At 46.5% G+C, this 288358-nt stretch overlaps 1 protein-coding gene across 1 annotated transcript; it reads left to right on the forward strand.

Annotated features, from left to right (window-relative positions):
* The first annotated feature begins 6881 nt into the window (after positions 1 to 6881).
* On the forward strand, positions 6882 to 177659 carry RAB39B (RAB39B, member RAS oncogene family). Its single transcript, XM_069612637.1, has 2 exons — positions 6882 to 8740; positions 173181 to 177659. The coding sequence occupies exons 1-2, from the start codon at positions 8526 to 8528 to the stop codon at positions 173605 to 173607; spliced, it is 642 nt and encodes a 213-aa protein (XP_069468738.1). The 5' UTR covers positions 6882 to 8525; the 3' UTR covers positions 173608 to 177659.
* Positions 177660 to 288358: the final 110699 nt, after the last annotated feature.

Here is a 288358-nt window from a genome sequence, read left to right on the forward strand (position 1 = left end):
GGCCCCTTCGAGTAGAAGGAGCTACGACGCAGCGTGGACCAGATGGTCGAGGTGGTGCAAAAGGAGTGGTTTTCATCTCGTTTCTGCCCCTTTAGTGGAAATACGGAATTTCCTACCAGAGCTCCTCCAAGACTGGAAAGCCTACAGAACAATAGGAGTGTATAGATCCACAATATCAGCAGGACACATGCCCATCGAAGGAGCCCCAGTACGGGAGAATGTAGCAGTAATTAGTCTCCTAAAAGGAATAAGATTTAGGAAACCACCTCAACCAAGATACGAGTCCTTATGGGACGTAGCAGTAGTACTACAGTTGTTAGCAGACTGGCCCAGCAATGGATACCTGCCCCTAGATATACTTTCGTGGAAATTGGCAATGCTTTTATGTATGGTATCATGCAGGAGGGAGAGTAGCAGACATCAGAGCGCTAGAAGTAGACAGGATGGTATATGGACCAGATGAAGTTACTTTCCATCTGGCCTGGAGAACAAAGACAGATTCTTCCACGATAACATATCCATATTTGCAGGAACACCCCAAATGGTGCGTGGCCACCTGCATAAAAGAATATATAAATAAGACAGCAGAGTTAAGACTGATGGGAACAACCCAATTGCTAATAGCGTGCAGGAAACCGCATAAAAGCGTAACGACAGCCACCATAGCGAGATGGGTTAGAGAAATTATGAGCCTAGCAGGAATAGATATGTCAAATTTAGGAGCACATTCAGTTTGTGGTGCAATGGCGTCAAAAGCGCCTTGAGGCAAGGTGTGACTTTGCAAGATATTCTGAAAGCAGCCGGGGCTAGTGATGCTACATTTAGAACGTTTTATTTTATACCAATTAACACGTTAGCAGAAGCTATAGTAAGAAGCTTTGAACAAGCATAATGCTCGCCTCCGTCTTGACATAGAATGAAGATTCCCCCTGCTAATAGCGCAGGGAGCTCTTGATTCTATTAAAGACAAGGAGGCGAGCATTACTTTCCCGCCCTAGATACACGGGAGATTGGAAGTATTGATGGATATTTGTATCATGATAACCTACATGAATTCCTTCCAGAATAGGGTGTGTATCCGCCGCCCTAACATGTACTGTTGTTTCCGTCACTAGGAGATGAGCAGAAGAATGGCTGAGATGGTACAAGAGTGAACAAGACACGTTGGCCGAAATTGCAAGTTGGAATGCGAGAGATCGACTCAGCAGGACTCAAAAGGTTAGAGAAATTGTTGATCGAGTTGACAGTTCAGTTTTGTTTACGATTGCAGTTGAAAGCAGTCAAGAAGAGGAGTATCACAGGAAGGGGAAGGACTAGGTCACATGACCAGGAAACTGGGGTCACAGAGAATTTTTTTTTTTAATTCAATGGAAAGATTGAAAAAAATGTATATTTTGTTGAAACTGCTGGAGAGTAATAAATAAGAAGATGAAGCATAATGCTCGCCTCTTTGTCTTTAATAGAATCAAGAGCTCCTTGCGCTGTTAGCAGGGGGAATCTTCATTATTCCTAGCTTTTAACAAATCATATATTCAGCTTTTTGTTGTTTGTAACTGCTTGTTAATCTTTAAAGAGGACAATTTTTAAATCCACCATGTGGACTGATTGTTCCAAATTCTGTGTGGGGACGAAGCTCATGAGCCTTACGCACAGGGGGTGGTCTTGCTCCCTGCATTTGCTTGCTCAGTGTTCAAAAACATTTAAGGCCGATGCCTGTCATAGCAGAATCCATGCCTGTAAGCAGCCAGCAGCTCAGAGGGAGGAAATGAGCGTGGGTGCTGGGAATCACCAGGACTCTGCCACCGTACACCCTGCAGCATTGGAGCATCTGTTGCTGGCATCCGTTGTCTCGGGAGGATAGCTCAGCGGCAACATGCTCGCCTTGGAAGCAAGACGACACAGAGCAACACAGGTTCCAGCCCTTGGTCCGTGCTTTGAAACCTCTAGGTATTAAGCGCATTATAAATAACCTATCATATCAAAGATGGCTGCCACCGTTCCCAGCTGCCCCCCAACCACCCTACACAGCCTGCTTGATTGGCTGTTCACCCCGCAACAGAATTGGCTGATGCCCAGCATTTACAGCAGCACTACCGCAAGCCATGAGGCACAGCCCCCCTCCCTCAAGGCCTGCATTGAAGGCTGATGCCTGTTGAAGCCTGTCTGGGCCTGACTGGCCCCAAGCCCTACAAGGATTGGTAATCGAATGTAAGCACTTGCTAGATGGTGCAGGCCCGATATCGCCTTGTGTGCCAAACCTCAGTTGAGCCTCCTACATCCCCCTTCCTCCTCTACCCACTTCTTACCGCCTACTCCTCTCCAGATCCTCCAGCTCCTCTTGCACCCATGCCTAGAACTGTCCCCACTGCTCACTCGCCCAGAAGCCACGCTTCATCCATACCCCCCAGCTGGGTGCTGGATGGGCCTGACTGCCCTGTCTCTGCACGCCCCCATCACCTGGTCTGCACATTCCACACCCCTGCTTGATCCCAGAATCTATCACCCGCCCCTCACTGCAGACACCATCAACAACAACTCCCCTTCTTACCAATTTCAGGGACCTTACATGCCCTCGCTCTCGATCCGACTGCCACTCCCAGCTTGGTGTTCCCACCTCCCAACAATGCCTTCTCTCCCTCTCCTTCCTGCCATCAGTGCTTACCTGCAAATCCTGCACAATCTCACGGACAACAGCACCTAGCACTCACTCCCCAACCAGCAAAATCCTAAGCACACACCCTCCATGCACCGCCACTCCTAACCATCCCCACCCAACCACACCCTCAACACGCACATCTAGCATCCAGTGCGCCCTAATCAATGCACACTCACTCATTTCCCACACACCAGACATCCTAGTCCTCATAAACGGCAATGAACTTGTCATCCTAGCCATCAGTGAAACTTGGTTTCACAACGCTGCAGGCCCTGCCCTCTCCATCGCTATACCACCCAACTATGCTATTGTCAGAAATGATAGAGACACACACAAAGGTGGTGGAGTAATCATCATCTATAAAGGCACTATACCTATCTACAGGTTACCCTCAACCCCTCTCCCCAACTGCCAATAACACCCGGCCAAGATATCACTCACACACGCCACCACCATCACCTTCCACATCATCTACCATGCACCCGGGTCTATCACCTTTGTTGAGGAGGACCTCACGCAACTCATTATCAGCAACCTCCACCCCAAATCCAAAACCATCGCCCTGGGCAGCTTCAACCATGGCTACTCTGACCCACTTGACAAGGCTTCAGATTCCCTTTCCAGTTCTATCTCTGCCCTAGACTTCTCCCAAAAACCTCCACACACTTGCTAGGATGTACACTTGACTGGCTACTCGGCCGTAACTGCAACACCACGATCCTTCCCAACACTCTCTGCGTGTGGTCAGACCACCACATAATTTCATTCACCATTCCCTCTCACAACAGACCATGTCCGGTCCTTCCCTCCAATGATGATCTCTTAGTTAATCACTACAACACCTCTCTCACATCCGCGATCAACCCACTCGCCCTGCTTAAAGAACGACTACCCAAACAGTCTAAACGTTCTAAACCCTGGTTCACCCCCAACATATAATCCATGTGCTCCAAGAAGCGCGCTAGTGCAGTTTTCTTGCACAAACACCCCTCGGCAGAGAATAAATCCCATTTCATAGTCCTTTACAGGGATTACCAAAGAGCCATCCAAGGCTTCCGACGATAGCAACCAGATTGTGGTTGCTGGGTCTAGCGCTGGTGAACTATTTGTGTTCTGAGATTATCGAAATCTGCAGTGTCCCCCACTGTCCACCATTATCAAGAATGATACCTGGTGTGGCAAAGTCCAGAATGCTCTTCTAGGCAAAATGTACCTCCTATGTAACATAATGCAGTCAAAGTGATCCACCATCAACGCTACTCCCACCCCTACTATGCCTCCCACCTGCTCCTCCACTGACTCCCCACTTTTATTTCCACCCAGTCACTGAAGCTAACATTGCCAACATCTTAAAAGGCTGCAAACCCTCCCAATGCAGAGGTGACATCTGCCCTGTACCCGTCATCTAGGAGTGCGCTGACTTCCTACTTCCGTAAATCACTGCTATTATCAAAGCTTCCTTCATCTCCTGCTCAGTCCCCACCTCACCTAAGGGATCTTGAATCTCACACCTCCTCAAAAAGCTGTCACTCGACCAAGCTATCTGCACCAACTACCTACCCATCACTACAGTCCCTTTCCTGCTAAAAATCATTGACCAAGCTGCTTATATCCAAATCCAGCATCACCTCAAACAAAATCATATCCTCACCCCCTGCCAATCTGGTTTCCTCGCCGGAAACGGCACGAAAATTACACTACTTGACCTTAGAAACCAGCTCATTAACTCCAGAGACTCCAACAACCTCTCCCTCCTAACGTTTCTAGACCTGTCAGCTGGATTTGACCTCATCGACCATTCCAGCCACTGTCGCTACCTCTCCTTTTCGGCGTCCTTCTCATCTGCTGCCACCTCCAGGATTACCTCCTTCCTTGCTGATCGCACCTCCAGAGTCTTTGCTAACAACCACTCAGCAACCCCAACTGCCAACACCTGCGGGGTACCCCAAGGCTCCTGTATCTCACTCTACAGCGAATACACCAAACCACTCAACTATGCCAAGGACAATCAGATCCTTATCCCTCTGTCCGGCAACTACCACCAGGACTCTGCGAAAGTAAGTTCCATCTACGAAACCATCCAGGTCTGGATGGCAGCCCACCACCTATTCCTCAATGATGATAAAACTGAGCTCCTACTCGTTGGCAATCCAGCCTGCCTCGCATAACTGAACCCAGCCTACCAATCATTCATCATTGACAATCACACCATCCACATCTCTCCCTTCATCAAGACTCTCGGCTTCAACCTTTACTCCACTCTAAACATGTTGCGCCACATCAACGCCATGCCTTGTCAGCCGCGTACACCACAAAACATATCAATGCGAGCAGATCCTACCCCTCCACTGACAACTGCCTCAACATCTCCTTTGCCATCATTGGCTCCAAATTGGATTACTGCAATGCTATCCTCAGAGGCAGCTCGGAGAAAAACCTAAAGAAACTACAATCTATTCAGAACAACGCCCTCCGCGCTGAAATTAGCCTCAACAGACATGGCCAAATCTCAGCTGCAAGAAGAGAGGCACACTGGCTTCCCGTCAGACAAACAATAAAGTTCAAAATCATCTCCATCACTCACCGGTGCCTCTCAAACACCTCCCCGAGCTACCTGCCTCAGAGACCATGCAGACCTTCAACAGCCAGACCTACTTGCACAGCCTACGGCAACCTCCTGTCCATCCCCAGGTTCAAGATATCTTAAGCCGGAGGTTCCTGCTTCCCCGTCTCTGCTGCCTCTCTCTGGAACTCCCGCCTTGAGAGCGGAACCCTCTTATATGATATATGATAGTTTATTTCTATAGTGCCTATACACAATGTGTTTCAAAGCGCTTCATGGCAAGGGAGGGAACAAGGGAAAATACAATGACAGTCTTACAGGCCATGAACAGTAAGGATGTGAAATTAACTATCGTACTCGGCCTGACGATATTTTAGATAGTGCAAGAGCTAAGACATAGATAAGGAGGGAGGGGGAGAGTGGAAGGAAATGGAAACAGATAGGCGACTACCGTACTAGGCCTGACGACATTTCCGGTAGAGCCGTAGAAAAACAAAAGGTGAGGGAGAGGGCTGCAGAAAGGGAGGGGAGGAACAAAACAAGCAACTACCATACTAGGCCTGATGACATTTCAGATAGTGCTGGAGGGGTGGGGGTGTGGGGAGAAAAAAAACAGTAATGGGAGGGTGGAGAAAACAGACGAGGTTGCTATCATATTAGGTCCAGGGACAATTTTGATAGAGTAAGTGCATAGAAGAAAGTAAGGTTAGGAGATAGGAAAAGGGAGAAGGGAAAGGAGGAGAGAACAGAGAGTAAGCAGTCAAAAAGAGTGTAGAAGCAAGAGTGGAGAGCAAATACAATTGCAGAAGTCATTAGTAACACATAATGTTGCAAGCCAGGATACAAGATGAAGATGGGAACAGCATGATTCAGGTGGGGAGCAGGAGCAAGTGGATCTAGGTCACCTGGCCTAATCCCTAGCCACCTGGTGCCTTCCTGCCTGACACTCTTTTTCATCACTTAGCAAGCCCTGCCCACCTGGTGCCTTCCTGCTTGCCGCTCTGTTTCCCTACTTAAAGAGCCCTCCAGCTTTTCCTTTGCAGATGGGGAGCAGGGGCAAGTGGATCTAGGTCACCTGGCCTAATCCTTGCGCACCTGGTGCCTTCGTGCTTGCCGCTCTTTTTCACCACTTAGCAAGCCCCACCCACCTGGTGCCTTCCTGCTTGCCGCTCTTTTTCACCACTTAGCAAGCCCCACCCCCCATAGAGTTTTCTGAAAACAATTAAAGACCCTCCTGTTTAACTAATACCCCCTCCAGCCGCTATCTGCCTGTACATGAGCCAAAACGTGCTCTGCTTGTAACCAGCGCCTAGAGTGCGCGACTATAAATGATAAATAAATAAATAAAATACATTGGCAGGCCCACTTTATGTTCCAATCCACCCCTGTTAGCAAGCATTATCTAAAATTACCAAAACAAGGACATTGAGTAGCGTCCTCCAGGCGTTTGAGCGAAAATGTTTGAGTACGTTATATGACTGTGCAGGGATTATATCACGCGAAATGAGGAACAGTTGGACATTTTAGAGCATGAAGAAGTGAGTGTATTTGCAGCAATCTCCTCCTTTGATTGCGCCTCTTCTGGGGAATACGGTAACTCGGCGCCGCCCTGCTCTTCGCCGCATTACGGTAGCCGCTGATGCCAATGATGAGTCAGAGTGTTTGGTGCTGATGTTGCTGCCATTTCATCAGATCTGGGCTCCCAGCATCCTCCAGCACAGCATCTCTCCATCTTAAACGAAGATGGGGGCCGAGGTATAGGCGTGATATCCGCTGACATTTGGGCAGGAACACAGGACCGACCATTCGTGGGAAACTTGGAGGGGGCGGGGGGCGTCAGCCTCTCGGCAGGATGCGAGTCTGAGGCTGTGTTCCTCCCTGACGCCCTTGAGGGAGCCTCACCTTGCAATGGAGCCTGGGTGCTGGGTGAGGCGCAGGCCCCGGGTTCCACCTACACAGACGGGGGCGCAAAGGCATCTCTTGTGCATTGACTGGTAAAGCGCACACGGGTGGGCGAGAGAACCAGACGGCGGCTGCCCCCAAAAGGGACTGTACCCACGGCCACTCGCCTCGCCTTTATATTTACAGAGCTATACGAAAGAGGACAGCCCTTAATTGGGGGCGAAGGGGTTAAAAGACGATGACACTATGTCCAACCACTGAATAAATGACAAAAATACGTGTGGATGGAGAGGCACTGGCTGGGGGTTGGGCAAAATGGATGCGTTGTGCGTGACCTTTGAGCAGAGCGGTGTGAGGCTGGGGACAGGAAACTGAGTGTCGCCCTCAGCGCCCCCACCCCCCCTGCGCAGACGGAGCTAGGAAACGGAGCAGCCGCCTGCACTGATACGGTGAAGCCAGCACCTCCCCCACGCGGATACAGCCGACAGCTGCGAGAATAAGTCACCACCGCGGGGCTAGGGGGTGGCAGCGGAGCCCAGTGTCCGTCGGTGACGGGGTGCTGCCCGGGCCTGGGACTGTCGCTGGCCATTGGGGGTACAGACTTGGAGCTGCAGTGCCCGTCTCGCTGCTCCAAAGAGGCCGTCAGCGTGGAGCTATAGACACACGGCTGCCCCTTCTGGCAATGGACCTTGCTCTAGACACGAGTGGGGGTACACACACATAGCTGCGAGTTCTGCTGTACAGTGTGGACACTGTCGACGACAAGGTGCCAGGGTTGCGCATCTGGCAATCGACCCTGCTGTCTGCTAGCTGCCACTCTGGCCAGAGTCCCGTAGCTGCGAGTGCTGGCATACAGTGTGCACAGTGGTGGATGCTGGCGGCTAGCTGTCAGTGTTTTGCGAGTGCTGGCATACAGTGTGGGCAGTGGTGGATGGTGGCGGCGAGCTGTCAGTGTGGGGTAAGAGACAGCGGCTCGCCTGGGCTCGTGCCCTGGCATTGTTCTTCGCAGCTGTCAGAGTGTGGACTTGTGCAGCACGCACGCATCTCAGGGCGTGCGCATCGCTGGGCGCTGGCTGCCAGTGGCCGGGATACAGGCGAATAGCGGCATCTGGTCGCCAAGGATCGATTCTGTATTGCTGGAATATTGGCTATGCATAACGTCGTCAGGTCAGGCACAGGGACGGACACACAGCCGCTCGCCTGAGTCCCACTGCTTGCTGCGGTCAGTGCATCGCCTTTAAAGGAGAGGCCAGCGTCCCCTGCCGGCCTCGCAGGGACATAGACTCGGGAGGACCAGCCCGACTGCCACTGCTCCAAGGACAGCGAGCACTGTGCCGGGATGCTGAGTTAGGACCCGGCCACCGCCCCCCCCCCCCACCTTCCTTTAGATCTTGTACATAAAAGATGGAGGCGATCTGGCTGTACCAGTTCCGGCTGATCGTGATCGGGGACTCGACGGTGGGGAAATCCTGCCTAATTCGCCGCTTCACCGAGGGCCGCTTCGCGCAGGTGTCCGACCCCACGGTGGGCGTGGATTTCTTCTCCCGGCTGGTGGAGATCGAGCCGGGCAAACGCATCAAGCTGCAGATCTGGGACACGGCTGGACAGGAGCGCTTCAGGTGAGCCAGAGAGGGTGGAGGGCCGGAAAGATGGGGGCAAAGGTCAAGCTGGAACCTCAGCGCTGGGGGCAACCCGGGGGAAGTTAAGAACGAGGTCAAGAGGGGATGGGGGGGCAGAGTCTAGGAGAGCCAAGGTCCGTGATTGGGTACACAGAAGGGTGCAGAGATCAAGAAGGATGGCCAGCACAGGGAGTGAATACTAAGTTCCTGGGGGTAAAAGAGTGCAAGGATTGCGCATCATGTAATACTCTGGGGGTACAAGAGGCTGGGTAACCAGTCCTGGAAGTCACAGGTGGCCTGGAGTCATGGTAGGGTGAAGCACTAGGGTGAGAGAGCGCATAAGATCGTAGAGCTGAGTGGATACAGGACAGGGAAGCGTTGGATGCCATAGGCACAATGTATGGGTCACGCCTAGAAACACTTGTGCACAGGCGCGTTATAAATGCAACATCTTATCACATCATACCATATCATGGGGACCACAAATTACAGAGATCTGGAGCTATACAGTGAAGAGCACGTAGGCGGGATCTCTGACAGGAGGCTAAAGGATGACACGGAGAATGGAGCCCGCTAATGAACCCGAGCAAGGGATATGGGGTGTGGAGCACGGTTACCGCAGGGTAGCCGAGACAAGGCATCACAGATCATAAGGAAGCTAGGACGGCAGATCCAGGGGGGCTAGGGAATGAGGAGGATCCCCTTAGAAAGGGCTCCCCAGAGATCATGGGACACCACACGCGAGAGACGTGAAGTATAGTGCTTATAGGACTGAGGACTCATAGGGGAGCCAGATAAGGGTATATGTGGGGAGTGTGATACTCATTGGGGAATCAAAGTCCCGACCATTGAGATCGTTCTCCATAGGAGAGCCAGGACAGAACATCAGGGGAGATCCGACGATGAGGAGCGGAGACTAAAGCGGAGCCAGGGCAAGAGATCAAGGGAGACTGTAGGGCAACGAGCTTGGGCCCTAGAGGAGTCCATGATGTGGGACAAGTGAGAGTTCATAGAGGCTGAGGAGTGTGGATCTTTGGGAGATGGAGGAAGGGAGATTGTGGTAGGGACAAAGATCAAGAGACACCATTGGATGAGGTTCATGAACCTTATGGAAGTCAAATCTAAAAACAACGGCCATCGGAGTAAGCAGCATGGTGACCAAAGGGGAATCAGGACAAAGGTCAATGAATGAAGGCAATGGGATGAAGTGCATTGGAGCATAGAGTAGCCAAGGCCAAGGATAATGGAAATCATTGGGATATAGAGGATAGTGACAACAGGAGCAGAGATTAAGGGAAGGCAAAGGGTGATCAGAATTGACCAAAGGGGAAACAGGATTAGAGATAAAGTGAGGCCATGGGGTTAGAGCAACGACGACTACAACAGATTAAGAGGCACCCCAGAACGAAGCGCATAAATAAGAAATAATCCAGGGCCAGATGATAAGGGAGGCCCTAGCTACATCAGCTCTAGGGTGGCTAGCCTCAGAGATCAAGGGAGATGGGGCCACCGTGTGTTTGGAAAGACAACATTGGCATGAGAGTTTCTAATGTGAGTCGCACAGTAAACACAGGACAGCAAGGAACATTAACACGAGGCAGGGATAGGTGTGCAGGAAAACCCAAGGATGAGAAATATGACGACTTTTACTTAATAGAGATTCTGGAATGAGGAATGAGTACAAAATGAGAACCAGGACTTGCATTTAAACTAATCCATACAAAGAGCGTGAGGAACCACAGCACAGCCAGGATCCAAGAAGAGAGAGCCACGAAGTGAAGAGAATGGACCAGAGTGCAACCAGGACAAAAGAAGAAGGGAGCGGGTGAGGACAGTAAAGCAGAAACCAGTGGCTAAAGGAATGTTTAGGTTAAGGAGCATTGTGGCAACAGTCTTGGAAAGGCAGGCCGATGAGTGAAAAGCCTGAGGACAAAAGGGAAGGCAGGACTAGAGATCAAAGAAGACTCCCAGACATTGAAGCTCATAGGTCATATATGAACAAGGACAGAAGATCAACGGCAGCCTTGTGTTGAGGAGCATGAATCATAGGGGACCCAGCACAGAAGATGAATGTATGCAAAATGGTGAAGAACATGTACCCTGGGGTGTAGAGCAGAACATCAAGATGGTCCTGGTGTTTTTTTGGCAGCGACCGTAGAGAAACAACACCCAAGATAAAAAGAGAAATGGGGGTGCAGAACATGGGCCATAGGGGCATTAGTACCAAAGGCCATGGGAAACCAGGTAAACCATAGGCAAGCTAGGTAAGGAGACCAGTAAGACCCAGCCATTATTGAAATCATTGGAAACCATAGAGATGAGGAGCTGGGAACAAAGAGGGCATAGAACTGGAGATGAGGAAAATCCTTAGTTAAGACATTTGGCCTGCTAGAAATCCAGGACAACCGATTAGGGGAGATTTCATGTTAAAGAGCATGGATCATAGGAGGATGTACAATATTGGGCCTATGGGAGTCCTAGGTTAGAAGCAGGGGTCATCAATAGCCAAAAGAAGAAACCAAGTCCAATCAGGGAGTGAAAAGCAGAGGCTATCATGGTCACAGGTCCCGAGATATACAGGTAGGACGGAGTGGCGATGGGTATGCACCATACGCAGTAGGCAGGATGGAACATCAAGGCAGTTCTTGGGATGAGAGTAAGGATGGATGGGTGGAGGATTAATGGAGATTTGGTCATGATTATCAGGGGTCATAGATAAAGGGAAAGGCAATATGAGGGGCAAGGGCAATGAAAGAGTTAAGGCAGGTGATCAAGGTAGGTCCTATAGTGAGGGGCAGTGGCCATAGGAAGGGGAGAATTGTCATCATGGGTAAGGAGAATGGACAAGCAGAGCAGATAGGGTAGGGCCACAAGTAAATCCCTGGTGTTCGGACACTAGATCATATGACCTGAGATCATGGGAGACCCTAGGCTAGGCTGAGAAACATGAACCACGAGATAGGCAGGACCAGAGATCAAGGAATCCCCCTGCTTGAGAAGCCTCTTCCCAAGGGACAGAACAAGGACATCCTCTGGCCAGAGACAGCACTGTCATCTAATTGAGATATAGGGTAAGCAGCATTGGTTGCATAGGAGGAGAAAGTGTGTGGTGAGCGGTATAGACCAAAGAGGCGATAGTGGGGGTAGTTTCGAGGGGTACCATGATACTATCTTGACCCTAAGATCAGGAATAATGAACTCCCATGTGGAGGGAATCATCTGGTTACCATGATCCTGTTTAGGTTGGATTCTGGCTTGCCTGGGGATCTCAGTGAGTCCTGGTGCCAGTGTTAGGTGACCTTTGCATGGCCTCCAGTGCTGGCACCATTATAGCCCCGGTTCTATCATCAGCATTGATGATACATCAACCATAGCAATATACTGGGGTGTATGATGAAGACCAGTGTCTGCAGAACCACCCTGGGTTTGGTTCCTGTCTTTCCTGACAGAGCATTTCAAATAGTTTTAAGTTCCCCTTTTTCTTGCACCCGTTTTGTTTTTTTATACATCCACCAACTGGTTAAACTAATGCATCCCTGTGGTAGAGCAATGTCACATCGCTGCTCCCCTCCTATTCCTCTAGTGTGTATCCTGAGGTTCAAACCTGACTGCTCTTTACCCCTTATCTCCCATATGCGGTCTTGTTTCTCTCAGATGAAGCTTCTTGGCCCAGTTCTGTATTTCATCTGACTACATCTACTGACTAGGAGTGGAGGAAAGAGTGGCTGTGGAGGGGGCCTTCCAGAGTACATTCACAGAATAGTGTAGCCGATCCACAGCACAAAGCTTCCTGCTGGGAGAATACATCACCTCACTTGAAGCCTTTTCATTGGGTCCCCCTTTGGGAATGGATTCAGTTTAAGGCACTTTGTTCAGAGTCACTAAGCCCTCTATATAATTTGCTCCTCATTACTCCAGCATTAATTGTGCCCCCACATATTACCTCACCATTTGTGTTCTGCCCACTCTCATGCCATGCTTGTCCCATCTTTCCTTTGCTAGTAAAGGGGTGGTGAATCGCTCTCGGTATTGGCACCCGTGCTTCGGAATTCTCTAGCACCTAGTTTCCTATGATCATCTCGCATAGCTTTAAAATGAAATATTTCCACACTGAGCTCTCCCCATTTTGTTCTGCCCCATAGCAAACACATCTTATGGCAGAATGCTGCTTTATAACTCTTTACCTGATTGCCCATGCAATTGAGAGCCACTAAGGAGAGTCTCTGCAGGGAGATGTGATGACCATAATGTCCCACCAGTTATGGCCCTGGGACAAGGAACAACATTAATAGACAATGACGAGCAGTCATGGGATGGGAGGATAGCTCAGGGGCAATATGTTTATCTTGAAGTTCCCACAATCCCTCCCCTCACAATTGAACATGCTGGCTTAAGCTGATGGGACCTGTAGTCCAACATTATCTGGAGGGACAAAAGATTTCAGATCCCAGACCTAGAACATACAAATAGGGAGGGTACAGGAGTAAAGAACCAGGTCAAAAAGGGGTCACTTGAGCTGATGATAGTGAGAAGAATGAACTACATTGAAGAAGACGCTCAATGGCTCTTTGGAATGGCTGGCATTGGCCCACAGATAGCATTTACAGGCGAACCAGTGAAACCCATATGGACGGCAACAGATAATGTGAGTGTCAAGAGTTGAGTGCATTAGCCAGAGGAGGCTTGGCCAGGACCACAGTAATATCCGGTGAGACTGGGAGATTTAGTGAAACCATGTGTGACCAGCATGGATCACAGGGGACAAAAACAAGACATGTAGTGTGATCCCATGGGTGTTGGAGGTGACTGTACAATAAAGGTTAAGTTGAAGACTAACAAGACCCAAGGACTGCAATGGCAGAGAGCAGTTGACACAGGGAGGCACACATTCACAGAATGTTGGGGAAGGTGAGGGCTGAAATTGAAGTGCCAGGGTCTTAAAGGACTAATGTGATATCCATTGACTAGGAGCAAGTCTAGGTACAGTATGGTACACGAAACGCAGAAGAAGGAATGGGTGGTCGCACTAAGTGTATGGAACACAAGGAGGGCTAATGTAGGAGGTCAAGGGCTCTTTATAAGACTAGTGCAGGTGAGAATATTGACCATAGGGAGATGAAATGGGAGTTGAAGTGAGACCACATTGTATTTGAAGTTGAGGATGTACTTAGGAAGAACAAGTTAAGATTAGACCTTTGGGATGATGGCACAGGCTTCCCTAACTTTTGAATAACCATCAATTTGTCTCCGCCTTACTCACACAAACACACACACACACACACAAAAGAAAATCGGTCCACTTGTGCACATATTTTAAAATAGCAACCCCCCAAACTTTGTACATCTCAAACATACACATCTATCTGCAAGCAACATACCCAGTCCTTGACCAACACACGTCTGCACTATAAGCACAAGGCGGCCCCTCAAGACACAAAGCCTCCAATGCCCCCTACACTTCTCACCTAGAAAGCTTACAAGAAAGCAGAGCTCCGGGAACCTCCGATCAGCAGCCTCAAGCTAAAGCACTACAGTGCTAGAAAGCGTACAAGAAAGAAGTGTTCAGGGAACCTCCGATCAGCAGCCTCAAGCTAAAGCGATGCAGTCCTAGAAAGCGTACAAGAAAGCAGAGCTCTAGGAACCTCCGATCAGCACCCTCAAGCTAAAGTGCTGCAGTCCTAGAAAGCGTACAAGGAAGCAGAGCTCCGGGAACCTCCGATCAGCACCCTCAAGCTAAAGCGCTGCAGTCCTAGAAAGCGTACAAGAAAGCAGAGCTCCAGGAACCTCCGATCAGCGACCTTAAGCTAAAGCGCTGCAGTCCTAGAAAGCGTACAAGAAAGCAGAGCTCTGGTAACCTCCGATCAGCACCCTCAAGCTAAAGCGCTGCAGTACTACAAAGCGTACAATAAAGCAGAGCTCCGGGAACCTCCGATCAGCACCATCCAGCTAAAGCGTTGCAGTCCTAGAAAGCGTACACGAAAGCACAGCTCCGGGAACCTCCGATCAGCACCCTCAAGCTAAAGCGCTGCAGTCCTAGAAAGCGTACAAGAAAGCAGAGCTCCGGGAACCTCCGATCAGCACCCTCAAGCTAAAGCGCTGCAGTCCTAGAAAGCGTAGAAGAAAGCAGAGCTCCAGGAACCTCCGATCAGCACCCTCAAGCTAAAGCGCTGCAGTTCTATAAAGTGTACAAGAAAGCAGAGCTCCGGGAACCTCCGATCAGCACCCTCAAGCTAAAGCGCTGCAGTCCTAGAAAGCGTACAAGAAAGCCGAGCTCCGGGAACCTCTGATCAGCAACCTCAAGCTAAAGCGGTGCAGTCCTAGAAAGCGTACAAGAAAGCACAGCTCCGGGAACCTCCGATCAGCATCCTCAAGCTAAAGCGCTGCAGTCCTAGAAAGCATACAAGAAAGCAGAGCTCCGGGAACCTCCGATCAGTACCCTCAAGCTAAAGCGCTGCAGTCCTAGAAAGCGTACAAGAAAGCAGAGCTCCCGGGAACCTCCGATCAGTACCCTCAAGCTAAAGTGCTGCAGTCCTAGAAAGCGTACAAGAAAGCAGAGCTCCGGGAACCTCCGATCAGTACCCTCAAGCTAAAGCGCTGCAGTCCTAGAAAGCGTACAAGAAAGCAGAGCTCCGGGAACCTCCGATCAGCACCCTCAAGCTAAAGCGCTGCAGTCCTAGAAAGCGTACAAGAAAGAAGAGCTCCGGGAACCTCCGATCAGCACCCTCAAGCTAAAGCGCTGCAGTCCTAGAAAGTGTACAAGAAAGCAGAGCTCCGGGAACCTCCGATCAGCACCCTCAAGCTAAAGCGCTGCAGTCCTAGAAAGCCTACAAGAAAGCAGAGCTCCGGGAACCTCCGATCACCACCCTCAATGTAAAGCGCTGCAGTCCTTGAAAGAGTACAAGAAAGCAGAGCTCCGGGAACCTCCGATCAGCACCCTCCAGCTAAAGCGCTGCAGTCCTAGAAAGCGTACAAGAAAGCAGAGCTCCGGGAACCTCCGATCAGCACCCTCAAGCCAAAGCGCTGCAGTCCTAGAAAGCGTACAAGAAAGCAGAGCTCCGGGAACCTCCGATCAGCAACCTCAAGCTAAAGCGCTGCAGTCCTAGAAAGCGTACAAGAAAGCAGAGCTCTGGGAACCTCCGATCAGCAACCTCAAGCTAAAGCGCTGCAGTCCTAGAAAGCGTACAAGAAAGCAGAGCTCCAGGAACCTCTGATCAGCAACCTCAAGTTAAAGCGCTGCAGTCCTAGAAAGCGCACAAGAAAGCAGAGCTCCGGGAACCTCCGATCAGCACCCTCAAGCCAAAGCGCTGCAGTCCTAGAAAGCGTACAAGAAAGCAGAGCTCCGGGAACCTCCGATCAGCAACCTCAAGCTAAAGCGCTGGAGTCCTAGAAAGCGTACAAGAACGCAGATCTCCAGGAACCTCCGATCAGCACCCTCAAGCTAAAGCGCTGCAGTCGTAGAAAGCGTACAAGAAAGCAGAGCTACAGGAACCTCCGATCAGCACCCTCAAGCCAAAGCGCTGCAGTCCTAGAAAGCGTACAAGAAAGCAGAGCTCTGGGAACCTCCGATCAGCAACCTCAAGCTAAAGCGCTGCAGTCCTAGAAAGCGTACAAGAAAGCACAGCTCCGGGAACCTCCGATCAGCATCCTCAAGCTAAAGCGCTGCAGTCCTAGAAAGCGTACAAGAAAGCAGAGCTCCGGGAACCTCCGATCAGCAACCTCAAGCTAAAGCGCTGCAGTCCTAGAAAGCGTACAAGAAAGCACAGCTCCGGGAACCTCCGATCAGCATCCTCAAGCTAAAGCGCTGCAGTCCTAGAAAGCGTACAAGAAAGCAGAGCTCCGGGAACCTCCGATTAGCACCCTCAAGCTAAAGCGCTGCAGTCTCGCCTTTCCCTCTCCTTCCAACTAAACAAATTCATCCACTCACTTCCAGATCCACCAGAGAGCCGGGAAGCCATGCAGATGGCAGCGGTGCACGGTACTAATCCTAATAGCATAGCATGTTATCGCACAGGCCACACATTCTGTAAGATCTCCAGAAGGCCATGGAGTTAATAGTCATATAATATCATCCCTTCCAATCAAACACCAATGCAAACATTCAAACTTTTAAAACAAAGCGAGTGATAGCATTTAAAGCCCCTGTGCTATTTTGTTCCAACATTGGAATGTGTGCTTCACACATGCTGTCTAAGCACGCATCAGATCAACTCTTTGTGGTACCACATGGGGTTCCACAATCCAAGCACATAGTGGAATGGCGTCCTGTATAAGCCTGGTGGAACTTAATTAAAACCACATTCTGGTGCTATACTTTCGCGTTGAAGCCTTACCTCAATATGGGCTAAAGGAATACTCACCTAAGGATTATTTTGTATCTGTATGCCACATCTATAGGTTCACATGCTGAGAAGTAGGTGGATAACCTAAAACGTTGACAGGGTAATAATCATGCGAACAAGAATGTGTAACGTTGGACCCACAGACACAAATGCACAGGCAGGGTGATTCGCACAACGAAATGCAAGTGAAAACCCAATAAAGGAGTCGTCACAGAATTATTGGTGTTCTAGTAATGCATTATGAAACACATTGGGAACAAGCTTGGTTCAGAGCGTGGAGGGGGATCCTGATCACCTGAGGCCCACAGAGCAGAGGAAGGGCCAGGGCAGGGGATAGAGAGATCATGGAGCTTGTGCAGTAGAAGAGGTCAGGTACATAAGGAACCATTGGCAGAACACAGCAGGATATCAGGGCAGACAGCATGAACCATAAGGAAAGTATTTGGGGCTGGAAATCAAGTGGCCCTTGCGAGGGCCAGTATGGGACTAGGGCAAGAGCCTGCCACCTGTGCCTCTCCAGATGTGTTGGACTACAACAGCTATGATGCCTCACCATTGAATTTGCTAGCTCGTGGGGTTCGCACAAAACATCTGGACAGCCAATGGTTACAGACCTCTGGACTAGGGTCTGAAGACCAGACTTAGGTGAGAGATTCAGGCGAGGGAAAGGGCGAAAGGGAAGGTAGAAATTAAAAGAAGCCACATCTGGTGAGGTGCACAGACCGTAGGATAACTCGGGTAGAAGTCACAAGCCATGGAGGAGATAGCTAGGCGCGCTCATGATGCCAGGTTCTTGGGCCATAGACGAGAGTGCGCATTGGACCATGTATTGGGTAGCCAGGGCTAAGATGAGTTAAATGATAGGAAAGATGAAGGGCTCCAGAGCTCAGCTGATGCCTTCGGCAATGCAGTGGCCAAGATTGAAGATTAGAGGAGGCGGGGGCTGGGTCATTGTGGCCATGTTTCATTACAGCAGCAGATCAGGTGTATGTACTATTTGTCAGCCTGGGTCTAAGATTATGTGGGGGCTTATGTCAGTAGGAGGCTAGAATAGAATATGAAATGGACATGAATCAAAGGCAGGAGCTGGTGTGACAGAAAGGATTAATTGCAGGCCCCAGGGACAACGCCAAGCTTGAACTGGCCCCTACGGCAGGAGTGAAGTGTTTAAAAACCAACCCAACATGCCAGAGTGGGTCCGTTTTGTGGGACACTGTAGGTCATTTGATGAATTAGTGCAACATCTATCTGGTAATTTCGGCCAATTTTACTGTCCCAATTTTCTTTAAAATGAAAATGTTCCCAAAATGATACCCCAAGGTTTGTTGCAAGAAATTGATAATGGTGATTATACCGGCCTGTTTCCTGTCCCAGTCTGACCCTGGACAACGCTTGGATAATAGGGGGAAAGTTATAGCCCAGAACTATCTCCAAGACGCCGGAGAGCACGTTACAGAGAATCGGTACATTTTTGCTAGAGTGGTCCAGTTCATAATACACAAGCCCGTAGCAAATTCATCATGATGCAGATGGAGTGTGGTTATGGGGTTAGGGGATGGAAATGCGTAAACTAGAGAATCTTTCGTTATTTTCTTGATTATAGGCCCCAGGGCTTGGGAAGATTCCCCAATCTCGGCTGTGTGTGAGGAGAAATGTTGTTGGCAGGTGAAAGCCTAACCATCCATGACATTAAATTATGATCATATGATCATAAAAGGTGCATGAACCCTCTGGATCCTCGTGGACCCTCTGGAATGACCTTGTAGGGGCCTTGGAAGCAGATCAGCTGAGGCGGATGCATGTTGATCACATGTGTGATGGCAGAGATGTTCAGATTCAACACAAGAATCCTTACCGGGAGAAGGGGCTGTCACTGGAGAGGTCTGCGTAAGGCATCATTTAGTTCAGACTAAAAACCCAGCATCACAAAATAATCAATGATGGCTTGCCTTTTTAAGGTGGTTTGGCCAGCAGATGTCATCCCTTTGTCTGCCCTCTGTTTCTAGCCTTCCCAGGACTAGCTCTTGCTTTTTACTCCATCGCCCTACTCACTCCCCACCACTCGGGAGTCTCGGGAGGATAACTCAGGGGCAACATGCTCGCCTTGGAAGCAAGACGACACGGGGCAACACAGGTTCGATCACCGGGTCCGCGCTTAGAAACCTTTGGGTATTAAGTGCGTTATAAATAACCTATCATATCATATCACTGGGAGCACATAAAAGGCGCCTCCTATCATTTGAAGGAACACCCAAACTGGCAGCTATTATTATTGTCCCGTGCTGTTCTGGCTGCCATCCTCTCCAAGCTCTTGTAAATATATGCATACTTTACATACGATAATCCTCTAATGTGTGTAAATAAAAGCCAGCCTTTCATCGAGCACCGCCCCAAGTTTCAGAACATTTGTTGGATGGGACGGGGGCAACACCCCGCTCACAGTAGTCCCAGATGCTACATTGGCCGCTCTGAAAGCTGTCCATGTCACCCCATCCTCAAGGAGCTGCACTGGCCACGCCTTCAAGAACGCATCATGGTCAAGACAGCCCACATCACCTGCAAAGCAGTCACAGCCAAAACACCTCTGAGCCTGGCCGAGAAACTCATCACCCCTGGAGGCCGCACACCACCAGTGCAACACCATTGCCAAATGGGAAACAAAGAATTGCAAAAGGGAAAAAACAAACTAGGAAACAGGTATTTCCCTGAAGTGCACCCTGTCTTTGGAGCATGTTACCAATGAGATAAAACTGTGCCCCGCCATCCTACACTTCAGGAAGGATCTAACACCTAGGGCCACACACCCACCACTCCCCGGCTAGCATAACTCCACCCCCCCACCTAACCTGAGACTGGGTGATCTGCTCCCCACTGTTTCCACCCCTGGTCGCTTGTAGATCCTAGGATGGCAAATTGCCAGCCCTCCCCATTGTCAGCTTCCTGGTCCCTTTTTTCTCTGCTTCCTTCAGTGTATCCTTCCCCCTATGATTTGTAAAGCACTCAGCTGCTTCCCGAGGCTAGGTCAGTTCTCAATAAATAAATAATATTAATAATAATAATAATAATAATAAAAGGACCTGAAGACTTTACTCTTAAAGGAACATCTCACCAATTGCTGATCATTCCACTCAATCCTCTTTCTCCCCTTCCAGGAGCTCGGCCCTTCCCTGATCCCCTTACCCATTTCAGCTGCCTCTGCTACCCTTGCACCCTACCCGTAACTCCCTGGGTGCGCCTTCTTTGCACAGCACTCAATTGTTTCCCAGCTGGAATTGTGCTTTATAAATTCTAGACATAAATACTCAATACTGGGAGTATTGTTCTCTGTATGTTTTGCCTTGCCAGGGCTTATTTCCTCTCGCTGTCTCATTGCCCTGCCAATACATCTGCCCACTACTTCTGGCAATGCTACTTTTTACTATTGCAAAGGATCCAGACACAGGGACACCTAATCACCCAAGTTTGCGCATGTACATAGCTTCTCGTTGAAGTTCACCTTGCTATCCCAATACATTCAAATACTAAATACAAATATTCGTTGGCTGGTGGCGGAAATGTCTAGGTTAGTTGCATAGTGGTGGGGCAGTGGTAGGGGAGATGCAGTGCATAGTAAGAGTAAGCGGTATAGGTTTGGATTCATACAATGGAAAGCAGCTCTAAATTGGGAGTAGATAACATGAGGGAAATGGCACCAAAGTGTGGTCATAAGTTTGTCTGTGGTGCATGAAAGCAGGTTACACTATTGGAGTTTCAAGCAATGCCCATGGTATCGTTTTGGGTTCTTGTTGATATTTAGAAGAGGTGTGTGGTAGTATTGGAGTCAGCATTTGGAGCCTGGGGTTTGGAGGCACCTAGATTGTAAATGATTCGAGGTTAGTGACAGTTGATGTTTTCTCATCGGAGTTGTGTTACTATTTCCCAGGGGTGTTGCTAGGTCTGGAAAAGACCCGGGGCTACGCTGATGTCGGAACTGTCGGGGCTGGGGGCTAGCTAGCCTTTGGCTGCAGCTCCTGAGATTCTATCCAGAGCTATAACCAAAAGACCAGGGGCTATAGCCCCCTTAGCCACCCCCTAGCAACGCCTCTGCTATTTCCCCTGGATTACTTCAGCGAGAGACCTTAGCAACAGAGCCTGAAACAATGGAAGGTAGTTCAGGGGGTGGGGAAGAATTCCTCTCGAGACATTTTTTTAAATAATGAGTGTAAATGGAGCATTTTACAGCACACTTATTTAGACGGGCCGGTTGAAAAAGCATACAATTCATAATTGGTCCTGAAGGGTTCTGGAAAAAAGCAATAGTTGGATGCCAGATCACCTACAGTACACAATGTTCAAGTTGCACTTTCCCTAAATATATGCCATCACTGTGTAGCACTTCTTCATTCTGGCTGCACCAAAACATATGCCAACATTGCCCTCTAAAATGCTTTCATGATAGTGCCTACAATATAGGTCAGCAGGCTACTGTTAAGCACATGTTTATGATGTGTCTGTCCATAACAAATGCCTGGATGGCATGATAGCTGTGCCCAAATACATGCCACTATTGCCAGTTCTAACAATTACATAATAGTGGCCACAATATGTTTCCGCAGATCACTGTAAAGTACATGTTGATGATACCTTCATCCTTAAAATATGCCAGCATGGCCATGTAAAACACTTGCTCCTGCTCGCTGTACCCAAATACATGCCAATATTGCCAATGCAAAACCCTTTCTGATATTGTCCAGAATATATGTCAGACATGCTACTGAAAAGCGCATGTTTGTGATGCCTCTGTCCACTACATATGACAGCATGTCCCCTAAAACACTTTCTCATGCTGGCTGTGCCCAAATATATGCCAATATTACCAATGCAAAATACTTTCGTGATATTGTCCACAATTTGTCACCCATGACCCTGAAATGTACATGTTTGTGATGCCTCTGTCCATTATATATGTCAGCATGGCCCAGCAAAACACTGTCACATGCCGACTGCCCAAATATGTGCCAGAATTGCCATTTAAAAAGATTTTCATGATCGTTTGACCAATGTATGACACCATTCCACAGATAAAATGAAGATTCCTGATGTCAGTGCTGATGCAAGCCCCAAAATTGCAAACACACACACATGCATATACACTCAGTCACTTACTCACACATGCACATACATACATGAACACAGACAATACACAAACATGCATTCATTCATACTTTTCACATATTTTTATTAACATTGAAAACATGTAAGCATGCCAGCCCTTTTTTGAAAAGGCACACTTACCATAATTCCACATCAAAATATTACCTTAACGCTCTAATCTTGGTTCGTGGGAGCTCCAGGTAGTTCAGGACCTGTGTAAAGCTGGCAAAGCTCTGCGGAGCATCCGCAAGCATTGGCATTTCTCAGCTCTTGGTTCCTGGGTACCTTTGGGCTGAGCACTTTGGGCTGGAGGATGTTGCCAGTTTGCTCACCTTCTCCATAAGCGGAAGCTCAGAGGTGAGCATGAAATGTAGTTCAAAAACCTGGCAGCTAAGCTGGCAGCAGGGAAGAGCACCCGGATGTGGAGGAGGGACCCATCGTGGGTGACAGCGACTTGTTCCCCCTCTTTGGCTCTGCACAGGGCATGCAAAGTCAAAGGTCAGCATGGTATTGTGGCAATGGAACCAATTTAAGTGAGGAGGTTGGTGTGTGGGTTGTAGAAAGTGAGGTTCAAGTGGGATTCATGGTAAGGAACCTGTAGCAGAATATGCATATAACAATGTCTCGGGGTGATAGCTCATGGGCAACACGCTCACCTTGGAAGCAAGACAACGCGGAGCAACACAGGTTCTATACCCGGGTCCGCGCTTAGAAACCTCTGGGTATTAAGCGCGTTATAAATAACCAATTACAATTACAACGAGTGCAACTCTGGGTAGAAAGATATCAAGTAAATGCAAGTGCTAAACTAGGAGAAGATAATGAGTATTACTAGTTTAAGTGGTCCACAGGTAAAGCGCTCGTTATGGGTCTGTAATTGCAGAGGTTCGACCAAAGTGCATTGATGTGGCATGGAACAGAAAAAATTTGATGAGGAAAGTAGTGAGACTATTGCTGGAGAAGCTGAGCTGTGCCGAGCGGTGAGGAAGGTGTAGCAGGAAAAAAACATTTGCGAAGTTCAGGTAATATGCATTGGAGGGGCGTTGACGAAGTAGTACATAAAAAGAAACTAAAAGCTTAGAAAAGGCTTGTGGTTGGCATTTATGGTAGGAGAAATTCTGTCAAAGTGCATGGATAGCAGGGGAAGTTCATGTGAAGGACCACACAGTGGCTAACGGAGGACATGTGTGTATACTGTACCATGAGAATAGCACAGAGCATTATGCTGTGGTGAAGGTGTGGATAAAGAAAGAGGACAATTGGCATCTAAGGATTAGCTGTATCACACAGTAGGGATCTGTGGTAGAAGAGATTCAGGTGATGTGTGTGATCACTATGAGAAATTCAGGCGACAAATCACTGTGGGTACTAGTAAGGTTGTGACCTGTGGTTAACGGACGTTGGGGGGGGGGCTTAGTAGAGAATTATGGTAGGGCAGCTTCATGTGAGGAGCACATCCTATTATAGCTATTGTAGGAATATGGTAGGGACACCTAAGAATGATGGCTGTAAAGCTTTAAAAAAAACATAATCATTAGGAATTCCTCTAGTCAGCTTTCATGACATTGTTTCTAGCCCATTGCTACCATTACAAAAAGGGGAAAACCCTATACTCTACGCCAATCATTCTTGTTGTGCTTCCACTGAGCTCTAAGTAACCTAACCCTCTAGGCCACATCCCTTCTGCACAGGAACAGGCAGGAACAGGCAGCAGTTACCATTAAATCAAAGCGATCAACCCATTAGCTTTTGTTTTTTCAAAGTCTCCAAAAGTGGCACAGGTATCCTCTGTTGTGGGTCCCAAGCTTACTGTACCTAGGGTCCTAAAGTACACCTCACTCATGGCCCCCAACACCATCATGAGTCTATGAGTCTATGGCCCTCATTACGAGTTTGGAGGCAGCCATGGAGCTATTAGCTCAATGGCTGCCTCCAAACCGGGCTCCTTTACCGGGTTCCTGCAATGAGGAATAACCGGGTCATTCCGACATAGGAGGACCCGGTAATTCCTCCTTGCAGGAACCATTCCCCATTCCCATTTGAGCCCCCATAGGGCTCAATGGGAATGGGGATCGAGGTAACAACATGCAAATTACAAGTGTCCCTTTGTTACCTCCCTCTTCCCCTCGCGGGACCCGGAAAAGACGCCTGGTTTTACCAGGCGTCTGATCCGGGTCCCACAAAGGGAACCTCGTAATCGGCCCTGACGGAATGAAGGGGGCCGGTCCCGTACTGGCCCCCTTCATTCCGTCAGCGCCTGCCTCGTAATGAGGCCCAATGTGTTCCTGGGCACAGTGGATGCGGCCTAGCCGTTCAACCTGGACTTGCTTAATTTGGTATGGATCTGGACCTATGTGCTTGTTCTTTTCATACTCAGTAATGGCATGGACAGGTGACCCAATGATGGAGTGCAAGTGTAGAGAGGCAGTTATAGACTAGAGAGCATGTTCAAGCTCCACCCCCCTATGTGCCTCAGAATAAGCGAAAATATATGGTTAGGAAGGATACATTTGAAACCACACTTTACATTTTCCTGCAAATGCAGCTGCCATAAAGCAAAGTTAGTTGCGCTAGACAAGTATTAGGCAAATAGGGCCTAGCATGAAGCTATAGTATGCACAAGTAGTGTGCTTTGAATAGATTAGGTGACAGGTAAGCGTGTACACATTTGAGGGACGCATTACACTAATAGGGCAGATCATATTGCAGGTAGACAAGGGTACTGCATACAACTAGGGAGGGGCATTAATGTATGGCAGGCGTGCATCATGATCCAGTAGACAGGAAAGTAAAAATGTCAGCAGAGAATTACCGTGACAAGCGATTGCCATTTTAGACTACAAAAGCACAGCCGAGCATCAGGCTTTGGAAAGTCAGTTAGGCCTCACAGCTCAAAGTAGGTAATTCAAACAAATTCAGTTAATTCTGAGGAAATCTGCTGTGGCTGGACGATACCTGCCTGAAAGGAATGTGACGGCCAAGAGAACTGAAGGGGAGTTTTAAATGAAGGAACAGAGCGCACACTATATCAGTGTATGTGAAGGCGAGTGCCCAACCAATAAAATGAATTAGTTACAATAACACGCAGACAGTGTTTGAAGAAGTCCATGAGACGAAATGAGCTGCCTGTGAAATATCCTAGTAGCTGACGACTGTTATCGCAGCTGATCGGCTAGGTGTAACGCACAAGCACAGATGCAGCTAAAATACAAAATAAATGCAGAGAGCAGCCCTACAGATAAGGGGTCTATCAGCCACTTTTACTCCCTAAAAATAGGCAAATACTCCCAAAAAATAAATTTCGGGAGTACAAATACTCCCAACAAAAAAATGAAACAGACACATAGGACCTTGTGACCCTGCCTACACAACACGCTCCATGGATATGTTTGGCCCAGTAGTGCACATAGCACCACAGCAAGAAACTACTATTATTACTGCCTGATTGGAAGAAGTAAACATGTATCTTTTAATGTGTATAAATTACTAGGTGCAAGTGAATAATTATCGCAAAAACATTTTCAGTTAAAACATCTTTACTGGCTTATAAAATGCACCCATTGGGAATTGGACTTACATTTTTACTCCCTAAAAGATCATTTTACTTCCCACATTAAAAAATAGGGCGTAAAATGCTCCCACTTCAAAATCTTATCTGGAGCACTGGCAGGGAGGGAAATCTTAAACATGGTCAAAGTTAAATGACTCATAACAAAAGTTATTCATAATGTACCATGGCAATATAGCACATTTACTGGTGCAAGATAAGGAGGACCGGAGCAGGCAGACCCGCAAGGACAAAAGTCTTAGAACTCGAGACACGTCATGGCGGCGATAACATGAGCTGATTCATTTAATAAAGAACGAGCAATGCACTTATTCCTCTACCCCCATCTGCATCCATATTTCCTCATGCATAAGCAGCTTTGGTGCCAACCAATAATATTTAAGAATGGTGATGTAGCACATTTAATGGGATGTCTCCTGGGTGGGACCTTAGATAAGGGGCCATCCAATCACACCTGGGGAACATATAAGAAATATATGTAGCTTAGCAGAGGGAGCCAATGAACAGTAGAGCTAGGTATGTGTAACTTGGTAATCATGATGACTTCAGAAGTGACACATTGGTATTATATAAACTGCTGTTTCCTGTAGAAATGTTGGAGAATCTTGAGTGAGAGTCTGGCTGTTAATCTTGTTTTCCCCCCAGCTTTTGCATATTATTAATAAAGCTGGGTTGCCTCGCATTTTGCATACCACATCCTCTGTGTCGCCTCTTCATTGGCAGATATCAGATAGAGGGCTGTGCTATCTTTTGGGCCCCTGATTAACACATGGCTTCCCAGAGACATTTCCATTTGATATGATGGATCATTGCCCCACCCATCCATATATTTTAGCTGCTCCAAGGTATATGGTAGCACCCTGTGGTAAGAAATGGTAATGGGAAGTGCATATTCGAAAGGTGAGGTAGGCAATTCCAGTAAGACTGGTAGGAGAGGTTCAAGTGAGAAACGTGTTTGGGTTTAGGGTAGGAGAGATTCAAGTGGGATGCACAGTTGATGTTAATGTTAATGTTAAATATCTTTTATAAGGTGCAAATCGCTGTGGGCCTCAGTCTGCAGCATGCAAGAGAAGGAACAGGAAGTCTAGAAAACCAAAGGAGACAGTAGGAAGTAAAGAGCTTAGTCATTGGAATTAAATTGATGAGTTTTTGGAGATCTCTTAAATGAGGAAAGTTCAAGGCAAAGATGAAGATCAGTGGGCAGCGTGATCCACATGCGAGGTGCAATAGAATCAAAGCAGGTGCCGCCAAAGCGAGCCAGTCCATAGCGAGGCTGCTCGAGTCTATTAGAATTGTTATTTTGGAGAGGACGGGAGGTACAGGGTCACCTAATCCTTTTCTTCAGATAAGGAGGTTCTCTCTCACTGAGACGCTTGTAAGTAAAGAGAAGAATTTTATAGGTGAACGATGTTTGACTGGAAGCCAATGCAGGGATCTACGAGCCTCAGTGATATGATTCCTTCTCACCAAATCACAAAAAGCTCGAACAGAATTATTCTGAGCCACCTGTAGCGAGGCCAGGTTGGACGCAGAAGTGCCTGCCAATAGACTATTTCCATAGTCCAGTTTAGAGTTGACCAGAGCAACAGCGAGGTTAGCAGAATTAGTTGTAGAGAGGAAGGGCTTGATTGCCCTAATGAGGTGAGTAGTGTAGTCACAAGATCTCTTCACCTGCTAACATGCTTTTTCATGCTGAGAGAGGCATCAAAATAGACACCAAGAGTCTTGACCCAGGGGCTGGTTTTAATAGAGGTATCAGAAATGTCTAAGGCGCCATAATTGGGATCTAGCTTACCAATGCAGGGATCTAGTTTACCAAACAGGGATAGTGCAATTAAATGTTTCAGTGCACTCAAGTTCCATGGAATGGACATTGGTAAAGGTGGCATGACCAGCACATAGGAGAGTGATCTTATCTCGATGGACATTAAGTTTCTTACTAAAGCCCTGTTGAATATCGGAGCACTATTGATTGCTTTTTGTCATAGGAGGAAAAGGGTTATCTTTCCCTTCAAATTCCTTAAGAATGGTGACAAATTCTTTTTGGGAGGAGTTGGCTATTTCAATGCGTTCTTGGTAATAGGTGAGTTTAGCAGCCAAGATGGACAGTTTATACTCAAAGGTAGCTCTACGATAAGCTGCCAGAGAGTCAGTTGAAGTATTTTTCCTGCCAGAACTGCTCTTTTTGTCTTTTACATGTTAGTAGGTGAAGAATCTTGTCAGAGAACCATGATTTTTCAGTCTTCACAGTGTTAATAGAAAGAGGTCCAAGAGAGTTGGCAATGGTTGCAGTAGTCTCATTGTATTGATCAGTGAGAGTCACAACATTGTTCGAGTGGGTAAGATTGACCAGTAAAGGCAAAGCTTGTTCATGGAAAGCCGCAGGGGTGATCTTATGGGTGTTCCTAACAACCCTCAAAGAGCGTAGATTACTATTCTGCCTAACAAGTTTGCCAGGAAGGTTCACAGTAAAGGTTATAAAGCAGTGGTCAGACCAAGGACAAGCTGATATTTCAAGTTCATCATTTCCCAAGCAATGAGTGAGTAGCCAGTCCAAGGTGTGACCATCCTTATGGGTGGGGCTCATAGCAAACTGTTTCAGATCAATAGCCTCAAGGGAGTGGAGGAGACCATGGTCCAATTAGGGTGATAGGCCCAATAGTTAAAGTCACCCAGGATAACCACATAGGATATGTTCTTTATGATCTCAACAAGGACCACCAGAAGTTGTTCCCCAAACCAGGTCATGGTTGTGGTGGGGCAATAAATGTTAACAATGCAAATCGGGGTATTATGATCAATGGAGATTTTGAGAAAAGTATATTGGCATTCATCAATCTCCGAAGAGGTACATCTGTGGTTGACAAATATATACCTGACAATTATCACTGTGCCACCACCCCGACCTGTATCCTGGTCAGTTCTGAACATCTGATATCCACTAGGCAGTGATGTCATGGCAGCGTGATTTGTATGACTGGTAAGCCACGTTTCTGTAAGACAGAGAATGTCAAGATTCTGAGTTAATATTAGGTTGAAAACTTCTCTGCGTACCTAACCATGGAGCGAGTGTGAAGTAGACCAAAGAGGAGACACGAGGGCAAAGGACCTGGGTCAGCAACATCAGGGATCACAAGATCATTACATGTCTATAGTATAAGAGGTTCAGATGAAGTGCATGTTTGGGTTCTATGGGAGAAGTTGTTAACTGAGATGCATGGTTGTGGACTGTGATGAGAGAGCCTGTAGTGATATGCATGGTTAAGGGCTGTGGTGGGGGGGCGTGGCCTGGAGCCGATGGCGAGCAGAGGCTGATTCGCCGGGCTCCGGCCGAGACGCCGTTTTCGAATTATTTATCTCCGGCTCCAGAGGGTTAGCAGCCCCCTGGAAAGAACGCACTGGTGTGCGAGGCGATCCCGCACAAAACCAGCTAGAGGGGTCGGACTCTCCGGCCTCCCAGACGTCGGCGCGGACCACCGAACGCACTCCCTCCCCCCGCCGCGCCTGGATCTAAGATGGCGGCTCACGGAGCCTAGCGAAGCCTCCGTAAAGCATCCCCACCAGCACACCCAGGCGGGGAACATCGCGGAGAAGCACCACAGCGGAGCGGGCCTCATCCTAACACCCGACTGTGGCCGACATCCGATCCTCACCCTACTCCCCCATCATCACGACGGAAGGCCTCGGATGACACTACGCGCCGGAGTCGCCTTATTTTTGAGCTCCGCCGAGGCGCAACACTGCACATCGGAGACGGCGGTGAGGAGCCCACCTACCTCCAACTTTCTCCCCACCACCGGAGACCCGCTCGAAAATATACACGCCGCGTGTTCCGGGGACAGGAACGCGCGGCGACACCAGCGGCCTCCCCTCACTGGACGTACACTCTTTCACAGGGAGGCGGCTGCCGGGTGGCCGAGCCGGAGGAACTGCAGGGACACTGGGCTGCTGTGGCCCGTTGTCACGCCCGATACCCCGGAAGACCGCCAAGAGGCACCAGGTCGCGGAGAGATCGAGCGCACAATCCCGGCGGCGCTCCCCACCCGCGACCTGCATCGTCCACTCGGCTGGGCCGCCCAACTGGACTTCCCCGCCGGGGGGAGACAGCTTCGGCCCCCCCCTCCTGGGCCTACACTCAATTGCGGGGTGGCCGCCGCTGGCTGGCTGGGTCGGAGGAGCTGCTGGGGCACTGGGCTGCTGTGGCCCGTTACCTGGACCAAAGGCCCGGAAACTAGAGGCGACCCGGAGGACAGTGACGGTGCGCAAGGCCGCGGAGCAACAGTGAGTACGGCCCCGACCACCCTCCCCAACCACAGCCTGCATTGTTCCCAGCTGGACTCCCTCACCAAGAGGGGACAACCTCTGCCCTAAACGCCCCGGCTCCATCACCCTTAAGCCCAGGGGCAGAGACACGGGCGCCAGGATAGCGGACAGAACACCCGGAAGAGCGGAGGAGTGCCCCACCTCATGCGCCCCACCTCATGCGCCCTGGATAACCTCTAACTACTGAAACAACGACTCCCCTGGGCACAACTCACCCTAAAACACCACTCTGGGCTATTTAAGAGAGCGGCCTTGAACTTCACCCCTCCAGACTCAGGACTCCGGGGCAACCACTATTACGCCCCCAACATGGCCGCCAAAAAAACCAGGGCCGCCACCATGGACTCCTTTGTCTCAGCCAGGGCTAAGACTCCCACCCAAGCCAGGGCCAGCTCTACCGAAACCATTCGCTCGCAAGAGTCGGACCCCAAAGATAACCACTCCCAGATAATGGATGCAATTGCCTCACTAAAGACCCACATAGACTCCAAGATAGACGAGTTTAAAATTGACATACAACTCATCCGCCAAGATGCCCGCAACTTAACGGAAAGGGTGACGGCCACGGAGAAAGCCACAGAGGTGGGGTCCGCGGCCGCGGCGACCCTGCAATCTGAAGTTTCGGACCTAAAAAGGAAAGTCACATTCCTAGAAGAGAGGGCGGAGGAGGCCGAGGGTCGGGCCAGACGAGGGAACATCAGAATCTTAGGTATCCCGGAGGGAAATGAAGGCCTAAATACCACGTCCTATGTTGAAACCCTGCTGCTACAGGAGGTTGGGGCCGGCAGGCTGACCCAGGGGTTTTCGGTGGAGAGAGCCCACAGGTCCCTACAGAAACGACCACCCCCTGGATCGCACCCACGGCCAATTATAGCCAAGATACTAAACTTTCAGGACAGGGAAACCATATTAAGATATTCCAGGGAAACTGGCCCCATTATACAGGGCGAAGCTAAGATTTCCATATACCCGGACTACACCCAGAAAGTACAAAGAGAGAGGAACTCGTTTGTTCCGATCAAAGCAAGGCTTCGCCAACTGAACCTTAAATACAGATTGCTGTACCCGTCCCGCCTGAAAGTTATTCACAAAGGGAGGGCAATCTTCCTCGAGAATCCGGAAGCGGCCAACATGTGGCTAGAGGACAATAACCTTGCCGACGGTGCAGATAACCCAGGTGGGGAAGACTGAACCTCGGGGGAGCAGAGCCGGACCCCAGGGACCCTCCACACCGTCCACACATGAAGCACAAATAGCCGGACCCAAGCAGGTAACCCAATTAACAGTATATCGTATGGAAACGACCCTCGTTTGGCCTCGCCACCTCGCAGCAACCCCGCCCCCAGCGAAAGAACCACCGGGCGAGTTTCTGCCCGACCCAACTCGCGCCCGACTCCCGGATGGGCACAGACGGCGCGAGAGCGCCTGAGCACCGCGACACAGTTGTAGTTGCTGGGCGCACCAGTTTGAGTTATGTTATTAGTTTAGTTAGTACCATAGTCTTCGTTCTACTGATGCTTGAAAACACTGAGATGGCCACAGGAAACGCTTCAAGAATCGACGAATCAGAGGCCTATCACTTACAACTTACCAATCACGCTTTGATGCCACACTGGGCAGCAGCGCCTGCCCCTCACGCTAAACTCGGAACACCACACCAATGGCATCACAACTCAATGTCATGACGTGGAACGTAAGGGGAATGGGTTCGTACCTCAGGAGGAACCGCATACAGTCCTATCTCAGGAGGAAGAAAGTCTCGATAGCGATGTTACAGGAGACACACCTCACCGGGGACGCTCTATCTAAACTGGCAGACCGATGGGAGGGAACTGTGAGAGGATCCCCATATTCCAAATACGCAAGGGGTGTGTTAATATGGATAAACCCAAATGTGCCCTTTCAACTACATGGATGTGAATCTGACAAGGACGGCAGATACGTAATAATGTGGGGAACTATGGAACAGACCCCGATTTGCTTAGCTAACACATATTTCCCGCAACACGGAATCCCGTCGTACCTCAACACATTGAGCCCCAAGCTGGCACACCACCGGGGCCAAACCTTCCTGTGGGGAGGAGACTTTAACTGTGTTCTGGACACAACCATGGACAGATCGCTTCCTCCCCCCCAATCAAGCAACCCTGCAACCCGTGCCATGGAAGAAACACTAGACCAACTCAACCTAGTAGACATCTGGAGGATGCAACACCCATCCGTTAGGAGTTATTCCCATTACTCAGCCCCACACAACGTCCACACAAGGATAGATTACTTGTTTATTGACCGTGACGAAGCCCCGCTGGCGGTAACCACAGAGTATCTGGGGAGAACTATTTCCGATCACTCCCCGTTAATTATGCAATGGAGGCAGAGAGGACCCAGACCCCCGATCCCCATGTGGAGAATGCCTTCCGCGACGCTAGAGGTTCCACAGTTCAGAGAGGACCTTGCCGAGAAACTAGAGGAGTACGTCGATATCAATAAGGGATCCGTCTCCACTTGGAGCACACTGTGGGAGGCCATGAAGGTGGTCACCAGAGGAGAAATCATATCTAGAGCTGGTGGCACCCGCAGGCAACTAAAGACATCACTTGAGGCCCAGGAATCAGAGATCACCCGCCTGGAGTCCACTCTTGATACCTCCCCGGGAGTCGAAACGGAACTGAAAACGGCCCGAGAGAAATGTCAGCTCTCCTGGGACAGACTTGAAAAATTTGACTTTGCCACATACACCGCTCGATCCCATAGGGAATCGGACAAACCGGGTAAGCTGCTGGCTTGGTTATGCAGAAGAGAGCACCCTAAACACTTGCCAACAGAGATAATAGATGCAGAGGGTACATCCCACAGGACGCAGATGGGGATCAACAAAGCATTTGCCGAGTTCTACTCAAAACTATATGCTCATGAAGCCCGAATCCCCACCACTGAAATAATAGACACCCTGGGTGAGATCGACATACCCCAAATAACCAGCGAACAGAGAACCGAACTAGACATGGACATTACTCCCGATGATGTAAGATGGGCCATCAGGTCGCTCGCCACCTCTAAGACCCCAGGTAGCGACGGACTTACGCCAGAATTCTATAAAGCATACGAACCCATTCTCACCCCCATCCTACACGAAGTCTACCAGGAAGCTTACACAAATGGGATCCTCCCCAACACCATGAGAGAAACCATAATCATCCCCATGCTTAAACCCCATAAACCACCCACTGATTGCGACTCGTACCGACCCCTGGCCATGCTCAATTATGATAGCAAGATCCTCACCTCAATACTGGCCAGCAGACTAGCTAGAGTGCTAGGGTCCATAATCCATGAAGATCAGAACGGATTTGTCCCAGGTCGCAACACCACAGCCAACCTGAGGAGGCTCCAACACATCATGGCCGAAACTCACGACTCGGAGGAAGAACTAGCGATACTGTCACTTGACGCCATTAAGGCTTTTGACTCCATCTACTGGGAGTGGCTGGTGGAGGCCCTGCGGGCCTTTGGTTTCGGAAATGGTTTCATCAGATGGGTCCAGGTTCTCTACAACTCCCCTGTGGCCAGGGTCAAGACAGGCGGCACAGTCTCAGAATCCTGGAAAATACAGAGGGGCACGAGACAAGGATGCCCACTCTCGCCCATGCTGTACATACTGGGACTGGAACCGATTGCCTTATACTTTCGTCAGCAACTCTTTGATGCCGGCATTAAGGTGGGCAACGCCTATAACATAATATCACTGTATGCTGATGACGTTCTCTTGTACCTAAAAGACCCTGAGTTCAATGCATTGACAGATCTGGAGGTACTCGACAACTACGCGAGATACTCCGGAATCCAATTTAGTAGACACAAATCCTCAGCATTCCCCCTGGCCGGATTGAGAGACATCTCAGCGGAGGACCTTCCAATCATAGGGATAAAATGGCAACTCGAGAAGTTCAGATACCTGGGGATTAATCTCAGCCACACCCCACAGCTCACACATGAGCACAACACAGAAGCAGCCGTCACCAACCTCCGACGGTCCGTAAAATTCTGGTCTAAACTCCCACTGGCAATGGTGGGGAGAGCGGCGATAGTTAAAATGATAATCCTCCCTCGCTTCTTATACTTCTTCGTGAACATTTGCCATTACATACGGCCCCCCTTCTTCAGGAAATTGGAAGCTATTATCAAGGACTTTCTATGGGGACCCCACAGGCATAAGTTGTCACTGGCCACACTAACCCTTCCACATAAAGAGGGTGGAATCAAACTTCCAGATCTCCAGCTCTACTACTTGGCCGCCCAGCTCAGTCACATCACAAGATGGCTGTCAGACGAATCTTCAGCTGAACTGGGGCTGCTGAAGCAACACCACACCAACCTAACCCCCAAGGAAACCCTGTGGGATCCCCTCAGCCGCTCTCCGGAAACCCCCATGGTTGTCGGGCTTGGCAGACAGATATGGACCAGGACTTGCCACATCAGGAAGGTGCAACACCCATACTCTTCGGACCATCCCATAATGGCTGATGCGTGCAAGAAGGAGGCAGACCTCCCCATAGCAAGGAAGTGGGAGGAAGCCGCGATATACACATGGGGAGACATGTTTGAAGATGGAGTGTTCAGGGACTTTGAATCGATCCAGGAAATCGAAGGGCTGCCCAAAGGCCAGTTCCTTTGGTACCATAGGCTCAAACGTACCGCCAAGAATCAGTGGCCCACCTGGCCAGAGGAACCTACCTCGGACCCTCTACTACAAGAAATGTATGACCTCTCTGATGGATGGAGACCTGTCTCCAGGTTATACAACAGGCTCATCGACAAACCAAACCCTAAGGGAGCGACACTGAGGGCGAAATGGGAAGCAGACTTCGCAGCCCCGCTCACTGATAAAGAATGGGAAAGAGCACTAATATTCCCCAAGAATGTCTCGAGAAACTCCAGATTTGGCCAGATACAATTGAACGTCCTTTATCGAACTTACATGACCCCCCACAGGGTTGCCTCGTTCAACGCGAAGGTTCCACCGGTATGCCCATGGTGCGGGAACGACAGGGCAGACATGATTCACATGTTCTGGTCCTGCACCAAAGTGACGACACTCTGGTCGAAAGCCAAGCAATCCTGTAGAGACGCCGGTATGGAGCGATACGAATGGTCACCAGGAGAGTGCCTATTGGGTACATACCCCAGACCGAGTAAGTTCAAACACCTCGTGAAACTGATGGACATTTCATGTATACTTGTCAAAAGAACTATAGCGATGGCCTGGAAGACACCAGCGGGCCCTAGACACGAGCGATGGTTTAACGAAATGGCGAGGTGGACGACGGCAGAGACCAGAGCCTGGCAGGAAGGAACTACATCCAGTGGAGAAGCCACAAGCGGCTCCTTGGTCGCTTGGAGGGCCCTTCTAACGGGCATGCACTTCGACGCGGACCATAAGCCCCCTTGAACACCTGTTGCGGTTCCCAATGACAGGCCCCCACTATTACAAAGTATATGCCTCTTGCAGCTGTTCCCCCCCACTTCCTGAGAAGCCATACTCTGGACTGAACCACCATCACGAACTTCACTTACTACATTATACGAAGACTATCGTTGTTTAGGATAAGTTTCCTATTGTTTTTTTCCTTTCTTTCTTTCTCCCCATCTTATTCTCTCTTTCTCTCTTCTTCACTTGTTTAATTCACGAGTTTGTAATGTCTTATCTTATCACGAAAACCAATAAAAATACTTTCAAAAAAAAAAAAATAAGGGCTGTGGTGGGAGAGCTTCTAATGACATGCATGGTTGTTGGCTGTGGTGGCAGCGCTTTGGGTGAGATGCATGGATGATGGGTAGTGTATACAATGTTCAGATTAAATACATGGTTGGGTTCTATGGTAGCAGAAGTTCAGTGAGATGCATGGCTGTGGGCTGTGATGGGAGAACCTCTGGTGATGTACATGGTTGTTGGCTGTGGTGGCAGAGCTCCAGTTGAGATGCATGGTTGCCAGCTGTGTTGGTAGAGCATCAGGTGCGAAACATGGATGATGGGTATCATATACCATGTTCAGATGAAATGCATGGTTGGGGTATATGGTAGCAGATGTTCAGTGAGATGCATGGCTGTGGGCTGTGGTGGGAGATCCTCTGGTGATCTGCATGGCTGAGGGCTGTGGTGGGATAGCTTCAGGTGAGATGCATGGTTGTTGGCTATGGTGGCAGAGCTTCAGGTGAGATGCGTGGTTGCCAGCTGTGGTGGCAGAGCTTCAGGCGCGAAGTATGGATGATGGGTATAGTATACAATGTGCAGCTGAAATGCATGGTTGAGTTATATGGTAGCAGATGTTCAGTGAGATGCACGGCTGTGGGCTGTGGTGGGAGATCCTCTGGTGATCTGCATGGTGGAGGGTTGTGGTGGGATAGCCCTAGTTGAGAAGCATGATTGTTGGCTGTGTTCACAGAGCTTGAGGTGAGATGCATGGTTGTTGGCTCTGGTGGAAGAGCTTCAGATGAGATGCATGGTTGTTGGCTATGGTGGCAGAGCTTCGGTGAGATGCATGGTTGTGGGCTGTGGTGGCAGAGCTTCAGGTGAGATGCATGGTTGTTGACTGTGGTGGCAGAGCTTCAGATGAGATGCATGGTTGTGGGCTGTGGTGGCAGAGCTTCAGGCAAGATGCATGGTTGAGGGCATAGGTGGAAATACAGGTACAGGTGAGATACATGGCTGAGGGCTGTATTAGAAGGGGTTCAAGTGGGATGCATGTTTGAGAGGTTCAGGTGAGATGCATGGTCAAGGGCTTTCATAGGAAAAGTTCTGGTGCACAGCTTGTTTGAGGTTCCCACAAGAGATGATGAGGTCCTCAAACTAGCAGGGGGTCATTGTTGACAGCAACTGTTTAAGAGAAGAGTAAAGGGAATGGCAGCAGAGTTTTAGATGAGAGAAAGGAAAGGAGTTCCATCTGCAAGTTAGAGTAGAAGAGAGTTAGTTAGAGGCTCATGTGAGGGGGATTCATTGTAGAGGTTAGAGTTCAGGCAGGATCTGTTCAGGTGTGTAGCATGGTACAGGCCTTGGCAGAGGAGGGCCTGCTGTGGTACATGCTAGGAAGCTGTATATCACAAAAGGTTAATGTGAGGCACAAAGTAGCATAACATCAAGCTGTTTCTATGTGAGTCTCTGATAGGGAGCAGAAATTAAAGGGGTCTGTGCCGAACTGGAATATGTGAACTCAAGAAAGCCTTGGTCAGCAACAGCTTGTGGTGCTGGGGAAGATCAATTTGGGCAGTGTCTCGGAAACATCACATCATATGATGGAGGCATTCCCACCTAACGCCACAGTGGTCTTGGTCTGCCTTGATTCCACGGCACAGCCACATCTATGTGAAATTGACATTATTATTCTGGCTGTTCTTTGTAATTACATTCCAAGAAGCTGCACACTTTGTTGTGATCTTCGTAGTGCTTTGGGGTGGTTTTTTACCTTGTTTGCGAGTGCTCAGCAGTAATGCGTGGCATAAGCGTTGCACATGCTCTACTTAGCATGATGGGTCATCTCTTGCTGAATGATTTTATCCATCAGCAGTGATTATTGGATACCGAGGCTTGAGCCTCATTACTCCATCTTCTCAGGTTGCGTGTGTAATCGTGGGTTGGATTTCTTCATGGTCTGTGTGAACTTGTCGCAGTAAACCTGGTTTCACAGGGTCTTTGCTGTGATGGGCAGTGAGTCTTCTGATCAGAGGGTTCGGGTTCTGATCCAGTCCTTGCCAGAAGTTCTTGCTCAGCTTAGCTAGATGTTCATCCAACATCTCGATTCCAACTCACGTAATTTCGGATTTATTGTGTATATTTATATTTATAGTGTGCACAATGAAAACATGTTTTTTTTCAATATCCTAATCTATTCCTTTTCTGTTAATAATGCTACTACTTTGTGTGATCTGTAGACATGTGCTCTGTACTTACCTTACCGCTTCGTAGCACGTCCATTGGGACAGCTGCGTATGCAGATCTAGTAGAGGTTACAAAGACATACTATCATGTGAAAGTTCTGCTTTAGTTTGCTTTTGTGAATTGTGCATAACATGTGTGAATCTCAACTTTCTGTGGGTCTAATTCATGTTATGTTGAAGATACTTTATATGGTGCCAAACCATCACAGCAGTGGCCTCAAAGCCCCAGGTTTTGTATGACGAGTGGAATCTTGGGAAAAGAAAGGGGGAGCGCTGGGGTAAACAAGGTGCAGATAAAACAAACATGCTACTGTAGGGAAGGTGAGGGGATCAGAGGAAGGGGGGAGTGCTTGCGCTATCCTGGGTGCATAAAGATCCAGTTTAGGTGGGTCATAGGCCATGATTGTAGAGGATAAGAGAGTTCAAGCATGTGTGGAGGTGACAAGAATATTTACACGAGTCAATGTTCAAATTTGAAGTACACAATGCTAGCAAGTGGTGTGCAGCTGTGACATGGACTCGAGATGTGCTCAAGCGGGTTCTTGAAGTGTGCTGACTTTTATACATTGGACTTAAATGGCCACCATCGGTTTGCACCTGCACGGCCTGTCAAATAGCACAGCGAGTAGAGCGCTCGCTTTGAAATCTGTACAGATCCTGCTCATGCAAGTTCGAATCTTGGCAGGGCCAAACTCAGCCTTTCATTCTTCCAAGGTGTATAAATGAGCACCACACAACGTGGGTAATAAAAAGCAGTGATCAGATGCCTGAGGGTTCGTAGCGCTCTCCAACCTTGACTCCAACACCCCGTGTGTCCTCATCTTGCTTGATCTCTCTTCTGCCTTTGATACTTTCAACCATGCCATCCTGCTCAACCGTCTCCGTGATAACCTGGGTATCACTGGTCAGGCTCTGGCGTGGTTAACCTCTTTCCTCTCCAACCGACCCTTCCAGGTCCAACTTGGGTCCTTCCTCTCTGATATATTTCTCTCTACCTGTGGTGTCCCCCAGGGATCTAACCTCTCCCCTGGCTGTTCAAACAATACCTGGCACTCCTTGTCCACCGCATCGCCGCTCTCTGCCCCAGTTTTCAGTGCTACGCGGATGATACCCAGCTCATTTTCAGGCTATCCTCGACCTCCTCCTCGCCTTCCCTCATCTCTCACTGTCTGTCTGCTATCCAGGAATGGTGGGCCGCCAATGACCTCTGCCTTAATGCCAGTAGGACCGAGATTTTACTTATTGGCACACCCACTCCCTCCTTCCCTGCAGCTCTCTGGCCAGCCTCTCTTGGCCCTGTTCCTTCTCCCACCTGCAAAGCCAAAAACCTTGTGGTCATCTTCAACTCCACACTCTCCTTCTCTACTCACATCTCTGATGTCTCTAAGAAGTCACACTACCAGCTACACCTCCTCAGAGGTATTCTTCCTTTCCTCTCCTTCCCCCAGAAGATCACCGTCTCCAGACCCCTGGTTCTCTCTAAGCTGGACTATTGTAACAGCCTCTATCTAAATCTTCCTGCCTCTACTCTCCGCCCTCTTCACCTTATCCAGAACAGGACTGCAAGACTTGTCCTTGGCCTCAAGCCCAGGGACCGTATCTCTCCAGGACTGAAATCTCTGTACTGGCTCCCAGTGGCTGCGAGGATTAAGTTCAAAACCCTCTGCATTGTCCACAAGGAATTCTGGGGTTTGGGGCTGCAATACCTTCAACTCTCTCTTTCCAAATATCTTCCTTCTCGAGCTCTTCGCTCATCCTCCAACTCCCCCAGGGTCAGTCGCTTCTCCAAGCAATGAGTTGGTGGTAGATCTCTCTCTTTGGCAGGGGCCTCCCTCTGGAACCGCCTTCCTGCCTCCCTGAAACTTGAGGAGAACCATCTCCTGTTCCGGATGCACCTCAAAACCCTCCTCTTTGCTTCTCCCTTCTCTCCCCCTCTCCGCCTCTCCCCTGTTGAATTCCTGGCTGAATCTGCACTGGCTACCTAGCCACCCTTTCTGATCTTGGGCCCAGGTCCCGCCAATTGCACACCTCCACTGCCTCCCTGGCAACCACCGCACCTGGGGACTGTTACTCTGTATCCCTACCTTCCTCATACCAGCACTTACGTCTGCTCTTACCTTGCACTTGCCACCATCTGGCCGTTTTATTTATCTTATTATTCTACTATCCCATGTACTGCACTATCCCCCCTCTAGTCCCCCACGCACTTTTCCCTTTCCCCCTTCCAATGCACTTGCACAATCTCAATGACACCTGGCCTAGTAAGATCGCTGTCTGGTTTCCCCCTGTTTCCCACTCCCTTGCCTTGTCGCGCCTCGAAACACTTGTGTATTGCCGCGTTATAAATGCCATATCATATCATAAATACTACATGGCTGGATTATCTCCACAAAAAACAGCAGCCATGGTGCCGGTGGTATTACAGCCTGTGGTACTGCCATGATATGATATGATATGATTGTTTATTTATATAGCGCCTATACACAATGTGTTTCAAAGCGCTTCAAGGCAAGGGAGGGAACAAGGGAAAATACAACCACATTCTTTCAGGCCATGAACAGTAAGGATGTGAAATTAACTATCGTACTCGGCCTGACGACATTTCAGATAGTGCAAGAGCTAAGACATAGATAAGGAAGGGAGGGGGAGAGTGGGAAGGAAATGGAAACAGACAAGTGACTAGCGTACTAGGCCTGACGACATTTCTGGTAGAGCCAGAGAAAAACAAAAGGTGAGGGAGAGGGGTGCAGAAAGGAAGGGGAGGAACAAAACAAGCGACTATCATACTAGACCTGACGGCATTTCAGATAGTGCTGGAGGGCTGGTGGGGAGGAAAAAAACAGTAATGGGAGGGTGGAGGAAACAGACGAGGTTGCTATCATATTAGGTCCAGGGACAATTCTGATAGAGTAAGTGCATAGAAGAAAGTAAGGGGAGGAGATAGGAAAAGGGAGAAGGGAAAGGAGGAGAGAAAAGAGAGTAAGCAGTCAAAAAGAGTGGAGAAGCAAGAGTGGAGAGCGAATACAATTGCAGAAGTCAGTAGTAACACAATGTCCCAATGTCCCATTGCCCAATGGGACTTCTGAATGGGGGAACAATGGAGTGCCATAATTAGGCGGACACGCCACTGTTACTGCTGGTGGCAAGGGATTTCCGTGTGTTGGTGTGATAAGGCCTTTTGCCCACAGTTACCCAGGAGCTACTGACTTTTTCACGGGTGCACGGGCACCATTTGCTCTTATGCCAGCGTTGAACACGGTAGTTGCAACCAAGGTGGCAGTGGTGCCCGCTTCATCATTTATTTCTCCAGCGAGTTGCTTCAATGTATAAATTCCAGATTGGAGCTAAAAAGCAGAGTAAACACTGGAGCAGAACACCCTCCTCCCACAACACAGCTCCCTCCCTCCTCCACCCCCGAAGACATCACTGGGAATATGTTGGGCTGTTAAATCAAACATCAACAGATTGTCTATCTAGTTGTACTCGTTCTCTCTCCCTCTCCCTCTCTTTCTTCCGCACCCTCTTTCTCTCTCGTGCATGGACCCTTTCTCGCTTTCGATTCCTCTCCGTTTCTTTCTCCCTCCCTCTCTCCCGAACTTTCTTCCTCCATTCCTGCTGTTGTCTTTTCTTACTCTCTCTTTTTCTCTTGGCCTGCCTGTCTCTGTTCCTGTCTCTCCATGCTTATCTCCCCCTCTCTCTCTCTTTCCTGTCTCGCTTCCCTTTCCTCCCTCCCTCTCCCCTTCTCCCTTCATTCAGCATTCTCTGTCTCAGGTGTTAGTCATCTTTATATTTAGAATGCCTCCCTTTGGCACACCTCCAAAGCCATAATTGCCTCTGATTCAATAGTTTCCCCTGATGCCCGGAAGTGGCGGGTATACAGGAGCCACTCTGCATGGAGAGGACTTCCTGTAAGTGATGCATATGTGGGGGCAGGCGGTGGAAGTGTGGTGTAATGAACTGAGTTTTGTTATATGCAATGAACTGAGTTTTGTTTACATACGCTCGTGTTCCAGTTTCACAAGCTATGTTGAAAGTTCTGTGGGGCTCGTGAAACTGGAACGCGGCATTCAGCAGTTGACGGTTAGGCAGCCCAGTTCTGGTGGGCCCCCCTTAAATAAAGACTTACCTTTAGTAAACTCCACTGTGTTGCGGTAATCCTTACATTGGCGACGAGGTGCCCAGACGGGCCCGCCGCACGTTGATTCCTGCTGCTCCAACCACGGAGCCTGTGTCGGCTAGGAGCCGACAAGAAGTGTCACGAAGAAGAGGCCGCTCCGCCCCTCCCCGATGCGTCGCAGCGGCCAGCTGCATCCCCAGCTGGCAGGAAGAGCCAGCATCCGTGTTTCTTTGTGTTTTGAAAGCGGCTCAGAAGGGGGTCGTTTTCAGTGTAAAACAGTTCACAGCCTGTGAACACATAAGCCGCTCCTCCCTTCCCCTGGGCGTTGCAGCGGCCGACTGACACTGGGTAAGAGAAGTGCCTGTCAGTTCCCTGCATTCAATGGGCTGGCCCAGTCACGCCATGGCTTGCTCTGCTCTACTGTAATAAACTGTGTAGAGGGGCACTCGCACATAAAGCCACTTAAATATAAACAAGGAGCACTATCTTCTTTCTTGAACATTTACCCTTCCTGGATTGCATCCATATTAAGAAAAAGAAAGCTCAATCTGAAGAGAATCCTAACAAGAAGGATAGTGTATTTAATACAGGGAGCACAACAAAAGAAACAGCAAGTGAAGTTACAGACAGAGTGCACCTTTGCAGCACTAACCTGAATTATCACAGGTTAAATAGTTCAACGTTCAAATATATATTGTTCAACAAGCAATAATGGTGGCTGCCAGCATGTCTCCTTCTCCACCTTTTCTGTCAGAACCTGGTACACCACACATCAGATGGGACAGATGGAAGAAGTTATTTGACACTTACTTATTGCTATAGGGGGGGATAAGTTTGCCCCAGCCAGGAAGGAGGCTGTGTTATTGCGCAATTTGGGAACTGAAGGACGCAGTGTCTTTGATGGCTTATCAGAACCTACGGAGGTAGGACAAGGGGACGATGATCAATTTTCAGTAGCGATCAGGAAATTACACCTGCACTTTGAGCCAAGGAAGAACGTCACGTTCGAGGGGCATAAGTTCTTTTCAAGGGGCCAAGAGCTTCAAGAACCAGTTGAAACATTTATTGCTGCACTACAGACCCTGAGCCACTCGTGTGAATTTGGACTTATGACAGATTCGCTCATTCGTGATCAACTTGTACGCTGCACAAACAACAGTAGGGTGCAAGAAAAGCTGCTATCAAAGGACTTATCTCTTGAACAAGCAGTAGAAGTAGCGAGAGGAATGGAAGAAACGTCCAAGTATATGGTGAGTGTGAAGCCAGACAAACAAGTCAATGAAGTTGCAGCAGTCAGAAGTGGCAAGAAGTTTAACACTGGGAGAAGGTTAAAGTGTTTTAAGTGTGGCAGTAATCGACATATCTCTTCAAATCCGTTTTGTCCTGCCCGAAATGCAAATTGTCTTAAGTGCAAAAGAAGGGGCATTTTGCCAGAGTTTGCAGGGAAAATGCTCCAGTAGAGAATATAGAGACCAATGCTTGATGTCCTGAACAGGAAGAAAATGTGGTAGAGTATCAACAAGTTAAAGATGTCCTGGAAATTGGAGACGTGTCAAATGGATTAAAAGGGCCTATTGATGTCTTTATGGTAAATGGCAGAGTAGTCACCATGGACAATAATGTATAGACAGACCTTCGAGAACTGTGTAAATGGCAAGATGGAGCAATTGAAGCAACCTGACATTGAACCCTATGCATACGGCAACGTCAAGATAGACGTACTAGGAAAGTGTCTTGCCACTATCAAGTTTAAGTGAAGGAGTTGCAAAGCTGAAATATTCGTTACAAGAGAAGGATCATCGCTGTTAGGATGGAGCGAGAAGAAGAAGCTGGGGATACGAATACAAGCCAATGCTGAGTTCCCGGTCACGATTGCAGAAGTGAGAGACCAGTGGGAAAAGGAGTTGCTGAATGTGTTTACAGAGGACCTAGGGAGATTGAGAGGCTATGAGCATGAAATCAAGTTAAAGAAAAGTGCTGTCCCAAAATTAAATAAAGTCAGACTAGTTCCACAGAACCTCAAAGACAAAGTAAAAGCGGAGATTGAAGCTTTACTCCAGAGGGGCATCATAGAGAGGGTGGAAGGATCAGAGTGGTTGTCGCCAGTTGTCGTAGCTACAAACTCCAGCGGGGACATAAGACTATGTGTGGACTTGAGAGATCTTAATAAGAACATTTTGGTAGACCGTCATCCTCTACCTATAATCAGTGAAAAGCTGGCTACGTTGAGCAAGGCGAATAACTTTTCAGTAATTGACTTGTTGCAAGCATATCACCAAGTTCCACTCTCAGAGGGGTGTCAACCTCTGACTGCTTTCATCACCACTGAAGGGACATTCAGATATTGCAGGATGCCATTCGGTTTGGCGTCGTTGGCTGCGGCCTTTCAGAGAGTGATGGAGATGGATGGTTTTCCGAATGTGATCATTTTCCAAGATGATAACTTAGTATATGCTGAGTCTATTGAGGAACATGACAAGCTGTTGAGAGTTGGACTGTCAAGGTTGGGTGAGGCTGGACTAACAGTAAGGAGGAGCAAATGTAAATAGTCGGTAGATATTGTTGGGTAACTAGGTCATGTTGTATCGAGTCAAGGTATCAAACCCAAATTGAGTCTCGTGGATGCCATTGAGAGAGCTCCATGTCCTTCGGATAAGGATCAAGTTAGGTCATTTCTTGGGTTAGCAGAGTATTACCACAAGATTGTGAAAGATTTTGCTAGCATTTCCACTCCTATAAAGGCTTTGTTAAGAAAGGGGGTGAAGTTTCAGTGGTCCACGCAATGTGAGGAAGCCTTTAAAAAGATTAAACAAGGAATTGTACAAGCTCCCTCCATTGGGCAATTTGATGTCAATGACCGGACTGTACTAGTAGTTGATGCCAGAATGTTTGGCTTAGGGGCCACGTTAATACAGTATGATACTAATAAAGTCGAGAGAGTTATAGCATTTGCCTCCAGGACCCTCAGAGGAGCTGAGGAGAATTATTCAGTAATAGAGCGTGAAGCGTTGGCCATGTTATGGGCTGTCAATCATTTTAAATACTTTCTATGGGGAAGAAGATTTATTGTGCGGTCAGACCACAAACCCTTGGTAAAGTTGTTTGATAGTGGCAGGTCTATGGGATCTCCAAGGATAAGCAGGAGGGGTCTTGGTCTTCAGCTGTACAATTTTGATGTTAGCTACTTGCCGAGAAAAAAAAACTTGGTGGCAGCTTCTCTGTCAAGAATGCCAGTGGAACAGGGTCAACCAGTACAAGCTCAGGATTGTGAAGAGTGTGTTGTTGCTGAGCTAGTAAGCGTGGACCGTAGGGAATGGGAACAAGCTGAGCTTGTGGATCAAGATTTTAAACTTATTAAGCAGTGGACTGTGAATGGGTGGCCTGACAAGGAGGTTCTTGAAAAGAGGTTTGAGACCTGGTGGGAAGTCAGAGAAGAGTTGAGTATAGTGGGAAGCAGGCTGAGAAGCTGCATTGTTCCACCGGATGGTGTGAAGATAAGTTTGTTAGAATTGGCGCATCAAGGACATCTGTGTGAAGGAGCTACCAAGAGGAGAGTGAGACATAGTTACTGGTGGCCCAGGATGGAAAGGATGGCTGAAGAATTTGTAAATAAATTGTAATGCATGTCAACTGAGTGATAAAAATAAGGTTGTCCGAGAAGTACTTTTGATTCCAAATTCTGTGCCAGTTCAACCGTGGCAGAAACTGGCTGTGGATATTTTGGGACCCGTGGCGGGTTTAGGTGACGGGTTCAAATACATTTTTGTTCTTGTTAATTTTCATTCCAAATGGGTGGAGTGGGAAGCAGCCAGGGAAGTGACGGCTACAGATTTAGTTGCTTTCTTAGAAAAAGTTTTTCTCATGGAGGGTTGTCCTTCGGAATTAGTGTCTGACAATGGTGTGCAGTTTGTTTCCCAGTTTATGAGAAAGTTCCTAGAGGGATATGCCATCAAACACATTAGAACAGCACTTTATCATCCAAGGGCAAATGGATTGGTTTAGAGGGTCAACAGGTATATCAAGGGAGGTATTCAGCTTGCAATGCGTACTGGTCAGTCCTGGAGAGATGCATTAAATCACATGATGTGGAGTTATTTAACTACTCCTCATTCCACTACTAAAGTGTCTCCCTTTGTGTCACTCAAGGGTAGGGAGCCAGGAACTAAGTTTTGTCCTGGGTGGTTAGGATTGGCAGGGGCAGTTGTAGTGGATAGAAACGCTATTATGAGATGTATAGAACAGGGCCAGAAAGTCACTAAAGAATCATTTGACAGGAGAGAGACTGTGTGAAGAGTAGGAAGTGGAAAGTTGGAGACTAGGTGTTAGTGAAGAACCCTAGGTGTCATAAAAGTGTGTTGTAGTAAATTAATTGGACAAAAGAGAATTGCTGCGGTGCGTGAAAACGTAATATTGGAAGGAGATGAAGTGTGGTCTCAGGGCAGGTTGGCAATAGCTGAGACAGTGAGGGGTGAAGATTGTGAGGAAGCTCAGGGTGTGAATGATGAGCAAATCACCCGTGAGGAGGATGAAAGTGATGCCTCAAGTACAAGTTCTAAAGTGATCAACAGTAATGCTGCAAAGAGATTTACGCGTAAACGGAGTTGGTTGAAGGATTTTGTTCAGTGAAAATGTCATATTGTAATTCCTTTAGTCTGGTTACTTTGTATTTGTTAAATGTTGTTATCTTCATTTTGTTGGGTTTTACTTTCTGTTCTAGGGGAGGGAGATATGTAATTAACTGAATTTTGTTATATTTAATGAACTGAGTTTTGTTTACATACGCTCGCATTCCAGTTTCATGAGCTACGTTGAAAGTTCTACGGGGCTCGTGAAACTGGAACGCAGCATTCAGCAGTTGACAGTTGGGCAGCCCAGTTCTGGTGGGCCCGCCTTAAATAAAGTCTTTCCTTTAGTAAACTCCCCTGTGTGGCGGTAATCCTTACATGTGGCTACTCTGCTGACTGGGGCTGCCCATTAGCTCTCACTTCGACGTGCAAGCAATGAGTTTGCGTTAGAATCGTTTCGTTAAAACCCCTGGTCACGGATGTAATTTTAGAGGGGGGGGCGTGGGGAATTTGTCCCCCACCCACACACTTTTGTAACACACCATTTTGTCCCACTCATTTAGTATGGGCCCCTTTCATTTAGATGCCATGTTCCCTGGGCAGCTCACCTCTACCCTTGAACTTTGCGTGACGCAGTGTCTGCGAAAGAGGGCGTGGACCTTTCTAAGCGGCGACAGCAAACCCCTCGAGTCAGCACTTTCAAAAAAAGACAGCATAATATGGATTCGTATTTAAGAAGCAATAATGGGCCTCCTTACAGCTTTGGTAGTATCAAGCAGGTAATACTTGCATGTTTTGGTGGTGGGGTGCCGGAATTTCCTTGGAATCCCAGTGCATATATTAGATGAACACATACTCCTCTGGGTTGCCTCACTCCTGAAGACAGCCCAGATATAATAGGCAAACACACATCTAAACTAATACAAGCATTTAGCCCTGCCTGACTCTCTTCCTGTGTCTGCACACTCCTCTCCCTTACTTTACCCTTCCTCATGCTATTCTTCCCAGCAGACTAAAGAATAGTTGCCCCTGGCGGGGGCACAATATGCTTCGCATAAAGGTTTGGTGCTTTGAAACTATTATGGTGGTGATTTGGTGTAGTACAAAAGAACAATAACATAACAGTGTCATTGAACAAATATTCTTTAAAACATACCATTTCGAACACATTTTACCAAAAACCTCCCCCTTGGGTATTACTCTAATAGTCTGGCACAAAAGGAATATATTGCCATTAGCGACTATGAGCCACTTTTTCATTGCTGCATGTGCCAATATGATGCCCCAGTGTGACCCTGGCAGTAGGCCAAACATCCCCAATGGTTCATCTTTTCATGGGGAAGACAATAGCAAGAAAGCTACATAGCTTGATGTGTGGTTAGGGAATATGTATTCATACACATAGATATGTACAGGCACTTCAGACACATCTACTACCAGCAAGTATCCCCCAAATCCCTTGCTTGGGCTTGATGAGACTCTACTACCAGCAAGTATCCACACATCCCCCATTCTTGGGCTTGATGAGACTCTACTACCAGCAAGTATCCCCCATGCCCCTTGCTTGCACTTGATGGGACTCTACTACCAGCAAGTATCCCCTATCTCCCTTGCATTGGCTTGATGGCACTCTATGACCAGCAAGTACCCACCCCTGCACTCTAACCTGCTTGGGCTTGATGATACTCTACTACCAGCAGGTATCCTGCATGAACTTTGCTTGGGTTTAATGACACTCTACTACCAGCAAGTACCCTCCTCCCCCACTCTAACCTGCTTGGCTTGGTGATACTCTACTACCAGTAGGTATCCCCTATCTCCCTTGCATTGGCTTGATGGCACTCTATGACCAGCAAGTACCCCCCCACTCTAACTTGCTTGGGCTTGGTGATACTCTACTACCAGCAGGTATCCTACATGGCCTTTGCTTGGGTTTAATGACACTCTACTACCAGCAAGTACCCTCCTCCGCCACTCTACATTACTTGGGCTTGGTGACACTCTACTACCATCAAGTATCCCCCATGCCCATTGCTTGGGCTTAATGACACTCTACTGCCAGAACATATTTCTTCTCTCCCACCTAGGATCTTACTCAGTTTGTGTTTTCATAACCCAACAGCCAGAGCATATCCCCCTCAGCCACAATATTCTCAACTCTCTTAGTGTATCAGGCCGCTTCCTAGTCTTTCTAAGGAGGGTTAACTACTGCCTTTTTAATGTTCTTCCCACCTCCGGTCGTGGTTTCTAGCATTATCTGAGATAAAAACCCAGTAGGCTTTGAACTATCTCTCCTCCTTCTCCAGGACTTACGGCGGCCAGAGCTTGAAATATGGACCGTAGGCTCTGAACTATCTCTCCTCCTTCTCCGGGACTTACCATGGCCAGACCTTGAAATATGGAGCCATTAGGCTCTGAACTATAACCACGGCCAGAGCTTGAGATATGGACCAAGTAGGCTCTGAACTATCTCTCCTCCTTCTCCGGGACTTACCATGACCAGAGCTTGAGATATGGACCCAGTAGGCTCTGAACCATCTCCTCTCCTTCTCCAGGACCTACCACGGCCAGAGCTTGAGATATGGACCCAGTAGGCTCTGAACTACCTCTCCTCCTTCTCCAGGACCTACCATGGCCAGAGCTTGAAATATGGACCAAGTAGGCTCTGAACTATCTCTTCTCCTTCTCCGGGACCTACCACGGCCAGAGTTAGAGCTTGAAATACGGACCCAGTAGGCTCTGAACTATCTCTCCTCCTTCTCCGGGACCTACCACGGCCAGAGGTTGAAATATGGACCCAGTAGGCTCTGAACTATCTCTGCTCCTTCTCCGGGATTTACCAAGGCCAGTGCTTGAGATATGGACCCAGTAGGCTCTGAACTATCTCTCCTCCTTCTCCAGGACTTACCATGACCAGAGCTTGAAATATGGACCCAGTAGGCTCTTAACAATCTCTCCTCATTCTGCGGGACATACCACGGCCAGAGCTTGAAATATGGACCCAGTAGGCTCTGAACTATCTCTCCTCCTTCTCTGGGACTTACCATGGCCAGAGCTTGAAATATGGACCCAGTAGGCTCTGAACTATCTCTCCTCCTTCTCCGGGACTTACCACGGCCAGAGCTTGAAATATGGACCTAGAAGGCTCTAAACTATCTCTCCCCCTTCTCCGGGACTTACCATGGCCAGGGCTTGAGATATGGACCTAGTAGGCTCTGAAGTATCTCTCCTCCTTCTCCGGGACTTACCATTGCCAGAGCTTGAAATATGGACCCAGTAGGCTCTGAACTATCTCTCCTCCTTCTCCAGTACTTACCACGGCCAGAGCTTGAAATATGGACCCAGTAGCTCTTAACAATCTCTCCTCATTCTCCGAGACATACCACGGCCAGAGCTTGAAATATGGACCTAGTAGGCTCTGAAGTATCTCTCCTCCTTCTCTGGGACTTACCACGGCCAGAGCTTGAAATATGGACCCAGTAGGCTCTTAACAATCTCTTCTCCTTCTCCTGGAATTACCACAGCCAGAGCTTGAAATATGGACACAGTAGGCTCTGAACTATCGCTCCTCCTTCTCCAGGACTTACCACGGCCAGAGCTTGAAATATGGACTCAGTAGGCTCTGAACTATATCTCTTCCTTCTCTGGGACTTACCAAGGCCAGAGCTTGAAATATGGACCCAGTAGGCTCTGAACGGAAGTCCTGGAGAAGGAGGTATCCTCTCCTTTTCCAGGACTTACCATGTCCAGAGCCAGAGCTTGAGATATGGACCCAGTAGGCTCTGAACTATCTCTCCTCCTTCTCCAGGAATTACCACGGCCAGTGCTTGAGATATGGACCAAGTAGGCTCTTGGCTTCTCTCCTTTTTCTCTAGGTGTGGTCTCTGTCAGTGTCTGAGATGTTGCCCTGTACATGTTCTGGGTTTTTTCTGTACCTGTTTCTGGAGTATGGAAGCCTTTAGAATATGCCCCTCAGCAGGCTTCTAGGTTTCTCCATCGAAAACCATCTTCTGGCTTTCCCTAGAGTCTGGTTCCTTCTCCGTCTCTACTTCTCTGATTCTTCCAGGATACTAGCCAGGGGGGTCCATCAACTAAAATTCCAGGGGTAGGAGACGTGACATCACAGTCATGATAACATCAGAGAAAGTGTCACCACATGACCTTTGACCCTAGTGACATCACAGGAAGTTGTATGATCTTACACCCCAGTGACATCACACATTGTAATAATAAATGCCTCTAGTAATTGTAAGATTAATATATTAACAAACTACTAAGGGGTATTTTCATTTCCAGCCATATATTAACTATGGTGCTGCTGCAATATTTCATGGGTGCTGCATGATATGCAGGGGTACACACCAGAACCATCACAGGCAAGTAGCAGTCCTTTTTTATTCTGGACAGTTACTGTCATATCAAATCAGCTGAAACGTCGCTGGCCAGGCAAAGTTATAATATGACACTATTTAGGTATATAATAATTGATGGCTAGTCCACCCAAGTGGTGTCATTTTATGCCAGACAAATCCTCATATGCTGTCTTTAGTAATCAATTGCCTGGTGAACCTCAGAACGCCAAGTGCTTTTAGCCAAAGCCACGCTCAGCCTCATTTGGTAAAAGTACTGCTGTGTTATGCCAGATAAAGCCTGCTGTGACTGGTATAATCATCATATGTAAGATACAGCCTCACATGCACAGGTGTTTCCACCACATGTCAAGTGTAGGCACACTTACCCTGGCACAGCCGTATGCCACTGGGCCTTCCATGCTGCCCCCCCCCTGTACTGGCAGATTTTGTACAAATGGCTCTGTAGTCAAGAATGGAAAAGAGGGCCAGAATAGATAGGGAGTGGAAGCAGGCAGGTGAGGGGTGGAGTTTGGGTGTGACGATGGTACATTTAGGATAAATGAATCAGCTTTTTGGTATGAAAACTGAACTGAAGCACTTGTTTGAAGATTTCCGTTTGAGCAGTTAAGGAACAATGAAAAAGTGATTTGCCCAGGATCACCCAATTAGATCAATTAGAAAGCCGGGATTTGACAACAGCTGTCCCTGTTTCAGAATCTCCAATTGACCAAGTATACCACATCTGCCTTCCTAGCTTTACCATAGCATGCTAATATGTCTGGATTGTTTCCTTTCATGAGCAGAATATGTTGCTTGTGTGTAAAGCACATTTGCAAAGCACCAAGCCAGATTCTAAAACAAATTGAAGTTAAACAAAAGAAATTATTAAAACCTGCTGTGTTAAACTATGAGTTATTCTCTTTCTGTACCTAGCTTGCTAACTTAATATCTTTCTTTTTTAGCACTGCAATTAACAGGTAATAACGCTACCCAAATAATAGTACACAACACATTTGTAACAACATTGTAAGTATGTGCGTCTGAGTTGGCTCTCGGAATTGAAACCTATGACGGGTTGCCTAGTTAACTCTTTTACAAGCATCAATTGCTGAACTCACTGAGCTAGCTCCACTCCTTTCTACAGACAGTATAAAAAGAGTCATATTGTAAGTACATACACATAAAACCGTCACAAATAAGAGGTAAAAGAGTCACACTTAAGCAAACTGCAAACACAGACGAAACACACAAGTTGAAATTACACAGACAAATACAGCTAGCAACACAACAATCATTCTTACGATGCTGCTCTTAGTGCTATTGAGGAAAATGTTCAGTTTCCTTATGTTTCCTTATGTCAAGGGGCGCCCCTCTTAGGTCTGCAGGAATCTCATGTTTTGATAAGGTACATGAGATTGCACACATTTAAAATGTCCTGGCGCAATTAGTGCCTTTTCAGGAAGTGATTTATCACTTTATAGATGTCTAAGTGTGAGGGGTCAAAGGCCAAGGGCCGCAAGAGAGTGCCAGGGAGACAAAGGACAATGCTAGTGGTGGCTGCTGCTACCCAGGGCAGCCCCCAAAGGGCCTCATTGGTACAGGCCCCTTCTGTGGACCCCCCTCTCTGTCTATTCATAGGGTAGCTGATTATCCAGATAGCCTCATCTGTCTCTTATGCGGTTGTTCCCCCTGCTTTCTCCTATCCGGGTTTCTGAATGGTTATTCCCTGTTCCTAATCGTGTTTCCCCAGGTGTTGCCCTTGAGTCAGTAAATCGTTCTCCCTTGCTTATGATTGTATATCCCGTGTTTGTTAGATTGCTTAATGAGTCATTTCATGGCAACGACAAGAGGCTTTAAAGGTCACACCGCCATTTTGAAGGCAAGTGGAATCAGACTTGCCTGCACGTGGCTCTGCAGTTTCAACCGGAAGTATTAACTGCGAGTGAGGTTCAGGAGGAGATGGTGGTGCTTGCTCTGGCGATAACCCCTGCAGCCGTCCATTTGCCTTTTTACTGCCAATTATTCTTTGCGCATGTACCCCAATGCATTTCTCCTTATCCTCCATAAATTGGCATGACAGAGTATTTCAATTGACAAACTTGGCCGCAGTTTTATTTCCATGACAACAGAATTATTTGTACACATTTGTGAACTTCCGTCTGTACGTGTGGCGCTTGCTTGCCGGATTTCCTTTGCTTCCCCCTATACTTGCTATAGTAGGCCCCCAACTCCCCCGACCCATTGTACCTGTTCCTATCCTGCCCGTGCAGGTGTCCGTGGGTGGGGAGAGCGCCGTTTGTTTTGGGGGAAGCTGAGCCTTATTTGTCCCTACCAGACGCCCCCGCCGTTTAGACCCCCAAGAGGCGCTGGTCCGGAAGAGCGAAGACCCATTCCGTTTCCTTCTGGCTCGTCCGTAGTCTATCATTGTTCTTGGTTGCCCAAACGCCGCCAACTTGTCATATCTTGGCCTGGGTGTCCTGCGACAGTAACGCCCAGGCGTCCTCCTCCTTGCTTGTATTTTGTGGGTGGGTGGGTGGAAAACGAAATCCCTTCCACTGGCGAGGTGACCGGTTCCAAGTGCAGGAGCGAGATGCCTGGCACCCAGGCCCTGCCTGCTTATAACTTAGAGGCCCCGCCCCTTTTCCTTTGTTCAGCCCTTCGCGGGCTTTTTGGGCCATTTGGCCTTTGGCGCCGTTCCGCCCCTTGACCTCCTCCTGTCCCCAGGGGGAGGGTCCCAGATTACTGGCGGCATGACCCCGCAGGGGTTAACCTGCTGCCTCCTCCATTTTGGGCTGGTTTTTTCCATCATCAGCGCTATAATCCCTGCAGCCGTCCATTTGCCTTTTTACTGCCAATTATTCTTTGCGCATGTACCCCAGTGCATTTCTCCTTATCCCCCATAAATTGGCATGACACAGTATTTCAATTGGCAAACTTGGCCGCAGTTTTATTTCCACGACAACAGAATTATTTGTACACATTTGTGAACTTCAGTCTGTACGTGTGGCGCTTGCTTGCCGGATTTCCTTTGCTTCCCCTTATACTTGGTATAGTAGGCCCCCAACTCCCCCGACCCATTGTACCTGTTCCTATCTTGCCTGTGCAGGTGTCCGTGGGTGGGGAGAGCGCCGTTTGTTTTGGGGGAAGCTGAGCCTTATTTGTCCCTACCAGACGCCCCCGCCGTTTAGGCCCCCAAGAGGCGCTGGTCCGAAAGAGTGAAGACCCATTCCGTTTCCTTCTGGCTCGTCCAGAGTCTATCATTTGTGCTTGGTTGCCCAAACACCGCCACGCCAACTGGTGGGTTCCCGCCCACCGTGGCTCCCCCTTTCCTCAATCCTTCTCACAACTCCAGCAATTTGGTACAAATGTTCCAGAAAAAGAGCTCCATTCCTTTTGTGGACAGGTGCACCCCATCCGCTAAGAAGTATTCGGGTGTCTTCCCGTCAATCATGCCATGCCTGACTTGATGGAAACCTCTGCCTCTGCAGAACTTGGCCACGGTCCCGTTCAGCTTCCTCCTTGATTTCTCTACTGCTGAATGGCTTTCCACCCCCCTCCATTGCGCCCGGGGAATCCCCTCAGACCAGATGATCTCCGTTTCACCCAATTGTGCCGATATTTCCTGTAGTGAGTTTGTCATGTCTTTCAGCAAGACCCCTCTCCCCAAGCTGGTCAGGTCATTCCCTCCCAAGTGTATCACCAATACCTCCGGCTTCCGCCGCCTACTCAGCAGCTTTTGCAAATGCCCCTTCAGCTGCGCCCATTTCATCCCTGGCACCCCGTGCCACTCGATCCTGAACTCTCCAGCCGTCAAAATCTCTTGCTGTTGAGTCCAGCTCGCCTTTGCCCTTGAGATGAATGAGTGCCCCACTACCCACATTGTGCATAGTTTCCTTTGGTGTACCGCTGGAAAATAAAATTGGAGGGAACGGCAAGGTTAACTCTTACATTTTCTCTGGTCTGACATAGCGTTTATAACATTCTGAAGACCATCTCCCCAGCCTTTTGATGTCCTCCGCCCCTAACCCCCCGACCGCCGCGGAGGTGGCGGCCCCTATCCGAAATGAATGTGTCCCAAACCGCCCCCCTGTCAGCCCCATCATTTCCAAACCTTGCGCCATCACTTTCTTGAACTGAAAACGGCTTAATGCGGACCCATCCCTGTGCATGAGCCACGGCGCCTCCACCCCTGATGGCCGCCGTTGCTGCATAAAGTTTGCTGCCGCCGTCACCGTGCAAACCCTGCTTGTCTGAATGGCCTGTAAGGTCAAAGCCGCCCCTTTTCCCTTCTGATCCGTTTTCGACCTCCTCACATAAATGACGACTTGGGCGCTTCCCACTTGGACGTCCCTGACGCGCAAGAACCCTTTCCCCTTGCCGTCCTTGTTCTCAGGCACCAGTTTGCTGACTCTGAGAGCCCCAAAAAACGCCACCGTGAAGGCGGCCGTGAAGAGCAACCTCTCTGCCTCTTCACTACATACTGATTTTAGACATTTAATTGATCCGTGCAATTTCACGATATCAATTGGCCGCCTCTCGTCTGGTTTTGCTACTGCTTGTCTAGCCCAGCCTCTCATGGCTAGCATGACGTAGTGCTCCTTCGTGGGGTCCTTCTCTCCTTTTACTTTTGCGAAATGTGCTATGGCTGCCAAGTGGTAGCCTACCCACGCTCGGGTCTTCCCTGTCTTCCAGCACCAGCCTATGAATGCCCGCACCGGGTTCACCCCCTGGTTACCTGCAAGCACCTCTTCCTGGAATTGCATAAAACGATCCCAACAAGCCCTGTACCTTTTGGCTGTACCTGGTGCTAGTGCCGTCTCTACCAACGAGGTCAGATCACCCCAATCATCCCCCACCATTGTTCCTCGAATGGGGTCATCTCTTTCCTTGCTTCGGGGCAGCTTTCTCGGAACCGGTCCCACTGTAAACGAGACAGAGAATCAGTGGCTGTGTTTTTTACCCCTGGAATGTGCCATGCCCTGACCTCGATGTTCAGTATTAACAGACTTCTGGTGAGTTCCCTGAGGAGCCTCAACACCCTCAGATTGCTGGATGACCCTGTGTTAATAATCTGCACCACCGCCAAATTATCTGACCATAGTGCGACCTTCGAATTCTGCAGCTGCACCCCCCACAACTTAAATGCAACCACTATGGGGAATAGCTCCAGCAGAGTAATGTCTTTAGTGACCCCTTCCTTATGCCATTCCCTTGGCCATGCCATGCCACACCATCTGTCCCCCAGGATCGCCCCAAAACCCAGGGATCCCGATGAGTCGGTAAACAGCTTGAGCCTCTGGCTGCTTGCCCAGTCAGCCCTCCAGATTGCCACCCCGTTGGACTCTGTCAGGAAGCTCTCCCACATCCTGAGATCCTCCTTCACCTCTGAGCCCAATCGGACGTGCTGTGAGGCGTGTTGTAGGTCCACAGTTTTTAGTTCCACACTTCTGGCAAACGCCCTACCTGCCGGTATCACTCTGCCTGCGAAATTGAGATTCCCCGCCAATGACTGCAACTCCTGCAAGGTCGCCTTGTTTTTCCCCAACAGCTCCTGAATCAGGCCCCTCAATTTTTGTACCTTGTCCTGCGGGAGCCTACATTCCCCCTTAACCGAATCAATTTCAATCCCCAGAAATGTCAATGTTGTAGCTGGACCCATGGTCTTCCCTGGTGCCAAGGGGACCCCCAGCTGCTTCATCCGCTCTTGAAATTCCTCCATCAGGGCCCTGCACTCCTCCGTCCCCTTTCTCCCAATGAAGAGAAAATCATCTAAGTAGTGCAATATTCCCCCTCCCTTTTTTCCCAGTTTTACTGTAAATTCCAGGAAGGAGCTGAATGCCTCAAAGTATGAACAAGAAATAGCGCAACCCATGGGTAGGCATCTGTCGTAGTAGTACTTGTCCCCCACCTTGAAACCCAGCAAGTGGTAACTGTCCTTGTGGATTGGTAATAGTCGGAAGGCCGATTCTATGTCTGCCTTTCATAACAACGCCCCTTCCCCTGCTGCTTTCACCATTTGTATCGCGTCCTTCAGGGAGGCGTACTGCACCCTGCACTGCTCCTCAGGGATGCCGTCATTCACCGACTGACCCTCGGGGAAGGACAGGTGGTGTATCATGTGGAATTGGCCCTCTTCCTTCTTTGGCACCAACCCCAGTGGGGATACCACCAGATTGCTCATAGACGGTGCCGTGAAAGGGCCGCCCACTCTCCCCAGCCCCACCTCTTTCTCCACCTTCCTTTCCACCACCTCGGGTTTCTCCAATGCAGACCGTAAGTTGGCCGCCTCCCTCCCCCCTTGGGTACCTGCCCCCGGGATCCGAAAGCCCCACCTGAACCCTTGCCATAACAACTTTGCATCGGCCTTGTTGTGATACAAATTGAAAAAGGGAGTCATGGCAAGGAGGCTAACTAACTAACTACTAACTGGTGTGGGCAGTGCCCCTTTAATCACACATTTAACATTCATAAGTTCCCCAACATTGCCTTGTTTTGTCGGCGCATCAGTCAACATTTGCTTTTTCTTTTGGTTTACCACTTTCCTTGGGCTTAGCCTCTCCTGGAGTGGCTCTGCGGGGGCCTGTGCTGCCACCCCTCTGGTGCTTGTATCTGCATGTCTTCCCGTATGAGCAGTACCCCTCTGCAAACCTCCAGCAGATTTCTTGCTCCCCCTGGTGGGCTGCTGCCCGGTACACCCAGGAGGAGGGCCCGCGAAAGGACCCTCTCCCCCGCTGTGAGTACCTGCCCATGCCTCTCCCCCCCGGGACCTCTCCCCTTAACGAAATCCCTTCCACTGGCGAGGTGAGCGGTTCCAAGTGCAGGAGCGAGATGCCTGGCACCCAGGCCCTTCCTGCTTATAACTCGGAGGCCCCGCCCCTTTTCCTTTGTTCAGCCCTTCGCGGGCTTTTTGGGCCATTTAGCCTTTGGCGCCGTTCCACCCCTTGACCTCCTCCTGTCCCCAGGGGGAGGGTCCCAGGTTACTGGCGGCATGACCCCGCAGGGGTTAACCTGCTGCCTCCTCCATTTTGGGCTGGTTTTTTCCGTCGTCAGCGCCAATTTCATCCACGCCGCAGAGCGAGCAACGGCTGCGGAAGATGTTCGCTCCCCCACACGTTAAACATGGGTTCCGTGGTGGTTCTACAACAAAGTCCCTGATGATAGGTCAGTTGCAGTGATGCATCATGGCAAGAACACCCTTTCTGCATTTTCTCAGCAACCCCCAAACGGTTGGGAAGCTCGGAAGCAGTCGCGGAGAACCTTAATGGGGAATCTTCTTCTCTTAATATGCAACATGGATGGGGTATGGTGTCTGGAAGCGCCATTGTGCAGCCACCAGTATTCCCGCATGGTCAAGGCTGTGTGAGAAAGGATGGGGGCCCTTCTTTCCAGGAAAGCTGCACTGGGTTAGGGTGGGACTTAGCGTGTCTCACTTCCTGCATACCAGTCCAGACAAGGTATGTGTATTATTATGCCCTGGCTGAATACAACATGACCTGGGATACATGTAAGGGATCTGGGGACTCTTTGATACGCCCCCTCTAAGGTGCACAATGCATAGCAAGGAGGCCACCCAGAGTCCCCTTGTGGTTTTCAGGAAGTGATTTAGCACTTTATAGATGTCTAAGTGTGAAGGGTCAAAGGCCAGGGTTCGCAAGGGCAGTGCCAGGGAGACAAAGCGCAAGCAAGAAGAAGAGGGTCAGAAAGCTTGACTTCATCACAGCAAGCACAGAACCTTTCCCCTCACCCAGGGCTTTAAGTTGGACGGGGCCAGACGGGGCTAAGCCCCTGCAGTCTCCAGAAAGGGCTCCCAGTACCCACCCCGAATAGCCCCAGCCATGCCCACATCTCAAGCAGCTGTGTAGCCGAATCGCTGCACAGTTACACGGACGGCCTGCAGGTGTCACCACTTCGGAAGTACTGACGTCTGCAGCCAGTGTAAAAAAACAGGAGGTGGGCTGGGGTAAGATTAAAGGCTTCATGATGCGTGATGTCTTTTTACTCGAAAACAAAATGGGAGACTGGGCCATCCTCCTGTTTCGGACTACAGAGTTATCACACAGCAGGCAGTCCTTTCTTTCAAGGAGCCTGTGGTTTTTAACCACGCAGCGCCTTGAATGAAAGGGCTGCGTGTGAGAGCTGGCCCATACTAGTGTCACACCTTTGGTGCACCCAGCACCAAAGGGAATAATGCCAGTGCGCCCTGCTCCCCTGCTTTCATCAGCCCACCTGACCCCCATTGGCTAGGGGCATGGCCTACATACATACATACTTAGGCCACGCTCCCTAAAGAGAGGCCCGCCGCTAGATTTAGCATCCCACTTAATCCACTGCCATCACCTCAAAATCTCTGCGAGTGTGCTTCACAATATGACACATGCCATTGTGTGAATTCCCAGAGGCGGCAGGGATTTTATACACTCTCTGGAGACGTATGCATAAAATCAAGCATTTTCATGCAGAAAATCAAGTGTTTCAGTGACTCATGAAATTGAGGGTTTCATTCGATTGGATCTCGCCCACATTGGCACACTGTGGGCTAAAGCCGCACTTAATATTCCTCAGACGAGCCTCCCAGGCATTGTATGTGAAATGGAGTCACACACAAAAATGTGTGAGCCGCTGAGGGCCCGGTGCGCAGAGCTCCTTTGTGCACTTGTAGGCGGCGTAAGCAGGACCGTGATAATGGTGGTAAAAGGAATGCTTTTAATAATACTATACAGTCATTCATTTCAAAGGGTAATACACTCCCAGTCTGCATTTGGGAATGCTAACCTATCTGCCGGATGTTACGTGCATATGGTTCCGCTCTTTCTTCTTCCTACATTGAGCTCAGGCACAAGTTTAACATAGATAGGTGCCTTAACAGTTATCTGAACCCCCCACCCCCGCCCCTCATTGTAATTGTCTGCAGTTGTCATCATCAGAAGAGTAATCAAGGATGGCATTGCAAGGTAGCGGACCTGCCAACCTGGGAGAGAAGAGCAGTGGACAGGCATGGAGGTGGCGCAGGCTGTGCTGTGGTCTAATCCGTTGCATAGTGGTTCAGCTCAGGTCCTATCAGGTGGGCAGCTTTTAGAATCACAAGAAATGCGCCCCATAAACCTCTTACTCCCGCCATCTCTCCAGTCCAGTTCTTATCGGGACTAAGTCCTCCAGATCATGGATCAGAGAAACCTATGCCTCCTGGTACTCCTTGAACTCTCGGCTGCATTCAACACCATCGACTACCGTTTCCTCAGGTCCAACTGCATCCTTCCCATGGAGCAGTCACTGACCAGGCCTAACTGCACCCTTTCCAAGGAGCAGTCACTGACCAGGCCTAACTGCACCCTTTCCATGGACCAGTCCTTGACTAGGCCCAACTGCACCCTTCCCATGGAATAGTCCCTGACTAGGCCCAACGGTAGCCTTCCCATGGACCACTCACTGACTAGGCCCAACTGCACCCTTTCCAAGGAGCAGTCACTGACCAGGCCTAACTGCACCCTTTCCAAGGAGCAGTCACTGACCAGGCTAAACTGCACCCTTTCCATGGACCAGTCCCTGACTAGGCCCAACTGCACCCTTCCCATGGAACAGTCCCTGACTAGGCCCAACTGTAGCCTTCCCATGGACCAGTCACTGACTTTGCCCAACTGCACCCTTTCCATGGAGCAGCCACTGATCAGTCCTAACTGCATCTTTCCCATGGAATAGTCACTGACCAGGCCAAACCGCACCCTTCCCATGGAGCAGTCACCTACCAGGCCAAACCACATAATTCCCATGGAACAGCCGCTGACAAGGCCCAATTGCATGCTTCCCACAGGAACAGTCACTGAATGTGATAGTCTTGTATCTGTATCTTTGCATGACATTTAAAAGCATTTCAATTGGAGCTAGTCAGTTCATGGCAGTTGCATGCAAGATGCTTCTCAGAGCCTTCACACCCGCACAGTCTGGAAAAATTCACACAACCACAAATATATTGTTCAACAAGATTAACACAAACACATAGCATTTGCGACATTCCTGCTTTTTAACATAACCCAGCATTATGTTTGTCAATTTTATGTATTGCGTATATCTTTTATACACGCCTGCCTTTTATTTCTTTGTGTTCTTTATCACGGTTTGTAATTGGGCAACATATGGGCAAATTACTTTTGTAGGCTTTGAAATCTTTCATGGTCGTTTGCAGTGGCACAGGATGTTTGATGTTGACAGTCGGCTGCCTTCATGTTCATGTTGCCATCTGCTTTTGATTAATAACCTGTCTGCTGCTTGCAGGCACGAGGCAGGACATTGAATACTGGAAAATATTTGACCCTCCTAGGGCCGCAGTTACCACCAGGTTCGAACAGCTCCATGGTACACAGCTCGCTGTCCTGCACTTGAAATCCTGAATAATCTGTCACAAGCATTGGTGAACCAGTAGGTCGTACTGTAAATCTGTGCTGTTGTTTAGGCATTAGGGGCTTCACTACAAGTTGCAGTAAATCTGCAAGGTTATACTTAGCATAATTAATGTCTCCCTCACTGAAGGGTTATTCCCGGACACCCTCAAGACTGGTCTCATACAAACTCTTTTGTAAAAAAAAAAAACGTCCCCACAGCCAGTCAACTTGGCAAACTAATGGCCCAGAAAGAACCTCTTGTTTACCTGCAAAATCTTGGAAAAAGTAGCCGCTACGCAGCTGCTTTCCAGAATCAAACAACTACACCTCCTAAATGATTATAAATCGGGGTTACGCCCCAAGTGTCGCATCTAGACAGCCACCGTCCAAGTGGTGGATGAAGGCCTCCAAATCATGGATAAGGGCAACTTTTGCCTCCTCGACCTCCTTGACCTCTCGGCTACATTCGACAACGTCAACCACTGCATCCTCCTCTCCCTCCTCGCTACAGGATGGAATTGTATGGCAATGTCCTGAATTGGTCTCCCTCCTCGCTGACGGGATGGAATTCTATGGCACTCTCCTGAATTGGTCTCCCTCCTCGCTGACGGGATGGAATTCTATGACAATGTCCTGAATTGGTCTCCCTCCTCGCTGACGGGATGGAATTCTATGGCACTGTCCTGAATGAGTTTACCTCCTACCTCTGGGGCAGACACCAGGTCATCCAGATGAACATGTTGCATTCTAACCAATTCCCAGACTCATGCAGAGTCCCCCAAGGCTTAAACCTCTCACCGATCCTTTTAACCTTGACATGGAGCCTCGGGGCACAATCCTCAAAAATTTTGATATAACCATCTACCACTATGTGGACAATACTCAGTGGTACATGAGAGTAAAATGCTCACAGCACATCAGTCATCTCTCGCAACTACCTAGCCATCATCCAATCCTGTATGCTGACTACTGGCCTCAAACTTAACCCCTTCAAGATCAAGTTTGTCCTAATCAGGCCCCCTGCTAAACAACAACTCGTCCAATAGTGGCTCATTGGTATGCGCCTATGAGGTTTTGATCCATAACACTCATATGCAGCAAAATCCTTAGGCGTCATCATTGACAGCAGCCTCTCCTTCCAGAAACACATAGCCAAGAAAGGCCAAATCCCACTGCAGGACTTCTGGACCATAGTGAAGTCCCTTGTGGTCTTGCACATCGATGGGGAAAATGGCTTCCGGTTTGAGACTCCCAGCTGCTCATTGTGCTCCCCTAAAAGCAGTCCAACACTTCACAGTAAGGATGTGTGGATATTTGATTGAATCACCCCTGACTGATGCAAACTACATGGGCTTTCTCGCCAGGCCAGGATACTGTTCAAGATTGCATTTCTCATCTACAAAGCCGTCACGAGTAGCACATCAGTGCACCTGGCAGCTAAGCTACACATATCTGTTGGCACACGCGCCTCATCCAGTAAATTGACAAACCAGCTCGAATCATAATTCTTCCCAAAAAGAGGACCTGCAAATAATCCTTCCCTTCTAACACACCCACCGTCTGGAACTCGATCCCGGTATCGGCTCAGAATGCCCCCACAATTCTCCCAACTCGGAAAACATGGCTTTTTCAACAACACCTGACCAAGAACTAATCCCAGTGGATACACAGACCGACACGCAGACCGTATCTCAAAAGTACTTTGCTACTGTTGAAAGACGTCAGCCCTAACGCTGGCTATCCACACCATGTACAGTGCTCCACTGCTCAGGAGCTAGGCCAGTGCGTTAAACAGTAAAATAAATAAAATAAAATAACTAGGAATCAAAAGTGGCCCTGGAAATGTTTTTCAAAGTGGCCCGCATTACACTGTGCCAGTGAATGTGACCGAGCAATTCCAAATCCTCTAGTGTGGTTCTCCAGCCAAGAATATTTTAAAAATGGGTGTAGCCAATGAATTGTAAAGCACATTTATCCCTATACAGCGATTAATAATTAGTTAGACATGACAACAAAAACAGACATTAAACATTTGTTAAGAGCTGAGAATAACATACTAGAGGCTTCCTAACAGATTCTTTGTTTCAAAGGGATGTGGGGTTTGAGGTGAGATGTAAGTACAGAGATGGGGTGTTTGAGAAAGAGGCTAAGAGGAGCAGAAAACTAGGGAACCCCACACAAAAGAGGCCCATTGTGCAGACACCCACCGGGAAATCACCGAAGTTCCCTGTAGGCCAGTCCACCACTGTAAACCTGTTCAACCCTGATGCTGTTACCCTCACCTGCTTTGGCAGTAAATCTGTGAGATTATAGGTGGTAGTCAGGCAGTGTTAGTCCCAATGCATGAAGTCCAAAGGGGTCCACCTATTGGGGTTTGGGAATATTTACTGTAGGTGGTAATTCCACCTGCGGTAATTTGTCAATTCATTTGGAGATAATTGGAGGGCAAATCTTCAGCCAAGAGCGGGAGGTTTTCCTCCACTTTCCCTCGAAACTAGCAATGTGTGGTGCAGTCAAAGTGACAGTATTTGCATTGTCACTAGTTTTTCTACTGCACCGCCATATTCGATGTAAAGCCTTATGTGTGAAAGGATTACTCATAACAGACATTTAAATGGGAGCGCAAACAGTCTTAATATTTATGTAACCAAGACCAGTTCATACAAAGAGCATTGGGCTGCTACTGTAAACTTTCTTTGAATCCCATACTTTAGAACTTTAGTGTTAGCATGGTACTCTCTTCTCTTTCTCTTTCTATAGCAATCATTTGGCCCATGGTGATAGATAGATAGATTTTTGTATGGTGTGTTTTTATGGTGAAAGGATTGTAACTGTTGCCTATGACGCCAACTTATTTTGCCTGCACAACCCGGGGCTTGTAAATACAGATGCTCAAGTCTTTCTTTCAAAGATTGTAAATGTTGTTGCAGTGATATTGTTGAATTTCCTATGTCCCAAGTCTTGTAGATTCTGGCATGCTATCTGTATGTGCTTGTGAACAGTGATGCATAATCTAGTCTACTATGTCTATGGTTTAAAACTTAACCCAGTTTTACCCCAAATCCCAAAGTAAATCTTGCCCGTGGCACATTTAGTCCTGCTATTTCTCTCCACAATAACAGCTGACATGAGTTAGACTACCTACGATCTGGCCCCAGGGCATTAGGTCTTCTTCAAGTAGACCCTTTGAACAGTGGTGTCCTGGCTGACAGCTGTTGAAATGTTTGCAAAAGATTGGCTTCTTTGATGTCTCTCAGTCCATCTTTAGAGTCAGTCATGGAACAGAGTCTGCTGTGGTCTGTCTGGCGACAGATCATCTGTTTATGGCCACAGACAGGGGTTGTATTTCCCTTTGGACAGGTCAGCGGCTTTTGACGCTATTGACCAGGCTGTTTGTTGGTCCATCTCCGAGAAGTAGCAGAAATCATGTGGATTATTCTAAAAGGGATTTCCTTGTTCCTTCAGTGCAGGATCCAGCAGTTGAATATCTCTCGCTCTGAAGTCCTTTCATTGTGGTGTCCCACAGGGTTCGGTTCTCTCCCCACTATTGTTCAATGTATATGTCAGGCGGTTGTGCATAATCGTCCAGGAGCTGTGGTGAGCAGTGATGTTGTTATACTGATGAACACAGTCTTTACCCTAGCATCGCTCTGTCGGTCATACGCTCCAGATTGGACTATGGCAACTCTTTATTAATTGGTGCACCTAAATACATTGTAAATATAATTCAAAGCACGCAATCTAGTGTAGTAGCAGGCCTCCCATACACAGGCAGATGCAGCCCATTGGCTGCCTGTAGGGTTTAATTCCCTAACTCTAGTCTTGAAGGCCCTGCAGAACATTAGTTTAGGATATCTTTCCATGAAATGTAATTGGCATTCTCCCTCATGTAACTTAAGGTCATCAAATGCATTATTTTGGCTGAACAACGCTAAAGGGGGGGCGCGAACCATGGGGAGATCCTTTCAAGTCCTCGCTGCTAAGCTTTGGAACCCATTACCCCCAAATCTTTGGGGCATCAGTGACCATCTGATTTTTGGGAGAACACTGAAAACGTTCTTGTTCTGCTAACTTTCATATGTGCATGTACTCTTTTCTTCACATAGTCATAGTTATAGTTTGTTTCTTTTAAAGTAAGTCTGGAGGCAGCCCTCAAAACCCTGACAGCCTGCTTGACTGAAGTCGCAATCTGGATGGAGGCAAATTTGCTAGAGTTGAGCTCAGACAAGATGGAAGTAATGATTGTGGGTTCAAATAGATGAGGTAGGTTACGTTGAAAAGAGTGCACTCTGCTTTTTTTAATGGCGTGCAACCACATCCTGTTACCCAAGGACAAAACCTCTGCACCCTGTTTGATCGCAGCCTAAGCATGCTAGCAAAAGTTGCTGCAGTGGGTAAGAAGTGGTACTTTTATCTCCAGAGAAAGGTTTGCATCCCTTCATATCATCAGCTGACCAAGAATCAATTGTCTATGCTCTTGTGTTAATGCATCTGTACTATGTAAATATGCTGTATGCAAGGCTGTCACTGTGGATAACTCGGAAGCTACAGCTGGTTCAGAACGTGGCGGCTGTAATGCTGAAAAGTGCCTTGCACTTAGAGCATACCACTCCCCTTCTCTGTGGTCTTCACTGACTACCAAAACATTTCCGCATGAAGTACAAGTTGGCCAAAATGGCCTTCACAGCTTTCCATGATTAAGGGCCAGTAGATGTGCAGGTCGGTGTAGTGTAACAGAGGGCGTTTTTTTACACGCCAAGGTCGCTTATTCCGATGCTGTGGGTTTGGGTCTTATCAAGCGAACTTCTAATGGTTCTGAAAGCTCTACCCTAAGATGCATAACATCTGACTCTCTTGCGACACCACTGAATGAGCCACATTTTGTGTCTGGGCATCCATGCTGTTTTTGGATATCATATTTATAGTTGTTTTAATTTGTGTAGGTTTTTTGTTTACTTATTTTTAAATGACTACATTGATGATGAAATATTATATGAAACCTTGCGAGCGATAGCACCCATAGGGCCTCATTCCGAGATTGGTGGTAGTCATGGTTTGTTTGTTTTGTTTGTTTGTTTATTTGTTAATGCGCACCAAACCCTTAAGTAGACGGGCGCAACAGTACAGAAATTCGGGAGCTTAGTTACAGGCCGGTACATACATGTGCAAACAATACAATATAATACAGTACAATACAATACAGTGTATAATACAAAATATGATACAAGATATAGCTAATCAAGGTGCAAATCAGGACCAGAATGGGTCTTACGGGGTATACATACAGTGTGCATACATATGGATACAGTGTTTAATACAGGATCTGGCTGATCGGGTGCGAGTCGGGATCAGCTCTGAACATAGTCTAAATATAGGGTGATAGTAGGGTGTCAGAGACAGGACGAGGAGATTATAGGTCATTAGTGTGGAGCCACTTGATAGCATTGTGTCTAAATCTGACGTACGGTAGTGGGCGTCTGAGGTCGATAGGGAGGGAGTTCCAGGATTGCGCTGCTTTGACTGGGAAACTGGTTCCTCCGGCCGTAGTCAGCTTGAATCGAGGGGTTTCAAGCATGAATGAATTGGCAGTTCTGGTGGTTCGGGTCATAGTTCTCCTTGAGATTTTATCTGCTAGGTAAGAGGAAGCTAGGTTGTTTAGGCATTTGGATGTGATGGAGATGGTTATTAGGAAGATTCTGTCTTTTATTTTTAGCCAATGGGACTCTTTCCTGAATTTCGTGATGTGGTCTCTATTTGGGATATTCAGCGCTGCTCTTAGGGCATTGTTTTGCAGTCGTAGTTTGTCAGTGACATATTTGTTAGCTCCAGAGCACAGGGTGTTGCAGTAATCTAATCTGGACATGATTAGAGCATTGGCTAAGGTGATACAACTGGCCCTGGAGAGGAATGGTCTGGCAGCCCGGATTAGCTTGCAAGTGTAAGCTGTTGTGGAGGCGAGGGAGCTGGTTTGCTTTTTAAGGGTAAGGGACGAGTCTAGATAGAAACCTAGTGTTTTTACTACAGGCATAACTGTAATGATGTTGTTGTCAATGTTAAAAGATGCATAGTTTGGGGATAATTTATTAGGTTAGTGTCGGATCCAAGGAGTAGTATCTCAGTTTTGTTGTTGTTCAGGCAGAGGCTGTGGGTCGCCATCCATGCCTGAATGAGGATGTATATCTTGTTCACCAAAGTCAGGTCCGTTTCATAGTTGCCCGAAAGGGGTATGAGGATCTGGGTGTCATCTGCATAATTTGTGTAGGTGACGCCCAGTCTATCCAACTTATCAAACAATGGCTTGGTGAAGATGTTATACATGGTGGGAGAGACACAGGATCCCTCTGGGACTCCACATGTTATTTGGATCGGATCAGCGCAGGTTGAGGTTGAGAAGACTCTCATAGTTCGATTAGCTAGAAAGGATTGGACCCATGCTATAGCTTCCCCAGTGAAATTGGCGGTGAGCCTAAGGTGGCTGCATAGAAATGCGTGGTCCACCAGGTCGAAGGCTGCAGACAAGTCCAGTAGAAGTAGCAATGCCATTTTTCCGCTGTCCTTCAGCTCCTCAATTTTAGTCTTAAGGTCTAACAGGGCTGTTTCGGTACCATGGAGGGGACGGAAACCTGATTGTCGAGAGCCTAGCAGGTGGTTGGCTTCCATATAGTCCTGGATTTGTAAGTAAGCCACTCTGTCGATGATTTTGAGAAGGAAAGGCACAGTAGTGATGGGTCTGTAGTTAGTTGGGATGGATGGATCAAGGGTTTGTTTTTTGAGTAGGGGGAGGACCAAGGATTCTTTCAAATTGGTGGGTACTGTGTTTGATTTAAAAGAGGAGTTTATGAGCTTCGATATAAAAGGGGCTAAGTCTCTAGCTGCGTCCTTTATTATTTGCGCTGGGCAACTGTCACCTTTACAATTGGACGGTTTCAAGGAGAGAATGACTTTTTCAGTGTCAACGGTGGAAATAGTTTTGAAGCTGAAGGGAGGGATAGTATTAGGCTTGGTAGGTAGTGGTGGTTTTTGATCAGGGAGGGGCAGAGAGTCCTTTTTTTGTTATTTTATGTTGGAGGGTGGTGATTTTATTGGTTAGGGCGTTTTGTATGTTGGAACACCATGTCTTGTCCTTAGGGGTGGTGTCTACTGGTTGTATGGGGGATTCCATTTCCCGGAGGATGGAAAAGAGTTCCTTGGTATTGGATTTAGCTTTTGTGATTTTGTCATTAAATACGTTTTTTTTTTTGTATTGATAATTTCATTATTATAGAACTTAGAGAATTGGGCTAGTTTAACTTTGTTGTTTTCGGTAGATGAGTTGCGCCAGATGACTTGGAACTTTCTTTTTTGTTTTCTTAAGTTCTTAAATTGGGGTGTGAACCAGGCATTCAGGTGTGCTTCTTGCTTGCCACTACGTAGTTTGGTTGGTGCGATGGTATCTAGTGCCGTGGTCATAGCTTTGTTGAAGGTATCCACTAGGATTTCTCGGTTGGTATTATTGTCCAGGCTATTAATAGCTGGGAGAATGAGGGGGATGAGTTTTTCGGCATTAATATCTTTTTTTACTTCTGGTAGGGGGTGTGCCATGTTGATGGTTTTGGGGCTAAGAAGGTTGAGTATGGTGTTAAAGTTTATTAAATAATGGTCCGTCCAAAGTTGTGGGACAATATCAGTAATGGCAATGTTACAGTTGAGGTCTGAAACCCAGTCAAGGGTTCTACCTTTGATGTGATTGGGGGCGAGGACCTTTTGGGTAAGCCTGTGGTCATTGAGTAAAGCTGCAATTGAATTGCAATGTTTGTTATTTGGGTCGTTAAATCCAATATTGAAATCGCCCATCAGCAAGGTTTGGGAGTGGTTTTGAGAGTTCTTCGCTATAAGGTTAGTCAGGTCGTCTACAAAGGTCCCTAGTGGTCCCGGGGGCCTGTAAATCAAATGGATGGTTAGTGTGCGGTTATTAGATAACAGCAGTTTGGCTGTGAGTGTTTCACAGGAGGAGCATTGGGGAGAGGTGGCACGCCTGAAGGGAAGGTGGTTTTGAAAATAATGGCTAAGCCGCCGCCCTTGGGGTTGGGTCTATCCACCCTAAGGATCTGGTCATTATCGGGAATGGCTAACATCAGGGTGGGTCCTGCAGCCTCGTGGAGCCAGGTCTCTGTTATGGCGAGTAGGTCCAAGCTATCACTATTTAGGATGTCTGCAATTTCAGTGGCGTGAGCGACCATGGATCTGGCGTTGATGAGTGACCCCGTTAGCGTTAAGGAGCTCTTAGGGCTGGGTTTATGAGAGGGTTTGGTCGAGGGACTATTTCGGTTTGAATGTTTTTCTATGTGAGAGTGGCCTGGCATAGAGATAGGACTGACTATTTTAGCTACCTGGGCTCGATTGGTCGGGTGGTGGTGGGTGGAGAGGAGTCCAGAGGTATTGCTTGTTTGGTTTCTTTTGGGTTCATAAATGCAGGGTAGTCTTGACCTGAGTCTCAGGTTTCTGTCTGTGGGTGGCCTTGTATTGTAGGTAACATAGGCCATGATTATGATAAGAGCAATCGTGAGCATATGAAGTGGGGTATTTATATTTTTACTCATGTTGGGCAGGGTGGTAGTGAGCAATGAGCAATTGTCAATCGTAGTGGCAACTAGTATTAGGTATTGCTAGAGGACTGTTGTATGTAATTGGACAGGAATCAGTTTCATCGGAGTAGGATGACCTGGTAGGGCTAAGAGTACGGTGTACAGGTCAGGGGGGAAATTTCAGTAGAGACTGAGACATAGTGTGCCTATATTAGATAATCATAGTGTGAGGTGACAATGCAGTGCTGTGGCAGGATTCAATGGACTTAGCTTGAATTTGTGACCGTAAGTCTAAAGGGGGCGGACAGCTAGTCCAGGTAATACAGGTTCACCTAAATTGTTAATCATAGTAAACGTTAGGGTGCATTCGTTTAATAATAAAGGGTTCACCTAAGTTCGAAAGTCACAATGGAGGCTCAGAATGCATGTAACTGGTTAAGGAAGTGAGGGTCCACCTAAGTTTGACAATCACAGTAATGATTAAAATACATGTTGCTAGTTAAAGCCGTAAGGGTTCACCTAGGTTTGACAATCACAATAATGATTAAAATGCATGTAACTAGTTAGAGCAATACGGGTTCACCAACGTTTGGCAATCACAGTAATAGTTAAAATGCATTTAATTATTTAAAACAATGAGGGTACGTCTAGATATGTCGGACACAGTGAAGGCTATCAGTGCATGTGACTGGTAAAACAGTGATGGTTCAGCTAAATGCTATAGTCCCCTGTATGGGCTAATCATACAACAATAGTAGGGGTTGTTGTTACTTTCATCAGTGAAAGGTCAATGGTTAACAGTTAGACAGAAATTCCTCTGCAAAGTGGAACTTACCACTAATAGCAGTGTAGTGGGCAGCAACGTAAGAGTGGATGCAGCACGTGGAATACATTGGTCTGTTTATCATCTCGCAAGAGTGGGCGGTCATGTAAAGCAATATGCAGGCACATGATATATTACAGTCACAGATAGGAGAATGGCGAATAGTAGGGTGAGCAGCAAGTCTTACAAAGTTATGGTGGTTAGGGTGACCGGCGAGATGCGACCAGCAGTCCTAGATCCATGTGATGGAATCACGCTAGTGCAGAGTAGCCAGGGGCTTAGGCATTAGCATTAAAGGCTAGAGAGTTAGGCTGGCAGCGAAGCACAATCGGGAGTGGAGCTACAGTTAGGTACATTCAGGTGTGGCAATTTATAAGTTGCTAATTATTGCAATCTAGCATTAGCGATCAGACATTTAGGCGTAAACAAGTATAACAACTGTGGTAAAGGCACATTCAGAAGGGGTACAATGATAGAGCAGTCACGGCAGTAGCGTTAGGCAGTCGACGCAGACAGGTTGAGGACGCCAGTGTGTTCCGTTGGGGGCGCTGAAAAGAAGTTGAGCAGCCATGAAGCACACTTCAGGCTGATTTACTTTACGGACAGCACCTGCGGATGTTAGGAGCAGTAGGGCCGAATAACACCGAATGCTATACTGCCACCAATAAGGGCTCCGGCACTGGTGTTGTTCAATGGGGACTTACCGGTGTAGTCCGACCCTGGCGGGACCGGTAACTCCGCATTGAACAAGCCATTCCCCATTAACATTTGAGCCCCTATAGGGCTCAATGGGAATGGGGAGGGCGCTAATAACGGGCTTGCGACTTGCAAGCCCGTTATTAGCGCCCTGGTCCCTTAGCGGGACCTGTAAGGGACATGTGGTCTGACCACACGTTCCTTACAGTTCCCGCCAAGGGACCTTGGAATAGGGCGGTAAGGGATTACCAGCACTGGTCTCCTTACCAGTGCCCAGTATCCCTTACCGCCCAGGTCGTAATGACCCCCATAGACTTTCTTCACGTCATACAGTAATGGGGTTGTCAACACTTGTTGTGTGTTGTGTGTCCCTTCCGCTTTGTAGCATCTATGTCCAGATTTCCCATCCTCTTAGCTTTCACTTGCTCCTTTTCTTTCCTCCAGCAGCCTGAATTTGCAGAACCCTCTAGCAAAGGCACAATACGCCACCCCACAGACAACTCTGGGCACTCTGAAACTACTGCAGTGGTGATTTAGCACAGTGTAAATCACATAACAAAACATAGCAAAACAAATGTTACATAAATAGCAGCTACATACACAGAAATTACTTTTTAAAGTCAAACAATGATTGACAGTGTTTGCATATATTCAATTAATACAAGACATAGAAAGAAAACGTCCATCAACCAACTGTGTACAGAATCTTTTTCGCTATGTTTATTAATAATGGGGTGTGGGTGGGTGTCTGTTTGTAGGGGTGGGGCGGCTGTGTGTGGGGGTGTCTGTGTAATTGTGCGTTTGGGGGTGCGGGGGTGGGTGTGTGGGTGGGTGTGGGGGGTGTGTGGGTGGGTGTGGGGGGTGTGTGTGAGGGCAGGGAGCTCTGTGTGTGAGTGTGAGTGTGATCTGAAAATGTATGCTCATCTTGAGGTCAGCTTTGTTTTTTAGAAGCTGTATCTTTTTGTTAAATACAGTGGAAAGGGGCTTTCTTTATATTAAACAGTATTCAATTACCATCATTTTGCTGTGACCTAATGGGAATGGGCCCACAAAACGCAGGAACTAGTTTGGATAGTCCACTATGGAGAAGATAAGATAATGTTGAATTCCATGAGCTGGTACATGGCATTAGAGAAAAAGGCAAGACCTTTGAAAAAAACAAAACATGTTTTAAGCATTTATCATGCACCATCAATAAAATTAGGTTTTCAGTTATCTGCAGGAAAGTATAGAAGTTTGTCTAATGTGGAAACTGACCAGGTTGTTGGATCCCATGTGATCCTTCTTCTCGGTAACAAATTACTAAGGGGAGGATCCTCAAAGTGAGCATGCCAACAAATTCCTACTATAAGAGTAGCAGAAAAAGCCTGAGAATAAAGTTCTAGTGATGGCAAAGGCAATGAACCTTCTGGTGAGTGATACGTTAGGGTGGTTGCTAGGCTATGCAGCCCAAAGCAGCTGAACAATGTCCATGCAGGCTTGTAGTTCAAGACCCCAATGGTAGACCAGGCAACCGGGAAGAGCAAGGGCCAGATAACATTGTCTGGCCCCACAACACTGGAGTATCGAGGGTGCTTCCTTCGTTGTGTCCACAGGAAGCGCTTGGGCTGCATATTTTAAACCGACCCCCAGCATACCCACCAGCACCTTGTGTTCCTTCATCCAGCTGCAGGATTGGACCTGTAAAGGTCATGTGACTAGGAACACAATGAAGCCATCTTTACTCCTAGAGCATTTAGAGAGAGCTCTTTCTTTGTTGAACATCCACCCAAAGCAGGGCATGGACAACATTGCCAGGCCCCTGGGGCACCCTACATTGCCTTGAACCCGTCCACCCAGGATTGGTCAATCAAGGGTCATGAGAATGGAAACACATCAAAACCTCCATTACATCAGGAGCATGAATAGTGTCAAGGAAGATCATGGGTCACCTAAAATCACCAGGCCCACAGCACACCCCAAAATAACTTGCACTGGGCTTTTAGAGTCATTTGACATAGCTCACATACTATTGCAGGGCAACTCATAGCAGCCTCAACCCCGGAAGGAGGATGGGCGATTGTAAAAGAAGTTCCCTGTTTTCCGGCTCACCCTCCATGGCCATAGTCCTAATTGCCAGATGGTTTCGGCAATTGTTACCAAGAACAGTCTGGTTAGAGGTTGTAACTTTGCTATATTGGTGTTTACTTAAGTGGCCATCCATTTCTTGGCTTGCTCTTCGTTCACCCTTTCTCCCACACTCTCTTTCTCCCACCAATAGGCTGGTTCTGGCCTCCACCTCTCCCCAACTCCTTTTCCTCTCACCACATCTTTGCCTGCATTCGATACTCTAGGCCATTCTCCCAACTGGTTAATGCTTCCCTTGCTCCCATCATTTCTCCAAAATTTATAAAGCACCCAACAATATGACTGCTACTTTCATGCTTTGTTCTATGTGCACGATTTATTGCCAAAACACATTCACCTGTCTCCTATAAAATAGAGGACAAAAATAAATTAAAAATTAAAAATAAAATCCATCTGGGAATATAAAAACTCAAACTTGGAAAAAAGCTATCCATAAGTATAAGGCGTGTGCAGAAAAACAAGAAGAATCCATAGTATCTTATTTAAGTGGATTGAATGGCATGGTGGGGATGGGGAGAAATGGCAGGGATCCACCATGTAATGCAGCAAAATACCTGCCCTTTTAGAAATAAGCCAAATTACAATAGACTTACCCGGTCAAAAGCATTTTCTTCGCATTTTAAAGCAAAGTAGGGTAAACCACAAGAACGCATAGAAAGACTTGCATGCTGTAGTTAGCCATGTCACTGTTCGTTTTGAGGCCCTTTATCTGGGGTGCCTTTCAGCTCCATGTTCTCTTCTTGTTGAATAACTAAATTGTTTTAATTGATGGCCATGCCTTGTTCACCTCCTCACAGTACTTTATGCAGACACTATAAGCCCTTCCTGATTTTTAGCCCCTGTCTAGCCCGGAAGATCTCTTCCATGTCCACAGGCTGTAAAAAAAGCCATTGTCACGCCCCTGCTGAAAAAACCCAATTTAGACCCATCCAGGGTGCAGAATTATTGACCAATTGCAGGACTCCTGTGGACAGGTAAACTGCTGGAGAAAGTAAGTGGTTACCAGCCAACTACAGGGGTATGTAGAGAAGAAGTCACTGGTTGACCCTTTCCAATCTGGTTTTAGACCCAAATTTGGACAGAGACAGCCTTGCTGGCAGCGCACAACGACTTGCTAGAGGCCACAGAGAGAGATCTTTCATTATTGGTAATGTTTGATCTGTGTGCGGCCTTTGAGATGGTTGATCACTAGATCCTACTTAGCCACCTGAGAGAAATTGGTAATGTCTCCGAACATGCAATGAAATGGTTCAGTTCGTTCCTCTCAGACCAATGTCAACAGGTTAAAATGGGGGCTTTTCTCTCAGATCCTATTAATCTGGACAGTGGAGTTCCACAGGGATCCTCCCTGTCACCCATGGTTTTTCAATCTCTACTTGCGACCATTGATGGACATCCTGAGGAGTCATCGGATACATTTTTATACCTATGCCGATGGCACTCAGGTGTTCATCAAAATAGGGTATGCTGATGAAACATTCCTTAGGATCAGACAGTGTCTAGATGAAGTCAGCCTTTGGATGTTGAAAAATCAGTTGCAACTTAATCCGCCCAAGACTGAGGTTGCCCTGTTTGGACCAAAACATCTTCTTTCTGCAGGGAAGTGTCCTCAAAACAGCTTCCTACACCTAGTCCTTAAGAACTGGAATGCCCTCCCCGCGGCACTTAGAAATGAAGAATCCTACAATGTCCTCTGTAAACTGCTAAAACCAAATTGTTCAACTAACCCAATATGCATCTAAAGATGTTGGAAACTGTACCTTCTGACAAATAACACGCTCATCTTTTTTCTGTATATAATGTTTTCCTCTGCCTTCTCCGTACTGTTCTTTGACTCACTCATGTATGTAACAAGCAAACCTTCTGCAACAGTGCCATAAGGCCTCAGGGCCGCTGTGCGCTATACAAATTCAAATAAATAAATACAAAATAAAAAAACATTGCTTTTTGGGGGCAGAATTAAAAACTGCTACCAAAATTACAAATCCTGTGTGGATTTGGCAGGACAATCTTGGCAGCGAAAGCCAGGTCAGTGCCAAGGTTCAGGCAGTGTTGTACTCTCTTCATATCTTATGACAAATGTTGCTGTTTATTGCAGATGGTGATCGTGCTGTTGCAGTGGGTATTTTAGTGAATTTGCATCTGGACTACTGCAACAGTCGTCTTGCTGGAATTCCGGCCAAGCAGCATCAGAGATTGCAAAGGGCGCAAAACACTACTGTAAGATTGGTCTGTCGATTGAGCAGGTCTTCCCATGTCTTGGCTGCCCCCCGGACTCTCCACCGGCTGGCAGTTGAAGATAGAATTAATTTCCAGGTGGCCTGTCTGATCTTCAAGAACTTGAATAGCCCCACCCCTTCTTATTTGGGAGATAAACTCAATCGATATCAACTGACTGTGGGCCTCATTACACGGTAGGCGGTAAGGGTTTACCGGTACCGGTATTTTACCGGTACCGGTAAACCCTTACCGCCTTACTACGAGGTCCCTTTGCGGGTTGCTACAATAACGCCTGCTTTTAGCAGGCGTTAAAAAACGAACCCGCAAAGGGACCGGGGTGCTAATTACAGTACTGCAATTTGCGGTACCGTAATTAGCACCTTCCCCATTCCCATTATGCCCTATGGGGCAAAAATGGGAATGGGGAAGGGCAATGGAGGAAGGAGGAATTACCGCTTTCCCATCCTTGGAATAGGGCGGTAATTCCCCTTTCCTCCAAGGCGGTACTGGTAAATTACCGGCATGAACCATGGCGCTAATAGCGCCATGGTTTACCGCCTACCGTGTAATGAGGCCCTAAGACATTACGCTCAGGGGTCCAATTTGTTGTTGAAAATTCTTCAATCCTGCTGTGTCACAAGGGGGGGGGCAGAAGGTTTGCTTTCTATGGTCATAAATTGTGGAAGAGCATCCCCAAGAAATCAGAGCCTTGGAATCTATCCACCCGTTTCGAAGAGCTCTCAAAACTTTTTAAATAAAGGGCCGATAGAGGCTCTCCATGTGGGTTCTTAATGTTCCCATCTCAATAATTGGCCGCTATACTGTCTGTTGGCTCTACTTTGCATCATCATATGCCATCTGCGCCTCTACATGATTAAGGTCATCCTTGTGTGCATTTATAAATGCCTGAAATTCATAGCGTAGGGGAGGCATGGTATCAACAGTATGACACTGACACAATGGGTGCAATTTTCAAAACCTTTATAGAAATTGTTGGGATTGGAGAAACTCATATTTTGCCCTATAACTAAGATGGGAGTAGTCTCTATAATCAAATAATAAACAAGGCAGTCCTAGTGGAGCTGTCAAATCATAATGGCCTATGCTAAAAAAAAAAAAATCCTGCCCTATATCTGTTACAAAAAGTGTAAAAAAGGAGAAATGTATTCAAAAGGAAATATCAGTGTTTAAAAATAAAGAAGTGTGGTTGAACAGAGCTCTCCTCCCCACGTTAGACCTCACAGAGTAAGGATGTGCCTGAATGCAGGATGACACACCACGGCTTGGTTTCCAGTATGATACGCAGTTCCAGAACGTGGATCAAGGCCCATATGGCCTTCTACGTTTAAGTCTCTTTTCTCTAGTTTCCAAAGATAATGTTTCAACCAAAAAGTTCACAAAGGTCCCCATCTGTCAGGCTCAGCCCTTTCACTACACAGTTCTCTTCTCAGACCTCATACGATAAAGTTCAACACAAACTTGCAGGGGTGGGGCTCACTTCCACAAGCTTATTTCATGTCGGGTCTCCCTCTGTCAGGCTTGGACCACTTTCGGATGTGCGTGGTTTACTTTTCAGACCACTGCAGGACCAGTTCGACTGAAAGCTTATAGTTCAATTTTCACTTTCCCCTTCTCCAGGAGTTAAGCTTTTTTATTTCACTTTTTCTGTTCATTTGCTTTATCGCTTCTAACAATGTACCTTTCATAGAGACTTTTGAGTGGCCTACTTCCTTTCGCCAGAACACTCCGTTGCTTAGTATCACTGATTTCACAAGCTGTCTTTTACTTCAAAGTTCATTCATAGGTCTGCCTTTCCTCGCGTCTCATCCACACGCGTGCAACCTTCACTTGCGATATAATGTTACTACTTCGACTTGAACACACGTCTCTCAGGTCACTTGCCAACTCACCGGCTGTGTGCGTATCTTTCTTGGTTTTGCGATATCCACTTCACAAGTCAAGATTAGTAACACAAGCTTGGCCTTGCCTCCCCACCTCTTCCGTTCACCCAGCAGGGTGGCTGGCATCCTTAAAACACAATGCAGTCTTCGCTTGTGGGACCTGGCCTTCTCTACGTGTTTTCCGTAGTCTGCCAGAGGCAACTACCTCCAGTAGGGAACTCCTGGGGTATTCTACCCACTGCTCTCGCCCCTTGGTCCGTCGCTCTGCTCCAGTAAGTATGCCTTTGGCACAGATGTTCTGCTCATACTCGTGTTCCACTTTGCTCAGAGTGTGTCTTTGGGTTTTGCCTTTTATTCATGTGAGGAGAGCTAATTGGTATCATGGTGTATGCACCTGGAGTCAAGTGCATGACTTTCCCTGACCCGATTAGCGAGACAGGTCCAGTACGATAGGTGAAAGTTAATGTTGTTAGTCTCAGTAACCCTCTTCTTCGGCCCAGTGTTTGTGTAAAAAGGAGGGGTGGGGCGTGGGACTTCGTTGAATCGTAAAGAATAGGAGGGGTTAGGTAAACAAAAGAGGGAGGGATACCGCATCACACCATCGGTTGCCTCACCCCACTCCCTGAAGACCCCTCACCCAGTTGATTCTCCCTCACTGGTCCACCCCCAGGAGCTGGATCCAAAAGCGAGTCCAGAGGACTAGCGAGTGAGACACACTTTGGTTTCTCACAACAGCCACCTCAAAAAAAATATTGGCCAGCAAGGGTCTCAAGCAACTGAATCCAGTCAGTAGTGATGCATATGACACATATTGTGAATACAGCAATCTAGTCAAAATGCAGTTGTCTGTGTGCCAATGGCTGTTAACTTGAATTCACTAAGTGTTTTTGTTGTTTGATTTTTGGTACAGAGATAACAATAGATTACCTCCTGGTTTGCCTAGTCGAAAAGAGGGATCTATGAGGATATCCTGATTTTTTTTCTCCACTGAAATACAATTTTGACAAATAATCTTTGTAGATTTTAACACTTTTTCATTTACTGCAGAATGTGGGAAGAGATCCCCCACCCCCATACCTGACCTCCCCCTGCCCCCTCCTATATGCCTTGATACCCCAACTTACCATCTTCAGTTTTGTGGAAATATTAGGTAACAAATGTGTCAAAATACATTGGCTAAAGTGTATTTTGTGAAGAGTGAGGAATACTGGAAAAGGGATTGAGGCCTGTGGGTGTGTCATGGGTGTCATTTTCGGTGGGTTAAGGGTGCTTCTCTCCCCCCCCACCCTTTCGGGGCACAGCATTATGTCCACATCATTTGGCAGCGGCCTCTTTCCTTAAGATGTCATTCCCCTCCCCCAACATTTTCAGCAATGTTACTCCACTGGTGAATGGGCCCCATACAAGAAACACACTAAACTAAACTTGTGTAGTGCTGTTAGATAAAGTAAAATATCACAGTTGATTATTCAATCTTCTCTCCAGATGACTCTTGTTTAGTGCAGACAAGGTCCTTTTGTTTCTCAACACTGCAAAACATTTAAGAAGACAACATAAAAGACAACATAAAAAGTTAACACAAAATCTCCTTTCCAATGGAGCCCAACCTATAACCAGACAGCATGGTTGGAATTATCCCACAACCTTTGCACCTAGACATTGTGCCAATGATAAGGTCTTCCGGATATTAGTTGACTGGCGGGGAAATAGTTTGATGCAGATGTCTTGCAGAATTTGGATTTCCCTAATCCCTCAGAGCCCCTAGAGATCCTGAGTGATCCACCTAAATATCTAGGAGTCTATCAGTGGGTGGCCATGTAAGTCAACCAGGCTAGCTGGTTTAAATGCTAGCCTCCAATGTTAGCACATTTTGAGCTATTAGTACTAGAGTAATGTGATCAAATCTCCTGCCACTGGCCACCATCCTTGCAGCAACATGAATTAGAGCCCCCAGTGGAGCAAGAGGAGATATTGGAAGTTCATCCATGACACGTCAGTATATGAGATGATTGCCAGAAGAGTTTCTTTATGTGAAATAGTAGTTGGTTAGGGAGAGAATGGTATTTTCCCATATTGACCTGTTGAAACCAACAGAAAGTGAAGGAAGGAAACTGATAAGGCATCTGATCATGCATGTCTATCCAGTTTTATAGAATTTTCAGGAGTCGATTTTCTTGAAACCTGACAAGAGATCCAACATCATCATGAGGAAAACACCACACAGTCATCCAACACATGACCGCTATTAATCCCTTCAGGGTAATATGTTCTTGTCATCCAGGATTGAAAGAGTGTGAGACAGTTTTTCAAACATGAGTTGTCTTTGACGCAGTTGATCTTCACAAATAACTCTGTTACATCTGCATATTGATACACAGATATAGCGGGTCATTAAGGAGAGATCCTTGAAGCTCCATGAAAATGTTTGAGTACTGGCAATAGGATGTAGCCTTGGGGAACAATGCCTGTGACTGGATAGAGTCATTATGTAAAAGTTCCCATCAGAATTAGTTGGTGTCTGTACGTCAGGTAGGAGGAAAAGCAAACAGGTTCAGATTGTGTGGGAAGAGCTGCGTGGTCATCAGTTATGAAAGCTGTAAAAAAGCCTGAGCAGGACTACAACACTGGGCCCCAATCTGCCCATGGTGTGCCAGGCATCAATAACCTGCATGGTAGATGTCTCTGTGCTTCATCTAAGCCTGAATGCAGAGTGGTAGTTCTATAGTAGACACCTTTGTTCTATTTGTTAGTGTAGTTGTAAGTCTCGAGGTTTTTAAGAGTAAACATAATCAACTTTGTCTACTCAGCCTTCCCTTGATACAGTGTCTTAACCCTATTCCACTTAACTGGACAGACCCTGCACATAACCCTCTCCCCTTGTCCAACATGGTAAACCCAACACCCCAGTCCACACACCCTCATGTCCACACCATGCGTGAGACTAGGTAAACTGCTCCCCACCCTTTCCTCCCCTGGATATCTGTAGATTCCTTGCTGCCAAATTGCCCAGCCTCTGCCTCCCCCTCCCCTGTTGTTAGTTCCCTGCTTCCTGTTTCACTGCGTCCTTCACCGTGTTCTTCCCCTTATGAGTGTAAAGCTCTCTGTTGATACCCGAAGCTAGGTTAGCGCTCAATAAATACCCTAATTATAAGCATTTCTTCGAGTTATTCCTTTTTTGACTTCATCTTGAAAGCACTAGAACAGAAACTAACAATTCTAACTATTTCCGTCACTCCCAAAGTCGATGCTCTCTTATCAACTCTCAAGCAAACCGTAATGCATCTGTTTGATGCACATGCCCTTTTTAAACTATGTCATATCAGGGTAAAACTCTCTGCTCCCTCTTGGTACACAGAAGAATTACCCAACTATAAGCATACCATACAGTCAAAAAAGACTGGTATAAAACACAGAGGAAAAAAGACCTCCTTAGTCTCAAGGCCACACACTGTGCACTCCGGTCTCTCATTGTTGATGCCAAAACAACATTTTACTCTTCAACTTCCTCTGTGACCACCAGCAGGACTAATGCTCTCTTCACGGACAATCAAACAATGGTCAAGCCCACTGTCTGTTCTGGTAATCCATGATCTAAAGAAAAATGCAATGCTATTGACAGCATATTCATCAATAAGATAGATAACATATGATAACAGATCGATATCACAAAATGGGTCACCACCCTGCTCTCGATCCCACAGTGGATAGCACAAACCTTGACCGCCTTCACTCCTCTTACCCTCCAGGATCTTGTTGACATCTTTGAATCACTTAAACCAACTGCATACAAAGATGACAGCCTCCCCGCTGCCATCCTAAATCAGAGAAAGTTGGACGACCACACTTCCCTCCTCGAAATATTAAAGACATCAATCACAAAAGGCATCTTCCCAAGCAGGCTAAAATCTGGATCAATCTGGATTCTCCTAAATTAAAGCACCTTAGACCCAGGCAATCTTGCAAACACGGACCAATCATTAGCCTCCCATTCATTGGAAAAATCATTGAGAAGGCAGTTGTCATTCAACTTGAATCGGATTAACCAATACTGCTTGGTTCAGAGCAAAATGTAGCACTGAAACAGCCACAATTCAGATCATAGATGATGCTTTTTAGTTCATGGAAAAAGGTAGAAAATGCCTTGTGGCCCTCCTCGAGCTCTCTGCCACAATCATCATGGTAGACCACCTCACACTGAACAGCCTACAAACAGAATGGGCTTCTCGGACACAGTTCTCAACTGGTTTACATCTTATCTCTTGGACAGGCACCACGCTTTGCAGATGGCCAATTTCTGGTAAGATCACTCCCTTGTAATCTGCGGAATCAATGCTCTCCCTGGTGATCTTTTATCAATATATGGAGCCATTTGGATCACCTTGACATCTCACTCCACCAATAGGGTATGATACCCAATTGTACCGAAAAGTCCATACTACCCAGAACATTGCATGCCTCAGGATGTGGTTTGTCTCTATCCAAACCTGGATGACAAGCATATGACTGAATGATATTCCTACAAATTCAGAATCAGCCATTCATCCTAGCAGGATACCGCTAAAGGGGGTCTAAATGACATGCACCCTGACAGCTTCATACTGCCACTGGCTCTGTCGGCCAATTCACTCAGGTTCTCTATAGACAGCGCTCTCCTTCTAACAACATTTCAACAAAAAGTCCCAAACTGCATTGCACCAGTTAACCTTCTTTGGAGGAAAAAAGCCCAAACTTCCACCCAAGGACTTCAGAGTCACAGGCAAGGACCTGGTAATCTCCCACATCGATGGGGGAAATTCCCTCCTCACTGGTGTTCCAGTGACACACCTGTGGCCCCCCAACATGCTGGGTTACAGCAAATAACAGGAAACAAGTCATTCAAACAGAATTCTCCCATCCTAAGAGAGATGCACTGGCTTCCCTTCCCAGCTAAAATACTGTTTGTCTGCCAACATTACCACTAAGGCAACCAGCACTCACTACCTAACTACAAAACTCTGTAACTCAGGTGGGTCGCTCGCACTCCACCAGGAGCCAGGCATTATGAGGCTCAAGGCGAAACTGCCATGCAAGGAAAGATCAGGCAACATGCCTTCTCTTGCTACTCCACTGCCTACTGGAAACCCATTCCAGTGGCATGTGGCAGTGAGCCGGCAGGATAGCTCAGGGGTAACGCTTTTGTCTTGGAAGCACAACAACGTAGAGCAACAAAGGCTCAAATCCCGGTCCCGCACTTAGAGACTGGTCTCCGGTAATTAGCGCGTTGCATAAGATTAATTAATTACGTCCCAGTCCAATACTCTAAATAACCCTTCTGCTGGTAGTCTAGTTCCCTTCGTACCAGCAGAGGACATGACCGCTCCAGTATGCCCAATGATGCAGCAGTGGCCATTAACTACAATGGCAGCTTCCTGTACACTTGCCGTGATCAGAACCTCAGAGTGAGAGTAGCATGACTCTTCTTCCTCTCTGGTATGGTGGTGCTGCTGCCTTCCAGAGCCTGGTGTTCCCTGGCCTATGGCGAGCAAGGCAGGAAGTTAGAGTGGCACAGCAGCTTTGTTGTGGCTTCACATATGACTTGACACCTTAATTGCCGGTGATGTGTTTATTCAGCTTCACAATCATAACTATAAAGAAATGCAGCAGTTGTTTTCACTGCTTCTAGTCTTAAATCAAATTCTATATGAATTTTGCTGAGCTGGTGGTTGAGCAGGGCCTCTCTGTCAGGAGGAGCACCGGGATTCGTCCTGTTGCTGTACACCCCACACTTCTACTATCTTCTGCATGCCATTCGTCCGCTCTGTTTCATGGAGTCTGGCGAGACTATGGATGTGACCACATCTCGCGAGACTACGTCCTTACATACCTCCTTTTGTAGAACATCTAGGTCCTACTCCATTACGAAGTCCTTAAATCTCACCGGTCTCCGGCTCTCACATTGGGGCAGACCCTCTCCCTGTATAGGCCTTGTGGGGGTGAGCTCCCTCTCGTCTGATCTTCCTCTCGCCGAAACAAACATGTCCCATTCAGCCTGTAAGTCTCTCTGATCTCTCGTGGTATCTGTCACTTCACCTGCCCCAAGGATCTCCTCCAGTCCATTCTCACCTTCAACTTCCTCCTGTTCCATACCCACACTTTCCTCCTGTGATGCTTGGTCTAGCTTGGCCGGCCCTCAGGATTCCTGAGACCTCCTTTTACAAAGTGCAACTCTTTCTAGGTTCCATTGCCTTCTGTCTGGAATGCAGATAGGATTAGTGCCTCTCTGCACTAATTCGATTGGCTGACTGTACTTGAATCCTGTTACTTGGTCCTTGTGTGGCAATTTCATTTTCACTATGTCGCCTTCATTCACTCCAATTCTTTGGGCTATCCTGCGACTATCACTCCAGGTTTTGTTCTTTGCTCTTCTGTATCCTCCACACTACATCCTCCATGTTAAAGGAGTCATCCTCCGTCCACTTGGATAACCATGGGAACACAAGTGTGGATGCGGCCCTCCTGCCTCTTAGCATGTGGAACAGGGAATAATTTGTAGTACCATTTGGAGTCAAGAGGTGGGTGGCCACAGCTTTTTTAGCTGTCTTGTATGGATCTATCCCTGAAGCCACCGCCAGTTGTAGGGTGCCTTTGATGAACCTGTTGGTTCTTTCTACTAGGCCATTGGCCAGGGAATGGTACAGCAATGCTTTTATTTGTTTCATGTTATGATCTTGCACAAATTTTCCATTTCTCTTGATACAAGCTGGGCCCCATTGTCTGTGACCAGTTCCTTCATGGAGTCCATCTCTCTGGAAGACAGCAATCGGTGCCTCTATGACTGTGGCTGTGGCTGTGGTGATATCGGCCACAAACTCTGGCTCGACTCATTTGGATAAGTAGTCTACCATTACTACTCAATACCTGTTGTCAGATGAGATCACATCCAGCGGATCGATAAAGTCAAGCCACACTCTTTCCGTGATTTCAATGGCTATTAAGTTGCTTGCCTTACTTTGAGTCATTTATCGCTGTTGATGCATTATGAGCATCTTTCGATCATTACTTTCTTGTGTCTTGATCCATTCATGGCCGCCAGTATGACTCTCATACTCTTCATCTTGTCATATCGGTCCCAGATGTCCTGAATGCGCTCTGGACAAGATTTCTTTTTTCATCCCCAGAGGGGGTATCACTTGGTCACCTCTCATTAACAACCTGTCAGCTTCATACACTTCGTCCCCTACTTTCCAGTATGGTCTCAAACCTTCCAGAATGGTTCTTTCACTGGGCCCTCCATGTTTGACCCATTCAGTGACTCTTACTATGGTGACATCTTTAGCTGATTCTTCTCGCCAATGGTTCTTGCTCATCTCTATACATGTTTTGTTTCTCAGATCACCTACGTATGTCACCACACATTCATCCTTCAACAAGGTGGTAGCTACCTCTCTTTGACCTGGTAGAAGTGACATGTTCATTCTTTCACCCTGCTATGTGCTTTTTTCCTTTGTGTACTCCTGAAAATTGGGCCGCTAAAGGTGGTCTGTGAGCAGCTGGAATTGTGTGCCCCACATATGTCCTAAAATACTCTACCACCTAGGAACAGGCTAATATTGTTTTTCTCCACCATGGAGTAATTATTTCCAGCTTCGGACAATGCCTTTGATGCAAACACCAGTACATGTTCAGTGCCACCCTTCTTTTGAGTCAGTGTCGCTCCTAACCATATGCAATGGCATCCATGGTGATACAGATTTTCCACACTGGGTTAAATGGTTTTAGGCACGGAGCGTTGACAATACTCATCTCTACCTCCTCAAACACTGCCTTTTGTTCTTGCCACCACTCATACTCGGCTTCTTTCTTTAGGAGTGATCTCAGGAAGCCGTTTCAGAGAATTGTGGTACATATTTAGCATCATTTTCTACTAGCCATAAAAAGGATCACAGTTCTTCCTTGGAGCTCAGGGTGGGGCTTTTACTATTGCCTGCAGGAGATGCTTCTTGGGACTGATTCCCTCCTTCAATATATTTTGTACCCTAAATATTCCACTTGAGTTGCCTTGATCTTTCACTTTTCATACCTCAAACGCACTCCCACCTCTTGCAATTTCGAGAGTACCTTCCCCATGACAACATTGTGGATTTCTGCATCTTCTTCATGGACGAGGATGTAATCTTGAAAGTCTGATACATTTCCGATCTTGCGCAAAAGGAGGTCCATATTTCTCTAAAAAGCCAGAGCCATAGAGGACAACCCAAAAGGCATCTGGGTAAACTGATAAGTGCCAAACAGAGTAATGAAGGCTGTCCGTTTCTCTTAAATCTCAGTGAAAGCTTATTTTTTGATATGCATCTCTCACGTCTAATTTCAGGAACAACTTGGCTTCCTTCATGATAAGTATTAGTTCATTTATGCTCGGCAGTGGGTAACAAGCTGTGTAAATTGATGCACACTCTAAGGTTGTTAGACAGTTGGGCTGAGCCATTCAGACAACTCCCTTGTCTCAATTATGCCCTCTTTCACCATTTTCAAGAGTTGGGCCTGTAAAGCACATCTTGCAGCCGCTGGCAGGAAGCCCATTTTATGCTTGGACCGCTTTCTGTCTCAGACATATTTTGTGAACATAGTCTTTCATTTTCCCTGGGCTTGGGAAGTCTTCTCTTGAGTCCAGCATTCCTCCCGATCTGATTGTGAGTACCTGGTCTTCAGTGCTGGGGTCCAGCGTAATGTTACATTTTGCCTGGTTGTCTCACCCCAACTACGCTGGAACCTCCTCTGAGAAATACTCTTCATTCTCGGCCTGTCTGCCTTTGAATTCAATAACCCCATCGATGTTGCCCAACAATTGTACGGATGCTCCTCCGAACATGGTTGGCCTATGCCTAGTCCTCCTCACTTCAACTTTGCTTTGACCTACCATGTCCTTGTGTGCCCGTATGGGAAATATTGCCAAATCTAACCCTGAATCAGCCATCACTCTAGTCTCATTGCCATCCACTTTTATTACACAATGTGGTTTTTCTCTTCTCGCTGTGAGTCTATTCACCATGATGACTGTCGGTCTATCATCTTCAGCCGAGCTATTACTTGCCATGTCTGCGTCATATGTATGAGACTTTCTTTCCCCGTCATTTGCTGGCAATGGCAATGTAGCCAAACCTCTTGCAGTTGGTGCACTCTTTGCTTCTTCTGGGACACTCCCTGTCGTTTGCCAAATGACATGTGCTAGTACGCCTACGGCATTTCATCGGTTCTATCTTCCAGCTCCTGTATTCTCTAGCCTCATTCCTGGACCTTTCTCTCTGTCCCTTGTAGTTTACGGTGTGTACTTCATTAGATTGCGCCGTCTTTGCGCCTGCTTGACATTTCTTCTTCCACCCTGGCAATCTGGAGTGCTTTATCCAATTAGAATCCTGCACTTTTCTACATTTGGTGTGCACAATTAACATATCACATATATTTTCAGTTTATCTCTGAACCTGCACAGTGCAGCCATCTCACGCATTCTGGTGACGTAGTCGTCTAATGGCTCCGTGGTCTCCGGTTTTCTAATCTAAAACCTTAATCGCTGCAGCACGGTATTCTCCTTATTAGAAAATCTTCTGACAATCCTGCGAATAGTCTCTTTAAATACATCATCACCATCTACCTCGGCCATTTCGGGCTTCAAGCCAGCAAATATTCTTTGGCCCTCCACCCCCATGGGATTGAGCAACATGGCCTTCTTTCTCCGAACTGCGTATTCCATGCCACCCCCAGCTTCCAAGTAGGTAGCGAGCAATGGCTCCCATTACGGCCATGGGCTAGCATGCCTACCTGGGGATTGTAGAAATGCTGGGGGAGGTGTCGCACCTTGCATCATAGAGATGATGAGCACCTCCCTTGATCCTTGTCGCCAATTATGTTGTGGCTTCACATATGGCTTGACACCTTAATTGTTGGTGATGCCTTTATTGGTCTTCACAATAACAACTGCGCGGCATTCGTCTGCTCCATTTCATGGAGTCTCGCGAGACTATGGCCGTGATGGTGTCTCGCGAGACTACGTCCTCATAAGAAGGCACATTACTTGCTTCCTGCAACCCAAGTGCATATGCATGACTGACTGTCCCGGCACTTGCATGTAAATGAGTTGGGCCGGAATTGCACGTGTTTATGAAAGCGTACTCACATTCTTTAAAGTGAAGTGTGCAAATACTGCTACTCAGCTTGCGGAAACTGCCAGTCAACCCTTACCTGCAACTGCAAGATTAGTACTTCAGACAGGGTTGAAACCAGCCCACATCGGACCAGAAAATCTGCCCTCACTAGTCCAAACCTGGTAGATTAGTATGTCCATTATTTTTTAAAGGTGTTTCTGCATTGGCTGCGCTTGTAGAAGACACTCCTCGTGATTTGTTGTTCATGCTCCAGTCGTTATCGGAGAATAGCCTGAGGCTCAAAGGTGAGGACTGTGATGTAGATGAAGTAGGTGATTCAGTGGCAGGCCTTAGTGGTAGAAGGATTAGATATCCTTGAAAGTGGTATTGTTGGGTTCTGTTTTCTTTTTGTACCAGGAGGCTCCAAACAGATCATGGCCATACTTCATCCTGGGAGGGGGAAGGCATACTTAATAAAGAGTTAAACTAAGCAGGGTTTTACAGTGTCGGAGAAGTTAACATGGTGTGTGTGTTTTGACAGTCAAGGTTGCAGGGATGGAGATGAGAATAAGGTGGTGGTCGGACCAGTTCAGCTGGGGAAGGATGCCAGGAGTTTGGTATTGATATCCCTATAGAGGAGGGAGTCTAGACAGTGGTCTTTATTGTGAGCTAAACCCATGTCTCCTGTATTTATTAATGGGCGATGGACAGAACATGATCTGCTCTGCTCGGGTTCATTTCAGCTTTATTCCACTGCGGCCCATCCTTCTTTATGTGATGTTCATCTGAGAGTTTAATGCAAGACAAGGAAATTCAGGTATATTTCCCTCAATATTTTAGTGGCAGGTAAGAGCAATAGTCCTGGAGTGAGATTACTGGAAGCTGAGAACCTTGCAGAACTTTGCAACTTAAAGTGCAGGGACAGACACAAATGGGCCAAATGAGACCTGTTGAAATCACTCAGAATGACAAACACTAGTCATTTATCATGAGTACGGAGGCACTACGGAGGCACCTTTGATGAAAGAGAGCGTATCAATGAGGTGTAGTGTGAGACTGTGCCAAAGGCTAAAAGAAAGTGTAGGAGGATGAGCCTCTACTGATTGCCGACAAAGGCATTCAAATTGCAGTCCAACACAGCGATGAAGGCATGTTTCAGAACGATGCTGAATTGGCTGGGGTAGAGGACAAGAATGTTTTCCTGGGTGGAGGACTGGAGCTGTGTTATTACATTATTTTTCAGGATCTTTTATAGCCTGCGTTAGATGACTATGGTGTGATAGTTCCTCATGGCCAACATGCCTAGATATGTATTGAGCAAGAAGGGTGGAATTTTAATATCTGAACATTTTAAGGAACAATCCAGTGTCTATTGAGGATCTAATGACTGCAATGGGCGGGGAAAAGATGTCGGAGCAGTCACTGGCCAGGGTGACCAATAGGTTTTGAGTGCTCTGAGGGGGAGCTGATGGAGAAGAGGTCAACATGGTTCCTACAAGGTGGCTGGAGGGTGTGTGGTCTACACAAACTGGCGTGCAGTGGTGGATATTTGTGAAGTGAGCCTCACGGGGTGTCTGTTACCTTATCTATGAATATGTTGTTCTGCTAGTGGGAAGACCTCTGAGAAAGACTGGAAGGGGGAAGTGTGAATGTGTGGATACTGTGTGAGGGTGGTGGGTTGAAGGGAACATGTTAAGTGAGTGTCTGAAGAATGGGATCCCGGAATTGGGTATTTATGAAGGATTAGGTTTTAGCAGATGATCTTTCATTGAGAATCTGCATTGGAGATAAGAGATGTTGGGCAGCTATGATACCACGGAATGTTGTGATGGGTGAGAGTCATGGAAGCCATTTCAGAAGTTGAAATCTCCTACCCACTGCAGCGTAACTGTGACAAATAAGATGTTAGGAGAGGTAGGGGGTAGTGCACCCTGAGATGGCAATCACAAAGGAGTGTTTTAAGGTAAAACATTGGGAGAGTGAGATGTTTTTGGCATAGAAGCTAAGTTAAGGCAGCGGGAGGTAGTGATAGTGATGGATTTTTTGACGCTGGCCTCCGAGTAGGGCATGTCGAGTATTTGAATATATGCTGAGGAAAGTTCAAAGCTGGGAGCCAGAAGTGGGGGAGCAGCTGGAGAGATGGCTCAGGGATGTGACATGGACTGGGTATGGAATTGTGATGTTAAAGTAGAAATACTGTGCTGGAAGAAGTTGGTACTATCCTGTAGGTAGAGATAGGAAGAAGATGAGGAGGAGGAGGAGGAGGATCTTGTACTCATTTGTGCTATAGATCCAGATCTTATTGGTGGATGGTCAATGCTCAAATGTCCCCCTTTGAAAATGTGACTGCAGTAAGTGAGACTGTGATGGTCGCCTTCCTCCCATACTATTTCAGTATCCATAAGATCATTTCCTGTGGTTCAACCATTAAGAATATCCCCAGCAGTAAATTACATTTTCAGAAAGAAAAGTAGGGGTTAGAAAATAAGTTGCAAATATAATTAGTATAAATTCTATAACACAACAAGCACATACCTTAGAAACATAAATATTTAACCATTTTTAAAATGGCAATGATAATTAAAATGTTACCTCAGCCTGCTGAACCGTTCCTAGGGAAGAAAGTCCTCTTTCGATCACTTTTGCATGCCCCCTACACTTTGTACGGGTTCTTTGCGAAGCCCTGACCATTTTACCCAGTAAGTTCTATCCATATCTCACAGGGGATGCCATTCCTATATATATGTGATCTTTGGGGACCCTTGCAGCCCCCAAAAGGCTACAGCCAAGGTGCCCCTTAGTTTTCCTGGGCCAGTATCCTGAGTCAGAGAGGTGAACTGGTTCTAGTTGTTAGCAGTAAACCTTTATTATACTGTCCGCATTAATAGTAGACATTTTGGCTCGCAGGAAACATTTTATTCCTGGAAGCCCTCAAAATGGGGTTTCTAGTGTTCTGAAATCCAGTATCTATGCAGCTCTACTTTGTTGCCATTATGTGTTATTGGGTGGAATCCGAGAATAACCATAACCTCTGAATAAAGGAATGTGTTGATTTACCAAGAACTGGTTGCAGGGAATGTATGCATACGATTCCTCTGGAAGCCACATCTATTGAGTTTGCCTGAGAAGATGCCTACGAACTTTTGTGTTTGGTCCCCAGCACTAATTGGCTGGCTGCCAAATGTTTGAATGGTGCATGTGTGTATGATTGGAGTTAGGGTCATCGTTTACCCCGCGGACTGGCATAAAAGCTGACACTCCGTACCAAGAACTTTGTCAACTGCCGGGATTCGATCCTGATACATCTAGAGAGATGACTGACGTGCGGGTGATGATGGAAGCTCTGCACAAGCCTTTTTACGTCTATTTAACACTGAATGGTGTATCTCCACCTCATACTTGATCCATAGAAATCATGTCTGTTGCTCCTTTTCATTGATCCAGCAGCTAGAGCTGGAGCCAGACTTCAGAAGACATGCGTGTGACTCTGCAAATCTTAGGACTTGCCCGTGCTGCCTAACCTCTCAAACTGAGCACTAAATCCTTCAAATGTCCTGGCATGTCTGTTGCCTATGCTGCACCTTTTGTTCAATGGCTCACGTATGTAGGAGGGCCATAGTTCTGTTTTCCAAGCATGGGGCTTTCCAGTGACGTGTCCTATTGCACTTTCTTGGAACCACAATCCTATTGCACTTTTGTGGAACTACAATATTTTCAGATTTGCCACTTTGATTTGTCTATTAGTGCTAGCAACTTCTTGGAGAGAGTCCTTTATCACCTCGTAGAGCTTTAGAAATGGAGCAAGCGTGATGTTCAATGACGCCATAATTACTTTTTGAATGTGGTCGGTATCCATTTTTCTTTCAGTTTTCCAGACTTCATTGACTATTTGGGTCAATTGCTCTTTAATCAGCTCAGCTTGGGACAGACTATAATCGTCGCAAGCTGATGTTTGGGTCATTTTAGCTGAGGATTTTTTCTAATAAGGGGATAAGAAGTCCAATGACTGGACATGGATGGCCAACACTCTAAACACAAAGAAGAAACAATAGATTGATGGAGAGTCCCAAAGATCGGTCTACTGCGCCTCATGGAATACCAGAGGCTTTAAGCATCTGTTCTCTAAAAACAGTAGATTCTTGGACAAATACGACCTCATCTCTATCCAGGAATCTTGGCTGCGTGAACCACCAGTGTATGAGGGATACGAAGTATACATAAATCCAGCCAGAAAGGGGCCGAAAGGGAGATCCTTTGCGGGCCTCATGATCCTAAAAAAATTAGATAGCCCCCTACAAGTGCTGGAACACACCACCCCGAACCCCTACGTGCAAATAGTAAAGATAGCAGTCAAATCGAAGAAGACCAAAGGCCCGTCAAGTCTGCTAGTGATTAACACCTATTGGGGCGAAAATATGCCGAATCTGGTGGGGTATCTAAAAGCCATCATGAATGCCATCGATAAATCAATGACGGAGGAAAAAGACCAGTTGATCCTTCTCAGTGGGGACCTAAATATCAAGTTGCTTGACATGGAGGGTAAAATTAAAAAGACAGAACATCTAGTTGGGAAAGAACAAAAATGGATGGAGGAAATGCGTATCCAAGACATGAGGTTGCTAAATGGCCGGACGAGAGGTGACCTGAACGGAGCGAATACATGGCATTGCGGCAAATCGGGAGCCTGTCTGGACTACTGCTTCGTAGGAGGAAACACGCTTGCATGGGTAAATTCTTTCACAATAAAAAGGCAAACAAATAGCGACCATATCCTGTAGGAAACGGAACTAGCCTGGAAAATAAGTTAAATTCCAAGGAAAAAGGTGTGATGGAAACTGTGGTTTCGTGGGGTCGAAATCATCTAAAGCTCAAAAAACAGGCAATACCAAAGCTGGTACAAGACTATAACAAAGCCATTGGGAAGAATAAAGAGGTGGTTGAATATAAATGGCTGCTTGAAGCATTTGAAGTTAAATCTGACCCGCACAGAGTGAAAACAATCGAAAAGAAACACGCTTACGACAAAGCTCTAGTAGCCAAAAGAAAACAGTACAGAGCGGAACTGACACGGAGTCAAAAGGCAAACTGCGTCGAGAAGTATGATCTCCGGAGGAAGTGTCAGCAATCGTATAAAGACTGGCTACGCTCTAATCGATTCCTAAGAACACAAAGGGATGCGGAGAAAATGCTAGCTGCAGTCTCAACAAATAATACACAAAGCTTGTGGGACTTATTGAATAACAGAGATCGCAATCAATCAGCATTAGGTGCCAGTCAAGTTTCGGAGGAGAATTGGCTTAACCACTACACCCGGTTGTATGAGGGGAAAACAAAGAAAATGCCTACAGAGAAGATCCACAAACAAACTCCTCGGGCCCTTGAATTTGATAGAGACGACATCCTAATCTTAATAAAAAAACTCAGTGCCTCTAGGGCAACTGGCCCCGATGGCATCTCGAATAAGATACTGAAAGACAGTTGTGAAGATTGGTCGGATCTAATATATGCGCTGTTCCAACAAATAAAACAAGCTAGGCAAATCCCCTCCTCTTGAACAGAGGCACATATTGTCCCAATCTATAAAAAAGGAGATCGAAGCAGCCCAAGAAATTATAGGCTGAAAGCGCTGTTGGACTGTATTGGCAAGCTATTTGCTTCTCTCCTTCTAAGAGATCTAAAAAAATGGGCGATCCAGGCGAACATCATGGATGAGCGACAAACAGCCTTCATCAGCGGAGTAGGAACTGGTCTAAACCTCTTCCTGATCAACCTGTTGAAAGCCAAAGCCTTGGAAGGAAAGAAAGCTACCTATTTAGCTTTTATTGACCTCGAACAGGCTTTCAATGGGGTAAATCGGGAGCGCCTGTGGATCAAAATGACAACTGGGGATGCCCGCCAGATCTTCTAGAAGCGATCCAAGCCTTGTACACCGGCACTACTATACAGATTCAAACGACAGCTAATGGAGGGCTGACAAGAAAGATTGAAACTTCCTGTGGAATCAAACAGGGATGCACCTTAGCCCCCTTTCTATTTGTCATATATATGGCAGATATGAAGACCTTGCAAGATCTAGTCCGTGTCTTCCCTCCAAAGATAAACGGGACTGAAGTGCCGTGGATGCTGAATGCGGATGATGCCGTACTGGTTGACCAAACGCCCATAGGACTCCAGCGTCGAATAGTGGCTTTCAACAAGAACCTTGTCGAAAACGACATGAAAATAAACATCAAGAAGTCAATGGTCCTAATAATGAAGTCTTGTTGTGGGAAAAAAATGGCAGGGAAACATTTAGCTTGGTCGCTGGAGAAGGAAAAACTGGAGGTGGTGGACACAACTTTATACCTTGGGGTAAGAATAAATAAAAACAGCAATGAAGAAGGGCACTACGCATTGATCCGGGAAAAGCTAACGACTCTGACCAATCAAGGTCTAGTTATACACCGAAGGTATGGAAAGTTTTCCATGACGCCCATAATAACCTTCTATAAACATAAAGTCGTGGCCGTAATCACTTATGGGGCCGAGGCCCTGCTAGCCCTATGGTGGGAAGCCCGGAACTTGTGTGAGTACTACTTTTGGAGGAAAATTCTACGCCTCCCAAATTCGCTGCCATCAGAGCTTATAAGAACTGAACTAAGGCTCCAATCCTTGGTATCAACTGTGCTGTGGAAAACTCTATCGCTCTACAGAAAATGCATCCTGGATAAGCCACCTAAAGCGTATGATATCCTAGCACGGACAGGGCACTTAACTGGAGATACGATACTCCAATGTTGGAAAAAGAAATGTAAGATCATTTTGGAACAGTTGGGAATCTCTGACGATACCCTGAAATCCAATCCAATCCAGACAAGGCAAAAAGAACCATCCAGGAAAAGGATTGGGATGGAACTCAGGCAATCAGACTGTCCAAGAATCAGTGCCATAACATTATATGGGAGCGAAAAGGCTTAAATCTGCTCCCCCCTTACCTGGCAAAATTTCAATCAAGCCACTATAGGGACCTCCTGTTGAGATGTAGACTTAATATCTGGAACTCCAGAGAGGTGAAATGGAGAAGTAAGCTTATGGAAAAATCAAAAGCTTACTGTAGGTTTTGTAAAAACAAAGACCATTTGGAAACCATCAGACATGTGTTAGCCTGTCCGGCCTGACATCTAACCGCCAGTCAGCTATGGGAAGTTACACTGTTAACATCTCCGAGGAGACGGAGGAGGAGTATTGGGAGAGAATACTGACAGTCGAAAAAGTTGGCAAAACATTAGATGCCCTAAAGTTTGTCGAATCCCTGAAATTGGAAATAGACGAAGAAGAACTTGAGGAGGATGAAGACCCTGTGGGCATATAGTACCCACAAGCTTTAAACCAGCACAGGAATAGACTTTCAGTTACCTATTAACAATGGACATCTCCGAGATGTGACAGTAGTGAAGACTTTGCCCATCCGGCTGACAACCGCTGCTACTCCAAAGACTCCATTCTGCCTGCTCATCAACAAAGTTGGTCGGCCTTTATTTCTTCTCAGAGTGCTTAAATCCTGCTGAAAGTGGTGGTAGTGATCCTCTGATTCTACAGTGCTCCATTGATGGTCCCAGCCCATGCAGCAGACTACCATTGCCTCTCTTAGATTCCATTTTAAGAGACACACTTGTGAGACCAAACACAGCTTAAAAGGCCTGTTCTATCTGAAGGTGCCCCTTCAGGAGGGTCTCCAATTACACTTGAACCCACTGTATTTTAGCAGAGAAGAAAAACAATTTGCATATCATTCTGGCTCCTCTCACAAGGACAATCCAGCATTAAAATGCTAATCAATTCCTTGCTGAACTTGAGTGCCAAAAGCAAGTCCAGGTCCCATTTTCCTACCTTGTTGAGTGTCGTGATTGATGAGCTGCGTCCCTCTGAGCACAGAGAGCACATTGCACGCTTCTGGATGCCCCTTCCTAACTTAGGGTAAAACTGCAAGTCTTCCAAAATTAGATGAACATTTGAGAACCCCTCAAGTGAGGATGAACACAGCTTAAATGGATTGTTCTGTGAGAAAGTGCCCACTCACAAGGGTGTACAATCAGAGTTTGTAACACTGTGCATTACCAGTGGAGAGATATTTATTTGCATATCAGTCTGCACTCTCCCACAAGGATAGTCAAGCACCAAAATGCTAAGCAATTCACCTCAAGTGTACTTATCTGTTGCCCCAGACGCTGTGTTCTGCCTTGTTGTGCATTATCAGCAGGGCCATTTTAAGCACTTTTGGGGCCCTGGGCATGAACATCTTTGGGGCACCCCTCCACCAAACCAAAGGAATTAAGGGATCAAGAATACTGGTAGCGCCCCCCACCCGTCGTGCTCACAACCTATAAAATTATATGCTGTCTCGCAGCATAATAAGCATGTTTGCTCCCTTTAAGTCCCCTTGCCCTCTTAATTCTTGCTCTAATCAGAATGATAAACAAGTAGCATTTGAAGACCACCATTAGCAGTCTACAAAGGGGTTGTTGTTCTAGTACACAGAGGGTACTTTTTATCAACAACATCCAGAAAGGTGGCTGTAGTATTAATGCAGGACCGTATGTAAAAGGTACATGTAACCCATAATAGATAGAGAACTCACATTAGCTGCCTCACAGAATGCAAAAGTGCTCATGCATGGATAGAGACCACCAATTGGAAGGAAGGAGAATGCTACACATACCGTAGCATGGATAGTGGAGGCAGATTAGAAGCTACCAGGAAGGTGTCTTTATCCAGACAGACTGAGATTAGAAGTGGGATATGGTTTTCAAATAGTGTTGCCATTAGATATAAAAGGAACAAATGCCTGTGGTGTTTGATATAAATATGCTCACTCGTAACACAGTGAAACCATGAATAAGTCTTAAATGAAGATCATACCATGAGAAGGCAATCACTCAGAAGGGCTGACAATTTTGAAAGGTTTAGGGACTGGCAATATTGAGAGGTTCAGCAATACAAAATTAAATTAGATGCCCAGGATCACACATTGGTTAAGGGGTGAAGGGGTGAAGCTGGGATTTGTGCCAACTCTGCAATTTCTGCATTTCAACACTTTCTTTTCCAGTTCTTACCATTAACTAAAACAATCTCATTTTATAAAAAATAACTTGGAAAGTACACAAATCACATTACCAAACATGGCCATTTTTAAAACAACATATTATAGAAGGGTGTTATGTAAAAGGGGAATGAGTCCAGCTTCATTCTCTCCATCATCAAGGGAAATATATAAGAACCAGCATACCAATCGATGTGATTTAACAAATTTAATCTGGGTGTGTCTTTTGTATTTTAAAGCTTTAAATACCTCCAAAACATTGGCTTGTGGCATTTTTATTTATAAACGTGCATACAAACCTTTGACTTTTATCAAAAAGCAAACCGTTTTTTGTTTCAAACAAGCAGACCTTAAAATATGCTTGCCTGAGGCCTGCAACATATGGTCCGCTCTCTTCTATCTACCAACCCTTCCACCCAAATGGCCTACATAAAAAGAAAGATCAAGTACTGGGCTAAATGATACCAGCAGCATGCAAGAAGGAAAACCTCACAGAAGGCAGCAGAGTAATTTAAGATATATTAGATGATTTGACCAGGATCACTGTATCGTCTGCTGGCAAATCCAGGATAAAACATGTATCCATAGTTTTCTATTTGGATACTTATTCACCACTTGGACTAACAGTTTATGCCATTGTTGGAGGCGATTGCCTAGGTTTTACAACACCCCATCTGAACAAACCACTTTCTAGACCTTCACCATACGGATGATATGTTAGTTTTTATAGCAACCCCTATCTGGTACAGGTACATTGCTGATAACAGAAGATGTTGTTCTGCAAAACCAAGTACATATGCAGGCAGGTTTACAAACTTCACACATAGGAAAGGCTCAGCCAGCCTTGCTGGAATGTGATATTCTAGTTTTGCATATGAACACATATCTCTGCAATGGGTGATTCACACACTGAGCTAACTTCTGAACCATTGTGGTACTCAATTTATCAATATGTATTGCACATGATCAACATAATTTCCACAGGAAGGAAAGAATGCTACAGAGTTGTGCCATAAGTAACACACAATATATAGCACAGTGAACACAGTAAGCAATACATGATGTGATTAAGGCAGAATGCAGGTGCCTAAACAGAAAGGCAATGGGTTTAGAGCCTCAGCAGCATCCCATAACATATCCCGATGTGGGCTACTTAAGACTGGTGAACAATGGAATATTTCTTCTTCAGATCAGCTAGCCTTGTGGGGCCCCCTCCAAGGTGGGGGCACTGCGCAAGTGCCCATTTTGCCCTCCCATATAAACGTCTCAGATTATCAGGGAAGTGAAGCTATGTCTCTGCAGGCAGAGAGAGCAAGACGTTCATGTTTGCATTGCCATATATAACTTAAACTGGAATGCAAACTATTCCAAAAGCTCTTGCTGCTGCTCCTGATGCCACCGCTGCAAGCTCCCAACCTCTGCTATTCCAACCTGTTGTTTTCATTGGCATCGTCTGCTGGGGGTCCCCTTACTCACTGGGGCATGTTTGTTTTGTTCTTCCGTGGCTGTAGAGCTGCTGTGCTAACCTAGCCCATCCTGAACAGAACACAACCACAACCACAACCGTCCCTGCTGGTGATGCCCCTTCTCATCTCTCCAATGTCTCATCTTAGAGAGAGGTTATTGAAACTTTGTAGCTGGACTCCTTAGAGGCTCTTCAGAAAGCTTTCGTGGGGCGTTATTTGTTTGTGCAGCCTTCTTACTTATCTCCATCGAATAACATTGGGCCATTGACTTAAGGAGAACTGTGTCTTGTGGGTCTCGGTGCATGCTGAGGGATGTGACCTTCATTAACATCCAATAGGACTTTGTGAACTCAGAATTATATTATCCTGTGAGGTCATTAGCCTGTATTTGTGTCATGTACTAAAAAGTTACTATTGTGTTATTTACTTGTGTATTTTGTAGGCATTACCTAGGCACAGCATTGTTGTGAATAAATTATGTTTATATTATGGTGTAGGGTTCTAACAGTACCACTATGTACCCCTATCACCATAATCAGAGCTGAATTTGCCCTGACCTCAATTTGAGCTATGGTAGAGTGGAGAATCCTTATTTTTTTATGCAAAGATTTTAACACCTGCTAGGAATTCCCTAATTATAGACTTACTCTAGTTTCTCAATGCTCCTGCCCCTATGTTAATGATTGGATTGAACACTGTTGTGTATTGTTGGCTAAGGTTTGCAGTCAGACATGTTGAACATGGTAGGCGGCTGGTCCTTTTGGACCTTCCTGCGGATTCTTTTGGCATCCCTGGATAAAACAGGTAAGTGCTCACCAAATGCTGTCAAGTGGATCCACTCCTTCCTACCTAAATGGATCTTAGCCGTTCATTGGGGGGAGGCCTTATAAAATTATGCCCCCATATATTTTGGAGTACCACTGGGGGCTTGTTTGTCTCCCGCTCTGTTTAATTTGTATATGAAACCTCTGTGTGATTTGTTGGAGGAGGCAAATATTTGTTTCACCAACTATGCTGACGCTACTCAGCCGTTGCTGTGGTTGGAAGGTAATTATGAACAAGACTCTGTTAGATTGAAAGACACTTTTAAAATCGTAAAACAATGGATGGTGGAGCATTGGATGTGCCTCAATGATGCAACATTGGAAATTCTACTTTTTGGCTCCCCGCTTCAGACAGCTAAATTAGATCTCAGATACAACTCTTTATTGTTAGATGGATGTGAGATTAATACAGAGTTTAAGATCAAAACCTTGGGCACTTTCTTGGACTGTAATTTTAGTCCTGATGCACATCATGCTTAGCACACAACGGGCCTCATCACGAGTTGGTATCCTGGCTGTAGAACCGCCCAACTGTAAAAGCGGTATAGGCCACAGGTCCGGTGGTATTGTCGCTGGATCACGGGTTGGGTGTTAACGGTAAATCCCCATTTCCCATTGGGTCCATTGGATCCAATGGAGAATTTTCGGTGCTAATACTGTGCACTTATACAGTCGGCGGTAATACAGGGTGCTAAATGGGATTTTCACCTCCAGAAAAAAGCTGGAGGTAAAACAGCCCATTTAGCGCCCAACTCTTGATAAGGCCAGCCCTTAAATGCAGCGGTAATACCGTTACTGCTGTATTTAAGGGCTACCGCCCAGCTCGTGATGAGGCCCAGTATCACCTGAAACTCCTGAGGAAAATCAGACCATCAGAGAAGAACTGTGAAACCCTGGCTAGGCCCACTGTTCTATCAAGAATGGACTATTGTGATGCCCTTCTGGGGGGCACCTCAAAAAATAATTGATCTGCCTGCCAAGTGGTGCAAAACAATGCAGTTCGGATCATAAAACAAGTACCACGGGGGTGAGCATATTACCCCATTCCCAAAGTCTCTCCACTGGCTCCCTGTAAGAGGCAGAATTCAATTCAAAATGGCTGTCTTTGTTCATAAGGCAGTCTATGGGACAGCCCCTGAATACCTAAAGAAAAGGCTAAGTATCTACCGACCGGCAAAAATTCTATGTTCAAGTAACTCCAAATTACTAATTTGCCCAGGCTGTAAACGGCTGAAAGCCAATAGAAAATCCTTCTCCTACACAGCATCGTCTGCCTGAAACGCTTTCCCTCCCAATTTGCGGTTGGCAGGGAATTTGCTCTCTTTTCAAAAAAGCTTGAAAATGTATCTGTTTGAGTAGACATCACTTGGCCTCCCTACAAGTGACATTATTGGGGAAATGTCTTATGTTATTGTCATAGTGTCTTGTGTGTTTTGTGTTTCCACGCCCTGATGCCAGTCTGGATTTTGGGATGTAATAAAACAAAATAAAATAAATAACAAATGAAATCAGGTATAAGTCACTTAAAAGTGTTTAATATCCAACCCTCATGAACTGAACAAACAATTATGGCAAGATGAATATAATGGGTTATTTACAACCCATTTATTACCCACAGGTTTCTAAGCGCGGACCCAGGAGGTCGAACCTGCGTTGCTCCGCATCGTCTTGCTTCCAAGACGAACGTGTTGCCCCTGAGCTGTCCTCACAAGCTAGGATTAAAACTCTACAGAAGAAAAACAAATGTAAGATGTCCCACCAACTAAGCCAGGCCAAATGAAGAATAAATAGTTATACGTGATTTCATCGCTGGTAATAAACATCGAGGGGTAAACAATATTTTTTAACCCACTAAACACCCATCCCAAAATATTTTAGGACTGGTGAAATTATAATGGCAAACTCCAGTCCTAGAATATTTCAGATAGTGTTGGATTGTGGCTTAAAGAAAAACAGTACCCCTTCGATGTTTATTTCCAGCGATGAAATCACTGGGTACCGAATAAACGAACTGTGCAGTTACATAATACAATCACCAAATACATATCGTAGATCAGTCTTCATGAGGATTGGGCTAAACTTATTTCCAACTGGGGAGGTTCTGGGTGTCAGGAGAAAGTTGGACATTTCCACAAGGCAATGTCGCTTTTGTAAAAACGTAACTAAGGTTGATTCGCTCGAACATTTGTGGAGTGTACGGACTTGTTGACACCCCTCAAGTCTTTTTTTATTTACGCAAATTTGGTTCATACGGCTGACGATCTCGCAACTTCCTGTTTTAGGAGCAGGGTTCTGAACGGCAGATCCAAGTCCCTAATTATTGCTGCTACTTCATCTATCCAAATTGTGCTAGGTCTGGATCAGTAGATGTGTGCATTATAAGACCTTACTCCTACCAATTCTAAGCCTCTCGGTCCACTCCATGAAGTTAATCTGTGAATTCTGTGCATTTTTAAATGTAAGTATAAATAGACCTATTTTGTTAAAAATGTACATTTGTAATTGTACTTACATTTGTAATTGTACTTTGTATATATTATGTATACGTTTTTGTAAGGGTTATTATAAACCATATACAAATAAATAAATATATATATATATATATATATATACATATATATATTTACAGAGATATTGCATGGACTCTCCTGTATTGAGTGATAATCTAAAGTATTTTCTGTACCCTTAAACTGGCTCACATCCTCCCCTGGATTTCTTTGTGTGCACTGGCCTTTCTACCACCTGAAGAGTGGTAGAAACAACAAGAATGGAAAGGAAACACCCTCTAAACCAATTAGAGGGGTAGATCTGGGTCCTACAACTAAGGCCTAAAACAAATCTACCCAAAATCTACCCATTCTCGCGTAGCGCCTACTGAACAAAAGGGAAAATAAATAATGAAAAGCACTCGCATTAAAACAAACTGTATATAATAAAACAAGAAACAGTTTTTTGCAAACACTCTGCGCACAAACACGTAAATAAAACCCCGTTGGTATATTGATTTTAATCAGGAGCAGGAGCCCATTTGCAGCAGAGACGCTGCACCAACGCGGAAACGCTTTGTTAATTTGTTGTTGCAACTGCAAAAGACAGTGGAGCCCACGATACTCTTACTACATCTGCTTACCATATTCATGGTGTTCAAACCTAAGAAAACTTCATTGCAGCCTCAGTTGAAGAGCAAGTGCTCGAAACACGTGTCAGGCTACCACAGTGCTGATTAAAATCAATATACCAACGGGGTTTTATTTACGTGTTTGTGCGCAGAGTGTTTGCAAAAAACTGTTTCTTGCTTTACTTGGCAAGTCCCGCCACCAGCACTCACCTCCAGTGCTTTTTCACACCATATTGAGTTTAATAGGTCCTTGCGCTGAACCTCGCGGTCCCTCCCTTGCCAATCTCAGTTGTATATAATAAAACATTCTAAATAAAAGGACATTTTAATTAAAAATTACCAAGAGAGCACAATAGGGATGTGGGCCAACTCATTCCTTATGCACATCATCCCTCCCAACCTGTTTTTATGCCCTCACAAATGTGTTCCTCCCTCCCCCTGTTGCACTTCTACTCCCAATGCAGCAGCATGGTTCCGATGCCCCAGTTACCGGTTGCAAGTTGTGCACCTGCTTCCCTCCCTGCACCTGCTTCACACTGACTCAATAGTTGGGTTTAACCATAAGCCTCACTTTTGTGAAAGATGCCATTTGCTTCTGGGAAATGTAGCAATGCCAACCATCAGGTTGGTCATCCTTTAGCACTCACATTTGATGCGCATTCAATTTTACACACTGGCATTTGGAACTGATACCATAGTGGCAGACCAAACATCACTTAGGGATTGAGGACCATGGGGATCAGGTGGGCTATGGCGAGTGGGTCAGGCCGGGGTCCAATAGGAGAGCACATTACTTACCTCTTGGTAATGTTCTTTTTGATGGACGTTCCTTACAGATTCCTCTTCTATAATTTCTATCTCCCAGCTCAGATCCTCTTCAGAAATGTGTCCACCACCAGGGAGTGCAGCGCAGCTCCGGGTCAGCTGTGTTGAACGTAGGCAGCACCAAATATGATAGTGCGGCCTGTATATATTGATGCACCACTCCTTGTGACCTTAGTTCCACGCTTTGTCTCCCTAGCATTCTGATACAGAGGGACAGCAGAACCAAAGGTGCACTTGCTATCTCCTAAGCAGGGCTGGAAGGGAGGGCAATGAGGAATCTGTGGAAGGAACATCCTTCAGAAAGAATATTACCCAGAGGTAAGTCCTTTGTTCTTCTAAGGGATTCCATCCTTCCATGCATTCCTCATCTGTTATAGACTCCCATAGCAGTACATGGATCTGGTGAAGGAGGAGAGCAAGGACACCAGTTGTATCAGAAAACTCTGGAGGAATGCTCTACCAAAGCGAGTACCCGGCCCGGACTGGGAATCCAGGCAGTTATGTTTGGTAAACGTGCGCTGTGAGACCTATATGGCCACCTGGCGAATTTCCAGGATAGGGGCCGCTCTCTACAGGGCAGAGGTGGCAGCCAGTCCCCTAGTCAAATGAATTCTGAGACCCTCAAGCACATCATTACAAGCCCAATTGTAGCATTCCAGGATGATCCACCTTGAAGGGTCTGTTTGGTCACCTTCCTTCCAGCACAACCCACAAAAAGCTGGTAATCTTTTCTGACATCCCTCGTCCAAGAGACGTAGTTGCTGAGGGCCTGCACCGAGCCTATCCAATGGAATTGCTCCTCTGCCGTGGAAGGATGAGGCAGAGGAAAAAACACAGGACGTTGGATCTTTTGAGAGAGATGGAAATTCCAGACTACCTTCAGAGGGAAGGATGACCTCACTCTCAATGTCACCTTCTCTTTGGAAAAAAACGAATTGGGAGGTTTAAAAGATAACGCCTGGAGCTCCAATACCAGTCGAGTGATGACAACCAGGAAAATGACTGTGTGGGTGATCAACTTTAAAGAACAAGATTGCAGGGGCTCAAACGGTGTACCCTTAAGAAATATCAACATTAAATTTGAAACCCATGCTGGTGTGGGGGAAACCGATTGCACAAACTCCACAAAAATTGCATAGCCCTAGGGATTGTGACGAGTGAGCCCTGTTCCAGGGTCCTCTTGAAAACAGAAATAGCAGCAAAGTACCTCTTCATAATGCCAATCTGCAGGCGTGTCTAAGCTAAAGAAAGTACAAAATCTAACACAGAGGATGTCAGACAAGTGAAAGAATCCATATCCTTCTCCCGGCACCAAGCTGAAAATGTACGCCACCTGCAGACATACATGGATTTGGTGACATGCCTCTAACATGATAACCCAAGAAGAGCACTCTTTATAACTCTGCCTCTCAGCAGCTAGATATGAAGGTTCAGGCTATTGAGGCTCAGACGAAGTACCAGCCCCTCTGATTGAGGGAGCAGACGGAGTCAAGGTAGTCAGATGGACATGTCCAGCAACTCTGGCTACCATGTTCTCTGTGCCTGGTCTGGAGCTATCAAAATCAACATGCACCCAAAAAGGCACAGCTTCCTGAGAACCAGCGGGAGAACAGGGATTGTAGGGAATGCATAAAGGAGGTTGAATGTCCTCTCAGAGATCCCTGTAAAGGAATTTCCCCGGAGCAGAATGATTTGCACTTCCTGATCACACTGTAAGCAATGTTGTCCATCTGAGAAGTCCCACTCTTGGAATAAATCTCCTCTAGAACTTCCCGACAGAGCTCTCACTTGTGGGAAGCCAAGGTCTGCCAGCTCAAGGCATGTGCAATGATGTTCTCCATCCCAGCGAGATAAGATGTCGTCAGCCGACACGTCATTCTCCAGATCCCAGAACCGCAGTTGCATTACTTGTGCACAGAGAGAAGGATCCTACACCAACCTGTTTGTTGAGATAGTGTATGGTCAATGTGTTGCCTGTCAGGATCAGCACAGTCTTGCCCCACACCAAAACAATGAAAGTGACTAGGGCCAGCCTGATCTCTCTCAATTCCAGCAAGTTAATGTGGAATGATCCTTTCAGCATATTGTTTCACAAGAACCACCATGCTAGTTCCTGTGCTGATTTTTTGTGACTCGCAGAAGGTCTGATGTGCACCCCTGAAACCGAGATCACTAACAGCTAAGAATCCACTGAAGTGGCCTGATGCACAGTCGGGCCTCCAGAACTACAAGGATGCAGGAATCCATGAGGCCCAGTAAGAGCAGTATGGCTGAAGCGGAAGCTTCTCCCATGATTGGAGGATATCAACTATCTGAGAGCTGTTCCCCACTCAGTCCTTGGCCGGAATGCTGTGCCCAGGTGAGTGTCCAGGACTGCACTGATAAATCAGAGAGATTGGGACAGCAAGACCTGAGGGAGAAGCCCAAGCTTTACAACAGGCTGAACATACGGAACAGATGCACCAACGCTTGGTCTGACGAGCGAGCTTGGATGAGCCAGTTGCCCAGGTATGGAAAGACATGAACACCTTCAATCCTGAGGCGAGCCGCCAGCACTGCCAGCAGCTTGGTGAAGACCTTGGGTGCCAAAGAAAGACCAAATGGCAGGACTGGTAGTGGCAACAGCCCACAACAAATCTCAGGTGCTTCCTGTTCTTTAGGTGGATTGACACATGGAAGTGGGCATCTTGGAGATCTTGTGATACCAGCCAGTCCTGCTGGTCGAGAGCTTGTAGGATCTTGAACTTGTCCTTGTTTAGGTACAGATTCATGGGTCTCAGATCCAGAATAGGACGTAAGCCCCTGTCTTTCTTCGGGAACAGAAAATAGACCAAGTTTCAGCCTCTGCCTCATTTTGACCGGGACACTATGGTACCCTTTGTCAGAAGCTGAGACCAAAAGAGGTTTTGCAGGAAGGCACTGGCCCAATGTGGGATGGTCTGTTGGGTGTTGAGGGTGTTGAGCAAAAGGGAGGCTATATCCTTGGTGAAAGACCTGTAAGGCCCAGGCATCAGACATGGTGAGCCATTATCTTCCAAACAGGGAAATTCTCCTCCCTACGTGTGTTATGTTTATACTGGTAACATTATAATAATACACACAGGAGCCTTTCCATCAGAGTCCTTACTTATTTAATCTCAAAGTACAATAGAGGTCCCTAACCCACAACATTCCAGATTCCCTAAACCATTCCATGTTCTAATACATAACTCTGTGGCACTAATACATAACAACTGGGTCTTATGGTAGATGTCTATTTCACAGGGGCTTCACACCTCCGTCCACTGATGGCACGGCAGAGGCCGATAAGCCACCTCTTGGAGCACCTCGTCCCCTGCCCCTGGATGGGTGGCGCTGCAATGTTTTGCCTGAGGGAATCTATCCCTTGCCCCTGTGGGCATAGGAGTGGGAGTGTTGAAATCCCCTACCACTCCTTGTGGGGCAGAAGGCTGTTGCTGCTGAACCACAAGAGTTATGATCTTGACAGTTGCCCTTCAGCACCTGAACTATGAGGGACTCATCAGGCATTTTTTTTTCTTCCATTTAATGTCATGCACAGGAGTTGAAGCTGAACATCTGAGGAGAAACCTGAGGTCCTCATCCAGGAGCACCTTTTCAACACTATACCTGTAGCCATAATACCGGCCATACAGTCAGCTGTGTCCAGGCTCAACTGTAGAAATTGGCAAGATGCCACCCTGCCATCTTTGACCAGGGCCTCAAAGCCCTCTCTCATCTCTCCCACAGGGTCTTCATCGCGTGAAGCTGCAGTTCGGGTGCAGACTGCATGAATGCATGAGCCAAAAACCTTCTTCTCCAAGCAATGCAGCCTTTTACTCTATTTATCAGGATGTAAGAATGGGAAGGAGTATGTCTTCAGCCTCGCCGTGGCATCTCGGACCACAATGCTCTCAGGGGAGGCGTTCAAGGAAAGAAATGCCAGCTCAGCCAGTGCTTTTTCGCTAACTCTGGGTCCACAGTCAGAACCGAAGCTGACTTCATCCACAACTTCAGGACCAGGGCCTCTAATACTAAGATATTAAAATCTCCCTCTGTGGATCTTCATTAAGAATGTCCATCAGCTCAAATTGGACTTTGGGGCTGGAACGGGCCGATTAACCTACCATTGTATCCATTAGGCATTGGAATGAAGCTGAGCTTTCCCCAGAGTTGATGCAGGAAGTTTATCCAGCTTTGGAGACGTGTTCAGCCCACTTGCCTCTTGCAAGTCAGTGGCAAGCTAAATCAACTCACCCTCCTCACTATTGAACTCCTCATCGAAATCCCTGACCTCCCTCAGGCACCAAGGATCCAGCCCAAAGGGGGTTGGATCACTAGGAAGCTGATGTATTCACATGAAGCCGGTGGCACCGTGGAGAGTTGAGCTGGCACTGTAGGACTGACATTGAAATCCAGAGGCGTGCAGATGGGTCTTCACCCATAGAAGCATGGGATAGCCTACTGGTGTACGGTTGCGGTCTGTCGTACAACCTCTGCCGTCTCGTGCGAGCACAGTGGACCCATCAAAGCCATCAGTACAGGGACCGTAACAAAGGTGTCTAGCATTTTAAGCCAAAAGGCCTCCCATCATCTGGTGTGGAAAATTAGCTAGACAAAGGTGACTGCAACACCTTTTTCTTCAGAGGAATCCCCGGAGCAGTGACTCCTCTTGGAGGGAGAGAAGAATGAGTATGCTTCATCTTCCTTTTGTCCCTGCAGACTGGAGAATATACTTTGGCTTGGCGTTCCATGCCCAGCGGCCTCGAATGAGTCCATCTAGCGTCTATTTGTGGGAAAAGCTGACGAGTTAGTTTCGACAGCTGCTCTCAAAACACCTTAGGGTGCATCAAGTTATGCAACCCGCAGTCCTGTGTGTAGGCTCCTTCAGCCGAACAGTATAAACAAAGGCTTTGGGGTTCGGAAAGGAGCATTTGATGCCCGCAGTCGACCCATGGTTTAAACCCTGAGGTCTTCCTCTGAATCAGCATTGCATGAATCACCACATGTCTAATTAAGCAGCGTTCCTGAAGCGAGCAGAGTACGTGGAAAAAAGAAGCTACGGTCACGGGTGCGGTGCCTCAATGTATGCTGGCTCCAACATCATATCTAGCACGTGGCAAGGAGAGCCATCTAGCGGCGGAGCCAACGTGCAGCTGTGCTGCACCGCATGGTGGTGGACAGTGTTTCCGAAGAACATCTTGCTGGAAGATACATTTTCTAGATGAGAAATCAGTGGAAGGAAGGAATCCATTATAAATAAACATACCACGCTTCTTGTTTTGAGCATGGTTGTGTTCATCGTCTCTGGGAGGAGGGTGGCCTTTTTTGAATTCATAGACCCTTTTGCATATCACTGTGGTCGCCCAATCAGAAGGAGAGAGGATGATTTGAGGTCCGGCAAGCTGCGCCATATTTGGCTTGCATCTTGGGCTTGCTTTTGAGGCTGTTGACCTACCAGTCTGGTCAGGAAGGTTTTCAGTATGGGGTGAGGGTGGCCTCCCTACTGCTGTGGCTGCAGCAGTGTCTTTGCGCTACTCGGGATGTGAGCTAGGCTTTGTCCGATGGAAAAGAGAAAGCATTTAGATTGGAGGCTGCCAAAGATGCGTTTTTATGGCATATGCTTGTTTTTAAACATGAAGGATAACTCGGAGCTTTGAAAAGTATGAGTATTTTATTGAAACCAAGATTCTGATGAGGTCAGTAATCTCGTGAGGATATTTGAACATATTTTCGGAAAGCGTTTTAACTTGATAGTGCTGCGTGGGGAGTTATTTCTTTTTGTGTTAGAGCTGAAAAGCTTTTAACACAGTGTCACGGGTTGTTAGGATTGACGGAAATGGTGATTCATTGCCAATAAGATCTCTTTGCGCAGGATGCAAATGAGTACTTTTTCAACCAAGGTCTAAATGCACGTCCTTTCCTCTCCAAATTTGATTTGCTATCTAATGAGCAGTCATTTTCAATAATTAAGAAAAACGCATTGTCATGTTTACTGAAAGATGCCTGCCCACGAGCAATGTTCAAAGAATTGGCTGCTAAGCCCAATGTAGCAATCAACATCAAAGGTATGCTGAATAGCTCATGGTTTCCCAAACACACAAAAGTGAAGGAGAAAGGCTCTTTTTGCAAAAACATGTAATGTTCCTCAGTGATATGTGTAGATTGTCCTTTCACTTATGCACCCTAACTACATTCGATGTGGCAAATACCAAATCACTGGGACTGATGGCTTCTTCTGGTATATGTTCCCTTGGGTTCTTCCGGTAAAATGTCCCTGATGCAGAGGGCTCCACAGGTGGACTTGGAATGCTTGAATGAGGAAGGGGCATATTTTCCAGACCTGGTGCTTTATTTGTAGATGCCTTGACTAATGAAATACCTGATCAACCCTCCACAAATGAGAGTTGAACTCTTATTGTGCCAACATGAACACTTGATTAGCCCGCCAAAGACACTACATTTAAACACAATTGACTACATACATTTGTCAGATCTTGGAGGAAAACCGGTACATAAGGGCATTGTGCGACAAAGCGAAAGGTCGCACTGCGGCTACTGCTAGAATGCCACTCCTTGTCAATAAAGCATGCTGTGATGGAATGACTACTGCCTTGCAGTAGTACAAGGGTGAGTAGCGGCTAAATTCAGTCATCACACTACTACAAACCACTGCTTCAAACCAACAGTTAACCCAATCATGAAGGTGAAGCAGGCACAGTCATGCCGGTCAAGTGGCACAGCGAGTAGAGCGCTCGCTTTGACATCAGTGCAGAGTCTGCTAGGCGGGGCCAAACTCAGCCTTTCATCCACACCGTGGGTAATAATGAGCAGCGCTCAGATACCTGAGGGTTCTTAGAGCAATATAAATGCCAAATTATTATTTTATTTAAGTGATATACCAACTCTGCTTTTTGTGGTAGCGTAGGCTGAGGGCTGGCTATACTCATAAGAGGGGTATGAATGGGATAACAGTAGCAACCAATGCAGCAATAGTACAACAGTTCAAAATAAAGGAATGTCCAATCAAGGTTCTATACAATTATATATACTTTAATCAAACACACAACTATGCAATAACTGTATATAAAAACATTAACAACCCCCAAGCCTCCCCCGTGGAAATAACACAGAATATGCTCATTAGAGATGAGTAATGTAGCAGCTGTGAAAGGCAATAAATCACATATAATTGGGCCTCATTATGAGTGTGGCGGGTTCGGAAATAAGGGTGCCGGTAGCAACGTACCGGATCCCTTTCCAGACCACCACACTCTGACTCTGCAAGCAGGGTCGTTTACTCCCAGCAGGTCTGCCGTTACGCCCGGAAGGGGCCGTTAGTCCCGGCAAGTCTGTGAACCCATTCCCATGGAGTCCTGCAGGACTCCATGGGAATGGGGACTTTCCAAATGGCTGCCGGAGCATGTAAAGGGATATCAGGTGGCAGATTTGGTGTTACGAGGATGGCAGTAACCTTACCGCCGTCCTCGTAATGAGGCCTAATGTCACCAAAAAGGATACATCTTTACCGAAAACGGTGTAAATGGATGGCTTAGCAGTCTTTAGGGTCCCAAAGGTTCATGGAAGTTCATCGGCATCGAAACAGGCTTCAAATGCTCTCTGTGCTGAACGGGAAGCTACGGTTGAGTCAGTTGAAAGCAGTGGGGTCCTGAGGTGGAAGTCGGGCGATGCAATTCATTTAACTCACCAGGGTTGGTTCAACATTCGAGCTTGGGTCAATTCGAAGATTCTGGTGGTCCAATGCATTTTTCGAGATGTGGCAGGTCCAAATTGTCCTCACCACTGAGTGGTGGGTCAAACCAGAAGGTTGACATGCTCTCCTTGGTACGATGCACCGCCGACCCAGTTCGATGAATGCATCAACAGCAAAGAATTGTCACAAGCAACACTGCAGGTCCTGGTGGTTCCAAGACATTCAACCAAAGTAGACTCTGGTTCAACTTGTAAAATGCAGGAATCCAGCTGCTCTACTTCTTCTGGTGCTGTGAGTCTCAATCAGAGACTCAGGGACAAGACTGGACCTTGTTTTCTTCACTTGCACCTGGAGCAAACTAGATACCAACTTTTGTTTAGGGAGTGCCACTTTGAAGTTTCCTAGAACTCCCCAGCTGGGAGCTCCTGAACTGGAGATATGTGTTACCTGGCAACAGAAAGGATCAAAGAGGGACAACACCCTCTGTATATTGTCCTGCTGGCTGCAGCAGAGACAGGCAGTCTAGGTCTGGGCTCACAGTGTTGACGTGTCTATGATACAAATCAGATGTGGCTTTAATAATTATGTGAACTACCAGCCACCCTACCAAAACCCAAGTAAGGCTTATATTTCAAGATTACCCTGCAATCAGGCAGTAGTTTATCAGAGTTATTATGGTTTTGGATCTGAGATTTAAGTTCAACCTCTATCAGCAGAGACAGCAGTTGGGAGTTGCAAGGGGTCTCCCTTGCTACTCCTAAAAAAAATATAAATCTTTTTTTTTCTTTTTAAATTGAAGCTCCGTGGCCAAGGCCATGTGGCTGTTTGTTTCTGGAGGGGCTGGCTTTCTTGTTCATGCCTCTTTAAAAAAACAGGGGGTTCTCCAAGGGTAACACTGAGCAGTGACCCTAAATAAGAAGAATAGGAATAACAAATAATTTGTCTTTGTGGAATTCTGTACAATAATTGCTAGACTCATTCAAGGTTTATTTCATGCACACTTTAGGGGGTGAGTCACTGATTTAGTCCGTTCTTAAACACTTCAAATTCACAATGAAGACAAAAACTTCCAAACAGCATTTAGAGTAGAATAAGCATCCATTTTGGACTATGTATTTTACTTTTCACAAGTTACAACAATAGCATGTTTTTTCTGCGATTTTCTCTGTTACAATCATCACAAGACATTCCATTCCATCTCGGTGTCCTCGGTCACTTTGCAAAATCCTTGTACCTACAAGCTCGTGTAGAGTGTAGAAATGTTTGACCATAGCACATAAAGAGGCCCTTGATTTCATTGTGCCACAATTAATGCTTTGTTGTAGTGTGTCTATCTTTCCTGGCATGCTGTTCAAGATGTTTGTTTGCATGTTGGGAAGGAGGGAAGTGACATGTTGGTTGGTAAACTGCATCGTCAAAAGCGGCTGTCCGTTCTACGGCAGTGCAGCTTGATGGCTCCTCCACTGTTTCAGTAGGTCCCTTCCTCTAATTGTGCTGTGTTTGCCGCTCCGTGCTGTCTCCTTCCCCTTGGAGGAGGCTGCTGCTGCCGTGCCTCTCGTGTCCCTGGACAGCATGCATAGCTCTCAACCATTTGTGTTGCAAAAGCGGGTGAAATTATCCGATTTTGTTTTTGGCGGGTGAGACGCCCATTGGAATGAATGGGCGTGCAGGAGGCTTGGCGGGTGAGTCAGCCCTTTACAAGGCGGGTGACACCCGCCAAAAGTGTGTGAATTGAGAGCTGTGCAGCATGGTTTTGTGCCCTCGCCACCGTGACTGCCTTGCTTTTCCCTGCCTTGCTGCTCCCTGCCTCAGTTTCGGGTGTGCAGCCTCAGGTTTCGACACAGTGCTGGCTCAGAAGACGTCAGGTTGCAGGTACGTCCCCGCCACCTTTTTCCAGCAGTTTCATTCTTCTTCCACCTACAACTCAACGTCTTCTTCTCCTGCCCTTAGTGCGCTGTTGTAGTCCTGCACTTGTTCATGATGCCTGCAATAATCAACCCTCTATCTGTCCCCACCGGTTACTCCTCCTGTCTTGAAAAAAGACCGGCTATCACAAGTTCTGGCCTTCAGCTCTCGTAGGAGAGAGCATGTTCGTGCCAAGCGAACCAAGTCACTCTATGACTCCTTGGGCTCTCAGCATGATTCCTGTATAATTCCAACCTAAGGCTTGGCTCCATAGCTTTGGAGCCCAGAAACTAACGGCAAAGGTAATAAAATTCATGCAGCCCAACGGGTAGTCTGTACTAAAATAAAAAAAACAGGCTAACAACGTGAACTCCCTATTTTTGAACTCCTTGTGGGGTGGACAGGACGGCCAACCTCATTCAGGCGTCCCCCCAAGCTTCTGCAAATAATGGGGAAGGGTTACCTTCTTTCAGGATGGCACCCGCTCCTTGTGAGGAGAGGGCCGCGTCTCCCACCCTCCCTTCCCCTTCCGTCTTCCTGAAGGACGCTGAAAGGAGGAACTCCACTCCTGAGGCCTGGAATCTCTGCAAAGTTACTCTTATAAAGGAACTGAACAACTGTGACACTGCCGAGGACTTGATGCATGGCTAGTGTCGTTAGACATTTCTGCAGAGCAATATCACGCTGTCTTCTTCGAGAAAAGTGCACAAGCAGCCAATGCTCACCTTATGACTCCGCTGCCCATCAGCACAAAGAACTGTTCTACACAGATGGATTTCCCCGCAACGGAAGCTGAAAATAATGTGTTGTCAACTAGGGCCCTGTGCACTGGCACTAATTCCAAGACGCGATCCTCTCGTAAAGAAGTAGCACTATCCTCCGCCCTCCCCCTCCCCCCTCAGAAGCATAGCCTCGCGCCGCTGGAGCCTGTCATCGCCCCTGTGAATGGTTGTTTTACTTAATCGACATGAATCCTCGAACTCTAGACCGGCTGGCTTAAGGTCTGAGCGTAAAAAAACATCCAACATGCCAATACCTGAGGATACAGTCACTAAAGCCCTGGTTATGGATAAACAAAGCTTTATTATTACTAACGTTCCGAAACCCTCCAAGAGTGAACCCAGAGACACACATCGTAAAAAAGTACTTGCGTGGCTTCGTGCAAGAACGGGGCCCGGGGTAGTCCGTTCCTCTGCCTTGAAATTCCTTTGCAGGATAGATCTGGTTAATTGGTGCGCCCAAGGGAACAGAGATTGTATTTTGGTAGGGTGCGGAGCCTGCACCCTGCCCATGAACCTTAAACTATGTAAATACCTGCCCATGGGCTCCACGAACCTTGGTCTCATAGTGTGACCCTCGCCTTATTATTTCTAGTAGCAATCTGACGTGTCTTCATTTTGAATTGCTCTTTATATGTCTCTGTGTAAATTGCTTGTGTTGTTGTTATTGTTTGTCTGTATTGCTTTTTTGGTAGCGCTTTGAGGCCTGGGGGCATTAGGGGCTCTACAAGAATTCTAAATAAATAAATAAATACATTTATGAGGTAACGAGTGTCCAGAGTATGGGATGCCGTGTCAGTGCGCTCCTTTCCCTGCGCTACTCTAAATTCTTTGAACCCTCCCAATGATATGCGTTTTGCCAACCTCTGAAGCCTGTAAAGTAGATCCAGGTAGGCTTGACACGTGGCCATCTTTGCACCAGACCTGCAGATGAACTGGCCTGCTGTTAAATCTCAGTAACCAGTTTAATGTTATCCACTACAGAGTGTAATTTGCTTTCTGACTTTGAAAACATTAAGACATGTAATTGATCATTTTACTATAGCCGGTAAGATAGCTATAGCCGATAATCTAGCTCAGTGGGTTGAGTGCTCGCTGCTGCAATGTATGTGTTATCTGCAGGTTGCAGGTGCGAATCCCGGCAGGGTCAACTCAGCCTTTCATCCTTCTGAGGTTGATAAATGAATACCAACACAGGTACGGAGATATTGCATGTATATTTGTTCTATATAAACTAAAGCACTTAAGCTTAAGTGCTAAATAATAATACATCATTATCATTTGGCCTTGGACATCTGCGTGCCTTCACAGTAATTTGGTAATATGGCCCTGTACACACACTGATATTAATGATACATATGGTGATCCATTCTTTTATGCAATGTATTAGAGTGATATCGTAACCATATTTTGTGTAGCGTACTTAGGAACAATGCTATGTGATGCCACTTCCAGTGTTGTCGAGGGGTCAAAGGTCGTGTGCCATAGCTTCCCGTGATGTCACTTCGGGGTGGGTCAAATTACCTCACTTCCTGTGATCTTATCAGAGGTCAAGTGTCGTGTGATGTCACTTCCGCTACCCCTGGCATTTTGGTGAAATGACGTCCCTATCTATCGGCAGTGATTTTACTTTCAGAGAATCTGTCAAACAGGGCACATGTAACCTCTGAACCTGCTCTGTGCCACTGAAGAGCCTGAGCTGCAGATCAGGGAGACTGATGCAGCAGGGCACAGGTGTACAGTATGCTTTGGGCATGCAACTTTCTGAAATGGAGTTCTGATTCGCTGACCACCCTTTCTGGGATGGAATAGCCTACATCATTTTATTATTTAATAAAAAAACGAAAGGTTAAAAGTTGGTTAATTCCTCACGCATGCGTCTCTGTATCATTTATACTGTTCCTAATATGTATTTCTGGGTGAAAGCTGGCCCCCGGAACATGCACTTCGGCTGTTTTACTTATTGAATAGTCATTGGGAGTAATGCAAATAAATGTAAATGTTTTAGTCTAAGCATAAGAACTTCAGCATAACATATAAAACAGAACTTGATTGTGGTTAAAGTCTGGCTGGGAGTCCCAAATCTATGTCGTTGACTCTGGAAACCTCCAGAGTTGCTCCTTGACAGAGACCCTCACTTTGGGGCAAAACAACATTTCTCCTGTAATTGATTAATTTATTGTTTAAATAGAAGAAAATACGGCAATGTCCAATACCCTGTCAATAAAAAAAAAACTTCTAAAGCGACCTAAATAGACTGCCCTGCAAGTCTATATACTTCTTTCAGATCAAATCCATCGCAATGAAACTGATTTTAAGATTGAGCTCTTATAGCTTTGATTACAACTTGCAATGACAAACATTGTGGTCTTGTCATGTAACATTGGTGATGTACTCTTCCATTGACAGAACAGTTACAAGTCCCTTAATGCTAGCCTAAACGATCACAACTTTACTGCTCAAATGCGGTCTAATTTCTAACTGTCCTCCATTGCCATCCTTCTCCCAGGCGTCCATTTCTGTTCGGCATTCCGCTGACATTGATTATTTTACAAGTACAAGACTGCTGCAATCCCAACAACCTATGTCCTGTATCAGGAACAGAAATCAAATATAGGGGTCAGGTTCACTAACCTTTCTTACAACACAAGTTCTCTCTACTGGAGCCTGGCCCGCCCTGCTTAGCCTTACTTGGCCAAAATGCACACATGCATTCTAATCTTACTCTCTGACCTCCAACACTCTGGACTTTGGTCCCCAACGGCGTTCCCACCACAAGCGCGTTGAGACTATAATAATGGTAAAAGGCGCTATATAAATGACAACTACAAGAAAAGAACCTGCACATGTATCACACGTAATGCACACACACATAATTTGCTTGCACAGAAAAAAGATGCAGCCTATTAACAAAGGTGCGCGAGTCAGATGTGCATATGACAATAGCAAGACATGCCCAAGGAAGGTTGGAGGAAAATGGATACAGTAGAGAGTGGCCTTGCAAATATATCACACATGAAAGAAACACTCACCCAATAGCAGAGCGAAGGAAATAAATGGGTGTGTTTTCAAAATGTGAAGGGCTGCTTTTCACAGAAAAATGCCTGTCCTTGCCTTGTCCAATTCCCGACCTGATGTAAAATATCAAATGTCAGCCACATCCTGCATGGGGTGTCCTCCGCCATGGCTGATCTAGTCAGCATCATCATGCTGCTGTGTTGCCTTCTGAGGAGAGGAAGGACCTATAGAAGGAGAGTCCCCTCATGGGAGCTGGCGGATGTCCCCTTCTAGAGGAACTGGCCAGCTCTCCCCCATTTAATACTGGCAGTCAGAAGAGCACTTGGCTGCACCCAGTATGCGCTCAAATGCTAAACCACAGCGACTAAATCTAGTAGCTGCACTGTCTTCTTCGTCACTTGGTCCTTTCAGTAAATCAGTGCCTCATAGCAAAGACGCCACAAGCCCCACTGTTACAATCTCTACGCTAGGTCCTGAGTGTGCTTTTGTAATTCAGCACCTTCCCATTGCTCACGATGCCTTTATAAAGGCAAAAATAGTGAATTAATTAGGCAATATGACCCGAGGAGGGGGGTAATTACCGATCGGGTAATGCCCCCACGGCCATAGTTAGAAGCCAGTGTGAAGCGAAGGCTTTAACGGAGCCCCGGGGGCATTACTCAACCGGTAATGCCCGACTCCTCGGGTCTTATTACCATTAGTACCCTGGCACGTCGTACCGGAGTACTAATTGCAATTTTTCTCGAGTCGAGAAACGGCACTGCGACTGTTTCTCGGCTCGAGAAAAGAAAAGCAAAATAATGGCCACCAGGGATCGGGGAGAAGGGACTGCGTGTAGTCCTTTCTCTCTTTTCAATGGCAGCCAGTCGCGGGACACCGCGGAGGCTCGCAGCCTTCTGAGGCAGGTAAGGCCCAGGCGAGGGCCAATGAGCTTGCGTTTTACAAGCTCATTGACCCTCGCTGGGTACTAATTTGATGAAATAGCTGGGTTTCCTGGGGTGTGCAGTCTGTTTTATTGTACCAATGTGGCCTTCAGACCACCATCAGCTACTGAAAACCTGCACTTGAATAGGACACACTGGCATTCCATCAACGTCAGGATGGCTTCTGCTTCTGGCAGTATTTTCATAGACCTCAATGCCACCTGTCATGGATCCATCGACAGCTACCTCTTTCTGAACTCAGCAATAGCTTGACCATTTGAGGACTGCTGGTATGTCGTCACCCGGTTGCCTGATATAAGAACCATGAACATAACTGGTACAGACACTTCACTGTCGACACAATACTGATAACTCCCAACAAATGACAATGGTTTCCAAATGGTGCAAAATCCACTAACTTCATGCATGAGCATAGTAGGTGGGAGGTAGACGCAAGGCACCGCAACGGGCATCCAGATCCACAATCCCATTGGGCAGATCCTTGTTAGCATCCTGAAAACCAGGTTTTAATGCCTGGACCATTTGGGATGTGTGCTTTATGCCCCTGACTGCTGCTGTGGATGAACTGAGGGATGTGACTGAACGATATGACTGTCTAGTGCCACAAGTTGCCTGCACCCAGACATGTCTTTGTGGTGTTGATTGTAGTGGAATCACATGAGTGCCGCATATGCAGACAGGGGCTTTGCAAACACAATTATGACATGTGAGACAGGTTTGGCGCATGTAACTGTGTTAATGGCACATTATCCATGCTAAATACAAAAGCTAAATGTACTACCTTTATGACCTATGTCGGAGTATAGATATGCACCATACTCAACATGCCGTGTGACATGCCGTATGACTCTAGTAAAGCAAATGGCGTTGCTCAGATTCTCTTATAAACAAGTTCGCCCAATCCTGTAAATCCTGGTGGCACTGGTGGAGTAGCCAGGTGCCTGAACATTGCCTACATCAGTGTCCTGAAACACCTCAATTGTGTGACTGTTGGCCCTACAGGGCAGCATGACCGTGGCAACATATTTAGGGGCTCGTCACGAAGTGGCCGTTGGAGGCAGTGGTACTTTTGCCCAATGGAATTACTGTTACTGCTGTTGTGTCTGGCAGAATTACTGCGCACAGACCGTCAGCGGTAACAGTAATTCTGTACAGCGGAATTACCGCTAAAAATCAACTATGGACGGTATTTCTGCCCACCATCGGCAGAATGACTGTTGCCGCCGGGTAATTCGCCGCTAATTCCACTGGCGGAATTATCCCTGGTGGAATTAGCACCAATGTCAGAAATGGGAAGTCAAGCGGCAGCCATCTTTAAAAATCCAATCCGCCCTGAAAGTCCCATTTCCTGTTGCTTTCTGAACACAGGAGCACCTGTGACGATGTAACAGGAGAAAGGCAAAGCCAAGGTGATGGATATAAGGCTGTGAAACCAGAAGTTCAGTGAGGCTGAGCTGCAGGTCCTCACAAATAAGGTCCTAGCTTATGCCGATGAGCTCTATGGGTCAAGGCACAGGAGGACATCTGGGCAGAGGAAGGTTGCGGCAGTGGGCAGGGTTCCAAGGGACAGTGAGGACTGCCACAAGCGTTGGAATGACCTCAAGGCCAGGATCCGCAGCAGCCTGGTGAAACACCAGCATGAGACATCTGCCACAGGAAGCGGCACAGTGGGAGCCCCTTGTCGTGCCCCATGGGAGGAGAAAGCCAACAGCATCCTCCATATTGAAGGGATTGAGGGTGTGGGAGCCAGCAGCCAAGGTGATGCCGGTGAGTATGAATGCACCAAACTCCCACCGGCTAACTCCACGGTGGGGGATTCACAGCCTTCCTACCTCATGGCCAGTATACAGTAGAAAAACAAAAGGAAGGTAACCCAGTAAGTATCCTAGGTTAACTTTCACAAGAAAGACAAGGAAAGGGTCCGAACCACAAACAAGACACGTGATTTTATTAACATATACATTTTATTGCAAACATTTTACACACTATATTTCCACTAAGGGTTCTTAGTATAGCACGAGAGAGTGTGATCAGCTTGTCCACGCTAGAAAAATTCAGAATTGATTTTACGGTGGATTTGTATTATATAATGTGTGTATACATGCTGCTATCTATTTTTATTTTTGCTTTAGACGATGGTTTTATCCTTTCGTTTTTAGGGTTTTATGGACATATTGTCTGCACAAATGTTTGCAATAAAATTGAGAACTTTTTATATGTTAAAACATCACAGTCTCTGGTTTGAGGTCTAATAAATGTTAGGACCTTTTCCAAGGTGAGTATGAATGTTCACTCTGCCATGAGAATGCACTGGGCAAATGCTCATCCCATGTATGTGCCCCCAGCATAGATGGGAACCACGGGCAGGGCAAGCACATGGCAGTGTGTACAAAGGCACGGCTACAACATGCAAGGGAAGGAGGGAGACTGTGCACATATACATGCACTGTAGGGGAAGGAGGGAGACTGTGCACATATACATGCACTGTAGGGGAAATGTGAACGTGAGCCCATGCAACCATGAAAATGAACCCCGTCTGCCACCACTAGTGCAACCCATATCGGCATCCAAACAGGCAATGAGCCCATGCATGTGTGGTGTACACCCTCAGCAGACACTACTCCCACCTTGCAATAGCTGTTCTCATTTGCTTGCAACCAACCCTGCTCATAAGACCACTTGTGTGTAGGATGACCATCCATCATGTTGCATGGGTGATTTGCAAGCCTACATACAAGTATACATGATGACTGTCATTGTTAACCCAACAGGTTCACAGTCAACTCAGGACGATGTGGCGGGCCCTCGACATCCAAGGGCACATTCATCTTTAGCCTGCACTGCTCAGCCATGGGAAAAGCAGGAGGAAGAGCCGGCATGACAAACCAGGGCCAGGGCCCAGCGGTACCATGGCACCTATGCAAAGTGGAGACACCACCACAGTCCCCACAAGTGTGCCAAGTGGCCCACCTGCCAGCAGTGCACATGCTTGCACAGCACCTGATGCCAGCACACCACATGCAGCTGCAGGTGCAGCACCCCCGGCAGCTGCAACCACCACTCCACAGCCGGCCTCTGTGGTTGTGTCTGAGGAGCTACATGCAGCCTCTGGCACCATGGCTCAACACCCACACACCCATCTGCCCCTGACCGCCCCATATCACCTGATACAGATAACAAGCACATCTGCAGCGTGTCCTGGATACAGGGAGTGACATTGATGCCAGTGGACAATGTGACACAGGGGACAGGGGCTTTATGGCTCCCTGCTTCAGCCTCAGCCCACTCCATAGCACACAGTGCATGCTTCAGCATTCCATTGATGCAATCTGGAGGAAGCTGGACGCAATGGAGCAGCGGCAGATCTGCATTAAGAACATTGTGGAGACACAGGTGCAGCATCTCCAATCCATCCGTGACTCGGCCAGGGCTTGTCATGAAGGATTGCAAGGTCCTTGGACTGGGAGCACCAGCAGTCATCCGTTGCAACTGCTGCCCTTACAGTTGTGAGGAAGAGGGTGAGGGAGCTCACAGGGGGAATCTCAGCATTTGCTGAACCGATGCACGCCTGCATGCTCCTGACCCTCCAGCACATCCGTGCCCAGGAGTCTGACCTATCCACCTCAATCAGCCCCACAGAGGGGTCATTGACTGGGAGCCCACTGCAAGCTCAATGTAAAATGTGGCCCGTCCAATAGTCTGGAACAGTCTGGCAAGGACAAGAGGCCACAGAAATTACATTGCCTTTTCTTGACAGTATTTCACCAGACACAAGGGAGATGGGTAAGAATGGCTGTTGGGGATGGAAGAAGGTGGGTAGGAATGGGTGTTGGGGGTGGAGGGAGGTGGGTGGGAATGGGTGTTGAGACGGATGGAGGTGGGTGGGAATGGAGGGAGATGGGTGGGAATGGGTGTTGAGACGGATGGAGGTGGGTGGGAATGGATGTTGGGGATAGAGGCAGGTGGGTTGGAATGGGTGATGTGGATGTGGAGGTGGGCGGGAATGGGTGTTGAGGATGGGGGGAGATGGCTCTGAAAGGGTGTTGGGGACAGGGAAGGTAGGTTTGAAAGGGTGTTGGGGTTTGGGGAGGTGGGTGGTAATGGGTGTTGGGCATCACAGAGGTGGGTTGGTTTATGGTTTTTGGGGATGGACAGAGGTGGCTGTAAGTGGGTGTTGAGGGTGGTGGTGGTGGGTGTGAATAGTTGTTGGGGATGGAGGGATGTGGGTGGGAAGGGATGTAGATGGAGAGTGGGTGTTGAGGGTGGTGGAGGTGAATGATTGTTGGGGATGGAGGGATGTGGGCGGGAAGGGATGTTGTGGATGGAGGGAGGAGGGTTGGAATGGGTGTTGGGGGTAGCTGGAGGTTGGTGGGAATGGGTTGGGGATTGAGGGAGGAGGGCGGGAATAGGTGTTGGGGATGGGGGAAGTGGGTGGGAATGGTTGCAGGGTATGGGAAGGTGGGTGGGAATGGGTGTTGGGGATTAATGAGGTGGTTGGGAATGGGTGTTGGGGATCGGGGAATTGGGTCAGAATGGGTGTTGGGGATGAATGGAGGTGGGTGGGAATGGGAGTTGGGGATGAGGGAAGTGGGTGTAAATGGTTATTGGGGTGGGTATGATTGGTTGTTGGGGATGGAGGGAGGTGGGTGGGAATGTGTGTTGGGGTGGAGGGAGGTGGGAATGGGTGTTGGGGATGAGGGAGGTGGGTGTAAATGGATGTTGGGTGGGTATGAATAGTTGGGGATGGAATGAGGTGGGCGAGAATGGGTGTTGGGGATGGATGGAGGCGGGTCGGAACATGGTTGTTGGGGTGGATGGAGGTGGGTGGTAATGGGTGTTGGGGTGGGTGGAGATAGGTGGGAATTGTGTTTTGCACAGTTCTCAGAAGAATGCATGTTCACTTGAACACATGCAAGGACAATGCTTTTTGGGGGAACGTGAAATTTTTAATATGTGACTTTGAACAAAAGTGTGCAGAAGGTGAAAAGAAATGTCTACACAAAATTGTCTATCAGTTGGTGCTGCCTTCCTCACGCTCACTGTATGGCGGCACTTCACCTGCAGAAAGTGAGTCATCATTCTCTCTGGGAAGCATGTCATCAGGGCGCGGGTGACATTTTGCCTGAGGCAGATGTTGTGCAGCATGGCACAGACGACAAAGATTTGCCCAACCTTCTCCGGCTTGTATATCAGGTCCCCTCTGGTCCAGTGGCAACACTGGAAATGTTCCTTCAGTAAGCCAAAGGTCTGCCGATGCAAAGCCTGGTCCTGACGTGGGCCTCATAGTAGTCCATCTCCTGTGGCGTACGTAGATTGGGCACAGGTGTCAATAGCCATGGGAGCTGGGGGTATCCATAGTCACCTGCAAGGGTAAAGGTCACAAGTGTCAGTCACAGCGTATTGCGGTTGTGTGGCATTTTCCATGGCATAATGATGGACACTCTCTTAATTCAGTTATGGAGCATTGTTGTAAAACATGCTTTTCCATTCCAGCAATTGGATGAAGTGTTATACCATACGGGGGTACATATACATTGTCACTTTCAGAAACCCTGTGCACACAGCTCACACCCACCATTTGTTACACACATGGCCTGTAATAGGATTTGCACTAACCCTGTGCAGTGCTGTCATGCCTGTACACTGATGGGTGTTTAGTTGTTGTTTTTGTGCTTGTTTGAGGTTGCTGCGTTCCTACTGTAATGGGTTCACATACATGGTTTACAGCTTACATGCCATCACTGTCTGGCAGTGTTGCATCATCACTGTACAGTGTTGACCTCTGCAATTGGCTGTGTAGTTATGTGTTCCCTAGGCATTGTGGTTCCTGTAGTCCTCTGTTTGTGGAATATTTAACACGTTTGAGCAATATGCATTACTGACATTCAAATGCATTGTCCTGCAGGGCATAGTCCTGTGAGCTAGTGGATGATGTGTGAGGAGTGAGAGCAGGTCATGCATGGACAGGGCATGCATTGATTGGTAGTTGTAATGCCCCCCCCCACACAGCATTTCACTTATGATGCAAGATTATTACGTGGGATGGCACTTGCACTTACCCAGAATCCATGTTTTTGGCCTCTGTGGCTCTCCCTGTACGCAGGAAGTGTGCTGTTCGGCAGGACCATGGTGGCATGGGTGGAACCAGGAAACTGGGTGCAAAAGTGTGTGATTCTGAGGTCAGCATCGCAGGGCACCTGTATATTCATAGAATGATGCTGCTTCCTGTTGTGGCAAGCCTCTTCTGCTGCCCGGGGGGCAACCAGTGCCACATGGATGCAGTCCAGAGTGGCAATTACGTTGGGCAGGTGGGCTGCAGAGTAAAAGCATGCCATAGTGGCATTTAACTGTGCCAGTTGATGGGCAGGCAGATGTGCTAGGGTGCTTGGCACAGGAGTGCTTCCCACACCTATCCAAGCACAACTAGAAATGTGGGCTGAGAATGCCATGCAAAATGCCCACAGTGTGCTGCTAGGTTTGTTTGTTTGTTTTTATTACTTGTATTGCGCAGCAGACCCGGGGGTAACCGGGCACATTTTATAAGACAACTTGAAGTTTAGTTACAGGAGCAAATGGCAAAAATAGAGAAGCAAAACAAGGAAATATATAGTAATATACAACAGACATGTACAAAACTATATAATTGGCAAAAGAGGTTGCATGTATTTACAGTCCTGATCAGAAACTACTATGGATAAATAAGTCCAGGCAATGGGTGAATTATTCTATGTCTGTATTTTTGATCCACGTTATGAGGTTATGTCGGAAAGTGAGGTAGGGTTGGTCGGTCTTCAAGGTGGATGGTAGGGAGTTCCAGAGTTGAGCTGCTTTCACCTGAAAGCTACATCCACCGACTCTAGTCAGTTTAACTCTGGGAATGGATATATTGTTGGAGTTAGCGGATCTGGTGATTCTTGTGGGTTTTGTTTTCGTGAATCTTGCGGAGAGGTAAAGTGATGCGGCGTTATTAAGACATTTGTGGACCAGCGAGGCAACTTTTAGTTGGATTTTCTCCTGACTGGAGAGCCAGTTATTGGCTCGTCTAAGTTCGGTGCTGTGGGCTCTCCTGGGAATACCTAGCGCTGCTCTAAGCGCATTGTTCTTCAGAGTTTGAATTCTTTTGACAACTTCCTTATTAGCACCAATGTAGAGTGAATTGCAGTAGTCCAAATTTGATAACACAAGCGCTCTCGCAAGTGTGATGCAGCTGTTGGTTGATAGGAAGGGTTTGCCTGCTCTTATCAATTTACAAGTGTAGGCAGTTGCGGAGGCCATTGTGTTGACTTGTTTATTGAAAGAGAGGGTGGAGTCCAGGTAGAAGCCCAGAGTTTTAACCTCGTGGGCAGTTGTAATTTGGTTGTTGTCAATATTAAAGGAAGAGTAGTCAGGGCCCAGTTTTTTGAGGGTAGGGGGTGTGCCCAGGATAATGATTTTAGTTTTGTCATCATTCAGGCATAGTCCGTGAGTGGCCATCCATGCCTGGATGATGAGATACACTTTGTTCACCAAGGCCAAATCCTTGTCGTAATCACCGGTAAGAGGTAGGAGAATCTGAGTATCATCTGCGTAATTAGTGTAAGTGATACCAAGATGGTCCAGATCATCGAAAAGGGGCTTAGTGAAGATGTTGTAAAGTGTGGGAGAAACACAAGATCCCTGAGGCACACCACATGTGATGGGGATGGAGTCTGCTGCCGCAGTGGTGGAGAAGACTCTCATAGTCCTATTGTTGAGGAAGGATTGGATCCAATTTATGGCTTCTTCTGAGAAGTGCGCAGCCATGTCCAAGTGTCTGCAAAGGACCTTATGGTCAACAAGGTCGAATGCAGCTGATAAGTCCAGGAGGAGGAGTAAGGCTGGTTTGCCTTGATCCCTAAGCTCATCATTTTGCGCCTTGAGGTCTAAGAGGGCAGTTTCGGTCCCGTGCTGGGGGCGGAAGCCAGACTGCCGTACTCCTAGTAAATTGTTGGTTTCAAGGTGTTTCTGTATTTGAGAGTACGCCACTTTATCTATAATTTTTAAGAGGAATGGCACAGTGGTGATTGGGCGGTAGTTCGTAGGTATGGCTGGATCTAGCGTCTGTTTTTTAAGCAATGGGAGTACCCAAGATTCTTTTAGGTTACTGGGTATGGACCCTGTTGCGAATGAGGCGTTAATGAGTTTTGAGATAAAGAGGGCCAGGTCTCTAGCTGCGTCCTTAATCAGTTGTGCTGGACATTGATCCCCCTGACAATTAGATGGTTTGAGTGACAGTATGATTTTTTCAGTCTCAATAATAGATACTTTAGAGAACTTGAAACGAGGAATGTCGATGTTATTTATGGGAGGGGTGGTAGTTATTTTGGGTTTAGTATCCAGACTGAGCGATGATTTTTTCATGGCAATTTTAGATTGGAGAGTTGTCACTTTGTTAGCTAGGGCTTGCTGAATGTTGGTGCACCATGTTTTATCTTTGACAAGGTTGTCCGGCACTGGGATGGGAGATTCTATTTCCTTTAGGATAATGAAGAGTTCTTTCATGCTAGAGTTGGCTTGGGCTATTCTAGTGTTGTAGGTTTCCCGTTTTGCAGACAGTATTCCCTTTTTGTAAAGGGTGGAGATGTCTCTCAGGGTGCTCTTATTTTCTTCTGATGGTTGCAATTTCCATGCGACCTCGCATTGTCTTTTTTTGGTGCGAAGCGTTTTTAGGTAGGGGGTGTACCACGAGTTGAGGAGGGCTGTAGGTTTTCTTCGTCTCACTTTCAGTGGAGCAATTACGTCCAGAGCAGATGACATAATTTTGTCATACTCATTCACTAGAGTTTCAGGGTCCAGGTTATCTGGTAATGAGTTGAGAGTAGGGAGGATAAGCAGGAGTAGGTTATCTGGGGTGATGTTTTTCTTATTCCTGGTCGGAATGGCTGGTGCTAGCTGGGCTAAGGTAGGAGTAGGTTGGTCTGTTACTAGAAGAAATGTTATAAGGTGGTGGTCTGTCCTGATTAGTGGGGAGATCGATAGGACGGAGGCATTGCAATTGTGGTCTGCCACCCAGTCAAGTATTCTACCCTTGTTGTGGGTAGGGTGGAGTACTTTTTGTGAAAAGCCTAGTTCAGAGAGTAAGTTAGCCACTCTGCTTGCTAGTGGGTCGTTTTGATCATTGAAGCCCAAGTTTAGATCCCCTAGTAGGAGGACTTGTGAAGTTTGTTTTAGGTCATGCTAAAGAATGGTGGAGATGTCCTCCTCGAAGGTACCAATAGGGCCTGGAGGTCTATAAATGAGGTGGATGGTGATGGTTTGGGTATTGTTAATAGCAAATTTGGCTGTTAGGCTTTCGCAAGATTTAGAGTCATTAGAGGAAACTAGCCTGGTGGATAGGTTGGTTTTAACAATAAGGGCTATGCCTCCACCGCGGGCTTCGCTTCTGTCTGCTCTTAGGATGGTGTAGTCGTTTGGGATAGCTAACATAATAGCTGGTCCTGCCGCGGCATGTAACCAGGATTCCGTAATGGCCAGGAAGTCAAGGTTTTCAGTCTGGATAAGGTCAGCAATCTCTGTGGCGTGAGCAATCATGGACCTAGCGTTAATTAGTGCACCTTTTAGGTGGGGGAGAGTGGATGGCGGTGTACATATCTTTTCTTGGGACGTGATAGAGGTGTGCATACATGCATTCTGTGTCCTCAAGTTTAGACTGTGTGGTTTTTCTGTGCCCCTAGTATGTGTAGGTTTGCTACGGTTAGATGAGGTCAGTGTTCTGGCGCGTGGTTCGTAAAGTTTGGCCAGTCTGGCTCGGAGTCTAGAGTTTCTAGATGTGGTGTTGCATGGTTTGGATTCAAAGGTCCAACCTTTATGAGGTACTTCAGTTTGGTTATTACGACTCAACAGTAGCTGGGTTTGAGTCTGTGTCATGGCGGGGTAGTGGGCTGAGTGTTGAGGGGTAGTGTATTCAGTGGTGGGCGCGAGACTAATTCTGTAGACTATGAGTGTTGTTAATATGAGAAGGGCAAGTATGGCTTGTGAGATTTGCATCTTGTGGCGTTACCGTGGAGGGGTAGGCAAATAGTAGGCGGCCCCTAGGTTTGGGATAGTAGCAGCTGACTAAAAATGCAATGGACAGTGCATTTGACTCAAGAGCAGTAGGCAGTAGGCAACATATGACTCAAAAAGCAGTAGGCAACATAATGTGTCTCAAAGCAATGGGGGCAATTGATTCAGGAGGCAACACCTAGATTTGAGAAAGGTAACAACTGACTAAACAATGTGATAGGCAGTACATATGATTCAGAGAATAGTGGACAGCATTTGACTCAAAAGCAGTAGGCAGCAGGCAGTAGGAAACGTATGACTCAAAAGCAGTAGGCAGTAGGCAATATATGACTCAAAAAGCAGTAGGCAACATAAAGTGTCTCAAAGCAGTGGGGGCAATTAATTCAGGAGGCAACACCTAGATTTGAGAAAGGTAACAACTGACTAGACAATGCGATAGGAAATGCATATGATTCAGAGAATAGTGGACAGCACGTAAGTGCACGGTGCAGAGGGACTCCAAAATAATTCACTCATATATAAAGGGCAACAACTAGGTTTACAATGGGGGCAACTGACTGAGGTGCAGTGGGGCCGCACATAGGTACCGTTGACTCAGAAGGCATTCGGGCAGCACAGTTCGCTAGGATGCGGGACAGCACGTGAGAGTAGCTGACCCAAGATCAGGGGGCAGCACATAGGTATAAGGTACAAAGATATTCAAAAACAATGGGGTCGATAGGCTCTTATTTCAGAATTCTGGTCATAGAAGGACAAGTAGGCAGGTTTGGTTATTGCGGTGAGGGATTAGAGCGTGCACATTATACAAATAGTTGCAGAATCGCATGCTATCATTAAGCATATTAGAGATCTATTGCAGTGATAGCGTGTTCACACACGAGCGTGTGTAGGCACAGCTCGGTTCGAAGAAGAGGAAGTAATGCAAACCGAGACTGGGCACATTTAGTGAGGGTTGCAACGCGGGGCTCACAAATTACAAACATAGTTGAGATCAGGGTGGAGCTGTGCCAGGCCGCTTAAAGCATTAGCACGTATGATTGAGGATGGAACAGATGAGGCAAGTCTGCTTGTGGTGTAGCGTCGATGACTTGTGGCACTATGAGTGCATGGATGGGCGGCCCGTGCGTGCGTTGCCAGTGCAACAGTAGAATGGTAGTTAATGGTTTGCACTAGGTTGCGGATGATGTACTGGTGGCTGTGGCCGGGATTACTTAGCCCGGAGGGACCCGAAGACGTTTGTGCCACAGGTAGTTATTTTGATGTACTGTGGGAAGGCGAGAGTCGTGGGCATTGATCGTGCTTATGCAAGGAGCGGAGTGCTGAGTTACCTTAGTGACGAGGCAGCGATGCAGGGCCAGGGGGACTGGCAGATGGCAGCCTCGGCAGAAACAGGCTGCAAACAGGCGAGGGCCTTGATCAGGTGGGCCTTTGTCAGTGGTGGGCCGGCTATGCCTGCCAGCCACCAATCAGGGCAATAAGCAGGTGGGCCAATGGGGCGGAGGCTGATGGGCCTGTTTAGGCTCTGGAGGAGCCCTAGTATAGGCGGGCGGCTATCTTGGAATGGAAAGGTACCTCATGTACCTTAATGGCGAAAGCTGCGATCGGATGCAACATTCTTTGTTGTATCGCTCGTTGGTGGATTATTCCGATTCCCCTGTCGTAGGAGGGGGGGGTGTAAGCGGCGTGCAGTTTCGGCATGCAATATGAAGGATAGGCACAACGCTTACCGCACGCATTCATAAGCACTGCAAATCAGCTGGGCTTGGAGCAGGGACGCCGACTGCTCCTGCAGTGGCGGGTCCAGCTCGGAAGGAGCTCCTGCTCCGGCGCTGGATGTAGAGAAGTGGTGCCACTTGCTAGGAAATGAAGAACAGACACAAGCTTCAGCAGTGGGGGTAATGCAGTTCTGATGTTGATCCTGCTCTGGATGTCGTCATGGATCAGGGATAGTAGCTCTGCAATAGTTTCCCTGGTCAGCCGGTACAGGGTTATCAGCTGGACATCAGTCAATTCCCACAGCATTGAAATGACCCGGGAAATGGGTATTTGCCTTGCATGGTGTCTCCTCATTGTCCCTGCACCTCAATGTAGAGCAGGAGGTGCTGCATATCCCAGTTTGCAACTGCTAGTAGCAGCAGAGTGTTGGAAAGTGTGTTTGGGTCAGTTGTAGGCCTTATGTACCCTTTCTGAGTGGATTGGGTGCACCTTTAACTTGATTTCCATCACCTGTACGCATTTAACTTTACCTCTTAGGTGGAGGTATCTGCACTGTGCTTTTGGTAGAATGACCACCCGTTTTAGGTGGTATTTCTGCATGTAATATGGCGTTAATACCATTTTGCAATCAGCGCTTATTCCGCAATATGCCAGTGGAAATTCCGCCAGCGCTGATTCCTCCGGCAGAATTAGTGCTGATTTCCAGGCTCCCCCTATTCAGCGGTGTGGTAAAAGAGACGGTTATTCCATTGCTGCCACTTTTACTACATGCCACCCACTTAACTCCATTGCTGCCACTTTTACTGCATGCCACCCACCTCGTAATGAGCCCCTTAGCACCTGAGCCCATCTTTTGCCAGTTCCGTAGTATCAGGTGGACAGCAAGAGTGGATTTTTCATTAGTATAGTGCGCAAATGTCAAATTTAAAATAGCCAGCCACAGTATTTGAGTTCCTCCGAATTAGGTCCTCAACTGTCTTATTCGATAACATCAGAGTGGAATGCTGGGTTTCATCTGCTTTGTGCCTCACAGTGACACTGTGATCATACCCCAGGATGCCTGGTTATAAATTGTCAACTGCAAGGGTGATCAAATTGAATTTGGGGATTACTGAAGGTTGGCTGTGCCAATTGTGCCCCACAGTAAACTATTAGATAACAACCAGAACAACCTGGCATGCAACCTTATCCAGGATTCTCATTCAGATTTTCAACATGTTAATCAATGACCCATTATCAACACCAATAGCAGAGACAACACTACCAATAGCCAGGCACGCTTCCAGGTTTCAATCATCTTCCTCCAACAAGGTCATCCTTGAGGTACTGCAGCCAGTACAGCACCCCACTGGGGTTCAGCCAGCAGAATGTGATGTATTTGGCAATTTGTTGAAGTAGAATTCCTTACATATTTTTGTCTACAAATGTTAACAATGGCAATAGAGTGATAGTTAATGTAGCACCCAAGATACTTTTTCAAGGGTAGTGCAGCTTGACCCACATTTAACACTCCCAGGAATAGTTCCTTCGCTCGAGGAAGCGTTAGTCAAATCTCCATTTTTACCAGCAAGGTAAAAATGTACAAGATCAACTGGCACTACAGGACGTGGACTACCTTTGTTATTTGACTGAACAGGCCATGCCCCCAGACCCAACCATTGAAAACCTGGCACAACGTGAAGAACCGGGAGCACCGGCCAGCTATGTTGTGGCATACGCAAGCAGATCCCTGTCCTCGACAGAGAGGGCATACTCACAGGCGGAGAAGGAGAGTTTGACTGCAGTATGGGCCTGTGAATACTTCCATCCTTTCGTGATCAACAAGAGATTCGCCCTTGTGACTGACCATCAGGCCCTACTATCACTGTTCGGGAACCCGAGGACTAAATGCTGCAGATGATAGAAAGGTGGGGCATCTGCCTCCAGGATTATGACTATGTAATCACGCACATGCCTGAGGGGACAGCAACGCTACACACCACATTTCACAACACCCATACCCCACGACACAGTCACGGCGTAAGGGGAACGCGGACTACCTTTGTTATGTCAGACAGGCCATGCCCCCCGGCCCTAACCATTTAAGACCTGGTGCAAGCAACAGAGGACAATCCTTCCATCAGATGGGCCAAGGAACTGACACTATCCAACAAGTGGAGACACTACAAAAGGTTCCTATACAAACATGGCAGCGTGAACAGGAGGGAACCAGAGTAACTGGCAAAAGACAGCAGAGAACTAGCCATCTCAGAGCAAGGGATATTGCTGAGGGGGTGTTGCATTGTGATTCCATCGGCCTTGAGGAGGGGGCTGGTGAAGACCGCACACGAGGGACACCAGGGAATAGAGACAACCAAAAGACTGTTGAGGCAAACAACCTGGTTCCCACTCATGAACGTCATGGTACAGGCAGCATTCCAGAGCTGCCGGCCATGCCAATGTACAGCCAGAAACGATCCGCCAATCCCCCTACAACCATTCAGAATCCCAGACAACGTGTGGCAAGGAGTTGCAATGGACTTTTATGGTGCCTTGGAGTCCGGCGACCACCTTTTGGTCATCATAGATGAATTATCAAGATTCCCAATCGTGAAACAGATATCATCAACGGCATTCAGCCAAGTAGCAGGATTTGAGGATGAGGTCTTCAGCGAGTGGGGGATTCCCAAAACATGAAAACAGACAATGGACTGCCATTTAATGGTCAAGACTTCCACAAACTGGCTAGGAACCTGGGGTTCACGCACCAGAGAATAACCCTGCTATGACCTCAGGAGAACGGCATGGCGGAAAGGTTTATGTGATCCATCAAGAGAACTATCCAAAAGGCAAAGATCAAAGGGATACCAACACAACAGGCCCTGTGCTGCATGCTTCACGACTATCGAAACAAGCCGGTGATAGGGGTGCCACCCGACGACTTGATGAGAGCATACCACGCCAGGATACGAATCCCACAAGGGGCAGAAAACCCTGAGTACCAGCCAGAAGAGAGAGCGCTCTTAGAAGCAGAGGTGAGAGATAGAGATGCCCACATGAAAGGTGCAGTCAAAGCTAAAACTGATTGGGCTCGAAAGGCGTGGATTAAAGAGTTCGAGGAAGGAGACGGGGTACTCGTAAAACAGCGAGTGCAGCGGAAGACAGACGCCAGATATGGTTGGTTTTTATCTTTTTTCGAATCAAAATGATCCATAAAACAGATATAAAATGCAACAACACAATACTTGATAACTTAAAATTGCTGCTGACAGTATATATGAAACCCTATTTTCCAAAAAAGGAGGCCAATCAAACACAGCGGTCTGTGAAAGTCGATAAAATCACATAACATACAAACAAAGGTGTAGATACCAAAGCAAATTCGATCCAATAAAATACGTAATCAACAAATCGTCACGCTTGACATCGAGAAATAGTTAATAAAAAGGGAGAAGGGAAGCCATAAAAATCTCCCAATGCATTTGGAACAATACTCATTTAAATTATTCTAAAGTTGCCCTATTTTTATTGCGGGTGCATGGGCAGCCCCTTTCTTCGGTACATGGCTCTTTTCAGAAAAACAAGTAGTGCCCACACAGTCAGAACAGAATCTGCTATCAGGTGATAAATAACCACTGGGCTATAGGTACGGATATTGGCTGACCTGAGCACTGGCAGTATAGTAGACCGCCAGATGTTGGTATAAGCAGGACAGAACAATAAGAGATGGACCAAATCCTCTATAACAACACAACATGCTGGGCAGACTGCCTCATCAGATATCCCCCTCAAAGTGACAGGAGTAAAAGGGACGGTGGTCATGGCTGCCAATCCACAGAAGGAGGTCACCAGGAACGCATCCTTCTTCAAGCACTGCATACCTGACAGTGATCATGATGCGGCTAACGACCAGGACCAATTACAGAGGGGACCGCAGACGAGAGAACATGTCAGCACACAGGAGCTGCCCCTGCCAGCCGAGGGAGGAGCAGAAGCTGACCCGGAACTCCATCAAGAAGCCGTGCCGAATGATTGAAGAAATGTGAGATGGATGTAAGGAGATATGTGAGGGGGAGGTGTTGCGAGGGAATGTGTGAGTGCCCTTTAAGAGGGACTGTGATGAAGAAGGAAGAGGGAGAGGCCTCAAGAGAGGAAGAGGCAGGCTGTTAAATTAATACAATATGTTGAAGCATCGAGACGTGTGCCCATGCCGTCCTTGGGTCTGGGTTTGAGGCCATCCTTTAACAACCTTAACAGTGGCTTCATGAACTTAAGATGTCCACCTATTCTTCAGAAAAAAAATCAAAGAAACAGCTGCTGCAATGGTGTCCACTGTAGGCTATAGGAAAACTTAATTATCCTTGAAAAAAGTATAATATTGTTTGGGGTTTGCACTACTTTGGCTAAGAATAAAAAGCCAAGTGGAGCAATTTATCAGAAGAAGCAGAAATTGGTAGGACAAGGCAAAACCGGTTGTTGATCTGCAGACTTTGAAAATGTAATATACTGCTTTCACGCCCATTATTTTGTATTAGTGTACAGGCTTGTGTACACGGGCCAAAGTGCCGGTTTCATTAACACAGGAGGACCACTATAGATCCTGCTATTTACTGTACTAATAACTCTGAGCTGAATAACAAAGTTCCATATATACTGAAATATCTGACACAAACTATGATTAAATAAGAGTTTAAAAGAATCACTATATTTTTGGTCTGGTATCATTAGGCGCTTCTGAATTAACAAAAGTAAATTCATAATTCTCAGCACTGCATAATCAAGAGAGAGTTGCACATTGTGTATCGTGTAATTGTATTACAAAGAGTAAAAGAATATATAGACAAACAATTGATATAATAACAGAAAAGCAATTTCCAAATCAGATGAACATACTAATCAAGATAGTGTCCTTTAGGAGCGACAGTGACTATAGCAGCTGCCTAGCTGTAGCGCGGTTGGGAAACCTTGCAATCATGTTAAGGGGGTGACTCTTCTTTCTGAGCTTGTTGTCCCTCTGGAGATATTCAGGCAAGTTACTATGCTGCCTGAAGCCAGTAATGATGCAGTCAGTTTCTCGATTCCATTCAGTAATACAGGCTTTCATTAGTCTTTTCAAATTGCTGCACCGGATATCTCCAGGGCCAACTGGTTGGCTCAACTAGGCTAGGATTCTATTATGAAGAGCCCCCATGGCTCCCGTCTTGGTATCTGGCAAACAATGCTCATAACAATGTTTCTTTTGTCCTCAATTAGGGTCAGAATTCCTTTATCCCAGGTTTCAGGCACTTCACCTCTCCACCTGACATTCGTGCCCAGACTTAGAGAAGGGCTTTTCTTCAACTTTGGGCAGTAACATCCAAGGATACCTTGTCCATCTGGATGCTGCTAAATCACAGGGTGTCCTTTCTGAGTTGGTGAGCATTTAATAGGATGGTTATATTTGAAGACACAGTCGGCTGTGTAGCACGTGTCAAGGATGTCAAGGTTAGGCCTGCAGGTCCAAGGCCCCCAGACCTCTTGGCCAACCTGCTACTATCATCTTATAATCATTTTAGGTTGCTATGTGACCTAAAGGATGACATAATATTCTGGGTGGCACAGCCTATTTTAGTTTTACCCTTTAAATACATGTCCATGTTGCAGAAGAGTGTAGCAAGTTACCCCCTAAAATGTTAATTTTACTTTTGTTGGGCTTGCACGAGAATCTCAACCTCAGAGTAGGTCATGCAGGGTCTACACCAGCCTTCAAAGGAGGGACAATAACTCGTCAAAACTATAGTGTGCAATGTCCTTCCCACCGAAATGAAATAAACTGAAGGGGATAGGGGTTCTATTGCTAATAAGCAGTGAACACCGCTTCAGGTGTATGTGCAGTGCTCAACTTGAGGATCAAAAGGATCATCATGATCTTTTAGATACGCTCCTCAAGGATGTGTTGACAGAGTAGCAGATGGTAGTCATTATCAGGGATGATCGATTAACCCTTAGGTGGCATATATGAACTTGGAGCTGTACAGTCATCCTATCAAACTAGCTATGCCTGTTTCAATGTGGTGTCGCCTCCTAGCGCTTCTGGGCAAAACATCTTGAATGCGAGTCGGAGAGTCTCTGGTTGTTAGCTTAATCTCCATTACAAAAGCAGCACTGAAAAATATACCAAATAATTTCTGCTGGGCACACACCTGCACTGATATTGCTCTGGCCTCTTCTATCCCAGTATGTGCCTCCACATTCATTCTTGCGTTGGGTAAAGTTGGAGCATGAGGAACGCAAAATGGGGTACCTATTTGGTTGTGCGCTAGAGCCCAAGAGAGTGAAGATGCAACTGCATTTGATGTGGGTTACAGCAGCGGTATATAGGGAATAGTGGGTCCCCCAATCCACAAGCTTTAGGAGTGGATTTCCCAACCCGCGCTAAAGAAACCCTCACATATATTGGCAGACAAACTGATTTTTGAACGAAAAAGGTTTTGTGAAGAACAGTGTCAACATTTATTAAACTTGGTGATAGTTTGAGACAGATAATGTGATAACCACCATTGGGCACTGTGTTCCACGCTGACTCTGAAGTAGTACTCAGCTACTCTTAAATTGACCAATAGTGCCATATGAAAAAGACACCAAAAATATGTGTATGAGCAATGTTCCTACACAATTGGTTCTTCGCATACTGTGAAGTGTCTGACTTGATTTTCAAGTAAATGCATTGTACAAAAACAATCATGAGAGATACCAATATTTCTATACAATTGCCATCTTCCTACAGCCCGCGTCAGGGCATGCACTAATTGTTGATTATTGAACTACTGAATGTGAAACAACCCACAAATACTATTTGCATAATTCAAAGATTATTGGCTTGGATGCATCATTCTAGCATACATCCCAAACCGCTGGACGGATTTTCACCAGATTTGCGCCAGGCGTGGCTGCTTGGTCCGGAAAGAGTGCTTTTGTAAATTTGGTTTAAATCCACACACTCGTCTTTTTTAAATGGCCAAAAAGTAGATTAAAAATATTAGTGATATCTGGGTTCGGTCCGCTGACTCACTTCCCTATTCAGTTCACAGACTCACTTCATTCTGCGGACGGGCTTCCGATTGTCCAGAGGATGGTGTGTAGTCTGCAGACATCGGACGTGCCCGCTAATTGGATGGTGAAAAGCATGAGGTGTGTCATATTTTTGGGAAACGCTCTCCATGTTGTATTCGCGGACAGCACCTGCTGTTCGCGAGCATTGCCGTAAAACCATATAAAAAAAAAAGATTGCACTTATCAAACTAATGAAACAATCTCTGGGGATGTGAGGGATGATGAGGATGGGATGGGATATAGCCATAAAAAGACAAAGAAACAGGTGGTATTTCATCTCCGATGTCCGGGAACGTTGCGGGGACAGCCCTGTAATGTTTGCGAACATCTCAGATGTTCAGGGGCATCCATACATATCTTTGCATTACAGTGTTGGTGAAAAGCAGTTTTTGGATGGTGTATAACCTTAGCGCCACTCAATGAAACTGTATGAAATTCTGTATATCATTCTAGACATGAACTTGAATGGTGCTGTTTTGCCAAAAGGGAACAAAATTAGAGGGGGGGTCCCAAAATATTTGAAAGGCTTATAATTTGGTGTTGTTTTGTTTTTGTTGCAAAAGTATGGTGGGATTTTGTGAAGAGGGGGGCAAAATTAGAGGGGGATTTTAACATTTTTAAATGGGTTATTGCCGTTTGACGAATGCGCACAAAAGATTTTAGAAAGATTATAGACCCAACCTTGAATTTTTCTGCAAAGTCTGAATTTGGCCACTGGGAGCTAAATTATATGACTATTTTATGTATGTACATTTTGACAATTTTCAAAAAATAAAATATGGCTGGATTTGCAGGAAAGTTGTGCAAGGAGCATTGGCAAGGACTTGAAAGCATGGTTTTGCAAATGTGCCCGTGTCTTATTTTTTGAAAAGTGTCATAATGTAGGTTCAAAAAATAGTGATATACCATTGGTGACTGAGATATAGCCAGTGGCCATGGGCAATGGCCACATTGTCTGAGCATGGCCTGTGGCCATGGGCAGTGGTCAGATTGTCCGAGTCATGGCCAGAGGCCATGACCACAAGAGACTGGCAATGTGGTGAAAGTGGGCATGGCCACCAGGGACTGGCTATGTGATGAAGTTTTTGAAAAGTGGGATAGGTTTGAATGGGAAAATATATTCTGCCCATGTCGGAATTCTGTCTGTGGCTACAGCCCGAAATGCTGCACAGGATTTCATCAACAGATTGCTGTGACTATCGCTGTATAGACTCCGAGACAATGCTAATCATCAGATAATTACCAAGCACGCCAATTCAGGTGCCCACGTGGCCACCAGGCCACCCCTTGAAATCATTACCCACCCTTATTTGCGACCATAGTGGGAGAAGATATTGGGATTGGATGCTGGACTCATAGACGCTAGAGAGTCGAATTAAGTGTCGGCTGAGTTCTAACAAGAAATATAGCATCAAGCATGGTTTTTTGAAGACTGCTTCATTACGACAACAGTTACTTATTGAATAACCCAGTGCTGCGGTGAACAGGTATAACTCTCCTATTCAAAACGTAGCACTTGAATAAGGAAGAGCACCTTCACAAAAGAACCCCATCACCAGCAGCAGGGTAATCTGATTAAAGTACTAGATCAAGTGCAGTGATCTACCCATTCTACCGCCTTGCAATTACTTATTGTTGGTGCATGCAGCATGGCAGAACCCTATGTTTGAATGGGAAGAAATATTTTGCTTACGGCTACAGCCTAAAGGGCTGTACTGAATGACAACAAATTTGCACGAGGAGCATCAGTATGGACCTGAAAGCATGGTTTTGCAAATCTGTTTTATTGTGTTTTATTTTTCCAAAGTGTCCAAATGTAAGCACAAATTGTGATATAAGTTTGGTGCATGGACATTGGCTTTGGCCCTCGGCAAGGACGAATGCCTACTCCGAGTTACTTGTTGGTGCATGCGGCATGGCTGAAGCTCTAGGTTGAAATGGGAAAAGAAATTCTGATTGCGACTACAGTCCGGAGTGCTGGAGGGGATCGTAGCAAACTTGCAGGAGGAGAATCAGCAAGGATTTAAAAGGATGCTTTTGCAAATCTATTCTGTTTTCTTTTTGGGGAAATTCTGGAAACGCGAGTACAAACAATAGTGATATAACGTTTCTGTTGTGGGCAGTGGCACAAAAAATAGTAATATAAGTTTGCTTCATGGACAAAAGGCCTGGCACTCAGCAAGAACAAATGTCTACTTTGATTTACTTATTGGGGGATGCGGCATGGCCGAAGAAGCTGTAATTTTAAATGGGAAAAGAAATCGGCTTGCGACTGCAGCCCAGAATGCTGGACGGGATTGCAGCAACACTGTGCGAGGAGCATCAGCAAGGACCTGAAAGGATGCTTTTGGAAATCGGTCCTGTGTTTTACATTTTTTGAAATTGTCGAAATGTAAGTACAAAAAATAGTGATATAACTTTTCTGCCCTGGGCAGAGGACCTGGCCTTCAGCACTGCACATCTGTCATCGCACAGTGAATATGTGCATTTATAGGAGCACTATGTACAATTCTTTGTTATACGTATGGGAAATGTAGATGCAAAAGATTTGTAGAACATTGTTAAGTGACATTGGGTGCGTGGAAGTTTAATATGTTGATTGGCTATATGTAGAGTTGTTTTACGTGACTGGTGGATATATGTGTGAATGGTTTAAAGCAGGCAATGAGGGAGTGTTACAAACAACACAGTAAAAAGAGTAGAAGGGCTGTTTTGTGTGATGGTGAGCATGTGCAATCCAAGTTTTCTAATAAAGCATGGACTAGACAAGGGAATGCAGAGACAGACATTTCTATCTGTGCTTTTATCTTTTTCTCTAGTTTACAATTGTCCATTATATCTAGTAGAAAACGCTAATGGGAATGTTGGAGAATCATATTGATTCTAACTATTTTCCTGAAAAATGTAAAGTAGATGGGGTCTATAAGCTTATTTTTTTTGTTCTATTTTTGAACTGTACAAGGTGGTTCCTAAAGGAACCTTTTTCAATGTTCTTTTTTATTTTGTTTTTTTGCAGGAGAGGCCAGAAAGTAATTTGGGGAGGGAAATGAGGGAAGGAGCATGAACCTAGCATATGGAGGGCAGTGTTTCACATGTTCCTTGATTACAGCTTCAAAAGTACTTCGAAACTGCTCTCCCCTGCAGAGTGGTGTGTTGCAGTATATACAGAGTACTGTTGTTTTCGAAAGATATGGATCAACAGCCTCTTTTAGCACTTGCAAGGTAGATGGTTGTATTTTGTGTCCCACAGAAGTAGGCAGTGTGGTTACAGCATTGGTTGAGTAGGATGAGGTAGAGGAAGACAGCCTACTACTTCCTAAGAAAGGAACTGCCTTTCTGAGAGCATTGCAGTGGTTGGATCTGGTATGGCGGCGCATGGAGGTGGCCCCGTAGGAGTAATGCCCAGGTTGTTTGCGACTGAGTACAACAGCATTTCACTTTGGTAGCTTTAGCCTTTGGTACATTTTGAACAGTGGTAAAGAACTGCCACACCCATGATTCACTCTGGGTGTTAGAGGTAGGCACCTCTTCTACCTCATCGAGTGTGGTCTTCTTGAGTATCTTTTGAAGTATTGCGCTTCTTTTATTGTGTAGGTCCTCCAGCTGGTGGTGGTGGCTTTTGGGGAGGAGGGATGGCAATAGCTGATGCCATTTTTAAGATAAATAGCAGTTTTCCTAATATTCTTCCAAGTATGTGCTGTGTGCTAGATTGTTAATGGATAATGAGTAATATCGGTGTAGGAGCTGTGCAAGGGTACATTTTGAGCTTCAAAGTTCCTAGATCAGCAGAAAATGCAGTTGTGAACTGTTCGCGTAACACAAACCTGGTCGCGAAGTGTGGACGTATTCTCGCGAGCACATCAGCACTCTCGTTCAGAAGGGAATGGCCATGGCATTTCGGTGCTGGACTGCCCATGTGGGCGGGACAAAGACTGATACGCAAATGGATATTTTCCATCTGTGAATGGTACAGTGAGCTAAAGTGTGGCTGCAGACTCTCGAGTGGGTATGTTCCAGAAGAACAGAGCAATGGGCCGTGTTTGTTCTCGCAGAGGAGCACGTATGACAACATTTTTATCATTTCAATGGCCTTAGGTCTGGTCACCCTAAGTTTCCCAGGGTCATCCAGACGTGGACCCCTTACTCACTGTGCTCAGGGAGGCACAGCTCCTCCTCACTGATGATGCCGAACAAGGATAAAACATGTGTATGGGGTTGCTGTTGGTACTCTTGTTCAGAAGGGAATTGCCATAGCATTTTGGTGCTGGACTGCCCATGTGGGTGGGACAAAGACTGATATGCAAATGGTTATTTCCCATCTGTGAAAGGTACAGTGAGCTAAAGTGTGGCTGCGGACTCTCGAGTGGGTACCTTCCCAAAGAATAGGTCAATGGGCCGTGTTCGTTCTCGCAAAGGTGCGCCTATGACTACATGTTTATTATTTCAAGGGCCTTAGGTCTATTAACCCTACATTTCCCAGGGTCATCCAGACGTGGACCCCTTGCTCAATGTGCTCAGAGAGGCACATTTCCACCTCACCGATGATGCCCATCAATGCTGAAACACGTGAATGGGGTTGCTAGTGGTACTCTTGTTCAGAAGGGTATTGCCATAGAATTTCGGTGCTGGACTGCCCATGTGGGCGGGACAAAGACTGATATGAAAATTAATATTTCCCATCTGTGAAAGGTGCAGTGATCTAAAGTGTGGCTGCGGACTCTCGAGTGGGTATCTTCCCAAAGAACAGGTCAATGGTCATGTTCGATCTCGCAGATGGGCACTTATGACTACATTTTGATTATTTCAAGGGCCTTAGGTCTAGTCACCCTACATTTCCCAGGGTCATCCAGACGTGGACCCCTTGCTCAGTGTACTCAGAGAGGCTCAGCTCCACCTCACTGATCATGCCCAACAAGGCTGAAACATGTGTATGGGGTTGCTGTTCGTACTCTTGTTCAGAAGGGAATTGCCATGGCATTTTGGTGCTGGACTGCCCATGTGGGTGGGACAAAGACTGATATGCAAATGGTTATTTCCCATCTGTGAAAGGTACAGTGAGCTAAAGTGTGGCTGCAGACTCTCGAGTGGATACCTTCCCAAAGAACAGGTCAATGGGCTGTGTTCGTTCTTGCAGAGGGGCGCCAATGGACTATTTTTTGATTGTTTAAGGGACTTAAGTTTAGTCACCCTAAGTTTCCTAGGGTCATCCAGACGTGGACCACTTGTTCCCTGTGCTCAGAGGGGCATAGCTCTACCTCACTGATGAGGCCCAACAAGGCTGAAACACGTTTATCGGGTTGCTGTTGGTACTTTTGTTGAGACGGGAATGTCCATAGCATTTTGGTGCTGGACGGCCCATGTGGGCGGGACAAAGACTGATATGCAAATGGTATTTCCCATCTGTGAAAGGTACAGTGAGCTTAAGTGTGGCGGCGGACTCTCGAGTGGGTACCTTCCCAAAGAACAGGCCAATAGGCCGTGTTCGTTCTCGCAGAGGGGTGCCAATGGACTATTTTTTGATTGTTTAAGGGACTTAAGTTTAGCCACACTAAGTTTCCTAGGGTCATCTAGACGTGGACCCCTTGCTCACTGTGCTCAGAGAGGCATAGCTCTACTTCACTGATGAGGCCCAACAAGGCTGAAACACGTTTATGGGGTTGCTGTTGGTACTTTTGTTCAGAAGGGAATGTCCATAGCATTTCGGTGCTGGACGGCCCATGTAGGCGGGACAAAGACTGATATGCAAAGGGGTATTTCCCATCTGTGAAAGGTACAGTGAGCTAAAGTGTGGCTGCGGACTCTCGAGTGGCAACCTTCCCAAAGAACAGGTGAATGGGTCGTGTTTGTTCTCGCAGAGGGGCGCCTACGGACTATTTTTTGTTTACTTTTGTATATAGCTAAATGAACCCAAGACATTTTACAAGTCTGTCAGAACAACTAGATACCTGGTTTAACCCTTATTAGGTTTACAAGTCTGTCAGGACAACTAGATACCTGGTTTAACCCTTATTAGGTATCATCATGTTAATGGGAAACAATCTAATACAAAGAAAACATTGAAATTTGGTTAAAATGTTTAGTTGAAGTAACATTAAGGGGCCGATTTAATGCCACAAAACTATGAAGCCTGCGTTACACAGCCCATAAGCATCCTCATGACATTACAAATAACATCACTGGTGATATCACATATGACATGACAAGTACAGCAGATCACACTTTTTTAAACTGCATTTAAACATATAGCATGATTGCTTGATTACTGGTCAATATTCTATCTACTTAGCGATCGCATGCACCAGTGAGCCTTAATTGCCTGGTTGGGCATTTATGACTGGTTGTGTGTTTTCCACCTTTTGAGAAGAGGGGCTTTTATCCTGAAAATATCCTTTTGCCCAGTGGGGCTGTTCACTACACAAGGCCTCAAACGTCTCCAAGATAGCCGACACCACTTTCAGGCACAGGAGTGCTCCAGTGAACCTATTGGTGAGCTGGCAGGTGAGAGCCGGCCCACTGATTGAGGCCCCCTGTCTGGAGCTGGAGAGAGCACCTCTCTCTGCAGCTACTCTGCATCACTCCCAATTGATTCATAGAGTCTTGATCCCCCACAAGCCCTGAACACAAACTTAAACTTGACTTCAATTGCCCTGGAAAGCAATTATGGATCTCATCTCACTCACCTTCCTTTGGACATTACGACTGCTCAAATTGCTGCCTACTCCTTTTCCTACCAGCCTAATCTGTAACCTCTAATCTCTGCACCAACAGCACTCTGCATCGTGATGTGGCTCATATGGATTGCTTCTCTACTGCTCTCTTAAACGCCTGCTTCAAAAGAAAATAGAAAACAAATAATGTATAACTATTTTTATGTTCTCTGGTGTGCTTCCAAGTGCACATCCACCATGTTGTACTGCTTTTGAGTGCGTCTTGGCTAAAATCGTATTTAGGTGTGCTTCCAACTGTGCATCACCCATTTTGTATTGCTTTTTAGTGCTTTCTGGCAAATTAGAATTTAGGTGTGCTTTCCAATTGTTAATGATCTTTTAATCTGGACATCTCTAGTGTGCTCATTGATTTTGTCTGCTTGGCCACCTTGTGAGTTTCTACTGTCGCGCAGTGCTCACCTGCTCCCCCCCACCTTGTCTCTGACCTCATGGTGCTCCCCATCTCTCCTATCTATTCTAATAGCTTCTCCATCACCTATCACCCCTGTCTCACGAAGTCTGCAAGGAAGACATTTAAAAAGGCACTCCTGAGTTCCAACCCCGGTCTGCCCATCGCAGACACCTACATCAGTGCTTCCTCCACACAGACTGTCACTGACATTCTCTTTTCTGTTCTTTCCTCTGACCTTTGGACTCCCCATATGGTTTCTATCCTCTGCCCTTTCTCTTCCTCTCCCATTACTGGCGGCACTAGATGGGAAGTGCTCTTGACTCACTTTGCATCTTCCAAATGCCCATTAATGTCTATCACAATCGCACTATCATGGCCGAGCTCCCAGCCCAACCTCCTCCTTCTTGACAGGCGTCTGCCATCTCTCTTCAACACCCCCCTGTCACAACCCCTCCTGCTCATTCCCTTCCCACCAGTGGTGGCACCCTACCCCTGTGCCCTCTCCCACAAATCATTTAAAGAGTGCAACCAGCTTCACTTAGCTAACCTCAACTCTTGCTCTGCTATCAAACACTCCTCCGACATCTGTCTCCTCTTTGAAGATGTTGAGCTTGACATCCTGGCTCTGACCGAGGTGTGGTTCAATGCCAGCTTCGTCACTGCTTTTGACGCTCTTCTCCCCGAGGGCTACAGAATCCTGTCCAATCCCAGCCCCTCCCAGACTGGTGGCAGAGTTGCTCTGATCTATCCCTGAGTGGGTTCTTTCCTCCATCATCCCCACTCAAACCTACTGCTCCTTTGAAAGCCTAGTTTGCAGGCTATCTGTCTCGCCCACTTTTCTCATACTCTTGCTACCATCTACTGGCCCCCAGACCAACATCCCTCTTCCTCTCTGAATGGGCGGACCTGACCTCCTCTCTTCTTGCCTCCTCCCCTAAACTTATTTTCCTTGATAACTTTAACAACTATCTCGACTCTCTGGATGTGGCTTCTGTACTCTTTTAGCGATTGCTGCAACACTCTTTTCCCTCAGTATGCTTCCCTCTGGTCCAACGCACTTTGACAGACACACCTTGGATGCTCTCATCTCAACAAACATCCCACTCTCCAACCCTCTTACAACCCCTCTCTCCTGGTCTGACCACTCTCTCCTCTCTTCCCACCTTGGAATCCCCTGTCTCCTGATGATGCCTCCGCCCAGACTACCAGTCTCCTTCTCCGTCATTCGACCGATGAAGCGTATGTCAGTTGCTGCATTTGCCTCTCGTTCATCCCCTCTTCCCCCTTCTTTGGACTCTCCTTATGATTCTGTTCTAGCTAACTTCCATCTCTCTATCTCTAACACCGTGGACATCCTTGCCCCCATAATGAGGATCTGATGAAGCCTGCCTCCAAATGCAACTCTTGGTATGATTCCAACTTGACAGCTTTGAAGCGCAAGTGCAAAGTTGCATGGCGGAGGTGGCAGGCATCTAGCTCATCCTCTGACAAACTGGCCTGCCGCCTACTCCAAAGACAATACCGTCTCACCATCTGCTCCAAAAAGAGGGCTCATGTCCAAGCCTGCATCTCTGGAGCCACCAATAACATGTCTGATCTCTTTAAAATCTGTAAGGAACTTGCCAATCCTACTGCAGTCTCCTCCTCTCTTCCTCCCTCTGAAGCCCTCTGCACTGCACTAGCCACCCCCTTCTCCAAAACTCTGGACATCCTGTCCTCTCTGTCATCTGCTCCCAGCCCTCCCACTTCTCTTGCCTCCCTTGGCTCCCCTCTGCCCCCCCATACCCACCTCCTTCTCTCACATTCCACCAGACAAGATCTCTAGAGTTGTCCACTCCATGAAAGTTTCCTCTAAACAGGTGACCCCTGCTCCCACAGAACCATGAAGGACAACATTGCATCTCTTGCCCCAGCCTTGGCTGACCTCTGCAACCACTCCTTAGCCACTGGCTTCTTCCCACAGTCCCTTAGGTACTCTCTTGTGCACCCTCTCCTAAATAAGCTGTCTGCTGTCCCTTCTAACGATCGCCCTATCTCTATCACCCATTTTCTGGGCAAACTCATGGAGAAGCTGTTCATCCCGCAACTGACCCTCCACACTGAAATGGCTGGCTGCCTCCAAGACCACCAGTCTGGTTTCAGGGCATTCAGACGCACAGGCACTGCTCTCCTGAACACCTGTGAAGACCTGCTCTCTAACCTGGACTCAAACACTCCCTCTGCTCTGATTCTCCTTAATCTTTCTTCTGCCTTTCACACAGTCAACCACTCCATCCTCATAAACTGCCTCCATGATACCTTAGGCATCACAGGTAGGGCACTGGTGTGGGTGACCTCCTTCCTTTCGAACAGACCCTCCCAAGTACAAATGGGTTATTTTCTCTCCTCCACCTCACTCACTACCTGTGGCGTCCCTCAGGACTGTATGCTAATGCCATGGCTTTTCAACATCCACCTGGTCCCATCTGGCCCACCTGATCCCCACCTTTCCCCCTCACTTCTAGTGTTATGCAGACGACACACAGCTCTCCTTGAAGCTGCCATCCTCTACCTCCTCCGCCTCCTCCCTCATACCTGACTGCCTAACTGCTACTCAGGCCTGGTGCTCTACCAATGATCTGTGTCTTAATACAAGTAAGACAGAGATCCTTCTCATTGGGACGCTTGCTCCCTGTCTCCCACTCCCACTCTCTGGCCAGCCTCCTTGGGTCCCCTCCCCTCACCTCAACCTTGGGATCATCTATGACTCCTCTCTCTCCTTCTCTCCACACATCATGGACCTTGCCAAGAAGTCCAACTTTCAGCTCCACCTCCTCAGGGGCATTCTACCTTTCCTCACATTCCCCCAGAAGCTCAACGCCTCCACAACCCTGCTTCTCTCTAAGCTGGACTACTGCAACAGCCTCTTCCTCAATCTGCCTCTTTCCTCCCTTTGCCCCCTTCAACTAATCCAAAATAGGACTGTGAAACTTATCCTTGGCCTCAAGCACAGGGGCTGCATCTCTCCATCTGACCGCAAGGATAAAATTCAAGTTCCTTTGCATCATCCACAAGGCCGTCTGGGCCTGGGACCTCTCTACATCCAACTTTCCCTCCCAGAATATCTCCTTGCCAGTGTCACAAGTTTCTCCAAGCAGAGAGTGGATGTAGATCCCTTTCCTCGGCTGTTTCTTCCTTCTGGCACAGCCTCTCTGCCCCCCTCAGACTTGAGCCAGATCTTCTTAAATTCCAGAAACTTCACAAGACTTTCCTTTCTCCTCTTCCTTTCCTCTCCCCCTCCCATGCTAACTTTCCCTCTGCCGCTGTTACTGGAGCCTGGTCCCTTCAGAGTCACACAGGGGGCCAAACTACCACCCTAGCAGTCCCCCCAGCATCCTTTGCCAGCACTGGCCCGCATGGCCCTTTCCCTGGACTAGCCCTAACCTGGTCCTCTTTGTCCACTGCACTCATCCTCCCTTCCCCCTCTATTCCCCCTGGCACTTGCCTTCTTGGCCCCCAGCTCTTGTCCACCCCCTTGCCTTGGGCACCCCACTACTGGACTTCTCCCTTCAATACTCTCCCCCTGCACTTACCACCTTGTCTTGCACTTGCACGGTAGGATTGTCACGAGGCCAATAAACTGTTTTTTCTTCTACTTCTTTCATATGTTCCCTCCTCCCACCAACTTGTCTTGTGGTGCCTGGAAACACTTGTGTACAGGCGCCATACAAATGTCCAATAAATAAATAAATAGCACAGATGCACTATGCCATATCTTCTCTGAGGATCTGAAAACATTTCTTAAACATTGTAAATAATAGTTGGGAAACTACAGAAAGTCGCACTTGCACATAGCAATTGACAATTTAGATTCAATATAGGGAAAGTCTGCAAGCTTTGGATCTCCAGATATTTAACATTAGAACCCCGGCGAGGGTGAATCAGAATGTAACAACCATTCTGATTGGCCCTCGCCGGGTCTTTAACCGCCCGGGATTCCACTCCTTTGTCCCCAGCGGCGGGTGTAGCAGCCCCTCAGCCAAAGTGGAGGCTCGAATTGGGGCCGTCCCCGTTATAAGCCTCCACATGGCTGGGGGCTTCCATCGTCCCCCGCTGGGGATTAAGGTACGTTTTTTTTGTTTTTTTTGTTTCTCCCCCCTTCCCCTGCACACAATCCCCTCCCCTCCCCGCCCTCCTCCCAACCCCACTTACCTTCGTATTTCTCCTTTTCGGGAGAGGACGCACTGGGAACAACACTTCTGTTCCCAGTGAGTCTGCTGCTGATGGCCATGGAAAGAGAAAATGGACTCTGCTTTCCCTTTCCAGGCGGCCATTTCCTTTCACACTTGTTTTTCTTTTCTGTTCCAAAACAACGCAGCATTTTGGAACAGAAAATAATGCTATTAGTACCCCGGTCTTGCGGGCTGGGTACTAATAGCAATATGCCCCTCGCCGTGGGCGCATTACTGAGGCAGGTAATGCCCAGGGGCATTACCTAACTCAGTAATGCCCCCACGGCTTGGGGCATATTACTTAATTGCATCTTCCACTAGCCCTACCCAAGTGGCAATGGTAAGAACAAATGGGAGTCATAGGGGGTAATTACAACCCTGCCGGTCCAATAACAACGGTGCCGGTAGCTTACCGGCACCATTGTTACCGGCCCGGCAGAGTACAAGTTTGCAGGCCGGGTGCTCTCCCACCTGCCAGGTCTGACCTGGCAGGCGGAACAGCACCTGCCCGCAGACTTTGACGGATGCACCGGCACTGTTGCACACAGTGCTGGTGCATCCGTCCTCCCCATTCCCATTGAGTCCTATAGGACTCAATGGGAATGGGGAGTTACTTTTTCCGGCGCCTGGCTTCAGGGACCGCCGGGACTGTAATAGCCCATTGATTCCCCATTGCCAGGCGCCAGGAAAAAACATGACTCCAGCAGCAGACGTGCCGTTTTTATAAGCACAGCTACCACCGGGGTCGTAATGAGACCCTCAGTCCAAATTGTGTAGTGGAAACTGGCTTCAAACCCCGGCACTAAACCAATTACGTCTTTTGTCCATCCAGTGCATTAGCTACGCTGGTCCTGATTACTATGTGTCCTTACAACATGAAAGTGTCTTTAACATTATTGACCCTTGCAGGCCACCCGCCCTAGCCTGCCATGTGATTTGCTATAATGATAGTAAGTTGTGTGCCAAATGTAGATACGTTAACTTTGGCAACTGCCCCTTATTCTGTTTGTTTTATTCTTTGGTGGACAGATGAAAAGTAATAATTGGAGTAATCAAATGTCTTGTTTGCATAGGGGACTCTTTTTAGAATAGAGTGATAACAGAGTGATAAAGGCATTTGAGTGTCTCATGGTGAATGCTGAATCAATACAGAGTAACTCTAATGTGTAAGAATACCATGGTTGTAAATGGACAGTTTTTTAAAACTCCAACCAAGCTTTACACCTGAATCCACCCTTATTTGCAGAAACACGCTTTTTAAATATTGCATCTCTATTGCAGGTTTGAGCTGCTACACTAGTGATGCCATAACTGATGTTATGTGTCATTTCATCAGTAATGTCATTTGTGATGTCATGAGGGTGCTTACGGATTGCGCAATGCGGGCCTCATAGTTAAGGTGGCATATCTTACAGCACCTGATGAATTTCAGGGGTTTTGTGGCATTCAAACGGCACCTTAACATTGTTTAAACATTGTTTTTTCACTGAATTTCAAGGGTTTCATTGCATCAGATTGTTTCACCTTAACACTGATTCAACTAATGTTTTTTCACTGAATTTCAAGGGTTTTGTTACACTGTACCTGCCACCAGCTGTACTGCTGTCTTTTTTTCTCATAACATACCTGATGTCATATCATTTGTTATCAATATTTGATCTTGAGCTACAAAACATTGGGATTATCAGGTCATTCATCTTTTTATTTTGTCTGAAGAGAGAGGTGGAGTTAGTGGGTGACTGTGATGAGGAAGACTGAAGTTGTGTAGTTGGGTACTCTGACGAGGAAGAGTGAGGTGGGGTAGTTGGGAACAGTCATGAGGAAGCGTGAGGCACAGTAGTTGAGGACTGTAATGAGGAAGAGTGAGTTGGTGGTAGTGGGCTACTGTCACAAGGAAGAGTGAGTTGGTGATAGTGGTGTATTGTCACGAGAAAGTGTGATGTGGTGGTAGTGGGTGAGTGTGACAAGGAAGAATTAGATTGTGGGAGTGGGGAACTGTGATGAGGAACAGTGAGTTGGTGGTAGTTCAGGACTGTGATGAGGAAGAGTAAGGTGGTGGTAATAGGGGACAGTGAAGAGGAAGCGTGAGGTGGGGTTAGTGGGGGACTGTGACAAGGAAGATTGACATTGTGTAGTTGGGGACCGTGAGGAGGAAGAGTGAGGTGGAGTAGTTGGTAACTGTGACGAGGAAGAGTGAGGTGGTGGTATTGGGGTACTGTGATGAGGAAGAGTTAGATGGGTTAGTTGGGGACTGTGATGAGGAAGAGTGAGGTGGGGTAGTTGGGAACTGTGACGAAGAAGAGTGAGATAAGGTAGTTTAGGACTGTGTTAAGGAAGAATGAAATGGGGTAGTTGGGGACTGTGATGAGGAAGAGTGAAGTGGTGGTAGTGGGGTACTGCAATGAGGAAGAGTGAGGTGGAGTTAGTGGGGGACTGTGACAAGGAGGATTGAGGTTGGGTAGTTGGGGAATGCCTGACACAGTTGTGAACGGAGGATAGCACAAGGGCAACATGCTGGTGTTGGAAGCAAGACCACACAGACCAACAGAGATTTCAATCCCGGATCTGCGCTTAGAAACCAAACTCAAGTATTAAGCGTGTTATAAAAAGAAAACAATTACAAAATAAAAATGTGACAAGGAAGAGAGGTGGAGTTAATGGAGGACTGTGATGAGGAAGAGTGAGGTGGAGTAATGTGGGACCTTGACGAGTAAGAGTGAGGTGTGGTAGTGGTTTACTGCAACGACGAAGAGTGAGGTGGGATAGTGAGGTACTGCAACCTGGAAGAGTGAGGTGGAGTTAGTGGGGGACTGTAACAGTGAAGACTGAGGTGGTGGTAGTGAGGTACAGCAACAAGGAAAAGTGAGGTGGAGTAGTGGGGGACTGTGATGAGGAAGAGTGAGGTGGGGTAGTGAGGTGCTGTGACAAGGAAGGAAGAGTGAGGTGGAGTTAGTGGGGTACTACGACGAGGAAGAGTGAGGTGGAGTTAGTGAGCAACAAGGAAGAGTGAGGGGGAGTTATTGGGGTACTGTGGCGAGGGAGGTACGATCATGTAGATATCTTCTTGCCTGACATCAGGCATGAATCGCGATCTTCATAGTTAAGTCACATGAAAAGCTTGTTCAATCACAACAAAGGATATAGTAAACAAGCATCAGCTTCCTCTGGTGTTTCATTGCCCACTTTTTATTACACTAATTAAGCAAATGTAAGCTTAATTAGTACAGTTAGCAGCCCCAAAAATCTTTTAGCCCCCTAATACCTCCCTCTCACAAATGTTAAGTTAATTTAAGAAGCAGTTTAATGTTATATTAAGAATATTGCTTCCTAAATTAAATTATACTCCTCTTCCCCTAACACAGTGATTGCTACATCTCAATATATTACAGTTTTGAAGGAATTACACTTTTTTTGCTGTTCGGACCGATTCTCGTTCTCAGACAAAAAGGATGAAAAATAATAAAGAAAACGACAACTTGCCCAAGCCCAAAACCTCCGCACCTCATCCTTTCCTGACCTACCTACATGCTCCCTAACCTCAACACTGCCCTATTTGCACCCCATATAACATTTTAGGGCACTTTCCAAAATCAATGCGAGAACTTGATTCTAATGGCGGATTTCAGAAATAAAAAAGCTTGGCACCAGCAATGCATCGTGGGAGATCTAACTAACTTTTTGGGTACAAAGGCACTGTGCTGTACGCTAAATTAAAAAAAGCTACTGGATTGATTTACGCCAAACCAACAAAGGATTAATTAAACTGTCCAGCATTTTGGGCTGTGCACGTGAGCAAAAATGTAAAATGTTCATTCTGGGAAAACGAACGGAAAAGTGAAAAACACCCCTTTTTTTCTAGCCTTTTATCTTTTAAACTGGAAACACACATTTGCACTAAAGTTTCCAGTTCTGGAAGGCATGGGCCTCAGAGTAGTAATGTCAAATGCCGTGCTGATCTATCCAACGGATCAAACGTATCAAACATTACATATGGAGGACAGGTTTCACCTTAACCATAGGGCGGATAGCGCTGCCCTGTGATATATATTTATTATTTTATATTGTATTCTGCCTGGACATAAGGGCCTGTATGATTGATGAGAAAAGCATTTGACCTATTCGATTCGACTTTTTTGGATTGTTTTTTCGGTCAAATTAAATTAAATAAATATATGGGGAGGGGTAAGGGAATAGGTTAAGGTGGGCAAAAGTGGGCGGGAGGGTTGTGGGGGGTCTCCCAAGCATTTTCGTGAAAAAAAAACAACCAAAATAAAATAGGTAAAATTGGAAAAGGTCAAATATTTTCGACCAAGTAGACCAAAACCGTCTGTGAATGGATGTATGGAACCCTGGGTGTGTCCAAGGTGGTAGGATTGTCCTTGGGGGCAGGGGGATGCCGATTGCAGGCCACACCGTCCTCAGCAGCAGTTTGTTACCTTATCACCAATGTTATGTTCACATCTCTGGTCGAATAAGCACGCTGGAGCCAGGTTTTTTTTCTTAGTTGCATTAGGCTCTGCTTACAAGTATTAGAAATAGCTATCCGCCAGTCATCCTCACTACTCTCTCTCATTCACAACTCACAGAGAATGGAATTGTTCACACACAGGCCACACATCCAAGGTGCCATGCCTCCATTCAGTGGTATCACTCATTAAGGGCATCACATTCCAGCAGAGTACAACAAAAGCTATTACTTATACATAGTGCATGCCAACTCCAAGAGGAAAACCGAGGTTTGACAGAGACCACAGATTGCAAACAATGGATAATTGTTTCTATAACAGTACCTGAGCTAAACTAGTCAAAATAAATGTTATTTCGGAGAATGAACAAAATGTAATGGGTGGAGAGGTCAGAAATTGATGGGAAGGAAAGTGGCACATGTTTGTGGGGGAAAAGGAGGGTAGGATGGTATGAGAGGGAAGATGGAGTGGTGTTTAAAAGAGGAGTCCAAAGAGACTTGTAGTGTGGTTTGGCTTGTGTTAAAAGATGGGCGGATGGCTGCACAACAAGTATTAAAAGAGAACACTGTTCCAGGTTTCTGGTGTCTGTTCCATTCTACTGTGTGTTTAATACATTAGAGTGGGGGTCTGTAACGTGTGGCTCTCCAGATGTTTTGCACTATGACCCCCAGGGCCCCATCAACATTGGTTATGCTGGCTGGGGCTGATGGGAGTTGTAGTCCGAAATATTTGAAAAGCCAAAGTTTGCAGACCCTTGCTCAGTGGCATCTTTTATGTAATTATTATTTTATTATTTGGGTATTTATTGAGCGCCGACCTAGCTTTGAGAAGCAAGGGAGCGCTTTACAATCCTACAGTGAAAAACATGGTGAGGGGAGCAGAGACCAAGGGAGCAAACAATAGGGGAGAGGGACGTTGGGTATCTGTAAGCAACCGGGGAGGAAACCATGGGGATCAATCACACAGTCTCAGTTGGGGTGGGGAGTGGCGGCTGGGTGGACCTAGGTATTAGGAGAGGAGTGTCTTGAGCTCATTCCTGAATTGTAAAGGTGAGGTGTGAGTCTGATGTTGACTGGGAGATGGTTCCAGAGTCTTCTTGTTCTTTCCATCCTGCACCAACAGAGTTCAACTCTGCAAAAGTTCTTACTTCTGGTGGATTATAGGCCTCAAGAGATGCTGATTATCTCGGTTAGGTAGCTTGGGGACTTCAGGGTGACAGCCTTTTAGATGATGCAGCAGGATTTGAGGATGATACGGTTTTATAGCGGGATCAAGTGCAGTTCGATGAGGATCGGATTAATGTGGTTTTATGGGCAGAGTCCTTTAATGCATTGTGCTGCAGCATGCAGGACACATCTCAGAGGTGCTAGAGTAATCACTGGAAGCCCTCCAGAAAGGGCGTTGCCACCATTCAGGTGGGGGAGGACCCTTGGACAGCAGATCTGAAGTTATTTTCTGGAATGAAGGGATTGATTTTCCACAAGAGCAAAAGTTGGTACCACACTGTTTGCATCTTTCTTGCTATGTGCTATTTGATGGAGAAGTGTCTGTAAATGTTAAACCCAAGGGTGCAGGTGGCCAGCTCGGGTTTAAAGCCCTCAAGGTGCATAGCACAGAGACCGGTCTGGATGTCAGATTGTTCAGTGTTGTTGGTAAGGAGTAGGGACTGAGCTTCAGGTAAACACTGGATATCCAACACCATTTTCGGGTGCCGGAATGGAGCACAGACCCGCTCCCAGTCCTTCCTTACCTCTGGCCATGGCAGCAATGTGCCGTAGAGTAGCAGGTGGGGGCCCTACGAGGAGGCACTGGAGAGGAGAGGGCTGGCCACACACATCGAGTCGGCGTGAATGCCACCTGCAGGATGACGGCGGTTGTGTCTGGCATCACAACACTGGCAAGGCCAGGGGTTCTGACACCACGGGAAGCTGAACAGGGCAGCTCCGCACCACAGCCCCCAGGGCACCAGATGCCCAGTGCATAGGAGCCACCACCACCACTGACAGATGACTAGAAGGCAGAGCCAGCACAGAGGAAACCGCTGCTGCGTGGCAGTAAAGCAAACACAGCAGCTGAGAGCAACGTGGAGCTCCAGCAGACGGTATCAACAAGATGGTCTCACTAACAGTGACCCATGTTAGAAATGCAGTTGGACAATCAGTGGAAACAGGGTAGGCTTACTGATCCTTTTAAGCTCTACCCAAACCCTACCCAAGCCCTTCCCGCGACGCACCCCCTGGAGTCAGGTAAGTCAATTGGTCAGGGTAAGTTGAACAATCCTGAAAGGGGTATTTAAGAAGGAGTTTGGGAGTTTTACATTGTGGGTTAGTTGGGTGAGGACAGGAGGTGGAGGAGGACGTCTGAGAGCCCAGCAGAGGAGAGTGTGAAAGACGTGTAGGGTAGGAGTAAGAGGAGGTAGTAATAATTGAGTCTGGAGGTAGTGGTAGTGGGAATAGTGGGATAGTAGGGGGAGGAGAGGTAGTCACAGTCGTAAGAAGTAGTGGTAGTAGAGTGTGGTAGTGTAGAGCAAGAGCAAAGAAGGAAAATCAAAGTGTGGAGTTAGGAAGGAGTGTAAGAACGAGAGGTATAGAATTGAGATGATGATGATAAAATCTTGCGTCTTGGGACCCAGTGTAGTACAGGGTCGGGTGAAGCCAGGCATGAGTGATGGGTTATGGAACTGGGTGGAAGGAGGCACCATCTTTAAAGTCCCTAGAAAACTAAGCAGGGCCAGGCAAGGGACAATTAGAAGGCCCCTATGGCGTTAGTAAGCCATTGTCTACGGGAGAACAGCATTATACCTAGGAAAAACAACAAACAGTTTGGGTCACTTGGCAGGATTACCAACAGCCGTTAAAGCCGCCTGGGCTACAGAGGAGGGACATGGATGAGGAAGTCGCGAGAGAGAGGGGGAAGGAAAGGGGAAGGGCGAGGGGGAGAGAGAGAGAGACAAAGAGGGGGGACGGCCCTACCGCCAAATTCCCCAAGACCCCAGTGTACCCTATAATCTGGCTTTATTTGCCAAGCTCATCTTTTATTGTGAAGATCCCGAATAAACATCCTTAAACATCTATTACTAATGGATCTAAGGGAAGATGGATACCGAGAATTGTTTGGATCAAGTTAAATATATCTATCATAAAGGGTTTGATCAGGGGCATGGCTTACCGCCTCAAGAGATGGCAGCTTAATTCCTGAACTCCCGCTCCGGCGAACGTTTCCACATCCTTTTCGCACACCTATGTAGAAGTTGGGGTCCGCCATCCTTTTAATGTCCCTGGTGTTGTCTCTCCATGAGACCTGTTCGCCGAAGGCTCTATGAATTGTATATTGGCAGGGCCTGAAGCACTGAGGTCCCGTGACTCCTTGCAGCCACCGGCTCCTGTCAGCTGAGCGGACGCGGCGTGTCGGAATATATGCTGCTTTAAGCCGGTAATGCGTTTCTTCTACAACATTGGAGCTGCATATGAATAAAGCCCAGAAACTTTGGTTTTTCAAGAAAACGGTACTTTTAAATGCATTTTAAGTACTTACTAAGCTGCACTATTATTTTTTATTGGATATACAAAGGAATATTAGCTCAAACCTAACACTTAGCAAATAAAGGATACTTTGTGGAGGAACTACAATAATATTTTATTCCAAATTAATTATTGACAACTGGGAAAGTCAATTTAAGTGCTACTTTGAATTCTTACCTTTCAATTTAACCTGACAAAGACTATTGGATACAGGCCAACATTAATCCACAGTAACAATATATCTGTGGGAAAGCTGCATAATATCTGACTGCTAAATAAAAAATTCAGAAAGTCTTTTGCGACTACTATACAATTTAAGATGCATTGACCTGTATTTACGCTGCTCCCTTAACCCCTTTAGCCTCGCTTCCTCACCTATTTCTGTAACAGTTATTCACAAAACAAAGCTCTAAGGTCTTTCAGCTCACCCTATAAATCTACCATACGCAGGCAATGCACTCTATCATCTCATTGGTAATTGGTTACATCGATCCAATTGCACATTCTGGCTCATTATGGCATCTAAAAGAAGTTCAATCAAGCATGTTCCTTCGTCTCCCTCGGGTACCCTCAAAATACAGAAAAGTGAATCACCTACGGCTAAAGATGATACCCTGGACCCGGCCATGCAAACTATCCTCACAGAAATTAGAGCTCTGAAACCTTTTATGGAAGCCACCAATGTTAAACTACAACATCTTGATGATAAGTGGTCTGCCTTTGAGTCAAGAATTAGTGAGGTTGGGAGACGGATAAGCAATGCTGAAGATACTACTGGTAGAGTACAAGTTTTGGAAAACACAGTCAAATCTCTACAAAAACAATCAGAGAACTTAGAAAATCGAAACAGAAGAAACCCTATGTATTGTGGGCCACCCTGAGTGGATTGAGGGAGAAAATCCTATTCTGTTCTTAAATACTTTAATCCCTAAACTCCTGGACCTACCAACGTCTGTACAACCAAACACCCAAAGAGCTCATCAAGTATGTGCCATCAACTCAGTTTGCTCTCCTAACAATCTCTCCAGAACTCTCCTCTTTGCACTACTTGAATATACGCATCTACTACTCATACTGGATAAAGCAAAGTTAATAAAGCAGCTCTCATGGAATGGTAAGAAGATTTCTATATCCCAAGATGTATCCAATGCCACTGCTGCTAGAAGAAAAGAACAACTTGCCTTCAGACTAGTGCTAATACAACTAAAGGCAAGATATGGCATCGTACATCCAGCCTTTCTTAAAGTCACTCTTAATGGCCACACCTCTACTTTTCAGGATCCTACAGATTTGAGACATTTTAATAAAAATTATAAAAGCGATGAAATGGAAACATCAACACCACCTACTCGATTTGGATTGTATTTTCAAAGGATGACTTCAACAGTCTACTTATATAATATTTGTCGCCAGAGGGGGTGTGAGTCTGGCCATCTCTCCAAGGCTCTCCACTCTCTCTTTTTCCTATTGCTCAACATGGATGACAGTGGGTGTATCCTGTTAGCCACATTTCTCCCCAGACCTCTTCATATTAGTTGGATTATACAAATATCCATGTTGATTTTTTTTGTTTTACTCTTTCCCTTCTGTTTCTCTCCTTCTTTGTTTTTACCACTTATGCAGATTGATCAATCCTTGTGTACTAGATTGCTAACAATTTTTTGGCTTATACTGTCATACCTATCTTTATCACAGCAAATAAATGTATAATTTTAGCTACTTTGACTAGCTTGCTGCCTTACCCTAATTCATGTCTTTAATATATAACCTCATGGAATGTTAAAGGGTTCTCACCTCAATAGAACTAAACCATTGATTGCCTGTATCCAAGAAACTCATCTTTCACAGGCTGAAGCTGCTAAACTCAAGCGTCTCTGGGTAGTTCAGGTTTATTCTAGTGCAGCCAATGGTAAGAAGAATGGTGGTTTCACTCTTATCAACAAGGCTTTCAAATGCAAAGTTATAGCAAATTAATCTGATGACATTGGTAGATGGGTATTAGTTAAACTGCTGGTAGAATCCATTGAATATACAATTCTGAAATTCTATGGTCCACCATCTCCAGACCCCTCCTTTTGGTTACAATTAAGAAACCATGTCCTCCAGTCCAATCCTGATAATATAATTATATGTGGAGATTTCAATGAAATTATGGATCCGTTCTTGGACAGGAAATCTAGTGTACATTTTAAGAATACCAGATCTCACACACAATTCACAAATTTTGTATCACAATTAGGAATTATTGATACTTGGCGTATAATTCACCCATCTGATGTGGATTTTACATTATTCTCTAAACCCCACAACTCCCTCTCGAGATTGGATTATATATTAATTTCCATATCCATGGCCAGTTCTCTTCTAGATGCTCGAATTGATTGTATTGCACTTTCAGACCATGCACCTGTCCATATTCAACTAATGTCAGCTCAAATTATCAGTAAATCCAACAGAAGGAGATTCAGCTCAACTCTCCTAAATGACTCAACAGCATAACAATTTCTTCTTGGAAAACAATAGTTTAGACAGGTCTGTTGACAATAATTGGGACTGCTATAAAAAAAATGGATAACTTACTCAAACAACTCAAATTCCTTGAATCTCTGTATATGCGTACTAATTCTGCATCTATTCTTAATGAAACTATTGAGGTTAAATTGCAATATAATAAAATTGTTACAAAATATTCATGTTCCTATCTCTTAAAATATAAAGCGAAAATATATGAATTCTCTAACAAATCTAGTAAGTCACTGACCTCATACCTGAAATTTAAAAAAGAATAAGCCAGAATGGCAGTTATCAGGGGCCAAACAGGAGAACCTTTTCGGATAAAGAAATTATGTCTTTTCTAAATTCTACCAGAAATAATACACATCTGAAACTCCTTCTAATAATACTCATGTTCAACAATTTCTTCGGCAAGTTCCTCATGATAGATACCCAAGTGCTAATCTACAATCATTGAATGCTCCAATCTTTCCTGGCGAACTTCACAGAGACCAGGACCTGGGACTTTAAAAAAGCTAAAGCCGCAGTTCCTGATGATTTTACCGTAGAATTCTTTGCCCACTTCAATAATCTATTGACTACTAAACTCAACAAACCTTTTACCTATTTTGTCAAAGAAAATAAGGCACAGTGCTCATTTTTAGAAGCCATGCTAATAGTCTTTCCTAAACTTAATAAAGACCCTGAACTACCCAAAACGATAGACCTATTTGCTTTTTTAACACAGATTGTAAGATTTGTTCAAAGTTGTTAGTGAATAGAATCCTTTCCTTTCTTCCTACTTTATTTAAAAGTGATCAGGAGGGATACGTCAATGGCAGATAATCCTCATCCAACATTACGTAATTTTTAAAAAACTTTAGGCAACATCACGGTTCCAGTGATCCTTGTGCAGCTGTAGCCCTTGATGCAGAGAAAGCATTCAATAGAGATGAATGGGACTACATTTCTGAGGCTCTCAAATGGCACCCCACTTTCACTTCATGATAGAAGTACTTTATTCCAACCTTAAAATGTTTTGTTAATGGACAATTGTCTGCATACTTCCCCTTATTTAGACACACTTGCCAAGGTTGTCCACTTTCGCCACTCCTTTTTATTTTATCCTTGGGACATTTCTTAGAAGCCATTAAAAAAATAGTGGTATACCTTTCTTAGAACCATTAGAAATAAGTGATATATCAGGGATTCAGTGTGGAGGAATACAGATTAAAACAGCGGCTTATGCTGATGACATATTACTGTTTATGAAAACCCAGATATTATTATACCTCACCTTATGGGCATTATTTCACTGTTCTCTTTAGCTTCTGGCGTAAGTTAAATGCAGACAAATCAGACATCTTACCCCTTAATATACATTGTACTAAACATCACATCCAAAATCTGGGCATGAGATGGTGTCCTAATGGCATCAAATATCTAGGTGTTCACATCTCAGCTTACATAAAAGACATTATCAAACAAAACGCTACAACTTTATTTTCAAAAATTAAAGCCCTAACCAATTCTTGGTCCCCCTCTTTACTTGGCCTGGTGGGGCAGACTAGAGTCTATTAAAATGATGATCTCCCCAATTATTCTGTACTCTCTCTATATGTTGCCAATTTCCTTTCCCTCTTCCTTTTTTGATTCCTGTTTACTTCAATTCCTAAAAAGAGACGCAGGATTTCCATATGCAAACTTAAAACATCACGTGTGTACGGTGGAGTAGGATTTCCTGACTTCAGGAAATACCACATGGCCTTTGCACTGAAGCAAATACAGTTATGGTTTACTCATGAACAATCTAATACAAATGTACCCCAATGTTTACACCTAGAGAGAGCAATGGTTTCCCCTCTAACCCTTGCTGATTGTTACCTCAACAAAAGGGAAAATAGATTCATAAATTCTATAAGCATTAAATTATCCGCTCGCCATCCTAGAACCTATCTATTCCCGTCTATTTCAAAAACATCTCAGTTTATTTCACCATATATCTGGTTTAATTGACTAATTATAATTTAATAAAAGGTCTATTTGTTGGAGGCCATGGCTCTCTCGTGGTATTAAACACCTTCACCAGTTATTTGTACAGTGTGCTCCAATTACCATGAATGAATTTTCTATCAGATTCCACTTTACGGCCTCTTGCTTGCAACAATATATGACTGTTATTGATGCGATTATGGAAAACTATGATACTCTGATATGTAAATCTACTGCTCCCAACTCCGAGAGACTGCATCATATATAAATTCCAATATATCTGCCTCATCGTTTTATAAAACATTTCAACAAGCCTCTTCCTCATAAGGTGTGTGGGATTGTAATCGTGCTTGGCAGCAAGATTGCACTCTACTGGATACTCAACTACACTGGTCTCATGTTGGGAATCATATCTCCAAAGTTACCACGTCTGCCAGTCTACTTCAGACTCTATACTTTTTTCATCATAGAGTTTTCATTACTCCTCTTCTACTTTTCAAATATGATGCTGCACAGAGTGATAGGTGTTGGAGCTGCCTTCATGCTCAGGGTACCTTTAAACATATGTTGATTGAATGCCATTTTGTGGAAAACATTTTGTTAAGTGTGTGGTATACCTTGAAGATTATTTTTAACTTCCAACATGACCTCAGTTTCTTTTCATGGGTAGTGCAATGTTACAAAAGGCCATAAATAAGAATGGTAGATACCTGTTTGATCTCCTTCTCTGAGTAGCCATCCAAACCATAACGTCTAATTGGAAGAACTTTGATCGACATCATTATAAAGTGTGGTGGAATACGATATGTAACATCAATAGATTGGAAATATGTAATGCCTCTAACCTGCATTTACTCTGTAGATACTAGTTGAAAGGGCAGTCTTGCCTGGATGTCCTAGCTACTACACCCTCCATCTAACTTGGAACTATTACATCAATAATCTGCATGTTGCTTTCATACAACTCTTCCCCCTTCCCTCCCCTGTGTACGTGTTTTGCTTAGTTTTTTTTTCAATGTGCATTATAGTCCTTCTCTTATTATTTCTTTTTCTTTCAACAAAAGGTTTCCGGTATATAGGTTCCATATTCTTACATGGCCTTTGTACACTCTCATCTCTCACCCATGATAGGTGATAGTTAAACTATAATTGTACTTTACAAAATTTCAGTGTAACTCATATTTGCCTTGTATATTTCTGTCTAAAATAAAACATTTCAAACTAAAAAAATAAAGGGTTTAATCTTGGGGCATTGTCACCAGATGCGAGCCATGGAGGTACCCACCCCACACCTACTCCAGCAAAGTGGGGAGAGCTTGGGGTGCATTTGTCTAGGGAAGGTACCAACAATAAAGATGTTTTCAGTGATTGTGGTGCATATAGATATTTTGGCTACTATTTCCCATATAGTATCCCATGATGTAAGTGAAATAGGGTTTCCTATTTCTTCCTCCCACCGTTCCATATGCCTCACTGTAGCATCCAGATCCTCCTGTGGTAATATTTTATATATTATAAAGATCTTCTGTAGCAATAAGTTAAAATATATCAACTTCTCAAAGGGTGGGAGATACTTAATGCCACCATTTCTAACATCAGGTTGGGATGTGCAGTGCCGCAATTGTATATATTGAAATCTCTTTGATTCAGGAAGGACGAGTGTTGTATTGCATTGCTCAAACATTAGGAGGATGCCATTTTCATATAGCTAGTTAAGCGTTTGGAATCCACCTTCCCTCCATTTTGTGAATCCATGAGATCCCAATTCCTGGTGTAATGTTAGGGTTTTGGAAAATTGGTGTCAAAGATGAGGGGTCAGAGGAAAGTTTATACTTGTGCACGGCCATGTCCCAGTAAGATAAGCTTATTGAAGTATAGTGTTGCATAGTATGCTTTGGCGGCTGGCTATTGGGTGATAGCCATGGGTGGGAGGATAAAAGAATGGCCAAGTCTGACTAGCCAACTCCTTCCATCTTTTATGTAGTTGCGTACACGTCAGGTCGAGTATCATCGAGATCTGTGCCGCTATCAAGTTGTCATGTATATTTGGCATTGCTATTCTGCCTTGTTGTTTGGTGCGGGTTAAAGCCTTCCTGGATACCCAAGGTTTTTTTTCTTGCCATATGAAATACCATATTTTATATTGCAGCTTTCTAGGCGACTTCGCTGCCACACACACTGGGAAGGCTTGGTATGCATATAATAGATGCAGAAGTAGGTTCATTTTGATTGCTGTGCATCTGCCAAACCATGACATTTTGACTTGTTTCCAGCAGTCAAGATCTTAGGATAGTTCTTGGAAAAGGCCAGGAAAACTATTCCGTAAAACAGCGTCATGTGGACGTTTGAGGAAGATTCCAAGGTATTTTATCTTCTCTCTCTCCCATTTGAAAGAGAATGATCATGCAAGAAAGTGGAGTGGGGCATCATTACGTCTAGGGTGGAGGATTTGGAGTAGTTAATAGCATAGCCTGAGACTTGCCTAAAGCAATCTATTTCTTTAACTATCATTGGCAGTGTAGATTGGGGGTTTGTCATCATAAAAATTATATCACCACCAGCAAATAAAGCAAGTTTGTGTGCGGTCTGGTCTGTTCCAATCCATGTCATTTGTGGATGGTGTCTTATTTTGTTAGCAAAGGGTTCAAGAGCTAAAGCGAACAACACTAGGGATAAGGGAAAACCTTTAAGCATTCCTCATTATATAGAGACTGGGTCCGAACGTCTTCTATTAATTCTAATAGATGTATGGAGTGGGCTAACATTTGCAAGGATTCATTTTATGAAGTTTGGCACAAGATTGCAAGCAGTGAGGACCTTGGACAAATGTGTTCAGCATATGCTGTCAAAAGATTTAATAGCATTCAGCGTTAATAGGGCTAGGGGTATTTTCTTTCTATTGCACCAGTCGACTACATCAATCACTCTGCAGATATAATCGTGAGTCTGGCTAGTATATGCCCCTGTGATGTTGGTGTGTGCCCCTTATGTCCCCTGTGATGCTGGTGTGTGCCCCCCCAACCCCACATGTCCCCCGTGATGCTGGTGTGTGCCCCCCCACACACCCATGTCCCCCGTGATGCTGGTGTGTTCCCCCATGGCCCCTGTGATGCTGGTGCATGCCCCCCACTCCCTCCATGTCCCCGTGACGCTGGTGTGTGCCACCCACCACCGTCCTCTGATAGTGCCCGCCTAATTGACTTTTGCATTTGTATGCTACTGCCACCCTGCAACATGGGGTTAGGCACCATGAATCTGCCGCCTAATTGACTTTTTCATTTGTATGCTTCGGCCGCCCTGCAACATGGGTTAGGCACCAAGTATCTGCCACCTAATTGACTTTTGCATTTGTATGATGCTGCCGCCCTGCAACCTGGGGTTAGGCACCATGTATCTACCGCCTAATTAACTTTTGCATTTGTATGCTGCTGCCACCCTGCAACATGGGGTCAGGCACCATGTATCTGCCACCTATTTTACTTTTGCATTTGTATGCTGCTGCCACCCTGCAACATGGGGTTAGGCACCATGTATCTGCCGCCTAATTGACTTTTGCACGTGTATGCTGCTGCTGTCCTGCTTCTGCGGGTTAGGCACCATTTATGTCTCCTGTAAGCACTTATGTAACTAAGTAAGCTTTCTGTAACAGCGCTGTGATGCCCAAGGGCTGTTTGTGCGCTTTATAAATGTAAAATAAATAAATATGCAGCCATCATAATTAAGGGTGGCCATGGGATGTTACAGTGAGGAATCTGTGAGGCCTTTGCCAGGCTTAGGTATGAGGGTGAGGATGGATCCTGCTATGGGTGGAGTTACGCCTTCTGTTGTTGGAAGATGGTTAAAGAGGCATGCTAATGAACCTACTAGCTGGCCAGAGAATGTTTTATAGAATGCTATGGAAAAGGCATCTGGGCCTGGGGATTTGCCCAAGGGGAGTGATAATATACCCTTTAAGACCTCCTCCGCTTCAATAGGACTTTCCTATTGCATTCCATCTTCTTCTGTAAGAATGGGGAGTGGCACCTTATCAAGATAAAGCTGTTGCTGTACAATAGCTAGATTCTTAGCTTTAAATAAGGAGGCATAATAATCTGAAAAGATCTTTAGCTTTGAGGGCTTATCGAATTTAACTTCTCCATTAGGGTCTTTTAGTTGTTGTATAGGATTCCTTGTTTGATGTCATCACAGTTTAAAGGCCAGCATTGTGATGGCCTTATTACTTTAGAATAGTAAAATTGCTTGGTACATAACAAGGTCTTTGTTGCTTCCTCAGTTAATAATGTCTCCAGCAACCCTGGAGCATCATGCATCTTGCGATAGACTTTTCATGACCCTGTTTGTTTGTGTTCCAGCTCTAAGGCTGTAATACAGGTTTCAAGCCCATTTATCTGAGAAGAGTAATAGTCTATGCTTTGTGGCTTCTAGTTTTATTAACTCACCCCTGAGTACCACCTTAAAGGCTTTCCATAATGATTCCAAAGAGACTTTCCCATTATTATTAAATTGGACATATTGGATAATATGCTAGTTAATTTTCTCAGTTAAGACTGGGTCCCTAATCTCATAAAAGCACCAGGTGGCAGTACTAGGTGCTTGGTCTTGATCTATGGAGATGGTCATGGTAATGGAGGCATGGTCTTTATGGACCTTATTTCCTATACTTGCCTCTTGAATTGAATGTATTGTGGACAGGGGAGTGGCTATTGTGATCATGTGAATAAAACGTGTAATGTTTGTCGCGCGGATGGAGGTGTCTCCAAGGATCAGCCCAAGTATCAGCCCATTATCTATTCTGCCTTGTGTATGGGTTTTCGAGGAATGATTGTAGACTGGGGGGGAAAAACGGTCCTTGGTTGGATCAGCCACAGTGTTAAAATCCTCTCCCTAATACAGTTCCACTTCTGCAAACTGGGTGATCATTGGGAAGAAGTGGTCGAAAAAGTCTGATAGGCGATCGTTAGGGCCGTAAACTGAAAAGAGAGTTATGGGGCCTCATTGCGACCCGGGCAGTAAGGGATTACTGGTACCGGTAAGGGCACCGGTACCAGTAATCCCTTACCGCCCTACTACGAGTTCCCTTTGCGGGTCCTCCCTTAACGCCTGGTTTTACCAGGCGTTAAGGACGGGACCCGCAAAGGGACTTTGGTGCTAATAACGGTACCACAATTTGCAGTACCGTTATTAGCGCCTTCCCCATTCCCATTGAGCCCTATGGGGGCTCAAATGGGAATGGGGAAGGGCCCTGATGAATGGGGAACTACCGCCCCGCCAACCTTGGAGTGGGGCGGTAATAGCTCCATTCATTAGGGCGGAGTCGGTATGGATTTGGAGGCAGCCATGGCGCTAATAGCGCCATGGTTACCTCCAAACTCCTAATGAGGCCCGATGGTCTTGCCTGCGAGTGTTCCAGAGAGGCCTATATAGCTCTCATCAGTTTCTTGGAGAACATGCCTTTTAGTAAAAGGTGTTTTCACATTGATTAATATTGCCACCCCCTCTGTGTGCAGCCGGCAGAGGCAAACAATTGAAGAGGGAATCTGAAAGAGTAAAGGCACCTTTCATCAGCCTTTTCAGATGAGTTTCCTGGAGCATTATGAAATCTGTGTCTTGATCAGCAAGCCTATGCATCAATGCTTTCCTCTTAACGGGAGAGTTAAGTCCCTGTGTATTAAGAGAGATTCTCTTAACAGACATAGGTGATGTTAATAGGTGATGTTAGAGTATCACGGTCTACTGCTATGCCCAATCCAAATATGGAAGCAAATGTTAGACCCTTCACCCTCAGTATAGATCCCATCTGTTCTCCATTAGCAAGTAGACTATTTCAAAATTGTCTCTCCTCATAATTCTCATCAGCGTTAGCGGTATTTGTGGTCTTAATTAGGACTCTCCTAATTGAAATGTAAGGTTTCAGTGTGTTTCGGGTATATCTCTCCATTCCCATGAAACTGTAACAATCAACCAAACTTTTAGAACATTCATGTAAAACAGAATTGTACTTAAACTTTGCTTAATTAAAAGTTCACATATTTGAGTTTCAGAGAACATTTCTACCCTTAACCACCCCTTGCCTCCTAAGGGTGTAGTATGCTGGGGGTATAACACCTATTGTGAGGGGAAATTGTTAATACTCTGATTTTGAGAGTAAACCGTTGCTCAATGGGGTTGAAAGATTCCCAGGCAGTCCTCAGCTGACCGATGGTGATGAATTATTTATAGTGTCGTGGATACTCTGCTCAGCTCATCTTCCTGCTGTGCCTCCAAGGCCCTGCGCTGATGCTGTCATCTCTTATCGGGCCCTGTTCGTCTGCGTGTACAATTTGGCCAGGTAGATGTGAAAGTGGAGTGTCTCTGCGGGGGTGTCTGCTTTCCGCACTGCTATTTGCCCTTCTGATGGAGCCGTTGGCCAGTATTCTGAACATATTGATAGTGGCTGCAATTTTGCACACAGAATGTGTTAATCTCCCTTTATGCAGAGGATCTACTGTTATACATATTCAACCCAATATTGCTCCATAAATAGATGAAACTACTGACCTCGGCAACTACTCAGGGCTTTGTATAAGCTGGACCAAATGTGAGCTGCTTCATCTGACCCCTGGTACAATGAGAACAGGCGATATTTGGCGATTTAGATGGTGTCCCCAAGAAGCCACATTTCTCAGAGTTAAATTATCAAGAGACATGAAGTTATTATATTAAAGCAACTTTTTGCGAATGTATACGTTTTGGCCATGGCACAATTTTTCGCAGTCAAATTGACCATGGTCAATTCTGCCGGGAAGCCAATTTTGCTGCAGCCAATGCCGCCCTAATTAAAAGACCCTACCCACCCCGACAAAAAAAAAACACCCACCCCATACTTACCTTTCCGCCCTCTATGCATGTTGTTACCATACAGCGTTGGATCCGTCTCTCCTAAGCGGGTCGGATCCGATGCACCAGGGTCTGCTTTTTTTTTCTTTCTTTTTTTTTTGTTCCCCCATCTCCAGACCTCCAGAAGTGGGGGGACACCCCTTCTACCCCCAAAGACAATCACTACCAAACATGGGGAGCGGGGGACACCCCCACAACTGCGGCTCCTCGTGTTTGGTAGTGATTACCCAAATGGTACTGGCCAAATTCTGCCAGTTGTACCATAAGGTCAATTTGAAACAACCAATTTGGGTAATACCCTTTTTGATAGTACTTACCTAATGGAAAAGAAAGAAGATACATGGGTGAAATTGCCAATCTTAGTGCTTGCTAGAATCTCCCACATTAAAATGGTATACCTGCCAAAACTACTATATGTATTTATAAGTATCCCAATCAGTATCCCTCTCAGAAACGGAACTTATTGTTAATAAGGCTGATTTGGAAGGACAGAGCACTTAGCGTTGCTTGGGAATTATTGACACTCTCATAAGAAGATGGTGTATTGTCGGTACAAGATTATGGTACCTACCATCTAATATCCCAAATATGCCATATGGTTGCATGGTACAGTCATACATTACATGCACAGTATGAAGCACTTCAGAGAGCCATTATAGCTCATATTAAGTTAACTTTAGCACTTTCTGCTATATAGTCCACAGCCTGAGATTCCATTAATATGGTTCATGTGGGAATCCATACCCTACTCTGGCTGTTTAAGAAATACAACTATTCCCCGCCCTTCCCTATGCTACTGGAAAAAATGTGGAGGGTAACATCTATCTTTGACAAAGGGACATGTAAGGAACTGGCTAAGTTGGGTATTGTTAGACTGGTTGATTTATTCAGGGATGGTAAGTGCATCAAGGCAGAGATGTTTAAAGGCATGGGAGGACATCACAGAGGCAAACAATTATGTACTATAAACCAAACAATGAATTGAGGGTGAGCCTCCCAGCCTTTACTGAATCACATTCTGAAGACCTTCTGTTGAACTATATTAGCACAGCCATCTCGCAGAAAAAGTGGTATTACTTATGTATAGAATGGTCACAAATTGGAGATTAGGCACTCTATTATTAAATGAGTGTCAATGCTAGGAACACCAATCGAAGATGATAAATGGGCATATATCCCAGGACCAAATAGACTATCAAACATTTTGTTTGAAGTGATCCGGAAGAATGGGCCACAACACTCAACATTTTGTTTGAGAGTGTGGTGAGTTTTGATAATTTCCCCAGCTCATGGTCTCTGGCGCACATTGTTCCCATTTATAAGTGGGGCGCCAGAACAAGCCCTGTAAATGATCAACAATCGCTGTTCTAGATGCGGACAGCAAGATTTGTGCCTCAATCTTTTCTGATCTGGTGACCTGGGCCCTAGAGGTGGGCTGATTGGAGAAATGGCAAATTGGATTCTGTGCCAACTCGGGAACTTCATTGAATGGCTTGATAGTTAAAACTGTCCAGCATTTGGCATGGGATGGGAAGTTTCGGGATGAGGCTCAGGAGGATAGTTCAAGGGCAACGCGCTCATCTTAGAAGCAAGACGACGTGGAACAACACAGGTTCGATCCCCAGGTCTGCACTTAGAAACCTCTCGGTATTAAGCGTGTTATAAATAACCAATTACAGGTATAAATAAGTCTTCATTGCCTCTATTGATTTAGCTGCAGCATTTGATGCTTTGAATCACAATTATTTATGGTCTAAACTCGACCAGTGGGGTGTTCTCGGGAACCCTTTGAGGCTTATAATTGTCCTGTATTCACAGTGCAACCTTCAAGTTCGCTTAAACCATCAAGGTGCTCTCTCACATACGATTCCCACGTTTCGTGGTGTCAGGCAGGGCTGTGTTATCACACCCTGCCTGTTTAATCTTTACCTATCAGACATAGGGGATCATATAAAAACTACTGCTGAATTTATTTCTCTGAGCATCCATCAATTAAGACCCATATGGTTGTCCTACGCGGATGACTTTCTTATTTTTGATTGTACTCTGGCAAGAGTGGTTGAAGGTGAACCCTGCCATTGATTAATCAACTGCAGAGGGTAGACCTTCGTTGTAGTAGGTATACACTGAAACCGAGTTTCAAATATTATGAAGGAAAAATCGTCCCCAAAATCCTATATGGCACGGCCATTTATCCTATTCTACTATGCGTGTTGCCCACTCTGGAGGCCTTCATCTGGAGGAGGGTCTTGGGCACGTTCCCAATTCTGTTCCAATCCACGCAATCCGATATGAGCTAGGCATTACGTCTCTGATGGCGAGGGCAGAGCGGAAAAATTCTCTCTCTGATGAGAAAGATTCTTTATCTATTGGTAGGTTTGCTTTTTGAGGACTTTAAGATAATTGTTGAAATGTGATCATGCAAGTGGTTGAAGGTGGCATGTGATTATTGCAGTGTCTGTGTGAGAATTGTAGCTCTGTGATGAGCTGAGGGATAACCTTTGTAGGGTTAAGAAACATTTTATTTGAATGTGATCGGTCGTGTACGGTTGAAAATGTACACGCATACCCGTCAATGTCCCATTTACATGGGGACCATAAGGAATTGGGAACCTTGGTCCCATTTCTGGCAATCTATCCAGCAAAGCATATAAGGCTGGCATTTCTTCACTTTCGTTTAAATTTATATCTGACCAAACAAATAATGATTACATTTGGTAAGCTAGAACAGGAGAAAAAGGGATGTTGCTACTGTAAGTGTGATACATAGTGTGAAAGAAACCCTTAAACATTTACTCGTTGTTTGCCCTGAAATTAGACGTTTGCGGTGGAATCATCTAAAAAAAAAATTGCAATCCCCTGAGTTAGGAGATGAGGAACATGTATGGTCGTTATGTCTGTCGGGTCACACTACATCTACAGTCATTTCTGTTAGTAACTTCCTTAAAGGTTTGAGGTTGGAAGTGTATTGTGTGCATTCATCATCGGGGTAAAGTGGAAGAGTATGGTCTCTTTAGAAACTAGATCTTGGTACAGTATAAGTCTGACTAATGTAATGTTGACTCTTATAATTTTGTCGATGACGAATTAAATTGATTTGTGGATTTTTTTGTTCAGATTGAATGACAGATTGTATTTTTTAATCCTTTTTTTAACTATTAATTTTATCTGCTATAGAAGTGTATGTTTGATGCTTATAATGTAGTTGCGATGTTTTTATTATTTGCGATTTATATATTTCTTAAAAGTAAATTTTTGAACTATAAAACAATTTTTAAAAAATCAAAAGAAATGGCCATATATTTGAAAACAGAGAAAGAGAGTGTAGATGAATGATAGACATACTGCAATTAAACTTCACACACACAACATATTATACCCCTAAGAAAGTTCACAAATGTAACTCTACGGTATCAGGAGTGGGCCTCAGGCATAAACAAACAGATGCATATTTTGTGCATAAAGCATGGTCCTGTCTGAGCGTTACATTATATTGGAAGAAGGTAATTACCAAGCTTGAAGAAATAATTGAAAATGACTTCCCATTTAATACGATTTAATATTTATTATGGTTTGTCTATGACTTCCCTAAAAGAATGTGCAGATTCCTAGGCCTGGCCTTGCTACTTGCCATGCACCAAGTAGCCACCAATAGGTGGGCTCTGTCAGTACCTTCCACTGACAACTGGCTTGGAGACTTAATTTGTTGCACCACGCATGAGGATACGTACAGGGAACTGGCTGCCACAGGTTCACGCCCTAAAGATTACTGGTCGTTTTTTTTTAAAATATGTCCTTAAACAAGAAAGATGTGGTATCTTTAACTCAACATGGTGAGAAGATCCAAAACACTGCTGATAATGTACACTGGCGCCTGAGTGAATGTCCTAACATTAATTTCTTATGCAACACAAATCTAACACGATGATAAGTGGAGTAATGGAGACATATTTTTGGTCCCGTTATTACCTTCACACACGGCTAATACACATCTCATATCGCCCTCTAATATGGTAAGGATAGCATGAAGACGGAGCGGACTATATACACATGAAGGATGTTAAGCAATAGATTTATTTTTCCCTTTGGATATATGATCCTAATGTTGTTTTACATCACTGCTAAATACTATTTATGCTTTAATGTTATAATGAAATGAAAACCTAAATAAATTATTTAAAAAACAAGGCATAAGGAGAAGTACACGACAAAGGAACCTGATTGCAAGGGATCAATACAAGGAAGTGGGGAGACAACAACAAAGGAGAGGGTGGGCAGGCATTTGGTAGCACAGGATCTACAGGCACCCTAGGGAGGAAACAGTGGGGAGCAGATTGTCTAATCTCAGGTTAGGTGCTGGAACCTCTTATTTATTTATTTATTTATTTATTTGGATTTGTAGAGCGCACATCAGCCCGGGGGCTTCGTGGCGCTAGTTACAGACATATCTTAGTTGCATATACATGAGCGATATATAATTTACAGGAGCAAGTATGAGAATTGTACATATTTACAGTGCAGTATATTTCTAAAGTTAGCGAGTGTGACAAGTTATTGTGCAAGGAAGGAGGTCTTCAGTTTTCTACGAAAAATCGGGAGTGAGTTCTCCGCTCTAATGTCAGCAGGTAGAGCGTTCCAGGACTAGGCAGCAATGTAGGGGAAGCTTAGGCCACCGGCTTTGGCTTTATTGATGCGTGGGATACCGAGTAGGTTGGTGTATAGCGTCCTGGTGGGACGTGAGGAAGAGGGTTTGGAGATGGTCTCTGATAGGTAGGTCGGGCGGAAAGAGAGAGGCATTTGTGTGTGAGAGTGAGGATTTTGAGTGTGATTCGCTCTTTAACCGGGAGCCATTGGGCTGAGTGTGTGGTGTGGGTGATGTGCTCTCTTCTTGGGATGCTAAGAGCGGCCCGGAGAGCATTATTCTGTGTGACTTGTAGTCTGTTTAGGTTTTTTGCCAATGTGCCTGCTAGGAGGGCATTGCAGTAGTCCAGTTTGGCTCCAATGGTTGCTCTGGCTATTGTAAGGCAATTAGGTTTAGAGAGGTATGGCTTAATGGCGTTTATAAGTTTGGTAGTGTGCGCAGATGAGGAAGTGATTGCGCTGACTTGTCTGGTCATAGATAGTGAGGAGTCTAGGTATACCCCCAGTGTTTTGACAGCTGCAGATACGGGCATGATGGAGTTGTCAATGGAAAAGTTGCCGTACAGTTTGTCCAGTTTGTCTAGGGTGCTCTGTTGTCCTAGTATCATGATTTCAGTCTTGTCTCCATTAAGGCAGAGGCCATTGACTGCCATCCAAGCCTGAATGATGGAGTAGATAGACTGAAGTGCCTTGGCGTCTTCGTGGTATGAGCCTGAGAGAGGTAGAAGTACTTGTGTGTCGTCCGCGTAGTTCGTGTATGTGATGCCATGTGAGTCAAGCTTGTCAAAGAGGGGCTTAGTGAACAGGTTGTAAAGTGTGGGTGCAGTGCAGTATCCTTGAGGGACCCCGCAATAGATTGTTGTCGGTGTGGCGTTAGCAGTGTCCGAGAAGACTTTCATGGCTCTACCCTCGAGGCAGGAAGTGATCCAGCGAGCTGATTCTTTAGAGAAATTGGCTGAGTGTGTGAGGTGAGGGTCTTGTGATCAACCAGATCGAATGCAGCTTAGAGATCTAGGAGGAGCAGTAGGGCTGGCTTTCCCTTATCCATGATTTGGGTAATCTGATTCTTCAGATCCACCAGGGCTGTTTCGGTGCCGTGTCCTTTTCGGAAGCCTGATTGCCTAGTCCCAAGGATGGGATGGGTTTCCAGAAAGTGTTGGATTTGGCAATGTGCAGCTTTGTCCAATAATTTCAGGAGGAATGGCACTGTGGTTATTGGTCTGTGGTTGTTGGGTTGTAGCGGGTCGAGGGTGTTTTTTTTTAGGAGGGGGCAGACCCATGCCCCTTTGAGGCTGGCTGGGATAGTGCCTGATCTAAAGCACGCATTGATGAATGCCATCTTGTTACTTGCTTAAAGAATGTATTAGGCAGCATTCTTCTTTGAAATGGTGGTATACATTAGTGTATTGCATTGCAACTGTATATGTAATATTCTCATTGTCCTGCTTACCTCAGTATCCTTTAATATGTACAATTTATTTTTGCAGGTCTATAACCCGGGCCTACTACAGAAATTCAGTAGGTGGACTCCTCCTCTTTGACATCACAAACCGCAGATCTTTCCAGAATGTCCACGAGTGGCTGGAAGAGGCCAAAGTTCATGTCCAACCCTATCAGATTGTTTTTGTCTTGGTGGGTCACAAGTGTGACCTTGACACACAACGGCAAGTAACCAGACACGAAGCGGAAAAACTGGCTGCAGCATACGGGATGAAGTATATTGAGACATCGGCCCGGGATGCCATTAACGTGGAGAAGGCCTTCACTGAACTGACCCGAGATATATACGAACTTGTTAGGAAGGGAGACATTGGTATCCAGGAAGGTTGGGAAGGGGTAAAGAGTGGATTTGTACCAAATGTAGTGCACTCCTCAGAAGAGGTTGTCAAATCGGATAGGAGATGCCTATGCTAAGGAATGAGAAGAAAATGTCAATATGAACGTCACTAACAAAACACACTCCCACTCAACTCCAGGTGACGGTAAGTTGCGTAGTACTGGTAGGAGGAACTGTAAGCCTTTTCCAGATACAAGAAGACCAGAACTGATGGTACAGATTTTAAAAAATCAGAAAAAGCACGAAGGTGAGGGAATGTTTAGGAATACAAACAAGGTTGAAATGGCGCATGTTTATGTTGTAGCAGAGTGGTGCAATGGGAACGGAGCAAAAAAAAGTGGGACTGTCCGGCTTTAATTCTATAGTGCGTGTTGAGGCCGCAGTACAATGGTTATCTTGCAGTACGTGTTAATAGAATCTTGGATCACAGGCGGCTTCTGTGTGTTACTTGGAAGCTACACTCTAGCACTGCTAAGCATTAGATATGAAGCTGTATTTGTAATTCCAGTGACATGTATGTTCATTGCCAGGTCAGATGTTGGCCTGCATAAGACTTCTATTTCTTTGGTCTCAACATTTTCCAAAGTGTAGTGCTACTGGTACAGCCAAACTTACAGAACTATTTGTTTTTATTGGTAACCCATGAAACTAATAAAGTACCGAGTAAAACAAATATTTGAAAAATAAATAGACTTTTCTATTCCCTCGTAGTTCGTTAAGACTTTAACCCGGCAGATATTTGTTTTGTATAAGACTCACATTGTCATATAGGGACGCCAATGATTTGCAAAATTGCAATACAGGAGGGAGATTACAGCGGGAGTTTAGGGTTTGAACTGGTACGTAGACATTAAAAAAAGAACAAGTTATCAAAGATCTTTTTCGGTTGCATAGTTGCTGAAAACATAAATATGATTAATGATAGCGGGCATGCAACTGCAGTTAATCACAACCAAATTCTCTTGGATCAATTGCAGATACAATCTAAAAGCTGTTGTTTTCCCCAATTACTTCTTATATGCCCTGCAACCCTTCAGTTTGTTGCAATCATTCATAGTTGACCATAATACTGAACTGGACTGGATCACAGCTTCTGTTTTAACAACCTCTCATAAACCATCTTAACGACTAAAAGTTTCTAGTGGAATGTGGGGGGGGGGGTGACCACTTTTTTTTTCTTAACGGTGGGAATTAGGGGGGCCTTATTAGATGTCTGAGATTCTTAAATTATGTTTGTTACAAGGGACTGGAGGATACATAAAAGCAGTCCACTTTGAGGCGTGCACTCTGTGGACAGATTTGATGTCTACTTATGCAGTAAATTGGTTGCAAATTAATCTGTTGGTCCCTTATTACCATTAAATGCGAAATTAAATTACATACTTCATCCGAAAAGGCAAAATGCTAGTTAACTTACAAAAGTAGTGTGGTCACGGTAATTTGCGGCTCATTATAAAAAGACAGCAAAAGCTAAAGCCTCAGTGGACTGCAAAACATGAATTCATTACCGAGATTAGGCTGAAGCAATATTGTGCACCCTTTTTGCAAGACCTCTGGCACACTTGAAGTAAAAGTATCTTGGCCCTTCTTCAGTTTATCCAGGCTCAGATGCTATATAGCACCTGATACTTATACTGTAAGAAGCCTTCAGAAAGGCACTGGCAGGAAACTAGTTGAACATTGCAGCAATGTAGTTAAATGTAAGCCACTTCACCTTCTTTAGAGAATACATTAATTTAGAATATTGAGTCAGATGTGAGTTCTAATAAAAGCAGCAGCCAAATAAGTAGAAACAATAGCCTGGCCTTATTTCCCTATGAATTATACCGGGCTCAACGGTGCCCTAAGCAGCGACGGCAGCTCTAAGTCATGTCATAGCATTCACGTATAGTTTACGTGAAAGCTTGGAGTATCAAAGCTCTGCAAAAAGGGTTGGGTGCATGCTTTGAAAGCGGAATCCGGTTTTGACTGCCAACCATTGGGTTGTTACATTCAACAGGTGGTTCAACCAAACCAAGCGTGGGGATTGGCCAGGAAAGTTGTCGTGACGCAAATGTTATTGAGCATTCTTGAGCAGGTGTGGATTAATGTGGTGTAGTTCTCAAAACTCCTCTCCATGTTCCGTGCCCTTCAGCCATGTTTATGGGCTCTTGGCAACTTTGATTGTCTTAATTAAAAGTGGTGGCCCAATGTGTGCTAGGGCGGGTACCAACTAATCGGCAGAGGTTCCACGGAATGTTATGCATGGGCTAAATATAAAGAAGAGCACAGATGCTAACACTATGTTAGACTTTTTGGTGAGCCTTTAGACAAACAAAAAGCTTAAACATTAGTCCATTCTGTAGTTTGTGCCGATTCCTTGTCACAAAAATCATGGCTATTACTTCCCCAAGCCAACAGCACCAATGTGATTGCCTTCAGAAGCATTAGAAGCAATTTGGACTTTGAGCCTGTGACTTTCAGATCTCAGGAGTTGACCCACCACCTCTAACCATCTTCTCCATACGCTAGGTGACCCTTCTCTTTTAGGAGAGGGTAAGTTTGTTAGATGAGAATTACATATACATTTGCTGACTCTCTATCCCATGACACCCTGGAAAGAGTTGAGTGTACAGCGCTGATGCCAGGCGAAACTACTTTGCATATTGTCACAGAAGATCAGCTTCTCCTTCTAGCTTTACTCCTCCGTCCATTAGAACTCCTTGTTACCAAAGCCATGATCCGCATTTCGGATGCAAAAGAACAAAGGGCCACCTAATGTGGATTCCATTGTGATGTTCTTCATTTTTGCTGTCAACCTCCACACTCACCGTGTGTTTCATTTCTCTTTGCATTGGATCAGAAACAATGATTAGTCTTAAATGCAAATGTGCAGGTATATAAAAGCAATGCATACTTACAAATGTACAACTGATTCAGGATGCTCTGTGCAGTGCAAATTGTGCTTCTTTTGCAAAACAAATAAAGATATGTTATGGCTGTCACATTTTTAAACACAGTGGGCGATTTCTAATCCCGGCATATTTCTTAGACCATATTCCAAAATTATGAAAAACCAGAAGTAAACATACTACATACAGTACATCTGATTTTATGTTCCCCACCAAGGGAAATCTGTAATAAGTCATTAGAAATGTTCCATGAGTAAAGCTCTCGTGTTAATATAATGCTTATAAACAACAAAACTCAAAGAGCTGTTTTGATGTAAGTAAAGTTAATGAACAATGCTAACTTTTAGGGTACAGACCACATTATAAATCTGCATGTTGGTTCTGAATTTTGCTGACTCTCCAGAATATAAAATATACTGTACTTGTTTCCTCAATTTTTGTTATGCGCTGTAATAAAATATGAACAATATACTGTTATTTAGCTGGATGTGAATGAAGAACATGCTTGTATATTTGCAACAAACTGGCTAATAAGTAATTTGTGAAATACAAAACTTAGGTGCGCTTGTGAGTTTGTTTTCCGTTTTCCATCAGTGACCTTTTAACTGGCGGTTCCACCAGGAATCTGCACATTTTAGAGGAGTTTTAATAATAAAATCTTCATCTGGTACAATGAGGACCGCAGCATTTTGGAAGTGACAAAGGATCATTTTATTGTCTGATGGAATTTTTCTTAACAGTGTAGTAAGTTATCTTCTGTTGTGATGGCGGTACAGTGTCACATGCTTTATCCCTGATTAGCAGTGGAAAATGTAAAAAAAATAAAAACGAATTTAAAAGATTTATTTTATTTAATAGTGTAAGTAAAGCATTCATGCTCACACGTCTCTAAATGCTTTGTATAGGTGTACACTCTGTATTAAAGAGGCTAGATGGACAACCTTTGTTCCAACAATGGCTGCAGAATCATAGCTGCCTACAGAGATTAAGATGAGCATGGGGTAGCCCTAAAAAAATTGTGTTTCTAGAAACTATTTTTGTGCAATTTCCTCCCTCTTATAAGATCAATATGTGAGCAATTGCACTTGCTAGTTCCAAAGAGATTGTGATGTATACTGTAACATAATCAGGACTTATTTTAATTCAATCCCTTCCTGCATAAAAAACACAGACTGGTTTGTTTTTAAACATGTTACATTTTGTTTGCGAATGTCACATAATAAAGATTGATTAATTAATTCTTGTCTCTAAAAATTTCACCCAGAATTCCGTTCACGGTGGAGACAATAGTACATGTTTTAAAGACAAAGTATGTGTTGCTTTTGTACAATATCAACAATACAGAATTAGGATTAAAGCAGCTTTGTATCCGTAAATTCTTCCAATGGTCAGAGTCTGTCTGGTAACTAATTACTCATCATTGATTTCCCTCTATGGCATTTTCAATTTTTAAAAGAGGCTGATTACATTTGAATATTGCTTTTGAAACAAGTACTGTTCTTTTTTGTCTCGACAACCTCAGGGGGGATTTCAACCTGAATTTTCCCAATGGAAAGGAGTTTGCCATTTGTGGAAAGCATTGTGAGGAAGTGGATTTTAAGATGTGTTTTCAAACAAGGGAATCAACACAGATTATAAGCGGAGTGCATCATGTGCCAGAGGAGGGTTGAAATGTGCTGTACAAAGAATGACCCACTGACCGCCTAGTATAGTCAAAGGGTAACACTGACTGCATTGAGTCCTCTTATTAACCGAGATGTTCTTTTGGAGCCTATCCGATCATTTCAGAGTGAGTCGAAGCTACTTGGAATACTGGTTAAAAGCAAAGGGGGGAGTCTAGTTGGCAGAGAGTTATAAAGGTCTTGCTCTCAGTGAGCGTATGCCCATAAAACACTACAAACCATTTGGGATAGGGAGTTCACAGATGGTCTCAACGTTATAAACCAAAAGGTCTGGAGACTGTGATCAGCATAGGGGAGAAACCCAGTGAATATGGAAGTGATCTGATCTTGCCAATATATCAAATCCTTTCATTCCAACTGGTCCAGATTATATTGACCGCTTATTTTCTTTGAGAGGTTAACAGCTTTAGTTGGTAGTATGAAATTCAGTAGCATTTTTGCATAAAATGATCCTTTTTTATCAAGAAACGGTGGCCAGTATTGCTTCCTTTGGCATGGACAGTAATGCAATTCCTTTCTACAAGTGTTTCCTCAAGTGACTTCTGTTCTGTGTTTTTATGATGAACTGTTAAATCAGATCACTGATGCACAGAGCAAATGGCATTTGATGTGTGTGTTGATTGATGAATTTGACCCTCATCCGCTATAAATAGTAAGACACATCAGTTGTGAAAGTTTATTTATAATTAGAGAGAATATTAAAAACCTTAGGTCAGACTTGAAGGTGAGGCCCAAAAAAGCTATTTTAGAATCTGAACCTTTGGCCTGTCACTACTACCTGTCCTCCAAAGCCCTCCATTGGGTTCCTTTTATTGCTCCTTATTGTGACACACTTAAAACCTGTGTTTACTAACAAAGGTAATGAGATACATAGTGGCCAACTGCAACCTATGCTGGAGGATGCACAATTGTTGGAAACTACCCACTCTCAATTGTATCCATTTTATGTCAGACAGAAATTGACCACTTACAGAATATGTACAGAAGTAGATCACCTTTCCGGTAACCTTGTTGGCTCACACATTACTATGGATTGGGTATCTGAAAAATGCAAACAGACTTGGCTTTGATCAGCGGTGCAGCACAGCTAGTTTCCTGCTTTATTAAATCCAGTGCATACTTATGAGGGGGCTGATTTTATGTCAATCGGTCCCATGAAAAGTGTTTTCTGGACTATGGTCAGTGGCTTAGTCTTGGTGTCAGACTTTGCAGGTGCAGGTTCATTATCTTACATCATGCCCATCTTTCAATGATGGCCTTTCTGTGCATGGCCATGTAAAGAAGGTCGGTAGGGGAGGTTAGCCTGATATTGAGAAGGCCGATGCAGAAAAACAGTGTTGTTGAGGAGTGCAGGTCGGATTCAATCATTGCCTACGTGCTGATATGAAAACTCTTTGTGGTGGGTCATAAGGGCAGGTGCCGAATTGTGAAGTGTCAATTGAATATTGGATTTGGGAAATTGGAAGTTGAGAACAAGTTGGTTGTTGAAAAAAGATGGGGAGAGTAGGAGTATGTTCAGTGCAGTAGATCTGTGTGAAGTGTTTGCTTGCAAGTGTTTGGTGAAAAGGAGAGGTTATTTGAGGCAATACAGAATGAGGAGCTGGTGTATCTGATACTCCGTCGCTTCCTAGCTTTTGGATCTGCATTATTTGAAGGGTATACAATGCAAATGTATGCCACATAGCAGGGGTCCAACAAACCAATGACTTTGATTTGTAGATTTATATTGTGCCTACCAGACAGAACAAACTGCATCTGGGCAAAGATGGCTCTGTTGTCATTTATAAACCAGATCAACAAAGAGAGAAAAGGATTCAGTTAAGAAGTCAGGAGAGTTTTCCGAAATAAGATTACAGAGGTAATTTCCTTATTAGAAATAGGAAAGAACTACCCTTTCTTTAAGAAAACGACCTATATACTCTGGTGATGACAATAGGCTGTTGTCACCACCAACAGATGTCGATTCACAGACCAGGGGAGATGGATGAGAAGGTTTCATATTTTCTGATTAATATGATTGCGCCACTCCAATGACACGTTTAAAAACCAAGCAGAATAGTGTGAACTGAATTTTCTGCATGACTCGCAACAAATGTCAAGGTCTTCGACAGGGAAAGAAAGAGGCACATTGTCACTTGAAGGGTAATTCTGACAGCAGCATTATAAGCAACCTGAAGCAGAGTAAGTTGATTTCATGGGATACCTGCCAGTATAGCATTAGCGTAGTCAAGGTTTGGGTTTACCAGAGTGCCAACCACTGCTCGATGGTCGGCTGCAGAGATAAAATGGAGAGCATGGTAAGAGACCTGAAGTCTACACAAAATAGATCTTAACTAGATCTCCAACTTGTTGTTCACAGCCAAAATGAAACTGCCATACATGGCCCAAACTATACACAGAAAGGAGAATGTGGAATTTGTATTGTATCAGCAAGCAAATGGTTAGGCACAAAAAGGATCATTGTGTTTTGCAGGATCATTAGAGATCATCCAGCGTTTCAATTCACTAGTACACTGAACATTTTGGAAGGGGTCTGCAGACTCTTTGACATGCACTTAAATATGCATATCGTCTGCATAGGAGGGGTATTGAAGATTAGATTTAGAAAAGATGTGCATAAAGGGCTGAATATGAATGTTGAACTGTAGCGGAGATACCTTGGGAAACCCCACATGAAATGAAGGTGGAATCAGTAGAACTCCCTAATTTAACATTTTGGGTGTTGCCCTTCAAAAAAGGGCAAAACCAGATCAAAGCCTGCTCAGACATACCTACAATGTCAGGAAGCATCTAAAATGGCAACAAGAGCAGTTCTGTTCAATGGAGTGGACTGAAACTAGACTGAAAAGTATTTATAATCACATTATCCTGTGATTGAGAGGTTACCACCTTCTCCAAATGTTTTGCTGGCCAGGTCAATCCATCAATCGGATGCTAGTTCTGTATGGAACTGGGTCAAGCAAGTAAGTTTTTAATTAATGCCATCCTGAATTGATTTAATGTTAAAGTCATTTGCCAAAATGTGCGAAGTGACAAGACAGGATGATAGGCTGCGAGGTTTAAAAATTATATTTATAATGTAAAAAACGTATTTGTGTTTGTTAAGAGCATTGAAAAGCATCAAATGAATACGCTTCAGATTGTTATGGTTGTGCAGTAAAGTAGATTGGGCAGTGAGAATTGCCTTTAAGGCCATCTTTAAAGACTGAAGAGATGAGAGCATCCCCAAATTTCCTCCACATTTTGTCTTTCTTACCATGATACTGCTTTAGAGTCTGCAAGATGGGGTATAGAATGGGTTGGAGTGTTTGTCTAGGTTGTCTAGTCTGAAAAGGAACATATGGTTATAAATTGACTGTAGCCCGCCAATACAGGACAAAAGGTATTGCTCACATTGTACATCCAGTTTCGTACGGCTTTAAAGAAGGCAAGGTCTTCATTTGAGATCCTCCTTATGGCTCATTTACTCCTCCATAAGGAGAAAACTGGCGAATGAACAGGGTGAGAAGACCATGGGCCTCATCATGAGTTGGGCTGTAGCCCTTAAATGTGGTGGTAACGGTATTACTGCTGCATTTAAGGGCTGGTCCTATCACGAGTTGGGCGCTAAATCGGCTGTTTTACAGCCGGCTGTATTAGCCCGCAGTATTAGCACCGAAAATTCCCCATTGGATCCAATGGACCCAATCAGGAATGGGGATTTACCGTTAAGGCTCAACCCGTGATCCGGTGGTAATACCACCGGGCCGATCGGTGCTAGGGCTATTACAGTCGGCGATATTACAGCCGGGAATACAGCCCAACTCGTGATGAGGCCCAATGTCTGGTCAAGTTCAAATACAAAACTGGCAAAATGGTCTGACCAAGACACAAGGATAGTATCCAAAAAAACAGTTCCAGAGCCTTGGGCATGAATTCAATTGAGGCAATGGCCCCATCGATGATAGGGGGATAAAACCAGGGAGCATGACTGTAAATGATCTCAACTGAACTCATTTGGCTGAAACCAAAACATCTTATATATCATAGCCGGGATTAAAATCACAAAGGGATAGAATCACGGGATATCTACACATTTTAGTAGACTGAAATTGATTTACATTGACAAGAAACCTATTGGCAGAACCTGAAGAAGGATAACATAAAGGGATTTTAAATGAGGCTGGGAAAAAAAAGACATTAAACATACAAATCTGTGTACAACACACCCCAAAGCTGGACATCAAAATGACATACAGCCCAACAGGACTGACTTGTAAATAACTGCATTTCCATCTCCTGTGCAGGTTGTTAGATTAACCAACTAAATAAAATAGCAATGGGGGAGCAATGAATGAAATATGTAGGGACATGCATCAGTAAAGCATGTTCCTATAATAACAATGACAAAACAAAAAGGTGATGGCTGGAAGGTTTTGAATTAATCAACCTTCCAGACCATCGTTTTTCAGCCTGCAAAGCCATTACAGAAGGGGGAAAACCATATGCAGAACAGTCTTGGTCCTACCACAAAAGGGGCAGTCCAGCCTGAACTGCTAGGTCACACCCCTTCTGCACGAGACCACAAGCATCCCCAGACATGTTTCAGCCTTGTTGGGCATCATCAATCATCAGTGAGGAGTAGCTTGGGTCTGTAGGCCCAGCAGACTCAGGACCCACGTCTGGGCATACCCGTCCCACTCGGGGTGACTTTAGCAAAACAAAAAGGTGATGGCTGGAAGGTTTTGAATGAATCATAACCACAGGCACCAAGCTGCACCTCACTGAGGAGGCCCAACAAGGCCGAAACATGTCTGGGGTTGCTTGTGTTTCTGTGCAGAGAGGACCTGGCCTAGCTGTTCGGGGGTTAGTTGCTTCCATTGGTGGCAGTTCCTGACTGATTTGCATATGGTCAGATCCCTTTTGCAATGGCGCAGGCGGGCTAAGAAACAGTGTTGTGGAAGGTTGCCCAGAGCAATGCCAGTGGTTCAGATTTATTCAAAACCTTCCACCCCTAATTTTTGTTGTTATACCTATAATAACAATGTGACAATTGAATTCTTAATACAACAAGACAGAATATTTCTTTTGCACTGACCGGAATCAGTATTGGCGAAGGCCGCACTGAAGAATTTCCCCAGTTGCTGTGTGCCTCCCTTCCTGCTTAAAAGAAACAGGAAGACCGGAACCCCCATTGAAACCCTCTGGGGAATAAAACCCTGGTGCTGTAGGCGCGATAACCCTCTCCTCCTTCTCCTGAGAACAGATGCTGTCTAATTCGCTGGCTGAGGTGTTCGGAGGATGAAGCTGGAACAGAAAAGCACAGATAAGTAAGGATTCCCCCTCTGATGTACCCACTATGCCTTATAAGAAGGAAGGATTACCCTGGGTATGGCTTAGAACTACTATAACCGGAGCTGGAGGTTCCCCCTCTGGATAATGAAGAGCCAAGGCAGTAGATCGAGAACTGTACGTCTGCGGGTACAGGGAAAGTAAGAAAGTGAAAGAGAAACAGAAATACAGCTGCAAGGGATGGGTGAGGCAGAGACCTACCTCTGTGCCGGTTGAATTCTGGATTCGGTAACAGATCCTGCGATCGAACACCGGAGGAGTATCTGCTAATGATGTGACCTGAAGGATAGGAGTGTTTAGTAAGTATAGCAGACAGGATTTAAGTTAGAACCCAGAGAGAACTGAATAGTACTGTTGAACGCTCTCTTTCTAGGAGACAGGGTCACGTCGGAGGAATCTGGGGAAAGTCTGCTACAGAACGCAGAGGGTGAGTTTGCAGGGAGGAGACAGAATTCTGTGAAAGACAGAGAATTCAGGGATTGGAAGTCAATGATGTGCACACAATAGTAACAAGAAGCTTTGCAAGCTTACGGAGTGCACGCTGTAAAGAGTAGCGACGCATAGCCTCTGTGTTTGCGGTCCTAGATAACTCCCTCCTCTGAGCTGCATGGGCAGAGCCAGAGCCGGGAGAGCCGAATAGACTGCAATACTTCAAGAGCTCAAAGGCGCAATCTTTGGGGAATGACAGGATACCTGTCCGGCACATCTCCTTCTATTCCAAAGGAGCGAATGCGGCCTATGGAGCATAACAAACAAGGGCATCTACTTCCTTCTGCCCAATAAAATCAGCCACAGCTTCTGCATTCCTTGCGGACAACCTAGCAAGCATTAATGCAGAGCGAATGGCACCAGAAGCAGCTTTTATGGGAATAGCATTTGAAATAAAAGAATCGCAAAAGGGTGGATTGTATATTACACATTCTGATTTTGGCTAAAGAGCTATGGTTAATTGAGTGGCATTTGTCATTAAGGGATATCAAAATATTTTTAGTGTAGTCCACATATTAAAAAAAAGAAGGAACCAGTAAAAACCAAGCAGCAGCAGTTCAGTGGAAGCAAGGGAGGAGAGTGCACTCACCCTAAAGCAGGAAAACATCCACCGCTCAAGGCTTTGCGAGGTGACTGAAAATGACGTGTGTGTGCGTAGAGCAACACGCAAAGGCCCTAGGGAACTGTAGTTCCCAAAACCATATTGACTAACAAGAGGGAAGTAGTGTGTGCCACCGGGCCAAAGTTCCCAAAAAGTTAGCAGCAGGGAAAGTCACTAAAAGTAAGGTGGAAGTGGCGCTGCCCCTTTGAGGGCGCTCGCACGCGACGGAGTGACGTATCACTCTGTCGCATGCTGGTATAAATAAATGCAGCACTCCCGGCGCCATCAGAGCCACCGGGGAGCCCGCACCAGCAACACTGTGTCCTTGTGTCTGTGTCCGGAGGTGGGGGTTTCACGGGGTATGTGACAACCGGCAACAGTGGCGACGGGTCGGGAGGACATCCCGGGCAAGGTGGTAACTTTCATTGGTGTTTCTTTGATGGGTCCGACATAAAGCGCACCAAGTGAAACATGCCGCAGAGGGGGACAGGATCCGCGCGGCCGGCGGCCATCTTAGGTTTCGGGCCCTGGAAGGTTGCAGCTTCGTTGAAAGCGCAGTGAGCCATCCAGGCAGAATTTTTGGAAATTCATGTGGCAGACAGTCACATTGTGCACTGAATGTGCATTTTGAAGTGATTTTCACGTATTTTCACTACTTTCCGTTGAGTATTGAGTGTGGAGCCAGGGAAGGCCTGCTATTGTGTGTATATGCTCAATTTTTGGGACCTCTGAACTGCCTGGCATATGCCCTGTTTTGTTTAGGGGCATTATGACTGTGGGGAACCTCTGATCCATGGAGGCAATTGGCTACAACTGGTGCCAGTGAATCTTCAAGGGCCTCTCTAGGTCCATCGGTGAAGGAGGCAAAGTGGTGAGTTGTGGCCCCTTTTTCATCAGATCAGGGGGGCCTGTGCGCTCGCCATCATGGAGGCCGGCCAACCTAAAGACCAGCAGCAAGCCCCTCCACCAGCAGTCCAACAGCCACCACCAGCATTACCACCGAGACCACTGCTGAGACCACCGGGAGCCCTGCAGCCAATGCCTGAGTTTGATATCTCAGGCGCACCATAAAGTCTGGGGCCAAGGTGGAATATGTGGATGGACAGGTTAGAAATGTACTTTAGAGCCACCATGGAGACCAATGACGACAGTAAGGTGGCTACCCTTTTGTACTGTGATGGCCCTGCGGTACATGAGGTGTTCCTGTCCCTCCAACCTCAGGATGGTTCATATGCAGTGTCAAAGGACGCTCCCCACAATCATTTTCTGCCCATGGCAAATGCGGATTACGAACGCTTCCTCATGGGTGCTGCGCGCCAAAAGGACGATGAGATTTTATGGGAGACTGCACAGGCTGGCGTGCCCCTGTGCCTGGAATGACCCTGACACAATGATAAGGAACCAACTCATCCAGGGGTGTGTGTCTGGTAAGCTACACCGCCAAATCCTGAGGGAACATGATATCACTCTCCCTCGCATCCTGGAACTGGGGAGGTGCCACGAGGTCTTTGAGCTGCGGGCGTCCCGCATGGAGGCAGGAGTACGCCCTAACAAGGTGGAGGACATCTGTGCCATCAGCAGAGGCAGATGGATGAGACACCCAGCAGGCAACCAAAAGGAGAGGGGGAAATCATCAGTCAAATCGTGCATGAAGTGCGGGTTTCACCTCCCACATCCTGCGGAGTGCCCAGCCATCGGAAAATCGTGTGGCCGCTGTGGGCTAGCTGATCACTATGCTCGCATGTGCAAGGCCCTGACACCGACAATTGTTCCAAGAGGGCTGGACCGGGCCAGCTTCTTCCGTCAACAGCGATTGTCAAATGTGGCTCAGGTGGACCAGGGAGACGACAGAAATGGTCTGAAGAGGAAGAAGAAGAACATGTATTCTTCACGTCGAGTGTGGGTGTCTTGCACTCCAACTCCAAGTGACAGCCCGATGCAACGTACTGGTAAATGAAGACTCTGTGCCGATGTTGGTGGACACTGGCGCGTCTGTGAACGTAATAGCCCGGGAACATTATGATGCCATGTAATCCCGCCTGGCCTGTCTACGCCAAAGGCGCCCATCTTTAACTTCGAGGAGCACAGCCGATCCCGCTGGACGGTGCGTTCATTGCAGATGTGAGGTATGGTGGGGCCAAAATCTGGGCAAGGTTCTATGTCATGCCAGTGAGCAACAACACCTTACTATGCTGTGCAGCGGCAGAGGCCCTAGGCATCATAACCTTCACGTACTCGGTGTACGTAGATGACATCCAGGTGCTGCTGGGTAAACACTCATCTCTGTTTGAGGGCATAGGGCAGATGGCTGGTCAACCTGCCCGGCTACACATTGATGACTCTATCCAGCCTGTTGCGCTGAAACATCGGCGGGTGCCGTTCCACCTCAGAGAGTGGGTGAATCAAGAGCTAGATAACCTGGTCAAGCTGGACATTATCGGGTGGGATTCCCCGATTGTGATTGCCCGGAAGCTCAAGCAGCCTGAGTCAGTCAGGATTTGTGTGGACATGTGCCTGCCCAATAAGGCGATAAAACAGGAGAGGCACCTAACGCCCATCATCAATGACATTATAACTGAGCTACAGGGTGCTAGGTTTTTCTCTAAGCGGGATCTCCGGGCCGGATACCATCAGGTGGTGCTACATCCAGAGTCACGATATATCACCACCTTCACCACACACCGGGGGCTGTACAGATACAAAGGCTCAGTTGTGGGGTGTCTTCAGCAGCAGAGGTTTTTCAAAATATCATTAGAGGGGCCCTCGCAGACCTGGAAGGGGTGCTTAATATCAGTGACGATATCCTAGTATTCGCAAGGTCCGAGGCAGAGCACCTGGCCCGTCTGGCAAAGACATTTGAAAGCCTAAGTTCCCTGGGACTTACTCTACACCGAGATAAGTGTGAATTTCTCAAGACCACCATAGAGTTCTTCAGCTTTGTCTTCAAGGCGGATGGTGTATCCCCTGACCCGTGCAAAGTGAGAGACATTCAAGAAGCCAGGCCGCCGGAGAACGTGGCTGAGGCGAGGAGTTTCTTGGGCATGGTCACGTACTGTGGCTGGTTCATCCGGAACTTGGCATCCCGGTCAGAGCAGCTGCAGACACTAACAAGGAAAGATGTCACCTGGAAGTGGGGCCATTGGAACAGGATGCTTTTGATGACATCAAGGCTGCTCTCACTGCCGAGGATACAATGGCATTCTTTGACCCGGCTCTACAGACGGAGATCATCATGGATGCCAGCCCCTGTGGTCTCGGAGCGGTCCTCACTCAAGTGGGAGCTGATCAGGAAGTCTGCCCGATAGCGTATGCCAGCAAAGCGCTGTCGGACACTGAGCAACATTACTCACAAATTGGCTGTGCTGTGGGGTTGTAGGCACTTTAGACTGTATGTACTAGGAAGGCCGGTGACGGTGGTCACGGACCATAAGACCCTACTCCCCATTCTAGCGGGCTCATCCTCCAAACCTCCCGTGCGGATAGAACGGTGGATGTTGGTGCTCCTGGAATACGGAGTATCGCTGGTATATCGCCCAGGCAGCAACAACACTACGGACTATCTTTCCAGGCACCCAAGGGAGGGCAACCAGCAGTCTACGTGCGCGGAGGAGGCGGATGAGTACATATGGCTGGTGGTCGAAGCGGCAACGCCCAACTCAGTGCCGGTAGAAGAGCTGGAACAGAACTTGCAGGCTGATGAGTGTTTTGGAATCCTGAAGGCGGCCATGGAACACAAGGCCTGGAAGACTGTGATGGAGTTCCTGGCCCGTAGGACACAGGAGGCAAAGGTGGATTTGGAACAGCTCTGGTGTGTACGCGAAGAACTGGCGTTCTCAGACTCTGGACTGCTGTTAAGATGGGGCAGGATAGTGATCCCACAGGCCAAGGTGCATCAAATCATCGCATTTGCACACCAAGGGCACCAAGGGGTGCCAAAGATGAAGGCCCGCCTCCGTCAGAAAGTGTGGTTCCCGGAGTTAGAAAGGAGGGTGGAGGAATTTGTGGCCTCCTGTGTATGGTGCCAGGCAGCGTCACCTGCGCTGCGTGAGCCAACCATCGAAACCGGCCGTTGGAGGTGGTGCACACGGACTTTGGGTCGACGACCAGGGGCACCCACTTCCAGGTGGTTGTCGATGAGTGGTCCCGATATCCGGAGGTGGAGTTTGTGGAGTCCGTGGCGTTAGAGAGGGTGGTGGTAGCATTGGAGAAAATCGTTGCCACCCACGGACTGCCCAGGGTGCTATGCTACGACAACTGGGCCCCATTTCAGGGCGAGAGCTTTGCTGACCTCATGAAAGGGTATGGCATACAACACAAGAAGGTCACTGCACTATGGCCTGAGCTAACAGAGAATCATAGAGGATGATGCGCACACTGAAAAAGGTCTTCCGGATCACCCTGGGCAAAGGAGAGTGTCTGCAAAGGGCACTGTATGTGTTCCTGAGAGGATACAGGGCCACTCCGCATTCATCCACGTGGGTGGCGCCGGCAGAGGCGTTCTTTCAGCGCTGTCCGAGGGACATCATACCGGAGGTGGGTGAGCGAGAACTTGCTGTCATTGACAATGAACAGGTGCAAGAGGAGGGAAGGGCACGGACAGAGATGGAGAAGGCCCGGAGGGGTCTAAGAGCACCAAGATTGGCCCCAGGGGATGAGGTCCTGGTGAGAAATTGACACCCTCAGGGCAAGCTATCCCTCACCTATCAGCCGGCACCGCTGGACGTGGTGGCAGTGAAGGGGTCAATGGTAACCGCGTCCAATGGAACAGCATCTGTCACCAGAAATGCCAGCTTCTTTAAGAAACTGGGTGAGCACAGGGCAGAGACTATGGCGGCACGGACCTGGAGGAGGTGCCAGACGAGGGCGGCGGACCATCTGTCTAGGCGGGATATCTGAACCACAACGAGCATGGCGAAGGAACACCGACCAGAGAGACTGGCAGGAGGTACCCCCTGAGGACAGGGTGAGGGAAAGCTGCCCGTTTTACAGCCTATGTCATGGACTGAGTGAGAGCTGTTTATGGGGTACATCCCAGAGCCCACAGAGTCTAATGCCACCTGGGGCCCCAGGGTGGGTATCATTAAAGGGGCTTTCGGGGACCTGTTGATATTGTGTGCTGTGATGTTTGGTAGTTAGTTCTTCCTTTTCAGTTGTTTGTTGTTATGGAAAAGGAGGAGTGTGGCGCTGCCCCTTTAAGGGCACAAGCACATGACGCAGTGATGTATCACTCCGTCACGTGCTGGTATAAATAAATGGGGTGTTCCCGGCGGCATCAGAGCCACCGGAAGAGCCCGCACCAGCAACACCGTGTCTTTGTGTCTGTGTCCGGAGGTGGGGGGCTCACGAGGTATTTAGCAACCGGCAACAGTGGGGATCTGGCAGCAATTTTGAATAACATAAATAGTATTAAATGTGGGTAAACAGAGGGGGGCGTGGCTACAAGGCCATGTGAATGGACGTGCTTGTAGTGGGGCTCCTGGTGATCCGACAATTATCCTTGGAAAACGTGCAGTTGCACTGGACTGGCGAGCATGAAAACATAAGCAACAGCTTATGAAAACAACGTGAACACCCGGTGCTAGTTTGGAGCCCGCAGGACATTCGGAATGACTGATCGAGGTGCGTGAGGTCTGGAGGAGTTGTGGACCGGAAAAATAAAAGATGTTGACCCCTCCGAGATAACGATGAAGAAATTAGCGGATCGATAAAGCCGCTTACTGTTGGATGGACTCTGGGGCGGGTGGAACCGTGGAAACGTACACCCCAAGGCTTGCCACAGGTGTGCACAGGTGCTCTGAGCTGCCTGGAATCGGGAGAGAAACCCCTGAATACAGTGTGAAATGAAGGGACTGCTGGCGCTAGGACCGCGCCAGAGTTGAGTTAAACAAAGAAGTCCCCGCGGCACGAGCAAGACGGGTGCCGTGAAACATCTGGTGGACGAGGGGGAGAGGCGGGCCCCCAACCCAGAGCAGACTGCGGCGAGCCGGGACCGCGGCGCTGGGACATAGACACCCACCCGCGAGTTCCCTCCGGCATGAGTGCCGAGGTTCGAACTGTGAAGGGGGCCGTGACGGGCATCGGCCCAGCTGGAGGATGCGGAGCCTGCGAGTGAGGCGCAAACGAGTACCTGGATAGTGCCCCACAAAGAGAATGGAAGGGAGAAGGTATCCGGCCAGATGAGCTGTGGAGCATGACAATAAATGAGCACGCTTGCATTCAATAACTCTATTGAGCAGTAGCTAGAAGGCCAGCATTGGGTCCGAAAATGTATCACAACAACCTGCACTGTACCACAATACCTCGTGGCACACCTACAATACATTTAATGGTGCAAATACCGATGTCAGATGCATGACTATTGATAGCATCCTGGCGCTGCCCCAGCAGTGAGGAGGGAGGGGGGGGGGACCAGATCGGCTGGTCATCGAGGATACAATGGTTTAAATGGGCGCGTAGCCCAAGTAAAAGACAACAGACATCGGACCCATGATCATAAGGCTGCGCGCTAGACGACCAGCAAACCTGATGCATGGTGTACTCAGGATGCGGATGAAGGCTGCAAGGCCCATGTGTGCGGCCGACAACTGAAACTGGGGCCTGCAATTGTAGTAGTCATCCGCCACTGATTGGGACACGAGTCATGGGGCATCTACGTGGAAGTATAAAGGAGTTGTAGAGAGGGCCCATAGGATTACGTGGGAGAGCACAATCCATTGTGGCGAATAAGAGCTGGACTTGGAACACCTCTGAGGCAGCCTCCTCGAACACAAAAGACTGTAGTGGATTGTCCCCGTTGGAACTACAGACCACAATTGGCGGGGCTGCCCACGACCAATAGCGGTAGCGCCATGTCTAACAAACCTCCAAGACTCAAGGGGAAGCAGTCTACGCTGGACGAATACGCCAGGACGTCGCCCGGCCAAGAAGGAGCCAGGAGCAAGGGCAGGCCCCCTGCGGGTAGCATGGCTGCCATGGGCACGAACCAGGAGGTCCTAGCTGCGATTGCAGACCTGAAGTTGGCCTGGTAAGCCAAACTTGAATTGGCTGTAACTGAATTAAAAACAGCACTGGACCGCAAGGTTGGAGAGGTGCAGGAAGAGGTGAACCTTCTCCGGCAGGATGTCAGGTCACTGGCGGAGCGCACCAGGAACCTCGAGAAAGAGGTGAGCCCGAATACAGCAGACTGTGCTTCACACAAGTTGGAACTACACGCCCTGGTGCAGCGAGTGGGCAATTTGGAGAATAGGGCGGAGGAAGCGGAAGGACGTGCCCGGAGAAATAACATTCGCATTGTGGGCTTGCCGGAAGGAGCAGAGGGCCACAACCCCACAGAGTTTATCGAGTCCATGTTGCTGCAGGTGATACCTGGAGGGGCTTTGTCTCAGGGGTTCGCGGTGGAAAGGGCGCATAGGGCTCTGATGAGGAGGCCGCCACCGGGTAACCCGCCTAGGCCAGTGATCGCCAAAATCCTTAATTACCGGGATCGGGAAAGGATACTGGAGCACTTCCGCAAAGGTGGAACAATCCGGAGAGGAGCGACAAGCATAACAGCCTACCCGAACTATACCTTGATGGTGCAGCGAAGTCGAATGAACTTTGGGGCGGTTAAGAAGAGATTGAGAGAAGCGGGCCATAAGTATATGTTGCTTTACCCGGCGAAATTGAAAGTCTTCCACAAAAACAGAACTTTATTTTTTGAAACACCGGAGGACGCCATGGGATGGCTTGATACGCAAGGTTGCCCAGAGGAGCCGGACATCCAGACGAAAGGAGGAGATGGAGGAGATAAGTAATGCGTAGTGGGGGCACCTGAAATGAGTGCTGCATGGAACTATGGGACTTGACTATAGTTAGTAATGTGGCCCGTCGGCCTGTAAAACTAGTTTGGAATAGAAAATAAGACATGAGCACTGTGATTATTGCTTTATAAGGGAGCCTGACAGAGCTAGTCTGTACACCCCCATGTAGAGATTAGTTAGATCACCAATAGTGTGGTGACACCCTGCTGGGGTCTTGGCCTGGGGTTCCAGGGTAGGGCCAAACGCAGGGGAGCCTGAGATCCAGGGATGGAGCTGGGCATTTTCCGGGGTGGGTGGTGACGGCGGAGGGAAGGGGATGTGTGCAGTGGTTTGTTGCAGTTGAGGAAAGGGAAGCCGGGGGGAAGGGAGGGGAAGTTTGAAGTGTTTGTAGGTTTAGGAAGTTTGAATTGGGGAACGAGCCTAGATAGTCTGAGACGGAAGTGGGATCTGGATTGTAATGGTGGGAGGGGAAGGGGAACATTCATAGACCATGGGTGAGCTTAAAATAATCACGTGGAATGTCAGGGGACTTAACAGTTATCTGAAAAGAAACAAGGTGATGTTGTACTTGCTCAGGCAAAAGATAGATATAGCACTGTTGCAGGAAACTCACTTGACACAGGAAAAAATGGAAACGATTGCGAAGAAATGGAAAGGGGTTGTGGGGGGCTCAACATACTCTGCTTACGCTAGAGGGGTACTTATCTGGGTGGCACTGCACGTCCCGTTTCAACTGTTGCAGGAAGTGGCTGAAATGGATGGGAGGATGGTAATATTGTGGGGACTATTGGAGAATAAAGAGATCAGTATTATAAATACATATGCCCCCAATCAAAATACCGCAGCGTATTTCAGGACTTTATGTAACAACCTTAGCATGTGCATGGGTAGTGCAGTGGTTTGGGGAGGGGACTTTAATTGTGTATTGAACCCCAGGGTGGATAGGTTGGATGGCAAGTTTGAGAGACCCACTCCAGCGGCAAAAGCACTGCAGACACTGCTAGACGACTTTGGTCTGGCAGATGTATGGAGAACGAAACACCCCAAATAAAGGCAATAGTCAAATTATTCTGCCCCGCAGCAGCTACATACGAGGCTGGACTATGTTTTGCCATGGCGGAGGTATTAATGGAGATTACTCAGGCAGAATATAAAGCGAGGGTCCTCTCGGACCACTCGCCTCTGGTTCTCAGGTGGCAATATTGCCCTCCGAGAGCAAGGGTTCCGACATGGCGCCTCCAGGCGGAGGCGCTTAAGGATCCGGTGTTCAGGGAGTGTATACGGGAGGAGATTATAAATTACTTTGGAGAAAATATGGGTAGCGTTGACTCGGCGAGCACATTATGGGAAGCCTTCAAGGTAGTGATGAGAGGGGTAGCCATAGGTAAATCAAAAGGCCTGCAAAGGGGGATTGTGGCCGAACTACAAGACACAGAAAGGGAACTAGAAAGGGCATTGAATAAAGGGGGTGGAGATACGGAGTTGATACTTAAATTGCAACAGAAATGTGCGGAACAATGGGAAAGGCTGTGCAACCTTAACTATAAAAAATATAGAGAGAGACAGCATGCGGGAGGTGATAAAACAGGAAGGCTTTTGGCATGGTTATATAAAAGTGAAACTCCCAGACCCATGATCAGGACGATAACTAGGGAGGATGGTACTTTAGCAGACACGCAAGAGGGAGTTAATCAGGTGTTTGCGGATTATTATACATTACTATATGGTGATGAGAAGGGAAGTAGTCAAGAAGAGATAATAGGAACATTAGACGACATAGGACTGCCTAGAATAAGTGCTGAGGAAAGAGAAGAGCTGGATGCACCAATCACTTTGGAAGAATTAGAAGAGGTGGTGAAGCAGTTGCCTATGAGTAAAACCCGGGGGCGGACGGATTCCCGAGTGAGTTTTAAAAAGTTTATATGGCAGAAGTGCTCCCCTCAATGTTGGAAATGCTAAATGAGGTGTTTGAGGTAGGACGGTTGCTGGAGTCACTAAGGGAAGCGGTCATAATACTGCTCCCCAAGCCTAACAAGCCGGGGAATAGCTGTGGCTCTTACAGACCGCTGTCGATGTTGAACCAGGACAGCAAGATATTGACGGCGGTCTTGGCAAACAGACTGCGGAGAGTCATTGACAAACTTATACACCCCGATCAGACGGGCTATGTCCGAACAGAAATATAACACATAACCACAGACGACTCCATCGAGTTGTCGAATGGGGTAGTAAGCAAGACAGTGAGATGGCGATTGTATCACTAGATGAGGTTAAGGCTTTTGATTCGGTCAAGTGGCCATGGCTGCTGGCAGCCCTGTAGGGTTACGGAATGGGACCAGGTTATGTAAAATGGGCGAAAATGCTATACAGTGAACCCTGGCTAGGGTTAGAACAGGGGCAGTGATATCTGAAAGATGGCAACTCAGCAGAGGCACCAGACAGGGATGCCCGTGGTCCCCAATGCTCTATATACTAGCCCTAGAGCCCCTAGCAATATACCTGAGACAGCAATACGACACTATAGGTATTGAGGTGGGAGGGGAATGACACTTGATCTCCTCATATGCGGATGATTTGCTATTGTACTTGAGGTACCCAGAAGAAAATCTTCAATATATCCTGGAGGTGATGGAGAGATTTGCGGGGCTGTCTGGGATAGCGGTGAACCCTCAAAAATCTAGTCTGTTCCCGTTAGGTAGTTATATGGGGAACCCTGAAGGGCGATTGCCGGTGTTACAAATACTATGGGCGGTGAGAACCTTTCGGTACCTTGGGATAGATGTGTACCATTCAGTTGAGGAAGAACATAGGCACAATACTGAGGCTCTCCAAGAATTCTTTCTTTGGCTTAATCTGCAGCATACGCAGATTAAATTTACGATTAGCACCAGTATCAAAGAGATCAATTTTTTGGATCTTAATATATACGTGAGGGATGGAGGTATAGAGTGTTCGCTCTTCAGAAAACCTACGGATAGAAATACATTACTCCATTTCTCTAGTTTTCACCTTAGGGGTGTCAAGGAGAATCTCCCGTATGGTCAATTTCTGCGACTGCGTAGAAACTGCACCTTCATCACAGACTATGCAACTCACGCTGACAACCTTAAAACACGATTGGTTGCAAGAGGGTATCCAAGTAAATTGGTTTCTAAGGCGACTAAAAGAGCGAGATTTACACCCAGGGAAACCCTTGTTACTTCGAAAGAACCCCATACAGAAGAAAAGCTGGTCTGTGTATTGCTGTATACTACGCATACTTATGCGGTAAAGAAGGTGATTAAGAAATTTTGGCCCCTTGTCAAATTGGAGCTCACCGATGAACCTTTGCCTTTGTTTGCCATGACGAGACAGAACAATTTGAGGGACCTGTTTGTGCATTCCAAACCACAGGTTTCTAGAAATAGAACCACGGATTGGGATTTACGTCCACTAGTAGGACACTTCCCTTGTGGAGGCTGCTCATTCTGCAGATATACGAAGAAAATAAAGGAGTTTCAAGTGAGAGGCAGAAAATGGAATATTCGAGCCCATACTAACTTCAAAACACCTAATGCCATATATTGTGTGGAATGTCGATGTGGCCTTAAATATGTAGGCCAGACCTCCAGACCAGCCCATATACGGAATGTTGAACACAGGCCTCGTATTAGGTGCAAAAATATCAATGCGCCTCTGGTCTCCCATTACATGGAATTTGGTCACACATCGGAAGATCTGAGTTGGTGGATTTTGGAAGCTTTACCTAGGAAGATAATTACTCCCTATAGTCTGAATCTCGCAGAAGCTAGGTGGATACACCATTTGGACACCATAGAACAGGGTTTTAAAGCAATCCCCAACAGTGGTAAGTGTCATCTTTTATACCACATATTATGTGGTGTCATAACTACCTGATCCTGCTGCCCTGATCTAAGAGGCGATAGTTTTGTTCTTTCCCTCTTTTGGGCCGTCTGCAGCAATAGGGCATCCAGTCCCACCTCTCTCTGCATGCACTAATCTAATTAGTTCTCCTGATACCAGCGAACAGTAAAATGTGCAGCATTTCTCGACTTACGGGCTAGTGTACATAGTTGGGAGGTATGTCAGTCCTATTTCTTTCTCTATGATTGACCTAGCCTAGAAGCCTACGTGAGGGCATTTTAGGTGTTCCTGTGTCCAATCTTTATTTTTACTAGTTGGCTGGCAGTGGGTGGATCCAATCGAGCCGTTGGCGCATATATCGGGTGTGCAGACGTCTCCGCGGCCCTCAGCACCCTTACTACTCTGGCGGTCCATGCGGGATATGCTGCGATTATCCGCAGGTAGGAGGCTGGTGGTTGTTTGCCACACCCACATGGCTCTTAGTATTATTGTGTATCTCAATTAAGGTGGATCGGCTTCCGTCCAACTATATGTGATTTTTGGAGCAGCCGGCGCCAACCCTGGCATGTTAGAGTTTGTAGAAGAGGGTCACTGTTGATGTGCCTACTAGGGTATTCACTTATAGCATATCGGAGTTTGTATTGTCACACAATTGAGGCTGTCATTTTGGGCTATTTTTGAACTTTTTTGTTCTCTAATATTCTCTTGGCCCGCGGCCTATCATGAGGCTAGGGATGGTATTATGGAATTTACAGGTCATACATACCATATAATTATGCTTCCATCTCATTCTTTTCCAGTTTGGTATATCTGATCTGTGACTACTCAAACTGCATCAAGATCGAGCTTTTCTACATGAGAGTTTGGTTCCCACCTATGGACATCTTGAATAGGAGGATATTTATAAACATGCCCGTATCTCTAATTCAGGTGAGCACCATCTCGGCCCTTTGGAAGGTGATTGAAACCTTACTAACAAATTAGATGAATATATTCTAATCTATGAGTGATGTAATGCATCTTTGTTTTTTTGACCCTCCCTTTTCCACTTTTCCCTTTTGTTCCTTTGATAGTGACATCTTTAGCAGTGGATCTATGCATTAAAGATAGGAGCACATGTATGGTGCTGATAATATTGTAGTGACAACTTGTTTGGGAGCTTCCAGCTAGCCCATATAGTAAGTTGAATGTTATTACTATGTGGACGTTTCACGCTGTGGACTTCTTGGGCCCGGCCCTAGCGGCGAGCTGCATGATGATGCTAGTGCTCCACCCTTTACCGCACGACCACATGGGGACCACACAACCTATTTTCCCCCCTTTTTCCCTCCCCTTTTTCCTTTTTCTTTTCCCTGCCTTACAAATAATTGTTGTGTGCACGGCTGGGCAAATTGGATTTGTTGCTAGGGTGGTGGACTCTAATTTCGGTGAGGTCACACATTATGGGTGTAATAGCCCATTTTTGATTACACACACACAGAGTGTTGGTGTCTTTGGTGGAGGTTTTTCCACACATTTGATCATTTTTTACTTATGTGGAACTCCCTTTTTTTCATTGCATTTTTAATGGATTTTCTACATGGCAGTAAATATGTAATCTATCACATCCACAGAGCTCCATTTACCTTGGGGTCCTGATGAAGGCAGTATAACTGATGTTCTGCCGAAACGTCCTCTGCATAACCTGCGCCATCAAGTTATGCTGTACGGTTTAACAACGATACCAAGGACGTAGACCTGGGATGTGCTTTTGGTCATGAACAATGATTTTTAGAATGCAAACTAAGTGACACTGGCTAATCGAGGATGTCTGTGATTTATTAGACAGACAGGGCTAGTAAAGTAGGGTTTCCCTGTGCTTCCTCGAATTGGATTATTATATTATGTCACTTAAGTTTTAACTGATTAATTCTTAAAATGTTGATGTATTTATGCATGCATTTTCTACACTGGTTCATGTATTTATGTATTGATTAATTTACATAATTACAAACAGATCTAACTGGGCTTTTTTTTAAAGATTGCTATCGTAGGACATATGGCCTACGCAATAAATTATAGAATTTTTAATATATAAAAATACTATTCTCTGTGTGTGCTGTTCTTTGAGGTAATTTAATAACCCATGGAATAGGGCCCAGTCGTAGAAAAAACTGGGTCTTTGAACTATTTGGTAAATGGTTCGTCTGGGGGACTCCCCTTTGTGTGCTAGTTCTGCTACTCATTTGTCCCCATGATGCCTTTTGAGTACTTATCCCTTATGTGGTAACAATACTGAGGTAGCAATTGGAAAAATTGAGACGTGTATGAAATTCTGGGTGAAGCTGCCCCTAGCGATGATGGGACGAGGGGCAATGCTAAAGATGGTAGTCCTACCCAGGCTCCTGCAAACATTTTTGGGAACATTCCATATCTGATACCCAAGAAGTTTTTCACTAAACTGAACAGCTTGTGTAGGGTCTTCCTATGGCATGGTACCCGGACCAGGGTGGCGCTATGGAAGTTGCAGAACTTTTACGAAAAAGGGGGGCTAAGATTGCCTAACTATGAGGTTTATTATGTAGCGAGCAAGCTGCAATACGTTGCTAAATGGCTCTCAGACGAAGTGACCCCTGAAAACAGGTTGTTTGGTCATGATTGTGCCCCATTTTATTTAAGAGAAATGATTTGGCTGCCAAAGACGGAAATGAGAGAGCGCCCCGAAATGATGAGGCATGGTTGGAAGATGTGGCGTCAGGCGTGCCGGATGAAGGGGGACTCACTCCAATGCTCTCCGCAGATACCATTGGCTACACTGGCAGGGGGAGATAAGCAATTGAGAATGACAATAAGGACCCACTGGGAATCGGCAGGGGTGGTAACGATGGGAGATATCTGGCAAGAGGGGACTATTAGGGATTTTGAAGAACTTGGAGAGGAGACGGGATTATATACGGGCCAATATATCACATATCACAGAATGGTGCAGAAAATTAGGAAAATATGGCCTGAAACAGTGTTGGAAGAAGAACCAGACGTTATTATGGATGTAATATATATAACAGAAGGGGGACATGAGATTTCTAGACTGTATGAGATGATAATGTCAAAGGTCGGGGAAGAATGAACGCAATTGAGACTAGACTGGGAGGAGGAAGTGGGGGCTTCGATGGAGGATGGGATGTGGGAGCGGGCCCTGGGATACCACAAGAAGGTTTCAAGGAACGCCAGATTGCAACAGATACAACTGTATATTACGCATAGGGCATATATGATACCTCAAAGATTATCAAAGTTTGATAACGCCGGACGACAGGCATGTCCCAAATGTGATGAGGAAAATGCTGACATGGTACACATGTTTTGGTCATGCCCAGTGATTGAGCGTTTCTGGGGTGAAGTAGCACAGATACTGGCGGAAAAAGGGATCACTATTGTCATAAATACGGCCTGGGCCTGCTTGCTAGGGGGGTTCCCCAGAGCACAGAAACTTAAACATGTAAGTAAATTGAAGGATCTAGCATATGTGCTTGCAAAAAGGAGGATTGCCATGGGGTGGAAGACATGCCATAGGCCAAGGGTAGAGGTGTGGTGGAAGGAATTGCAGAAATGGGCGGAGGCAGAATCCACGGTATGGCAAGAGGCGAGTAATGTAGGGGGAGAGGAGGAGGCGGGAACCCTGATGGCATGGAAATTATTAATAGCAGAATTGTTTTGAATAACACAAGATCTGTCTGAATCCACAGAAAGTGAGACCCCACCACGCGGACACGGAGCGTTTGGAATAAATAAGCTCGTAATGGGCGGTGGGATATGGGGAGCAGTGATTAGTATTAAATGATGAATAATTGAACTGTTGGTATATGCACTGCATGTTTGGTTTGTATTGTTGTTTGAATAAATCAATAAAAAACTTTTAAAAAAAAGTGTGGGTAAACAGAACTATTTAAAAGCCATCACTCGAATTAAAATTGCAATTCAATAAACAGATGAAAAGTGCATCAAGTGCATGAGCATCAGAAGGTGCGCCTATTTTGGGTTGTTTGGCATTGAGTAACAAAGATTCTGCATGGCTGGTGATGCAAAGGCTGGCAGGAGTATATGTGGGCACATTTCCTGCTTTCAGTAACTTCTCCAAAGTCTCCATGATGAGGGTAGCAGGCCAACTGAAAGCATTGTGACTGATTCGGTTAGAATTGCACACATCTGTACATGCGTTATATACCGTACATTTCCCACAATATTCTCCTATTCCCTGGATTTCTGACTTTAGTGGTAATAATAATAATACATAAACCACATTTTTATATAGCACTTCTTGACCGATTCCTCCTACTTTCAAGCGCTGTAATATTACCTGCAATTATTTCCCAATTTGAGAGTACCCATTTATCAATCTTTTAAGGCCCATGTTGGAGGCAAGTACGTACCCCCAGAAGCCATCCAGAAGGGGCAGGTGCACAGTTCTGAGATCACGCGATTAGGCAATTATGCATTCTGTATCTTTATGGAGCCTCACTAGGCAGGGACATGCAGGTTGGGAGTGGTGCCTAGAACTACAGGTTGTATTTTCTCCAAAGCGTGAGCTGAGTGCCCTTATGGACCAGATGGCTTTGGCAATCCTCTTGTACACCTTACTGTATACTACACTCGTATTTACCATCAAGACGCTGCAGTTAATGACCATGCATGGTCCGCTGACACCCAACTAGAGTGTGGCGGCTGGTGGTAAAATGCTGCATGCATTCACTGACAAGAGGTAGAAATCCTATTTTTTTTACTATTTGTCTTTAGAGCTAGAAGCAGGCAGTGTGTGCATTTTAAATACTGCAGGTGCTCATATTCGGTCAGTTTCCACTCTTTGTACACTAAATACTCGTGACCACATAGGTAGTTGGTTGATTGGTGCATGGACTGTCTTTATTGTGGGATTTCTTGGACAATGGGGTACAACTAGGACTAGGTACTGGGTAGCTTTTCTATGTGAAGATAAACCTTGTTCTAGGTAGGTATTATCTTTATTTAAACATGTTACTCTGCAAATGGACTGGATTTTCAACATGTCATCATCATACGAAGCGGCTATTACGACAAGAGAATGGTGTGAGGTAAGTGTTTTGAAACTGTACAGTGTGTCGGATACTACAGGGGTGGGTCTGTTCGGAATTTGCTTTACTGATGTTGATGGGGCGAGTTCTGTTTACCTGTCGATGAAGAAGTAGTAGATGGTGGATTTTTCAACAGAATGCCAGATGATAGGAGGTGGTAGTGAATGGATGCAGTATTTGACTGCTTTGAAGAGAGGGTTGCTTTCATCCTCAACCTCAGCGGTGGTTTTCATGCACTGGTCCGATCTTTGCCGGTTGGCGCAGAGGTTCCACTCGCGGCGTTCAATCATGAACTCCAGAGGTAAAAGTCAATATATAACCAAAGAGATTCCATAATTATCATCAATGAAGTTGTGTCTTTCAGTAGCCGCCCTCTACTGACCTTTCTTTCCCATACATGCATATTTAGGTGACCCCAATGCCACTACACTGTCGCCCCATGAGGAGGAACCACACCCATGGGAGAAGTCCGAGATGTTCAGTCATGGGGCGTGCAACATGTTGGAATTACAACACTGCATACTATGAAAGAACAGCACATCTGTGGCATATTAGTTTCTATTTTACCTTGTTGTGTAAATAAAGAGTGTTTAGCAAAACAATGTATTGCTTGAATTCGAAAACAAGTGTTTGTGTTTCTTCAGATACAAAAAAAAGGGGGCACATGATAACAGGGGCCTATGCTTGTTTTTGATTCATCTTAATTAAGGCATCAAGAACATCCAGGATAACCTGCCCTTTTACACAATTGCCAAGAGCAGACTCTTGCTTGGTTCAGGAGAGTTCCAGAGATGTGCAGCCAGAACAGCGAAGGCACGGCCATCAAGAGCATGCTGTTCTGTGGAGTGGAAGGAGAAGAGAGACAGTGGAAAAGGGGTGTGCAGATCTAGGGAGGGCATACATGTTACATGTGTTTAGCAACAACAGTTTCATCATCAAATATGCTATTGCTTGCATTGTGTTTTACTATATCCATACATCCAAGGTCATACCACCCTATGCAGATGCCCATGGCTTTCAGTCTGCAAAGTATCCTCTATTTCTTACATAAGCATTAAAACCTACTTTGTTTTATCAATAAAAGCGTATGCATTCTATTATTTGTGGTGTGTGGACAACACCTGTTCAACCCTTCGTATTTTTGCCAAAATCCCCATGCCCTACTAAAAACTCACCCTTCTGCATACACCTCTCAAACTCTGAACTAAACACAACCATACCTCTACAGCATAACAAACCGCACACACTTCACCACACCACAAAACACGCCTACGCTCAGTGAACAGTGTCAACCGAACTGAAGCTGCCAACAGCAGATCACAGCTCTCTTGCAATTTCTCCCACTCACTCCTACTAACTTACCCCCACCCCCTTGCCTTACAGATCCACCAGAGCACCAGGAAACCACACAGGTGGCAACAGTGTGCGTTATAGGAACCTTTAACATACATAGCAAATCCTGTGTAGTCCTTGTACTGGAACTTCAGGAGTTCTGCAAAGTAGCGGGGCAGAGGTGATTCAATCAAGTACCACTCTGTTCCGGTTTATAATCATTTGGTCGAAAACAAAAATGTCGAAAGTCAAAATGTAGAAAAAAAAATGTTGAAAAAGAAAGTCGAATTTCTTTTTCAATAAGATTTTTTTTTAAATGGGGGGTTCCCCCACCCCCTTTTTTTCTATTTTATTTTTATTTTAAAACTTGTTTTTGACTTACCGAACCCAAAAAATACATATAAATAAAAAATAATACATTCGACTTTTTTTTCGATTTTTTTTTCTCTACATTTTTGTCATTCGACTTTTTTTTTCTCGACATTTTGACTGACCACCCTCTGTTCCCTGCCTAATTCAACAATTTGCATAGTACCTCAAACTGGACAGCCTGACACTACTTGGTTGTCCTGCTACCAGCCAATTCCTTTTGCACACTCCAAGATTTAAGGATATTTTGCACCGTACTTACCCCCTTGCCAAGGATCCCGGTGCCTTTTTTTTAGTATGAAGGATTTTAGTTTCGCCCATTAGGCAGGCCTTTTCTATTGTAGGTGATATTTGCATGGATCCGCATCCATACACTGCAGCACTGTGCATGTTCCCCCAAATATGAGCTCCGTAAGGAAAGCCCCCATATTTATTTTGAGAAAGCATCAATCCTCTAATAACAGACTTGGCTTTGAGTGTTGTTGCTTCCAGCCACCTGATATACTTCGAGGTGGATGAAACACCCAAATACCAATATTTGTAGAGCAACTGAACAAAACCATGTCTCCAAAAGACCATAATAATCAATTTACCCAAAGCTCTCTGTGTTTGCAGATTGTGTTCCAGATCTTTAACATTCCTTTGTAGGTCTAAAAAATCTATAATAACACAGTTCATTAACAGAATGTCAGCAGTTAGGCACTTCCATTAGTCACTGACCTTTGAAGACATTTTGCACAATTGCATCAAAGCTTTAGGAAAGCCAGCCATATACACATTGATAGAGGGGTACACAGACACAGCATGGCCTTTATACAATCATCTATGTTGAACTTCCTCGAGCAGAGTCCTGTGTCACAGAGCCCAATAGGTCCATGAATCTGTGTGCAAACCAACAATGAGAGCCAATAGCCAAAGGATTCTCGTCTAATAGTTTCCAAAGAGTGAAGAATCAAATGCTGTGGCAGCACTGACAAGGAGCAGTCTTTTCAGGCCTGAGCCTTGTGTGGTGAAATATCCATGGATCCCACTGCAGGGTGTGGGACTGTCAAGGAGGTCATCCTTCTTGGAACAGCTTATTGTGTGAGCAAGAATACATACACAGCAGATCAGCTCGCCGTTTTGGACTCCTTCCTCCTCCAGAGACCACTCGTGTTTGCAAGGATGTTCAATGGCCTGGCGAAAGAAGCGCGGGATCTCGACTTGGGCTCACTTATGGACCAGAGCCTGATTCGAGGGGATGGCAACAGCACTCTGGAGCTGTTCCATGGTTCTTCTTACCCCCCTGGGAAAGCGGTGTGGCCCTGTGAGTGGTCCCTGCCTGCTAGACTTCTTGACGCCAGCCACTGTGCTGGAGAAGGCAGTGCCTGGCGTATGGGAGGGTCACTTTTCTTTCGAGTAGGCCTATGCCCTCCCAGCCCTGTGAACGAAATGGGAGGCCAAATGCCTAAAGAAAACTGCCCCATACGAGACTGGAGGGGAATGACAGGCCCTTTTTCCTATTAGAACCCAGCAACATAGCAGTGTGAGAAAATAGTGTGCGTAAGCACTTTTTTTGACTCCACACCGACTTTAATCATTCTTCTGTTTTTCTGGGACATAATATGAACCTACAGAGTATAACTGCTGGAGATCTACACAGGCTTACTGGTGGTCACTCCTCTGGCTATTGTCATCCTGCCATTTGGTGAGACTCGCATGAGCTCACCCCAGCCCCTTTCCCAATTGGGTACCAAGCCATATAATTGCATCATTGCTATTGGTCATGGCCTCAGGCTTCGTGTTTACCATTCCTTTCTGATGGGATTGTGTTTCTTATCAGTTCCAATGATTCCCTAGTGACTTTTTATCATGGTTGTTTTAAAGCAGTTTCAAAGTGGCCACGCGTTTGGCTGATTCTTCTGTTTAATCAGTGAATAAACCTTGTTCATAGCTTACAGCAACAATGTGCGTATGTTTGGGCATAAGAGTCCCTATGAAACAACTAAGTAAACAACTGAGTAACTAGAAAGCGCTTCCTATGGTCTATACAGTCAAACTCTCACATCACACCCATACACAAGTGTGTGATAAGCCTGCAACAGTGCACTTAGGAATGCTGATTTGACTTGACTCATCACATTTACGTCACACAAATATTTTAGTGGCCAGGGATGGTAAGAAGGAACATTTTTGCCAGCGGAATCGCAAACTGACACCCACAATGACAAAGGCTGGGTGGGTAATGCCAAATAAGCCTGCATTGCAGTACCCTCCCGCTAAGAAAGTCACAACAATGTTCAGTGAATTGAAACTGTGAATTGATTACTCAACAACTCAGTGGCAGCGATCCCTAGCACAGCGGCCAGTATTCTGGAGGACCTTAAGGCAATGCAAACAAACTGGAGGGAAGATCCAGATGCAATAATCTTCAAATGCTGGGTATACCAGAAGACACAGGGAAATCAAACATAAAGGCATTGGGTGAAAAGCTGCTAAAGGAAGTTTGCGTAAAATGGACTGGTTTATATACGTCATAGTAGCTCATCGATAATTGTCACCTAATCCTGGTGTGCCACCCAGGTCCCTCATAACTTGCATCTTCAATTGCAGTGACTGTGAATCTTTTCTAACAAAGGACAGACAACTAAACCTTTTGGACTTTTTGCAGCAGAAATGAGGGTGAAACCTTCTGTGCAGTAGAGCTGTTCCACCCTTATTCTGATGATCAACAAAGATCTGTAATGGTGGTTGCAGTCACAAACATAGTTTCAGTCATGGGGCCTTAGTTTTCGGGAAACTGTGCTGGTATTTTCCTAGTGAGTGAAAAGTTAGCACAGCCTGGATAAATCAAGCGAATCTGCAGGGCTGGGATTACTGATCCCTGTCGTCTGGCTTTAGGATTCCCCCCACTTTGCTTGTTTTTAGCTTCCATCTGGGTTTCTGCACTTTGTTGACAATTCTACCTGCCCACAAAAGAACAGCTGCCCTTTCTAAAATCAGGGTGATTGTGTTTTAGGACTACAAAATCAGAATATTTTCTGACTTGATGACTGTGGTCCATGGTCCAAAGACATCCTTTATGGATGTCAACAAACAGCGAACACATTTCAGCACTATGCAGGAGGCAGCATCTGAATGTATCTATTTCACAGGACAGGTGAATGTTGCGGCAGAGGTAGTACCATTTTGATCACCCGCTGGCCATATTACCCATGTGTGTTGAACAGAACAACAGTTGCCACCTCTTACAGTAAAATGCGGTTTGTTGAAAGCACCAACTAGTAACAAAACAAAGGGTGGCAGAGGGTCCCCTATGTCCCTGTGAGCCACATCTCTCCTTGGTAAAGATAATTGTGCCCAAATGTATGTATTATTTCCAAACATCCAGTTATTATTTCTAAGATCATTTTCTACAAGGTTACATTACTTATTCTCCTTGTTAATGTGGGCTGAATACTTCCAGCAGGTGAAGTATGATGCACTGAGCAGGCCAGACACAGGACTAGCTACTCTATTTCAATTGTGCATTATAAAAGCAGATGCCCCCCCCCCCACCCGCTACAGAGCATTTTCTTGGCACTAGCCCCGAAGTAGAAGGAAATAATGATACTTGATTAATGCAACAGCGAGAAGTCAGGTATCTAATTTACATCAGAATAGGAGGAGGTGTATCAAAGGCTGATGGGCAGAGAGCTTCACTGGGAGGGTGGCAATATTAAGAAAGAGCATGCCCCTATGCGCTCTCAGTGAAGCATAGGTACAAATAGAAGGCCAAGACTACAGGATTTAAGAGATTGTGCATGTAAAATAGAGTAAGCCTAGTGGTCAGGAAATAGGTACCAGTGGAAAAGAGGCAGTGGTAGATGTCGCAAAGCACCTTACACTGGACTTTGTTTGATAGGGGGTGAAGTCTACCCAAAAAATGTGGTGCTGTAGAGAGCAGATATCAAGTGAGCAGCAGCAGGCAATTGAGATTATAGGCAGGACACCTGAACAAGCAGAAATTGGCATAGTCCAAACAAGACAGTTAAAGGGAAAGAACCTGCTCAGATATGGGCCTCCTGCCCCAAAAAGGGACAGATTGGTCACAAAAGATTGGGTACGCTGATAGCAGAAGGAGGAAACAGAATTGATCAAAGGGATGAGTCAGAGATTACCATGGACCTCAAAACTGAGGTTCTTAAAAGTAGGGACTAGAAAAGGGCACAACCTCAGCAAGCCAAGAAAAACTTGAGGGCCCCCGCGGTTGATTTGGCGGTTGGCTTAAGTCTGAGAGAGCTTAAACTCATCCTGTAGGTAATGGCCGTCATAAATGCCTGAAATAGAAAGCAACAGTACCCAACTCTCTTTTCAACAAAACTACAAAAGGATATGCAGTTGGTGTATCTCCATTTGACCAAGCATTCTCCGGCAATGTGAGTTAAAAAAAATAGTTAGAACATTGTATAATAATACGCATTGCAGAAACAAACTGTGAGATAAGCAGGATGTCAATATCTTCCTCGATTTATTTTTACAACATTGATTTCCATTGATGAATGAGTTCTCATCCTTCCGCCAATTCATGTTTATCTATAGTATTTCACATAAGTAGGCCCCACTACCAAATTATTTTCAGCCTCCACTTTTATGTGGTATTGTACAGTCCCCAGACCTCACAATTAAAGAAACAGCAGGGAAACTGGAGGGAGGGAGTGCATATTTAAGTAGTATCTTTCTATGGATTGTTCTGCCATCTTTGCCCTATGACATGAGCCTGGTTCCTAGTGCTTTATTATTTTTCTTTTCTTATAGCAGACTTTGGTTAGGAGAGAAACCATTACCCTATACGCAGTGGACAAGTATTGTCCTATGTGAACTGGACTGTGCATGCTGATCCTTTACCCCTTCTCGGGTTACTGGGACACGGCCATTGGACCAAGGGCAGTGGATCACATTGGTACAGGCCAGATGGGCCCATTCTGCAGGACTGGCGGTGGAATGCTCCACGTCTGAGTAGGTGAGACCAGAAGTCTTTAGAGACAATCATGTTGTATTGCCATGTTGTATTGGAAGTATTATTGTCATACATCATTGTTGGCACTATTAATGAAGTAGAACAAACTCTTATGAATGCTCCCTCTGTGTAAGGCAGGAGCTGTGAATACCATGCTGGAAGACCTAAACCAACCCTTCTCGAACATTTGAGATTGGCCAATCGTCTATATACACATTCCCTGTTTCTCACTTCTCTGTGGCATGCCACTGGGTTCTGTTCTCAGTCCCATCCTTTTCTCTCTCTATTATAATTGGTTATTTATAATGCACTTAATACCCAGAGGTTTCTAAGCACAGACTAGGGGATCGAACCTGTGTTGCTCCAAGTCCGCTTGCCCGGAGCTATCCTCCTGAGTTAAGAATATTCCTCTCTCTGTCCTCATCAGAACTTTTACTCTATCGTGTCACTTCTATGCTGCTACACAAAGGTTCTTTTTCTTTTCTTCTTTCACTCCATCTCTTCACACTATGGTCTACTCTTGTCGCTCGGCAGTTAATTCCTGGATGGCTTCCTGCTTTCGCCACCTGAACCCCTCAAAAACTGAGGTTCTTTATTTTCCACCTGCATCCCCCTCTCCTCTCGATTTTCCCCATCCTATCCTTCCCTTCTCTCCTTCTGCTCGTAATCTTGGTGTAATCTTTAACCCTTCGCTTTCCTTCTTCCTTCACATCTCCAACACTGCCCGTTTTCATCTTCATAATCTCCGCTGTGTTAGTCCTGTTCTTTCTTTCTGGGCTACTAAACCTTTCATCCACCTGCTCATCTGCTGCTCTTCAACTCAACTATCCAGGCACTTTTTCAATGACCTCCTTGTTCCTCTGTGACTCCCTCACTTCTTTCTGCTCCACTTCTTTCCCTTCTTACCATTGTGTATAAAATGATGCGTGGTCTTTCTCCCCTGTTTCTTTGTATACTCCTACTCGCTCTCTTCGTTCTCATTCCCTTTTCTTCTCTCCTTTCCTCCATGTGCCCCCTCTCACTTTCTTGCTCTTAAGCATTGGAATACCCTATCATTGCCCATCCATGCTTGCCTTCCTTTTCATATCTTCAGTACTCGGTTAAAAACCCACCTCGTCTCGTCTCTCACTCACACTTCAGCTTCTGTTGTTTTGCCTTTTTATCATTGTAATGTATCTGTTGTCAAGCGCTTTGGCGAAAGCACTCTACAAGTCTAGTAAATGCAAATGAGCTATGGGTTCTGGAGGGTGATAGTCCTCTGCGAATGGGTTAAAAGGTGGGATGCGGTCGTCTGTTTGTCTTGCAAGCAAATGAATGAAACGCCTTTTGTTTTTACCATTACTGAAAATGAGACAAGTCGGATTACCCGGACACTTTCCGGTTTATTATGGATGGGGAGCTTTATGTTTGAATCAGAGTATAGAGATGAAGAAATAGCAGCAAGACAAATCGAAGAACTCCTGATGCAAGGTGGTGGCAGTGAAGATGACATAACTGTACCCCAACCCAGTGAAACGGACTATATATCAACTTGCTGGCAATGTCGAAATTGCCAATTGATGCCAACATTATAGGAAAACATTGGTGTCTGAAGAATTTGAGTCATGCTTATGTAGCTGAAGGATTCTCCCCTCCCCCCCATAACAAAGTATTAGTCTTCGAAATGATTTTAGAACAGCATGTCTGCTCATTCTGTTCCACATATGATGGTAAATTTGATGCACAAGTACATAGGACTGTTTGTTCTCAGGTCCCCACCGAGTACATTAAATTAATTAATACACATATCATTCCAACATTACTGTAGTCTCACCAGCCCAACTGGCAATCACCTGTTTAATGAAACAATGAGTTACATCACCCATCTGTCCATCCGCTCCACTACCATACTATAGATGCATATTACTTTAGTATGTAAAGTTGTTAATGGCTACATTAAGACAACGTTATTTGTAGAATCACTCAAGAATGGACTGGGTGATAAAAATGGCTTGCCTCCTCCAAGGAAAAAGTGGCCAACACTTGCAAATGGAAATTAATTCCTTTAGTGACAAACTAATAACCCAGGTAGATTTTTGGCTAACATGTTTTGTTAAATTGTGTATTGTAAAGGCTAGTTGTTGAATGGCACTGGTCAAAAGCAGTAGCTGCACAGTGAAGTAAATCCTCAAAATGGCTTAGTTTGGCCAAGAAAGCAAGAAAACGGCGATCACTTTAGCATGTATGCTCTGCAGTTTGTTCATTGACCTAGCGGCCTGTCCACGCCTGGCATCACTCTATTATTGACAGCCAGGCTATGTGTGAGGCCTTGGAAGCCAAAATGTTGCTACTAGCTTCATCGTTTGTATCTCTAATCAAACCAATTAACATTTTATTTCTTCGGAATAGATGCCACCGCCTTATTGCATACATGCTTATACTTGGTGGATTCATTGACAACTTGGAAAGAAAGTGCATCAAATGATCCATTCCATCAAGTGCATTCTACATTCCATCCACAAACAGTTTCCAAGTTGATTTTATGTTATATTGATTTATACCACCCACCGCTACCACCCAACGGCAGTCTCCAGGCACTCACTTGAGAGCAGGATAGTGAGGATAGGATAGGTTCAGAACTATGAGAAACTGGCGTCTGTGTGCGTGGTCTTGCGTGTGGGAGTTGGTTCGAGAGGCCGTGCTTGTTGTAAGGGTAAGACTCTGTGCCTCGAATGTGTTTTTGTGTTGGGTGTGTGGGTCGTATGAAGTTAGGGCGGGGTTGCAGTTGTGCGCACTGGTTAGTTGTATCCATAGTCGTGGATACTGTTAGGTGACTGAATTGTGTTAGTGTGCATTTGTGTAGTGTCGGTGGATTTATGGGTATGTTCCCCCCAAGCCTGAGAGTTTTGAGTGTGAGAATTAGATTAGTTCTCGGTGTGTCTATGTGTAGTGTGTCTAGTCCCTAGTCATGTATAGAGGTTTCTAAGCTCGGACCCGGGGATCGAACCTTGGGTGCGCCGTGTCGTCTTGCTTACTAGGCGAGCACGTTGCCCCTGAGCTATCCTCCCAAGACAACGCTGGTTACGTTGGAGGAGCACGAAATGGGGATGAATTGGTTAGTATGTCGGTTAAATTGACAGTGCCTCTGATGTGCATCTTCGGTTGCTGCTCTATGGTACCTTACAACATTCTTGGTTGCAGTCCATCGGCCAGCCCCACCTTTCATCTGTTTATGTCTGTTGTAAAAGACATTCAGACAGCATGGACTCAACAGCAAGCCTTTTTGAAGAGATCAAAAAGATCTTGTGTTTGTAATTTTAATACGTGATCGTGAATTCCCAATAGTGTATATACAGCTATTCAACATTTGGAAAGTATAATTGTAGCAATTTGTTACTAATCAACTGTTTTCTGCTCTTTTCAAATGGCAAATGATGATCAAGTGTGTTGAATATCGAGTCGGCATATGTGTAAATCTAAGATTCCATTATGGTGAATGGCAAACATTTGTCAAAACTACTAGCTGCACAGTGTGCTTATAAAAATGTCACACAAGATGCGGAAAAATGTTTCCCACTTTAGCATGGATTCACATGCTCATGAATATTGCCCGTCAGGCTGGGAATCTCCGGTAAAAGAAAAAACTGTTTCACTTTAACTTAAAAACTGCATTTCTCCTCTAAACCAATCACTGTGCTCTGGGTCATACTGTCCCCATCCAATGGCAGTCCTCTCCATTAGCCCCTCATCTGGCAGCCATCTTCAGATTAGGTAAGCACGTAAAGTGGCAGAATGACCGAGAAGAGCCACTGAGGTGTCGGAGGGTGGGTTCACATGTGAATCCATGCTGGAGAACAATAATTACAGATAAGTAACTTGAACTTTCACCAGCATGGGGTCTGGCACGGATTCACATGCTCATGAATAATGAATACATAGCAGTACACCATTACACAACCATGGGAGGTGGCAAGGCTCAACACCTCTGGAACAGACTGCGTATCCCTGCTTGGCCGACTCTGGCTCCTCCCTGGAATCCCTGTTGACACAGTAGAACTTCGTGAAGGTGTGCGTGGACCTCCACGTAGCAGCCCTGCAGATGTCCAGCAGAGGCCCACCAGACAGGAACGCCATATTAGTAGCGATCACTCAGGTGGAGTGGGATCTCGGACACCTGGGCTGCGGTCGCTTCGCCAACCGATGACAGTGGGTGACGCAGCCAGAGAGCCACCTTGAAATGGAAGCCCTGGACAAGGCCTCCCCATGGCTCATAGGACCAAAGTTCACGAACAGTTGTGAAGTCTCCCGAAAACGTGTTGTTCCTGTCCCGTAGAACTTCAGGGCACGAGCAACGTCCAGCGAGTGCAAGGCGTTTCAGGTAGTGGCGAAGGTTTCGGGAAAAAATTAGGTAACACCAAAGGCTTGTTGTGGTGGAATTCTGACGGAACCTTCAGCATGAAAGAGGGATGCGTATGTAGCACCACCCTCGATTCGTGGAAAGTCAGATATGGTTGCTAGAGCCTGGATCTCACCTACCCTCCTGGCACAGGTGATGGCCACAACGAAAGCTGTTTTCCACGAGAGGAAATTGAGTGGGGCTTGATGCATAGGCTCGAAGGGGGCCTCCATGAGCCTCATCAGAACCATGTTGCGTTCCCATGCCGGGGCAGGAGCCCTCACCGACGGGAAAGATAGAAAAAGTCCTTCAAGAAACTCCTTGATGAGTCGGTGGGACCAAAGTGAAGATCTTCCTGGAGACCTGGTGTAGCGGGAGATAGTCACCAGATATACCTTGAAAGAGGCATGTGCAAGTCCGGCGTTGGCCAAGTATAGCAAGTATGGAAGGATCTGCGGGGCCGTGACCTGGAGAGTGGTAATCTTCTGAGACCCGAACCATGCAGAAAAGCGCTTCCACTTGTGACCATAGCACTTCAAAGTTGACGCCCTGGCCTTGGCGAGGAACTCCCTGCAGTCTGCAGGCAACTAATATCCTGCAAACTCTAGGGCTGCAGGAGCCAACCCATCAGTTTCAGCGTTCCTACGTTGTGATGAAGAATTGCGAGAAGAGGCAGAACCACTGGCAGCATGACCAGAGGCACCGCTGAACGGCTGAGAAGGTCCAGATACCACACCGGGGCAATGAATATCACCCTGCATGGGCATTGTCTGAGTGTGTTGATGACTCATAGCAGGTGAGGGAATGCATACAGGAAGAGCCCCTCCCACAGGAAGAACGCATCCCCCAGGCTCCACGGCTTGTGGAACCTGCTGGCAAACTTCTGGCACTTGGAGTTCACTGCCGTCGCAATCAGATCTATCTGGGGCCTGCCCCACTTGACTGAACAGGCAGACCACGGATAATGACGAAGCTCCCACTCGTGGCAGGAGCACAGCTTGCTGCTGACAGAGTCTCCGATGGTGTTTTTGACCCCCACCAGGTGGAGAGGGAAGAGGACCATCCCCTGACCAACGGCCCACCGCCACAATTTCTGTACTTCCTTGGAGAGTGCCGGGGATTGAGTGCCCCCCTGCTTCCTGATGTAGAACATGGTGGTGGTGTTGTCTGTAAAGATCCTCACCACCTTGCCTTTCAGAGACGGTAGGAATGACTTGAGGGCCCAGCACACTGTCCGGTGTGCGCTCCCCATCCCTTTAGGGAGGCACTATGGTGTACTGGTATGGCAGGCTTTGAAATGCCGTGCCTTGGGCGATGTTGGAGCAGAAGCCCCACCAGACTATTGCCCAATGGAACTCGTCGTTGAGAAAGATCTTTTCTGTTAAGCTTATGGACACCTGTATCCAGTGGTTGTCCAGGAATTCGTGAAGGGGTTGCATTTGCAACCTACATAGCTGGACGAGATAGATGCAGGACATCATGCCCATCAACGGCTTGATGGCCCGCACTGTGGCCGTCTTCTTTAGCGGTAGCCGTTGCACCTTTTATAGAATGGCTGCTATCCTCTCCTCCAAGGACTATGCCAGACAAGTTACTGTATTGAGTCTGGCGCCTAGGAACAGCGCGTTCTGTGATGGCGTTAAGCAGGACTTTGGATAGTTGCTGGAGAATCCCAGATCCGTGTCATGGCCACTGGTCAAGGGCCTTTAACTTTATATCCTGCAGGGTCCCAATGGACCCAGTCCTGGCGCCTCTGACACCAAGCTCATTTAAAAGTGTGTTCTGCACACAGTATGCTCAAAGCACGTGCACCTAGGCCGGGCGTGGCCATACAAAAGCATTGGAAGCACGTGCAGAAGACAGGGGGAGTGGCAAGGTGGGGCCACAAGGCGGGGCCTAAAGGGAGGAGTTGGGCCAGGCTATATAAGCCAGCCCCACCCACGTGCTGGTGCTTCGCGTTAGTCTGCTGGAAGCAGCGTAACGCTTACCACCGTCTACAGATCCTTACCTGCTCCCGTCCAGCACAAGCAACTTCAGTCTCCGGAACCCATCCTGCATCTTAGCTAGAATCAGCCACGCCATCACTGGAAGCACTGCTGCCCGCTTCAAACTCTGCAGCTACCGCGCAAATCTTACCTGAGTTCAGCCATGCCATTGCTGGAAGCACTGCTACCCGCTTCCAACTCTGCAGCGGCTGCATGCCTCTTACCTGTCTCCTCGAATCCACCTCTTGCAGCGCCTGGCATCCTTACCTGTCCTGAACTCCCATCTACACGGAGTCATCTTCCGGCGCAGCATCCTCACGGATCCTTCATCCGGCAGGAGTTCGGTGGACCGCTTGCCATTAAATGCCGATCGGCTGCACCTGCAAGGAAGACAGAAAGCACAAGGTTAGCAATTGCATAAACTTTAAATGCTGGGCAGCGCAACTCGCGAACTTTGGCCATTGTCCGGAAAGTCCACTTACCTCTTGTAGGTACTCCGGATTGGACTCTCTTCCACCTCCATGTACTCATGGGTCATCTTCATACCTAGAGGGAGAGGTAAGGACAATATAGCGTTTGTCAGGAATCCACTAGTAGCAAGTGTGTACAGGGGGGCTCTTAGGCAGGATAAGCCTATGTGTGACCTAAAAAGGCCTCCAGGCCAGAAATATCCATATTACAGAAGACTCCTCTGTGTTATGTGCAGGACCAGGGTTTTACAGGCTCAGGAAGCGCTCCGGAGCCCAAAAGGGATTAAGAAACTTCATTACCCAGAAGGCTTGCGTGACCACGAGCCTTCTGGGTCCCTCAGGACGCACTGCGCATGCGCGCGGCACGCATGTACAACGCTGCTTGTGCTGATGAACATGAGAAGAACAAGACGTGCGCAGAGAGGGCTCCTGCAGGCCGCCATCCACGGGGCCATATCCTGCCTGTGACAACTACAGGCCCCGCGCACTGCTACAGATAAGTGCTATTGCTAATTGCTACTATTCTGATATTGTTAAACGTTCGCGCACGTAGCGATTGGGGCCAGGCCATGCCATAAGGGCATTTCGACACCGCGAGTCACATTAGGCGAACGCAAGCAGCGTTCGAGATAGCTGAGTGTCGGAAGACGTGTGAGTGAAGTGTTTAGGTGCTCCCAGCTGACAGGAGACTCTGGACATTGCTGTCGGATCACCAGCACCTAGACTAATCGCTATTGCGACCTTTGCCCCACCGGAGGGTGGACACAGTTGTAACCAGTAAACCACGTATGAGTGTATGGATGCATTCACTGAGTAATCGTAGTCTCACATGATCCTTTGTTTTCTTCTAGCGGCACACGCCGTAGGGACTCTGATACGAACTGGAACTGCAGCTCCTCAACTGCACGACACAAAGCTAAGTGTTTGTTTCGTTTGTTTACTGTTTATTCCGAACGTGTTGGTTGTGAGGAGGAACAACCAGCACATTGTGATATGATATGATCGTTTATTTATATAGCGCCTATACACAAAGCTGTGTGTATTACGCCCTAACCAGCCAGCTTGTTGCATGCAAGCAATGCAAAGATATGAGGCACCTCTCTAATGCCTAAACAAAACCAGGAAGCATTTCACTAATGTGCATGTGAATAATGCAAATGTGTAGTATCAATTTGAAGGTCATAAGATTGTTATGTTAGCACCTGAAGTTTAGATCAGGCCGGGTTTGGGGGAGTTGTGTATGCAAGTGAGTGTGAATGACTGGGCGCAGCACCTACAAACTCAGGAACCCCAAGAAGGGGCAACGGCAGCATCTATCCCTGAAAACCCCCGACCCACCCACTACCTCTACCTCACCCTCTACCGGGTTACCCTAAATCCCCTACCTATCCAATCAGCGGACCCCTAACCCTCTTTCCCCACCGGGTCGCGGAGGCCTGTGTTTGTGTAACTTCCAGGCACAAAGACCCTACGGGGAGGCAGGTGTACGTGCTACCTACGCGCAAGGCTCAACCGATCCTGACAACGTTATGGACAATAATCATTGGGGAAATCACCACAAAAGATACGGACAATAATCATTGTTATAAAACACCTACCTTCAAGGCGGAATTGGTCGCAGCCGGTCTGGACCTCCACGCTAAGGACCAGTGACGCAACTAGGTCCATCCACGGCGCCCCTGCTAAGAGAAAGCAGGACGGAGAGGGCAAACTCTTGCTCACTTCATTCTGGCACGAAAGGGTCGAGGGGGATCACAACACACCACGCCCTTCTCACTGCCTCTCCTCTTCTCTCAGGGGCAGTACCAGCGTCCCAAGTCTTTGATTTCGCAGCAGCTGGGGGGGAGAGTCGATCCAGGGAGGGTTCCAACCTTGCCCCAACATTCCCGCAGAGACCAGGTGAGCGTAACAATCCGCTAGTAGCCGGACGGTCGCACCCTACTGTCCGTCGGCCAGCTCCCGTGAGCGGTCACAATTCAGCCAGTCGTCCAGGTACGCGTATATGTGTAGGCCCTCTAGACATAGATGGGCACCACTGGTGACAAGCATTTTGTGAAAACTCTGGGGGCCGATTTCTAGCCAAACTGTAGGACCTTGAACCTGTAGTGCTGTCTCTGCACCACAAAACGTAGACACTTTCGATGTTTGTTGTGAATGGCGAAAAAACCTGAGGGTATCCCCCCCCCCCAAGTAGACCTCGGGAAACCCTTATTCAGGTGGCCAGGGGAAGGCTGGTGCTCTCAGATCCCAACCCTGGGGTTGGACGAGCGAGGGAGGATCACCTTGGTAAAGGAGCCTGGGGCTATGCTCAGGGAATTGCCCCAGGTGAGCTGCGGTATTGTGCTGTGGAAGATGGAGGACGATATACCTGGAGCCTTTGTAGGCAATAATACGTTTACCAACCTTCCTCCCGTTGAATTCATCTTACCCAAACCTCCCCTCCCCTCTGTATGTAACAAATCCCATAGGATCCCATACCCCGCTGCATTCAGAAACCGTCTCTCTCAGAATCCCTGTTTTCCAGTTCCCTATTTGAATACTCCCAATCGTTCTTCTTCCTATCCTTCTAATTATTTTCCCCATTCCCAACCTGATTAGACAAAACACTATGATCCCCACAATACCCTTTGTTCATGTCACGACCCCAGTTATTCCCATTTACTCCGCAAACCCTACCAATCCCGTCCCTCCGATTGTCACTTTCTGAACTCCCAGTCGAAAGTGACTGACAATTACAAATCCCACCATCCCCTATGTTCTGATCTTCAAACTGGTCATTCTCGTCCATTTAACAAACCCTCCAAAACCTACCCTTCCGAGAGCACCCCAAACACAAATATGTACGATATGATCCCATACAACACCTCTTTCCCTTCCGACTCTGTAGGATGCTTTGACATTCAAGCTATCCCTGTTTCTGACACAAACACTTGCGCACACCACAAACAACAGACTAATGTTAACCCTATGTACCCGACATGTCCCAATCCGAGGGTCAGGCGATTGACTTGAACCACACACACCCGACAGCCCTTTCCCTTGCCCACAGGGAAAAAAGGTGGAACCAGAGAGCACAGTACGATCAAGGCGAGCACAGCTGACAGCATGACAAGACTGCTACCACGGAGCAGTTCAAAAGAAGAAGGAAGGCGTCAGGAATCAAGAGGGTGGCGAGGAGAGAGGTGACCTTGCCCTTTTTTGTCCCAGGCCTGCAGAACCTTCGTGGAAGAGAGCCTAAGACTGCAAACAATAGCACAAGTGTGCTGCAGCAGATGTCAACGGTACACAGGGCAAACCTATGCCGATAAGCGGGAGCGAGGGAAGCTCCTGTGTCTGTGGTACCGGCCTTAAATCCAGAAAGGCCACAGACAAGCGGTTCAACACAGCCAGTGAGTCGAGGGGAAAACCGATAAGAACCAGGCTGTGATGAGGGAGAATCGCAAAGTGGCAAGTTTCGAACCAAAACTGGTGAACTTTGAATGAACTATTAAAAGTGTGAAAAGGAGACCAGCTAGACAGGGAAAGCGACACCGCGTGGGTTTGAAGTCAAGAGACTCTTGTCGGGCCCCATATGAGAGAAACTACAAGTACCAGAAGGCCATAGGAGGGCAGGCCAAATAGGTCAACGTGGTCATACAGAGGATCAAGCAAAATCCCAGTACAATAGAAAGACTTTGAAGTACAAGCACTGTGAAAGAAAGGGAAGTGAATCCCAACAATATTGTACAAAAATGAATTTGAAGGCAAGAGGGGTCCAAGCCCGACCGAGGGAGATCCATCCAAAAAAATCAGTTCCTAGAAAACATGGACAAGGGCAAGTCTGCGCTTCGTCTGCTCCTCGACCTGTCGGCAGCATTAGACTTGGTTGACCACAAGATCATAGGGAAACCCCTCACAGACTCTGCCCATTTCTCCCGCAAAGCCATCACCTGGATAACATCCATTCTGGAGGGCCGAGCCATGAGGTCTTCTCAGACCAGGCATCAGCAGCTCCATCCACCATTGGTTGTGGAGTGCCACAAGGCTCGTGCACATCCCCTAGCCTCTAAAACCTTTTCACTTTACCATTATTCAATGACCTAGAAGAATTTGGCAGAACGTTCACCAATTATGCTGATGATACACAAATTCTTCTCCCACTATGTGGTGACTACGAGCTGGACCTCAAAACCTTACAGGAGACATATGCACGGCCTTTGTCTCAATGAGGATAAAACGAAAATCCTATTGGTAGGCCCCAAGCAGACTTTGAACAAACTAGAAAGCAAATGCAGTAACATCAGCATAGCGAACACTGTAATCACAGTCTCTGCTGTAGTAAAATCTCTGGGAGTATACCTGGATTCCATCCTGTCTATGGATATATAAGTTAGTTACAACTAATCCAATCTTCAGCAGCACTCACAACTAAAATCATTAATGCTGTAAAACGCCACCTCTCCTCCAAAAACAGCCTCAATATTGCCAGAGCTACCGTAGGTGCAAAATTGGATTACTGTAATGTCCTCCTCCTCGGTTCCTCCTCCAAAAACCTTAAACTACAGATTACGCAAAATAATGCTCTCAGAGCTGCTCTCAGTATCTCTAGGAGAGAGCATATCTCTCAGGCCAGACAAGACGCCCACTGGCTTCCGATCAAAGAACGTATACTATTCAAGGCCCTCACCATCACACACAGATGTATATCTCAGTCGGCGCCCCCCTACCTAGCAGAATGAATATGTAGAGGAGGTCCCAGACATGGCCTGCACCCCACACCCTCATTTTGAGGCACTGTTACGCTCACCTGATTAACACGGGGGCGTCGATCTGGACTGGCCCGCTGTTGCTTCCACCAGAGTAACACGTAGAGCCGAGATGACAGACTGGACAGACCCACTTAGCTTCATTTGTTGGATTCGTACGAATATCTTTCTGCAATGGAGAAAGGGAATTAACCTCCCGTAATATGAGAGTTAACCCGCCTTCTCACTCCCTTGTCTGCCCACAGAACACTCCTGAAGTTCCCTCTAAATCTCACCTGAAGATTTGGAAAGATGAGCTCTCCATCCTGCGTCGAGCGCAGGGGCGCGTAGACGACCAGTTACTTCACTGGCGTGGAGGAATTGGTGAGTTCCAGTATTAACTCTAAGTCCAATTGTTCGTAAGAGTTCAAAAGTCTGATCTTCACTCTGCCAGATTACTTGCAGGTTGCGGATTTAAACCACCAGAAGAGTTCCAAGGGGCAATTGGTAAGATCCTGGTAAGTCTATTGTGGTTCTCCCCTTTGGGGCCGGGGTACAGCGATGATGGAGAATTAACTGCGCCGACCCGAGATGAGGTGAGTACCCCCCTGTGGTAATCAGGTAAGTCTTTGGGGGTGATTTGTATTGTCCTTGTTTTCCCCTTAGGGGCTGGGGTGCGGCAGTGATGCAGAATTGACTACGCCGACCCGAGATGAGGTGAGTACCCCCTATGGTAAATCAGGTAAGTCTTTGGGGGTGGTTTGTATTGCCCTTGCTCACCTATCTGTTCTTGTCTCCCCCAGGTGTTGAAGAATGGCCTGGAGATGCTGGATTCGCGATGGAGTTAAGGAATGCAGCCCCGGTTGGTGAGTCCAGCGCGGCTCTACGAGGTGCGTGGCAATACACCTGAGAAGGCTTCTTTCTTCCAGATCGACGATGTGCTGAATCAAGGATTCAGGTAAGGGTTTTGTTCAGACCTCTTCTCCTTCTCCTTGTCTTGTTCCAGGTGTTCCAGGGCTGAAGCGGGCGTGGCTGAAGACTGGAGCTGCTGAAGACACGGTGAGCGTTACGCTGCAACAAGCAGAATAACGCGAAGCACGTGTGGCTGTCCGGGTGTGGCTTAAATAGCCTTGGAAGAAGTCCCAGGTAAGTATTCTTCCACAGCCCCACCCGAGAGGAAAGGAGTCCCTGAGGTAAAGTAGTCCCTATAAGCCTCATTTGGCTTGTGGCTTTGTGCAGCATGGTCTGCATCAGGTAGGTATGCAGCATGGTCTGCAACAGGTAAGATTTCTGTAATGAGCCTGGCGCCCATGGCGCCAGGACTGACATTATTCTTATGAACCTGGCGCCACAGGCACCAGGACTGTAGCCAAAGAGCCCCTAACTGGGGTTTTTGGGCATGCTTCAAGTGGCATGATGCCTGCTTCCGGGGTTGCTGGGCCTGGTCTGGCTTTCCGGGGGCAGGCATCGTGACAGGCACCAGGAACGCGCTTGCCAAGGTATGTGACGTATGAAGAGCAAATGAACCTACAAAGAGCAACCCTGGGCAGCACGGTACCCTATCAGACAGCCATACCAGCCGCTGATACGAAATGAGGAGTACCTATACACGGCCCACGAAGAGACCCCAAAAGCCTTAATGGAATGCCCGTGGAAATGACACAAAGGCCCGAACAGATTCGAGAATGAACAAGAGCAGCTATCGAAGATAACACGCCAGTGCGAGTAACTACGAAATTGAATGGAATAGGCACAGAGAGGAGATAATGTTACTACGCCAGGAAACAGTGTTACGAGACAAGATGGAAGCAACCGTCCTGTAAGACGTGTGTAAATAGGCTTCAAACGCAAGATGCTAAGAAATCGATATTGCTTGCAATGCTTAGTAGAAGATAGAGCGGCAAGCGCCAATTGTATATCTACCTCAATAAGGCACATTATACAAGGGTGACTCCATTTTGTAAAAGCAGAAAAGGTACCCCGGCGACCAGAGGCCTGCCAGGCCAAGTTTCGAAACCCAGCCTAAGGCAAGAGAAGGAGCAGAATCGAAACTCAACAAAGAGCGGCTCATGCCTAGGAAATCGAGGTCAACCGGAGAAGGGAGGAGAGCGTCAGCTCACAAGACTCCTCCTTCAGAGCATACCAGCCTGCCTCATGAAGGTCAAGATAAGGGGGGGCCATGCAGGTGGCTAGGCCGACACAGAATTAAATGCACTAAAAGCTGGAAACTGAAGCAGATTCATGGTGAACTAACATGTGACCAGCCAGGCGCGAAGGAGTACCATCGCCTGATGTCATCCGGGACCCGAGGATGCCATAACTTTTCCCGATAAGAGACTACAGTTTCGAGGCCATCCTTAGCCAACTAAGTGACACGTCGCCCTAAAACACTGATTGATGGAAGGGAGGCAGGGTCAAACGTGGGACACCAGGCACAGGGGTGTCTATTCTGCATGCTGCTAATTAAAGTGGAGATTTATGTCTAGGGGTGTAACTTGCCCAATCACAATGGACCATGTAATCTAGGGTCCTATAGACACTGTAGCCAATGAGACGTCATACTTGTGGTGACGTCAATCACGTGTGATATAGAGGGATGGGCGTAGACGCCCACCCGATAAGAGTTATCCAATCCACATGCTCCATTATCATAAACAGATATAACACCTATATTTAAGTTACCTTTCCTAACCTCGTGCCATGCGGGTGACTGCAGGGTTGTATACGAATTGTTCGTATTACAAATGTTCGAATGACAATTGACCTTTTCACAATTGTAAAATATATGCGGGGGAAACCCCCCGCTACCCCCCACCCAACCCTGCCCAAAACCCCATTTGATATATATATAACCAAAGCGATATATATATATATATATGTGTATATATATATATATATATATATATATATATATTTATATATATATATATATATATATATATTTATATATTTATATATATATATATATATATATATATATATATATATATATATATATATATATATATATATATATGCGGCCAATTGTGAAAAGGTCAATTGTGGTAATAGCGACTGCAGCGCTGTCCTCTGCTACCGTAGGCCTGGGAACGGCCTATGTAGGCTTCCTGAGTTGTGGATCTGGAAGGCTGACGGTACGATGTGGAGTAATCCTTTAGGAGACCTGCTGACTTTCCCATTAAGGAGCAAAAAGAAGAGCAGTGCTGCTGGAGAGTGCCCAGAGAACGGGCAGTCTGCCTATCCGTTTTGAATGCCTGGAGGGACTCGTCGACAACCATCCCAAACAGATTCTCTCCATCGAAGGGCATGACCAGCACCGTCGCTTGGACTTCCTGATAGAAATTGGTGGCTTTCATCCAACCTTGGCGACACAGGCAGACACCATCCCCATTTGCCAGAACCCTGTGTCAGCGACACCCAATGACACTGTGATGGCGTGGATGAGATGCCACTTCGCCTTCCTGGAAGAGAGCAACTACCTCCATCTTATTATCATTGGGGAGGAACTCCAGAATCAGTTCCAGTTTATACCAGATTCGCAAGTGCGTTGGCCGCCTTGATAGTGGACGCTGCAGTGTAAATCACCTTGCCATGGTGTCCATCCTTTTCCCCACTCGCTGTCCGGAGGGACTGAAGACGAGGACAGGTTGACCGACCATTTCCTCACGGCCGCTAATACCACCGAATCCAGCGATGGCTGCGACCTCAGGCACATGGGTGCAGAGTAGGGCACCCTATATTTCTTCTCCAGCCTATCCTGTTTGGCTGGAGCCATGCAAGGGTTCTTCATGAGGGCCAGCCCCTCTTCCCAAATATCGTTCAGAAGGGGCACCACCATGATTGTCTTCCTCTTGGCCTCGCACGTCTGGTAAAATAAGCCCTCCTTCTTGGTTTCATTGTGCACCAGCTGGAACAGCTCAGATGCTCTGGAGATCATGGAGTGGAAAGATCCCACCTCATCCAGAGGGTCACCCTATATGGAGCATCCAAATGTAGAGATTCACCGTCCGCTGCAACGATAGCCGTTGTCATGGCCGTATCCGTCCCCATACGCGTGTCTGCTGGGGGAGAAATTACCTAACGTGGTGGTGGAGGTTGAAATGGGGGCATCGGATGATGCTTCCTCTTCTTCGCGGGAGGCTGATTGGGGACTTGGGGGACTACAGCTACTGAAGCCGGTGAATCTGGATCTCTGACACCAAGGTGTGCAGAGTCAACAGAATATCCAAAGAAATGTCCCTCGGCTAAGACGGCAGAACAGGAAAACTAGGCCCTGCGCCGTAGTCGTCCTCTTCAACGGCGTTGTGTACTCCTGCTCTTCATCATCTGCTGAGGAGACCGCCATGGTTTGGGTGACAGCTTGGTAGGCCTGTTTTGGGGCATCCCTTTTTTCCCCCGGGAGGGTCTTGAACCAGGCCCTGAGATGGTTTTCCCCCCCTTCTGGCGTGCCTACAGACTTTGCCAAAGTCACGGCGGCAGTGGCACGCCTTGGGGGTAGGGACACCTTCTGAGCCATGGGGGCTACCCTCGCAGGATCAGTGCCCTTCACTGTCATGGCAGTAGCAGTCGTCAACAGAGTCACTGACGATGCCTTAGTCTATGCCGGTTCAGACTGTTTGGGCTGTTCGGCCTTCCTCTTCGTCTGCGGCTTCTCCGATTTCTCACGTATTTTATCCGGCGAAGATGACTTCCTCTTCGAAGAGGAGCTTGATTGCCGGCTGTTAATGGAGGCATAAGGTGATGTTGATTGCGCCCTATCCGGGCGAACCATTTGGACTCGGACGTGTAGCTCTTGACCTTATCTTGGGCCCCCACGGATGATGCGCCTTAGAAGACCACTCCTCGGACCAGCCGGTCCTGGGTGAGGCATGGCCCTGCTCAGAACCGGGGACAGAGGCCTTAAGCCATGCCGCCAGCCTACTATTCCTGTCCTTCATTGTTTTCTTGGAGAAACCAAGGCATATCTCGCACTCTACCTCCTTGTGGTCCGAATGCAGGCAGTAGAGGCATTGCAGGTGCTTATCCTCCATAAACACGCTCCCTAGTACGCATTTGGTGCGGGGCATGAAGAGGGACCTTCCCTCCTTCTCCTCCATCATGGTTGGAAGGCGCAAAGTAGACCCAAATGCCTTGTAGAATCTTCAATGATCTTCCCCCTTGAGGAGCGCGGAAATTCACCGACCACGGATCCCTGATGTGGGCAGATGAAGAAAAGAGCACACGGGCATCTTCGAAACAAATAGAGAACATTTCCTGTCAAAACCACAAAAAAATATACAAATAGCTCAGAGAGAAAACTCGAGGCCCAACACTGAAGCGTGCGTGTTAAAAATCTGAAGATGGCTGCCAGAGGAGGGGATTAGGGAGAGGACTGTCATTGGATGGGGCAGTATGACCCACAGGACAGCAATAGGTTTAGAGGAGAAATAACATTTTTAAGTGAAACTGTTTTTCATTTTTACCAAGGATTCCCTGCCGGACGACCGAAAATTCATGAGCATGTGAATCCATGCCATAGGGCATGCTGGAGAAAGATCCACTACTCAAACATCAATATCACCACAACCACATCTCTGTGGCATTCGCTAGCTGCAATAACTCCCACCTCGTAATTTAAAGCACTTTGAATTTGCTGCCGCTTGTATTTCAGGGGCCAGCAGGGAGGTAAAAAATACAGATACTTTGCTGAACAGCCAGTATTTGGTCGGGTTTGCTGCTCACCTATCCGCTGTTTGTGACAAGTAATTTTCCCTTTTGCGCCATTTAACACTGAACTTCTAGAAACTTTCTTCTTTGTGGCCACATCCACTACTGCCACAACATGGCTCTGAAGCACCACTAGTGCTGGTGAGTGCAGGCTGCTAAGAGAACAAATACCATTCTAATAATTGGGTGGGAGATGCATGTATGCACACGTGCCACATGACCAATAATGGTCCATCAATGCAGCAGTTTCCAGTCACATACCTGGTAGGTCCATGATACATTTACACCCGGTGTTATTCCCTATTTGCACCCTTCCATTGTATCTGAAACATGAGGAAGGGTGTACAAGTCTTTGTATGTGCATGGGTTCTGATTTCACATCCACACAGGTGAGCAACTTTGCATATTTCATCCAGTTAGCTCTGCACATATCATTAAGGAATGCAACTGTTTCTTTGGCCAATCCAACCATCACCTCTGCACTGCATCCCATTATCCTTTATATCCACCCACCTTTTGTGAACAATTGTCCAGTTATGTGTAACTGTGCCCTTGTCCAGCACCAGAGTATCACTGCTCCTGTGGCATTGGTCTTTTTTCAAATCAAATTTTCTATATGTTACATCGCCTCTATGCGGCCCTTGCAGTGTACAACACATGGTGATTTTCTTTGATCCCAATCTTGCTGCCATCCTTTTTTGCTTAATAAAATCATCTGTAAAAGGGAAATCATCTCTTTCTACCCATTAAGCATAGGGCCAATGACCGTGAAATAGTCCTCTCATTTTACAAAATGCAAGATGAACTAAGCAGTGTACTATGTGTGTTGGTATTTCTTGCGCTACAAACATCCTGGGGGAACCCGTGGCGTGAGGAATGAGAGAGAAAACATAGCAACTCTCATTTGATCTCTGACTACCCACTTCTTGCATATGGCCGTACCAAATGTTAACAATATCTGAACGAAAACCTTCATACTTTTTTAAAATTATAATTCTTAATTACATTTTTCTCTTTTAACTCTTATACTTCCACTACTTTTTTTCTACTCCATATATTTCTACTACTTCCTTCATCATATTTCTACTATATTCGACACAAAGGAAAGAAAGAGAAAACAGGAAAATTACTACACATATTACCACCCATAATCATTTAGTTAATGCAAAGCGACGTCTCAAATATAGTGAAAAAAAATTGATAAGAGTCTGTGCTGTCAATGGATGTACAAAATTACATAGGGTAATATTCAACATGGATCCTCTTCCGCTTCTCCTTGCTCGGTATCGTTGGACAGAGAGGCGCTGCTGCTGTCCTTCTTGACGTCGCATAGGTGGAGCCATCCCTTGTGGCCACATATCTTTACAGCGGATTAATTGGCCCACTGCACAATGTGCATCCTATAAAACGCAGCGTACTCCACTTGCGCACAAAAACAATGTCATCTGGGTACAACTGGTAAGGCAGTGGTATTAATTATGCTGAGTCTGAGAGCTCTTCTCATCTGTTCTCAAGTGATTCATGACGTTATTCTTATTGATCCTCACAGTTCTAGTACTCAAACAAAGTCACCAAGCAAATCATTTTATTCTCCACAATAACAATTTTCAATCTTTGCCAACACGTGTTTCGACCTAAAAGCACATTGGTCTTCACCAGGGCTAGAAGACCACCATAAACAAACAAAAGTAATAAAGCATATTTTTCATTGTTTGACCCATATTGTAAAAAAATATAAATTGTTCAAAACAGACCATATATGATTATTAACACAGATGCAAAACAGGAAATATAAAAATATTTAGACCAGATAATGTACCAGCGAACTGTTACAAAGCAAGGGAGAAAAAAGAAAACCATACAAACAAAGAATAAGCAATATATCACAAAATACAGTCATATCTTACTACAACTCCACTCCCGATGTAACCTGATCACTTACTTTTTCTTTTCGTTGTATGTCTATAATTGTTCTGTTACTTGTGTGCTTCGAGGCCCATGGGCAATTTAGTGCTATATAAAAATTAAAATCAAATCAAATCAAATTCATAGAATCATTAATTATGCCCATTTGTGTTACTTATTAGAACAACAAGCTGCTGTGTATTCCAGTGTCTACAACCAACACTAAAACAAGCGATGAAATCCCAAGAAACTTTCTTTTGTGCAATGATTGGTTGCAATAATTACCATGAATTCTCTATATGTTGAATCTAAATAGCAGTTGTTCTGCTTTCAAAGGAGAAAGCTCCAGATTCCACCATGTATCCACACTATAAAATGAACAATTTATTAGAACAAATGTTTCTCATAGATATTGGCTACTAATAGAACAGACATCCAGCAGTCTTAGGTAAGCTTGACATGAAAAACACAAAATCTGATACAACAGAAATCTTCCTTTTAAGATGCAAATTGTCAATCTTCACAAATCTTCCATGGACCTTCAATCCAATATTATGGCACCCAATACACAAAATGATTTGAGAACCTTGTCATCTATATATTCCTGGAACTGTCGATCTCTCCGTCACCTGTGACCCTGAGATAGAGTGACATTTACCCTCCACCTTGTGTGGTCGTACGAAATATGGTTGTCCAACAAATGTCTTACCGAATGGTTCTGTGCACTTCAAAAATATGAGTGTCAATAAAACATAGCAAGTTGCTTCTGCAACACTCCCCGCCCCCAATGAACCTGTGAACAATATTCTTCAGTCAGAAACTGATAGACCACCATTGGATATTACACAGGCTATATAGAATACCAATATACCAATAAAATACCAATCCAGGTGGTTAAAACGTTCAATTTGCACAAACAATACAGGCTTGAAAGATGTGACTCTTACATACGTGGTTCTAACATTTCAACCTGAGAAGCAGGAATATGACTGTGCTACTCAAAGTAATACAGAATATGAGAAATAAAATACAATGGCAACTTACCTATATGTGGCTCCTTAATAGCCCATCACGTATAAACCCATTCTGGAATATCAGATGTTTGTGCGGCAAGAGAGCGCCATCTTGTTTTTTAAGAAATTAAATAGTTGCCATGATGTCAGATGCAAATGTCTGACGTCATTCAATCTGCATAAGTTAACAAAACACTACCCCATCGAGAATACTGATTGTTAGCAATGCTCAAATGATGAATAATGTATAATTATGTCCCGAAACGACTACCATACTGATCACAATCTGTTAGATTCACAAACATCAAATTGAAAACAAACCCTCTTCACTTTCATTCCTGAAAGGTATGTTGTACGCAAGCACTAAATCAATCACAGATATAACAAACATTTTAGCAAATGCAAACTCACGCGTCTACCTGCACACTTTCTGCCGAACGTGCTCCACTAAGTTCACTGTATTCTCTCGTGATGAGGGGCCTACCGGACACTTAGATCATTACATTGTTAATCAAACAAGCCTGTACCTACTCATTCCGAGCCCAATGAAATGAGGACTCTATTTCAAAACTGGCTAATGCCACCAAATGGACAGACTTGTTGGTGAACACCTAAATAGACCACTGCCTGTATATAGGTAAACATTGTGCAAAGCACTTAATACTATCTTCAGGTCCAGCTTATGCTATTGCCAGTATATACAACACAAAGAAAATCATTTAAACACAAAAATCGCACAACATGTTCATTGCGAATAATGAATATATTCTGAAAAGTCATTTCAACACAGAAAATATCATACATACTTGTTACAAATCATGAATATGTACTGGAAAAGATATATACAAACTGCAACCATTACTTGAAACATTGACCCGTGCAAGTTAAAGAAACACATCCACTTAATGGTCAGTATTTAGACCTTTCAAGACTGTATTTATAAATCATTCTTGCACCCAATCTACAGAGCTCTTTTTGTCCGTCTCCACCTCTCGGGTCACTCTGCAGGGTTCTCAGTCCAATGAATCTGATCCCTGCCTTATTGTCCATTTGATGATGTTCTTTCCAAGGCATGGATAATGGCAACCCAATATCCTCCTTCTGAAAGGTAATGATATGCTCCCCAATCCGGATTCTCAATTTGTACTCCCTATGTATACCAAACCACACACGCAGATCATACCATAGACCATATATTTACTCCTGCAGTTGATCAAATATGTGTTAATCAACTTCTCTCTAAAAGTCATTCTTTACACTTTTGCATTTGTGTGTATATTGACGCATACTGCAGTTTCCACACTTATGAAATCCATTCAAGTTCTGATACAGCAATGTCACTGTTTTGGCTATTGGTTGCATCAACGGAGGACTAAAAATAGGTGCTCTGCTGTATACAATCAACGGCTTGTCCTCTATGCAATTAGTTAAGTCTGACTCCAAAGTTAATAACTTCCACACTCGATTTGTGACAACAAATCGTAGCCAACAACACAGAGTTAGCCTCAGTGGATTTCCTGTATCTTTTGGACATGATCCCGTTGGCTCTCACATACAATTTAGTGTCCAACAACTCAAATACTATCAGTGACTGTTGCTGGTAAATTGAATGCCAAAATCATGGTTATTCAGATAATTCACAAATTCAGTAAGACATGCCTAATTACCATGCCAGATTAGGAAGACGTCAATAAATTTGGTACACAGTTTAATTCTTGGCCTATGCATATGAGTATATAGATTTACTTTCAAAATAACCCTTGAATAGATTGGCATGTGGAGGGGGGCATAATTAGCTCCCATCACCACACCTCTTATTTACCTGTAAATACACTCATCAATAGAAACACATTATTCCACAAAGTAAAGTTTAGCATAGCCTTAATCATCATAATGTGTAACATATATGAAGCTGATTTTGTCTCATAAGTATAATCGATTGTTTTGAATGTCAGTTGGTGCTGTATTGAGGTATACAATGCTCTCACATCCAAAGTGACAAAACAATATTCATCCTCCCACTGAAAATGTTCCACCATTTGTAAAAGGTGCATTGTGCCCCTTAAATAGGCTGGACGTTTGGGAACCTATGTTACTAGAAATGCATCAATGTATTTGGAGAACCTTTCAGTTATCCACCCTAACCCATTCCCAATTGGTCTTCCCTCAGGGATATTGACAAACTCTGTGAATTTTTGGCAAAATATATATTGATGTAAATAACGTTTGACCTCATCTGCGAGTATACCCGTCCTCATCCATTTCTCAACCAAAATCACAAGCTTCATTCTTGAGGCATTTGATGCATTTTGTGCCCAGCTTCTCATAACAGTCTGGTGTATTGAGATGTGTATGGGCCATCATGATGTAATAATCCCTATTCGTGGCCACAACATTCCCACCTTTATCTGCTGGCTTGATCACTATTTCAGTATCTCTCTTAAGTGAAACTAATGTACACACTTTCTGATTTAGTAAGGTTATCACATCTTCTGGGTTTCAATGGTCTATTGAACAATCTGTGTATGTCTCAAGTAACAGCCAATTGGAACAGATCAATTGCATTTTCAGTTACAAAGAGCGATGTAAATGTGTATTTGTCTTTCATTTCCACATTCATTAGATGTTTAGGTTCAATGTTAAGATCTTGTAAAATTCTTAAAATTATCCATTTCCTCATTCCCTTCTAAGAGGCAGGTTAGAACCGGAGTAGTTCCTATATCTGCAATGGTAAGATCACTGTCAAGTCATTGGGCCTCATTACACGGAAGGCGGTACCGGTGACCGTTAACCCTTACCGCCTTACTACAAGGTCCCTTTGCGGGACCCGACCTTAACGGCTGGTGTAAACCAGCCGTTAAAGTTGGGACCCGCAAAGGGACCTTGGTGCTAATTACGGTACCGCAATTCGCGCGAGTTTGAATTTACTTTAAATGTTTCTCATATCAGGGATTGATTTAGTGCTTGCATACAACAAACTCTTCAGGAATGAAATGGAAGAGGGTTTTCAATTTGATGTTTGTGAATCTAACAGATTGAGATCAGTATGCTGGTTGTTTTGGGACATAATCATACATTATTCAAACTTCAATCACTCAGAGACAGTATTCTCCATGCAGTAGTTTTTTGTTGACTTATGCAGATTGAATGACATCAGACGTTTGCATCCGACGTCACAGCAACTATCTAATTTCCTCAAAAACAAGATGGCACTGACGCGCCGCGCAGACCTCTGCTTTACGAGAATGGGTACATACGTGATGGGCTATTAGGAGCCAAATATAAGTAAGATGTAATTGTATTTGATTTCTCACATTCTGTATTACTTTGAGTAGCGCAGTCATATTCCTGCTTCTCAGGTTGAAATGCTAGAACCACGTATATAGGAGTCACCTCTTTCAAGCCTGTATTGTTTGTGTAAATTGAGAGTTTTAACTACCTGGATTGGTATTTTATTAGATTATTGGTATTCTATATAGTCTGTGTAATATCAGATGGTGGTGGTCTATCAGTTTCAGATTAAAGAATATTGTTCACAGGTTCATTGGGAGTGGGGAGTGTTGCAGAAGCAACTTCCTCTGTTTTGTTGTTACTCAAATTCTGAAGTGCACAGAACCATTAGGTAAGAAATTGGACTACCATATGTCGTATGACCACACAAGGTGGAGGGTAAATGTCACTATCTCAGGTTCACGGGTGACAGAGATCGACAGTTTCAAGAATACATAGATGGCGAGGTTCTCAAATCATTTTGTGTATTAGGTGTCATAACATTGGATTTAAGGTGAATGGAAGATTTGTGAAGATTTACAATTTGCATCTTGAAAAGAAGATTGTTGTTGTATCAGATTTTGTGTTTTTCATGTCAAGCTTAGGTAAGACTGTTGGATGTCTGTTCTACTAGTAGCCAATACTGATGAGAAACAATTGGTCTAATGGATTGTTCATTTTATAGTGCAAATGCACAGCGGAATTTGGAGCTTTGTCCATTGAACGCAAGACAACTACTATTTAGACTGAACATATTGAGAATTCATGGTAAAAATAGAAACCAATCATTGGACAAAAGAAAGTTTCTTGGGGTTTCATCCCTTGTTTTAGTGTTGGTGGTGGACACTGGAATACACAGCAGCTTATAGTGATAATAAGTAGCACACATGGGCATAATTCATGGATTCTGCGAGTTGTAGTAAGATATAACTGGATTTTGTGATATACTTATTCTTATTTGTGTATTTTTCTCCCTTGTTTTATAACACATCGCTGGCACATTATGTGGGCTGTATTGAATATTTTATATTTCCTTTTTTTCCATCTGTGTTAAAAATCATATATGGTCTGTATTGAACAATTTATATTTTTTTACAGTATGGGTCCAACAACAAAACATTGGATGCTTTATTAGTGTGATTATGGTGGTGTACTAGCCCTAATGAAGACCAATGTGCGTTTAGGTCAAAACACGTTCAAAAAGACTGAGGGGTAATTTATAGAATTTAGCGCACAAGTGGCGCACGCGGCTGGCACACAGTGTGCGCGTGTGAATCTCTGGGCCAGCCGCGTGAGCTAAAATCCATTTCAGCGCACAGCGTATTCATGGATTTTAGCTACCAAAACCAGCCGTGGCGCACAGTGGCGCAGCGACCCTGCAGCAGTGCCAGTTACGCCCCCAAGAACGCCCCTCGCGCAGGGAAAAGCCATCAAAATCCCCAATCCAGCGCAAAGGGCTGCGCTAACCCTGTACCAGCACGGCAAGGGGGGTGCGTGTATTCCTGGGGTTCGCGGGAAGTTTCACACGTGATTGGCCCTGCGCGAGCGGGGTACGTGTATTACTGGGGTTCGCGTGAAGTTTCACATGCGATAGGCCCTGTGCGAGTGGGGTACGTGTATTTCGGGGTTGCGTGGGAAGTTTCACAGGCGGTTGGCCCTGTTCGAGTGCGGTATATGTATTACTGGGGTTCGCGTGAATTTTCACATGCGATAGGCCCTGTGCGAGTGGGGTACGTGTATTTTGGGGGTGCGCGGGAAGTTTCACATGCGATTTCAGCAGGGTACGTGTATTTCGTGGGGTGCGCGGGAAGTTTCACACGCGATTTCAGCAGGGTACATGTATTTCGGGGTGCGCGGGAAGTTTCACACGCGATTTCAGCAGGGTACATGTATTTCGGGGTGCGCGGGAAGTTTCACACACAATTTCAGCAGGGTATGTGTATTTCGGGGAGGTGCGGGAAGTTTCACACGCGATTTCAGCAGGGTACGTGTATTTCGGGGGTGCGTGGGAAGTTTCACACGCGATTTCAGCAGGGTACGTGTATTTCGGGGGTGCGCGGGGAGTCCTACACGTGAATTGGCAGTGTGGGTCCTTCCAGGGGTTCCCTCTACACCCTCCACGGCCCCTGCAGGCAGCCCACACCACAGGGGACTACCCTGCACCCCTGGTCATGTCCCGCAGGCAGCCCATCCACCATGGGCATGCCCCCCAGCCAAGCCACATGTCAGCTTGCACTACTGATCACCAACTCATGTCCCCCTGCACCCCCACCCCCCAGCAGTGCAGGGCACCTGCCAGCAGGCCCCCACTCATGTCCCACTCATGTCCCCCTGCACCCCCACCCCCCAGCAGTGCAGGGCACCTGCCAGCAGACCCCCACTCATGTCCCACTCATGTCCCCCTGCACCCCCACCCCCCAGCAGTGCAGGGCACCTGCCAGCAGGCCCCCACTCATGTCCCACTCATGTCCCCCTGCACCCCCACCCCCCAGCAGTGCAGGGCACCTGCCAGCAGACCCCCACTCATGTCCCACTCATGTCCCCCTGCACCCCCACCCCCCAGCAGTGCAGGGCACCTGCCAGCAGGCCCCCACTCATGTCCCACTCATGTCCCCCTGCACCCCCACCCCCCAGCAGTGAAATGCCGATCTCATGACACAAACCAAAAGTCAACTATGTACATCAACAAATGTCCGTCACACATACACTGGTTGGCATTGCTTGTGTAAACCCACATTTTCACATGCATCAACCCAATGAGCGAATCCCACACATGGAACTAAAAAATGAAAATGTATTATGTACATAACATCAAAAATGAAATGAAAGCATACCAAAATATGAAAAATGAAATGAAAAGCATGTGAAAAAGATGATTGAATGAAAATAACCAATAAAAAAAATTAGAAAGAAAAACAGTCCAAAGTCACCCTACAACAACGCAAATCCAAAGGAAATGTAAAAAAAAATCTCCATTGCTTCATGTTCATAATAAACAAAAAAGAGAAATCAATCCATAGTCCAACTATTTACAATCCATTGTCCGGAAAAAAATAAATCCATTGCTCCATGTCCATAATGCAAAAAAAAAAATGAATACATGATGAAACTATATACAATCCATTGTCCAAGGATGTAAAGGGTCCATAATCCCAACCAAACAAATGAAACCTACCTAACAAACTACCTAAAAATATAACTATATACAAATTTGTGTGGCATTGTCCATTGACCACAAATAAAAGGAAAACGAAAAGGAAACCTAACTCTAAAAACTATTTACAAGGGCAGCGGGCTAGTCCGATGGCTCACTTTTGGATGTCCCGGTCCAGGGCATCAGCGAACTCCTGCTCGATGTCCTGGAGGCGGTCCTCTTCCATGGCCCCGAGCGTTTGCAGGGACGATGACATCTGGACCTCCAGGTCCCTGCGAATTGCCTCGAGGCACTCGGCCCACCTCAGAGCCCTACGCATGGAGTTCTCCGGCCTGACCATGGTGAGCCGTGCCTCTTCTGCCCACTGCCGCTCCGCATCTATAGCATGGCCTAACCGCTGCCACACGGAAGACACTTCCAGTCCTGGGTCCACCTCCACTCTGGCCGATGCCTGCCACTCCGATGTTGAAGGCCCTGAGCCATCATGGCTCCCACCTTGTTGCTGCTGCTGCTGTGCCTCTGCCTGTGCCCTGGCCCTTGCTGCCTGCACATCCTCCTCAGGCTGGGGTGCAGTTGTTGAGGTGGCCACCCCTGCTGGACGTCCGACTCCTGACTGTGGCAGGGATGTGTCCTCCACCAGCCTGGCAGCAGGGTCAGAGGCAGCTCCACAGGGTACCCAGGTGATACATGGGTGGGAAGATGGCATGGAGGACGACCGGCGTATAGGGGGTTCAGGTGAGGAGGGGGTCAGAAAAAGGTCCAGCAAACGGAGGAATCCGGCCCTTGTGAGCTGTCCCAGTAGGTCTACGCGGTCAACGAGGCATTCGAGATGATGTGCAGTGTCCTCACGAAAACACTGCAGGTCACCTCGCATGCCCCGTTGACGCAACGCCATCCCACTCAGGACAGGGTCAACCCGGTCCCGGATAGCCACGTCCGCAGGGAGAGGAAGGCCAGTTGTCGTAAGCGGATCCCCTCCCTGAAAACGGGTCTGGAAGTAGGCATCCATGCTGGTGCAGGATGATGCAGTCACAGGATCGGGGACAGGATTACACACAGGCACCTCCGCGGTGGCCTGTGCTGCCTCCTGTCCCTGCCCCTGCCCTGCACCACTAGCACCAGTGGAATCCCCACCTCCAGACCCCGTCTCTGTCCCTTGCATGGCCTCCTCCTCCACCAAACCCCCCCCAACCTGGATGACTCCGTGCCATCTTCCTCCGTCGGACCCTGTGGGGTCTCAGCTGCCCCATCTGCTGCCGAGGAGTCCAACTCCGACCTCCGCCTCTTGGACCTACCCTCGGCAGCTGCGGCCTGGGACACGGCACCGGACTCCTCACTCCCTGACGAGATGACAACCTGGGAGGGGAGCCGGGCCTTGCGTCTCCGGCTGGCGGTGCGATCCCTGCCGCTGTGCTCCACAGCACCCTCTCCGCCCTCTTCATCAGTTGACGCTGCATACAGGGAGAGATAGGACACAGGCATCAGGGCATTGTACAATGGACTGAAACACACATGACAGTTGCACATGAGTGGCAGTGTCAAACTTCAGACATGGCATCACAATCCCCAACACACATGTCTTTTCAACTCACACACATGAGCAATTCCACAGCCATATCACAACAGCCAGCACCATCCATACACATACAACAGCATGAGCATCCAAAGGTGAGCCAGACATCACATGAAACACAGGGAGTGCAGTAGACATGCACACACGCCACCACACTTACATGCATGTCTACATCTCGTCCAACTGTTGCAGTGATGAGATCGCCATACATGTCAGATCAGCCATTCAGCCTTCTACATATCAGTGTCACATGCAACCATGTTGCATCACAGTTGCTCACTTGTCAAGTACACACACATGCACATGTACACAGTGCAGATACATGCATTAGGAACCACCATCCATGCCACAACCATGCCAATGTACATATACAGAAATTCAAACATGTGTGCTCCCACACCTGCATTTGTCCAGTATGCTTACCAACACATACACCATCAATGTGTCTCACACATGAGAGGACACACATGTGGCAGCCTCACGCCCATTTTCATACACATCCTTACATGGCCCTACAAAAACACATGTGCAACCTGCACACTACTGGCACACCACGACACGCACAGCGTCCAATCACTCTGCATGTACACTTAACGCTCGACTCCAGACGGGTCTGCCTCTCAAGGATCTGGACGTAGAGCGCTGGGCATATGCATTCCAGGACCCTCATTTGGTGGTCCGACAGCTGGCCCTGGCGCCCTTCAGCATCCGCTGCCTTTGCGAGTCGCCGGGCCTTGTTGAGGGTCCTGGACCTGAAGTCCTCCCAGCGCTTCTTGACATGATGTAAGTCGGGGACTGCCACCCCCTCCGCTTTGATGGCAGTCACGATGTCCATCCAGATCCTGGTCCGTCCTTCATTGTCGGCGCGCAAACTTCCAAAGAGGGCATCTTACTGCCCCAGGACTTGCTCCACCAGGACACCAACTTCCCTGGCACTGAAGCTGGTGGCCCTCTGCCTCTCTGGCTGGGGATTGCCAGTGCTACCCGATGGTGTTCTGCTGGACATGGCAACCCCAGAGGCAGGAGTGGGTGGGCAACTGGGTCCTGGGGCTGGGCTGTGGAGCGATGGAATCCCAGTTGCGAGTCTTCAGTTCCAGCAGGGGTGGTCACAGCAACTGCACCCCTGGCTGACGTGCAGGCAGCAAATGGCAGGGCACGTGGGCAGCGGGCAGCAGCAGATTGCAGGTGGGAGCGTGCTCGGGGCTCTGGGGGGCAGGAAAATGGCCTTCAGGGCAGGAGCGTGTTCTTCCGTGTGTGTACGTGTGGCCAGCTTGATACGGAGTGATTTGGCACGTGAAAAAATTGCACGTCAGTGTGTAATTCGAGGAAAGGCCCTTAGCGCGTAAGCACGTCAGCACACGTACGAGATTTCATTGGACTAAAGGCCCCTAGCGCGTAAGCGCGTCTGTGATGTAATGTGCACGGGCGTTGCCCTTTTGCGTGTAAAACTTCCTGCGATCCCCAGGAATACACGTACCCCACTCGCACAGGGCCCTTTCGCGTGTAAAACTTCCCGCGAACCCCAGGAATACACGTACCCCACTCGCAGAGGGCCCTTTCGCGTGTAAAACTTCCCACGAACCCCAGGAATACATGTACCCCACTCGCACAGGGCCATTTCACGTGTAAAACTTCACGCGAACCCCAGGAATACACATACCCCACTCAGTATATGCATGCTTTTTATTTGTGCACACTTTTGTAATGCGCAGGGACGCTACCGCCTGCCTTCGTGTGGCGGAAGTGTTTAGGCCTGTGCGTGTCTTTGCCCGTGCACGGGTTTGCCATATTTGATTCCATGAATACGTGTGGTTCACGTGCGTGTGGGCGTTCCGTGTACTTCCCAGCAGTACTTCCCCCGTTCCGCCTTCTTTTTCACGTGTTATTCCCCATTCCATGTGTTACGCCCCCTGTTCCGCCTACTTTTGTTGTGTATGCTGCGCTATGTGCCCTTTCGCTGTGCGCTTAGCGCACGCTGATTGGAGATGTGCGCGCGAGCGTGCGCCATGCACGGTTTTGGTGCACAACCAGTGGGAAAGTAGTGCAGCGCCTTCCTTGAATCGCACGCGTGCGCTTGCTTTCTCACGCTTGCGCCTCCTTGCGCCTGCTTGTGCTGGGATTTTCGGCGCACGTTTGTTCCATGAATCGGCCCCTGAATATTTTTCATGTGTGGAGAATAAATATTTTATTTACTGGATGACTTTGTTTGAGTATTAGAACTGTGAGGATCAATATAAATAACCTCCTTATTTATTTATTGCATTCGTTACACGCCTAAACCCGGAGGTATCATGGCATAGATAACTTAAAGGAGGCTTAGCTGGATACAGTGAAAAGAAAATACAAGCAAATACAGGAGTACAGCATGGACATGGTAGAAATCCCCCAAAGTTACAATGTGGGGATTGTAGTGTTGCAATTCTGAACAAGCATCAATATATACAGTACGCAGTACATTTGAAGCATAGCGTATTTAGAACTGGCAATTGTTAGACAACTGAGTTCTTGGTGGAATAAAACAGCGTAGGGGGACAGGTGAAGGTCGTTAGGTGTCTAGGAGACCTTCATGGTTAGAACTCATTGAATAGCCAGGTTTTGGGGAGGCTCTTGAAGTGTTGGTAGGAAGGCTTGTTTCTGACATGCATGCAGAGGGAGTTCCAGCTTTTTGGAGCAGCTACAGGAAAGCTGCACCGCTCTCCCCCTGCTCTAATGCTCTTAAATCTTGGTACAAAGAGGTGGGTACTCGAGCCTGACCTGAGGGATCAGGTGGTCTTTTTTGAGTGACAGTATTTATCAGATATGATGGGGCCACTTTTGTGATGCATTTATAGGTGGTAGTGAGAGTTTTAAATAGGATTCTGGCTTTGATGGGAAGCCAACGTGCATCTCTCCTGATATGGGAGATCTGGTCCTTTCTTTTTAGACCAAAAGCTGCCGAGGGCTTTGTTTTGTAATAGCTGCATTTTGTCAAGGTTGAATTTGTGGTTTCTAGTAGAATATTACAGTAGTCAAGTTTTGATAGTATTAAGGCTCGAGCTAGTATGAGGCAGTTTTGAGGGTTAAGGAATTGGCAAATAAGTTTAGCGGTGTAGGCAGTAGCCGAAGCAAGACTGCTGATAGATTCCAACCTCACTATGAGCAAACCTATGTGAACGCCTAGGGTTTTGACATGTTTAAGTACTGGGATGGGTGTGCCACCGATGGTGATGGCTGAGTAGTTCGTATGGAGAGTTTTTAAACGGGAGGGAGGCCTAGTATGAGAATCTCATTTTTTTCATCATTAAGGCAAAGACTGGTGGTGGCCATCCAGTATTGGATAATGGCATAGATTTTGTTAATGGTGTCTGGGTCCTGTTCGTAGTCTCCTGTAATGCCAATGAGGATCTAAGTGTCATTTGCAAAATTGGTGTAGATGACACCCATAGCATCCAAGGCTGCAAACTGTAGTTTTGTGTAAACGTTATATAAGGTGGGAGAGAGGCAGGAACCTTGAGGCACCCCTAGGGGGACTGGTATGGGGTCAGCAGCCTCAGCGCTGATTGTTACACAAGAGGATCGATCAGCTAAGAATGACTTCACCCAGAGAGTGGCTTCCGTAGAAAAGTTGAAATTCGCAGTGAGGCTATTGCATAGCTTATCATGGTCGACCAAATCAAAAGTAGCAGACAGGTCAAGCAGGAGAAGGATGCACATTTTCCCGGTGTCTCCTATTCTATCCATCTGGATTTTGAGGTCTAAAAGGACAGTTTCTGTACTGTGTTTCGGATGGAAGCCAGATTGTCTGGCTCCTAGTAGCTGGTTGTTTTCAAGATATTTTTGGATTTGGGAGTAGGCTATTTTATCCACAATTGTCAGTAGAAACAGTTTGAAGAGTGAGGATTTTAGAGGGCAGTGTGTTTTGTATAGTAGTACACCAAGCCTTTCTAGAATTGGTGGTGGAGGAAGCGGGATGTGGGCTTCCACTTCTCCAAGTATAGAGTATAGCTCCTTAGTGTTGGAGGCGGCATTGTCAATGCAGGAGTTTAAAGAGTTGGCTTTATGAACAATGACTGCTGATTTGTAGGATTTAATGGCTGTTAGTAGTGAATTGGCTGAGTCAAGTGTTGGGAACTTTTAATGGGAGTGCTCTAGCGCTCTTTTATGGCAGCAAAGAGATACAAGCTCTTTGTTAAACCAGAAGTTAGTACGTTTGGCATTATGGGACATTTTGGGGTGGGAGGTGCAACAGTGTTGATGGTGGCTTTTAGGCAGTCATGGTCAAAATCAGCAATGATATTTGGATTAATCACTTAAGTGTAGTGTTGAGTGCATGGCGCATTGGACAAACCCATTTCCTTTTTTCTCTTGTAAGACTTTATAGGGACAGTCTTTTGTCATGGGTCAATGCAGCCTAAACGAAAAAACCTATTTAGTGTATCATTTTATTTTGTTAAGATTTCTCTATTAACTAGTGGTTGCGCAGAGGAGCATCAGTCCCTTGAGCCAATTTACTTCTCATTTGTTGTTGGTTGCGGCCAGTCCCGCCTGTCAGAGCTTCACCTGCCTGGAAATAAAATTCAAGGCATCAGTCATGGCAATCAAATATGTGTGAATTCATCCCTTAATATAGCAGCAGAACTCTAGGGCAGACAAAACACATGCAGAAACAGGGGAACAGTCCTCCATCTTCCAGTAACCAATTCGTGCAGGGCGAGGTGGTGATCTGAACCTAGCTGATTGCTTAAGGCATAAAGAGCCAGAAGAAAACAGTAGAGCCAGTTTTTGTTAAGCGTGCTTCTTAATTTAGCAATACGATCTTTTAGCAAGTCGTTTAGGCATTCTACCGCACCGGTTGCCTAGGATAATAGACACAGCACAATGTATGTTTTATCCCCCATAAAGAGGTGCTCTCTTTAACAAATCATTTGCAAAGTGTTGGCCGTTATCTGATCGCAACACTACACACACTCCCCAACAGGGGAATACATCATGTGCAAGGAATTTGGAGGCTGAATTTGTATCTGGATGAGAATATGGGTCTGCCTCTATCCAGCGTGGAAAGGGACAGACCACAACAATCATATAATGATAGCTTTTACAGGTTTGCATCATATCAAAATAGACAATATGAAGATGCTGAAATGGACCAGAAGGGCAGAGTAATATTTCTTTCACTGTCCTTAATGAATGATGCACAGTAAATTGTTGGCACACTACACAATTTTGAACATGCTCATGCGAATTGGGGATGAACAAATTCTCAGCTAGCTCTGCTGCAACATACTGGGCCTCATTACAAGGGTGGCTGTAGATGTGCCAGTAAATACCGTCATGGCTGCCGCTGGAGTCCGTTTTTTACCCGCTCCTGGCAATGGGGAAGAACCGGGGCATTCCGGCCCCACCAGACCCCGTAATTTCCCTTTGCTGGGTGCCGGTAAAAATTATTCCCCATTCCCATTTGAGTGCAGGTCTGCTCGTGGGTGCCATTCCGCCCGGCAGGTCGGACATGCCTGGCGGACAGGCACCCATGAGCAGACCTTGTAGTTGGCCAGTCCAGTAACAACGGTACTGGCAAGCTTACTGGTACCGTTGTTACCGGACAGGCAACCTTGTAATGAGGCCCACTGTCATGACGCATGTGCAGGATAATCTAGCTGGTCAAATGCTACTGTCAACTCTAAGGGCATGGCAGGCTTTCCCGTGTTCTGCCTGCATACTAATTCAATGGGGGACAATGAGCAGCCCCTCCTTGTCCACAGTTCCTGCTCTTGCTGTGGTGCATGCCCCTGGAGTGTTTGTGTTAGGGGACATGCATTATAGGGTTAAGTTATTTGTGTCTGATTCACACTTTGTCCACTTAATAAGGCTACTAATGCTAATATGTCTGTCAAATATGATGCTTTGTTTGCTGCGGCAACTGCTGCCTCATTACCTCATGCTATTAGTACCATTTGAATGGCGGTGCATTTCACAATTGCCACCATCATAGGCTGTGACAGTGCATCAAATCAGTCTTGACAATTCGGCATGCTACACTGGTGTGCCGTGTGATAGTTGGAATCCTCTGTTTCCTGCAAGACCATTTTGAATTAACTGTTGATGTTACATATGCTAAATCAGAGCAGATTATCACCTCTGTTAAGATATATTTCTAGTGCTATTATCAATGCCACTAGTGCTGCCGCTTGCGCGGAACAGTGAATAGGTAATCTTTTCATTACCACTACATCAAGATCTCCATCTTCACTCTGAACAACAGGTGCCCTGTGTGCCTTAATCCAGTACTCTGATCGATCGTCGACAAACAATTTCTACCCCACTCAAGTTTACTGTCCTTAACTATGTGGAGCAGTCATGTACATAATCGCCTTCCTCTACTGGTTTGTCAATTAAGGTTGCCAGATTCACTGTCCAGCACCTTACAACCTGCTTTGCGGAATTAGATATCACTTCAATCTGGACAATCACTGTGTGGTGAGAGTTTATTTTCTTCTCTACAAAATTGGGAATGTTGCAGCACAACTAATGGTTATCGGTACAAATTTCTCAATAGCTAAGGTTGCTGCAGCCAATGCTTGTTCACAAAGGAAATGTCCCTTCATTACTCAGTCCAAAAGACCACTGTAAAATGCGAGGGGGCTTGTACCCCAACAACATTTTCTGTGTGAGGACAGACATCATCACATAGCCATTCCAATTGGAATATTTAAATAACTCTGTCATAATTCAGTATTGCTAAAACCGGGGTAGTAGTGATTGCTTTTTCCAACTCATCAAATGCTTCTATAATTTCTTGTGTCCACTTAAGGGTACCTACCTCTTTCTGAGCTTCCTTTAATGCTTGCAGCAGGGGTCTGATGTATGTAGTATAATTGAAGACTCATGATTGGCAATAATTACCTAATCCCAAAAACTGCTGCATTTATTTTAATGTAGTTCATCAGGGTGTGTTGTGAATTGCTTGTGCTATTTCTGGGGTCACCTTTCATCCAGACGATATTATCTGTCTCAAATAAATTACTTCTTTCTGGAAATACTACACTTTCTCCTTTTCCACTTTGTATCCCTTTTCTGCTACTAATGTTAGAAGTAATACTGAATATTGCCTGCATTGCTTTCTATGATGCTGCACACCAATAAATCCTCAACATTCTGTATGATGGTGCTTTGTGTCTGTATGTTAGCCAAATCCATTTGTAATACTTTGTTGAACACATTGGGGGATTCACAGTACACCTGAAGTAATCTTGTTTTGCAATCTGACCCCAATACGATATTGGTAGTCTGCGTGCAATGGAATGAAAAATAAGAACAAGTTACTTACCCCTGGCAACGTTCTTTCGACTGGATGTTCCTCCCACGTATTCCTTATCTTTAATATTTCCTAATATCAAGTTTGCTGCCTCGAAAAAAGAATTTCCCCAGTAGAGGTTGCTGTGCGTCGATGCTTGTCGATGTCCATCAGAGGCCTCTGTGCCGATGTCAACGTCATTACAGGTATAAGTAGCATGCACAGCGTCTGTTGCTCAGTTCCGTTTTGAAGCAAAGTAATGTACTGAGTTAGACTGTTACTACCCTTGAGGAAGCACAGACTGTAACCACAAGGGATGTTTTACTGCGGGGTAGGATGGGAGGGTTGATGAGGAATACATGGGAGGAAGATCCAGTCGAAAGAACGTAACCGGGGGTAAGTAACTTGTTCATTCGAATGGATTGTGTCCTCCCACGTATTCCTTATCTTTGATACTCTTCCAAAGCAGTAATATAATCAGGAGGAGGGAGTAAAATTAGAGGAAGTATGCACAGAGTGCACTACTGCCTTTCAAAATTTAGATTCTTGGCTAGTGGAGGAATCCAGACTATAGTATTTTGCAAAGGTGTGTGCAGACGACCATGTGGCAGCTGCACAAATATCCTTTGTTGGAACTCCTCTTTGAAGAGCTGTCGAAACTGTGATACCCCTGGTTGAATGAGCCCTTATATGTTCTGGAGGGTCTTTACCGTCCAATTTGTAACATTCTGTAATTGGTAAAACAATCCACCTAGAGATGGTTTGTTTGGTGATGGCTAGGCCCAACTTATGAAGTGTGTAACCCACAAACAATTGGTCAGTTTGTCTCAGCTTAGCAAGGCTGTTAATGAGTGATGTGGAATTCAGATACCACCTTGGGAAGGAAGTTAGGCTTCACCCTTAATATTACTCTGTCCTTGTGAAAGACAGTGTGAGGAGGCCTGCAAGACAAAGCCTGTAGCTCACTCACCCTTCAGGCAGATGTTATTGCCACTAAGAAGACGGCTCAGAAGTCTTAATGGGCCCAAATGAAGAGGCTCAAAGGGAGCACCCATTACAAAGTTTAAGACTAAATTTAGATCCCACAGGGAGACTTGAAAAAGAGTTGGGGGGTACACATTAGTTAACCCCTTCAAGAATTGTATTACCAGAGGTATTTTAAAGTAGACGACTTCCTCAGCAGTGTGCTTAAAAATGGAAAGCGTTGCTAAGTAACCTTTGATCATACCAATCTGGAGTCCCAGATTTGCTAAGTGCAACAGAAAAGATAACACCATCAGTGTGTATTGCATGAAAAAGGGTCAACATTCTTATCTCTACACCAGCTGCAAAACGTATTCCAACTGCAGTGGTATAAGGATTTGCTTGCTGGCCTTCTGGCCGAAAGCAACACCTCCATTACGTTGTCTGAGAGTTCCCAATCTTTGTATCTCAGCATCTCAGAAACCATGCATGGAAGGCTGAGAGCCCTGATATCCGGATGGAGCACCTGACCTTCCTCTCGCGAGAGAAGATCCTCTCTTTGTGGAAGACAAATGGGAGGACAGGTGGACATGTCTAGAAGATCCGGGTACCATGTTCTCCTGGCCCAATCTGGGGCAATTAGGATCATGGTTTTCCTGAACCACCTTATTACGTGAAGAATGACAGGACTGGAGGAAACGCGTAGAGGAGCGGAAATTCCCAGTCCACCACAAAGACGTCTCCTAGAGCTTCTCTCAGGGGAAAGTCCCTGGAGCAGTACAGTTCGTACTTCCTGTTGGCATTGGTCGCAAACAGATCCACATGAGGGGTTCCCCAAAGGGTGAAGATCTCTTGAAGGACTTCCTGAGCTAGTTCCCACTTGTGGGAGACTGTACTCTGCCTGCTCAGAGTGTCTGCCGTCGTGTTCTTTTCTCCGGCTAGATGCACTGCCGACAGAGAGATTCCTTCTTGTATTGCCCAAAACCAGAACTGCATTGCCTCTCTGCACAGTGGTAGTGACCCTACACCTCCTCTCTTGTTGAGGTAGTACATGGCCACTGTGTTGTCAGTCATTATCAGGACATTCCTTCCCCCATACAGACGGCAGGAAGGCCTTCAGCACTAATCTGATTGCGCTCAGCTCTAAAAGGTTGATATGTAGTTTGGACTCCGATGGAGACCAACGACTGCTGATGGTCAAAGCATTGGTATGAGCTCCCCATGAGTGAGGCGTCCGTCACTATGGTTATCTCCAGCCATGGTTGCCAAAAAGGTTCTCCTTTCAAGATGTTTTCCCAACAGGGACACCACTGAAGTTCCAGTGAGACTGTTTGGGATTTGTAGAAGATCTGACATCCTTCCCGAGAACTGTGACCACTGGGTTCTAAGAGCCCATTGGAGAGATCTCATTCTCAGGCGAGCCTCTGGCACCAGAAAAACGCAGGATGCCATGAGGCCGAGCAACCTCAGAAAATCGAAGGCTGGGAGATGCTGGGCATTCTGGAATTTTGTCACCATCTGTAGAATGTCTTGAGCCCTCACCTCTGGTGGCGATGCTTATCCCAGGGATGCGTACAGGACTGCTCCGATAAATTGGAGTCTTTGTGATGGTATCATGTGGGACTTCTTGAAGTTGAAGGAGAAACTCTGTGTGTGGAGGAAGTGGCATGCGTAATTTAGATGATCTAGGGCTTGTTCCGGGGAATTGACCCTGATCGACCAATTGTCTAGTTAGGGGTAGACGTGAACTACCAGTCTCCTGAGACTCGCTGCCACAACCACCATTAACTTGGTGAAAACCCTCAGGCGGAGGTTAGCCCAAATGGCAGAACCTGAAAATGAAAGTGCAAGTTGCCAATGGCGAACCTCAGGTACTTTCTGTGCTTGTGATGGATTGGCACATGAAAGTAAGTGTCATGAAGGTCCAATGATACCAACCAATCCTGAAGCTGGAGGGCCTGAAGAATCTGAGAAAGGGTTACCATCTTGAACTTGTCCTTCCTGAGGAACTTGTTCAAGTCTCTTATGTCCAAGATGGGTCTCACTCCTCCGTCCTTTTTTCGGAATTAGAAAATACGGGGAGTACCAACCCTAGTTCCTCTCCGCTACAGGTACTGGTTCTATAGCACCTTACTTTAGCAGGGTTAAAATCTCCTACATAAGGAGCGGATCCAGAATCTTCAAACAGTTGTCCCACAGTCGATGACTCTGAGGTGTTTGTAGGAAAGGCAGACAGTAACCTTGGGACATTTTCTCCAATACACAAGAATCTGAAGTAATAGCCTGCCATTCTGTCAGATGTTGAGTTAATCTGCTTCCTACTGCTGTCTTGTGATTTAAGCCTCAGAGAGGTGTTGGAGTGGCTGGCGCAGATGCTTAGGGTAATGTAGCACCTGCTGTTGCGGTCTTAGTACCTCTACCCAGTCCACCACAGAGAAATTGTCTCTGACCTCTCTGAGATGGCTGTCCTCTGCCTTTTCCGAATGCGGAAAAATAGCGAAACGACCTACCCCTCCAGGGCGCACCTGTGGGGCGGTTTGCAGTTTGCCTTATCGCAGCTCCAAGGGATTTGGCTGCCGCCTTGGAAGTTTGCAGCTTCTCCAAACTCTCATCAGCTTTACTCCCAAATAGATGTGTGCCTTCAAAGGGCATGTTGAGAAGTCTGGACTGTACGCCTGGGGCAAATCCTGACTTCCGCAACCATGCAAATCTATGGATTACTGTACTAGCTGCCATGGCTCTGCTGAGGGTATCGAGACCGGTCTGGAGGGATTCGCACATAGCGTCCTTTCCATCCTTGATAAGGTTAAAAAAAAAAACATCTTTTTCGTCCCCTTTGGGGATATGGTCAGCCGCCATCGGAATCGGTAAACCTTTCCAGCATGCATGTGGCATTTGCAGACTTTAACACCATGCTACCGGCCGAGAAAACCTTGGCCAGGGCATCATATTTCTTGTCATCACGATGTTGCGGGATTGTGGGATATGCATTTTGCTTGCCAGAAGATGTTGTCGCCTGTACTACCAGGCTTTCTGGTGTTGGGTGATTTCAAAGGTATAGAGGATTCGAAGCTGATGCTCTATATTTTGCTGTTAATCTTTTGTTATCTGCAGGGATAACCTCAGGTATTTCCCAGTTGGAAGATTCCCTTTTATGTAAAGCTTTGTGAAACAGGACAATAGGGTCTTCCTATGGTCCTTTGGCAAGTATATCCGTTAGGTCATTCTGCTCGAAAACAGGTGTGGGTCTAGACCACCCAATGTACTCCATCACTCTGGTCATAAGCATTCTATAATTGCTTTCAGCATGATCTCCTGGGTCAGGTCTACCAAATTCAACTTCAGGGGAAGTGTCAATTCCACTTGCCTCATGCAAAGAGTCCAGCAGATGTTTCATTCGAGATTCTTCTGGCACCAGGTCTTCTGGAGCAGAAGGTGTCCCATATTCAAGACTAAACAGTCTTTCCTCTTCAGATGATTCTGCATCCTCAGATTGAGGGGAGGGTTTTGAAATATTCTGAACGAGGTTGTGGTATGTAATTTTTCTCAAATGTAGAAGGCACTATAGATGTCATGATTGGAGCCAAAATCGGCGACGATGACGTCAACAGCTTCGATGAAATCATCAACAGCTTTGAAGTCATCGATGGATCGACAGCAATGTCGACGTCTTCAACAAAAGCATCGAAGGTATTGTCTTGTACAGCGTCGAAGATGTTGACATGCGAGGTGTCAATGACGCACTCTTCAGCTTTGCCGTATGGATCGAGAGTGGACCTTTTGTGTGTTACAGAGGCTTTCTCTCGACTCGAGGGTTATTCAGGCTCTTGAGGAGTTTCCACAGCCGAGGTCCAGGACTCACGGCTCCTTTGTTTCCCAGGGGTTTCTCCTGGGGTATTGCCTCTAGGTGTCTTCGAGGGGGCAAGGCCGCGTTCTCCAACACCTTTAACATACTTTTACAGAATTCCTTCCACTGTGCCGGTGTACTGTGTTTCGAGGGACAAATTACCCTCTCTGGTGAACTGGAGGATGAGGTGGACAGTGACCTATGGCGCCTTTTCTTGCCAAGCCTCAAAGAGGAAGAATGATGCAATCCACATCGAGAATGTGATCGGGAGTGTTTTTTATGATGAGGAGACGAAAGCCTTGACTCGTCAGAAGACTTGCGCTTGGACGGGGTAGTGGATTTCTGAGGCTTAACTCTCTGCAACTTCCATCTACGCTCCATCAAGGCCTTGGCCGTCATTGACATGCACTTGTCGCCTTTGGAACACGGATGCTCTGCCCCAAGGCACCATAGACCAACCCTGTGTGGATCCGTCATGGACATCTTAGACCTGCAGTCGCAGCATTTTTTTAAACCGGACCTCGTCGAAGCTAGTAGAAATGTTCATGAATCACGGAACAGAGCGTTACGTTACCAAAGCTGTGAAGCGCAGAAAAACAGAACTGAGCAATGGATGCTGCGCGTGCTTCTTATACCTGTGATGACATCGGCATGGAGGCCACCAACTCAACAGGCATCGATGAACAGCGCCTGCCCACTGGGGGGAAAAACAATTCCAAGGCATCAAGCTGGATATTAGAAAATATCAAAGATAAGGAATACATGGGAGGACACAATCCATTCGAAAGCATTTTTACGATCCATCACTGTAAAATGTGTGGTGGTGGGCATGCTACACAAAATCGCTGCTGGGTTAGGGACCAATGAAAACTCTTCCTCCTCAATATTATTCAAAGGACATAAATCTTGAATGAATCTCCACAACCCTCCCTTTGATTTCTTTCACTGGGTACACAGCCAATTTACATGGGGATTCTGATGGTATTAGAATGCCCTGCACAGCAATGGTCACATATACTCCTTTGTCTGCTTCTGCTGACAGGGGATATTTTACTCAAGGTAATACTGCTCCTATGCTTTTGAGGAGCCCTACAGTATGGAGATTACTAGTCCACAGCTCTTTTGGTACTTTCTCAAAATCTTCCTGAAAACATGCAGATTTTTTAGACAATAATATCCACTGTTCCACCTCTGTGTTCTACTTTTAATTGACATGGATTACATCTCAAATATGTATCATCCTCATCTTGAAACAGTTGCTCGCCAGTCAATAGCAATCCTGGATCAATCAATAAAACTGCACGCCAATCAATGCCATCTTTGTCTGTCCAATGCAGTATTACTTTGTTCTCCTTTGCCACTGCCTCTTCTAGGTGCACTATAATCACTGTCCCATGTTCAATGTCTGTTGGTACGTTGGGTCTGAAAACTCTGCTGTTAAACGTTTGTCTTGTTTTCTGCAAACCAATCCTAATAATACCTGTATTCCAGAGGAGAACAAGTCTGCATTAAGCAGCACACCTCAAAACTCTTTGGCCACAAAATGCCTGTGTGAAAGTTTAGGCATGCATATAGTGAATAGCTGGTGTACAGCACACTACACACTTTTCCGTGAACAAAACGGTCATGTTCAATTTGCACATCAAATCTCTGCCTAATGCGTTCACTAGTGTATTTCGTGAACATAACAAGGGTGCTAGCATTTAGTGTGTTCGTACTGTGACCAGTACATCTTCTGTGAAAGGAACTGCCATCATAGCCCAAGAAAATCCCTGTGTCCATCGAAAACAGACTGCCAAACCCCCAGCAACTCTCACAATATCGAGTAGCCCGTGTCTAATAAAGAAAAAATCTAGTGTTCTATTCTTACCCCTACCCTTGGTTCCTCTTCCGGGTCGGGAGTTACTGATAATACTGGACACTTATGAGCCTTCTGTGGGGACCCTATAGTGGGTATATACTTCTACCTGTAGATCAGTGGTCTTCCACAGTCTCTAGGCTACCTAATCCCACTCCTAGCCCAGTCCCTGGGCTCTCCCCAGCACACCACATACCCTGGGCTCTCCCCCACCCTGCTCCCACGACTATGCCATGGCTCCCCCAATCCTGCTTCCAGCACAGTCCCGGAGCTCGCCGCACCCCGCTCCCATTATAATCCAATGATCCGTGGCGGCTGGTGAATTTTTCAAGTGGAGGGGCATAAATATTTTTCCCAGATATGCCATAGCAACAAAGCGTAGCAAGCGAGCCAAAGCCAATCACAGGAGGTTGGGGGGAAAGGGAGGGGGTTCTCCACCTGGGAGTTTTTTTTAAACAATGGGTTAAAATGTTGCATCTTAGAACAAAAACATTGGGTAAAAAGTTTGCAATTGCCGCTGGCGGGCCCAGGGCGCAGGCATGGCATTTTTACTGGACATCTATGACAGCCACAGACAGCCCTTGCGAAAAACAGGGCTTCCGAAAAGAGCGTGCGCGCAATGGCGCGTGCAATTGTGAATATGTGGAATCCTGGGAGTGGCTTGGCACTTAGAAAATGTTTGCAAAAAAAAGCACCCAAAACAAAAGGAAACACACTGTGAATGCAAAGTTCCCTGTAAATGCAATGTTCCTTGTAAAGTATAGAGTCCAACTTTGCAGTTTTCCACAGCATACCGTTTTCTTATCAGCAAGCAGTCAGCTTTTTCTTTCCTCCCTTTTAAAAAAAAACGAAAACTTTTAAAATGTCAGCAGGCTGTGTGTGCTGTAGATAGAAAGGGTTTCCCTCCTGTAACGGTAATCCCACCAAAATGTGGTACAGCTCTCACTGGCATTAAATTCTTGTCCCATTGTTGTATTTGCTGTGCTTATATTTGCAAGCCATTTGGTGGTTGTTGCTGCATTGCTATGTTTGGAAATGTCTGTTGCACTGTATAATCAAAAGTGCTTGTCAGGGCGTATTGCATCTGCTGCGCATTACAGGGATCTCCGTCGGATATTGCAGGGAATGCATGTGTGCAGAATGTGCTACTCTACCTGTGTGGCCATGAGCTGCTAAGCCATATATTTCTTTTTTTAAACATTTTTTAATTTGATTTCAACATACACAACCAATTACTTTACAGTATGCATACTTCTCACAGTCACAATGGTCAATGAGATACTTGAAAGGCCTTCCAAACAATGAAAGCAAAAACAACCAAAGGAAACTTTCAATAACTCCTGTTTGTACAGTTCTGGTCCTAAATCCCCTTAATCCTTCAAGGGTGGCATGTACCAGGCAGACTTGAATGTATAAAATATCAAATGTATAAAATGATCTACATACACCAGCCGTTATTAGTCATCTATGGGGGCATTTCGTTTGAAGGGGCAAACATTAATAGGAGGAAGTTGGAGGGGGGGGGAATAAGATTATCAGGCCTCGTGTAGCCACAGCGCCTTCTTCAAAAAGTATCGTTTAATGGAAGGGTGCAGTAGAATAGTATCTAAAGACAGCTCATCCACCAGCCAACCCACGACAAACTGCCACTGACCTGCAAGATAATACAGTTCAAAGTGGGGTAACCTGATCCCACCGTCTTTATTCATTCACTTGATCTAATTTTTCCATGCATGTACTATGCCTTACATTCCTGTATCCTGCTCCAGCACTGTATACTTCTGGGTACCTACTATGCCTCAAACTCCTGTAACCTGCTACAACATTGCTACGCCTAATGTAACCAGTAAGCAATGCTGCATCACCATGTACCTGAGGAACCCTGATGTAACAGCGCCTCGATGCCCATGGGCTGCAAGTGCGCTTTATAAATACAAATAAATGATAGTCCATTTGGAAAGTGCTCAGAGCAATCCTATTCCTCTGTTGCCCCCATACAAAATTCCTGGCAATTGAGCCTCACTTACCAAATACCTTTTAGGGCTATTTAAAGGTATATTGACAAAGTGGTACAGTAAACGTGGGAGTATTATCATTTTCAATAGTGCAGCTCGTCCTACCATAGACAGGTAGGATGCAGCCATCACCAACTGGCGTCTCGTAATAGTGGTACGGTTCTCCTGTACCTGCGTCTCCGTTGTGCCGAGCTGGTCCGCGAGCGAACACGCTTCCTGCCTGAGGGGAACGACATTTACAATAACCACATTAATTTTGTCTTCAATGTTAACTTGCAATGCTGCAATGTCTGCAGGAATATGCTCAAACAACGTGAATACGGGCATAGCAAACAGATGGTGGCTCCACTTAACAGTCACAAGCCGCCACTCCTCCAGTCTGTCTGCCAGCATATGTTAATACTATGCACCGTTGCCTGCCAGGAGGCCCCCCCCCCCCCCACATGGCCCAGTCCAAAGGCTCTATGGTGTCGATTGGATGCAGATGACCGCCGCAGAGCACACCCCTTAGCTACCATAGCCAAAGTATAGGGTCTACCAGAGGCTTGAGCGCAATGGCAGGCCATGCTGCACTCACAGCCCCAAGCACCGCCCTGTTCCCAACAAGATGGATGAAAGCACTCCAGGGTCTCTCTGGTCGACAGGGGAACCAGGTGCACTCGCTGTTCGGCCCATTATGTGCAGCTGGGGTGGTGCCTCCCTTTTAGAAGGGATCCTCTTCACTGCTACAGCTGCTTCCCTACCGCCAGCCAAGGTGCCCCAGGGCCACTCCTTTGTATGTTGGTCCATCTGGCCAATCACTGTGACCCTACCAAGCCTCAGGTACCACACCGGATTAAGGCATGGGACCATCAAGGATATCTCCTATTTGTGAAGCTCAATGACAATGATGTTTCCCTCTTTTCTAGGAGAGCTGCTGCCTCACACCCACCAGCCCTGGTTGCACTCCCAGGCGCTTCCCAGCAGCTCCAACCTGCGCCATGTCCTCTGCAGAGCCTCCGGGTGCTTCACACACCACACCTCCAATCACTGTAGCACATAAGATAACACAGTCTGGGGTTGGGGGCGGGGGTTGATGTGCTGAAGGCACACTGCTCCACCTCGAAAGCTTCCGGGACTCACTCTGTGAAACAGCGGCCACCATTTTGGGATCTTCACACATCCCTCCTCAAACATATATATTCACCACCAACCAGGGGATTTCGTCCAGCGCTGACGCAATCAGCTTGCACAGAGTATATTCCAGTGCCCAAATATTACTTCAGGGAAAAGGTAGTCACATTATTAGGGCAGATGAAAGTAGGATCATGCAGAGTAAAAGCTGCTGTTCACGGCATGGCTGCTGGCAACATCCCCCATGAGGTGCTAAAATATATGGCATAATTCCTCTGTACAACGTCCTTTCATCGCGGGACATTTTTTCGCAGGTTTTTTTATTGAAAAATAAACCATCTAATTTTTTTTTGGGTGGGGTTTAAAAAAATGATATATGGGATGTGGGTTTTTGGTAATAGATATAAACTGAAAGTGAATGGGGTTGGGGGATGAACCCCCCAAAACATAAAATGTAAAAAAAATTCAATGGGTTTTTTCGATAAAAAATTCACTGTAAAAAACCCTGAGAAAAAACATCCCGCGATGAAATTACATGGAACCCATTCCTTCTTTTCCTACATCCTCTCGCATAATGCCCAGTCATTAAACATGTCCAACATTGTACTCCAAAATTCCCAAAGCCCTCTAAACTAGCTCTGCCTCCGTCAAATCCTCCTCTGAATGAGTGTCCAACTCCATTTCCCCTAGCCCTTTGTGAGGTTCCCCCTTACCCCCACCCCTACATTATAGTCCATTGGTCCTGCTTGCTGGTAACCTTGCTCATATTGTTCTGGTCCCACATTTGTAATCACTTCCCCCTCTACCGCAATCTTTGCCAATTTCTTTTGCACCAATTTAGCTGCTCCTCTCTCCCCCTCTCCAACTTTCTTCCTTTCCTTGTTTCAACCAACAAAAATGGACAATGTTTGATTGTATTTCAGGACACCATTTCATCTCAAAGTTCCCAGGGTCCCCCGCCAGTCCTACACTTCCTTCGGGCCTCTGCACTCTGCCTGGCACTACTGCACTCGGGATACAATCCATGAGAGGGGCAACCTCTCTGCACTTAACCCAGGCCCCTGATGGAATGGACTGGGCACACTTGTTCCCCCTCCACCGCCCTTGCACTTCCCACCTGCGCACTTGCAATCTTGAATCCACCCCCAGCTTGTTTGCATCAAAACACATGTGCATAGGTGCATTAGCGATTACCAACCTGATAGTCACCAGGCCCAGTACGGTAGTATATTGTTCTCTAGGTCCTCCCCCCCCCTTCTCGCCCCACTCTTGTCATGCACTTGACTAGCTGACAAGTCATTAGGCATAGTATGGCAGTTAATTGATTGTATGCCCTTTACTTCTCCCGCGCCCCCCTTCTCTCCCGTCATGCACTTGCACTAGTAGAAATGCCTCAAGCCTAATAGGCTAGTTGTTATTGTTAGATCATTTGGAAATTTCAAGGCCTTAGAATGACCACTGTATTCCCTCGTTCCCTTCTCATCTTGAAGCGCTTTGAAGCACTCTACCTGTGTAAAAGCGGTTTACAAATAATTACAATCTCAATCCCCACTACTTTTCGTAATTGCGCCTGTAGGTCTTCAAAAAGATCCTGCCATACAAAATGATAAAACGCAGGGACATTCTTGTCCCATGCTTCCTCTGTTTTCAAGCACCACTTTTCCTTCATCTCCTGAATATATTGTGCAGGTGCACATCTATTTCTATTTTCCACATCATTACGGCGCTCATGTCTGAATACAACACCCTTAATGCCTTCCACATATTCGCCCTAGTTATTAAATGGCAATCCGTCATACTACAACTTGCTGTTACTCCTGCATATTCTGCTCTCCTCCAAAGATAATCTGCATGCTTTGCCTAAATTGAAGCAAATAAACATTTCATGTCACCTACAGCTATAGTAACACCTGCAGTTCTTTTCACTAATTCATGAATCCACTTGCCTACACCTGCTGCGAGGGACAGTGATTTATTAACTGATCCTTCTCCATCTCGGGCCATGGGACGTACAAAAGGGTACAGGATTGGCTCATTAACAAGGGAAACTGTGTACCCTTCTTTCTGCATGCAGATACGCTCACTGCTCTTTTCTCTATTACCACAGCCATGCGGCCTGAGAGCTGCCAAAGTCTATCTCTATACAGTAATTCTCTCCTTGCATTTACTGGGGGCGCAGGGAACGGGGGCCCTGGTAACACCACGTCATCCGTTTGTTTTTCACCTTCCTTGAGATCGTCAAATTCTTCTTCCCATTTGTTTTTTACATCCCCATGTACTGAATCATAAGCAACACTGCTCATTAGCTATCCCACTGTCCCGCCTCTCGGTTTGTTAACCCACTATGTATAGCATACCCACGGAATCCTCCCACCACCTCTGTAAGTTTGTTTCCTCTGGTAATCTACTTGGGGAGGTCATTGACAGCTCTGCTGTCAAATTTAAACATAGTGTGTCCAGCTCTCCACTCATGTGGAGCTAACTCTGCTCCTTGTCCGTCTCTCCTTCTCAATATCAGTCTTTCGAGCTCTTGTTGCGTCTCTCACAATCATGCTTCTAAACTTTGCTGTGCCTCACTCTCTTGCTGTAGCGCAAGCATACTTTGTGTCTTTCTTTACCTGTCCTGTCACTCTCTCATTGTCTTAATCAGGGGGTACAAACTAGGGATTGGTGTGCCCCACAGCTGGCAATAAAGGGTATTGTCTTGGCACAGTCGCTATTGGAAAACATTGGAGGAGCCATAGGCGGCACACACATTCCATCACATTTCTTTTCACTGCCATCACACTTGCCTTCCTCCAACATTTCCCAGAGTTCAAGAATTCTTAACGTATTTTTCAATTTTTCCCCCCTTGATATGTAGTGGTCAAAGGTGTATACATGTGCTGTAGCACCTCCTTGATATGTTTTCCCTCTATGGGCCATGGCCTAAACATCTTACCCGCTGTCTCACCTACCCACGATATTGGGGGGGGGGCACTTACATATGTGGGCTATTGGCGAATCCATCATAACAAAATATGTACTACTAACCAATTATAATGGACACTGATCTAGCTGCGTCTTCCATCTTATCCCCTTAAATCAAATCAGCCCTCCCACTTTTTTTATTCTATACCCAAAGTGCTTATACAACAAATTTAACTCTCACCCTTCCATACTCACCATCACTCTCACAAAACCTCTATCTCACCATTTTAAGAAACACTAACCACTATTATTTAGAACAACCTCGCGCTAGCCCTTACACCGGATCAACACAATCAATAAAATAATACCTTTAAAACCACAAACCAGGCCCTTGTCTGACATCATTCCATCATTTCCTCCACTGCCGACAGAGCGGGAATTAGCAGCTGACTTGGCAGGTAGTTCTGCAGAGGTGGGGCCTGCGCCATAAGGAAGTACTAGAGTAACTCGTAGTACAGTTAGTAAAGACAGGAAAGAGCAGCTGAGAGACTGGGCAAAATTGTATATTGAAGGTAACGATGAAAGAGCCGTGGAGAGTTCCACGTGTGACTGTAAGAGGCTTGGCGAAAAGCAGGTATTGTTAGAATGCATAGGGGAGTATCTTGTGGAGAAATGGAAAAAGTTGACTGGTACATTGGCACCGCAAGAGTTGCGTGATCTAAAATGTTTTTTCTCATTGGCGGGATAATGCGTCGGAAGTACGAGAACATGCAGGCCGGCTATTTGTGTTTAGAAACTAGCTTGATCAATTGCATGAAGAAATAATGAAAAGAGGTAAACAGCAAGTAGTGCCATATGTCCAGCAACGATTCTTGCCGCCATTAAAACCTATTGGTGAAGAGATGAAAATTTGTACGCGAGAGGCGCTTCGATGGATTATGGATGCCACCATTTCCCCAATAGAAGTGCACGATACATTTATTCAGTAAACACTAGAGATGCAGAGCAAGGTATTGCAGGTAATGGTCGAGTATTTGCAAGATGAGTGTTTGAAGAAGAAAGTATGTTGTCCCGCTGATTTGATGACGATATATAAAAACATTTTCGTCTGAAAATGGAATGACTGCCTTTTCTCTCGATTTAGCTTTATTGCTTAGCAAACGAACAAATGTAGAATCACCTAGTTTGCAAATGCCTATGAGAGAAGTGCCCCCCACGTTTGTCTCGAAAGTAGAGATTGCTGCCACTGGAACCACTGACGCGCACACGATAGAAGCCCATTATACTGCGCAATTTGTGCATGTCCCTTTTTCTAAACAGGAGGTAAATAAAATTAGGCAGACGATTCCAGGAAAAATCTGGCGGGATTTTATAAGGCAATTGAGTCTGTTTTGAATTCCTCTGTTTTTACAATGGGTGATATTGATCTATTGTTCCCTGTGATTCTTCCTGTAGACATATGGAAACAGGTTAGGAATATAAATGACAGATATATTGGGGGATACATTTGAGAATTTAACTAGAATTGATACAGAGAGAAAAGCTGGCGAAAAACCGCCGCCGGTCATGTTGGCCTTACCAGCGCGAATAGTACAGAAATTGAAAACTTTTATACCTGAGAAAAGAATTGTTTGGGATAAATTAACAGTTTGCTTACAGGGCTAAAATGAAGCTGCAACAGATTATTTTAATCGATTTAAAGAAGTATTTGCAGATTTCAGTGGCCAAGATTTGAGTTCTGAACCCGTAATAATGACATCTGAAAGTGCATGGCAAGCAAAATCACAGAGTGAAGTATTACACATGGCCCAATATTATGAGAATAGAGTAAATGCAGAGAAGGAGAAAGAGATAAGAGACAAAGTGAATTTAAAAACAAGGGTATTAATGCAGCAAGTAGCAAATAATAACAGAGGTGGCAGGAACGCACAAACCATAGCTAATTTTTTCAACATGCAAGGTGGTCCAATCGGGATTAATGAATGTGCCTATTGTAGACAAGAAGGCCATTGGCGAGCACAGTGCCCACAGATTCAGAATCGGAATGGGATTTTCCCGAGAAGGCAGAATAGAGGTCGCCTGGGAACACAAGGACAGAATAAAAGCCCCAAGAACGCCACAAGTTCAGAACAACCAGGGTAATAACAACCAGAATCCGAACCAAAACTAGCAACAGCAGAATTGCACGGGGGATGGAAATGTTAATCAGTCCAATGCATATTACTCTGGCGACTTTACATCTGATGATGTATTGTTTTACTAGGACAGCCCAAGACAGGGGTTGGAACCAGTATCTATTCCCGTAGACCAGAAAGAGCCCTACGTAGAAATAAAGGCTGGCAATAGGGAGCACACTTTTCTAGTGCATACAGGTGCACAGAAATGTTCAATTGACCGTCACCTGGTTCCAGATGTACCACTGGCAGGGCAAAATAATCTCTCAGTATGGTTCACAGGTACACCAGTAATTAGTCCAGTGTCACAGTCAGTTCCTATAACACTAGGTCCATTCACTATGTCTTGCCCATTTCTTTTGACCAAAAATTGCTGTGAAAATTGGTTGGGTTTAAATTTGTTGAAGAAATTGAATGTGGTTATTTATTGTTCTCCTGATGGAGTGTATTTGACGATAGCACCACAAAAAACTCCTGTATTACAATATTTATCTAAACCATTACCGACTGAATTGAGTAAAGTACCAACTTGGTTATGGGCAGTAAAAGATAACAATGTTGGTTGTTTGAAAGTAGACCCAGTAAAAATTGTATTGAAAGAAGGAATTACGTTGCCGCGTATTCCGCAATATAAAATCTCGGCAGAAGGAGAGAAAGCATTGAAATGAATTGTGTCAGATTTAATTAAAAGAAACATAATTGAAGACATTTCTGGTAGTACTTGCAATAGTCCAATTCTTCTGGTTTGTAAGAAAGGAGGTAATGACATACTGTACAGTTTCATAATTGATTTGCGCGGATTGAATAAAGTTGTTGATCCGCAATTTCCATTAGTCCCGTTCCATTAGCCATGTGACTACAATTTTGACTATGATTCCAGCATCTGCATTGTACTTTAGTGTTGAAGATTTGAAGAATGTGTTTTTCAGTATTTCAGTACATCCAGATAGCAGATATTTATTTGCTTTTACTCTAAGAGGACGTTCATTTACATTCACACGAATTCCGCAGAGTCACACTGAAAGTCTGAGTATTTAGTAGAGCATTAAAAGAACAACTAGACATGCTAGAGCTACCAACAGGTTGTGTATTGTTACAGTACATTGACGATTTACTGATAGCAGCAGACACAGAAGACATTTGCAAAGAGAGCACAGTTACACTACTGACACATTTAGCAGCACATGGACACAAAGCTTCATAAAAAAAATTCCAGTATTGTCGAAAGGAAGTGGCCTATTTGGGCTACCTCCTTTCGAAGGAGGGAAGGAGATTGACACCAGAAAGGATAGAAAGCATCTCTGGTATGCCTATTCCAAAAATGCAGAAAGAAGTCACAGCTATAATTGGCATGGCTTCATATTGTAGGCAGTGGATCGCAAATTTTGCCATGATTGTGAAACCAATAGTGGCTCTGACAAGGAAGGATGTTGCCCTGCCTTTGCCATGGAGCATGGAATGTCAAGAAGCATTTGACCTGCTCAAAGCTGCATTGTGTTCAGCTCCAGTTTTGGCCACACTAAATTATGACAAGAGTTTCAAATTATTTGTGCATGAAAAAAATGGTTGTTCTTTGGCTGTCTTGACCCAGGAACAAGGAGGGAGAAATAGACCATGCGGTTATTTTTCTTCCGCGCTGGATCCTGTTACATGCGCTTTGCCTCTCTGTTTGGGAGCTGTTGCTGCGGCGTCAGTAAAACAAACCGAGGGTATGGTTTTAGGTCACACATGGTGCCCCACGCAGTAGACGTTCTTTTAAATAGAACGCAGACGCAACACCTTACATCAGCCAGGCTGATGAGGTATGAAATAGTTCTATTTGCACCGCATATACAAATTATGAGGTGTTGCGCTTTAAATCCAGCGGAGTTAATGCCTCCGCCCAATGAAAGAACGGGTAAAAAAAAAAACTCCCCTATGATTGTTTAATGGTTACTGAGCAAGAAACGAAAGTAAGAATTGATCTAACAGATACCCCACAGAAAGAACCAGATGGAGAACTGTTTTGTGATGGTTCTTGTTTTAAATTACATCAACTGCCGCATATGCCATCCCAACACTGAAGAGTATTGTAGAAAGCAAAAGAATCCCATACAATTCAGCACAGGCTGCAGAAATAATAGCGTTAACCAGAGCATGTGAAATTTCTGAAAACCTAAATGTAAACATATATACTGACAGTCAGTACGCATTTGGGGTAGTACACAATTTTGGTCGACTATGGGCTGAAAGAGATTTTCTGACATCATACGTAACCAAGATCCAACATGGCACTTTGATAGTAAGATTGTTGTCCACCCTTGCACTTTCCAAACGATTAGCAATAATGAAATGCAAAGTGCATAAAAAGGTAACATGTAACGTTGGGAAAGGAAAAGCATTTGCAGACAAAATTGCGAAACAAACTGCCACTGATTTACATGCACAAATGTATATTGAGAAGTCGAAAGAGGTACCCTGCATGGTAGAAAATGGAATTGCCACAGTTAAAGAGATGCAAACAGAAGCAACTGCAGACAAAATAAAAGCATGGTCTGAGGGTACAGCAGAATTAGACATAGATGGTTGCTGGGCGGACAAAAAGAATAAAAAATAGCTATTGCCAAATGTCTATGTAACAGCGATGGTCACTATTGCCCAAAGCCCAACACACAGATGTGCTAAGAAAATCATTCAGCATGTGGACATAGTATGGCAGAATCCGCAAATTAGAAAAACAGCTGACAGGCTAGTTCAAAATTGCATGACTTGTTTGCAACATAACATTGGAAAAGGAACAGCGACTTCAGTGAGTAGTTTTGGCCACCCCTCTATGCCATTTGAAGTGATCCATTTTGATTTTGTAAAAATGGAAAGGTGTCAAAATTACAAATACGTCCTTGTAGTGGTCTGTGCATTTAGCAAATGGGTGGAGGCCTATCCCCTAAAAGACTGTACAGCAATGAGCACAGCGAAAGTCATGCTAAAAGAGTATTTTTCCCCGTTTTGGCTTGCCACGTGTCATTTGGTCAGATAATGGCCCGAATTTTAATTGCAGCCATGATACTACAGATTTGTGCAGGCCTCCAGATTGATAAGAGATTCCACTCGGCGAGACACCCGATGAGTGCCGGTCTTGTGGAACGCCAAAACGGTATTTTGAAGAATAAGCTCACTAAAATATGCACAGTCCGTTGAAGTGGCCCGATGCCTTGCCGTTGGCTTTATTGTGTATGCGGACCGCTGTGCAGGCAAAGACTCGACTCTCCTCCTAAGAAATAGTCATGGGGAGACCAGCAATGTTTGTAGTGCCCCACAACCTAAGCATTTAATAGAGATCGAACACCCTTTGCTCATTACTTACTGTAAACTGTTAACTCAAAACTTGCGTTTAATTCATCAGCAGGTGCAGGAGGCTCTTCCTGTGAGATATACCGGCCCATGGCATTGTCTGCAGCCTGGAGACTGGATCCTCAACAAAAATGTTGAACGAAGGTCTTCACTTGCACCGCGGTGGAAGGGGCCTTACCAGGTCCTCCTGGCAACGGAGACTGCAGTCCGAGTCTTTGCTGTTTAACGTGCGCTGCTGTTAAGAATTTCTTCGTGACGAACAGTGCCGAGATAAACATTGCAGACAATGCCTATACTTAATCCTACACCAACGCTGATGATATTATAGAAATAGATACTAAACAAGTACCCAGAAGAATTTGTTTTGCATCTTGATTACATTGGTCCCAATATTTTGGTATTTGGTATTTGGAAACTATGCATCCTTTAAGCTCTCTTTTGCCTGCTACCAATGCTCCAACCACAAGCAGCCCGGTACAAGTGCTCTCTTATAATCTCCCCTCACAAGAAGAGAGACACAGAAGAGGGTATGATAATAATACACTGCTTTTGATTATGAATATGACTCATGCTATTCTGAATAGGTCCAATTGCTGGGTCTGCGCCCATTTACCCCAGCATGGCGGAAAAGGAATGGGTTGGTATGTGCAGCCTCTACCACTTAATACCGCATGTTAAGCATCATTGAGTGCACTATTTTACGGAAAGTGGGATAACAGTGATACTGGTCAATTGGATGGAACAAACATAGATGAGTTTAAAAAAGTGGTAATGAACCATGGGTTGTTCCATACATAACAGGGCGAGAATAATAAAACCAATGGCAAAACAAGTAGATAGGCTCTTTGTGCCTTACAAATCCTCTGTAATCACTTTCAACATGGCTCCCATAGGGAATAAGGATGTTGGGCCTCCCTCCTATACTATTAATTACAGTCCCCGTACTGTCCCATTCTGCTTACAGAGACTATTCGGTGGGAACGTTTACTAGATGTATGAATACTGCAGTGCTTGAAAAAGAAGACAAACCAACATATGTAGGTGATCCTGTTTATGTTGTATGTGGGGAACAGGCTTATTCCTGGTTACCTAGAAATTGGGGAGAGACCTGTTACTTAGGAATTCTTTTCCCTGGTCTATTCTTTTCCAAAACTTCAGACATATCCAAACTATCCAGATCTAGGCCACGGCGGGATGATACAGGACTGATTGCAGGCAACATAGCAACGTCATTTATACCAGTTTGGGGGCAAGCAATAAATTCATGGAATATAAGGAAACTGTCCAGAGTGTTAGAAAGGACGATAAATGGAACTACCGATATACTCATGACACTAGAAGAGAAAGCAGTTAGATTAATGACCCTTCAGAATAGAATGGCTCTTGATATAATTTTGGCTGATCGTGGGGGGTGTGTGCAAAATCGCGGGGTCAGCGTGCTGTGTATTCGTAAGTGACTCCATCCCTACGATTTTTGAAGCGATAAAGAAATTGCACGTCCTGAGTTCTGATACTCATGTCCCCACAGGTGGTTGGAATCTGAACATAAGCACATGGTTTTGGGAACTACTGCGTTCATGGGAATGGTAACTAATTGCAATTTTAGTCACAATACTTGGGATCCTCATGTTCTGCTGTTGTTGCATACAGTGTCTAGTCAAAGGATCGAAAAAAAAAGGGTTGACAGGACAAAGGATCGACACCAAAGGGTCGACAGGACAAAGAATCGATTTTTTTTTTAAATTATATATTTTTTTTTAGGTGTTCATTTTGGAAAAAAAAGTGATTTTTAGCATAAAAGGGGGCTTGGAGGGGGGACCCCCCCCACAAAAAAAAAAATATGTGAAAAAAATCCTTTGTCTTGTCGACCCTTTGGTGTCGATCCTTTGACCTGTCGACCCTTTTACTGTTGATCCTTTGACTGGCAACCGTTGCATACACTGCCTGCCAATCTTTTGTTCTGAAATTACAAATGAATGTGTACACGCAAGTCAAAACCCCATCACATATTAGATAAAGGTGCAAATCACGAAATTGAAACAATCAAGGAATTCATGTCAATTAATGTTGAAGATGACGATTATAGTAGCAAGCAGAAATGGCATTTAATCAGCGGCCCAGGTGCCGGCCTGTCTCACTAAAGCTGTAGCAATAGGCAGTTAAAGCATGAATTATACTCTTCAAGCGGTCCTGCTTCGCGGATCTGCCTCAGAACAGGCTGACCCCTAGTTCACGAATAGAAACGGGTAGATAACGTGCTATGGAATGTGTCTCTCTCGTGAACACGATATCCTTGCTGACCAGTGCTTTATGTTCTCCATAACAAAGAACTGTCTCTGCAACTGTTGCTAAATAAGTATAATTAGATTGAATAAGAAACTTGTCATAATGTGTCATATGTTTCATGATTGTCAATCACCGAACCCTAGCTCTAGAAGATAAATTATGGGCGGCTTGATGTGTCTTCAAGGATTTCATGTTTGTATATATATTGCAGCTTGAGCGATGCTCGCTCTCTTGCGTCTCACCAGGTCTGGGTGAAACACATTTGCGAGACGTTAGACCCAGTCGGTCGACTGAGCATACTTTGCAATAAACCATAGTACTTGCAAAATCAAACCTCGTGTCTGTCGTATCACTAGTATATGGTGATTGTGCCTTAGTTTCCATATGCGGGGGGTCTTTACGCCTAGCACTATAACCATGTGGCCTCCTTAGATCACGGCGATATTACTCCCTAGTTCACTGAAGTCATCTTTTCTATCCTTCTGGTCTAAAAATTTAAACAAACCACAAATCATACATAAATACATACAATCCTGTTATTCATGCACGGGTATACTCACATTCTAGGATTTCTGAGGTCCTCTGATGTTGAACGTCCCTCAACCGCTCTGTCAAGCATGCCACCGGCGAGATCTGGCAGGACTCACAGAACACTGCACCTGCCAACCTTCTCGTTTGTGCACACAGATCCTGGTGTCGACAGGCCAACATCACTGTTCAACAGGTGCCGCTAAGAGCCTTTGAGGACTCTGGAAATTTCGCTAGGGCCTCCAAATGAATTCATGCTCCCAAACACTCACTTATCCAAAAATAATACAGCAGACCAAAGTGCACGAAGAACCAGCTTTAATTACTTCATTCATAAAATAAGGTACAAGACATTCTCAAAAAACTTCGGTTACATCAGGGGTTATAAACCAAATAATACATCGTCATGATTGTAAAAACCACTACTACTACCTGCTGATTGGATGTTACGAAGCAATCACCTATATCATTTTATATATTATAACTGCTCATTGTTCAGTGCCTAATCTCTGGATCCGTACATCCCTCTTATGAGATGTAACTTCTTAAACATCAAGACAGTCTTTGATTGGCTGGCACCACAATGCTCTAACACTTACAAAAATGGTGTGCCATTCATCAGTGGTTCCTGTATTTGTTCACAACAACCCAATTATATTTTAATGTGCAAGGTGAGATCGAAACATTGCCATGGGCAGAAATAATAAACTTAATCCCATTTCACTTTCTCACGCTAGGCCCCAATCTCCCAGTTTGCTAAACTTGGACAGTTCGTTATGTCATCCCTCGCAACACATACTGTTGCTGGCAGGTGCATGACGACATGCATTACTCACCGTAATAGCATTTCTGATGATTGTATCTGCTTAGATTAACATGCTGTGCATATAGTCTGACATCCAGTGGTAACCGCAGAGTATTGCATCTCCTCTTTCGAGGATCGAAAGGGGAGGTCGACATGGGTGGGCCTGTAACACTATTCCTAACATGGCGTGTAGTATACCCAAGATCCCTCACACATCGAGGTCACTCCGATTGTATTTTTTCTGCCATGGGGGAGCCTAACGACTATCGCGAGTACATAAAAGGGAGAAACCAGTAAGACGTCTATGTTCCTTCCACCCGAGTGGGGAGGAAGGGTGGGCGCATGTGAATCTAAGAAGATACAATCATCAGAAATGGTATTACGGTGAGTAATGCATGTCTTCTGATTCTTGTTAATCTGCTTAGAATCACATGCTGTGCATAGACTAGCGAGCAGGTGGGTTTGATACCCTTAGAGTTGCACCAGATAAAGCGTTTCCATTTACTGGAGAAGCAATATTGGGTGTTAGGTTTCCTCGCCTCTCTAAGTATGTCCATGCATCTTTGAGGGAATTGTAGGTGCCCAAACTCTATGACCTCAGGAGCCAGGCCGCTAAGTTCAGGGTTTGCAGGCATGGGTGGAGTGTTTCTCCCTTGTCCATGTTGTACGGGTAAGGCAGTTTATTGGAGGCGATAGTGACATCTCCATCAGATGAGAACCATGGTTGGCGGGGCCACCAGTATCATGGTGACTGGTTCCTGGTGCATCTTGTGCACGATCTTGTTGAGTAGGGTAGTCGGGGGTGGGGGGGAGGCGTAAACAAATTTCCCTGACAATGGAATCCAGAGACTGGTTCATTTTGAATCGGTTCTGGGGGTACCTGGAGATGTAATCTTGGCATTGAGCGTTCTCCAGAGTTCCGAACAAGTCGATCTCTGGGAAGCCCCATATCGCAAAAACGGTGTAGACTACGGGGGTCATTCCGAGCTTGGTGCTAAGGGAACAACGATGCCGTTAAAGGAATACCGGCATCGATTACCGCTATGGGATATTCTCACCAGCCCGACCACTATTAGCAGCACTGTAAAGTACGATGCCGTAAATAGGAGTCTAGGCGCGGGCACGCAACCCACCATGCCGGCAATAGTGGCATGCCGTAACCTGGAGATCACAAGTGAAGCGGACATGCAAATAACAGCTTCATGAAGGCGGAAAAAGTGGTTACCGGCATGCCGTAAATACCGGCATCGTCGACCTACCGTAAAATGCCCTGAGCAGCGTTTAGAACTGCCACAGGTGCACACAATCAGCACAGGTGGAGGCAATGGAGTCTGGCCCAGTACAAAAGGAGCATACACACACACCACACCCCCTCCCACACCAAGATGATTCCAATAATAGCAGCATTACTGGAGCTGGAGGACATGCTTGCATTGCCACAACAACAACAGCCGCCACCACAGAGAAGGACGGTGGGCCAGCATGCCCAACCAGTGCAGCCACCGTTACCACGTCGGCAGCCCCCAATCCCTCACATCACAGCCAGTCCTTCCAACCTAACCCCTGAGCAGATTCACACCCCGTACCGTCTGGACCGGGACACCATCACCACCACAGTGGACCTGATATACGACGACATAGTGAGCCTCATTGAAATACGCACCGCCATTCCCCCTCTACTGAAGGTGGTGTCTGTGCTCCACTTCCTTGCCACAGGCAACTACCAGCACACAGTGGGGCACATGCATGGCATATCACAACCCTTATTTTCCTGGATACTGAACCAAGTGCTGGATGCCCTCCTTAAGCACACAACGGACTACATATCCCTATCACGGACTCCCCAGGAGATATTTGATACAAAAGTCGGCTTCCATGCACTGGCAGGAATGCCAAATTGTGTAGGTGCACTCGACTGCACCCACGTGGAGTTAGTGGTCCCACATGCCATGGAGGGAACAAGTTACTTACCTGTAACTGTTGTTCTCCAGCATGGGTCTGGCATGGATTCACATGCTCATGAATATTCCCCGTCGTCAGGCTGGGAATCCTTGGTAAAGAAAAAATCAGTATCAGTTTCGTTTCTGATCTGTCTTTCTTAGTAGTAACCAATCACTGATCTCTGGGTCATACTGCCCCCAGCCAATGACTGCCCTCTCCCTAAGCCCCGCCCCTGGCAGCCATCCTCAGATTTGGTAGCATGCCAAGAGGCAGTATGACCAAGTGAAGAGCCGCAGAGGGGTAGGTGGGAGGGTTCGCATGTGAATCCATGCCAGACCCATGCTGGAGAACAACAGTTACAGGTAAGTAACTTGTTCCTTCTCCAGCATGGGGTCTGGCATGGATTCAAATGCTCATGAATAAAAGAATACATAGCAGTATACACATGCACAACCACGGGAGGTGGCAACAGGCTCAACATTAAGCAATACAACAACTCAACATTAAGCATCTCTTACCTCCTCACCAGGCTCACCTTAAGCGAACAGGTTGCGCAGCACTGCTTGGCCGACCCTGGACTCCTCCCTGGAGTCCCGATCAACGCATTAGAATCTTGTGAAGGTGTGCGTCGACCTCCACATAGCAGCCCTGAAGATGTCCAGCAGGGGCACACCAGACATGGTAGCAATGATCGCTCTGGTCGAATGGGCTCTCGGACGGCTGGGCAGCGGTCGGTTTGCCAACCGGTGACAATGCATAATGCAGCCGGAGAGCCATCTGGAAATGGAAGTCTTCGAGAGAGCCTTCCCTTGATTCACAGACCCAAAGTTCACAAACAGTTGTGACATCTTCCGAAAACTCTTCGTGCGGTCCACGTAGAACTTCAGCGCTCGAGCTACGTCCAGCGAGTGCAACGTCCTCTCAGCCGGCGTCGAAGGCGACGGAAAGAAAACTGGTAACACCAAGGGCTCGTTGAGGTGGAAGTCCGACGGCACCTTGGGCATGAAGGAGAGGTGCGTCCTCAGCACCACCCTCGTGCCATGAAAAGTCAAGTATGGAGGCTTGCAAGATAGAGCCGAATCTCTCCCACTCGTCGTGCAGAGGTGATAGCCATGAGGAACGCTGTCTTCCATGACAGGAACTTCAAAGGCGCCGAATGCAAAGCCATGAGCCTGGTCAGCAGCACATTAAGTTCCCACGCCAGGGCAGGGGCCTTCACCGGCGGGAATTATCGGAATAGTCCCTTCATAAATTCCTTTACCAGGCGATGAGACCACAAGGACGCCCGTCCCGTAGTCCTGGTATATCGGGAGATGGCAGCCAGATGTATTTTTTTGGAGGCGTGAGCCAGTCCAGCTTTGGCCAGCGACAGCAAGTACGGCAGCACTTGAGGGGGCTGTAATCGCAGAGGGTTAATCTTCTGTGCACAGCACCAGACAGAGAACCTCTTCCATTTATGACCGTAACACTTGAGAGTTGAGGACGCCCTGGCCTTTGCAAGAACCTCTCTGCAATCAGCCGGGATATCGTTTCCTCCAAACTCTAGTGCTGCAGGAGCCAGGCCTGCAAGTTCAGTGACTGAGGGTCGTGGTGTAGAATGGCGCCTACTTCTCTGGAGAGAAAATCCGCATCCGCCGGCAGCCTGACTGGCGGGGACGTTGACAAGTCCAGAAGGTCCGGGAACCAGATCTGCCTCGGCCACGCCGGTGCGACGAGGATCATCCTGCACCTGGACTTCTTGAGCTGGTTGATGAGGCGGAGCAGCAACGGCGATGGAGGGAACGCGTATAGAAACAGGCCATCCCAAGGGAACGAGAAAGCATCGCCCATGCTCCTCGGCTGGGGGAACCTGCTGGCGAACCTCTGGCACTTGGAGTTCGTCGCCGTCACGAACAAGTCAATCTGGGGTTTGCCCCATCGTCGGAAGAGTCGATCCACTTGATCCTGGCGCAGGTACCACTCGTGGCACGAGCGTAGCTCTCTGCTGAGTGAGTTGGCAATGGTGTTTTTTATTCCTGCCAGGTGGAAAGAAACCAGAAACATCCCCTGGGAGACGGCCCAGTGTCACAGATCCTGGGCCTCCTTGGATAGGGCTAGGGATCTGGTGCCCCCCTGCTTCCGTAGGTAGAACATTGTGGTGGTGTTGTCGGTGAAGATCCTCACCACTTTGTCCTTGAGGGACGGGAGGAACGACTTGAGTGCCCAGAACACTGCATGGAGCTCCAAGATGTTGATGTGAAGAGACCTCTCCTCCGGGAGCCGAAGGCCTCTTGCATGGAGATCTCCGGTGTGGGCCCCCCAACCCTCCAGAGAGGCGTCCGTAGTCACCGTCTCCTGAAACGCCGGGGTTTGAAAGTCCGTGCCTGTCGTGAGGTGAGCCCGGGTGCCCCACCATAGGATCGCCCGACGGAACTTTTCGTCGAGGGGGATCCTGTCCTCAAAGCAGCCCCCCACCTGAAACCAGCGGGCGTTGAGGAACTCCTGCAGCAGACGCATCCAAAGTCTGCAAAGGGGTACAAGGTAAATGCATGAGTACATCATCCCGAGAAGGGACTTGATGGGCCTCACCCTGGCCACGTCCGTGGCTAACAGTCGCCGTACCTTGCCCAGGATGGTATTGGTCCTCTCCTGTGAAGGGGAGGCCAATTGCTCCACTGTATCGAGCTTCGCCCCCAAAAACAGTGCTACTTGCGATGAAACCAGGTGGGATTTGGGGTAGTTGATGGAGAACCCCAGCTCCGTGAGCAACCGGACAGTCCTCGCCGTATGATCGACGGCGAGTTCCCATGACCTTGCCCGGATTAGCCAGTCGTCCAGGTAGGGGTAGACGTGGATCCCCTGCAGACGCAGACGCGCCGCCACTGGTTCCAGGCACTTGGTGAAAACCCTGGGTGCTGACTTTAATCCGAACGGTAGGGCTCTGAATTGGTAGTGGCATCCTTGAACCACGAACCTGAGGAACTTCCTGTGCCTTCTTAGAATGGGGATGTAGAAGTAAGCATCCTCCAGGTCCAGCGACGATAGGAAGTCGCCTTCCTCCAGCTGTCCCAGCACGTGCTGGAGGGTGACCATCCTGAATTTCTGTGCCTTGATGTACTTGTTTAAGCGGCGCAGGTCCAGGATGGGGCGCCAACCGCCTGTCTTCTTCCTGACGAGGAAGTACCTTGAGTACACTCCGAAGCCCCGGAGCCTTCTGGGGACGAGCTCGATGGCACCTTTCTTGAGCATCGCCCTCACCTCCAACAGCAGTTGAGGGACGTGATTTTCCTTCCTGGCCACGGAAGGAATGCGAGGGCACTTCTTTTGGAATTCCAGCGAGTGCCCGTTGGCCAGGGTGTCCAACACCCAACGGTCAGTGGAGATGGCCTCCCACCGGGGTGCTTTCGTGGGGGCCCGACAACACGGCCGGGTCATTCTTGCTTGGAGGCGGCCTTGGCGACGACGGCGGGAACCCCCTTGTTTGCCGCGACCTCTGTAGGCCTCCTGGGAAGAGGAGCGGGCTGCCTGGCGGTAGGTGGAGGAGCCACCGCTGGATCCTTTGGAGGCACCCTGTCTGCCTCCAGAGCTCTGAAAGGGCTATCGCTGCTGAAGCACCCCAAGGGCCCGGGCCATCTCCGAGTCGGTTTTGAGGGCCTGTAGAGACTCATCCACTGACTTACCAAAGAGGTTGTTGCCGTCAAACGGCATGTCCAACACTCTGGTCTGCACGTCCTGGCGAAAGTCTGTCGCCTTGAGCCATCCTCGTCGTCGGAGGCAAACTCCGTTGCCCAGTTGGAGAAATCCGGTATCGGCAATGTCCGTTGCCACCGTAATCGCGTGATCCGAAACCACCTCGCCCTCCTGCAGAATCTCTAGGGCCTCCGCCCTTTTGTCATCAGGCAGGAAATCTAGCAGGGGAGCTAACTTGAACCAGAACTCCCTGTCGTAGCGGGCCACGATCGCTAAGGCATTGGCCACCTTAATCGTCATCGCCGCCGACGAGATGACTCGTCGTCCCATAGAGTCCAACTTCTTACCCTCGCTGTCTGGCAGGGAGGTGGAAGTTGAAGCCGCCGCGCCCGCTGCCTTCTTCTTAGCTGCTGCCGAGACGACAGAGTCCGGCGTGGGCTGGGCCCTGAGGCACAAGGGGGCGGCATCGGGGACTCAGTACTTCTTCTCGTACCTGTCCCTCTTGGCGGGTGTCATGGCAGGGTTCTTGAGGACAGCAAGCCCCTCGTCCTAGATGTCGTCGAGTAAAGGCACCGCGAGGACCTTCTTCCGCTTAGCCTCTCGTCGCTGGTACCCCTCCTTTTTCTGTTCTTCAGGGCAGAGCTGGAAGAGCTCGGATGCCCTGGTTATCATGGCGTGGAAAGAGCCAACCTTGTTGGCTGGGGACGCCCGCGGGGGAGGCGACGACAGGATTTCCGCTGTGTCATCGCTGCCGCCGTCCGTCCCCGTCGCCGTATCCATCGCTGTATCCTCTCCCGGCGAGGGGGATAAGGGGTCCGCCGGTCTCGCAGGCACGAAGGGCAGAGCAGGGTGGACTCTGCTCCGCTTGTTCGGAGGGCTTCCCGACAGGCCTGGTTCTGGCTCCTCCATCGGGGTGCGTGGTAATCTCGTCCTTATCTCGGTACATAAGGATTGGATTGCCAACGAAATGGCCGCCGAGCTATCCTTTTTGCTCGGGCAATGGCTGCGACGGACGGGATGGCCGCTCCCGTGGGCCCTGTTCTTCGTCCTCGTCGCTATCATCAATCACGTCAGTAGGGACCGTCCCCTGGGATCGAACCTTCTCGAACCTCTCGTTGAGGTTTATGAACCTCTCGTTGAGGCCTATGGACCTTTTGTTGAGGCCCCTCTCGGTCTTTTTCAGCCGGGGGCTTCACGGGGGTCTTAGCGATGAGCTGGAAAGAGGATTCCCTCCGCGGCGGCAGGGGTACTCTGGGCCCAGAGGCCGTTTCCATTGGCGTAGTGTCAGCCGGCTCCGCCGGGGTCGCAGAGACCACTTTGGTAGAGGCCTTAGCCGGTTGGATCAAGGCCCTCACCACCTTAGGTGCGTCCAGGGCCTTCGCCTTGGCGGAAGGGTCAACGCCTCGCTTCCCCTTCGAGATCGACCGGGTCCGCTCCAGCGGCCTACCCAGGTTCTCGGACTTCCTCTTCCCCGACCCAGAGCGCAGGCTCGTGGTCGAACGTGCTTCGAGATCGACCGGGTCCGCTCCAGCGGCCTACCCAGGTTCTCGGACTTCCTCTTCCCCGACCCAGAGCGCAGGCTCGTGGTCGAACGTGCCGGGGAAATAGCGCACTTTTTGGCAACCGAAGAGCCCGACCTTCCGGTGCTCCCGGATCCCGCGGACTCACGGTGCTTGGCCTTCTGTTGGGCCCCCGTCGCCGGGGCGCCTTCAAAGGACTTAGAAGCCCGCTCAGACTTCTTCTTCGCCTTTTCACTTGCTGTGCCCTTCTCCAGCCAGGTGGCGAGGCGGGAATGACGATCTTGTTTGGTCCGTTCCAAAATGTTCTTGCAGAACGCACAGTCCTTCTCCACGGGCATCTTGTCCCCATGGAGGCAGTAGAGACATCGCAAATGTTCGTCCTCCTTGAAAACGTTATATAATCCGCATCCAGGGCAGTTCCTGAACAGCTTGGATCCGGGCGTCGACCTCCCCTTGTCCTGGGCCATGTCCGTTGAGGTAGGCCGCAGATCTTCCGGAATCCTCCAAGAAGTGTAAACTCGACGAAAACTTCACTCTTGAAGGGCTTAGAAGAATTTCCAAAACGGGTCTCCGTTATAGGAAGTAGAAACGGTGGAGCTTGAGGCTCGATTAAACTGAAAAAATGAGAAATTCTCCTGAAAAAGCGTGAAAACGCATTAAAAAACTCGAGAGCTAAACACGAGGACTCCCAACACTTGAGCGTGCGGTAAAAATCTGAGGATGGCTGCCAGAGACGGGGCTTATGGAGAGGGCAGTCATTGGCTGGGGGCAGTATGACCCAGAGATCAGTGATTGGTTACTACTAAGAAAGACAGATCAGAAACGAAACTGATACTGATACTGATTTTTTCTTTACCGAGGATTCCCAGCCTTATGACGGGGAATATTCATGAGCATGTGAATCCATGCCAGACCCCATGCTGGAGAAGCGGTGTACCACTACCGCAAGCAATACCACTCCATCAATGTGCAGATGGTATGCGACGCCAGCAAGATCATCACACATTGTTGTGCCCGATATCCCAGATCAACTCATGACTCTATGGTCCTGTGGAACTCCACGGTACCACGCTTCATGGAGTGACATGCTGGACAACGTGCCTGGCTGCTTGGTAAATTGCATGACCGGCACATGGCATTGAAATGGGGGGAAGATGTGCACACACCGCCATGGTGTCATTGGTGTGGTGACTGCACGATGTGCACATCACCGAACACTGTCCCCCAAAACATCACAAACGGTACATGACACCCAAATCCCATAGGAATGAAGTAAGGTTGACACATATCACTACATGACTAACAGGAAACCACCCCACATCCCACAACTACAAAAAAGGTAGCAGGCGCCCTTCTCTCGAAAGAACAAGGCATGATAACCTGTTCAGTGGTTATTAACCACATTGAGAGTTCACAGCCATTGCTTTTTGCTCACTGTACCTTCACAGATGGGAAATATCCATTTGCATATCAGTCTTTGTCCCGCCCACAAGGGCAGTCCAGCACCGAAATGCTATGGCAATTCCTCTCTGAACAAGAGCACCATCAGCAACCCCATACACGTGTTTCAGCCTTGTTGGGCATCATCAGTGAGGTGAAGCTGAGCCTCTCTAAGCACAGTGAGCAGGGAGTCCACGTCTGGTTGCCCCCAGGTAACCGAGGGTGACCAACCCCAAGTTCCTTTCAAAATTACAAAAAAGGTAGCAGGCGCCCCTCTCTCGAAAGAACAAGGCATGATAACCTGTTCAGTGGTTATTAACCACATTGAGAGTTCGCAGCCATTGCTTTTTGCTCACTGTACCTTCACAGATGGGGAATATCCATTTGCATATCAGTCTTTGTCCCGCCCACAAGGGCAGTCCAGCACCGAAATGCTATGGCAATTCCTCTCTGAACAAGAGTATCATCAGCAACCCCATACACGTGTTATACCTTGTTGGGCATCATCAGTGAGGTGAAGCTGAGCCTCTCTAAGCACAGTGAGCAGGGAGTCCACGTCTGGTTGCCCCCAGGTAACCTAGGGTGACCAACCCCAAGTTCCTTTCAAAATTACAAAAAAGGTAGCATGCGCCCCTCTCTCGAAAGAACAAGGCATGATAACCTGTTCAGTGGTCATTAACCACATTGAGAGTTCGCAGCCATTGCTTTTTGCTCACTGTACCTTCACAGATGGGAAATATGGAAATATCCATTTGCATATCAGTCTTTGTCCCGCCCACAAGGGCAGTCCAGCACCGAAATGCTATGGCACTTCCTCTCTGAACAAGAGTACCATCAGCAACCCCATACACATGTTTCAGCCTTGTTGGACAACACGTGCACCACTCATCAGCGGCCCTCACCCTCCGTAACGCCATCCTGCACCATGCAGTGCATATGCACTATGTTGCTGTCTCCAGCATATCACCACACAGGACAAGCATCCCTGTGAGTGCATCAAACTGAACCTACTAGGGAATACACTGTCTGGCACAGGGCCGGCACACTCACAGGAGTGCTGAATGTCACCATGGGAATGATCAGCGCTGATTGCCCAATATTGCACATACTACTGCCAACGCTCCAAGTAAATCTCACAGAACACACCACCTCACTAATTTGACACTAACACGGCTGTATGCCTACACGATGCATGTGCAACAAGACGTCAGTGCACACCATGTATCATCTTGAAGATGCAACCCACACCATCAGTCCATGGCAAAGTACACATTGAGGGACTGAAAAAGGCGTCAATACATCCAGGGACATTTGCATGTGGCCAACGTAAACCTGCAGGCATGTGTGACTAGTACAGCTGTCCATCATTATTCAGCTGACATATACCTTTAATTGCCTCTCCTGCAGGTGATAGCGGCTATCCCTTGAAGCCGTGGCCCCTCACCCCTGTCACAAATCCACAGAACAGGCACGAGGAGGACTACAATCGTTCCCATACCCGTACCCGTGTGGACATCGAGCAGACCTTTGGCCTGTGGAAGGCACCATTTTGCTGCCTCAGCCTGTCGGGTGGGGTACTCCTCTACAGGCATGAGAAAGTGGTCAAGATCATCATGGCATGTGTCAAGCTGCACGAAATGTGCATCTGCCGGAACGTGCCCCCGCCCCCTGACATTGAACTGCTACCACCTGGTGATGATGAAGGGGAAGAAGAAGTTGTGGCTGGACATCATCGCGGTGCCGATGCACAGGAGGGACGTGCTGTGTGCAAGTCAGTGATTGCACAATATTAGTGACACACATGGCAGCAGAGGGTGACATGATGGTTGGACAGAGGGCACTGGGTGTGGAGGTACATCTACACTATAATTGAATAAATGACACATGCGCAATGATGAATGTCCACTCAGGTCTTGTTTTTCACACAACCGGTGTATTCAATGTAACAATGTAAACGTGAGTGCAAAATCCCTCCACCACCCTCACTCCCCTCCTCCCACAACTCCCCCACACACCCTCACCCCCTCCCCCCCACAACTCCCCCACACACCCACACCCTCTCCACCTCCCCCTACAAACCCCCCACACAAGTCCCATTGAGTCTCCAAAGCCTACATGAGGCTGCCCTGACAATTAATTTACACTCCCTGGTCCAGGGGGAGGCATGTCTTGCCGGCGCTGGGAGGGGCCGACATGCGGAGCCGGCTTGTTTGCATAGAACTGGAGGCAGATGGTGTGGCCATCTGCTGTGGTTGTGTAGCGGGATGCCCTGCCTCCATGGCATCCGCTATGCAAGTTAACACCTGCCGGAGGGCCGAGACCTCCTCGCAGAGGCGGCTGGTGTTGTCAGAGAATGATTCCGCCATGGAGGCAGTGTTGTCCGTGATGGACCTGCCTACTGCGGCTAAGTCCTGACGCCACTCCTCTCTGGCCAGTCTGTTGTCCTAGACAAACTCCCGCACAAGGGCAGTACGCAGGTCAGACCGCTGCGGCCCTGCGGGTGCACCTGTGGAGGTAGTCGGGCCCTGGCTGTCCTGCCCAGCCTGCTCAGCCTCCCTAGCCCTGAAAATTGGACTGAAGTGTCCCTCCATCTGCTCATGACCAGACTGCTCAGGGGTGGTGGCGTGCTCTGTATCGAGCGCCGATACTTGGGGGGATGCCGGTGGAGTTGGGGTATGGACCACATCCGAAACATCATCCTCCATGGGGACCCAGATGCCCTCCTGTGTGTCCTCCACAGCCAGGGGTGCCATGGCTGCCACCTCCCCAGCCAAACTCGACTCCTCCAATTGTGGTGCCTCGCATGCATCTTCAGGCTGACCAATGGGCAGAGGTGGTGGTGCTTCGCCCTCCACGGGCCTTGATGGCACCGGTGCAATGGGTACTTGGGGTGGCTTGCATGTTGGTACACGGTGCCCCCTGGGTTGTCCCCTCGAGGATGAAGGGCGGTTGCTGTCATCCCGGGTCCTCTTCCGGGGTGTGGCCTGTGCAGGGGTTGCGTCCTGTCCATCGCTGTCATGGCCAGTGCCTGTGGGGGTCAAAGAGAGGGACGCCATGAGTGATGATTTGATAGGCATCATACATACATTAGGACAATTGCTCATCCACACAATTGGGGGTAATAGGCATTTGTGTTTGGATGAGCACGTTCTTTGATACATGGGTGGTTAATGCAGGCATACGTCGGCGTCACTCATGTTGGCCAGTAGCAGTGCTATCTGACATGCATAGTATTTTGGCCATGCACGCTGTGTGACTCGTGGTATTTCCAACTTTGTGTGGTATGTGTCATGTACAATATTTCCTACTTTGCTGGGGGGGGGGTGTGGTGTGTGTGAGACACACACACCATGGCTTAATTCTTTGAACTGACATCAGATTTGGCACAGCAATGTTTACTTTGGACACTCGCCTCCATCGCCCAATGTTGTGGCGCCACACCATCATGCCAATGCCTTCCATCCCTAGCATGCTGGCGCAGATGTCCTCCCATGGGGTGAGCTTGATCAGGGAACTGGGACCTCCTCCTGTTTCCATGGCCTGGCTGCAGTTCACAGAGAGGATGTATCATACTCTTAGTCGCAGGTCGTCCCAGCGCGTGCGACAGTCTAGAATTGTGCGTGGTGTGTTCCCCACAGAACTGACCTTCAGGGCAACAAGTGCCCAGATCTCTTTCTTCTTTAGCACTGCCTCTCTCTTCATGTTGTTAGAGAACACTATGGCAGCATGCTCCTGCAGTGTGTCCACCAGCATCTGCAGCTCATCCTCATTGAACCGTTGTTTCCGCTGGCGGGCCGCTACCTTCTTTAGGGCCTTGGGCATAGTGGTGTTGGAGGTGGATGTTTTGCAAAAATCAGTTGAGTACCAGGGGTTCTGTGTGGTGAGGATGGCAATGGATTGTGGTTTTAAAGATGGCCGCCATGCTCCTTCCTGTTCCTGTGCGATGATGCTACTTCCGGTTCCGTTTAATAGCGGTGACCGCTAATAACAGTCACCATTATTTACAGTCACCCCTAATGCTGCATTGAACAATTTCGGCAGGGTTATCTGCGTTATGCTTGATGCCGCAAAGGGCATTTTTGGGTGCCTTTAACGGCATGGCAAAAAATACCTTACCAGCATGGCGTAAAGCTTGTGCCCGCAAAGTCGTAATAGTCCTCTATTAACGGACTGGTGACAGCCCAGACACGCTATTTACTCCATGCCGATAAGGAACGTTACTTACCTCCAAACTCGGGCCTATGTCTTTGTGTAATCGCCATTCGTACACTAAGGCAGTGGGAAGTCTCTGCTGAACATGTCCGCCAGAAGATTGAGTCCCCCTGGATCGTGTTGGGACAACAGGGACATTCTCACAGCCCTTTTCCAAATGTTTTGGATAGCCCTGGAGAGTGTGTTCCCCTTGCTTGTTCAGGTAGTACATGGCCGTGGTGCTGTCTGTCAGGATCAGGAATGTTTTCCCATCTAACTGTGTCTGAAAGGCTTCCAGTTCTTTGAATACAACAGATTTATGTGGTTGGATGCTACTTCTGGGGACCGTGTGCCATCTGCTGAAGCAGGCGAGGCACTCACCCCGTGAGAGATGAGTCTCGTCGTGAGAGTGGCTTCTTCTGCGGGGTGTTGAAGGCCTTCCCCTTCAAGAGGTTTTCCCTCGACCACCACTGCAGAGAGAGAGAGAGAGAGCGAGGGCTGGCAAGACAACTACCATGTCTTCCCATTGTCCGCTGGCCTGACACCACTGGCTCATGAGCCACTCTTGCCCACTCTTGCATGGGATGCATGCGCAGACGTGCGTGAGGAACTAAGTAAATGCAGGACGTCATCATTCCTAACAGTCGCATGGCCTTGCGTACCGTCACCTCTCGAGCGGCTACATACTGAGGAATTTGAACATCATGTTCTGAAACCTCTCGTTGGAGGGGTGGACAAGGCCGTCTAGGGCCCCTAGAAACTGTTTGACCTGACTGGGGTCTAAGCTGGATTTCTTCTCATTGATGGAGAATCCCAGGCTGAATAAGAGGTCTATCGTCTTTTGAGTGTTCAAAAGGCATGTTCCGTAGGACTCCCCTGTTATGAGCCAGTCCTCGAGGTAAGGGTAAACCGGGATAGATTCACTGTGCAGGTGCGCTGCTGCCACTGCCAGTAACTTCATAAACACCCTTGGTGCCGAGGCAATGCTAAAGGGGGTTACTTTGAACTGATAGTGCTTGTCCTCATCATGAACCTTAGGTATTTTCTGTGCGCAGGCAACATTGAAATATTAAAGTATGCATCTTTCATATCCAACGTTGCCATGCAATCCCTGTTTCCGCAGCAGGATTACTTCCTGTAATGTGACCATATGAAACTTTTGAGGTTTGACAAATGGCGCAAGTCTAGCATAGGGCGCATGGCAAGATCCTTTTTGGGTACAAGGAAGTACACTGAATAAATACCCTTGTTTACATAGGTAAAATAGGGACGACTTCTATGGCGCCCTTTTCCTGCAGGATCTCGACCTCATGACGTAGGATGAGTAGGTGTTCCAGCGCCAGGAGTCTCATTTTGGCGTTCTGAATAGAGGTGGTTAGCAGAATTCAACGCAGTACCCATGGGCGACGTTCTTGAGTACCCACTGGTCTGTTATCCCCTCCCATGCATGAAGAAATGATGTTGGACCGACCCCCCCCCCCCGACTGGGGTGGCATGGGAGGGGACCCGGATCTGAGGGTAATTTCTGACCGGAGGCCAGGGAGCCTCTGGGGGTGGAACTCCGGCCCCTAACCTTTCCACGCCGCTGTCCTCAAGGTGGATACGTGCTGGTGGTGTTAGACCCTTGTCCTGAATTTCAGTTGTTTCCCAAACCATACTGGTTTTGAGGGGAGCGAGATTGCCCACAAAATGGACGAGAGCCACCGCCTCTCTGTTGTGAAGGCTTTTGAGTAATCTGTTGCAGGGACTCCAGTCTCATGTTCTTTTTTGGCTGTCTGAAGTGCTTCGTCCACTGCCTTGCCGAACAAGTTGGTTTCTTAAAGTTGCCTGGGTCTACAGTGGAAACCCGCAGTTCCTCAGTCAGGCGTGTCGTTTAAGCAAGGTACACTGTGCCAAGGTTTTTCCCGCTGTTTCAGCAGCATCTAAAGTATTCTTAAGCACATTCTGATTCACTTGCTTGCATGCCGATACAATTGCGAGCAATTTAGCCCGCATTGGTTCAGGTACTTTTTGAAGGCTTTCTTGCAGCAGGTTCCACTGGACATCTGCCTAGCTAGCCAACAGGATGTTATTGGCTATTCGGGTGAAGAACGCAGCAGCAGTCGTGACCCTCTCCCCCAGTGCATACAACCTCTTGGATTCTTTATCAGGCAGTGCTTCACCTGTAGACAGGGGTACACCTGCTCTTTCTAGTGGTGGTAATGAAGGCAAGCGTACCCAAAAGGCTTACCCTCCCCGCAATGAGAGGCAGTAACGGACACACCCCAAGAGGGAATGAGGCCAAGACCAAGTGCAGGTAAATGTAAAAGGTTCTTTATCTAATCAAATAGGGCATGCACAGGACTCTGCAAGCTCCGAGAGCGCTCTGTCTGACAATAGCAAAGACAGTCTTATTTATTACAAAATCTCGTCATAAACACCTACACACTATAGGGGGCACATAGTCTTGGGGATTGGGTGGCATCGACTACCTATAGGTGCAGTTGTGACGAGCAGCTCCATGATTGGTGGACATCAACGTGGTGCCAACGTGGGGCGGATAGGTCAGCTGGGCTCATCGGGGTGGGGCTGACAGGCCAGGCACGGCCAGTGTCGTTGATGGACGGGTGCCCTGACATTCTGCCCTTGTGGCCACACCCACAACATTCATTTGTTTAGATAATTGCGGTTGTCCTGTAAATCCTGCAATAGGTTACTCTAAGGGTTAATAAGACACAGCGGGATACATCTAATGTGAAGCTTTACCAATACATCAAGACAATGTTACTTCTGACCTGTTGACCGGGTGTCATAAACCTAGGGGTCTGGTCTAAGGGCATAAGGTGATCATTCTGGTATCGTTAGATGTAGTGAAGAATTACTTTATGATGTGTTAGTACAGGGTTGGATATCTGCTCTCCGAGGCCCATTAACTTGGGGTGAACCGGAGTACCACTAGATCAGCGAGGGTGTACCTCTGGCCCCTTGGGGCGGTGGGGTTTTAGGATCGGGTTGTAAATAATTCATTTGGCCGACCATGGCGGCCAGGGACATGGGGGGAGGCAAATACTTGAAGCTGGTCCAGCAGGATTGGGGGGGCGAGGTGAGGCTGTGCTGCTCGCACACCAGCTTGTCCTGGCGTGCCTTGGTGGGAGGGGAGGGGAGATGGCCTTGGGTGTGTGAGCAATTCTCTGTGCTTGGGCTGCACACTATGTAAAACAAGGAAATGATTAATAACAACTTTAGTGATATTACAGCAGTCACATATTTCTACTCTCTATACATTTGTGTATTATTTTATATTTATCTACAATAATTTGGTAGTGTCTCATGCATCACTAACCATCGAACAACTATATATTAGCAATTTCACATGGTAGTAGCTGAATAACACATGAGGTAGCATTAGGTTTGGTGGTGTACTCAGGAGCATCGAAGCAATACATTCAGAGTTGATATTACATTTTCATTCTGGCTTGTACATTTAAACGTGTCCCTCTGTGCAACACACACATGCTTGCAGTAATGCTTTTTCTGCCTTGCTTTGTACTTAGCAGCATTCGTTAGTTAGCACTAGGTGGTCTGTACCAATTTCTTTTCATTAAGTAGTCTAGGCACATGGTACCGTGTATGAGCTGAGGCCATGCTTACTTTACCGAGACTTATGAACTTTCTTCCCATCCGTAACACATAGCTGTGTACGATTAACATAATAACCCTTATGAATCGTTAGGCATTGGGGGGTCATTGAACATCAATAGGGGTTCATGTGTGGAGAGTGTTGGCACCAGATGGTTTACATGTTAGGGGTTAGATGCGGGTTTGAGGCTTGTTCTATTAGGATGGTTTTCTGTTATTTTCCAGACTTGAACCTCGAGTCGGGTCACTTCGGGGACATTGATGTACTGTGGAAGGTCAATGATACAGTGTTTGTTCCGATACCTGTTCGTGTCTGGTTGCACGTAAGAACAGGCCTTCAGCGGATATGCCATGGTGTGGAGGCGCCGGGGAAGGGCATGGCCCTCTGTAAGTGGGGGCCAGGCTGCAGTATTCGCAGACAGGCTGTCTCGTTGGGATTCGGGTCGCTGGTATCTAAAATGGAGTCCTGATGCTTCCAAAATGGTGTCCATGGTTCATTACAGTATAATTCAATCAGTCCCGTGTGTCCATCAGTAGTCACCCCGTCACCTGGGCCCTGGTGACAGGGGGGCCCCTGACAAGCCACGAACCTCACGTAGGTGGGGCTTGTCGGGGAGGGAGGGTCTTCTGGACCTGTCCTCCCATACATTTCCCCTCTTTCGTTACTTAAGTAACGAATACTGTAACTCACCCAGCCTTTGGTGCTCTTTTTCATCCGCAACAGCCTCGTCCAATGCTGGTGTACCTTTTATTGGCATCCAGGCTCTACACACCCCTCTCAGGCTTTCCCCTCTCCTAGCATATTCATCTGGTGTGCAGGTCATGTATATACAACCCCCATCCCCGTCCAGGTCCACCCACACCTCTGTATACCATTCCCTTTCTTGAGGTTCCTTTATTGTGAAGTGATACAATCTATCTACTATGTCCCCATCGTAAGGTAGAGGTACCAATCTGTACTTTGGCCCGGGATCCTCACCCGTTTGTACTTGAGCTTCGTGCATGACCTGTTACACTCCTCTAATGTTGCCCATTGTCACCATCATCATTGCGCCATTAGGCACTGCATTTGCGCAACATCGAAGACCCAGCTGGCACACGCAAAAAATCAAAAATAAAAATACCACAATGAGCATAAGTATTTTGATCATCAATCCAAGCCATGATGGTACCCAAGAGAAGAGGTTGTCGAACCAGGTGCTGGCGTCTGCTCCTCCTTCATTTTTCATTTGTTTCCCCAGGTTGTGCACTGGTGCGATGACATGTGACAACGTACCATTATCTGCGTCTTCAGAAGGTAGGAATGTGCAATATGCGCTCCCGATTTATCGGCAAACACTGCCGTCCATTGTCGTTAACAGGTCTAGGACATACCTGTTCTGCATCGCCATTAGCTGCAGGGCCCTTAGCTACACCTTGATCACGTTAAACCCTTCTTCAGTGTCGTTAGCTAACTGGATCAGCTCCCAACCTGTGATCTGGAGCCATTTTGCATTTGCCCGCGCCTGGATGCTTGGAACGAGTGAGGCAAAGAATGTTTCTGCAGAGCTGAATAGTCAATATCTGTCTGGGATCTGTGCCAATAATTCTGATGATGCTTTGGATATGTAATTGGATGTCCTTCTCCTCCTCGATAACACCCCTTGCACATTGCCGAAAGACAGGACATACGGCTCTTCTGTTGGCGGGGTGTTTTGTTCACGGGGGGCATCTGGCACTCCTTTTCCCCCAACAATATGACTCTCCGGAATCACCATCAGCACTGAGCGTAGTGTTGCCAATGAACAAGTGTCCCTCAAGGACTGTGGGAGATGCAAGTATGCCTGTTTGCCGCAGACCCAGTAAGTGTCCATGAGTGCTGCTGTTCCTTTTTTTCATGTCTGGGATAGTGAGTGTCCAGTTACAGTTCTTTTTCACACCCATTGGGTTCTTTCCTTCCCCATGGAAGCATAGATCATAGGATATCTTTTTTTGCAGTTTGAACAGCTTTTCTATGGCGGTCACCCAGGTCAGTTTTGTGATGTGCTCTTTCCAGACTGGCATGCATGTTTTTTCGACCCATTGTAATTTTTCTGCTGTCAGCCCTCGCAGTGCCTCAGCTTTGCACAATATTTCTTCGTCTTTCCATTTATTGTCCATAAACAATGTCCCTTTGATCATGAAAAAAGGTTCTTTCAGGCATATCACTCCTTTCACTCATGAGTAGCGGTTTTCTCATTCTGCAGCATTTCAAAGGATACTTTGTATGCCTGAAAGGTGTTCTTCATTCTGCACAAGGTGAGATGAAGGAGACACTGGGCACCTGCAAGAGGCAATTCTTTTGGCAACAGAACTTTAGGTGTGCCTGAGGCGTTGGGGATCAGGGATCAGACATAACTCTCGTTGGTTGTCTGTTTTGCGGTGGAACTCATGTCCGCATACCATTTGTTTGACTGGTGTGGATGTCTTGGGTCTTCTATTGTGTCTAGACCCAGGCCAGAGTACTCATCATATTTCCTTCTCCCCACCTCCCTCTTCCTCCTATTGCTTCTAAGGTAGCTCCTTGCTTCTCGGTCTATGAGTGATATTGGCCCCCTTTTCCCATTCATCATATATAGACAGAAACTTCTCTGACATTTCTTCATTCTCTTCCTTTTCTCCTATATGTACTCTAATGTCTGTTGTGGGAATAGCTTCCAATGAGGGCGGTGTGGCAGTAGTATCGTATAGCCATGATATGACAGAAGGGTTGCGGTCACTTAAACTGTACACATTATATTCCGAAACATTTGGGAGTGAGGTTGGGTTTATACTCGAGCTGCTATGGATATTATTTGAGGGCTGCACATTGGGCAGGATTGTACCATGACCCCAAACAAGCTGAAATCCATCCCATATTAAGTCATCACCCTCTTTGGCCAATTTGGTTGCATTTTTCATGTTAGTTCCATTTCCCCCTCCCCCCTCAATCATCTCGATAGAGATAAATATAATAAACCAGTACGTAACGAGACCAAACATCATTGTAAAAAATAAAACAGCACACACAAACAGGCCACATTCATACAAATATCTACACCAATTAAATACATTATTTACATTTCTAAATGCCCTAATGCTATTCGTTGCGGGCTGCCCGTTCGTTGCCATGGTCACTCCTATATGTTAAAACATAAAGGTGCATTAAGCATAAACAGTTGAGATCTTCATTTCCGAGAGCGAGTGCGTTATATTTCCAATCCAACCTTATTTGTATTGTCATTGTTAACTTTCATTTATCACAAGAACATTTTTTTGGCATTATACATTTTTTCTTATTTTCAATCTTTTACTCTGGATCCATGTATAATCTGCATCGTTTTCCTTCCTCCCTATTGTTAATTATCTGCTGTTGTCTGTACTTCCTCTTCTCTTTCCTCTTGGACACCATCATGTGCTTTGCTTACGTCAGTTAAATGTATCCAATATCTCAAGCCCTTTACCTTCACTGCAGTCGGTGTGCAAAATATCACTTAATAATGGCCATGAAATCGTGGAGCATTCCACCTCCGTACAAAACATCTGACATACATCCTGTCCCCTGGCATTAATTGCCCTTGTGGGCTTTGCTCGACAAATGTTACTGTCTCATTCCCTTCTTCTCGAGTAAATGGTGGTGCAAGCTGCATTGATACCATGCGGGCTGCTCTTGTGAGTTTTGTCAGATAATCAGTAAACTCTTCTCCTAGTATCGTGGCACTTTTGTGTGCAGCTGAATGTCTACGGAGTGGAGAGTGTGCTGTATGCATGCGCCTTCCTGTCACGATCTCATGCGGTGACAAATGGTGGTCCTTGCTTGGCTGATTTCTCAGCTCGAACAAGGCCAGAGGCAGGCAATGAACCCAGTTCTTTTTTAAGGAAAAATACAATTTTGAAAGCCTGCCTTTTAGGAGGCCGTTGATTTTCTGAACTACGGCCTTACTTTGCGGATGATAAATCAAGCATAGCTTATGTTTTATTCCTAACAATTCCTAACAAGGCTGTTACTTCCTTAAACAGCTCGTTAACAAAATGAGTGCCATTATCTGAGCGAACCACATTGCAAATTCCCCAGCGCGGGAATACTTCCCTCACTAAGAACTTTGCATCGCATTTGGCATCAGGCTGCGCACACGGCCCTGCTTCAACCAATCTGGAGAATGGACAGACAACCACAATCATATACCGTGCCCCATTACACCTTTCCCCCATATCTGCATAGTCTATATGCAGCTCTCTGAAGGGCCCCACTGGTTTTGGTATTGTTCCTTGTAGTATCCTCAGTGTCATTCCTGAATTGTATATTTGACATGTCGTGCATTCCATTGCTAGTTTTGATATATGTTCCTGAAGGCCTGGCACAAACCAGTCTTCTTGTATCTCTGCTGCTATGTGTTGTTTAGCATTGTGGGCTGGGAAGTGTAGTTGCTGAAATGCTATTTCTAGGAGTTTGAGGGGCATTACCACCTTCCCTGTATTATTCTGGCGTCACAAGAGATCTGTTGCTGATTGACTACAACCTCTCTTTTCCCACAGCCCTTTTTCCTCCTCACTTGCTCCTTCCTAACTCTAGTATTTGTGACACGGGCATGGTATTGTATCCGTCCGGAAGCTCCTACACTATCTGTTGGTGCACTAAGTACTCACCTGTTATTTCTTTTCCTAAATAGGACACTTCCTTAGCTGCGGCGTCTGCTGCAGCGTTTCCCAAAGAGATAACATCCGTGTTGGATGTATGGACTTGGCACTTCACTATTGCTACCATATTGGGTTCCTTCAACGCCTCAATGAGTTCTTTCAGGAGCTCGGCATGTTGTACTGGTGACCCATCTGCTCTGTGGAACCCTCTCCGTCCCCATCTTGCCAACCCACCGTGTACTGTAGTAGTCATGTACGCCGAATCTGTGTAAATAAGTCACTGTACATCCTTTTGCTGCACGTAATGCTTCAATTAGGGCTATAAACTCAGCTGCTTGCGCTGAGTAATGGGAGGGCAGGCTATGCTGTACTATCACTTCGTACTCACCTTCTTCCAATCTTACGACTGCCACCCCCACATGCTTTTCCCCTGTATCAGTGTTGATTGATGCTGACCCATCTATGAAGTAAACCTCTCCTTCATTTAGGGCATTTTCACTTACCACCAGGCCTTCCCCCTCCTCTCCTTTGTAAGTGGTGCAGTCGTATTCCTGCATGTCTTCTAATGTGCATGGCTCTGTAATGAATGTTGCTGGGTTTACTGCTTTGCATCTAACTATGTGTATGTTTGCACTGGACAGTATTATCTCATCTGCAGTTGCTCTTTGTGTCGTCAGTGTGCTTCATGATCTAATATAGCAAATAGGGAGTGTTCTACAAATAATGTCACAGAGCATCCCATCACTATTGTTGCACTTTATTAAATGGCGAAAGCTGCGGCTGCGAGTGATTGCTCGCAAGCAAAGTGTCCTTGCATCACTGTGTCTAATGTGCCACTGTAGTAAGCAAGTGGCTTGTGTCCCAGGGATGTTTTTTGCGTCAGCACTGCTGTCATGAGGATCCCTTTGCAGTGGGAGAATAGGTAAAACTGTCACGACCCTCACCCAAAACCCCCTCTGGCCCATTGGCCAGGTGGAGTCAGGACACGGCCTCTAGAGCCTGGCATCCTCTTCAAAAGCCCTAGGGACTACTTTACCTGGACTATTTTGTTGGGGCCATTTAAACCACACCCGAGCAAGATAACACGCTTAGCGTTACTTTGCAGCTTGCAACGTGAAGCTCACCGTGTCCAGCTATTCCCTCGAACCTCAGAGAAGCAGACCCTGCAAGGAGACAAAAGGAACATCATTAGCAGCAGCATCTTACCTGCAGTCTTCATCTTTAAACACTCGCAGCTACTGAGAACAGCTTCCTCGAATCTGCACGCCTCCCGGATAGAACGACCTGAAACAGGAAGATAGAGGCAACATTAAAGAAAGCAGTAGAGACATTTACAAATTACAAACTGCTCAAAAGGCTTACCTGGCTGGACACCTCTCGGCTGGCACCACTCCGGACATTCCACTCGCGCTGAAGAACACTGTGACCTACAAGGAAGGAAAACACAGGTTAGCAAAGGCAAGACTTTGCAGTGCTGCGCATAGCGCTTACTTACCGCATCATAGCACTCTTAATTCGCCATCATTTACCAGCGGGGCTCAACCAAGCCAGTTCGCCGCGCTGAAGCTCCGCATACCTAAGGGAGTACAAAAAGAGACATTTTAAACAAAGAAAGGCATGCAGGATAGCAACAAAACTAAAGAACAGCAATAAGACCTACCTGAACAATATCAAACGGGCCGGCATCAGTGAAGTAACTGGAACGCACTCGCCCATGAAAGATAATACGCCCCTGCAAAGAAGGCAGGACGGAGAGCACGCCTAATTCTACCACAAGGTAAGGAGAGGGCGCCTGAGGGACTGAAATCATACGGGGGTGGAGGGAGGATGCTTACCCCAGTCGGTCAGTCTTGAACACAGTCCTCCTGTATTTTCAGGCAGAACCTTCCCCGCAGATCACATCAGGGAAAAGCTGAGAAGCATACCAGCGAGTAACCCGGCTGGGTGGTGTCCCTGTGGATATCAGGTGAGCGTAACAAAACTCACGGTCATAATCTGGGTTCACGAGTACCGGTGCGCTTGAAATCAATTCCTTGAGTGAGGTAAATGAGTCACTCATTTCTGCTGACCATTGGATTTCTCTGTTCTCCCGCTGAGCCACTTTGAGTGCCTGCATT

Source organism: Ambystoma mexicanum, chromosome 5p (assembly GCF_040938575.1).
Source record: "Ambystoma mexicanum isolate Mex_15411 chromosome 5p, UKY_AmexF1_1, whole genome shotgun sequence".
NCBI lineage: Eukaryota > Metazoa > Chordata > Amphibia > Caudata > Ambystomatidae > Ambystoma > Ambystoma mexicanum.

Bases quoted from the DNA above. Each gene is read 5' to 3' on its own strand.
- RAB39B (XM_069612637.1), top strand. From the start codon at position 8,526: ATGGAGGCGATCTGGCTGTACCAGTTCCGGCTGATCGTGATCGGGGAC. The intron at 8,741-173,180 runs GTGAGCCAGAGA...TTATTTTTGCAG, and splicing joins GCTGGACAGGAGCGCTTCAG to GTCTATAACCCGGGCCTACT.